The sequence below is a fragment of the Aquarana catesbeiana genome, linkage group LG10, assembly GCF_042186555.1.
Source record: "Aquarana catesbeiana isolate 2022-GZ linkage group LG10, ASM4218655v1, whole genome shotgun sequence".
In the NCBI taxonomy this organism is placed as follows: domain Eukaryota; kingdom Metazoa; phylum Chordata; class Amphibia; order Anura; family Ranidae; genus Aquarana; species Aquarana catesbeiana.
The window spans coordinates 133,502,662-133,791,019 of record NC_133333.1 but is presented as its reverse complement, the minus strand read 5'-3'; the positions used below and the strand labels follow the sequence as shown (position 1 = coordinate 133,791,019).

The window sequence follows — 288,358 nt, the reverse complement described above, 5'->3', positions numbered from 1 at the left end:
TTTGACATATGACAATTGACATCAACATATATCAGCTGACTCTAAAAGTTGCTATTACTGATAGCAGTAGCAGACTGTCTTTTTTTTAACTAGTTGCTGACCAGTAAGGATGAGCTGAACACCCCCTGGTTCGGTTCGCACCAGAACATGTGAACAGGCAAAAAATTTGGACGTGAACACCGTTAAAGTCTATGGGACACGAACATGAAAAATCAAAAGTGCTAATTTTAAAGGCTGATATGCAAGTTATTGTCATAAAAAGTGTTTGGGGACCTGGGTCCTGCCCCAGGGGACATGTATCAATGCAAAAAAAAAGTTTTAAAAACTGATGTTTTTTTCAGGAGCTGTGATTTTAATAATGCTTAAAGTGAAAAAATAAAAATGAAATATTCCTTTAAATATCATGCCTGGGGAGTGTCTATAGTATGCCTGTAAAGTGGCGCATTTTTCCCATGTTTAGAACAGTACCACAGCAAAATGACATTTCTAAAGGAAAAAAGTAATTCAAAACTGATCACGGCTTTAATGAATTGTCGGGTCTCAGCAATATAGATAAAACTCACTGAAAAAAATGACATGGGTTCCCCCAGTCCATTACCAGGCCCTTTGGGTCTGGTATGAATATTAAGGGGAACCCCAAACCAATTTTTTTCTTAAATTGTGTGGGGGGGGTTCCCCAAAACTCCGTACCAGGCCCTTTAAGTTAGGTAAGGAAATTAAGGATAACCCTGCGCAATTTTTTTTAAAAATGGCATAGGGGTCCCCCCAAAATCCATACCAGACGCTTCAGGTCTGGTATGGATTTTAAGGGGAACCCTGTGCCAAAATTTAAAAAAAATGGCGTAGAGGTCCCCCTAAAATCCATACCAGACCCTTATCCGAGCACGCAACTTGGCAGGCCACAGGAAAAGAGGGGGGATGAGAGAGTGCCCCCCATCCTGAACCGTACCAGGCCACATGCCCTCAACATGGGGAGGGTGCTTTGGAGTAGCCCCCCAAAGCACCTTGTCTCCATGTTGCAGGGGACAAGAGCCTCATCCCAACAACCCTTGCCTGGTGATTGTGGAGGTCTGCGGGTGGGGGGGCTTATCAGAATCTGGAACAAGGGGACCCCCAGATCCCAGCCTCCCCCCCATGTGAATTGGTAACAGGTACAAAAAAAGTGTGAAATGGTAGGGGTACAATGTACCCGTTACCAATTCACATGGTAATGTGAAGGGGTCCCCTTGTTAAAGGGGCTTCCAGATTCCGATAAGCCCCCCCGCCCGCTGACCCCCACAACCACCGAGCAAGGGTTCTGGGGATGAGGTCCTTGTCCCCATCAACATGGGGACAAGGTGCTTTGGGGGGCCACTCCAATGCACCCTCCCCATGTTGAGGGCATGTGGCCTGGTACGGTTTGGGGGGGCGCTCTCTCCTCTTCCCTCTTTTCCTGTGGCCTGCCAGGTTGCATGCTCAGATAAGGGTCTGGTATGGATTTTGGGGGGGACCCCATGCCATTTTTTTTATTGTGGTGCAGGGTTCCCCTTAAAATCCATACCAGACCCTTCAGGTCTGGTATGGATTTTGGGGGGGTCCCAACGTCATTTTTTTTATTCCATACCAGACCTGAAGGGCCTGGTATGGATTTTAAGGGGACCCCTACGCAGTTTTTTTTTTTTTACATTTTTGGTTCGGGGTTCCCCTTAATATTCATACCAGACCCAAAGGCCCTGGTAATGGACTGGGGGGAACCTATGCCATTTTTTTCAATGAGTTTTATCTATATTGCCAAGACCCGACAATTCATTACAGCCACAATCAGTTTTAAATAACTTTTTTTCCCTTTAGAAATGTCATTTTGCTGTGGTATTGTTCTAAACGAAGGAAAACTGTGCCACTTTACAGGCATACTATAGACTCCCCCCAGGCACGATGTTTAAAGTAATATTTCATTTTTAGTGTTTAACTTTAAGCATTCTTAAAATCACTGCTCCCAAAAAAACTGCCATTTTAAAACTTTTTTTTTGCATTGATCCATGTCCCCTGGGGCAGGACCCGAGTCCCCAAATACTTTTTATGGCAATAACTTGCATATAGGCTTTTAAAATTAGCACTTTTGATTTTTCACGTTCGTGTCCCATAGACTTTAACGGTGTTCCCATGTTCGAACAAACTTTTTGCATGTTTGCATGTTCTGCTACGAACCGAACCAGGGGGTGTTCGGCTCATCCCTACTGGTCGGCAACTAGTTAAAAAAAAAAAAAAAAATTTATATTCTTAATGCAACGGTTGCAGGTATGAATTACATACAGTTACCAGAATATCATTTTTTTTTTTTTTTTTTAGTAAACATCAATGCTATGAACTCTTGTATTTGTCAGTCCAGAATTTCCAATACCTATCAAAGGAGTTGCACGATAAAGAATTAACAGCCAATAAACGTTCAAATTAATAATTCCTATGGACTAGCTTTGTCACCTCTGAGATGTTGACAGATTGTTCATCTTTCCAGTTACGGAGTACTAGATTATGAGCGGCTAGCAACACACCAGAAAACTATGTTTTTAACTACAGTGGTCCATTTACTGTTTACATTTTGCTGAAAAAAATAAAACTGTGAATAATAGAATATTTTTGGTAAACTTTATAGTTATTTTTCATAATACAATTGTGTTACTTGATCTTTCAGCTATTAAAATGACATTTTTTTAAATTTAAATTGCATCTATTTTATTTAACTATTATCAAAATGTCCTGAAATTAATTTATTATTCGTAAATATGGGACAGCGATAGATTTTAAGTTTGTTGTAATATTATTTATGCTGTGGTTGCGGTTCACAGCATGGGGCCCGACGCATCCCTGTTCACTGATTCAGGTACGAATTAAGTCCAAAACACACATCCTTGTGAGTGCTGCCTTCTTTTCTGTTGGTGGAATGTGGTCCATACAGTGTCGACCTGTCAGGCATTCCGGGTTCACAACGCCAGCAGCACGACGTCCAGATCTATTTACAGTGGTTGGTGCTTGAGAAATATAAGTTCGGCAACTTTCCAAACAAAGTCCGCATGAACCACAGGCCTGTCACTCTTTTTTTTTAGAAGAATGAAAGCGTTCCACAGGCACTGTTTAAGAAGATGCCTGAAGATTTTTTTGAAATTTTTTTTTTCGTTGCTTTCTCATAGCAGGATAAAAAGTCATGGCCTGGTCAGCCCTGTCAACACCTCCCATGGTGTTGTAGTCCATTATGACTTGAGGTTTCATTACGTCTTTTCCACCTTTTGTATGTACCATGACAGTAGAGGTGTTGTGAATGGTACTCATTAGGCACACATCTTTTTTGTTGCGCCATCTCAGTGCCATCATTTTGCCTTTCTGCCAGGCAACTATTTCTCCTGCCTTGAGCTTTTTATTGCCAAAGGTTGGCGGCATGTCACGCCGGTTAGCTCTAACAGTCCTGTATGCATCCGTCTTCTGCTGTAGAAGGAACTCATAGAGTTCTGGAGAAGTGTAAAAATTATCTGTGGTTACACAGTACCCCTGATTCAGCAATGGCTTAATCAAAGTAAGAACAGAAGCGGTTGCCATTCCATAATTACTGAATCTTTCATTGAATTTGGTCCCTTTCCCGGTGTAAAGGACCGAATTCCATATGTAACCAGTGCTGGCTTCACAGAACATGAATGATTTTATGCCAGCTCGTGCTCTCTTAGATGTGATGTACTGTATTCAGCTAAGTCTTCCTTTGTAGGCCATTAGACTTTCGTCGATACTGACGTCTCTGTCTGGTACATAGGTCTCCTGGAAATTTTTCAGAATAATTTGATATAGATCCCAAATCTTTTTCAGTTTTGGAGCTGGATGAGAAGTCTCATCAAATTCTTCATTATTTTGAAAATGCAGATATTTCATTATGAGAGAAAATTTGTACTCCGACATGATGGTGCCAAAAAAAAGGAGTGGCTAGTATTTTGTTGGTTGTCCAGTACCACTTCTGCAGGGGTTTCCCCACCACTCACTGGAGAATAATTAGGCCCAGAAACTTCCAGATGTCCTCTTTGGTCACTGGTTCCCATTTTCTGCTCCTTGAAAACCTCTGAGGTATAGCAGCTTGTTGCTCCTGGTACCGATTTATCTCCGTAACAATTCTTTCTATAACCTCATCAGTCAAAAAGAGTTGGATGTATCCCAAGGGGCTGTCATCTTCAACCTCCACTTTGATACCAGGTGCTCTGGTAAATGGGAATCTTGGGGGCGCTGCATGCTCCATACTGCAGTCAATCGGGCACCAAGTCCTCACATCACTGGGCACAGTCGCAGGATCATCGCTGAAATCGCTTTCCGTGCCTGATGACGAACTTCCCCATGAATTGCTATCACTCACTTCTGCAAGCAAATCTGTCTTGCTGTCTCTGTGTTCTGGCAGGTCATATACCGATTTTGAGGTCGAAGCGCGCTTTTTTGATGCCATGGTCGCTCTGCAGTTTTCAGACAGAAAGTACAGTAAAACTGCAGGTAGGGGCACTGGACAAAGCACTGGGGGGCAAACTAAGGCCAATTTTATTTTATTTAGTAATGTAATCCAATAGGATTACAATGTATCAGTGTGTTTGTGTTTTATATTATTTGAATTTGCCGCTATGCTCGCAGGGAACGGAAGCCAGGGCACACAGTGCATCGGGCAGGAGATCCAGACGCCGAACACAGGGGGAGAACTTCGCAGGATCCTGGAGACAGGGTAAGTCACGTCTTGCAGGATCCAGTGATGCGATCCCGAGTCTGGCTCGGGATTATCGCTTTTGGTACTAAAATCTCACTCCGCGCCAAACTCTGGAATACCGCCAGGGGGGGTTAAAGGACAATCACTGATAGAGATAATAGTCTAAAACTGAAAAGAAATTGACCAGCAGGAGAAACAAGCACTGTGTACAAAGATATTCCTGTGCAAAAGGTTGAACGAATGGGTGTTCAGCCAAGTGAACCTCTAGTTGCAGTGTGAGGTGAACGTGGAACCCAGAATCCCTGTGGGAGGTTAAAGAACCCTTGTTTCAGATCCCCATGCACCTCCTAAGTCTAAGTCACCCTGTGTCTCTAATAGGGGCACAGGGTAACCAAGAAATCCAGTCTGATCTGTACTAATCGGACTCACTGTACAACCACACTGGTGGTTGTACAGTGCCAGTAAATTAAAACAAAACAATCCAAATTAATTTAAAGTGCACACTTTCAGCTTTAATTCAAGGGGTTGAATGTAAATATCAAGTACAAATTTTAGGAACTGCAACCATTTTTTATACACAGTCCCCCCCCCCCCCCCCCCCATTTTCAGGGTGTGAAATGTAATTGGACAAATTAATATAATCATAAATAAAATGTGCATTTTTAATATTTTGTTGAGAATCCTTACTGGCAATGACTGCCTGAAGTCTGGAACCCATGGACATTACCAAAGTTTGGGTTTCCCCCTTTCTGATGCTTTGTCAGGCTCTAACTGCAGCTGTCTTCAGTTGTTCTTTGTTTGTGGGTCTTTCTGCCTTTAGTTTTGTCTTCAGCAAGTGAAATGCATGCTCAGTTGGGTTGAGATCAGGTGATTGACTCGGCCATTTCAGAATATTCCACTTCTTTTCCTTCAAAAGCTCCTGGATTACTTTTGCAGTGTGTTTTGGATCATTGTACATCTGTACTGTGAAGCGCCGACTAATCAACTTTGCTGCATTTGGCTGAATCCGGGCTGACGGTATATCTCTGCACACTGCAAAATTCATCCGGCTGCTTCTGTCTTCTGTCACATCATCAATAAACACCAATGACTCAGTGCCACTGGAAGCCATTCATGCCCATGACATCACACTGCCTCCACCATGTTTTACAGATGATGCTGTGTGCTTTGGATCATGAGCTGTTCCAAGCCTTCTCCACGCTTTTTTCTTCCTGTCATTCTGGTACAGATCAATTTTAGTTTCATCTGTCCAAAGAATGCTTTTCCAGTACTGGTCTGGCTTTTTTAGATGTTTTTTGGCAAAGTCTAATCTGGCTTTTCTATTTTTCAGGTTTGTGGATGGTTTGCACCTTGTGGTGAACCCGCTGTATTTGCTCTTGTGAAGTATTCTCTTGATTGTAGACTTTGGCAATGATACACCCACCACCTGGAGAGTGTCCTTCCAGGCCTGTGCTGGCCATCGGGACTACCGGGAGATTCCCGGTGGGCCGATTGGCAGCGGGCCACTACACCAATGACTCTCTCTCTCTGACTGTCAGACAGTGACTGTGTCACTGTCTCTCTCCGTCCGAGCGTCGCCGGGCGGCTCCGCTCCTGCACTCGGCGGGCGGGCCGGCCGCCGGCGTCACAAAAGAACAGGCATTGACACTCCCCCAGGCACTCCCCCTAACAGCTAACAATATAGCCATTTGGGCGGCCTCTTTGTCCCGGCGCCGTGACGTCACTCACGGACGGAGGGCGGAGGCGGCCCGGGGACATAGGAGGAGGCGGAGCCAGGGCGTAGCAAAGCAAGCCTGGCTGCAAGTCTGCAACCTAGAGGAGCCGAAGCCGAGGAGGAGAATTCAGAATCGGATCAGAACCACCAGCAAGTACAGTGACAGAGAGACCAAGGCTATAGTGTCACTGTCATCATTCAAGTAAGCAGCAGTGCAGCACTATAGTAATAACTTTTCTAATAATAATAGTAATTAGTAAGTAACTGAATATGCAGCATGGGGGGGGGGGGGGGGTAAATCTGTACTGTATAAATGTACTGCCACTGGTCATGGTTAAATTATTCATCAGTTACCATGGCCAGTGGCATTAAATTAATAATTGACCAGTGGCATTAAATTAATATTAATGCCACAGGCATTAATATTAATTTAATGCCACTGGTCAATTATTAATTTAATGCCACTGGCCATGGTAACTGATGAATAATTTAACCATGACCAGTGGCAGTACATTTACAGTACAGATTTACCCCTCCCCCCTCCCCCTGCCATGCTGCATATTCAGTTACTTAAGTAACTGAATATGCAGCATGGCGGAGGGGAGGGGGGAGGGGTAAATCTGTATTGTAAATGTACTGCCATTGGTCATGGTTAAATTATAAAGTAACTGAATATGCAGCATGGCGGGGGGAGGGGGGGAGGGGTTAATCTGTACTGTAAATGTACTGCCACTGGTCATGGTTAAATTATTCATCCATCAGTTACCATGGCCAGTGGCATTAAATTAATAATTGACCAGTGGCATTAAATTAATATTAATGCTACAGTGGCATTAATATTAATTTAATGCTACTGGTCAATTATTAATTTAATGCCGCTGACTACGGTAACTGATGAATAATTTATTGCCACTGGTCAATTATTAATTTAATGCCACTGGTCAATTAGTAATTTAATGTCACTGGTCATGGTAATTGATGAATAATTTAATGTCACTGGTCACGGTAATTGATGAATAATTTAATGCCACTGGTCACGATAACTGATTAGTAATTTAATGTCACTGGTCATGGTAATTGATGGATAATTTAATGTCACTGGTCACGGTAATTGATGAATAATTTAATGCCACTGGTCACGATAACTGATTAGTAATTTAATGTCACTGGTCATGGTAATTGATGGATAATTTAATGTCACTGGTCACGGTAATTGATGAATAATTTAATGTCACGGTAATTGCTGAATAATTTAATGTCACTGGTCACGGTAATTGATGAATAATTTAATGCCACTGGTCACGATAACTGATTAGTAATTTAATGTCACTGGTCATGGTAATTGATGGATAATTTAATGTCACTGGTCACGGTAATTGATGAATAATTTAATGCCACTGGTCACAATAACTGATTAGTAATTTAATGTCACTGGTCATGGTAATTGATGAATAATTTAATGTCACGGTAATTGCTGAATAATTTAATGTCACTGGTCACGGTAATTGATGAATAATTTAATGCCACTGGTCACGATAACTGATTAGTAATTTAATGTCACTGGTCATGGTAATTGATGGATAATTTAATGTCACTGGTCACGGTAATTGATGAATAATTTAATGCCACTGGTCACGATAACTGATTAGTAATTTAATGTCACTGGTCATGGTAATTGATGGATAATTTAATGTCACTGGTCACAGTAATTGATGAATAATTTAATGCCACTGGTCACGATAACTGATTAGTAATTTAATGTCACTGGTCATGGTAATTGATGAATAATTTAATGTCACTGGTCACGGTAATTGATGAATAATTTAATGTCACTGGTCACGGTAATTGATGAATAATTTAATGCCACTGGTCACGGTAACTGCGGTAACTGATTAGTAATGTTATGTCACTGGTGATGGTAACTGATTAATAATTTAATATCACTAGTCATGGTAACTGATTAATAATTTAACGTCACTGGTCACAGTAACTGATTAATAATTTAATGTCACTGGTCACGGTAAATGATTAATTTAATGCCACTGGTCTGTTTATACATACAGTGGAATGTTTTTACTTATTTTTTTGCGCAATTGCGTATAGTTTATATACTGTTTTTGTGTGTGTTTGCAAAATTAAAGTGGGCTGGTCTGGATAAAGTCCAGGGCCAAATTTTTGTCCCAGTCCAGCCCTGTGTCCTTCAGTTGTCCGAATGTTGTCAATGGGTTTTTCTTTACCATAGAGAGGATCCTGCGATCATCCACCACTGCCTTTTTTTGTTGCAGAGCTCACCAGTGCATTCTTCTTTCATCAGAATGTACCAAACTGTTGATTTGGCCACTCCTAATGTTGCTGTTATCTCCCTGATGGATTTGTTTTGTTTTTGAAGCCTTACAATGGCCTGTTTCACTTGCATGGACAGCTTCTTTGAACGCATGATGTAGGTTCATAGCAATAGATTCCAAAAGCAAATACCACACTTAGAATCAGCTCCAGACCTTTTACCTACTTAATTGATGAAGAAATAGCAAAGGAGTAGCCCACACCTGGCCATGAAACAGCTTTTGATTCAATTGTCCAATTATTTTTGGCCCCTTGAAAAAGGGGAGATGGCTATTCTTAAGAGCTGTAATTCCTAAACTCTTCCTCTGATTTAGATGTACATACCCTCAAATTAAACCCGAGAGGGTGTACTTTCAGCCCATATCCATTATATAACTATAGCTTGAATATGTTTTGGTAAATACCTGAAAAAAGCTCAAATTGTGCCTGTGTCCAAATATATATGGACCTAACTGTAGTTTTTTTGAAAAGGGAAGCTACTTACTTTGTTAAGCAGATTCCTAAGTAGGAGATACTTGATTCTGCCCATGCATATGGGTACATAGATTGGAGGAGAAGCTGGTTAGTGTTGTCAATAGTTAGGTCTAGTATATAAGATTTTGAGTCATTGACCTTATAATATAAAATTTCCCCAAACTTGTGCAAGACATCTTGTACCAAAGCCAGGGAGACCACTGGTTTTGTAACCATGAGCATCACGAAATCTACAAAAAAATTTATTTTGTGGACTCTGGAGCTAAACTGAAAGCAAAAGATGCTATTGTGAGATCTATATCTGGGACAAGGTTAAACATCTGATGAGTATTGGGGGGCATAAATATTGTTGATAATGTAGCTGGTATTGTTGATGTCGCACACTAAGATAACATATCGGCCTTCAAGGAGGCCCTCTTGGCTGGGTGGTTTAGCCTCTTCACCTTGGGAGATATGATTTTAAGCCCCATCAATAATGAAGAAAAAATGCAGAACAAATTGAGGTATGGCACAATGAGAAAATGGGAAAGTGAGTCTAGCAATACCAGAGCAGAGCAACAATACCTTTTGGGGTAGAGAGACCGCCAGAAGAACAAACCATGTCGAGACCAGATAATAACGTGCCAAACAGTGGCAGACTCAACCAAATGTACTGGCTCAGACATGAAAAAACAGGGTAAAAATATGAGATTAAACAAAAACACAGAACAGCTTTATTTTAGGGTTGCGGAGTGCTTTGGTAATAGTGTTGACTCTGAACTGCTTTCTTAATTTGAGGGAGTTTTGCAACAGGTTAGAGAATAGTTGAAGATCTGCATAAGGAGCAGGAAGAGTCCCAAGTGACCTTGATTCAGCGAAGAGTTTCACATGGCAAAAATGGATTTGCATTATGACATCTCTGGGGACAAAATATTTGGCATCTAGTGCGGGCATGGTAGGCGGTGAATGTGGTTAATAAGTTCAAGTTGGCCTAGATCCAGCAGTAAAGCTGAAATCATAATTTGCGCATGTGCTTTCAATAAAGTGTACATGATCGCCTAACAAGTGAACTTTTGTAGAGAAGTGCTGAATTAGCGATGCAATGTCAGCATGAAGTGAACACTTATGCGATAATAGCATCTCCCTGAGTGTTGTGTCCATAATCGGCTGATTCTGTGTGAGGAAAGCAACTATGGGGTCGGGGCCTGCTGTTGATAGTAACAAAAATTCTGCATTGCATCTCACCTCTGTATCATCCTCGGAATGAGGGTCCATTCTCATTCTCGCCTTTGCTGGGCTGCCACAAGTAGGAGAGCGGCAGGAGAGGAGGTGAGGTAAGACGCTGCCAATGTCAGCTCTGCAGAGCCTTGGGCCGCACCAGGCAGATCTGTGTAAGCCGATAATGCTCCGGCGACATCTTGGGCAGCTGTCCCCATCGGCACTGAGAAGAAGGCCATGAGCTTAGGTTGGCAATCCTCCTTTTGCTTGTGCTACATGATGGCTGGGGTAGACTGCTATCTCTGTAGTGTCACTGGAATTAGTGGGCTATTTACTCTATTGGTGATTGTTCCTAAAACCACATGTTTGAATGGTTTAAATTACTATTTTTCTCTTAGGATTGAATGTTCGCAAATGTGGCATTCACCTGACGAAAAGCAACAAATAGAAACTGACATTGCACACATATTACAAACAGTATGAATACTGTTCATTACAGTTGCATGAATGATGAGGCATCTGCAAAGTATTTTTTTTTATAAATAGACCCCAAAATATCATCTAAGTGTCTCTGTCCTAAAGCTGACAACATTCCCTGCCTTCTGTAAATATAATGCCTTTTAGGTTGAACAGTCATTATTCTGGCAGTAGCATTGGATTCAGTTCTTTCATGCCTGTGAAAGATTAGTTTAATCACCCTTCTATGTAGTTGGCAGTCACTAGACTCAGAACAAAGACAGTGGTATAGACAACTCTATCATCCGTGGAAAACAGAACATTTAAACAATTGTAACTGGATAATATCATGTCTGAAATAGTTTAGGTAAGTGCTCTTTTGATTACAATTGATTGTATAAATGATTACATACATGTGTAGGTGTATATTCACTTTACTAGTAGCATTTTCCTGTTACAGTTGAAGAAAGCATTCATGTTTTCGTCAGTGTCCTTTTATTTCTTGTGAAGTCTTTTTATTGTCAGAAATAAATTAAGCTTGGTTTAATGACTTAAAGCTTTGAAGACTACAATCCATTTATAGCATTCAGTGTATATACAATATCTGCTATGAAGTTTGTTATAACACAGACCTTAATACAACCTTTAAGTACAATTCAACATCATTTTTCAGTTCAGAAGGAAAGTAGCCAAATATTCTGTAGCTTATTACAATGCTGTATGCCTAGACAAGGCTTTAACTAAAGCTTTATGACTATTTACAGGACCGCTATTGCAAAAATATAAAATTCTATTTGCAGTTAATACATGTAAAATACATTATTTTTGCTTGAGTACAGTGGATATCAGTTTCAAAATAAAACAAAATAAATCTTATGCCCCTTTCACATGAACGGACTTATCTGGTCCACCTGTCAGTTTTCTTTTTTTTTAGATCAAGCCCTCCATTATCCTTTCAGAAGTGGCGGATATAAATGGACATGTGTCTGTTTACACACGCCGACATCCAATCCGATCCTCTAAAAAAAGCAGAATGGATCAGGCGGAATTCGGGTGTAAATGGACAGGCGATCCATTTATATCCGACCACCCATAGAGGACAGCAGGCTGTGTCTGTGTCTGTTCTACATAAGCAGAGTAGACACAGACCAGCCATCTGCCTGCTCAGCAGAGATTCAGCAGACAAATTCCCTGCTGAGCAGGCATGTGGATAGGCTGTGGACTTGACCTTCTGTCAAGAGATCAAGTCTAAAGCTGTCCATAGATGAGTCAGTGGGTTGAGCAACAAAATAACTGACCCGATTCCCCACGCACACATGGTTGATGGGGAATCCTCCCACTGTATCATTGTATTCTGACAGTGGGGAGACTTCCCTGCTGTCAGAATACACTGATCAATTTTGCAAGCTATAGCCTGCAGAGCTGATCGGGAAGAAATTTTCCAGCAGGGCAGTTGTACAGAAGTTGGTCAGTAGATTGACTTCTGTACAATCATATTTCCCATACATGAATCAAAATTATTCAAAATTTCCTGCTGAATTGACCAATTTTCAATTCATCTATGGCCAAGGTAATGCCAATAGGGGCAAAAAATACATGAGATGAAACCTCCCAAAGTTGTAAGCAAATGTGAGCCTTCTGTACCTATCAAGTGTACATGTAAATAGTCCCAGCAAAATCCAGCACACTCTATCAGTTTAGTAGAACTCATAGTTACACTGTGGAAGTGACAAGCTTGCCTTGCATACACCCGGTCACACAAAAAATCTCTGAACTTTCGACCGTTAAGAACGCGGTGATGTACACTACGATGAGCCGAGAAAATTAAGTTCAATGCTTCCGAGCATGCGTCAAATTGTTTCCGAGCATGCGTGATTTTTTGCACGTCCAAATTGCATACAGACGAACGCATTTTCGAATAGGAACTTTTTCCAACCGAAAAATAGAGAATCTGCTCTCAATCTTTTGCTGGCTGGAAAATGTCCCATGGAGTATACACACGGTTGCATTTTCTGACAAAAAGTTTTCATCGTAGTTTTGCTGGTGGCATTTCTGATCGTGTGTACGGGGCATAACACTTTAATCCCTTGTTAGGACAGACAGAGGGTAATTTACTATAGCGCTGCGTGCAGTAATTAGCGGCCAAACAGAATTCACAATAGCGCTGGGGAAAAAATACTCCCAAAACCAAATTTAGTATAGCTCCCAGACAACAGATAGCGCCCAAACCTTTACTCTTGCTAGGACCTGGAGAGTTGTAAAGAGATGGGAAATGTATCTCTTATGCCGCGTACACACAATCGGAAATTCGGCCAGCAGAAGTACGATGGAGCATACACACGGTCGCATTTTCTGACCAAAAGCTCTCATCGGTCTTTTGCTGGCCGAATTTCCGATTGTGTGTACGCGGCATAAGAGATACATTTCCCATCTCTTTACAACTAGGTGCCAGCACAACTGAGCATGCTCAGACCTGCAAACTACTCTCATTTAAACTCCGATGCTTTTTTTACTAAGAGTTATAGTAAATACCAAAATGAGCGCTGGGTTTAAAAGCGTTTTTTGAGAGTGAAAACGAGTTATGTAGCACAATGCAAGTTTCAGCCATTGATTCTAATTGTACAATTGTAACTTCCCCAAATAAATACTTTTCATGTTGAGATGAAATGTATCTTTCTCTCAAAGAAATTGTCCTTGCAACAATGTTGCTTCTTCTTCATTTATTTTGTTTTTAGGGCCCCTTTCACACGATAAGCCCATTCGGATCCGCCTGTCCGTTTTTCAGGCAGATCTGAGCGGGCCCCCCATTGACTTCTATGGGCAGGCAGGTGTCAGCGGAGATGTGGCCGCTGGCACCCGCCTGCCATCCGATCTGCTCAGGACAGACGTATGCCGATACATTCTTGCTTAGAATCTCAATTCCGCTACCTGGCTAGAGCTTTCTATGTTCTTCCTCTGTTGTGCTGTAAAAATTTCTTTTTCACCAGTGATGAAATTTTTGATGGGTTTCACATAATGGAACCCCAATAAATCACATTACAAATCAAGCAAGTGTGGGTTTGCACCAAATTTAGAACTAGGGTGTTTTGGCCCAGATATGGATGTAAAAGTCTGGTGTGATCCTGCACACATACAGTATTGTAGTGTTGCATGCTTATGATGAATGACAAATGTCCTTTGTCACCAATTTGTGTGAAGCAGCCCTCACAAAGTTGTCATTTCCTGTTTTGGACCCTCCACATGCCCAACAATGTAAAAGTTTGATTTGGAAATTTTTGGGATCACTGATCATGGCCAGAGCCTTGGACATTTGTTATGTTGAGGTTTACCCTGCACAGATATCTATGCTGATGCATTCTTTTATTTGTAAAGAGAGTGTATTCTAATGAACAGGTGCGAGCACTTGAGGCCTACATGGAGAGACAGAATCAATTACACTGGCCCTTTACTGGGTGGGCGAGCAATCATAGCTAGGTTATTTAAAGGCCTGCATTTGTGGCGGGTGTTTGGCCTAAGAACAGGCCTGAATCCTTCTTTGTAGTGTGTATATTGGGTTACAGAAGATATGTGTTTGTGTTTTTTTTTTGGGGGGGTGTACATAATTCCTGACCCACACCCCAATAAGGCTGTTGTTTGCTTCTAAATCTCACATGTTAGACTTACAAGTGCTACAGTATCTCACAAAAGTGAGTACACCCCTCACATTTTTGTAAATATTTTATTATATTTTATTATATCTTTTCATGTGATAACACTGAAGAAATTACACTTTGCTACAATGTAAAGTAGTGAGTGTACAGCTTGTATAACAATGTAAATTTGCTGTCCCCTCAAAATAACTCAACACACAGCCATTAATGTCTAAACCGCTGGCAACAAAAGTGAGTACACCCCTAAGTGAAAATGTCCAAATTAGGCCCAATTAGCCATTTTCCCTCCTCAGTACTGAATGGGGAGCAGGTGTGTTAGATTTGGTGTTATCGCTCTCACTCTCTCATACTGGTCACTGGAAGTTCAACATGGCACCTCAGGGCATCCGAGGATCTGAGAAAAAAGAATTGTTGCTCTACATAAAGATGGCCGAGGCTATACAAAAATTGCCAAGACAATGAAACTGAGCTGCAGCATGGTGGCCAAGACCATACAGTGGTTTAACAGGACCACTCAGAGCAGGCCTCGCCATGGTCGACCAAAGAACTTGAGTGCACATGATCAGCATCATATCCAGAGGTTGTCTTTTGGAAATAGATGTATCAGTTCTGCCAGCATTGCTGCAGAGGTTGAAGAGGTGGGGGGGGGCCTGTCAGTGCTCAGACCATACGCCGCACACTGCAACAAATTGGTCTGCATGGCTGTCATCCCAGAAAGAAGCCTCTTCTAAAGATGATGCACAAGAAAGTCCACAGTTTGCTGAATACAAGCAGACTAAGGACATGGATTACTGGAACCATGTCCTGTGGTCTGTTGAGACCAAGATAAACTTATTTAGTTCAGAGGGTGTCAAATGTGTGTGGCGGCAACCAGGTGAGGAGTACAAAGACAAGTGTGTCTTTCCTACAGTCAAGCATGGTGGTGGGATTGTCATGGTCTGGGGCTGCATGAGTGCTGCTGGCACTGGGCAGCTACAGTTCCATGAGGGAACCATGAATGCCAACATGTACTGTGACATACTGAAGCAGAACATGATCCCCTCCCTTCGGAGACTGGGCCACAGGGCAGCATTCCAACATGATAACGCCCCCAAACACACCTCCAAGATGACCCCTGCCTTGCTAAAGAAGCTGAGGGTAAAGGTGATGGACTGGCCAAGCATGTCTCCAGACCTAAACCCTATTGAGCATCTGTGGGGCATCCTCAAAGGGAAGGTGGAGGAGCACAAGGTCTCTAACATCCACCAGCTCCGTGATGTTATCGTGGAGGAGTGGAAGAGGACTCCAGTGGCAACCTGTGACACTCTGGTGAACTCCATGCCCAAGAGGGTTAAATCAGTGCTGAAAATAATGGTGGTCACACAAAATATTGACACTTTAGGTCCAATTTGGACATTTTCACTTAGGGGTGTACTCACTTTTGTTGCCAACGGTTTAGACATTAATGGCTGTGTGTTGAGTTATTTTGAGGGGCAGCAGATTTTACACTGTTAAACAAGCTGTACACTCACTACTTTACATTATAGCAAAGTGTAATTTCTTCAGTGTTGTCACATGAAAAGATATAATAAAATATTTACAAAATTGTGAGGGGTGTACTCACTTTTGTGAGATACTGTATGTATTGGTTTAGATGAAAAAGGAAGGTTCCTGCTTATTCATTCCTGTTGTGTGTGTTAATGTAGTTTGTGTGCTGCCTTTTCCGCTTTTGTATGTATTTTATCTGTTTTTGCTTGGCGAGGACTTCTGATCACCAAAAAGGTTTGTCATGATTGTGATTAGCTTGATTTGTATCCCTGCTTTTCTAATGTGATTTGTTTAATGTGTCTCGTTTTTAGTGTCCTACCCTTGTAGATTGTAAACTCTTTTGAGCAGGCCCCAAGTACATTAATGTAACAAATATTTATACTAATGTTGAAATAAAAAGTTGATTGTTTTTTGCTTTATGTTTGACTTTTGCAGACTCACAATACATATTTTATAAGTGCAAACTATTCATACCCCTTCAAAACTGTATTAAATCTAGGTGCATAAAAACGTATTTGATTGTGCACACATGCTCGTCCTTGATTAGAAAGTGTAATGGGGAGAGGGGAAGAAACACCCCCCTACAAAAAAAAAAATTCCCTGCTCCAAAGCTGAATTTCAGAGCTCTACTACTTATTTTGTGGATTAGGTAAGGTAAATACCATATTTATTTGCGTAAAACACGCACTTTTCCCCCCTTAAAATAGGGGGAAAATCGTGTGTGCGTGTTATACGCCAATATGGTCCTGCTCCCTGCCGGCTCCTAGCATTGACGTTCCGGCATTGGACTGGCGTTTTGTCCATCATAGGATCCGGGCCAAGGGGCGGTCCTGGGCATGACACCGAGCCAAATGCTCAGGAGTTCCGGCTCTGTCTATTTCAGCAAGGCTGCAGATAGACACTGATCAGGCTGCAGTGAGGAGCAATGCTGCAGATGGGCACTAATCAGGCTGCAGTGCGGAGCAAGGCTGCAGATGGGCACTGATTAGATTGCAGATGGGCACTGATTAGACTGCAGTGAGGAGCAAGGCTGCAGATGGGCACAGATCAGGCTGCAGATGGGCACAGATCAGGCTGCACTGAAGCTGCAGATGGGCACAGATCAGGCTGCATTAAGGCTGCAGATGGGCATTATTTTGCTTCAAAGTGGTTTATTTAAAAAAAACTGAAACTGAAAAACTGAAACTCCCCTCTTAAATTGGGGTGCGTGTTATACGCCGGCGCGTGTTATACTCCGATAAATAAAGTATGTCAACTAAATGTGCATTCTTTCTAAACACCAAATTTTGAAAAAAATACCACAAAACAATAGTTTAAACAAAATTTTGTGTGGAGGTCTCCCCAATCGATACCAGGCCCTTTGGGTCTGGTATGGATTTTAAGGGGAACTTAACACCAATTTTTTTTTTTAAATTGGCGTGGGGTCCCCCCCAAAATCCATACCAGACCAATTGGGTCTGGCATAGATATTAAGGGGAACTCCACTCCAAAATTTAAAAAAAATTGGTGTGGGGTCCCAACCAAAATCCATACTAGACCCTTATATGAGCATGCAGCCTGAAGGTCAGGATAGGGCTGGACGAGCGAGCGCCCCCCTCCTGAACTGTACCAGTCCACATGCCCTCAACATGCGGGGGCTTTGGGGACAAGGGCCTCTTCCTGACAACCCTGGCCGGTGGTTGTCGGGGTCTGAGGGCAGGGGGCTTATCAGAATCTGGAAGCCCCCTTTAACAAGGGGGACCCCCAGATCCCCCCATGTGAATCGGGTACATCATACCCCTACCCATTCACCCCAAAAAGCAGTGAAATGTAAAAAAAAACAAAAGCTGGTTTTTGACAATTCCTTTATTGTAAAATAGCTCTGAGCTGTCTTCTCCCCGAGCCGTCCCTTCCGCCGCCATCTTTTCCTGCCGCTGTCTCTCCTGCCGCTGTCTCTCCTGCCACATTCTCTTCTGCCTCCATCTTCTCCTGCCACTCTCTCCTGCCACCATCTTCTCTTGCTGCCATCTTCTCCCACTGCTGTGTTCTTCCTCCCCACCGGTTACTTGCTAAAAAAAACAAAACACAAGGGGTGGGCTCTCCGGGTGACGTCATCGGATGGCCACGCCCCATGGCTAAATAAGAGATGCCAGACAGCGGGCGACAACACAATGGAGGAAGACAGCCACAACAGAAGAGCAGGTTTTTTTTTATTTAGCGGGTAACCGGTAGCGAGGAAGAACACAGCAGTGGGAGAAGACGATGGTGGGAGAGGCACCACTGGGAGAGACAGCAATGGGAGAGACAGCAGCAGGAGAAGATGGTTTCAAGGAGAAGACAGCTCAGAGCTATTTTAAAATAAAGGACTTGTTATTTTTTTTACATTTCACTGCTTTTTGGGGTGAATGGGTAGGGGTACAATGTACCCGATACCCATTCACATAGGGGGTGGGATCTGCGGGCCCCATTTTTAATAGGGGGCTTCCAGATTCCGATAAGCCCCCCCGCCAGCAGACCCTGACAACCACAGCCCAGGGTTGTCGGAAAGATACTCTTGTCCCCATTAACGTGGGGGCAAGGTGCTTTGGGGTGGGGGGGTGCAGAGCCCCCCACCCCAAGCATCCACCCCCATGTTGAGGGCATGAGGCCTGGTATGGCTCAGGAGGGGAGGGGGCGCTCACTCGTCCCCTACCTTTCCTGATCTCCAAGCTGCATGCTCGGATAAGGGTCTAGTATGGATCATGGGGGGGCCTCACGCTGTTTTTTTCACGTTTTTTTATCTGGCAATTTTTTTTTCTTCCCATTCAGCTGTCAGTGGGGAATCCCGCTGACAGCTGATGATTCATTGTTTGTTAAGGACACGGTGGCCGGCTTCCCAGCCCCTTGCTTAGCAACCAGCTATATACTGTGAAAATAAAATCCACAAATCTTAATCAGCAGCAGATGCTGACAATAGGTGAATGCCTAATAGCCAATGCCACATGAGCATGGTTGTTACCATAATATTGCAAATGCAAATATGCATTAATGCAAAACATTATTGTATAGAATTAAAAGAATCAAACAATAGTACATGTATTTCCTATGTGTGATTGTGGTCAGCTCAGTAGCGTAGTGTTGTGCCCTGCTACCTTCAAAGGTTCAACGTGCAGGGTTGTGTTTATTTGCTTGTGCACTGGAAAAATCAACACAGCTACAACTTAATATATAATATAATATATCTTTTTTTTTTTTTTTTTTTATCACGTTTTTTTCTACCACGTTTTTGCTCCAAACTGTTTCTATCGTGGGTACTTACACCCCAGTATTGGGGTTCTACTAGCAATTACTCTTTTTTCTATTCACTTTTGTCACCCAATCATCCCTATATTCTGCACCGTAGATATAATTTTTATGACACCATTATCACTGGATGGTTCTTGTCATATAATTTATTCTATTATTATCTTTTTCATTACTGGTCTCTTTTTTAGCTACACATCCATTGTCATACCCCTTTTTCATTTCACTTTATATTCCCTCTTCACAGACAGCTACACCCCTGTGTTACACTATCTCCTCTCTACCCATGGGGGCCCCTCCCTGGGGAGCAATTTCTCCTTTTGGCGATACACCTACGCCCGGGTTTGTCCACCTCAGCTCCCGGGACTGACGTCTACACCCGGTCGGCCTTCCGGCCCTTTCATGCCTTCACCCAGTCCCATTGACATCTCTGTAAGTAGTTGTGGTAAACTGGGGTTATTCCCCCTCTCCTTCTCCTCTTCAAAACAATGATTATTCTAGCTTACTCTACAAATTAACCATGTGTTTCAATATACACAGACATCTACCTCATACTTGCTCCTGAAGAGTGGCAGTCGCCACGAAACGCGTAGAGCCAATAGATGCCCTTTCGTTTATACTGCATTTTATCAACACTTACCATACTTACTAATTGGATCGTACCAACATATCCAGATATAGCTCTTTACCAGGGAGACACGCTTTTATGAAAATGGCTCTCTATGATGTGCATGATATGAATTCATTATGTTATTATTGTTGTTGTTATGATTATTGTTACATATATCTACCCTATGTACTTTGTTTTTATATAATATTAACAATATGAACTGAGTATATCATTAATTTATTATGTCATGATTATATATTTTTTTATGGTATCATTACCACTACTGTTATCATTTTTTATATCAATAAACCGCTGACTACTAATTGTTGCCTTGCAATGTTGTCATCAATGCCCATAGTTTTAATATACCTAGTATTGTCCATTTTCATATGCATCGTGACTCCTCCAGGGATGCATTCTTCATATAAAGTCCCACCCTCCTTTCTCCTTTATCAATTAACAGGGATGGAGGCGCTTGGCGGTGGTAGCCCTGCGTTCTCATATAAAGTCCCATCTGGTTGCTCTTTGTTTTTCATATATACAACAGGGATGGAAGGATGCACCCTACTCTTATACATTTACGCTGGTACTTTCCATTTTCATGGTCACTTAGGTCTTGTATATTCAAACACATTTCCTTTATCTATTATTGAGAGATATATAATACTATAGGTTTCAGGAGCTGAGCTCTGCTGTTTACCATGTTGTTATGGCCACTTGGGGTGCTAGGGGTACAGGGCTGGGCCATGTTTAGGGCTGGTGTATTCCGGCCGGGGCTCGTCTAGTTCCGGGAGCTGCGATGCGCTCCTGGGGCCCTCCCCCTTCTTCCCTCTTCGGGTCGCTCGGGTATTGGGTGGGCACCCGATTGCGCATCGGCGTCACGCTTCCCACGCCGCCTGCGCTGCGTCGCACATTTGTGACGTCAGCGCGGCGACGCTGTGTTTACATTCTATGCCCTCCATGAGGTGATTGGCGCCGGACGGGGATGGCGGTTGCCGTTCGCCAGGTTTGGCGCCTCCTCCTCTCATTCGGCCGCTAGCGTGACGTTGGTGGACCTTCCCCCCTCATTGGAGTGTATATATACTCCTCTCAGCAGATATCTGCTCCCTTCCAGGGTTGTTTCCCCCATGGTTATGATGTACTTTGGATTTAATCAATTTCACTGCAAACCAGGTATCTTTTTTGCTTCCCCCCACCCTGTTTACAACTTAATATATAATATAATATATATTTTTTTTTTTTTATCACGTTTTTTTCTACCACGTTTTTGCTCCAAACTGTTTCTATCGTGGGTACTTACACCCCAGTATTGGGGTTCTACTAGCAATTACTCTTTTTTCTATTCACTTTTGTCACCCAATCATCCCTATATTCTGCACCGTAGATATAATTTTTATGACACCATTATCACTGGATGGTTCTTGTCATATAATTTATTCTATTATTATCTTTTTCATTACTGGTCTCTTTTTTAGCTACACATCCATTGTCATACCCCTTTTTCATTTCACTTTATATTCCCTCTTCACAGACAGCTACACCCCTGTGTTACACTATCTCCTCTCTACCCATGGGGGCCCCTATCTGGGGAGCAATTTCTCCTTTTGGCGATACACCTACGCCCGGGTTTGTCCACCTCAGCTCCCGGGACTGACGACTACACCCGGTCGGCCTTCCGGCCCTTTCATGCCTTCACCCAGTCCCATTGACATCTCTGTAAGTAGTTGTGGTAAACTGGGGTTATTCCCCCTCTCCTTCTCCTCTTCAAAACAATGATTATTCTAGCTTACTCTACAAATTAACCATGTGTTTCAATATACACAGACATCTACCTCATACTTGCTCCTGAAGAGTGGCAGTCGCCTCGAAACGCGTAGAGCCAATAGATGCCCTTTCGTTTATACTGCATTTTATCAACACTTACCATACTTACTAATTGGATCGTACCAACATATCCAGATATAGCTCTTTACCAGGGAGACACGCTTTTATGAAAATGGCTCTCTATGATGTGCATGATATGAATTCATTATGTTATTATTGTTGTTGTTATGATTATTGTTACATATATCTACCCTATGTACTTTGTTTTTATATAATATTAACAATATGAACTGAGTATATCATTAATTTATTATGTCATGATTATATATTTTTTTATGGTATCATTACCACTACTGTTATCATTTTTTATATCAATAAACCGCTGACTACTAATTGTTGCCTTGCAATGTTGTCATCAATGCCCATAGTTTTAATATACCTAGTATTGTCCATTTTCATATGCATCGTGACTCCTCCAGGGATGCATTCTTCATATAAAGTCCCACCCTCCTTTCTCCTTAAACAATAGTACATGTATTTCCTATGTGTGATTGTGGTCAGCTCAGTAGCGTAGTGTTGTGCCCTGCTACCTTCAAAGGTTCAACGTGCAGGGTTGTGTTTATTTGCTTGTGCACTGGAAAAATCAACACAGCTACCTTAGGTGGGTAGTAAGAGCCCTTTCACACTGGGGCGGGCGTTGGCGTCGGCGGTAAAATGCCGATATTATTAGCGGCGTTTTACCGTCGGTATGCGGCCGCTAGCGGGGGGGTTTACCCCCCCGCTAGCGGCCGAGAAAGGGTTAAATACCACCGCAAAGCGCCTCTGCAGAGGCGCTTTGCCGGCGGTATAGCCGCGCCGTCCCATTGATTTCAATGGGCAGGAGCGGCAAAGGAGCGGTATACACACCGCTCCTTCACCGCTCCGAAGATGCCCCTGGCAGGACTTTTTTTACCGTCCTGCCAGCGCATCGCTCCAGTGTGAAAGCCCTCGGGGCTTTCACACTGGATACACAGCAGCGGCACTTTCAGGTCAGTTTGCAGGCGCTATTATTAGCGCAATAGCGCCTGCAAACCGCCCCAGTGTGAAAGGGCTCTAAGTTGGCTGGGATTTGAACTCATAACCTGAGTTCTTTGTAGACATCAGTGCATACCACCAAGTCATTGTGCTAAGTACACTGAGACCTGCATAATAGAATAGTGTAGTGTAGTGGTTACAATTGCCGACACCTGGCTATTAAAAATTCCAGACCAAAAATGGCATTCCATTGGCCGAAGGGCCAGTCCATACCAGGCCCTTCGGGTCTGGTCTGGATTTTAAGGGGAACCCTACACCAAAATTATAAAAAAAATGGCGTGGGGTCCCCCCAAAATCCAGACCAGACCCTTATCTGAGCTCGCAGCTCGGCATGTCAGGAAAGGTAGAGGACAAGCGAGCCCCCCCTGAACCATAGACCAAGACCGCATGCCCTCAACATGGGGTAGGGGTGCTTTGGAGCGGGGGGCTCTGCCCCCCACCCCAAAGCACCTTGTCCCCATGTTGATAAGGACAAGGGCCTCTTCCCGACAACCCTGGCCGGTGGTTGTCGGGGTCTGCGGGTGGGGGGCTTATCATAATCTGGAAACCCCCTTTAACAAGGGTGCCCCCAGATCCCCCCCCTATGTGAATGAGTATGGGGCACATTGTACCTCTACCCATTCACAAAAAAAAGTAGTGTAGTGTAGTTTTTGACAAGTCCTTTATTAAAAATGTCTTCTTCTTTGCCCGCTTCTTTCTCCGGTCTTCTCCTTCCCCTACTTTTTCCTCCGCATGACTTCTTCCTCCGCCGCCGCTGCTGCCACTGACCCGCTGAAGATAAAAAACGACCCATCTCCGACGCTACAGCCCGCGGATCTGTCCGCTTCCATGGTGCAAATTTTTCATATATAACTATGGGGTGTGGCCACCGGATGGCATAATCTTGAAACGTCACCTCCTTGTGACATTATGGACCCATCATGACCCAGCGGTGAAGTCACAAGGGGCGGGGTCTCTGAATGACATCATCCTCCCCATTGCAGCATCGGAGGAGGTTCTTTTTTTCAATTTTCAGTGGGTCGGCGGTGGGAGCAGCAGTGGAGGAAGAAGAAGACAAGAGGGTGAAGTGGGGGAAGAAGAATCCGGAGGAAGACTGGAGGAAGAAGGAGAAGATGCGGGGGAAGAATTTTTATTAAAGGACTTGTCAAAAACTGTATCTTGTGGTTTTTACTTTTTGACACTTTTTTGGTGAATGGGTAGGGGTACAATGTACCCCATACTCATTCACAGAGGGGGGGCCGGGATCTGGGGGCCCCCTTGTTAAAGAGGGCTTCCAGATTCTGATAAGCCCCCCACCTGCAGACCCCGGCAACCAGCAGCCAGGGTTGTCGGGAAGAGGCCCTTGTCCTCATCAACATGGGAACAAGGTGCTTTAGGGGGGACCTTTGTAAAGAAGGCATTTCCCCCTTCTGCCTAGTGACATGACAGGGATCTACTGCTCCCTGTCATCGGGAGCAGTGATCGCAGTCATGTCAGTGGTAGCCCATCCCCACCCCAGAGTTAGAACACCTCCCTAAGACACACTTAACCCCTTGCTCGCCCCCTAGTGTTTAACCCCTTCCCTGCCAGTGTCATTTACACAGTAATTTGTGCATTTTTATAGCACTAATCAATGTATAAATGAAAATGGTCCCAAAATGGTGCCAAAAGTGTCCGATGTGTCCGCCATAATGTCGCAGTCCAGATAAAAATCGCAGATCGCCAATCTTTATTATTACTAATAAAAAAAAATAATCATAAAAATACCAAAAATCTATCCCTATTTTGAAGACACTATAACTTTTGCACAAACGAATCAATATACGCTTATTACGTTTTTTTTTTTACCAAAAATATGTATAAGAATACATATCGGCCTAAACTGAGAAATACATTTTTATATATTTTTTTTGGTATATTTATTATAGCAAAAAGTAAAAAATATTACTTTTCTTTTCAAAATTGATGCTTTTTTTTGTTTATAGTGCAAAAAATAAAAACCACATAGGTGATCAAATACCACCAAAAAAAAGCTCTATTTGTGGGAAAAAAAGGACGTAAATTTTGTTTGGGTGCAACGTCGCACGACCACGCCATTGTCAGTTAAAGCGACACAGTACCATATCGCAAAAAGTTCTCTGGTCAGGAAGGGGGTAAATCCTTCAGGGGCTGAAGTGGTTAATACATTTTTTCCTTCAGAAATGTCATTATTGCTGCGGCATGTTCTATACATCGCACATATGCGCTACTTTACAGGCAGACTAAGGGGACCCCTCAGGTACGATATTTAAAGGAATATTTAATTTTTATTGTTTCACTTTAAGCATCATTAAAATCACTGCTCCTTTAAAAACGATCATTTTAAAAACTTTTTTTGCATTAATACATGTCCCACAGGGCAGTACCCAGGTCCCCATAGACTTGTTATGGCCAATAATTTGCATACAAGCCTTCAATAAGGACTTTTGATTTTGCAGGTTTGAGCCCCGTTGACTTCAACAATTCCCACATATGCCGATGTGACAGGCATGTTCGCAGGCAATAACGTGCTTTCTATTTGCATGTCTGCCCAGTTGAATTCTTAATTGACTTTAATTGGGCACTATTAAATGTAGAGCACCCATACTTGCCTGGAATCTTAGTAAATGACCCCCATAATGTTCAAATCTAGTTACAACTAATAATTAAGATCTGCCTGCACAGTACAGACAGGATTTATTATGGCAAACACAGCTGCCCAGCCCCTCATAAACAAAGAGAACTACAGTATGTAGTATTTTTCCTTGCTAGCGGGTTCAGAAAAAAAATCTAAGAAAAGTAAACTGAACTGTAATTTTTTTGTAAGTTATGCAATGTGAATGGGGGTGGGAATGCCAGTTCACACCTTTAAGTAATTGCAGACAGCTATGTGAAAACATGAGTTTCCAAACATGCTGCATAATCTTTGATCAGCACATGGGTCAAATGTGACGTAGTTACAACAGGCAATCCACTTTATACAAAAGCATGGATCAATGGCTTCTTTTTTAATTATTTTAAAAGTTATTATTGTAACTGAAGACTTCAGTCTGTGGCAGGAAGAGCACATTTATGGCATATGGCAAACGCTCTATGTGATAATTTTATCTGATCCATATTGTGGTAACAGGACACTGTTTAAAAAGTCATTTGGCCTAGTAGTAAGGTCCTTTCAGAACAGATGTTGATTTCACGGCCAAAAGAGCCTTAGCAACTCATGCTGAAATAAAATTTGTCTCGGTCAGCCAAAACAAGGCAGGAATCACCTTGGACACATGTTAGTAACGACTGGGCCTCTCTGTTCCCGTTTAGCCTACTGGTGACAGGATGCCGTATCTGTAAGCAGCAAAACGGACAAGACAAAACACAAAGTATACTCTGAATTAAATCATTAATCCCATGTTGAAATGACTGCAGCAGATGCTGTTGATAAAGCATTTTTTTTTTTGTGTAGGAATAAATATTTTCTCTTGCCTGCTGTTGAATGGCTGCCAAGTGGTCTTTATTTTCAAAGTCAGCGCATTTATTTTCTTAAATTTTTATTACACATTTGTTAAATTATAAGTACTACTGACTGAGCTTTAAATTGAAATGTTGTTTATAGATAATAATAAAATATAAAAAAATCCTTAATCGATAATCTTACATTATTTTTAAGCTGCACCATGTATTATCATAAAAAGGCCCATGCCTTTCTGCCACACTGTCTGATATGTTCCCCATTACTGGTTTGCTATGTCTTGTTCTGCATTATACCTCTTTGTGGAGGTAGCCACCTAGGTAGAAGCTTCCTCTGTCAGAGCTTCCCTCTTAATGGAGGGAATAGTGGGGAACATTTCAAGAGAAGCAGAGGAGGTGTAAAAAGCACAAAATCCACAAAATGGATAAAGGAGAAACAGGGAGATGTTTACACTATGGATTTGCAGTTAAAACTTTCTCTCCAGCAACAAGAATAGTGGGCTTCAGTAATGTGTTCATGCTGCTTCAGTGAGATTATTGCATTTTTTTTTTCTATTTTTAAACATTGTGCATTATTTTTTGCAGTTACTTTCACCATGAATGAACGATATAATGGTATTGGACGCGGAATCCAGGAGTCAATATGGCGGCAGCTGCAACAGAGAAGAAGCTTTTACAAATACAATGTTTATTCATGTAAGACGCATTATATATGCTTTAAAATGGCGGCACAACGATTCACAATAATTATTTACATTGAATTATATGAAATTTAGGAACGAAGTATCTGGGTTTACTACCGCTTTAATTTATTTATCACCTTTAACCATAAAATTTATTGAAAGTTCAGAAAAAGCATCATTTAACTATAGGCGAGGTTTCAAAAGCACCTTTGTTTTACCTACAGACAACTCATTAGCTTTAAACACATATGTAACATTTCCCATACCTCCATGTGAAGCATTTCACATTATATTTACTTTTTACTCTTCTCTGTACATATCCTTTTTTGGCAAAAGTATCCCTTTAGGTGAGATTGTTCACTGTAATTCCGCTAACACACGGTCGGATTTTCCAACTGAAAATGTTCGATGGGAGCTTGTTGACGGAAATTCCGACCGTGTGTAGGCTCCATCTGACATTTTACATCGGAATTTCCGTCACACAAAATTTGAGATCTGGATCTCAAATTTTCCAACAACAAAATCCGTTGTTGTAAATTCTGATCGTGTGTACACAATTCTGACGCACAAAGTTCCACTCATGCTCGGAATCAAGCAGAAGAGCCGTACTGGCTATTAAACTTCCTTTTTCTCGGCTCGTTGTATGTGTTGTATGTCACCGCATTCTTGACGTTCGGAATTTCTGACAAGATTTGTGTGACTGTGTGTATGCAAGACAAGTTTGGGCCAACATCTGTCAGAAAAAATCCATGGATTTTGTTGTCGGAATGTCCGATCATGTGTACGGGGCATTAGTGTGATCTTTAAGAGCAAACCCAATCATTCAATGAGGGATTACATAGACTAAGAATAATAATATCCACAATAGGTATCCCATATATTCTGAAAGTCTGAACCAGTCAACTTTGTTTCATTTATTGCTGATTGCAGGAAAAACACTACTTTTTGTTCTAGCTGCAATGGATATAAACTTGTGCAGAATAGAATTAAAAAATATAAATACCCAGCTGTCGCGCTCTGATTGGGCCTCCATGTGGATAAACTTACGTGAATGTACTAAATCTCTAACTGTAAGGGAAACAGCAGTGAACTTTTTTACCAGGTGGTAATATACACCTTCTCACTTAGATGCAATTTTTCCAGAGGTCTCTCCTAATTGTTTCAGAGGGTGCTCCCTCCCTGTGACTTTTCTACATATTTTTGGGGATTGTGATCAGCTTTTCCCTACATGGAAAGAAGTTTTTGCTACAATTAATAAACTGACAGGTAAAGACACCAAACTAATTTACCTTAATTGCTTACTTTTTTTAAAATATCCCAAATACACATCCTCCCCCTTACACAATTTATACATACCATATGTGTTACTATGCATTGGATAATAGCCCTCCATTGGAAGGATGCAGTTGTTCAGTTTCCACAAATATTGTCAAGAATAGAATAGATTAAAATTATGAAAAATATCCATCACTCAATAAATTACACCAAGAAAATCTTTGATCTCAAATGGGATCCGGGGTTTAGTTATAAATCATCAACAAATGCATCAAATACAAATACATTTTCCTTATTGATGTACCCAAATGTATATATTTTTTTCTCTTTAATTCTTAACATCAGTTATTGTGAAGTAACATTAATCTATAAGATAAATCAATACAATATACTGTATGTATACAAATATGCATAATCTTTTTGTATACTCTTTATATCAACAAACATCTATATATTTTATTATTGCCACATTAATTTCTTGTAAGACATCCTATTTTCAATAAAAAGTTCACTATATATATATATATATATATATATATATATATATATATATATATATATATATATATATATATATATAGTGTATATTTGCCATGTTTTTATATGCATTATTTCCTTCTGCTAATCCTAGTGAGGGGCAATTTATCTTTTATTAATACATTTATATTTTAAGTGACTCTAAAAAAATGTCCTCTGCAAAAAAAGTGTCCTCTGCAAAAACATTTCTTACATCTGATTTCTGTTCTATTGAAGATAGTTTACTTCCTGAGTAATGTTTAGAATCAGATACTTTCAGAAGTTTCAATTTCCTGGTCCCCCAGTGTACTCTGTGGTTCCTCCCAACAGCCCTATATCACTACAGGACACAGAGATGTAGAGGCTGGGAGATCAAACCACTGAGTACAGTGGAGGACCAGGAAATTGACAATCTCAGAAGTATTGGGTTCTGAACATTCTTCAGGGGTGCTTTCCTTTTAATACATCAGAGATTGTCAGTGCAGGTGGCGGAAAAGGTAAATATTGACTATATTCTTCGCATGGGACACTTTTTTGACTCTTGTCATGGTAAGCAAACCCTCACAATCTACAAATCATTCCAGGGAATATCTGCTTGCCTCTTGGGGGATCAGGAAGGAATTTTTCCCCTGCTGGAGCAAACTGGATCCTGCTTTGATGGGGTTTTTTGCCTTCCTCTGGATGAACTGTGGGTATAAGATTATATACTGTATATGGAATTCAATGATTTTTTTCCCTTTTTTTAGTTGAACTAGATGGACTTGTGTCTTTTTCAACCAGCCTAACTATGTAACTATTCCATGTCTGTAATGAGGTCCTATGAGCATTTTACAGAGAAAGGCAAAGCAGGGTGTTAGAACAACCACTACCTAATCAAAAAGATATGCGTGTGTGTATTTTTTTTCCCTAATATTTAGGTGTATCTAAAGCCAAAACTTTCCATTTTTTGTTTTGGATAGTCGTGAAAGTTTAGCCATTCTTTCAGGTTGTTGCTGCTTTTTCTGTGTAATGCTAATATATAATTTTCATACTAAATTATGTTCAAATGATTTTAAACTACACCACAAGAAATAGAATTCACAGGAAAACTGACTACAGAGGAACAAAATTAGCAGCTGCAATAAAGTGGCTCCCAAATTTGGAATGCACAGTGAACTGATAAGCTCTGTAAGTGTAAGCGGCTCCTGGCGTTTTTTTTTTTTTTTTTATTGGTCCAGAGAGATTGCTGTAATATATGAGACTGTAAAGAAAGATAAGTAGAAATGCTACTTTTTATTCTTTTTGTATGTGTGTGTGTGTTATTATTCCCTAATAATCTCTTAAAATGCTTAAATTGAGCATGTGTGGGACTATTATAGGCATATTTTTATATTGGTGAAAAAAGGCATGTCCTTATAAACCCTGTGATATATTTAGTAATAGTGGCATTACACTGTTTCCCCACTGGTAAAATTTAAACCTCGTACACACAGGCAGAATGTCGGGAGACATTTGCCGGTTAAAAAAAAAACGATCGACATTCTGTCTGTGTGTATGTCGGCTGACCGACCCCCGACCAGCTCTCTCAGCCAATGAGTGAGCTGCTGGTGGGGACTGCTATGTGAAGTGGGCTGCTGGTGGGGACTGTGATGTAAAGGGAGCTGCTGGTGGGGACTCTGATGTGAAGTGGGCTGCTTGTGGGGACTCTGATGTGAAGGGAGCTGCTGTTGGGGACTCTGATGTGAAGGGAGCTGCTGGTGGGGACTGCTATGTGAAGTGGGCTGCTGGTGGGGACTGTGATGTGAAGGGAGCTGCTGGTGGGGACTGTGATGTGAAGGGAGCTGCTGGTGGGGACTGCTATGTGAAGTGGGCTGCTGGTGGGGACTCTGATGTGAAGTGAGCTGCTGGTGGGGACTGCTATGCGAAGTGGGCTGCTGGTGGGGACTGCTATGTGAAGTGAGCTGCTGGTGGGGACTCTGATGTGAAGTGGGCTGCTGGTGGGGACTCTGATGTAAAGGGAGCTGCTGGTGGGGACTCTGATGTAAAGGGAGCTGCTGGTGGGGACTCTGATGTGAAGTGAGCTGCTGGTGGGGACTGCTATGTGAAGTGGGCTGCTGGTGGGGACTGTGATGTAAAGGAAGCTGCTGGTGGGGACTCTGATGTGAAGTGGGCTGCTGGTGGGGACTCTGATGTGAAGGGAGCTGCTGTTGGGGACTCTGATGTGAAGGGAGCTGCTGGTGGGGACTGCTATGTGAAGTGGGCTGCTGGTGGGGATTGTGATGTGAAGGGAGCTGCTGGTGGGAACTGTGATGTGAAGGGAGCTGCTGGTGGGGACTGCTATGTGAAGTGGGCTGCTGGTGGGGACTCTGATGTGAAGTGAGCTGCTGGTGGGGACTGCTATGCGAAGTGGGCTGCTGGTGGGGACTGCTATGTGATGTGAGCTGCTGGTGGGGACTCTGATGTGAAGTGGGCTGCTGGTGGGGACTCTGATGTAAAGGGAGCTGCTGGTGGGGACTTTGATGTGAAGTGGGCTGCTGATGAGGACTCTGATGTAAAGGGAGCTGCTGTTGGGGACTCTGATGTGAAGGGAGCTGCTGGTGGGGACTGCTATGTGAAGTGGGCTGCTGGTGGGGACTGTGATGTGAAGGGAGCTGCTGGTGGGGACTGTGATGTGAAGGGAGCTGCTGGTGGAGACTGTGATGTGAAGGGAGCTGCTGGTGGGGACTGCTATGTGAAGTGGGCTGCTGGTGGGGACTCTGATGTGAAGGGAGCTGCTGGTGGGGAGTGTGATGTGAAGTGGGCTGCTGGTGGGGACTCACTGTGAAGGGAGTTGCTGATTGAGACACTCTGATGTAAGGGGGACGCTGTTGGGGACACTCTGATGTAAGGGGGACGCTGTTGGGGACACTCTGATGTAAGGGGGACGCTGTTAGGGACACTCTGATGTAAGGGGGATGCTGTTGGGGACACTCTGATGTAAGGGGGGTACTGTTGGGGACACTCAAAATTAAAGTGGGCCAGTCATGAGGAAGTCCAGGGCCAAATTTTTGTCCCAGTCCAGCCCTGGCGCCCCCCTGTCAGAACACAACAGCTCATCGGAGGAGATCGCTGCACTAACCTCGCCTGGTTAGTACAGCGGCTCCCGACCGGAGCTGACAGTTTTTTTAACTGTAGTGTGTACCCGGGTTTACTCTCCCATTGTCATGTGGACAGAATGTGATGGAAAATCCAAGGTTTTTACTGGAATTGGAGGGGAGGAGGAATCCTCCAGTTAGGATGATTGTTGTATTCCCGACATTTGCCTAAGTGTTTTTCTTACTGTCTCAGGGACTGGAAGTGAGAGCAAATCAACCCAAAGTGACACAAACAGCAATAAGTAAAATGTTTCCATACTCTACCCAAAATGTAAAAAAATGTTGGATTTAGAAATATTTTACACTTCACTATATCATTACATTTTTCCATTGCAGTCTACAGAAAGCTGTGGCAATTTTCATGTTGTTTTTATCTGTTTTCAGTCTGTTTCTCTAAAAATCTGACAAAAATAATTTAGAGATTTGATTAAAAATACACAAAAAAGCATTGAAAATAACAATTAAATATCGGCCAAAATAGGTTAAATTTATATGTAAAATTTAATACAAATTTTAATTTGGAAAAATGGGTCAAATAAGGATTATGTATACAACAAACAACTTGAGTTCTTCAGTTTTCTTCTCAGAACCGTTATTATATATTTTTTTTTGGTAAAGACAAGTTCCTTTTTACTGAAGAAGGTGAAACTCCAGCAGATCCTTTGAACATCAGGGAATTCAGAATTAAAACCTGCACCCTGGAATTACCTGTGTAGACTCACGAGCATCTGTGTCCCTCAAATCCTTTAAGTAACACTGACTTGTGTTTAGAATTAATGAACTGAAGGTAAGAGACTCATGTCTGAAAAGGCTTAAATCTACAATATAATTTATTTGCAGTAGTCTACAGCGAAAGAACAAACCGTAGTAAAGGAATAAAAATGTGAAATATTGTACCTGTTTTCAAAGACTGGAAAATCACAGGATATTTGATGCATGGAAAATCTTCTATATTTTATTTCTTGGTAGATTTTTACATTGCTATACACAGGGGACAAATTGTAAAAGGCTCACTGCAAGTTTTTGAAGCACGAAACTCAAAGGAATACAGCTGCAAGGCCTAACAGACAAACAGCATTAAACCATCCCTGCACTTTTATGTCCAGCTGACAAGCTTCAAAGTATCCACAGTAACCCACGCAGCAAGGATTTAACAGACACTAAAAATAAGCTAAAAATTTCGAAATGGAAGAAAAATGTAAAAGTTTGAGCACTGGGGGAAATATCTGTATTCCCATATGGTTCATCAAAATGCCTCAACTCTTGGTGTCTGGAAGAAATGTCAGTGGTAATTATATTTGTGAAAAATAATGTGCCAGAATGTGTTAGCTCATTGAAATATGGGGTCAGCTGCTGTAATGCAAACAAAATATGGGGCCTAGTTATAAAGATCGGCAAAATTACTGGTTTTCCTTTCTCAGTCTTTTTATTACTCATTATTTTGCTACTAATTGAATTTCTTTGGTTTTTAATTGTCTAAAATGAAAAGTTGTAAATGTAGAAGGGAGAGGAAAAAATGGTGAAAAGATGACAAAATGAAAAGTCTAATGCCCCGTACACACGGTCGGACTTTGTTCGGACATTCCGACAACAAAATCCTAGGATTTTTTCCAACGGATGTTGGCTCAAACTTGTCTTGCATACACATGGTCACACAAAGTTGTCAGAAAATCCGATTGTTCTAAACGCGGTGACGTAAAACACATACGTCGGGACTATAAACGGGCAGTGGCCTATAGCTTTCATCTCTTTATTTATTCTGAGCATGCGTGGCACTTTTTCTGTCGGATCTGTGTACACACGAATTTCCGACAACGGATTTTGTTGTCTGAAAAATTTATATCCTGCTCTCAAACTTTGTGTGTCGGAAAAAATCCGATGGAAAATGTGTGATGGAGCTTACACACGGTCGGAATTTCCGACAACAAGGTCCTATCACACATTTTCCATCGGAAAATCCAACCGTGTGTACGGGGCATAAGAATTGGCAAATTTAAAATTGGCTAAAAAAATTAAAAAATGCTACATTCAGGAAAATAAACATTTTTCATTCTACAAATAAAGGTTTATGCTTGTCCTAGGGTGGCTTAAATCAATGGAATTTCTACAAAGCAAAAACAGAAAGTTTATAAACGATTATGTTATCTGCTGGAATATTTTCACTTCAGTTAAATGACAATCAAATTTGTCTTTTCTTTTTGAAATATATCTAATGCCGGGCTGTATTTTTGCTTGTTATGAAGCGAGTAGAGGATGTTGAAAACCCTGTCAGGTTTTCTCCCTTTGGTGATATTTTTCTTTACTTCTTGTCTCCAAGATACAAGATCTCTCCAAAGGAAAGAAAAATCCTCTCTTAGAGAACTGGCAGCAGAGCAAGTGCCCCAACTAGAATATATCCCCGCTATTCCTGCCCCAGCAACAGCTCGCATTTCTGGATTTTGGCTCACTATTGGTACCAGTGACAGTAGTCATCAGAACTTATAGTTGGGGGAAACTCCCCCTGTTGAGTTGATGTCTGTGTCACCACTGAGAAATCCAAAATTTTACAGTTGTCACCAGAAGGAGAGTGGCAAACAAGCGCAGTCAGGACAACATATTTTAGCAATGGTTAGGCAGTCTCACAGGTAAATTTTATAGTCATTTCCAGGGCTGATATTTAAAAACCTCTCTGGGTCAGATGGGATGCCCAGAATCATTTCAGGAAGCATTGGAGGTTCTGGCAAAGATGCTGTGAGCATCATTGAAAGTACTGGCAGAGATTCTGTGAGTACCATTGGAAGTAAGGGCAGGGAAACTGGAAGTACTGGCAAGAATTCTGGAAGCACTGGTGGACCTGGAGGTCCTGGGAATCCTGGATATGCAGAGATGGGAGGCAAAAGAGCATATTCTGGAAATGTGGAGATGGGCAGTGAGACACACTCTCAACAACTGCTCATGGAAACAGCCCTTTTTAGCGATAGGCCTATAGGAGTATGTGTGGGTGGGATGTAAAACCAAACTCTCTCACTAAAGGTAAGTCCTAAAATTCATCTGCAAATGCAGGCTTTTAGAGAATGCATAAGACAAAACATTGTGCAATTTTACCCTTTCCTGCCCTTAATCTGTATTACCATTTCTTTATTTATTTCTTCCATGTTTAGGAAACGTTAATACAGTTTATGCCCCCTCCTTTTAGAGCCAGCAGCATACACTGCCTTATTTTGACTGTATTCATCTGCAGTTCCGTCTACCTTCTAGGACATCTATCAGATACAGTTTCACATATAAAACTATTTTCATTATTAATAATTTAAGTTAAAAAAAGGGATACTTTTTTGGTGTTATGCTTTTGTGCATTAGTCAGCCTATAATAAAATCTGTTTTTTTTTTTTTTTTTTTTATGAAACAGTAAAAAAAAACTTTCCATGTTTCCTTAAAAATATGTATAAAATTAGACATGTGTGCAAATTTTGGGACTACAGAATGTTAACTTTATGTTATGGAGACGGGAAAGTTGTTGTGATTAAGTAGTTTGGCAGAGAAAGAGAAAACTGGACAGGCATAACAACACTCAGTCCACAACACTCATACTCACACCAGGACTTGGGTGCATGTCTGTCACATCAGCAGGTATTTTTTTGTACTTAAAGGGTCTGAAAACTTGGGTGGGTGTGCATGGATTGCAGAAATATAGTGCATTTTTTTTTTGCCCTGACATAAACTATAAGTTAACCAACATATGCTGACACTGCTAAATTTGACCCCAACATCTATCCATTAATGACCTCTGGTCACAAAAGGATTAGGAACCAGAACGGGAAATCTAGTAGACAGCAGGGACATTTATAAGAAAATCGAATTTTGTATACACTTTCAGTACAGAGAGTCAGATAAGCAAAGTATATGCAGTATTTCATCAAAATAGTTGCAATAAGTATATTTTCAAATTCTGTTTCTTTATACAGTAGGTCTTTTAAATCTGTTTCCCACTATCTGTGGTAAATTGTTGTTGACAGTTAGGAATATGTCAGCACACATTGAACTACCTGCAGACTTTGCAATCCATTAAGAGTTTGCATCTGTAGAATGTAAACTATGTGATAGTTTGTCTCTGTGAGTGAGCATGGATGTCCCCAAAATAAACCAAAAAATGTCATTATTGCACTTAAAGAGAAACTTAAATGATTGTGGGTCATTTTGTACATTTACACACTTTAAACCAATGTTTTGCATCTATTTTATAATTTATTTAAAATGTTTATTTCTCTAACAAAAATGAAAACAGAATTCACCTATAGCAATGGTTTTGAAGAACTTTCATAATTTTCCTAAGGGAAAGCACAGCAGTATCTTACTTCTTGTAGACACACAACAGCTAGGCTGTATTTGTATTGCGTTAAAGATGACTATGCCATGTACTTAAGCCATGTTGTGTCATCATACACTATGCTGAACAAAAATTTTTTTGTAAGATCCCATCTTGATTATGTCTATACAGAACAACTGTAATATGAAAATAACTCCTATACTGAACATTTCCATGCTGACCACATGAAAACAAGATGGGACAACAAACATCAGTTATGCAGAAAAAATATAATTGCGTCCTAAAGGCAGGTTTTTGAAGTTGGGTCACCTTTAAGGGTAACTCAATATGGCTTTTCCCCTTTTAAAACAACACAAAGAAGAGTACAGTAATATAAAAAAGGCTCAATGGGAGTGGCGCATGAAATCTAATGCCATCCATGGGGGTGGGTTTGGGTAGATTCAAAATGCACCAGAACAGTGAACTTAGCTTAACTGTAGCTGTGATAGTTGTAGATTGGAATTCAGAGTCTGTGGGAAGTCCATAGATTGCTGAGTTGGGCTTAATGCTAATTAACTGAGGGCTTTAAATATGGCTGGCTGAGAGAAGGGCACTGGTTCCAAAGTATAATGGAAGGTGGGCTATGGAAAGTGGGGAATGGAGGTGTTGCATAGCCGTATAAAGCAAATGAGCTACAACAATTAGATTTAGGTGAGCTATTTAAATGTAGTACTGTCATTAAAGAGGCAGATAAACCAGAAAAAACATATTGTCTGCTTATCGTGTGTAAGAGGAACGTTGAGAGGGATTTTTTTATCATGCGGCATTGTGATAAAGTAAGCATCAGCTCTGTTACTTGTTAAGTGGTCACTGGTAGTTATTCCCTCCCATGCCAAAAAAATTCTTACTGTGTCCAGGGAAAGAAAACTGACAGACGTTTGGCAACAAATCTAGAGATATATCTTTCTTTCTCCTGTATCTTCAGAAAAGCTTTGTATGCTGGCAGGTATTCCAAATCAAAGAAACTGTGCCATTTCAAACAGAGTACTTCTCAACACTCCCAGTAACTGGGAAGGTGTAACATTTATAACTGTTCTCCACCTCTCTCAGTTGTAAATGTTATACCCCAGTGCAAGATGTGGATCAATTACTCTACAACTTCTTGTAAAGCTTGAATCATTCTTTCAGAATGTGTACTGGATTGAGGCTATCCCCAACTACAGTGAAGTGGTTGAACATCCTACTGGAATGTAATTCACGTATTTCTATGATGATCTGTGTCTGAAACTGCGTGCATTCCTAATAAATACTAGAAAATTGCAAAATCACTTTGTAGTATGTTTTATCTGGCAGAATATAGACTTCTGCATACTTTGAAAAAGTTTGAAAATAGTTTACAATTAGAAAAATGCACACCCTCTGAAATTAACTTTATCCTTTATCCATGATTGCTTGGGGCACCACATCATATGTAAATAAACTCTATTGGTGTTCAGCTGTTTTTTTTTTAACCCATTCCCACCCACCATGACCCTTTACCTGAGTCTTAAAATAAGGGGGAGAGATGTACTTCCTGATCAAGTGGCCACAATGTTTGGCTGTTACAGTGGTCATGTGATCGGGAGCATGATCATGACTAGGAGATGGCTCAGTCTGTGGCTCCCAATGATATCTATAGAGACCAGGAGCTGTCAGTGATAGTTCGGTCACAGTGCTGTGAGAAGGCAGTGAGTGCCACATATGTATGGCATTTTGGAGTTAAGGCTAACACTCCTTGCCTCCAAAAATATGCATGACATGTTAGGCAAGATGTTAAAGACTTTGCAATTTTCTACCACCTGTTTATTGTCTTTTGGCATATCAGCTTATCATGTTATTCTTGTCTTTTCTCAGAGAGCTGAATGCTAAGAAAATCTGTAGATATCTCATTTAATATTTTACATTTAAAACCATTTGGTACTACAATTCAGTAGTATGCCACTGGCAATTGCAAGTGAATGACACAGAGACTACAAATGCCCAATCAGCAGGGACCATGAGATTTGCTGATTGGAGAAGTCTTGCTCTGACCTAGCACGTAGTGTATTGGAGCTCTAAAGAGAGACCACTGCTTCCACACAGAGAATAGGGATCCTTCTCTACAGCATGCAGGCAAGGAACAGGCTTTTCTACTCTACTGGCAGTTTTCTAAAATAAAATAAATACACTGTGACAATATCTTTTTTGATTTTCTGGAACATATTTAGCTTATTTATACTAAAATTTTAATTGGACTTGAAGGCTTTACAACCAAACAGAAATTAAAGTGAATGAGCATGAACAAAAAATGGAAGACAGTTGACAGGTTTAATGTATTGTTATAAACATAATAATTTCTTGAGACTGTGTGAACTAGAGGTTGGATGGGGAATTATAGCAACTGAGTCAATGCAAGCAAAACATTTTCACACTTGAAAGCACCGAGTCCCGTACCCTTCACGCCCAGCAAAAAAAAATACTCTTATAGTGGGCAGCCCCACACTGCAAGGGTTAAATGGTCACTATATTTAAGAATAAGAAGACATGCTAACTCTATTTCACGGTCCATCGGGATCCCTCCAGTGATTCGACTGGCCCCCCACAGCCTCCTCTCTAAGCCGCTAGCAGTCACATGATCGCCCTGTCCACATATAATGCAGGGTTAATAGCCCTACATTGCATGTGATGATGCCAAGGGATTGCCTACAGGCCAGAGCTTTGGGGAGAAGAGGGCGAATAGGGAAGCTCTAGAGCTGGCTGGAGTGGGGGATAGGATAAGTAATAATGCTTGTTTCTGTACCCACGAGCGCACATTTACCCCTGTAGTGCGAGGAGACCCCACAATATTACTCTACTTGCAATATACATTTTACATTACACTCAGCATCCTCTGAAGCAATGCAAGTGTAATGTGTAAACTTAACTGAAGAAAAGGCCTAATTACAGTAATAATACCTGCAGCCCCTGGCGCTGAAAACTGCCTACTGTGTTCCTAGAAAATATATGGCTTATTTAGGTCAATGTAGAGCAAGTCCCACACCTCCAAACAGCATTCTCTAATGGTGACTGAAAAAAGATTTCACCTTTAATATGGTATTCAAAGGTATTGGCATTTTAATAGGTTGCCAAGACAAATATAAAAAGTTTTCTTAAAGTGCAAATACATTTAAGCACCTGGAGCATTTTCAATGTAATTTGACTACCTTGCTACTATAGGACATGCCTGTTTGGAAAAGTTATGGTGTTCTTTAGTTTAGACTAGATGATGATATTTTTAAACTGTTCATGTTTCGGTCTTGCATTACAACACACTTATATATTGTATATTCCTTGTCAAAAGAAGTTTATTGAGTATACAATATTATAAAGATACATAAAGTAAGTTTACAAGGATCTATAAAGTAAGCTCACTGTTTTACAGTAGGGTTTATATAGGTAAATATCATGTAATTTCAAATATTAAACATTGGGTTCACATAAACCTAAATTAAAGATATATATCATTTCCTTAGTTACTTTTGTAGGTATTTAAATGATTGATACCTACTATACATATTGTTTACAAGTAGAGTGTATATAGGTCAAATAAATTCTGATAATGAGCTTTAATCGTAAGGTGGAGAAAAGGAAAGAGAAAGAAGAAAAAGGGTTGAAAGGTAGAGGTATGGTCCACAAAGTTGTCCCGCTCGTCAGTTTATTATTCTTTTTAGTTCTCTTTGAAGCCTTAGAATGGGTGTCTCTGTAAGTCATTTAATCTGTTACCATGGCAACAGGACAGAGTCATTGAAGTTTGACAGGAACTGTTGTTTTATCCAAGGGTGCCAAAGTTTTTCAAATTTTGGAATTTGATTTTGATCGATGGCTACCATCTTAGCATGGGACATTGTATTATTCATTCTGTGAATTTTTTCTGCTAGTACCAATGTAGGAGATTTCCATGCCTTGGCCACTGTTTGTTTTGCAGCCGTTATTAGTTGGATCATAAGTTTGAATTGAGAGAGTGTTAACCATTCCGGTTTTAGATTAAGTAAAGTTAAATATGGATCTGGTTGTATTATTTTTTAAAATATTTTAGATGCAATCACGAAGACTTCCTTCCAGAAGGTTTGGATTACTGGGCACGTCCACCATATGTGTAAATATGTGCCTATTTCTGGGCATCCTCGAAAACAAAGAGCTGAGGTATTAGGTGAATATTTTGCCACTCTAGCGGGTACAAGGTACCAGCGAGTTAGGACTTTATAATTTGTCTCCAGTGCTAAGATGTTGGGTGAAGATGACTTAGATGTGAGCCATATGTTAGACCAGTCCGTGTCTTCTAAAGTTCGTCCCAGGTCCTCCTCCCACCTCTGAACGTAAGAGGGTCTATTAAGATTTGCTACTCCATATAATTGATTATAAAGTGATGAAATTGTACCTTTAGCAAATGGATCTTTTGTACAGATTGATTCAAAAATGGATAATTGGGATAATGGTGTATCCCCCTTTAGGAATGGTGTATAGAAATTTTTGATTTGGCGATATCTAAATATCTCAGAGTTTGGTAGATCATATTTTTCTCTAAGCGATGGGAATGAAAGGAATGATTTAGATGCTATGAAGTCATTTAGTGTCTGAATGCCTGATGTTGTCCAAGCTTTAAAAGAATTTGGGTAGATCCATGCCGGATAAAAGGCCGGATTTCTGATAAAAGAAAGGAGAGGATTGTGTGGAGATTGTAACTGATATTTGGTTTTTAGTTTATCCCAGAGAGATAAGAAGTGTTTAGTTATGGGATTATGAATTTTAAAGCGGTCTTTAGGATCAAGCCATAATAAATTTGATATTAATAGAGGGTCATTTTCTGAAGCCTCTATAAATACCCATAATGGGATTTCCTGTTTTGCATGGTATTTGGACAGACTGGTCAAATGTGCTGCTCTGTAGTAGTTAGTAAAATTAGGGTATCCCAGGCCTCCTTTATTTTTGGGAAGATGTAGTGTGTGTATAGGTATACGTGGTTTAGAAGAGACCCATATAAACGAAGTTGCTCTTTTTTGTACTATTCTCAAAAAATAGGAAGGAATTGGAATAGGGAGGACTCTGAATAGATAAAGCAAAATGGGTAGAATAGTCATTTTGATTGCATTAATCTTCCCTATCCAGGATAAAGGAAGTTGCGACCATTGTTTTATTAGATTTGTGATCTGTCTTAATACAGGAGGATAATTGGTTGAGAATAAGTCAGAATGAGATGCTGTTAAATGAATTCCAAGATATGGGATTGATTTTTCTGCCCATGTGAATGGGAGTGCAGCCCTAGCCGGGATCAATTCCATGTTTGTGAGTGAAATATTAAGCACTAGGCATTTCTTAGGATTAATCATAAGGCCGGATAGGGCTGCAAATCCATCAAGAGCTGGTATTAAGTTAGGACCAGAGACCTGTGGTGATGATAGAAAAAGTAATATATCGTCTGCAAATATACATAATTTGTGTGTAATACCTCCTACTTCAATGCCAGTTATAGTTTGGTTTGTTCTGATGTATTGGGCCATGGGTTCGAGTATAAGGGCAAATAATAAGGGAGATAATGGGCAACCCTGTCGGGTACCTCTTTCGATATTAAAGGCATCAGATTTGTATCCAGCATATTTTATATAGGCTTTGGGTTTATTATATAATGCTTTGATCCATGTTAAAAAGTGGGGTCCAAAACCCCATTTTTGTAATGAATATTGCATATATTGCCAGGATACTGTGTCAAATGCCCTCTTAATATCGAGAGATAGAAAACATAAAGGGATTTTCTGTTTTTTTAGCAATATGTGCCAATAACACTGCCCTGCGTATATTATCGCCTGCCTGTCTATTTGGCATGAAGCCTACTTGATCTCTATGTATTAATTTTCCTATAATGCTATTGAGGCGTTTTGCTATTATTTTTGCTAATAATTTAATATCGAGGTTTAACAGAGAGATAGGCCGATAATTCACACAGGAAGTATCATCAGAAAGGGGTTTTGGGATCATACAAACAATTGCCATTAGTGTTTCTTGCCGAAAAGAATGTCCATCTAGAAGTTTGGTAAAAGTTTCAGTGAGAATGGGAGAGAGTATTTCTGAGAATGTTTTATAGTATAAAGCCGAGTAGCCGTCTGGGCCTGGTCTTTTGTTAAGTTTTAGGTCTTGTATGGCGTTAGCAACTTCATCTATAGTTATAGGCTCATCCAAACTGCTTTTTTGATTCTGAGATAACTCAGGTAAGGTTATTTTTGAGAAGAAGGATTCAGCCTCTGTAGGATTAAATTCATTGTTTGTCTTGTATAAAGTTGCGAGATGTGAGTGAAATTTATGGACTATTTTAACTGGATTACAAGTGTAAACATTTTTTGATAATTTCAAACGTATTGGTTTGAAAGATTTGTTAGTTGAATTTAATGCCCGAGTCAAATATGTACCTGGTTTGTTTGTATTCATGTAGAAATTGTGTTTGGAGCGTTTGAGGGATTTATCAACTGACTCAGTGAGAAATAGATCGTATTCCAATCTAGATTTTTCCAGATGAGATTTTGTACTCTGAGATGGATTATCTTGAAATGATATGTAGGCTGCATTAAAACTGAGTTCTAGTTTTTTTGCTAGATTTTTGCGTTCCCGTTTAAATAGTGCCATTTGTCTTTGTATTGTACCACGCAAGACAGGCTTATGAGCTTCCCACAGTGTTATTGGGGAGATGTCTGTTGTATTATTAATTGATATGTATTCCTTTAAAGCTTGTTCAATGGCCATCTGATGTAGTGGGTGTTTGAGCATTATGTCCGGTAAGTACCACGTTGGGTCATGCGCTTTTGGTATGGCTGAGGCTATAGTAGTGTATACTGCATTATGGTCAGACCACGGAATCGGAATTATATCTGATGCAATAATTTCTGGTATCATTCCTATTGTTAGAAAAATATGATCTATTCTGGTGAAGGTTTGATGAGGGTGCGAGAAATAAGTGAATTTCTTTTTCATTGGGTTACTTTCTCTCCACGAATCTACCAGATTGTATTTGGAAAGAAGTTGAGAAAAAGGTAATCTAGAGGTTATTTTGGATGGTGTAAAAGGTGATTTATCTAGAAATGGGAGGAGGACCTGGTTCGAATCCCCACACATTATCACTGTTCCTATTTTGTGTGTATTAATCACTTGTAATATATGTGAGAGGAACGGTGTAGGTTGTTTGTTAGGAGCGTAGTAGGAAATCACCGTGATTGCTGTATCCATTATATAACCCATGAGTATCAGGTATCTACCTTCTGGGTCTTTAATTTCTGATGATAAGGTGAATGGTGTGGATCGGTGAAATGCAATTAGAGTTCCCCTTTGCTTGGTACAGGCAGAGGCCGTGTAAATTTGTTGATAAAAAGAAGAAATATATTTTGCAGTAGAATCTTTGGTGAAGTGTGTTTCTTGGAGGCATACTATGTGAGCCTTCTTGTTATGAAAAGTACGGAAGGCTTTGGTCCTTTTTTGAGGGACATTTATTCCCTGAACATTCAGGGAAAGTATATTCAGTGGTGCCATGGTAACAGATCAAATAGTTTTGACTTACTTTTTGTTATGCAGAGCTGACTGCGCAGATCAACCTGTGTGGACTGAAGAGATGAATAGATAAAAAAGAAACCAGTGAATTCTGGAGTAAAGAGTAAACAAAAAACATATGAGATTAGATGATACATTGTATAAATTATTTTTTGCAAGTAATCACAATTCACCCGTGAAAGAGAGTAAATATCTCTCTCAGGGGAATAAGTGCCTTCGTCACACTCCCACATAATATGGTTGGGAGAATGAGGAGGGCTAATGGGGGTACACGGATCTTCCGCTTACAGGAGAGAAGTGCTATGTCAAAAGACATCAAAATGATGTTTCATTAATTGGAGTGCAGAATATAGTTTTTGTTGAAATTATTTATTCCAGGGTGGTTGTATATGGTTAGTCTTGCCCTAGGCTAAATAATTCAGTTAGAAAGGTACTGTTAATAACTTTGGTATTGATGAAGATAGTTTGAATTATTTTGGGATTTTAACCCTTTTAAAGTAAACAATTACATATTTTATTCATATGTAACTGTTTAGATATGTTAACTCATAAAATTGAGGTTGTATTGCTTCAGATTAGAATAAACAAAAACATAGTTCTAGGAACTAGTTAGGTAATAATATATTTGTTTTAAGAAAAGAAAGAAAAAGCTTCCATTACTTCTGGATTATTGAACATATTTGTCCTAAAAAGTAATAAATCTATTGTTATTACCTGATAATATATAACTGAACAAGAATTTCCTTATTTCACTTATATATTCTAAGGCTATATGAATCAGAAGTAATAAGAAATATAACTGGAATGTAACATGATCCCACACAGTGTGTGACTATCAGAATGCAGTCACATTCAGTTATAAATACAGGTTTTTTATAGAGAACCATCTCTTAGTATAATAAATGAAGAGATATCAGGAATTAGGATGTCAGTCCATTGAATCTTCTTGGTCCATGGATGATGTGGCATAACGGCCTCTTTTGTGAGAATGATGATTCCCATTTTGTTCTGAAATTTTCTGGGTGCTGCCTGAAGGTGAAGATGATGTCATTCTTCTGCGTGTGGGAGAGTTGCTGCTTGTGGGTTCTGTCAGATTTAATTTTAAAAGGGTTTGTTGTAGTTCATCTGCTGATCTGCTTCTGTAAATTGTACCTTGGTAGTTAAATCTGACTGAAAAGGGGAAGCCCCATTGATACATAATGTTGTGGCGTTGCAGTTCCATTAGTTGGGGTTTCATGGATCGTCTTTTAGTAATAGTAAGTTGGGATAGGTCAGCAAAAATTTGATAATTGTGTCCTTGAAAATTAAGTTCCTTTTTTTCTCTTGCAGCAATTAGTATTTGTTCTTTCGTTCTGTAATAATGAAATTTTGTGATTATATCACGTGGGGGTCCATCTTTCTTTTTGGCTGTGAGGGCTCTGTGTACCCTGTCCAGTTCTAAACGTTCAATAGGGATATCTGGCTTTAGTTCTTGTAATAGAGCAGTAATAGTAGATTGCAGGTCTGTCACAGTTTCAGGTATTCCCCTTATGCGCAAGTTTGAACGTTTGGCTCTATTTTCGTAATCTTCGAGCTTAGTTTGAAGTAATAAATTCTCTTCTTTTAATTGTTCCAATTCTGTTATATTTACTTGGGTTGTAATTTCAATTTCATCCATTTTTATTTCTAAGGCTGCGGTGCAGTTTCCCAGCTCTCTTATTTCTTTGGTTAGGCTTTTTGTTATTTGGTCTGAGGTTTGTTTTAAAGCCTTATGAAGCATCTTTTCAAATTGTAATAATATTACTGGGGATGCTGAGGAGGCTTGTGGAGAAGTTTGTGAGAGGATTTGTTCTGTATCTGACTCAAATGGAGAGTCTTGCTGTGACATTTTCTGTCTGTGAGAGCGCCCTGATGCTGTATATTGTGAGGTGACTGGAGCTGCTTTAGTTGCAGTGAGTGCCTGTGAGCTCTTTGTGAGGTGATTTTTATTTCTGCCACGGTTTCCTCCCAGTACCATATTTCCTGCCCAAACTTTCACAGTTTGTTCCCTGGGGCAAAAAAGTTCAAATGGATACCTTTTGAGCCTGCAGGCTCCGCTTTGTCCTTCTCTTCTCTCCTCAGCGGTATGGAGCTCTAACAATGCATGTCTGCTCTGCTAGGCTCCGCCCATCTCCCCCCTATATATTGTATATTCAACAGTCACCTATACTTATCGGCCTCTTTATTAGGTACACATTGGTAGTACCGGGTTGGATCCCCTTTTGCCTTCAGAACTGCCTTAATTCTTTGTGGCATAGATTTAACCACTTCAGCCCCGGACCATTATGCTGCATAAGGACCAGAGGACTTTTTCCAATTTGGCACTGCGTCGTTTTAACTGCTAATTGCGCGGTCATGCAATGCTGTACCCAAACGAAATTTGCGTCCTTTTCTTCCCACAAATAGAGCTTTCTTTTGATGGTATTTGATCACCTCTGCCGTTTTTATTTTTTGCGCTATAAACGGAAAAAGACCGAAAATTTTGAAAAAAATGATATTTTCTACTTTTTGTAGAAAAATCCAATAAACTCAATTTTAGTCATACATTTAGGCCAAAATGTATTCGGCCACATGTCTTTGGTAAAAAAAAATGTCAATAGGCGTATATTTATTGGTTTGCGCAAAAGTTATAGCGTCTACAAACTAGGGTACATTTTCTGGAACCCATTGAATATTTATTTTTTTTGTCCCAAGTGATTGAATAATGACAAAAAAAAAAAAATATTTACAAAAAGTTCTCACTAAATGATATATTACTCACACAGGCCATGGGCCTATGTGGAATTGCACCCCAAAATACATTCAGCTGCTTCTCCTGAGTACGGGGATACCACATGTTTAGGACTTTTTGGGAGCCTAGCCGCGTACGGGGCCCCGAAAACCAAGCACCGCCTTCAGGATTTCTAAGGGCATAAATTTTTGATTTCACTCCTCACTACCTATCACAGTTGTGAAGGCCATAAAATGCCAAGATGGCACAAACCCCCCCAAATGACCCCATTTTGGAAAGTAGACACCCCAAGCTATTTGCTGAGAGGCATGTTGAGCCCATGGAATATTTTATTTTTTGACACAAGTTGCGGAAAAGTGACACATTTTTTTTTTTTTTGCACAAAGTTGTCACTAAATGATATATTTCTCACACGGGCCATGGGCATATGTGGAATTACACCCCAAAATATATTCTGCTGCTTCTCCTGAGTACGGGGATACCACATGTGTGGGACTTTTTGGGAGCCTAGCTTCATACGGGGCCCCGAAATCCAATCACCGCCTTCAGGATTTCTAAGGGCGTAAATTTTAGATTTTTTTTTTTTTATTTTTTTTTTATTTTTGAAAGTAGACACCCCAAGCTATTTGCTGAGAGGCATGGTGAGTATTTTGCAGCTCTCATTTGTTTTTGAAAATGAAGAAAGACAAGAAAAATGTATTTTTTTTTCTTTTTTCAATTTTCAAAAGTTTGTGACAAAAAGTGAGGTCTGCAAAATACTCACTATACCTCTCAGCAAATAGCTTGGGGTGTCTATTTTCCAAAATGGGGTCATTTGGGGGGGGGGTTGTGCCATCTTGGCATTCCATGGCCTCCGAAACTGTGATAGGCAGTGAAGAGTGAAATCAAAAATTTACGCCCTTAGAAAGCCTGAAGGCGGTGCTTGGTTTTCGGGGGAACCGTACACGGCTAGGCTCCCAAAAAGTCTCACACATGTGGTATCCCCATACTCAGGAGAAGCAACAGAATTTATTTTGGGGTGTAATTTCACATATCCCCATGGCATGTTTGAGCAATATATCATTTAGTGACAACTTTGTGCATAAAAAAAAAAAATTTGTCTTTTTCCCGCAACTTGTTTCACAATATAAAATATTCCATGGACTCGACATGCCTCTCAGCAAATAGCTTGGGGTGTCTACTTTCCGAAATGGGGTCATTTGGGGGGGTTTTGAACTGTCCTGGCATTTTATGCACAACATTTAGAAGCTTATGTCACACATCACCCACTCTTCTAACCACTTGAAGACAAAGCCCTTTCTGACACTTTTTGTTTACATGAAAAAAATTTTTTTTGTAAGAAAATTACTTTGAACCCCCAAACATTATATATATTTTTTTAAAGCAAATGCCCTACAGATTAAAATGGTGGGTGTTTCATTTTTTTTCACACAGTAATTGCGCAGCGATTTTTCAAATGCATTTTTTGGGGAAAAAGCACACTTTTTTAAATTTTAATGCACTAAAACACACTATATTGCCCAAATGTTTGATGAAATAAAAAAGATGATCTTAGGCCGAGTACATGGATACCAAACATGACATGCTTTAAAATTGCGCACAAACGTGCAGTGGCGACAAACTAAATACATTTTTAAAAGCCTTTAAAAGCCTTTACAGGTTACCACTTTAGATTTACAGAGGATGTCTACTGCTAAAATTACTGCCCTCGATCTGACCTTCGCGGTGACACCTCACATGCATGGTGCAATTGCTGTTTACATTTGACACCAGACCGACGCTTGCGTTCGCCTTTGCGCGAGAGCAGGGGGGGACAGGGGTGATTTTTTTTTTTTTTCCTTTATTTTTTTTTATTTTTTTTATCTTATTTTTAAACTGTTCCTTTCATTTTTATGTTTTTTAATCATTTTTATTGTTATCTCAGGGAATGTCAATATCCCCTATGATAGTAATAGGTAATGAAAGGTACTCTTAAAAAAAATTGGGGTCTATTAGACCCTAGATCTCTCCTCTGCCCTCAAAGCATCTGACCACACCAAGATCGGTGTGATAAAATGCTTTCCTAATTTCCCAATGGCGCTGTTTACATCCGGCGAAATCAAAGTCATGAAATGCTCGTAGCTTCCGATTTCTTAGGCCATAGAGATGTTTGGAGCCATTCTGGTCTCTGATCAGCTCTATGGTCAGCTGGCTGAATCACCGGCTGCATTTTCAGGTTCCCTGTTGGGACAGGAGAGCCAGAGAAAAACATGGAAGACGGAGGGGGGGCATTCCCTCCCACTGCTTGTAAAAGCAGTCTAGAGGCTAATTAGCCGCTAGGATTGCTTTTACATGAAAGCCGACCGCTGGCTGAAAAGAATGATACCAAGATGATACCTAAACCTGCAGGCATCATTCTGGTATAACCACTCAAAGTCCAGCAACATACCAGTACGTTGCTGGTCCTTGTTGGGCATATATTGTAGACTTTTTTTTCATGCAGCCTGTGGCCTGAACGAAAAAAAGATATTGATTGGTGGGTATGCCCACCATTAGAATACCTCCCTTCATCCACCCACTTCTAATGATGGGCATACATGCACCATTTAAATATGCCGAAGCATGGGGGCATCCTCCCGCAAAAGGCAGGAGCAAATCGCTCCTCCACCCACTGCTGCACCAACGCTTCGGCGTATATGCTGAAGTATGTAACTGTGGTGGTGAAATCACCTCCGACAGCGCTGGAGTCACGGCTTTATATATCGTGGGAGCAAACGCTGTTGCTGTCAAGATAAATAAATCCGTGCTGCAACTGAATGGCGTACCTGCTAAGCAAATGATGGTTAACAATAAAATAAAGTAACATTACAGTATAACAGTAACACTTACCATACCTGCAAAGCAAATACAAAAAAAAACATAGTAAAAAATAAAACATTTAACGCAGCCCGTGCCTAAAATATATATATGCCAAAGCATGGGGACATCCTCCCACAAAAGGCAGGAGCAAATCGCTCCTCCACCAACTGCTGCCCCCACTCTTCGGCATATATGATGAAGTATTTAACTGTGGTGGTGAAATCACCTCCGACAGCGCTGGAGTCACGGCTTTATGTATCGTGGGAGCAAACGCTGTTGCTGTCAAGATAAATAAATCCGCTCTGCAGCTGAATGGCGTACCTGAAAACAAAAAAGTGGTTAACTATTGCATACCTATAAAGCAAACATGATAAAAACATAACAATAAAACATTGCAGTATAGAATACAATAAAAAGAGCAGAACAATAGAGAGAGAATAGAGAGCGAACAATAAAACAACAACTATTTTTGTTTTTTTTATTTTATATTTTTTTGTGTTTTTTTTTTTACTTTTTTTTGTTTTTTTTTTTACACTTTTTTTTGTAACTTTAACTTTTTTAACTGGTACCAGGTTTGGGTCTCTCAAAATGCGATGGCATCTTGGGAGACCCTGTGAAAGTGTGTCCTAGTCTGTGCAGTGCTGTACCCTACGCTAATACTCCACTAGTGTATGGTAGCGTTCAAAACATTCACCCATGCAAAGACCAGGATTGTCAGGACAGGAGGGACAATAATATCGGGTGTCACGCCTAAATCCGCGCTTGCTGCAGACACGACATCTTTTTGGGGGGGCTCGTTGGGTAGGGGTACTCGGGAGGGGTACTCGGGAGGACATATGCTTACTGCATTTGGTTGGGGAAGGTGAGGTGGAGCACTGTCTGGATACAGAAGGGCTCTGACGATCTCTTCCTGGAATTTAAGGAAGGATCCAGTCCGTCCTGAAGCTCTGTATAGCACATGAGCGTTCAGCAAAGCCAATTGAAATAAGTATACAGATACTTTTTTGTACCAGCGTCTGGCCTTACGGGCAACTAGGTACGGCGCCAACAACTGGTCGTTGAGGTTCACCCCTCCCATATTTTGGTTATATTCGTGGACACAGAGGGGTTTCTCCACAACACCAGTCGCCGTAGGAATTTGGACCGTCGTTTCTGCATGAAGGGAGGTAAGAACGAAAACATTCTTATTGTCCCTCCACTTCATAGCGAGCAAGTTATTACACTTCAAGCAGGTTCTCTCCCCCAGCCTAAGACGGGAATCTACAAGCCGCTGGGGAAAGCCCCGGCGATTAGGTCGCACGGTGCCACATGCTCCAATCTGCTGATCAAACAAGTGACTAAAAAGTGGCACGCTCGTGTAATAATTGTCCACGTACAAGTGTGTACCCCTTTCCGAATAAGGGTGACACCAAGTCCCACACTATCTTGCCAGCGCTTCCTATGTAGTCAGGGCAGTTTGTCGGCTCTACGTGACTATCTTTGCCCTCGTAAACCATAAATCTACATGTACAGCCTGTGGCCCTGTCACAGAGCTTATACATCTTGACCCCGTATCTGGCACGCTTGCTGGGAAGGTACTGTTTGAATGACAAGCGGCCAGAAAATGTAATCAGGGACTCATCAACGCAGACAACTTGATGGGGAGTAAACAAGTCTGCAAAACGTTGGTTGAAGTGGTTTACGAGGGGCCGAATTTTGTAGAGCCGATCGTATTCAGGGTCTCCACGAGGACGACAGAGTTCATTGTCGTTGAAGTGCATGAGCCGCAAAATCTGCTCGTATCGTGCCCTGGCCATAGAGGCAGAGAACACGGGCGCATGGTAAATTGGGTCAGTGGACCAATATGACCGCAACTTACTCTTTTTATTCAAGCTCATGTTGAGGGAAAGGCCCAGAAAGATCTTAAATTCGGAGACCGTAATTGGTCTCCAATCTCTGGCAAGGGAGGACTGGGGATTAGCGGCGATGTGTTGACCAGCGTATAAATTGCTTTGGTCCACAATAGATCTATAGAGATCTTCGGTGAAAAACAGTGAAAAAAAATCCAGTGGCGTAAAATTAACTGTTTCCACCTGAATTCCGGGTTGGCCAGTGAATGGGGGAAGTACGGGTGCTGCAGAAGTGGTGGGTTCCCAATTTGGATTGGCGAATGCAGCAGGAAGGGCACTATGGGCACGACGGGCCTGTCTTTGTCTTCTTGGTGGCAGCGGGACACTACTAGTGCTTGCCACCTCACCAGCTTGAACTGCACTTATGGGACTTGCCACATCACCAAATGATACTGCAGTGCTGGATACTAGGCCGCTGGTGCTTGCCAGTTCACCAGAAGGAATAGCGGCACTAGTACTTCTCTGCTCCATACGAGGGACCTGCGGTTCTTGCATTTCAAAGACAGAAGAAGAAGTTTGGGGTCTGGTACGCCTGACCTTAGCAGGGGCCACAACTCCGTCGTCAGAGCTATCTGTCATGGAGCCGCTGTCCTCTACAGGATCGTATTCTGAGCCTGAATCTGACAGATGAGTAACTTCCTCTTCACTATCTGTCATGCTCAGAAACGTGTAGGCCTCTTCACTAGTGTACCTTCGATTTGCCATTTTGGGCTCTAAATTTAGGGGTACACTAGTGAGACTCAAAGGCAAAAAAGCTCCTGACTGTTAGCGACTGTATCAAAACGCTACCAAAAAACTGTTAGCGATTGCAGGGATCAGGCCTGACTCTGCGAACACTGCAGTTGTGTGCTTTGTGTTTTGTAAGTGTCAGTGATCGATCGATACTGCACTTGGGTGGGCTGGGCTGGGCCGAGGGGCAAAACGCAGGTGCTAGCAGGTATCTGGGCTGATCCCGCTAACACTGCGTTTTTGGGAACCCTAAACTGCTGGGGAGTATAGATCTGATCGGATCAGATATCGATCCGTTCAGATCCTATAGCACTAAGCGAGGTGTATGCTGCGTGCGTGGGTTTTAGTGGCGCTAACCTGACGCTGCCTGGAGCGACGCAGACCTTATCTGATCCTATCCTATCTCCTGCATTGAAATCGGTGAATGCAATAATAACACTCAGCATTGGAGGTGTTAATTAACCCTCTTTCTCCTGCAATAGTAGTCATTGGCAGTGTTATTTATCCTCCTCTCCCCACATTGATGGTCATTGGTAGTGTTATTTAACCCCCCTCTCCCCACTTTGGTGATCGGTGGCAGTGTAATTAAACCTCCTCCCTCAAATTAGTAGCCAATGGCAGTATAAGTAATTTCCTTTCCCTCATCATTGGTGGTCAGTGTTGGTGTTGTTGACCCCCCTTCCTTACACACACACATTGACCGTCAGTGAAGAATGTGAGAAATGTTTTACTGACTTTCTGATTTCACCCATGTTGGCTCAGGTTATGCAGGGGCAGCTATCACAGAGTAGCTGACTCAGTCAAGGGATCTTACTGAGCCTCCAAGCCTGCAACTTTCTATCTGCATACAAGCACCGCCCCTCCACCAGCTCAGCATGCCATACACTTACAATACAAGCTGGGGTGGGAATAGGGTTTGGCAGAGGGCAGGACCAGCAGAAACAGCTACTGCCATCACTGGGAATGTGGGCAGGTAGGTGGCAGGGCAAGTGCTACCACTGATATTGCTTAGGTCCTAAATAACACATGCCTGCAGGCTGGGGCTTTTTATACTACCTGTTGCACCTGTGTGAATGGACTCTTTGAAGGGGGTTTGGACCTCCATATCCCCCCTCATTTATGGCCCTGTGTGAGAATATATTGACAGTAGTAAAAAGTACGACAAAATGTATTGTTGATTTTCCATGCATTGGTTTCAAAAGAATCACGTCTGTCAGGCTTCATGAAATGCGACCTGGGAAACTGATATTATTTCTGCTCCCCAAGACAGAAGCAGTTGTGGTAAGACTTAGAATGAAAAAAAAGGGGAAATAATTTTAGGTTATATAACACCATATGATACCAATAGTAAAGCACAATATTTGACATTTCAAATTATAATGAAAATGTGAACCTCCTTGGAATTAAAAACAAGAATGAACCTTCTCAATTAACCTAATGAAAAATGTTTAGACCTGCCAAGTCTCAAACACCTACAGGCCATATTGTATAACCAATGCTGATTCAGGGAAATAGTGCATTTGGCCTGTATTTAACATTCTAACAATGTGCTAGTTTACATTAACAAAAAAAAAAAAAATATTCAGAGAAGGACACGTCAATATTAAAATTTAGGCTATGCTGTAAATGCCATTATTAATGTTAGGCACTCATTGGTCTTTTCTAGGGCCGCAAAGTAAAATGGAGTGTAGCGCTGGTAGATTTTTTTAATTTACCGCTGATAGGTTAATCTTGTGGGTTACTTGTTAGAGGAAGTTAGATTTGCCTCTGTTCCAGCTTGGCTGAGTTGCATGTAGTTCCACACTGTGCCGGTGGGTGTAGTTGTCGCCATCGGCTGGTGTTGGAAAAGCAACGTGTTGAAGCGTATGAATGCTCCTCTGTCCCGGGGACAACTCGGTGGAGGTGGTCCTCCAAGTTGCATTCTGGGAGAGGGTATTTATGGGACAGATGCCATGTTTAGGGGTTTGTTTTCAGCCACCTGCTGGCCCTCCTGGCCGACAGGTATGCATTAAGAGTACCACCTCGTGGTCCTCTGTTCCGGAGGCCCACGTCGCTGCAGCATGTGGGTGGGCCCAGAAGCCTGTCTGGGGCCTACCACAGCAGCAGAGGAACGGTCTTCAACTGTCTATCCTGAGTGAAGAAGTTGGACAACTGAGGAGATCCCATGGAAGGATCATGCAGAGTGCTGGTTTGGAGAGGGGCCTGGTGACTCAGTTGGAGGACATATCCTGAAGTAATCTTACTGCATAATACTGCCAGGTTGGCTTAAAGGTTCAAGTACTGTGTCTGACGTTCATTGCAAACCAATACATCCTGTGGCAGAGGATCGTACGGGTTTTATACCAAACAAGTCTGTGGCAGAGACTTTTGTTCGTGCTACGTACTGGCTGCTAGACAAGTGAGAGAGGTCTATCCAGGCGGGCAAAGATTGAATCCCACAAGGGGAGCGCATGCAACTACAAGTGTTCAATTACTAAGAATGTTCCAAAGAATACTAAGGAAAGGTATTTGAGCTTCCCTGCAACTTTCCTTCTGCCTCTTTCCTGCTACTTCCTTTATTGTTTGTTCATTAAAGCATTGAAAAATCTACTCAGGCGTTAGTGTCTACATCGTCCAGAGGTAAACTCAACGGGACCCTAGACCCGGTTCCGGTGAAACAGAGGTATCAAAAGTGAAGGTAACAGCCCACTTTAAACCAGCAGCTCCACAGAGAGTTAGTGCTACATGTGGGTGCGTCCTCCGGGATTTGTTAGCCATCAGTTCTTGCAACCTGGAGAAGTGTTTCGCCGGGAGTTTACGGTGAGAGCTGGACTTTGTCATTTTCTCAGGAGAAGAAGAGGTTATTTCTGAGTGCGTAGGAGGCGGGCGCCAGTAAAAGCCCGGGAGCTACGTGATCAGAAGAACAAGTGGGAGGAGCCTGCCCTACTTGATACTGCGTGGGACGCGTGTATGTGTTTGACGCCAGAGAAGAAGAGAGGCCTTGTGATCGTGCTGAGAAGATCAGAGTGTGGCCATGTCTTTTCCAGCGACGCAGCCAATTATGGGACCAAGAATGTTCCCTGCGAGCACTGTGTCGAGTACTGTGCTGACCAGAACCCTGCTTACAGATACCGGTATTCATCTGAAGCCGCAGGGGAGGTTTGTTCTCTATACTGTCGGAGATATCGAAGGGCTGGGCATGATTTGCCACAAATGTGAAGGACTGGCCGTACATCTCCGTCCATTTGGTCGCTGCCCGCAATGTGGAGAATATTTGTTTGTGGTGGAGCAACCTACCATGTTGCCCTGTGCTTATCGTATGGACTGGGCTACAGGTGTCGCCACAGTAGAAGCTACTACTCCTGCTGAAAGAGAATGGCAGGCCGTGACTTTGCCTATTGTTGCCGAGAATGTTCCAGAGAGAGACACTGCTGTTACCGATTCATCAGCGGACATTGCTTTGAATTCCACGTCCACTATGCCTATCCCTGTTGTACCTGTCCAGAGGAAGGTGGGATATGTGAAGGCTTCCCGCGGCCATGGTTGAGGCCTACCCCAGAGACTACCCGAACTGGATCCAACAAAGTCCATGACAGAAACGGGTGAGCAATTAATGGGGAATGTATCTGGGACTGTAAACAAATATCTGCCAGCAGAAGAGCTGGGAGATTCGGAGATAGAATCCATGTCAGATCTCTCTGGTGATGATGACCTATTTGAGACTATGTCACAAGAACTGTTGTGGGCCCAAGGCGAGGATGTCGCCTCTGCTATGACTTTCCCTGAATGGACAGCCCTGAGTTCTGGGAAGACATCACCTTGTGTGGAGCCACACAGCACTGTAAATGAGACATTGTCAAAAGTTGCTAGTTCACTTCGGACACCGGCTGGGTCTATGGTGAGCAAGTCATTGGATTCATGTGTGCCTCCTAGTATGGGAAAAAATAGATCCTTACCAAAATTTGCACGCTTGCAGAGAATGTTGAACAAGCATGTAGCTACGGAATATGGTTTGGAGTTCCCTTATGTCCCTCAGGACATAATGCAAGTTATTGAAGCTAACCGGGAGCTTTGGTACAGTGAAGCTGTTTGGGACTATTTGTCTGTGCCTAAGCCTTTCCGGAAAACTGGATGTTCTGTTGCTATGGATAAACGCTTCAGTGGATTCTTTATGCACTGGAACTGTGGTCGGCACATTCATGCTGACAAAGTGGTCATTTGCAGAACCGGAAAAGATGACGTTGTATATTTCATCACTATAGTGGATAAACTGGGAAAAACACTGACATTGCCAGATCCCCAGTTTTATTGGTAATTATGGACAAAAGAACTTTGGGATAGTTAGTTAGTGTCAGTATATAGAGATCTTTGTGGTCAAGATCTGAATACTCATCTCAGTGTTTCAAATCCAAGGACTTCTTTTTGCTAGCCGGATTTCTTTCATTTAAGAAAAAAAATGTATATATAGGGATGGACTCCTAAAGATTATTCTGATGTAGCTAATGGGAAGAGATTTTGCTCCTCAAACTGTATAGGTTGCATGTGTGTTTAATATGTTTTCCTTTTCAGGAATCATTTGATCTCCTATCAAGCTGTTAGGATTTTCAGCTAGATAGATAGTGGGGTTATGTACAGTCATAGGATGGTTTTGTTTGCGGATGTGAACATATTGTTTTACAAATGTTAATCTTATAATGTCTTTCTACTGTCTTTCCTTCTTCTTTGCCTAAATCTAAGTTTTAAGCTCAAATACCTGCTCTCAGGCTAGGGAGATATTATTTTTTGTGACAGACGTTGAGGATAACGTCTATTGTAGTGGGGGGAGTATGTAGCACTGGTAGATTTTTTTAATCTACCGCTGATAGGTTAATCTTGTGGGTTACTTGTTAGAGGAAGTTAGATTTGCCTCTGTTCCAGCTTGGCTGAGTTGCATGTAGTTCAACACTGTGCCAGTGGGTGTCGTTGTCACTATCGGCTGGTGTTGGAAAAGCAACGCGTTGAAGCATATAAATGCTCCTCTGTCCCGGGCACAACTCAGTGGAGGTGGTCCTCCGAGTTGCATTCTGGGAGAGGGTATTTATGGGACAGACGCCATGTTTAGGGGTTCATTTTCAGCCACCTGCTGGCCCTCCTGGCCGACAGGTATGCGTTAAGAGTACCACCTCGTGGTCCTCTGTTCCGGAGGCCCGCGTCGCTGCGGCGTGTGGGTGGGCCCAGAAGCCTGTCTGGGGCCTACCACAGCAGCAGAGGATCAGTCCTGAGCTGTCTATCCTGAGTGAAGAAGCTGGACAACCGAGGAGATCCCAGGGGAGGACCCATCATGGAAGGATCATGCAGAGTGCTGGTCTGGAGAGGGGCCTGGTGACTCGGTTGGAGGACGTATCCTGAAGTAATCTTACTGCATAGTACTGCCGGGTTGGCTTAAAGGTTCAAGTACTGTGTCTGACGTTCATTGCAAACCAATACATCCTGTGGCAGAGGATTGTACGGGTTTTGTTCCAAACAAATCTGTGGCAGAGACTTTTGTTCGTGCTACGTACTGGCTGCTAGACAAGTGAGAGAGGTCTATCCAGGCGGGCAAAGATTGAATCCCACAAGGGGAGCGCATTCAACTACAAGTGTTCAATTACTAAGAATGTTCCAAAGAATACTAAGGAAAGGTATTTGAGCTTCCCTGCAACTTTCCTTCTACCTCTTTCCTGCTACTTCCTTTATTGTTTGTTCATTAAAGCATTGAAAAATCTACTCAAGCGTTAGTGTCTACATCGTCCAGAGGTAAACTCAACGGGACCCTAGACCCGGTGCCGGTGAAACAGAGGTATCAAGAGTGAAGGTAACAGCCCGCTTTAAACCAGCAGCTCCACCGAGAGTTAGTGCTACAGGAGCATGCATGCTACATTTTTTAATTTTATTTTTGTTTATATGTTCTTTATTTTTTTTACTGGTCTGGTTCCTAATAAATATTGGTTGCTCCGCCAAAATGCCTTGATATTATTTTATTTAAAACAGTAAAGTTATAATATAGTATAGTAGAGGGCTAAATGTTAATGGTCTTGGAGAGAACTTAGAGTTAAGCAAACAGGACAGATCAGAAACAAATATACAGTATGTAAACAAAAATAAAGAAATTATGGGAATGAGCATCTAAAGCCAGACTTTTTTAATGGCGTGAGGAATGGTTAGAGCAGTTTAAACAGATATCAGCCCAAGTTCTGGATGTAAGTGATCTGTAGTGATCCTCTCTGGCCATTTTCAGACACGATACATAAATATTAGATTGTGGGCAGGTCAACACCAGGGATTTTTTCTGCAGACCTACAATAACTGTGCTCAGTAGTCTGTTCCTGTTCTGTTTGAAGGCTGAACCACGCAAACAGTGATGAAAGTGCAAAGAACAAATTTGATTACTGCAGTCTAAAACTGAATCAGCAGATCTTGGGGCAGGTTGAACTTCCAGAGCAGACTCAGAAGGTACATCCTTTTCTGGCCTTTTTTGATAATTTGTATCGATGTTGGATGTCAGCTTCAGTCCTAGGAAATTATAGATCTCAGAATTGCCCCAGTGTGGACTTTATAGCCAGGTTGGGGGAGTGTGAAAGAGTATTTACTCTTTCACACTCCCTCAACCTGCCTATAAATTCCACACCGAGGCAATTTCCTTTCTAAAAGGATGGAACATATGGCAAGCCTGGCAACATTTTTTTTAAACTGGCGGCAACCTGGTGCCCTTTTTATGTGAAGATTACCTCTATATGGGTGTTCTGAGTGCAGGAGTTCTTCTATGACGTGTCAGACAAGGAGATGAATGATGTATATTGTACTCAATTTGAGACTGCATATCTTAACAATCTTAACAGCCTACGCCCCATCCCTTTTTATCCAAACTCCTTGAACGTCTGGTCTACAACCAACTGAGTGACCACTTTGCCAAGAATAACCTTCTTGATCCCCTTCAGTCTGGATTCCTCCCTTAACACTCCACGGAAATTTCTCTCCTTTAACTCACAAATGATCTACTAACAGCTAAATCCAATGGACTCTATTCTGAGCGCCTACTCTTAGACCTCTCTGCTGCCTTTGATACAGTGGACCACCCCCTCCTCCTCAAAAAACTCAATGCCTTTGGTCTGCATAACTGTACTCTTTGCTGGTTCTCATCCTACTTACCTTTAGTGTCACTTACAACTCTACTGCCTCCTCTCCCTTTCTCTGTTGGGGTCCCCCAAGGTTCTGTTCTTGCACCTCTCCTATTCTCCATCTACAACTCCTCTCGGGGTCAGGTAATAGCCTCCCATGGCTTCCAATACCATCTCTATGCTGATGACACCCAAATCTATCTCTCTACCCCTCAGCTCACTCCTTCTGTCTCCTCACGTATCACTAACTTACTAACAGACATATCAGCCTGGATGTCACACCAACTTCCTCAAACTCAATCTATCCAAAACTGAACTCATGATTTTTCCTCCCCCATGTGCCTCTGCCCCTGATCTCTCTAACAAAATCAATAGCACTACTATCAGCCCATCCCTGCATGCCAAGGTTCTAGGTGTAACCCTGGACTCTGACCTATCCTTTCAGCCCCACATCCAAACACTTTCCAAATCTTGCCGTCTCAACCTCCGCAACATCTCCAAAATATGCCCCTTCCTAACCAATGACACCACAAAACTACTAGTTCACTCCCTGGTCATCTCCTGCCTCGACTACTGCAATTCCCTCCTCACGCGATTACCTTTACATAGGCTATCCCCACTTCAGTCCATCATGAATGCTGCTGCCAGGCTCATGCACCTTACCAACCGTTCAGTGTCTGCTACCCCTCTCTGTTAATCCCTCCACTCCTATTTCCACTCACCCAACAAATTAAATTCAAAATTCTAATAACAACTTCAAAAGCCATCCACAACTCGGCCCCCGGCTACATCACTAACCTAGTCTCAAAACACCAACCTACTCATTCCCTTCGTTCCTCCCAAGACCTCCTGCTCTCTATTTCTCTCATCACCTCCTCCCATGCTCGCCTCCAGGACTTTTCCCAAGCCTCTCTCATCCTCTGAAACTCCATACCCCAATCTGTCCGATTATCTCCTACTCTGCTTACTTTTAGACACTCCCTGAAAACCCTCCTCTTCAGAGAAGCCTATCCGGCCCCCACCTAACAACTGTACTTTTACTTTCTCCATCAGATCATCACCCACAGCTATTACCTTTTGTATCACTTGACCCTCCCTCCTAGATTGTTAGCTCTAATGAGCAGGGTCCTCTGATTCCTCCCGTATTGAATTGTATTGTAACTGTACTGTCTGCCCTCCTGCTGTAAAGCGCTGCGCAAACTGTTGGCGCTATATAAATCCTGTATAATAATAATAATAATAATATCTTTATCTTTTAAAAATGGGACAGGGGTGATAGTTCTTGTAAATACCTTGCAGGGGGTCAACTGTGAAAATTGAATGATATTATATGACAAGCAGGCTTTTTATTCTAAAGGTACTAATCTATTTATTTTAATAATCTGTACACTTTGGCCTATGTTTTTTTAAACATGTGTGTTTGTTAGATTTTTGTTTTTTCTTCATGAATAAAATATATTTTTGTAAATTGAATATACATGTATAATTGGTTTATCACTTGGCAGGTGGTTCTTAATAATCATTGTTATACATATTTTTAAACTATTTGTTGGGGTTTTGAGTCAAAGCCAGGGTTTTTAACAAACAATTTCTTTCTGCTGGAATTTGTTATACCCGGTGACTCCTCCACACTCTTGTTTCCAATATATTTAATGGGACTTTGAGGTTTTTATATGTTTTATATATTTTCTTCCAGGTCTTTGGCTGCAGCCTCAAAAACACTGCAGTTGGTGCAGTCAAAGCAGGCCTGTGCCTTCAGCTTAATCGATCACTTAACAGTCATAACTTCATTTTTGCCTATAGAATATACTGTATCTAGGATAGGAATTTGTCTATAGAAACATGCAGTGATTAGAGACTTGGGTTGCATGGGGAAGCAGAGCGATTTACATTATTTATTACAGTGTAGCAGTGGTCCAGTGTGTTTTTGTTGCTAGCCGAATACGTAATGTGTTGTCTGTATTTTGGAAGTTTGTGGTTAAGATTTTGTTCCTGTTAAAATTCCCAAGTATATTGAGAAAGCAGTCTGCAAAGATCTATTCTATGCTTATTATCTGTTCAACCAAATGTTGTAATATCTCCCTGACATAGTCTTAAAGTGGAGGTCTAGCCGAATATTGTGTAGCTGCTGACTTTTAATAAGCACACTTACCTGTCCAGGGTGCCCGCGATGTTGGCCGCCCGAGGCCGATCCGTCCATCGGATTGGGTCCCGGCACCCCCATTCGAACTAAGGGAAACAGGCAGTGGAGCCTTGCGCCATCACTGCCCGTTTCCTACTGTGCATGCGCGAGTCGCGCAGTGCTTTGTGAATGGCCGGCTGTGTTCTGGGACACATACAGTTCCCACACACAGTGCGCCCCATTCCCCAGAAGACAACGCAAGGAGGAGAATGAAGATCACCGCGTAGTAGGAAGTGGCAGATTAGGACGATCTGCCTAGCAACAGCCATTTCTGGTAAGTAAAAAAAAAATTTTTTTCAATTTTTTTTCAGATTTTTTGGAGCATTTGTGTATTTTTTTTTTTAGGGTGGACCTCCACTTTAAGACGTGGAATGTAAACACCAACAATAAAAAAGAGGAAAATTCCCAAGGTGAATAAAAAGGCTTGCAGTTTATGAAGGTAGACTCTGCATAAGGAGTGCATATTTTCTTTAACACTGTGACATCTGTACACTAACCTTTGCTAATGTACAAATAGATTCCACCTCACTTTTTCTTTCCCTGATAGCTCCGTTACACAGCCCATTTGGTGGAGTTGAAAGCCTGTTAGATGTAGCACATTTTCTAGGATAGGATCACCAAGTCAGACTTTGGTAAAGCAGAGTACAGCAGTTCTTGAAAAGTAGGTATTTACATTGTTGTGAAGTAATACTTTTGTTGGCCATTTTAGTTGGCCATTAAGCTGAGGTCTGCCAGATTAAACGCAGGGAGCAGAATTCAAAATCTCCGTTGTCTGTGCTTCACTTCCACCACTGCCATCTCCTGTGTCTCCGTCAGAACACATAAACAGTAGAGCTGCAGCGTTAAGTTCTCTGCAAAATAACTGACTTCATTTGAAAACAGACAAAAAATTTTGTGGGGTGAATTGTTGTATGTCTGACAGCCCTTCTCTCGTGTATTTGATCAGAAAATAAGAGCTGGAAATTGGACAGACAAAAAAAAACACACACCGCTTGTGGCACCTTCAGAAAGTAACTATGAATTTCAACTTAATGACTTGAACACACACTGAAATGCACACATTAATATCTATGCTGCCACCACTCACAACCTACAGGCTTGGGAGGATCCTTGACCTTGCACCGACATCTTCAGTTAGTACACTCTGCACTCAAGCACGATAGCACTCAGGTTTTCTCAGACCATACATACTGCTCTCACCAGCAGCTATAGGTTATCTAAACCAGCCAATACCACTTATAAGCATAGTGAAACCACATGCTTATGCTGTGTACACACGACCAGACTTTTCGACTGAACTGGTCCGACGGAACAAATCTGTCAGACAATTCGATCTTGTGTGGGCTTCATCGGACCTTTTCTGTCAAAAAATCTGTTGGACTTATAGAACATGTTTCAAATCTTTCTGATGGACTTGAGTCCGATCGAAAAATCAGTTTGTCTGTATGCTAGTCCGATGGACAAAAAAGGACCCAAGGGCAGCTATTGGCTACTGGCTATGAACTTCCTTATTCTAGTCCGGTCGTACATCACGTTCCAAACGATCAGACTTTGGTGTGATCGTGTGTAGGCAAGTCCGTTTCGTTGGAACTCCACAGTGGACTTGTTATCGCGAGAGTTACCACCAGCGCGGGATCGTGCCTATTTGAAAAGGGATTTTTTAGCTGAGTTCGATAACAGCCCTTTTTTTGCTTCTCTTTTCACCTACAACCTTCGGGTCGAGTGGGTGTCCCCCTCCAGGCAGACGGGTTGGATCAGCCACTTATTGGAATGCTCCGTTCATCAGCCGAGTTGGACGCCACCATTCAGCTGTCCCCGCAGAGGGCTGTATCTGCACACGCACAAGACCTCGCTAACAGGGTGGTCCACCACTCCTGGTAAGGGTCCATCCCTAGTGTCCTCCGGATTCACTGTCTGCTGGGATACATCTTCACATTTTTTTCTTCTTCTTCCACCTACAGTATATTGGCTGTCTTTGGTGAATTGTGGATTTGTGACTCTGCCTTCACGGGACTGATGCACTTCTATTGAATTTTTTCTTGAATGGACTTCACTCATTATTATAATATGTTTTGATTTTCGATCATAATTTTTATTCACATGTTTTATTATATATTGAGCACTCTATCACTATTGATTTACTCAGTATTTTTTATTTTCATTTTAAGATATTTTATTTGATTTATTAATTATTCAATATTTATATTCACTTATAAGTAACATGAATTTCTGATTGCAAGCGCACTTAATTTATTTATTGCTGTCAGTCAAAGCCAGTGAGCCACCCTCTGTTTGTAAAGGGACAATGTCCTAGGATAGAGCCTGCTTGAGTACCCCCATAGCAAGAGGCTTGTTATTGGGGGCACTCGATAGAGGGGAGGAGCCAGAACAACCGGCTGGGGACCCAAAAGAAGAGGATCAGGGAAATGGTTTTCCACAGAGCAGGTAAGTATAACATGTTTTGTTATTTTAAAAAAATCCTTTAGAATCACTTTTAAAAGATAGCTTCTGTGATAAACTTGCCATTCACTTTCATTCACAATGTTTTCATGTTTTGAGAGTAATTGGTCACCTCCACAAGTCTGATGCTGGAGTATGTAGGGCATTGTACAGAGGTCAGTAGTTTATAGGGCAGTGTACAGAGGTTGGTAGTTTGTAGGGCAGACCACACCAAGTCTAAAAAATAGGCCCGGTCCTTAAGTGGTTAAATAAAAAAGATCTTCTACTTACCTGCTCCTCCTCTCCTGAGTGTGCCTTCATAGCAAGCCACTTGCTATAGGGGCATATGTGTGGGTGTGCTCCCGAGCTGGGCTGTGTTCATCTATAGACGCACAGTGTGGCTTGGCCAAGCCCCTGCTCCATCCTTTCAGGATTTGATTGACAGCAGCAAGAACTAATGGCTGCCACTGCTATCAGTGCAGCTTGTGAGAGCAGGGAGAGGGGAGAGAAGAACTGCAGCCGGGCACAGCTCTTGATTGATACAGGACTCAGGTAAGTGTTAGGGAGGGGGTGGGGAGAACAGGCAGTGGAGAGCTTTTTACCTTCATCCAGAGAGTGTATGAAGGTAAAAAAGAGTTTAGAACCACTTTGATATCTCTTCCATAAGTTTCCATAACCTTGGCATATTTGACTTGTCTAACATCTCATCTCTGAGCAAAAAGGTTTTTGCGGGAAGTTTTATAATTATGCACCGTATGATATGGGAGTTATGATTTATTACATTTTTCAGAATTTTGAAGATTGTAATACACACATTTGTCTCATAAGATGAGGAAATTAGGGTGACTCTCTCTAGTATTTACACATGTGGGTGAGTGCAGCATGGTGCAGTAGTAATAATTCAAACACAGTTGAGATGCTGTCATTATAACATGTATTGAAGAAAAGGAAGAATTTGTATTGTAGTCAAGGCAAACAGTTCACAACAAACTGGGAGGGAGAGGACTCAACCAGGAGCAATCATGAACACCAAAAGCATGTAGTGGAGCAGGTATCAGCTGAACTGACAGTGTCTGTCTAGAGGGGCAAAATGCGGCCTGGCTGTATCGTACCCAAACGGTAAGATGTCCAAAGCAATTTTGAGCCCTAAGATTTCCCTTCTGGTCTGGAACTTCTCCCTGCGAGAACTTTGATCATTTCTGTCATGTTTACATGTTTTACTCTTTTAGACTTATTTACTAAAAAACTGACAACAAACCATGTTATAAGATTTAAAAATATGTAAACTCGAATTAAACTTGAATTATATGTTCAAACAAAATAACAATTGATCCTGCCAAAAATCTGTTAAGCTGATAACTTCTTGAGCTCTCTATGTTTGCTGCCCTGTTATTGGTTGGAATTATGCCTAGCTTTCTGTGTGAACTACATAACAACTCTCCCCTATGTTATGGAGATGAAGGTGTTTTGCAGCGCTAAAACATTTTGCGGGCGATTTACTTAAATTGATGCACGCAGAATCTGGTGCAGCTGTGCATAATAACCAATCAGCTTCTAGGTTTTATTATCAAAACTTAATTGAGCAAGCTGAAGTTAGAAGTTGATTGGTTACTATGCATAGCTGCACCAGATTTGGTGTGCTCCAGTTTTAGTAAATCGGGTGCAGCCATCCCATTTAAGGACTGGCAAACGTCAAAATATTAAAATAAGATACTAAATTTGTTCTTGGTTTTGGATATGCTTTAAGATTGCAAGTATCAGGATATAGTAATCTTTTTATGAGCGCTTATGGATTTCAGAATCAAGTAGGTTGAGTGTGAGCAGGTTAATTTGCTAAGTGCTGGCAAAAAATCTGTCATTATTTAGCCATTGCATAGCAAGAACTACTTATCTATTCAGCTCAAAACGCAAAAACAGCAGGGGCAGCTAAAATACTTGCACTTGAGAAGTGTTAATATCATTAAAACCAATTTAACGTACATTTTTTAAATTAAATACCATCAGTAGCATCCTATTTAAAATGTGGTCAGGCAAGGTTGTTGTAAATGACTGCACAAATAAAATGCATTTTCTAAATTATCCCTTTAAAATTCTGGCCATAAGCTAGAGGAGATTTGGCTGGTGCACTGGATCTCTTGCAACATTGTCCATATTTGTTTACGAACATTTCAAAGAACAACAGAACCACTCGTATAATATCAACATATTCTGACATACAATTGTCTTTAAACAGATATATTTTCTATTTTTACATTAGTATAATTTCAAATATTATTGACTCATAGGAATTAACTATAATTTCAACCATTAGATGAGTATCAGAAAGTTTAAAGTCCAATTATTAATCAATAAGCAGTAGTGTCTTGAATAACATGCAGTCATCCTAAATCTGCACTTATTTTTGCACAATCTCTTGACCATTCTAAATAAGGGACTCTCCAATATGCAGATCTTGCCTTCTGACAAAAAAATAGAGGTCTACCATCACTTTGCACCTCCCCCAGCTCCTTAAAGGACACTTAGGGGTTGATTTACTGAAGCCAGACAGGCTGATCCCTTAACCCCCGATGAAGACACATGACCTTATAGCATAATGCATAGGGGAGGGGCTTGATGACATCACAACGCTCTTCGGGTGAGACAGTGTGGTAATTATACCAGCGAGTGGATTGTACATTGATGAGCCTGTGTGTTTATGTATATTGCATGTGAGACATAGTTTGGTACACTGGTAGCACCCTGAGCAAGTGAGTGTACACCTGGAAGTTTGTGTTTTTATGGTTAATAAATTAATCTCAAGGATAAAGCACTGTGTTTGGCGCTTTCTCTTTCTGTATGTACAGGTGAATGGAGACATCCACGAATGATGCAGCAGGTTAAGAAGTTTTTGCAAAACCATATGATCTGTAACGTTTTTAGTCCTCTGAGAGAAACACAAGCCTACATAGACCATATTTAAAAGTGTGGTCATATGAGGTGAGATCACATCTGGTGGAGAGAGCCCAAGTCATGGATTTGTTTTTGAGCTTGTGGGAATCATTAAAGAATCACTTAAAGAGACACTTTTTTTATTCAAGCAAATTTATGGACTTTATTTAATGACTCTAGTTTTTATATTTTTTTTTATACTTGTTATGATTGATTTTGTGGTCTTTTTTTTATATATGAGCACTATTTAGAATATTGTTTCTGGATATTGTAGGGAGATTGTACAATTTTGGTTTTATGTGTTTTTCTGATTATGGTGAAGTAAGGCACGGGTCCTCTTTTATAACTTGCAAGGGAATTTTCATTTTGCAATGAAATTTTCCATTAGGTAAGTGAATGTGGTGAAGCTCTGCTGACTTCTGTCTTCCAATCATATTCAATCAAGTAAAAATATTGTTTTTGTATTTTCTTGGCATGTGATTGGATATTCTTTGCTATGTGGATGTTTTACCACATTTACCAAACTAAGTGTAATACCCTTGAATGTGAACATCTTATTTGCCTTTAATAAAGCAACACCTGTTAGCCACCTATCAACTTGAAAAATCAATCAGTTGCAGAAAGTGGGACGAATAGGTTCAGTCCTCCGCTGTCCCCACATAAACTGAGATACTGCTCTGTCAGATTTTTTTGCCTGGATGTTTCAAAAGACTGCAGTAAAATCTATTCAACCATTTAGATATTATCTAAAGAGACACCCATTCAGGGCTGTGCATAAAGGGCACCCCAACCAACCTACTAACCTTGCAGGTGTTCCTGTGCCATTCCTTCCTCTACCGCAACTTAAAAAACCCTGAACTTTCAGGTATGAGGGTGCATGTGACCTCCTCTCATGTGAAAGTGTAAAGGTCTAGCAATTAAATGAAATATAACAGAGGAAGTACTGAAACAATAGGCAGTGACATTACTGCCCTCCTTGGTGTCCAGCACCAACCAACAGTGAGGATTCTGATTCTTCCTAGAGGAAGGAGCAACAGGGGTTGGTTGCCAAAGTGATGATCAGTGAGTTGGGGGAGCCCCCTTACATAGACCCTGTTACTTTGCCCTGAATTGGCAACGTGAGAGTGTCTTTTTAACTACATATAAAATAATATTCCTTCTTCTCTTCAGCACTCTATATTTCTTCCGTTGTTAATCAACACTCTTCACATGTTCTATGCAGCTTTGGCATATGGGTTGCTACATTCATTTCAAATGTGAAATAAAAGTATTTTTTGATTCTTGTAAGAAAAGACATTGAACATACATTAAAATTAAATGACTCAGAGACAAACGGCAAATTATTTATCACACCCACAAAAATTATATTCTGTATTTGAGACAGCAAAGAAGAAAAAGCAGCATATTTCTTTCTACAAATACCTATATAATAGATTGTAACAGGTTTTGCTTTTTCTTACTGTATGGGTCTTGCTGTGTTTTCCAGTTGACAAATGTGGTATTATAGAGGTAGCAATAACTGCAGCTAGCAGGCCATCATTAATGTTTCACTCTAAATGGGTTCTTGCTCCGAGACAACTGACACTAAACAATATCCCTGACACTAAGATCTATTTATCCTGTCTTGCATTTTCCTCGCCGATCTTGCTGCTGAAACCGTCTCAGTTTGTGTGCCCAGACATCACGCCAAGGCAGTGACAGGCTGTTCTTATCCAGTATCACACGAGCAGGATCTGGAGATTCCTCATCATTACCGATGATCAAATAGGACTTTCCTACTTGAACCCGGAGGCAGTCACATGCCAGATCTTGATCTGGAACCCATATTGGTTGATCACCACGTCTGATGGGAACCCTCCGCTGTCTATATACTGTAAGCACGTTAGCTGTAAATTGCCACCATTCTCCAGATTTCTCCATAGACAGTAGCTGGGCCCGGAGAACTGTAAAAAATAAAGTAGACATAGCATCATCTCATGTTTAAAATGTTATACTGGTAGAATGCTTACTAAACTGCTATACGTGGTGTAACACAGATCTCTACCAACACAGGGCACAAAAATTACTGTCTTTACTTTTCTCTGCACAATTTAAGCATCTCCTTTATTTATTCATTACAGGTACTTATATAGCGCCGTCAATTAACCCAGCACTTTGCATATTTTTTAACATTCATATCAGTCCCTGCCCTCAAGGAGCTTACAATCTAAGGTCCCTAACTCACATGCATTCATACAAATACTAGGACCTATTTGGACAGGAGCCAATTAACCTACCAGCATGTCTTTGGAGTGTGGGAGGAAACTTAAGTAATCAGAGGAAACCTATGCAGGCACAGGGAGAACATGCAAAGTCCAGGCAGGTAGGGCCATGGTTGGGATTCAAATCAACGACCCCAGTCCTGCTAGGCAGAAGTACTAACCACTTATTTTGTCAGCTAAAAAGGCTTTCATACTCACAAGTTTGTCCTGATGAGTGATTATCTGCAGGGTAGGTATGTTGATTACAACACCTTTCATGTATGACAATGTCAAGACTGATACAGAGACGCTGAACCCTATTGACCTGCGTATTACACTGGTAACGGGACCACGACTCTACTTTTACCAACTATCACAAAAATTGATAAAGAAATAATTGTAATACATTTTATCACAGCATCCACATTCACCAAATATTAGTGGAAAAGCTAAGTGTTGGAAAGACTGCTATAGCTTTACTTTTAACATATACAACTTTCTTACTTAAAGCTAAAAAGCATACTATTTATAAAATATTATTTAATATTTGATCACAGATCTTCAAATCTATTGGATTACTTGTGAAAATGTATGATCTTGTGACTGAGCATGTCCTCTCAGTGTATATATATATATATATATATATATATATATATATATATATATATATATATATATATTCATAGAAGGCAGTTGTTCTATAGAGAGCAATCATAGGTGGTTCATTTACAGTGAGTCAAACATGACACCTGTGAGTTAAATAGTAGGATGATTAAAGATTATTTTTAGTATTTTAGAAATAAAAGTCTGTATTATGTATTATGTATTATGTTGTTATTAGGCTGCTTGCAAACTAACAGATCAACATATGCATTTACAGCACCACTTACAAAGCAAAAACACTCCTCAGAAGTTTGAAAACTCCCAGTAAACAACGCACCATGTTAAACATAAAAATGAAAGTGATGAAAGTTACCATAAAAGTGCATACAACATAATAAACAATTTATAAAATCTTATTTAAGAGCCAGCAAAATTCTCTAACGATTAAGTTCATAAAAGTGTGCAAAAAAAGCCAATCCCCCATCATCAGGTATAAATTAAATTGTCTGCAAACCTTCCAGTGTATGATCACACGTTACCTGACAGAATGAACACTCACCAGACACTTGTGCTACAACAGGTGTAGCAAATATAGCATGGTCTTATAAGCTTAAATTCCACACCCTGCAAGCCTCAGGTCAGTGACTTTTTACAAATGTCTCCTATGCCCAGTAATGGATGCCATTACATGCTGTACCAAATAAAGCTTATAAAAGGAGCAAACCAAAACCGATCATAGTGCAGTATAGTTTATTATATACTAAAAGCCATCCAAGATTAAAACCCACTGTGGAACAATCACAAATATACAGCTGTACACTTACATCTCGGACCACTGCAGACAGAAGTATGCAGCAGTGTGACGTCAGCGCTTAGACTCCAGAGCGTTTTAGCTTATAAGACCATGCTGTATTTGCTACAGCTGTTACAGCCAAGTGTTTTGTGAATGTCCATTCTATCAAGTGTTGGTTTGTAATACAACTTCTATACTTGTACTCCCCCCAGAAGCTGCTTGGTATATTGAGTACTCTGTTCTTTTGCCTCGACTCTGTAAACAACCTTGGCCCCTCTGACACACCTGGTTGAAAGAAAGTTGCTGCAAACTCTTATAGGAACACCAGTATAAAAAAAATGCACCCAGCTGTAATTCAGTACCAGAAAATAATCACCAGACTGGTTAATATTAAATTATTTTCCACTTGCTGACCACCCTATAGCAGTTTTACTGCTACAGGGCAGACGTATATACGTGATCCAGCACTTCCGGGTATTGGGCGTGAGTGCACGCCAATGGAGGCTCACTTCCACTGTAATTCTACACAGCAGGAGCCGATCAGTAAATCCCGCGGACTTGATGTCTTCTGGCACCCACTGATCGTTCGGTTCGGTAGGCAAGGCAGATTGCCATTCTGTCAGTAAGGAAGGCATGGATCCTGTGTTCTTGCAAAGTAGGGACATGTATCCATGCAGGAACACAGTACAAGCACCTCCCACACACAGAGGTGGTCAAATACCACCAAAAGAAAGCTCTATTTGTGTAAAAAAAGGACAAAAATGTATTTGGGTACAGTGTCTCAGTTAAAGTAGCGCAGTTCCGTATCGCAAAAAATGGCCTGGTCATGAACGGGGGGTAAATCTTCCAGAGCTGAAGTGGTTATAATGGGTTGAGGTAAATGCCAGTATGTATATAATGAGCAAATAGAGAAATAGGTCAACCACAGCTCACTAAACAATTTAATCACTAGGTTATAGCAGTTTAAAATAGAGTTCCATATTGAATTAGTTTTATACCTGATAATCTATAAATCAGCAGTAAACAATGCCATAGATAACAGTAGCGACAATGGTAATTCACACGGTAATATCTTTTCTGAGACCAGAAGGCAATGCTGCTTAGAGTGCACACTGTATGAAATATTACCCTAATGCCCTGTACACACGAGCAGACTTTTCGACCGGACTGGTCCGATGGACCGAATCCGGCGGACAATCCGACCATGTGTGGGCTTCTTCAGACCTTCAGCGGACTGTTTCTGTCGAAAATCTGACGGACTTTAGATGTGGAACATGTTTCATATCTTTACGTCGGAACTCCGCCCAACCCAGTTCCCATCGAAAAATCCGCTCGTCTGTATGCTAGTCCGACGGACGAAAACCGACGCTAGGGCAACTATTGGCTACTGGCTAGGAACTTCCTTATTTTAGTCCGGTAGTACGTCATCACGTACGAATCCGTCGGACTTTGGTGTGATCGTGTGGAGGCAAGTCCGTTCATTCGAAATTCCATCAGAAGTCCATCAAATGTCCGTTGAAAGTCTGTCGGAAAGACCGTCGGACCTTTGTTGCCAAAAAGTCCGCCCGTGTGTACAGGGCATTTGGCCCCTTTCACACGGGGACAGATTCATTCAGCGGAGTCCGCCAGCTCAGTGGGAGATCGCTCCGTTGATCTACACTGAGCCAGCGGATGACAGGTCTATCTCTGCTCACTGAGCGGGGAGGGGCCTGTCAGAGCCCCACTGATTCCTATGGGGAGAGCGGCCGAAAACGGACAGCATGTCCATTTTCATAAGATCTCATCTGATCCACCAGACGGATGGCTGAACGTATTGTCATAGGTCTGTCTTGAGCAGATCTGATGGCAGGTGGGTGTCAGCGGACACCCGCCTACCCATAGGAGTCAATGGGTGGCCCGCTCAGATCCCCCTGAAAAACGGACAGGCAGATCCGAGCGGGCTTGTCATGTGAAAGGTGCCTAAGACTTAGGTCTTCATACAGAGGTTCCTATTACTCCGGATGACAAATAAAGTCCTTATAGAACAGCAATTTTAAAAGACAGTCCTTTGCTATAATTCTTCAGTAGGCCAACATGGGGTCCAGTCTTTCCGGTGGTACACAAAAGCACATTTCCAGCAAAGTCTGCATGCAGTGAATAAGACTGTTAGATTGTTAGTTAGATGGCTAGTCCATATGTACTCAGTCTCTGATAGCAATGATTTATATATAGATTAATAGCCGCAATGCCCTCTCACTATTCCCAGTGATACCACAACTTTAGTCCTGCCATTCATAGCTCATATCTGCATTTGCCTAGAGTGACTCCTGTCCTCAGCACACAGGTTTAACAGTGCTCTGGTTTCTGTCTCAGGCTGCAGGTTTGTAGCAAGTTAGTGTGCACTCAGGAACAGTGATGTTCCCATCAGGAAAAAGTTCTCTTTCTAAAATCCAGAAGAAAAATAGTTTCTTTGCCCTCCTGTTAAGAGTGTATATCTGGGAGTTGCAGTCCACACTCCATCTACCCCCATACAAAACCCTCTTCCCAGACTACACTTTCCAGAGTTCAATGCAGCTTGCATCAAATTTCCTCAGTCCATCATGCCCACCTGCGCTCTCTGCTGGATAGATGCTGAATGGCACTAAAAGCCAGCATAAGAGTCTTGTAAAGGCACACAAAGCAGCTGCGGCACAGTATCTTTATGATGTCCCTTTTCTAGCCAAGCACCTGGCTACATACATTTTTATACCTTTGCATCTGCTGTATAGGTTAAAATGCCTTTACTATACCCAGGGAAAATATGATGCATGCTATCCTCAAAATCAAGACTTGAAAATGAAAACATTAATTTGGATATAATTCATGCATTAGTTAAATATGAGGAAACTATTTTCTCACTAAGTACTCAATTTTAAAGATTATCCTGGCTTTATATTGCAGCTGACAAATAAAATACTGACCATAAAATGCATGAAAAAAAAATCAGAAGACTGAATGTTGTGGTAGTTATACCTTCAAGAAATTAAACTGTCTTCTTTGGAATCAAGGGAAAATGTGACTGTGGCTATCTATGACTTTAATCAAACTCGGATATTTTTCTCACTTAGATTAAATTAAAAACAGGGCAGCGTAGAAGTGGTAAAGCTTTTTAACTTTGATTACAGAAAAAAAATACTTGTGATAATGATCCCTTCCTGCAGTATTAAAATATATTTAAAGTAATTTTTACTTGTTTTAGGCAGACTATGGAAGTGTTAAAACCCATGACAATTTTGTATTGCTATCTGCATCCAAATTAGGAAGATTAGCCCTCTCTAAAGTATTGCTTTTACATAAACTTTAAGCAGTAATCATTTACCATATTTATTGTTAAATAAATGACCAGATTATAGCCAGAAATGCTCAGCTCTATTCGATCACATTAATGGAGTCATGCATGGCCACCAGTTTTTCACTGAACCATACAGATAATTGTTTTTTGGTGTAAAAAATAAAGAAGCCTGGCCATAGAAAGGCAGATCTAATTTGCCTGCCCTCAAAGATTTTTGATTACTATGTGCTAGGAGGTAAACTCTCAATTGTTGAAGTATTATATAGGATGATCATTTATCTAAGAGATTATCCAATATGAATTTTTACACATACTAAATATTGTTGCTACTGATGCTTGTATCGGCCATATAAAGGGCTACAATAAGGAAGGATATAGTATCCCTAGTTATTCAAATATACTAGCAAGAATAATAGCTTATATAATTGCAATAAAATAGGTTTTCCACTCTTCAAAAAGGTTGAAAATCCCTTTGGTGCCAATGCACTCAAAGCTTTTTCAAACAAGAAATCTGATGCAGCTCCTCTCTCGGTATCCCACTGGGATATCAGTACTTAAATAGTGGTGGATTCCTATGAGCTAAGGTCCGAGTTGTTTCCTGTTATTCTGCACTCCTACAGAGGAAGGTTTTTAGAAACCATTTAATAAAATATATGTCTAACTTATGCCAATGTAATTTTGCATTACAATTGTCTTACAATATCTTGAACAGTCTTCTAAGACATCAAGCTTGAGGGCTCTGTAGTATTACTCTAATGTATACATACACCTTGGGTGGCTGCACACACTTAACCTGTGACCTCATGCCTTTAATTTGAGCTGTTGCTCTGTTGCTCATCATTTGTTTGAAGACTGTTTAGTTTTATTGGTCCTGACATAAAGACGATCAATCACAGAGACTTCTTTTCTTTGCCTCTTATTCTCTTACCACTGACTAGGGCTTAAGGGCCCCTTATCCCTTTCTTTACAGGGTGCTTGCCCTGGAACTCACTGTGTTTTTAATGCACAGTAGGCCACCCCGAAAGATGTTTAACCCTTCATCAGAATGCGTGTGCATTATACAGTACACAAAAGATAAAGAGGTACTCAATACATTTTGCAGGTGAAGACTCATGTACATTTCTTTATGATGTATGTCTATAAATAAATGCTGCAGTCATCCTAAATCTAGTCTCCAGTCTAGCCTTCTGTTTTTACTCTTCTTTGCCCTCACTTCTTTAAAAGCAGCAAGAGGAAATCAGCTTAACTTGATAATTCCCTTTGTGCTGTTAAAAACATTCTTCTTACGCAGCGGGGCTTGGACCCGATAGTTCTATCTCATTTCTGGCTTTCAGTGCTCACTTTCCTTCCCAGCCGAACATTGCCATTTTCTCAGAAGCCATGGCTTTAACTAATCCCATGAAATGATGATCCTTCAGTCATCTTATCCCAGCTGTGCCCGTGGGATCAAGAAAAGGACCTGCTGGGAGGAAAGTGACCCAAAGCAAGCAGGGAGTAAAATAAAAGCCATGGAATTCAGTGCTTCAGCCCTACTAATTAATCTATTTGCATCTAAAAGGTCCTTCAAACTGGAGGTCTATCACATCTCATTTACTGACCATGGTTAAAAAAAAAAAAAACACAGCATGGCTATGCTGATAAAATGGAACCTTGCTTTTGCTTTTTACCAGTTCTGTTCTATTATTGCAATGAGAAATTCTAAATGGTGGGTGACAGTTAAAGCAAGGTTGAAATCTTTATAAAGAAAAACAAATACAGGAAAATGTTCAGGGAAAGCAGCTTCATTAATTTGATGTGTATTTATATGTAGAGAACAAACATCATAACTGTGCTGTGCTTTGTGACAGCATTTGAGTGCAGCAGGGAGCCAGAATTGTGCCTCCCAACTGTACATATCAGAACAGCTCTGCAGACCTTAGAGAACTCTAAAAGGAGAGGAAAAGTTAGAGCATTATTGTAACTTCTGTAGCACCAAGAAATTCAGGTTTAGTTCACCCTAAAACAGTCTGTGAATATTTATTTTATTTATTTATTTCAGGTACTTATATAGCGCTGTCAATTTACGCAGCGCTTTACATATACATTATACATTCACATCAGTCCCTACACCCTCAAGGAGCTTACAATCTAAGGTCCCTAACTCACATTCATACATACTAGGGTCAATTTAGACAGGATCCAATTAACCTACCAGCATGTCTTTGGAGTGTAGGAGGAAACCGGAGTACCCGGAGGAAACCCACGCAGACACAGGGAGAACATGCAAACTCCAGGCAGGTAGTGTCGTGGTCGGGATTCGAACCAGCGACCCTTCTTACTGCTAGGCGAGAGTGCTACCCACTACACCACTGTGCCGCGGTATGATGAGCCTTTTATTTTGCACACAAAGGTTCTTTATTGCTTGCAAGTTCGTTCTGGTCACAATGCAAGGTTCTCCAAAATGTATATTTATGTAACATATAATTTTGTATAATGTTCTCTATGTGAAATAAGGATCTCAACATGTTTGTTTCTTCTCCATCATCTTCTGCTAGCATGGACATTAGTAACCATGGACAACAGGGAAGCAAAATCTACATCCACACTAATTTAAGGGGTATATTTATAAAAAAATTTTGTCAATCATTTGTCACAAATCAGCATCGTCATTTGCCTAATACCGTATATACTCGAGTATAGGCCGACCCAAATATAAGCCGAGGCACCTAATTTTACCACAAAAAACTGGGAAAAATAATTGACTTAAAGTGGAGTTCCACCCAAAAGTGGAACTTCCACTCATCAGATTCCTCCCCCCCTCCGGTGACACAGTTGGCACCTTTCAGGGGGGAGAGGGGTACAGATACCTGTATATTACAGGTATCTGTACCCACTTCAGGCATAGATAGCCGCAGAATCTGCGGTTATTAACGCCACTTCCTGCTCCCTCCCCGCTGCCTGCTGGGAAACACACGGGTCCCAGAGGCAGCAGGGAGCATCCGTATTGCGCTGCGCAACTCGCGCATGCGCAGTAGGGAACCGGGAAGTGAAGCCGCACGGCTTCACTTCCTGATTCCCTTACCGAAGATGGAGGCGGCAGCACCCGAGGACGGAGAGACGCTTCGGCCTCGGGTGCGGACATCGCGGGCGCCCTGGACAGGTAAGTGTCCATGTTTTAAAAGTCAGCAGCTGCAGTATTTGTAGCTGCTGACTTTTAAAAAATTTTTTTTCGGCGGCGCTCCGCTTTAAGTATAAGCCTAGGGTGAGAAAGGCAGCAGCTACTGGGTAAACAATGCCCATCTGCAGCCTCAGTGTGCCCATTTGCAGCCTCACTGTGCCCACCTGTATCATCAGTGCCCATCTGCAGCCTCACTGTGCCCACCTGCAGATAACTGTGCCCATCTGCAGCCTCACTGTGCCCATTTGCAGCCTCACTGTGCCCATCTGCAGCCTCATTGTGCCCATCTGCAGCTGTACCTGTGATAACTAAAACAGCGGGTGTCTCCCGCTGTGTCATGCCCATCTGCAGCTGTACCTGTGATAACTAAAACAGCGGGTTTCTCCTGCTTTGTTATGCCCATCTGCAGCTGTACCTTTGATAACTAAAACAGTGGGTGTCTCCTGCTGTGTCATGCAGTCTGTTCGGCCGTCCATTGTAACAAAGCCCCGCCTCCTCCTCGTCCGTGATAGACGGAACACTGATACAGTTTCCCAGCATTGTATCAGTGTTCCATCTATCATGGACGAGGAGGAGGCAGGGCTTTGTTACCATGGATGGCCAAGCAGACTGCATGACACAGTGGGAGACACCCACTCTTTTAGTTATCAAAGGTACAGTTGCAGATGGGCATGACACAGCGGGAGACACCCGCTGTTTTAGTTATCACAGGTACAGCTGCAGATGGGCACCCTCACTCGAGTATAAGCCGAGGGGGGGTTTCAGCCTAAAAAAATGTGCTGAAAAACTTGGCTTATACTCGAGTATATGAGGTATGTTTATTTCCTAGGATTGTGAGGCCTATCTTGTGTCAATAATGAGTTATTTTCAGGAAAATACTGCATTACAGCCTCCAGATGGAGGTGACAAATGATATAAACATATTCACAAATTACAGTGAAGATTCCTGTCAGCTGTGTAAATGATTGATACATTTGCATAGCAATGTTTTTATAGACACCTAAGTGTTTTCTTATATAGTACTAGACCTGAGACAGTTATTGTGTGCTCCTTCATTCCTACACATAGCTCCCAACTGGCTGGTGGGAATGCCTACATAGGATAATTATTTAGGCCTCTGAGATCTTTGGGTTTCCACGACTGGAGCTGCATCTCATCAAAAACAATGAACAATCTCCAAGCATTATAGCAAGCTTGGAGCTCCTTTACAAAGGCCTAAAACAGATTCCCTGCTGTTCTGTGTAAGTGAGCATTCCCCAAATTTCCCTCTTGTTGAGAATAATAAATTATCACAATCATTTTACATACCGTAATCCTTTTTGCAATACTTGCGTAGATTCATGTGCACGCGGCTGTGAGATGGCTTACAATAAGACTGGCATTCAGAGACTAACAAAAAAAAATAGATATTATCAAATCTAAATCCTGCTACACAGCAAAACTCAAATACTGCTTTAATACTATACAGTAAGTTTGATATACCTGATCCTGCTTTCCATTCCACAGGATATGCTGCTGTTGTAGTCATCTCCTCTTGAATCCCTAATTTTAAGCAAAATAAATATGTTAATGTTAATATATTGCAGTAAAATTTATTGATAAAATGTACCAAATCCTGTGTAAATGATCAATTTTCCAGGTATAACCAGAGCCCAATTTACATAGCTGTACCCTTCAAGCACACAGTCAATGAACCCCCTAAGTTCATTCCACAGCCACTAGAAACCTATCCTTTACACAGAAAAATGTATTCATTTTGTCAAGAAACAAAGCCATACCAAACAACAAGACAAATGATAGGTCTATGTATAACATGGAATTTTATGTAGCCCAAAATGATGAAAAAAATACCGTTCAAATGCAAACTATCATTCATATTATCATGTGGATAGACTGGTGCAAGACAAACAGGATCAGCTTTTCAGGCTTCAGTACACTTCAACAAAACGGAGGCCGTCCTCACACAAACACCAATTCCCTGTTTCCTGAATGTGAATAAAAAGGGTAAAAGATGGCTTCAGCTCCTATTGTTTACCTGTAGAGAACATCTCAGATGCGTTTCATCTTTTTCGGGGGGCTTAATCATAGAGGCCTCTACGATTAAGCCCAGAAAAGGACAAACTGTATCTGAAGAGTTCTCTGCAGGTGGAGAACAGAAGCTAAAGCCATCTTTTACCCATTTCATTCATACTCATGCAACAGGGAGTCAAAAATACAGTCGGGGGGAGGGGGGGGGTGAATATCACTTCTCAAAATTGGTACATGCATAGGCAGCTAAACAATTTCATGATATGGATAATGGTGATATAAAGGATCATTTAGTAAATCAAACGGTATTTATTATGTTATTGTTATTTTTAACTTGATTATATAATTATACAGTATTTATAAATGCTGTCTAATGTCTGTTCAAATTTTAGGGCAACATATGATGAATCAAGAGTTTTGAAGACTGGCTTTCTATTTTGACTGGCCCCAAATTTATTTAAAAAAAATTTAAATAAATTTGTATTAAAGACAACTTTAAAAAATCCACTCACCTTATAATAAACAGAGTGCTTACTGTATTGCTTAAAATTACTTACGGACACAAGGCATATGGGGAGATCGGCTTTGTTGGTATCCTTGAGTGCAGCGATTGCATGTTAGGCCAGTCACTCCAGTCTTACATGGGCATTGACCAGTTGTTTGATTGCACATGCCATTGACAGCCCCTATTGGGTGACACTGGCAAGCTGCAGTAATAAAAAAAATAGTAACAATAGTAAAAACATTAATAGGAAAAACTTGATTTATCTGTAGTTTGTATCTGTCTGTAACTGTCTGTATTTTTTAGAAGGTATGTGCTTTGTAAGACATTGAGTCTTTAACTGGAAATGATTTGGGGATTTCTGTACATTTACATGATTAGCAAATATATAATAGAATAACTAGACCAAGACTGTATTGTTTTAGAAAGTGGCAAACATTCCCAACCATCTCAGATGTGCTGCCTGCTCAGTGCTCCCAAGCTCGTTATCAAAATCCTCTCTGCCAGGCAATCTCTTTTCAGTTCTACGAAGGGTTCATACTTCATATTTCAAAAGGGGTATGAATTCTTTATAGGATTGAAATGAGGGGAACAGCACACTTGCACAGGCCATGTGGAAGGAGTTTTTACAAGAAAGCACTGGATCAGGGAAAGGTGAGGCAAGGAAGGGTGAGAGGTCTCAAAAATAAATGTAACTGTACTGAAATCTGAAGAATCCTTTATTTCCAGTACTATTCAAATCTGTTCAAAACTTAACAAGCTGACTTGGATATCAAGAGTAGGACAGATGTGCAATCACAATCTGAATGCCAAAATATTGTTCTTCTGAAAAGTCTTCCGATAAACATGCATTCTTGGATTACTCCAGTTTGTTTGCTCAAAGCTATGCAGGCAGTGGTGTATCTAAGGTATAACAGCCATGGCAAGTGCCATGGGCACCATGGGAGGGGGGTGGCAAAAAAGCAACCCCATGCACGAGAAATAACCTCCATCTGTCCTCCTGCGGCCAGCTCTCGTGGCTGCCTCCCGCACTAATATAGCCCCTGGTGCCGCAGCCGGCTTGCTATGCTGGAGCGCGGCGCCAGCACGGCACTTGCTAATGGTTACTTGGCCTAGGGAGGGAAGCAACAGGCGCGCGCCCCTATGATGGCTGGTGACTGGGCAGACCAGGTCCACGTAGAGGGTAGGGTAACTGGTGGAGGTGGAGCCTAATGCTCCACCTACCCTCCTCTGTACGGCCGGCATTATCTTCTCCCCAGAGCGTGGTCTGTGACGTCATGTGATGTGGGGAGAAGAAGAGAGGAGTCACGAGAGACTAGAGAGAAAGAACCCCCAGGCAGCAAGGATTAGCACTGCAGCCTAGCAGGTACTGATCTTGATCATCAACATCATGTGCTTGTGTGCTTGGATTCCATCCCACTTCCATAGAGAAGCAAGCAGCCAATCAAATATAGTGCTGAATATGGATTAAATAAATATACATAGCCATTGATATCATAAATAAAGTGTAATAAAATGATTTGTGTAACAGCAGGTACTACTTCTAATTAAAAGTAGTACCTGTTGTTGCACAAATCACTTTATTACACTTTATTTATAATATCAATGGCTATGCATATTTATTTACTCCATGTTCAGCACTATATTTGATTGGCTGTTCCTGCTTGGGCCTGGCCAAAGTCATCATCATTTGCGATTGTGCGTGTGTGCCAAGCAGAAGCAGCCAATTAAATATAGTGCTCAATGTGGATTAAATAAATAGATATCATAAATAAATTGTAATAAAGTGATTTTTGCAACAAGATCATTAAACTGTCCACATTCAGTGAAAGTTCATCTACTGCAAACTTTGCAGTAGATGAACTTTCACTGAATGTGAACAGTTTAATGAGCAGGGGCGGACTGACCCATCGGGTACTCGGACATTGCCCGAGGGCCTGGGCCCATTAGGTTGGCCCCATAAGAGGCACTGCAAGACTGCAACAGATACAGTCTAGCACGGGCAGCAGCTGTAATAAGACCTCTCATGGCACGCTGCTCCCCACTGCCCCTCCTTCCCTCCTATCCACCCTAGGTGCTTATACTGTACATTACATCGGACGGACAAGAAGAGAGGAGGGGCTGGTGGGGAACAGCGTTCCGGGAGAGGTCTTATTATTACAGGCATCAGGTGAGGCTGTGTACTTTTTTTACAGGAGTCTAGAGACACCAGGGCTGCCACCATCAGGGGAGGGGGGAGGGTCAGCCAGTACAGATGAAGTGGGCCTGGGCCCCAACAGGACCGCAGGAGGCTCCATAATAGTCTCCTGGTCCCCCCAGTGTCCCCACCCCCACACGGTGTCCCCTCCTAGCATCCCCCTGTGTCCCCTGTCTGCACTGCATCCGTCTCTGTCCTCATCACACTGCATCCCTCTGTCTGTCCCCAGCGTCCCTCTCTGTTCTTACCGCATGCGTCCCTCTCTGTCCCCGCCGTCCCTCTCTGTCCTCGTCACACTGCGTCCCTCTCTGTCTGTCCCCAATGTCCCTCCCTGTCCCTGGCATTCCTCTCTGTCCTTGTCGCACTGCCTCCCTCTCTGTCTGTCCCAGCATCTCTCTCTGTCCCTCTCTGTCCTCGTCGCACTGCGTCCCTCTCTGTCCTAATCACAAAGGGGTGCAGTTTCAGTGCTTGCCATAGGCGCCATTTTCACTAGATATGCCTCTGTATGCAGGACATACAGGGAAAAGCAAATATATCATCCTCTTGCACCACCTTATCCAAATTGGCCAATGCCATCTTCTTTAGGACTGGTTTGTTAGGAACAACTTTGAACATTTGCTGGTTCTCAGAAAACTTAGGAGGCATTTTCTAATTAAACAATCATTATGTTCAAATTGGACAATCACCTCACAACTATGGGTACCTTTATAAAATGAATGCCTCGGGTATAATTAAATGATGGACACTAAAGTTGCTTGCTACACATTTTTTAGTGTGAGAAATAATAAAGAATCTTATGTTATTCAACCTTTGTAGGGCTTATTGTAGATATAAGAATGTGGTCATAAGACTGGTAAAATAGCCCCCTCTCACCCCCTGTAACTGATCACTGGCAGTAAAAAAAGAAAAACAAATCTAAACATCTATTTTATTTACCAAAAGCTGAGGTTATGTGATCCTTCAGTATTTTTTCTTCCTTTGTTTACATCAGACTGGGTCCTTCTTCCAGTGTTCACATCACTGATGTGGACAATTCCTACTGGCTTTCCAGTGGTTAAGTTCTCTCAGGATCCATAAGAGGAGTGACATTATAACAAGGGGTTGGTAGGGGCTAGTGATGATCTGCAGTGTTAGATCAGTGGCCCCCTGCATCTGGAAATGATACCAGCTAGGGGCCTGGAGAATGGAACTAGGGTAAGTATAACTTGCTCAGCCAGGTAAGAAAAATAAAAAAAACCCCTGCTGGATGACTTAAAGGGGGGTCAAAGACAGGAGGGATGGGGGGTGGTCATAGTTTGTGTGGAGTGGGGCTTAAAGGAGAAGTAGAGCCAAAGCTCTTTTGGATCTACTTCTACTGTGGGTCACAGGAGTGCACTTAGCTTTGCACTCTTGTTATCCAGACTCAGCTGACACGGGCAGCCCCCTGTTGGCTGAAATCACACAGCCAGTCCAGACTCTGGATAAATGCCGACTTCAGTGTCGGCATTTATCCAGATGTCTGAGCGGCAGCTGGCTTAACCTCTCATTGTGCCGCTAAGAGCCTGAGCTAGCTGCTCCCTCCCCATCCACAGTCCAATGCTCCAATGAGCCCTGGAGGGGCAGAGCAGAGAGCCAATTAATGAAACTGAGAACTGAGTGATCAGTGGTCTTTAGTTGCTCAGCGTCTCAGAGGCGACAGGTGACTGATGCTGCCCCCACCTAGGCGAGTATGATCATTTATTATTTTGAAATCCATAACTTCTCTTTTAAACAGTAACAATCCCACTTATCAAAAAAAAATTTTAAAAATTGCAAAATACACAAAGGACAGTGTCATATGATATAAACATAATTCTAGCAGATGTGGAAAATCTTCATACATCTTCAATTTGTATAATTGTTCGATTAAATACATATGAAATAATAGAATTGCAAAAATGATGTTCCTTTAACGGAAACGGTAAAATAATTCTAGCTCCACCAAACAGTTATTCAAATGCTCTCAGAAAACCTTTCCCCAAAAATCTTTCTTAGATTAAGTGTTTCTTCACACTGTTATCTGATGTCTTTGGGCATTTTATCATTGAACAATCTTGTCTAAAGACTTTGACTACAACAAATGTCTTAACATAAATCCAAACAGTGAAAGATGACATCTGTACTTACGCTTACAGGCTTTTCGACTGGCTATAGCTTTGTTCAAGTCACGTTTGTAACCCTGTTTACAGTAGTGACAATGGCGCCCGGCAGTGTTATGACGGCAGTTTAGGCATATGCCTCCACTCTTCCTACCAGACAGCTTGTAGAGTTCCATGTTAAAGCGACAGCGATGAGAATGTTGATTGCACTCGCAAGCTAAAATTGAAGATCCAAATTGATTTATAATCTATAGTATTTACTATTATTATCATACAGGATTTATATAGCGCCAACAGTATCACTAATAATATGTTGTTTGGACAAACATGAATATAAAATTAGATAATTGGATATAACAATGCAAAGAATAAAACAACTTTTAAGAAAATATATATATCCTGACAACATTAAAGCGTAACTCCACTTTTGTTGAGAAAAAACATTCCCCTCTGGGTGATGTCTGGATGTACACTGCAAGGATTATAACAAACTTTGTTGCAGATTCCTACCTTTTGTTAGTCTGAAGAAATCCATGTGTGTTTGTCTGTGCCTCTGTTCTGAGTAAGTCTAATGGGAGTGGTTTCATAATTAACTGTCAGGTGCGGAGCTACAGGTCACTAATGAGGAAATCTGCTGGGCCTGCATCCCTTTAGATGGGTTCATATTGAAAGTATCTTTCAAAAAATGACATTTTTGTTGCAAGGGATGCCTGAACTCTGACTTGTATCTTAGGCAGACTTCTGGGAAAATTGGTGAGTCAATCACACAATCAGGAAATGATGTTTCTGTGGAGTGGTCAGTACAATTGCAATATATTCAGAAAATTACATTGGTTGCAGATTGAAAAGGAAAGGTAATTTTTAATAACAAAATAGTGTCGCAGTCATATGTGCTATATTATTTTTTCTTTATTTGCTATTTTTTTTCACCACGAAAGTGGAGTTACCCTTTAACCACTCCAGCCCCGGAAGATTTTACCCCCTTCCTGACCAGAGCACTTTTTACAATTTGGCACTGCGTTGCTTTAACTGATGATTGTGCGGTCATGCAATGCTGTACCCAAACCAAAACTTTCGTCCTTTTTTTCCCACAAATAGAGCTTTCTTTTGATGGTATTTGATCACCTCTGCGGTTTTTATTTTTTGCGCTATAAACAAAAAAAGAGCGACAATTTTGAAAAAAAAAACAATATTTTTTCCTTTTTACTATAATAAATAAAAAAACAAATTTCTATATCAGTTTAGGCTAATATGTATTAAACATATTTTTGGTAAAAAAATTGCAATAAGCGTATATTGATTGGTTTGCGCAAAAGTTATAGCATCTACAATGGGAAATGATTTGGGAAAGATTTATGGCATTTTTATGGCATTTTTATTATCATTATTATTATTTATTTTACTAGTAATGGCAGTGATCTGCGATTTTTAATGGTATTGCGTCATTAAAGCGGGGTTCCACTCAAATTTTTAACTTAATCTTACCCCCTTCAGTTGATTGCATAGATGTTCAAATGCCGCACAAATTTTTTTTTTATTGCTGTAATTACCTTTATATTGTACTTTATTGTGGCACTTCCTGTCTCTCCTCCCATGGGAGTAGGCGTGTTTATTGCCTTTCCCCGGCGCCGCACTGTCTCCTGGGAGCTTAGTGTCAGGCTTCCCAAGATTCAGTGCGGGAACAATGATCATGCACGTGAACAAGCTGTGAATGAACAGCATTCACCACATCCAGGAAATTAATGCTTGTGGGCTTCACATGCCCACAAGCAAGATGGAAACAGCCAGCATCACATTTTTTAAGTTATTCTTCAGTACGAAAACAGACAGAGGCGGAAATATTACACCCAAACTGTGAGTATTATTTTGGGGTTAGCAAAGTGTCTCAATGACCTAAAAAAAAAAAAAAAAAGATTGGTCGCCGGACTCCCGCTTTAAGATGGACAGATCGGACACTTTTGACACATTTTTGGGACCATTGACAATTATACAGCAATCAGTGCTATACAAATGCACTGATTACTGTGTAAATGTCACTGGCAAGGAAGGGATTAACACTAGGGGGCGATCAAGGGGTTAAATGTGTGTTCCTTCAGTGTGTTTTAACTGTATGGGGATATGACTGAGTAAGAGAGAAGATATATCCTCCTCTGACAGCACAGGGATTTGTGTGTTTACACACATCACAACCACCGGCCATGCGCACCAGGTCCCCCTGCTGTGCAGCGGGCATGCAAGAGCACACTCTAGTGGCTGAAAAGGGGAAAGACGTACCCGTATGGGGTTTCGCCCAGGAGAGCTATTTTGCCGCAGTATATATGCGTGGGCTGGTTGGGAACTGGTTAAATAACCTATATAATCAAAATCACAATACATTCCCTCTAATTAACAAACTGAACTCCATCCAACAAATACCTTTTATAGAATCCAGCAAACTTTTAAACAGATTAGATGATACTACCAGTTACCCTGATCTTACAAGAAATTGATTAACAGTGAAAAATCCACTAACAGGAGTTCAGGACCTTTTATATATGTCAGTTGAAGGCTTATGGTGTCTGTCGGATGTTCTAAGAATATTCAACAAAGCAGCTAAACTGTACAATGCTGCGATTGTACATTTCGGGTCGAATGCTCCGCCCACAAGCTATAGTAGAATTCTAATGTTGTTTGACTAGTAATAATTATAATTAATAATTATTCTTACAAGTCAAACAACATTAGGATGCTTCTATAGCCTATGGGTGGAGCATTTGACTGTAAATGTCCGCTTGCGGCAATCGTATGTTTTTAGCTGCTTTGTCAAATCTTCATGTCTCTAAAGTCGAATCGTTTCTCTCTATGTCGAAAAATCTTGGACTAATAGAGTTAGGTTAGGCACATTCAACCACAGGTTCGATAGACACAGATCGCTATTGTCACCGTCATATCGAATCTTCCATCAATCTATATCGAACTGCTATTGCAACGATACGAAAATATAATGGATATGAAAATAAAGCATTTTTTTATTTCGGATCTTTAGGATTTTGGATTCTGCATGTTCATTATCGTTTGTTAATTCAGACGAAAATGCATTCGGATGAGAACTAATGCACATGTCTAATAACAGCACAGGGCCTGTGCTGTGTAATTTGGCCCACTGTATAACCTAAAATACCTGGCTGATCCTGCCTGGTTCTGCCTTCCCCCCTATAAACTGACCATGGTTTATCATGGCTGCTGAGCCCTGAAACTGTAGTCATTTTACATGCCTCCCTCACCTGCTTTCACCTCTCTGCTCTCCTCTGCCCTCCTTTCCCCTCCCTGCCTGTCAGCTAGTGACAGTGTCCATGCCTCTACTCCTGTGGGTAAAATAACTTTTCGATTTCCATACAATCCTCTGCGTTTCTTAATCCTGTGTGCCCCTGTGTATATGCTTTATTAAAAAAATGCCGTCTATACATTATGTTTGAGTGCCTGCTGACCTCAGCAGGTTATCGGCCCCTCCTGCTGCAGCTGTCAGATCGAGAGAGGAGAGAGGCAGCCAGTCACGTGAGCACTGAGCGGCGCTCTGAAATCAGGTATAGACGGCATTGTTTTTTTAAAAAAAACACACAGGGGCACACAGGATTAGGAAACAGAGAGAAATTTATAAAAGGATATAGTGGTTTGACAGCCACTTTACCTTTAGCAGTTATTATAAAAATACCTTGAAATATATTGGTTTATTATCAACTTAAACTTATACACAGGAACAAGTTGAAATTGACTTTGTGCAGCTGCAACCATACAACTAAATACAAAATTACAGTAAATGAACCTTCTGAAGAGAAGAGAAATAAAAAGAATGAAGCCCCTAAATCCTGCAGAGTGTGCCATTATATGGGCAGTGGCACTGTGCTTGCCCCATCTACCCTTATGAATGCTACAGTGGTGGTGCTACACAATGTGCTCTCTTCTTTCTGTAAGCCCAAATAAGTACCTCTCAACTTCATCAATTTACAGAGAAAGCATTACTACTGCAAACCTATCTGCAATGTTCTTCAAGTGTGTAGAAGCTTAGTAGTAAAGTAGAACTATATGCAAAATTTGTTTTTTTCATTTTGGATAAATGTAAGGGTGCAAGGGTGGGTTGTTACTCCTGTCAATTTTTTTTAACCATCTGTGTCCCACTGCGGAGATTTACCTTCACTTCTTGTCCCATAGCCAAACAGGAAGTAATTCCTGAAAATTAAAGAGGAAGTAAAATCTTATTTTTTTTTTTCCATAATGTTTATTAAGGTATTTATGCAAGTACAAGTCAAATGAGGAAAAAACAAAAAACAGTAGAGGTTTACCATTAGGAAAGCAACTAGTGGAGTTGTAGGCAAACATTAATGCTGAAACAGAACATATCAATACAAGTAGAGTGGTAAATATAAACTATGTGCAACTAGGCATGGAAAAGAAAAGGCAGTGGAGGTTGTCGGTACTGCGATTTTCACACATGTTGATGGTAAAGCATGTAAGGGAAGGTGAGTTATTCCAAGATGGCCTTACGAGCATGGATTGGGTTGAAGTTCCACAGTGGTTGTGATTGTTGTGGGAGATATGATCGTGTAAGGGTGGTAGGACTAAGGCAAAGGGCCAGGGCCCCGGGTTCAGTAAGCCAGTTGTTCCAGTTGGTTAGAAATTTTTCGATTTGAAAGTGTGCTTTAGCGAACATATATTTAAGATGGCAGTGTGTGTTTAGGATGGTATTAACGTCTGCTATTGTAGATGGGTGGGGACATTTCTATCGTCTGGCAACAGCTAAGCGTGCTGCTATAAAGATGTGGGTTACAATGGTTTGAAAGTGGGGAGGCCACAAGGTAGGTTCCATGCCTAGTAGAACCATCAGGGGAGTAGGGCTAAACAGAACATTAGTTATGGAGGTAGCCAGAAGGACGACATCTGCCCAGAAATTGGATAGGTTGGGGCATTGCCACCAAATATGGAGCAGAGTCTCAGTGTTTCCACAGCAGTCAGATGATGCAGTGGGATATATTTGTGACAGTTAAGCAGGAGTAAAGAACCAATAATGGAAGATTTTTTGCATCGATTCCCAATGGGTAATACAGTGGGAAGCTTTTAAAATGGAGGCCAGAGCTCAATGACATTGTGAGGGGGTGATAGTAAGGTGGGTTATTCTCTCTCAATATTGCATTGAAGAGTTTTTGATGTACGACATTGGTTTATCAGTAGTTTGTAGATGGATGAAATGCCTTTTCAAGATGGGTCGGGATGGTAGTAGAATTTCACTAAGTCCCAAAGTAGAGGCTGATTGGTCCATCGTGTATGGGAGAGAGCTGAGCGTATCTGAAGATACATGTAAAAGTTTCTATGGTTCAGTTGATATTGCTGACATAGGTGTTGAAAGGAGCTCAGATGATTAGTGGTGAACAAGTTTCCAATGGTGTTGATACCTGCTGTGGTCCAAGGAATGAGGGAGACCTGTGGGATCAAGAGCTCCAGGGAGGAAAGGAGCAAGTGCAAAAGAAGCTCCCGTGCTATGCCTTGAGTTTGTTGGAGTAGGGACTTCCAGGTTCTTACTGTTGCATTGATAGTGTCCAGGAACAAGCGAGAGGGTTGTAGCTGTAGAAGTAAGGCACCCAGGAATATCTTGGGATCAGTTGAGAGGGCTGCTCTCTCAATTTGCAGCCATATAGGCACTTGAGTAGGATTCCACCAGGCCTTGAATTGATCAAGAATTGTAGCTTTATAGTATGCTGCAACATCTGAGACACCCATTCCGGCAGATTTTGAAGGGGTGCACAGGATATGGCATTTGTGCCTGGATCGTTTGCCATTCCAGATGAAGGATACCAGGGTCGCTTGTAGCTTGGCCAGTTGTGTGAATAGAATAGGTTTCGGGTTTCGGGAGAGTTTGGAATGTGTATAAGATGTGGGGTAGCAGGTACTTCTTTGTCAGGGCTATGCGGCCCATCCAGGAAGCATGAGTTATTTGTAGGCTTTGGGAGATGCATTGCAATTTAGAGTGTAGAGCATTTAGGTTGAGTCGGGGGAGCTGAGAAGAAGGTGAGACCAGCTGAATACCTAAATATTGGAGAGTGGAGTTAGGTGCCCACGAGAAAGGAGAGATGGATGCAATGCTACGTTTGACAGTTGGATGCAAACAAATATCCAACATAGAGGATTTGCTATAATTGATTTTGTAGTACGAGATAGTGCTAAAGGAGGCAAGCACTCGTTGAAGGTGGGGGAGGGAGTTGACTGGATCAGTCAGAGAAATAATAACGCGCATAAAGGCCTATTTTATGGGTATTGTCCCCGACCTTTATGCCAGCGATGTGAGGGTCAGTTCATATAGTTTGTGCCAACGGTTTCATTACTATGGCAAAGATTAGTGGTGATAGTAAAGTCTTATTTTTTTATTGTACCTACAGGTAAGCCTTATTACTGTGAATATCTCCCTAAACTTGCACAGTTTAGGAGATATTTGAGGTGCAAGCAGCCGATGATGTCATTGGCGCATGTGCTCTGAAGGTCCAGCTTACCGTGCCGGACCTTCAGAGCCTGTGTCATAAACGGTGGCTCCCATGCGCACTGACAGGGAGAAACACCGGGGAACATGTCAGCTGTCTAAGTGGTGTGCGGGTGCCGCTGGCGGGCTTCGTTCTAAGATAAGTATTTCATAATGAGCTAGTATGCAATGCATACTAGCTCATTATGCCTTTGTCTTACAGGTTTTTTTTTTTTTGGGTGGGGGTTGTCTGGGTTTACAACCTTTTAAGGAATTTCCTTACAGAACCAAGTAACCAGAACTAGCACCCCCATTGTAAGATTTCCTTTATTTCTTTTCTGGGGACAACCCAAAATTTGGGATTTTCTATTACTTTCACCTTTAATGATAATGGTAAACAGGACAAATAGAGAGGGAGAATCTCCCTATTGGGGGCACAGACAGCAGTAAAAACCTGGTACGTGTTCTAATACATTTCCACTCTATCCAAAGCTAAAGAAAAACAGTTGAGGTAGGGAAGGAGTTAAATACTTTGAAGGAGCGCTTTAAATATTAACCTAGAATTCTTTTTTAACAGCCCCCCTACCCATTTCAAAGGATAAGACTAAAGTACTGCTTCCAAAAATGAATGTGAAGTGATGAGCAGCTAATTTGCAAATCTAGAGAATGACCAACACCCACACTAACTGTGCATCAGAAGTGTTCCTTGTAGTACATTATCCTAACTGATGGTCAACAAAAATAATTTGAAAATGAAGAGGGCTACTCAGTTGTAGTATTCTTAAAAAGTAGACGCATAGGAACAACATTTCTCGTGATTTACCTATGGCTGGGTTCACACTATGCAAATTGGACGTGGGTTTCCCCGCATCCAAATCACATGACAGGAGATTGAGACCGGCTCTCAATGGAGCCAGTTCACACATCACCAGAGCGGGAGCGGAGCGAATTGCACAGGAGTTCTGTGAGTCTTTGGTTTAGTTTCAGATCCGAATTAGGACAAAAATTCAGGCTTGATTCATCCCTGGAATGGAGAACAGGGACACACCGGACCCCTGCTGTCAGCCGCATCCATCTGCAGTGTGAACTTAGCCTAAAGCCCCATACACACTATCAGATTTTCTGCTGATTTTTGTCTTCAGATTTACCAAAACCATGTAGTGCAAGGGGCTGCCTGATTGCATACAAATTGAAACTCCTAAGGTTTGACCTCATATTATATGGTTTTGGTAAATCTGAAGGAAAAAAATCAGCAAAAAATCTGATAGTGTGTATGGAGCTTTACAGTTTTTCCTCAAAAAGGTAGGTCGTTTTATTTTTTCCTATTTTCTTTTAAATTATGTGTTCATATTGGATGCAAGTTTTGCCTACTGAAATTAAAAGTTCTGATGAGGAATGATGGATCTAGGCTCTTTAATTGACTTGTTTGATGAATAATGCATTGTAAAAATTCATTATAAACCAAACAATGAAAATTCATCGTACCTTCGGAGTTCTTTATTCTTTTATTCTCTGTGACAGGAACACTAAAAGATTAAGGAAATGTAGTTGAAATCAATTATTCTTACCAGTCCCAGTGAAGCTCCCCTGCTGTAGGATTTGTGCATTATACTATAGGTGAAAGAAGAGCATGCTTCATTGCAGTGGAAAATCAATAGCTAAGTCCTGGAATGTATCATATGTTTTCTTCCCTGACCTCCAGCTCTTGATGTACATTAAATTAGTAGCTATAAGTTAGGAAGCGAAATGTAAATCTTAATTCCTTTCAGAAGCCCAAAGAGTTAGTGCAGCCACAAGAGGTTAAAGCTAGAGTTTTTACATCTATTGAGTTTTTAACATGACAGGCATAATGGTATTCTGCAGAGTTCTCAGCTGTTAATTGTCTGCCTGGACTATTGCCATGTAGTTTAGTATTGTAAAATTATTTATAAGTGCTCAGCATGACCCTGAATCTCCTTTAATTTAATTTAGTTCTTTCATTTTTATGTACCAGTTCCAATGAATGTTGTGAGAATTATCAATCACGTACACTTCTGATAAATAAACTAACACGGCTCTCTTAGCCCATGATGGCTTTATGTCTGTAGAAGTCTAATATAAAGGAACATGAATTGTAAAATAGATCAAAAGGGATTATCCATAAAGGCAGATGAAGATGTCAGAATTGATTCAATAGTTGGCTGGTTTCTTTGAAAATGCAAAAAAAGCAAGTTCTGATTTATGAAAATTAAAAACATTTTTTTCAAAATAAGGAATTGTAATACAACTAAATAAATACAACCAATTAAACTTAATTAAGAGTAGGCAGGAGGTTTGGGTTCACTGCTACCATGGGTTCAAGAAAAAATCTCAGGATTTGCAAAGTTCAAAAATCACAAACTTTTGGATGAAAAGTTGCTGCCCTTTGGTCCTGAACTGGTTAGCAGCTATATCAGCAAGATGAGGGAGCTGCTGAGCAGGAAGAGTTTAGTATCCCTAGTCAGACAGCACTGCACAGTCGGAATTGTAGTCCAAAGGAGAGAAAGACTATCATAATTAAGAGCATTTGAACTGCATTTGCCAGGAGGAGGGGAAAGCTGCATTTTCTCAGGCTGTACAGCTTCCTTTTGCCGCGAGGGAGACCAGAGAGGGCACATGGCTGTCCAATGTGTATCATCACTGTTGCATGACAGCTGTCTGAGTGGGATCCGGAGTGCTGAGTTTGGGGGTGCCGTCAGCAAGAGTCACCTGGGTGCAGAGCAGAGAGTGGACTAATTGCTGTGTGTGACCAGATGGTGCCCCACAATATCACTGGGGCTGGTGAGCTGCTGCTCTGGAGAGCTAGAGACAGAGACTGAACCCATTAGGAACTGACCCTGTAGTACAATACAGTACAAGAATGAGACAGACCATATTAGACTGTAAGGGGTGCTTAAAATTAACCGCTTTTATTTATTTATGTAAAACCTTTATCCTGAAGGAAAAAAACTGTTTTCTGTAACTGATTATAAAGTATTAGTTGGAGTTCAGCTTTAATTTATTGCTGTATTTAAATCTGCTAGTACCTCTACCCCCCTCCAGACTGACAGTTCCACTGTCCAAATTTGCCCCCTGTGCTCATTCATCCACAGTGGTGTCTGTATAACACAGGAGGTGTGTTACTAGCCAGATCAACAGATCACCAAGGGAAAACACAAAAGAAATCTAATACAGCCACCCCATTTAATGATTGTTAGGCTGCAATATATTACATTATACAATTACAATATATTATATTTTTGGTTTTGGTCTTAAAACCACTGGACAATGTGCATCAGCACAACAGCCCATAGTTTCTATTGGGAGAGAATGTAATGGTGATTTATATGCAGGAGATAGTGGGAAACGGGGCAGAGCATTTTTTACCCTATTATACAAAGTGAAAAACAAGGACCTTTGGGGTTGATTTACTGAAACTGGAGAGTGCAAAATCTGGTGCAGCTGTGAATGATAGCCAATCAGCTTCTAACTTCAGCTTGTTCAATGAAGCGTTGGCAAAAAAAGACTGGAAGCTGATTAGTTTCTATGCAGAGCTGCACTAGATTTTGCACTCTCCAGTTTTAGTAAATCAACCCCTTTATGTCAGTATCACCAGCTGATATTTTCAAGAAAGCTAGCAATTAGAATGAACATAGGCTTTCCATGTAATATTATTATGCTAAAGCTATTCTTCTTTAACAAACTAGTTGAGTTATTCAAATTGCAGCGCTAAGGTACATTTTCCCCTGCCATTGTACACAGCTCTCTACACACAAAAATCTTTTAAAGGATACCAATATCTGACCACAACAACTGATTGATAGTTGGTTCTTTATTCTTTAACACATTAGATGAATTTTTCTTTTAATTATGATCTTTTCCCATATTTTAGATTATAGCTTTTAGCTTGGGGTGATTAGAGTACATTAGGCAGCAGTTACTGACAGTCTTTTCAAGAGCTGCCTTTTTTTGCCCCACCTCACTTCCTCCTTTCAAGAAAAATACATTGTGCACCTAAAACTCTGCAGAACCTCACCCCATGTGCACCGTAACCCCTTGTCATATCAACATATACTCAAAAAGTTGTTTTTTTTTAGTTAAACAAATGTAGCACTACTCCCTTATGCCTTGTACACACGACCAGTTTTACCGTCAAAATAAACTCCGAAGGTTTCTTCGATGGAACTCGACGGAATTCCATTCCAGCGGTCTTGCCTACACACGGTCAATCCAAAGTCCGACCAAAGTCCAGCCATCCAGAATGCGGTGACATACAGCACGTACGACGGGACTAGAAAAAGGATGTTCAATAGCCAGTAGCCAATAGCTTCCGTCTCTTACTTGCTTCAGATTCAAAAACCCAGATTCAAAAACTCACAGGCTTACACACGAGTCAGGATATACTTTGCCTACTCTCACACTAGTAGCACACTAGAGGGTACTACGCAGAGATAAAATTAATGTATTGGTTGTATCGGTAACACTTGCAATAAGTGTTTGGTAGTCCTCAGTGATCTAGGTCTGATCAGTTTTATTAAAAGTCAGCTTCTAATGCCGCGTACACACGACCGGACTTTACGGCATACTTTGCCCGGCTGACTTTTCGACGGAGTTTACGACGGACTTTCCGAATGAACGGACTTGCCTACACACGATCAATCAAAGTCCGATGGATTCATACGTCATGACGTACGACCGGACTAAAACAAGGAAGTTCATAGCCAGTAGCCAATAGCTGCCCTAGCGTCGTTTTTTGTCCGTCGGACTAGCATACAGACGAGTGGACTTTTCGACCGGACTCGAGTCCGTCGGATAGATTTGAAACATGTTTCAAATCTAAGTCAGTAAAACTTTTGATAAAACAAAGTCCGCTGGAGCCCACACATGATCGAATTGTCCGACGAAATCCAGTACACCGGACCAAGTATGCCGTAAAGTCCGATCGTGTGTACGCGGCATTAGTCACAAATTACCTCCCCCACCAGCTTTGCAACGGACCCTAAATGACATGACATGGGCAGCAGGGCAAGCTAGTACCTCAAGCACATATTGGGCCACCTTCAGCCAGTGGTGCATCTTTGAAAGCCAATACTCAACTTTTAGTTAGAGCCTTTTGTCCATGCCCATGATTGTTAGAGCAGGACAGCCTTATGAGAAAAAAAATACAAATAAAATAAAACAAATAAAAATTGTAAAAAAATGCAAATCTGTAAATAATGTTCAGTGAAAAAAAGCATTCAAAATTGTGATGACGGGTGGGAAAATTTTAATGTCGGACATCCCCAGAGAAACGGGGCTGTCTTTACAAACTAGTGTGGAAGTGCCAAGCTGGCATGCAGGCACTGAATGTATAAGGGGTTTGGGGACTTTTAATTTCTGCTCCAGCAAAAACCTGGCATGGGAATATGGATGATGCTGAAGGCGCTGGAAAGTGCTGATTTGAGTTTCAAGGCTTTACTCTGGGGAAGGGCAGGCAGTCCTTGGATAATGAGTACCAGGGAACCCCACAAAATTCCAGACAGGTTTTTACTTCCCTCCTGCCATTACTTTACCCAGTTTGTGTTGCTGTTACTGTTTGTGCTTGTTTGACCATAATACAATATTCTCCACATTTAACCTAAGCTCCCTAGAGTCTCTTCTTGCACCAGAATCCCATTGGAGGAGAAGGAAGAAGGAGTAGAGGAAGCAACAGGAGAAGGGAGAGCTGGAGGAAGAGGTGAAGGAGAAAGGGAAGGAGGAGTAGAAAGAGGAGGAAGAGGTCACATTAGCAAGGCTCTCCACCTATTACCTATTATGTGGCAACACCTCTACTTCTTTTATTATTATTATTATTATTATACAGGATTTATATAGCGCCGACAGTTTATGCAGCGCTTTACAACATTAGGGCAGACAGTACAAGTACAATACAATTCAATACAGGAGGAATCAGAGGGCCCTGCTCGTTAGAGCTTACAATCTAGGAGGGAGGGTCAAGTTATACAAAGGGTAATAGCTGTGGGGGATGAGCTAATGGAGAAAATAGTGCAGTTGTTAGACGGAGGCAGGATAGGCTTCTCTGAAGAGGAAAGTTTTCAGGGATCGCCTAAAAGTGGATAAAGTTGGAGACAGTCTGACAGATTGGGGTAGGGAATTCCAGAGGATGGGCGAGGCTCGGGAGAAGTCCTGGAGGCGGATATGGGAGGAGGTGATGAGGGAGCTAGAGAGCAGGAGGTCTTGGGAGGAACGGAGATGGCGATTAGGTTGGTATTTTGAGACAAGGTTAGTGATGTAGCTGGGGGCAGAGTTGTGGATGGCTTTGTAACTTATTGTTAGTATTTTGAATTTAATTTGTTGGGCGAGTGGTAGCCAATGGAGGGATTGGCAGAGAGGGGTAGCAGACACTGAGCGGTTTGTAAGGTGGATGAGTCTGGCAGCAGCATTCATGATGGACTGAAGGAGGGGATAGTCTGTTTAAAGGTAAGCCAATGAGGAGTGAGTTGCAGTAGTCAAGGCGAGAGATAACCAGGGAGTGAATCAGGAGCTTTGTGGTTTCATTAGTTAGAAAGGGACGTAGTTTAGAGATGTTGCGGAGGTTGAGGCGGCAAGCTTTGGAAAGTGAATGGATGTGGGGCTGAAAGGAGAGTTCAGAATCCAGGCTAACACCTAGTACCCTGACATGTGGGGACGGGTGGATGGTTTTGCCATTGCTCTTGACAGAGAAGTCGGGGGAAGAGGAACATGGGGGGAGGAAATATTATAAGCTCGGTTTTGGACAAGTTGAGTTTGAGGAAGTGGTGTGACATCCATACAGATATGTCGGTTAGTAAGTTAGTGATGCGTGAGGAGACTGATGGAGTGAGTTGAGGGGTGGAGAGATAGATTTGTGTGTCATCAGCATAGAAATGATATTGAAAGCCGTGAAAGGCTATCAGCTGACCCAGGGAAGAGGTGTAGATTGAAAATAAAAGAGGTCCAAGAACAGAACCTTGGGGGACCCCGACAGAGAAGGGAAGAGGAGTGGAGGAAGTAGAATTGTAAGTGACACTGAAGGTGCGTTGGGATAGGTAGGGTGAGAGCCACTGAAGAGCACAGTCACGGAGACCGAGGGAGTAAAGTTTTTTGAGGAGGAGGGGGTGGTCAACCATGTCAAAGGCAGCTGAAAGATCCAGAAGTAGGAGTACAGAATAGTGTTCGTTGGTTTTTTAGGCTTGATTCTCATTTTTATTTTCGACAGTCCTCATTTGATGGAGGGCAGGAAGCCTAGGACCATGGGATTCTACAATAAACTTTTGCTGCTCTTCTGCCTGGTCAAAGAAATGTCCTCCTACATTTCTTGCTGTATGCCCTTCCACCTGCATTGTGAAAGGGCAGGTATCCCATGGCCATAGTTTTTTCCCCCTGCAACTATTCCTCCAATGCACTGACTATAATAAAGTAAATACATTTTAAAATATTACTGGCTGCTGGGGTGCCTGGAAGAGAAAAGAATAAACTGGCAAAGCAAAGAAATTGCAGATATGCCTGGCCTCTCCTGTGTGCAGCCCAACCACCACATCAATACAAAAAATACAGAAAATAATAAAAATAAATATATATATATATATATATATATATATATATATATATATATATATATATATATATATATATATATATATATATATATATATAAACCCAGGCCAGGAAATGACCATGAGATTATAATGGGGAGGCTTTGCAGTGCAAGGAGTTGGACAAAGTGGGGCTTAAAGTGCCAGACATGGAGATCATTATAGTGGAGCTCTTTTCTGCAGCTCCAGGTGGCATTTCTGGAGCTGCAATGTACAGCACTGTATTTGTGGATATGGTCTCCCAAATAATATACAGTAATTTCTATTTGTATTTCAAGATAAAACCCATCTTGTCCCTTCCACTTATTCTGTGGCCTATGCAAGCTGCTTACATACTATCTCGCCATAGAACAGTATGTGTGGCTATTGTCTCACAGATAATATACTCTGATTTTTATTGCAAGATAAAAACCTTCATTTTATCTTCCTGTTTGCTACCTCTATTTGCTTGTGCACTGTCCTGATCTATCTAATTTCTACTAAACACATACCTGAAGTCTACAATTTCAATATTTTGAGAATAATTGGGGATAAGGGATGGGCGGAGGTTCAGGGAATGTGAAGGTTTTTTTTATGCATTCTTTATTCTCCGACTTGTAGATCAACAAGACAAGATATACAAGTGGGGGAAAATAACTTTACCGTGTATATCATAAAGTTGTGGCTACATTATATCAGGATGCCAGAAACTTTCTCGGTGAATACCTTTAAAAACATGGTTCACTGACAAAGAAAAGGCATATAAGCAGACTAGAGTCCCTCTCCCTCCCCCCCTTCCCCCTTTCCCCCCCCCCTTTTCCCTTGTTTTTTTTTTTTTTTTCCTTCCTTCTCTTCCTTTACTTTCTTGCCCGTCCCCAGCTTTCTTTCCCCCCCTTCCCTTTTCTTCTCCCTCTTTTCCCCTTCCCCCTCCCCCCTTCCCCCTCTCTCCCCCCCCTCCCTCCCCCCCTTCCTCCCCTTCCTTTTTCCCCCCCTTTTTTCCACCTCCCCCCTCCCCTTCCTTTCCCCCCCCTCCTCCCTCCCCTTTTTCCCCCCTCCCTGCCCCCCCGCCCCCCCTTCCCCCCCCTTCCCTCACTCCCTCCCCCCCCCTGTTTTCTATTCTTTCCTTTGTCCCATCCAGCGTCGCTGGCCTGTCCTTCCCCCTCTTCCCTCCCTCTGCTCACTGGGCTATTCTTTTGTGGTCTGTTGGCACTTTTACCCCATCAATTCCCTTATATATTTTGAAGTCGCATGGTGAACAACTGTCAGCAGGGCATTTGCTATTTTCTAGTTCAATTGTATTTCACTCACTCTTTCTTTAGTCACCTTTTTCTTTCCTTTTCTTTTCACTCTTTCCTCACACGCTTTTCCCTTCCCCCTCTTCCTTCTCCCCTCCTCTTTCCCCTCCCTCCCCTTCCCCTCCCCTCCTTTTCCCCCCTTTTTTTCCCTTCCCGTTCTTCATTCTTTAGCAATGCCCTCCTGTACATCCATGGACTTATAATTTAGCAAGCATACAGAACCTCATGGTTGGTAAACTTCCCAACTATAGGGTATGAACCAACTGACCCTTCGTTATTTTTCATTTTTGATTTCTAGCACTAACGTGAATTCCATCTGGGTGCGGTTTTGGATTGCCCGTCTCGCCCCTTCCCTTCCTTCCCTCTCCCACATGGGGGGCTGGTAAGCGTGATCTCTCGTAAGATTCATCTGGTCCATCACCCGTCCCCGGGGGAGTTGGTCCGACACGGGGGAGACAGGGGAGCGAAGGAGTAATTGTATCATCTCAAACATTTTGCAATGTCAAAAATGACATTGTAGTGTCACAATTCTTGCGATAGGTAACTATACAATTTATTCAGTTACATTACAGGGTATGCATGTATGGTTTCGGCACCGTGGAAATTCGATGTTATGTTTGATAAATGTTACCCCCTTTCTTTTAGTGTGGACAGCCATCCTCTGAAGAAGACCCGGGAAGGGTCGAAACGCGTCAGAATTATTACATACAATTATCATTGTCCCACATATACTGTATGGCTTACTGTTTTTATTTAGAGGCATTCATTGTTATTTAACCCCAAGGACTTACAATTGGGGAAATCTAGGCTGCCCCCGTATACATTGTGTCTTGCATTGGTTTTCACTATAGGCTGTTGTCTGTTGCATATGTACGCCACACTCAGTTCGTGTCCTGACTCTAACAGTCAGTATTTATTTCAATGAATTTTCTCTTTTAACGTTATTTATATTTTTTGTACTAATAAAATCTAATTTTTTCAACCATCTATACTGCATTTTATTGGCTGCTTAAAAGCCCCGATAGGGGGTTCTTTCTTGTCTTTTTGATTAACTTTACCGTGTATATCATAAAGTTGTGGCTACATTATATCAGGATGCCAGAAACTTTCTCGGTGAATACCTTTAAAAACATGGTTCACTGACAAAGAAAAGGCATATAAGCAGACTAGAGTCCATTGCATCTTAGGTGCAAGTTTTTATATCTGGACATTACTTGTCATGGAAAAAACAGACAAATTGTTCTGTTCATATGTCAATAATAGAGATATCACTCATCAGAAAAGGTGGGTAATACTATAAGCAGGTATTAGAGGCACTATTGAAATTGCTTGAAAATGGCAAGAAAAAGAAGGGGGAACCAGAATAGCTAATTGGGATACACAAGTATGAAGAGGGCTGGAGAGGGGACAAAGGAGATAGACTGGAAGGAATGGTGGTTCCAATCCCTACCATAAATTAATTGACAGAGGTGAAAATGAACTAGGAAGGGGGTGAGGTAATGGTAAGAGGTGGGATCTGTTGGGAAAAGGATGAGGTAGAATAGGTTGAGGGGAAGAGAACAGGCAGGCTGAAAGAAATATGGGCAAGTTGTTAAAGAATAGAATAGTCAGAATTATGCAAGATCATCAAGGTTTGGGTATCAGTAGTTTGTTTAAATTAATCTTGAAATGAGAAATTCCCTACACTAGAGTTGGTGCCTTTAAGAGAGCTAGTCAAGTCCTCCATGAGCCTGATATCCTCAACTCGACACAACCATTTTGTATCTTTTGTGGTGAAGGGGCCTTCCACTGAGCTGGTATTGAAGAGAAGGTTGCTTTCCCTAGGTGTCACACTACAAATTTCTTCTGTACAGAAAATAACACTGTATTGTGGTGAAGGTGGAAGAACACTTGTATTTTTGTGGCACCGCTGTCTGTATATTTATAAATGATGGTGTGTCCAAAAATTCTGCAATCTTGGGCAAGTCCAAAAAATATAAAGCATGTCATCAAGCCCAGAACCATATATCAAAAAAGTGTCTGCGAGGGAAGGAAAAATGGCATGCAACATTAAGAGTGATGATCTTATAACCTGATTCCTGATACCTATTGCTAATGGAGGCCTTGTAATAAAGAGTCAAGATTTTGGTGAGTGCCTCTGGGGAAAGAGTAATCTGGAAGTCTTTCTCCCATAGATCTAAAAGGTCCAGTGGGGTCCCAGAGGTCTCTGTAAGAAGTAGTTTATTGTTATAAGAAAGAGAATGTCTCACCTGTCCAGTAGACCTGCATTCACATTCAAACTTAGTTAGTGGGGTTCAGTGTTAAAGTGGTTGTAAACCTCAGTCATGAAATCTACAAAAGCACATATATATCTGTAGTGTTTACTTGTCTCTCTCCAAAACTCATATCTTGTCATTTCTCTCTGGTGCTTCGTTCCTCTGTTATCAGCATGTGTCACTTCCCTGCCCCTCCCCTGTACCCCTGATAGATAAAGAAGGATTCTAAAAGGAATAGATAGATAAATAAGGAATCTAAATTCAGCACTTTTAAAGGGATGCAAAAAAAGAAGACTGAATATAAACAAGTAAAAATTATGTAGGAGGGTTTGTTTAATCTCGGTGTATCATCTGAGGCTATTCCCTTTACTGGGTATATGTGAGGGTTTATAACCACTTTACATGTGGGTTATATGGAACCCCTTGTCAATCAGTCCTGGGCTGATTTGCTCACCCCTACTGTTGAATTATTCCTCACTCTTGGTGAATTCAGACAATTATCATCTATTGTGATTTTAAAGGCATTTTACATTTGCATGTACATGTTGCTGCAAATCAGACATTTTTAAACTATACATCTAGAAGTAGGTAGATAAATGTCATTGCTGATATAACAAAATATTAATTCTAGTAAGTGAACTTGTAATAAATTTGAATAAAGCTTTCCTACTTACCCACACATTCATGTGCATTACTTGGTGTTGCTCTTTGCCAGGGCCTGTCATAATAAAAAGGCTTGCAAGCATCACATTCTGGACCAATGGTGTTATGTTGACAGTCACACAGAAGTCCGTCCTTTGAAGCAGTACAACGGGAAGCATGACCATTGCATTTACACCTTCCACCAACCTGAAGTTCAGAAACTCCATAAAAAGCAGTCTTCCTACGGATGCCCAACTTCTTACCATGGTGTAGACGATTAAAGACTATGCGGATATCTGTAGCAGTCACCCAATCTTGTAGAACTGGACTGTATTCAAATCTACGGGCTGATGGGCGACCAGCCAATGGCATGAAGGCTACAAGTCCTTTAGTGAGAGGTTTAACTCCTGTTTGGAAATCTGTACAGGTGGCTTCATGCTGCATGGGTTTTGTAATGGCACTAGTAGTAGCTTGGTCATAAACACGACGGCAATGAGTAGAGTAAAACTGGAAAGGGATCCAAGTCTTTCCATGGTCCATGGATTTATAAATTGCCATAGAATCAGGACGGGGAGAGCAGAAACGCAAGCTGACATAAACAAGCTCAAATCTACGTCCCAGTGGTAAGGTTAATGTCACATTTTGTGGAAATGTTAAACCACTTTCTGACCTCCAGCATGTTTGAGCATCTGTGTCAGTCATATATAAAGGTGGGTAAGAAGTATCAGATTTTTTCTGGTCACAAAGCTGACATCGGCGTGATGTCACATTTGTAGAGTCTAGAAAATAACACAGTTTTTGTGGCGTTCGCCCACAAGTGCTGGAGGTGATCACCTCTTGTCCAAGAGCCACATTGATAAAATCAGGGATGCAGTACTTCGGCCTCTGTTTGGCATCATAGCAGGGGCTATCTGGAGTCCCACGGTGAGTTGAAGCTTTGTTGGAATTGCTCTCCTGTCCCTTGGGCACTGGGCACAGCAAGGAGATGATATAAAAAGGAAGAAAACCCCACAATATTCGAGGCATGACAGAACAATCAGGATGTTGGAAACATTACCTTAAAGAAAAAAAAAACATTATTAATTATGTAATAACAAAACTAAAGTAGAATTTACATGTTTATTAAATATACTGAACAGATTACAAGGCTGTACTTTATATATTGTTGACATATATTGTGCTAAGTACTACTAGAAACAGGTAGGAAATCTTTTAATTTATGTAATGCAGAGATTCATCAAATCTGTATAACCAAATGAATACAAAAGTGTGGGAAATAAAAAATGGAAGGTATTGCACATGAAGCCATGGGGTTGATTTTTCCAAACTGTAGAGTGCAAAATCTGGTGCAGCACTGCATAGAAACTAATCAGCTTCCATTTTTTTTTGTCAAATTTTTATTGAAAAAGCTGAAGCTGAAAGCTGATTGGCTACCTGCACAGCTTCACTAGGTATTACATGCTTCAGTTTTTGTAAAATAACCCCTATGCACTCCCCATGTGCTCAATTTGATAATGTAAACTGATATATTAAAATCAACATTGTACATGGTATGTATTGATAAGGATGAGCAAACTACTTGTTTTATTATTAGTTACCAACACTATCTTGATGTTCACCATTTACCTTCCATGTGTGCTTTTGCTGTGACATTAGTGGGCCATCCAACCATCCTCTCTGAACCATCTTTTGTAGCCAATTAACAAGGAAGAAGTTGCTACTTTTAGGGCAGGACTTTGTGAATTTCATCATCAGTTATAGTAGAGAGATTACTGCTTTACTGCTCTCAGTATCATGTGCAATTCAGCATTAGTTCCAGTGTAAGAAGTGGAAGCCGCTGTACCGCTCTAAATGCCATTTCTTCCTTAAAGGGTCCCTTAAAATGCAACATTCAGTTTTTATGGCTCCCCTTACAATTTCAAAATACTGTAGGAAAAGTTAAAAAAAAAAGTTTGTTAAGGAAAAAAAACCTTCTGGCTTCTACCCATAGTGCCTAGGCAAGGGTGACATCCCCATTCCTTTTTAAAGATCCTGGGCTTTGCTGAGTATTAGAAATTTAAAACATGCTTCTGCACTGGAGCATCTTCTCAGGAGATTTTAGGTAATCAGCAATGCCCAGGATCTCATCACAGGAATGATGATGTCATCCCCTGCAGTATGGATGATGAGGAAAAGATAAATATTTTACTTAACTTTTTACTCTTCCATAGTTTTTTTTGCATGATAGGTTGGTTTTATTTTCTGTCAATAAACAGTCATTGCATGGCATGTCTACTACTCTCTAAAGCAGGAATAGACAACCTGGGGACCTCCAACTGTTGTGAAACTACATTTCCCATGAGGCATTGCAAGGCTGGCAGTTACAATTACTCTCAGAGGCATGATGGCACTTGTAGTTCTGCAACAGCTAGAGGGCCCCAGACTGCCTAGCCCTGCTCTAAAGCCTCTAATTTTTTCCTCTTAGATTGATAAACAGGCATTCTCAATGCAAGTTGGCATGTTAAATGTCATAAATTTAATGTAATTTCTTTTTTTTGTTTACAATACCACTAATGTTAAACTGCTGTGCTTTATAAATGTGGTAGATTTTTTTTTTGTTTTTTGTTTTTTTGGAGGGGGGTGAGGGTGTCTTTTTTTAAGCAGAGAAATGGCAGTGGTATAGGGGTGTAATTACATTATAAACTGGGTCCTAAGCATACCTCACCTGCTCCATGGTATAAAAGAAGTCTATATTTATGCTATACTTTTCTATCTGTGACATTAGCAGGCGTGTTCAGTAAAGAAAGTTCCTATAGCCCAAAAGAGCCAGTTTTGTAAAGATAGCTTGCTTTTTTATAACAGGTTACCATGCTGCACTGTCTGCATTGCTTTACTACCATGTTTGGCTTAAATGTGACCTCAAACTATTGCATGCTTATTAAAATATATGTATGAATGGTGTGTAACTTTTTTGGCACATATCCTGTGCAATGACTTAAGGAAAGTAGTAAATTGCCAGGAGCATTGTGTATCCATCTTTTTCACTTCAGTACTAACTGAAAGCTTTGTTTGGCATTATTTTGTTTTATCTATGTTTCTTCACACCATTTTACTTTTCTTTTTCACATGCTTTCCAGCGTAAACAGTGTGTATATTCACATTCTGGTGTGAAATTTACTGGCCAAATATTAAAGGAATGTAAATGTGTGGATTCTTATGGAGCAGCCTTCCAAACTCATTAGACACAATAATGTTATCTGACATCCATGGCTTGATGAGATCCTGTCTAGTAACCAATCTCCAAGTCTCTATTGTTCAAAAAAACACAGACCTCTTGTCAACCTTAATGTAATGTGACAGCAGTTCAAAAGAGTACGTTAATTATTAATCACTGATAACTTAAAGATAAAGTGTTTTATCATTGAATGAGGTCATTATCAGTAAACAACATAATCTTCTATTCCCTATACTAGAGATTCTCAAGATTCCAGTATTTTCAGTTGTGATTTCAACGTTAACTGAAAGCAATTTAGTTTTTTTAGTTTTCATAATATGTTTAATGTGCATTTTACATATATGTAAGTTATTCTTTTACTGTCTGCCTGTCAAATTGTGTAATCAAAATTCTTAACTGGTTTAAGAAAATCAGTTACAAGGTTATGCTGATGAGTGTTTTCCTTTCTTTGATTTACACAAGTAGGAGACATGCTATTGACAGTCCAAGTACCAGTTTATCTCAAGGGAATAACAGTGATTGAACAATGGGGGTTATTTACGAAAGGCAAATCCACTTTGCACTACAAGTGCACTGAAAGTGCACTTACAAGTGGAGTCGCTGTAGATCTGAAATGTGCGGAAGCTCTGCTGATTTTATCATCCAATCATACGCAAGCTAAAATACTGTTTTTTATTTTCCTTCCATGTCCCCCCCAGATCTAAAGCGACTGTACTTGAAAGTGCACTTTCAGTGCACTTGTAGTGCAAAGTGAATTTTCCTTTCGTAAATAACCCCCAATGTTTTGGAGCTTACAAGAAAGGTGCCTGTGATTCATCAATGCCTGATGTAGACAAATTTGTTATAGTTGTATTTGCCCAATGGTAAGTTCAATCACTTATGTCTATTTGTGTATGGCCCACATCATTGTTATGGTGAGAAATATTCTTATTTTTCATAGCTCTCATTTATTCAAGCTGTTCAAAATATCTATCTATACATTTTTATCAGTTTCATACCACATTACAGATCAAGCAAAAAAATGCATGCGAAAAAGGGGGGGAATGTGTATCTCCATATACTGGGACTTTAAATGAGGTGCACGGAGAAAGGGGGTGGTGCTCCTCCATCCCTAATCTAAGTTAAAAAAATAGTAAAAGAGTATGGGACTTTAATTGAGGCAGGCTCAAACACAACGTAAGAGTAATGACCCGTACACACGGTCGGACTTTGTTCGGACATTCCAACAACAAAATCCTAGGATTTTTTCCGACGGATGTTGGCTCAAACTTGTCTTGCATACACACGGTCACACAAAGTTGTCGGAAAATCCGATCGCTCTAAACGCGGTGACGTAAAACACGTACGTCGGGACTATAAATGGGGCAGTGGCCAATAGCTTTCATCTCTTTATTTATTCTGAGCATGCGTGGCACTTTGTCCGTCGAATTTGTGTACACACGATCGGAATTTCCGACAATGGATTTTGTTGTCGGAAAATTTTATATCCTGCTCTCAAACTCTGTGTGTCTGAAAATCCGATGGAAAATGTGTGATGGAGCCCACACATGGTCGGAATTTCCGACAACAAGTTCCTATCACATATTTTCCATCGGAAAATCCGACCGTGTGTACGGGGCATTAGAATTTATTATACATGAATGTCAAATTGCGCAACGTTGTATATGACAAATAATTGCTCAATGCATGTGCAGACATCTTGGAGAATACATAGTCACCACCACATCTCCCCGGGAGCTGAGGTGCAAAGGTGCATCCACCCCTGATGAGTTGGTTTATCGATGAAATGCGTCAAGCTTTTGACACACTTCCATCAACATTTTTATGAATTTAACTGTATATTACTAGTTCTATTTCATCATACTTATGAAATATGCACAATTGTTCCCCTGTTATGGTAATCATGGTTTACATCCTGTTTATATGTATGCTATGTATTCTCCAAGATGTCTGCATATGCATTGACCAATTATTTGTCATATAAAACGTTACGCAATTTAACATTCATGTATAATAAATTCTTACTCTTACGTTGTGTTTGAGCCTGACTCATTTAAAGTCCCATACTCTTTTATTATTTTTTGAACTTAGATTAGGGATGGAGGCACACCACCCCCTTTTCCTGTGCGCCTCATTTAAAGTCCCAGTATATGGAGATATACATTCCCCCCTCCTTTTTCACATGTTGAAACCGGGATGGAGGCAGGGCTTCAACACAATGGGTAGCATGTAGCTACCTCTTTAACACTAATATACTTACCTTAGGGATAGATGGGATTCTATCTTATGACCCCTACCCTCTGGATGCTACTTACTGTTTATGTGCACTTGTGATGAGTGTTTTTTAATGTGACCCTTTTTACGTATTAATGTTCCACAGTTCTTTCATCCCTAGTGGATCTTGTTCATCGTGCTTGCTTTGCTCTGTTTGCCATTTATCTTTCTTTCCCCGGGAGCTGCGATTCGCATTAGACGCCGCCCCCTGCCACCCTTCTGTTTTGACGGGTGTCAAAATAGCCTTGTGCATATTGACGCCACGCATATGCTGCAATAATGACATCCTTTTTGGGCACCTCTTGGTTATCACTGCATTTTTCTGTCTAGCTGATGTGCTGGCGGGATTAGGTTTAGCGCCATTGGTGGGCAGACGTTTCCCGCCCGTCATCACGCTTGCGTGACATTGCTGTGTATCCACCCTATTTGACCGGTCCACCAGGGCATCCCCACTTCCAGTTGACCAGATGACCGGTTTGCACTGCCGGCTTCACTTCACACCAATACTCGGTACCTGTCACTAAAGGGTAATTCCATATGTCATGGTCTGTTTATACTCTACTACTCCGCTCTATCCACTTTATACTTATATTGATTTCCTATGTACATCACCTAACAGGTGTATCTCTCTTCACGATTCTCTAAACGTTACTTGTTCACTTTTTTCTGGTTTGTTTATACTTTTTCACAATTTTCATTGTTTCACTTCACATTCAATTTTTATTTCTCTTTTGCACACTATCCAGTAGGTGTATTTTTACCTACGCCCTATCTTGCACTTCAACTTCACTCTCTTTCACCTTCTCTCCTCTATGTATTCTAATCTCCTTTGCGTTTGATAGTGCTGCCTGGTTTATCGTATACAATACTTTTCATTTATCCTACAGATTTCACTTTCCATTACTGGCATAATAGTCATTATACTATACTTGTTCACTGGCTGGGGGCATTTCAATGTGGGGCTGTTGTTCCGGGCGGACCTTTGCACCTCAGCTCCCGGGTGGAGGCTTGATGTGGTGACTCCTGCATACCAGGATTATTCGAATTCAGCATTCCAATGGGATGTAAATTTGTGGACTTGACCATCTCTCTTTTTTATATAAACCTCTTTACATATAATATTTTCCATATCATGGGCTTTTGATTTAGAACACCTTTTATTACTTACAGACATTCAGCATCCGATTCTGATGAGTCGGTTTATCGAAGAAACGTGTTGACCTTTTGAGGATGTAACCCCTCACACTTCCATCAATATTTGTATGAATTTAACTATTACTAGTTCTATTTCATCATACTTATGAAATATGCAAAATTGTTCCCCTGTTATGGTAATCATGGTTTACATCCTGTTTATATGTATGCTATGTATTCTCCAAGATGTTTGTATATGCATTGAGCAATTATTTGTCATATACAACGTTACGCAATTTGATATTCATGTATAATAAATTCTTACCCTTACGTTGTGTTTGAGCCTGCCTCATTTAAAGTCCCTTACTCTTTTATTCTTTTTTTTTTTTTTTTTGACGCAAAAGAATGCAATTTTAAATTGTCTGGATGTATTTCTGCTCATTTTTTTATTGTGATAATTTAACAACTTTAAGTGCAAAAGGAGAATCAGTTTACTTCCGCCTTAAGGCTGGGTTCACACTAGAGAATGCAGCGGCTCACAGCAGCACAGAGTCCAGTGCGTCCCCATTCACCATTTTCGGTCTGATTTCAGCATGAATTTTTGGCTGACTTCGGACCTGAAAAAGACGCACAGGGCTCCAGTGCAATTCGCACCGGAGCCGCTGTGGAGATGTGTGAACGGCTCCATTGAGAGTCGGTCCCAATCTCCTGACGTGCAAATTGGATGCGGGAAACCTGCATCCAATTTGCAATAGTGTGAACTCAGCCTAAAGGGTAAGTACAATATAACATGTTCTAGCACCCCCTTCCTGGGCTGCACTCACAACACTGCATCATTCATTCACAGGGATCTGTCCCATCTGCCACTGCACACTTGTACTATAACAAGAATTGAAATTAAAGCGCCACACAACTTTATTCCATTAACCTCCCTGGTGGTATGATTATTTCAGATTTTTGATGCTCAAAGCGGTACAATTATTTTGCATGGAAATTTGGCGTTTTATATTGTAGGCCTGTAATTTTTAGGAATAACTCACTTAAATCTGTTCAAACAAGAGTCTAGTAGACATCCCGGGTATGATAAAGTTTGAAAAATGAAGTCATAAATTATAATATAATAAATAACTATAAATAATTCTAACAAATAATAATATAATAATAATAAAAATTGTTCAATAATGTAATCAAATCAAAAACACTGAAACTTGCTCAGTTGCAGAATTGTCGCTGTCATTACTTTTCAGTGTTTGATGACGGATTTCCCCACAAATCACTATCGCTCAATTCTGCAAGTGATTCTAATTTATTATCGCTGTTTTCTAGCTGTTCTAAAACCACTTTTGATGTAAAGGGACGGTTTTGGTTGCTATGGACAATCTCCAGTTTCCAGGCAGAAAGAACAGTATTTATTATATAAAACTGCATGCAGGGCACTGGACAGACCACTAGGGACAAAAAGGATGTGAAATAAATTGATACAGTAATGTAATCTGTAAGATTACAGTGTACTGTATATGTATTGTGTGTTTTACTTTTTGAATTTGGCGCCGTTCTCCGTCCCCGTGTGTCGCAACACTCGCAGGGAACGGAGCTCGGCTCCATGATAGATAGAGCGGAGGACGGCTCGCACACAGTGCGGGGAGACATCGAGGATCCTGGGGACAAGGTAAGTAAGCTGTACCTGGATCCTGCGATGCGATTCCGAGTCTGGCTCGTGGTTACCCCTTTTGGTGCTGAAAATCCACCCTGAGCCACACTCAGGAATACTGTCAGGGGGTTAAACATTAGAAGTACAATCCAAAAATAGCCAACTTTTTTGGATTGTACCCCTGACTTTTAATGGAATAAAGTTGTATCTGGACCTCTTAGCAGTGGAGTGGAGCTTCAATTACTCTTCTCGTTGCATTACATTACAAGTCATGGAGACTGTAGAGATCCTCTGGAGTGTAGAAGCTGCCTGCCCAGGAACCAGATCATTTACACCAACATCAATACCTTAAGATAACAATACCAGCAAGAAAACCCTTCGGGTCCAGCGCTATCTTTCCACCTTCCTCAACTGCGCACTTGTTGTCCTTTGATGCTTCCTTCAGCTTTCTACCTAAAAGCCTATACAAATGGATGTGCAGAAAGCTGGAAGACAGATCTGTGGGAGCCTGCAATGCTTTGTCGGCTCCTGCTGGAGATAATAATAAATGCACATTTCTGTCCTGAAAAAAATATGTGGATTTATTATTTTTTCCTTAATGGTGAACTTAGCCTTTAAAGCCTTATTGTACATTTAGTGTAAATTAGCTAGGGGAAAAAAGCTGGAGGCTGTGCATTCAGGAGCCTGACATTTTACCCCTCGATCCACCGATATTGGGTGTAATGCTTTGCAGACTGCTGTGGGAAAAATTATAAATGCATTTTTTTCCTGCAAAAAATATGTGCATTTTTTTCCCCCTGAAGGTGAACTTAGCCTTTAAGACACTTTACTTAGGCCCCTTTCACACTGGGGCGGTGGGGTCGTCGGCGGTACAACAGGCTGTACCGTCGTTCTTGCAGCTGTATTTGGCCGCTAGCGGTGCGGTTTTAACCCCCGCTGGCGCCCGAAAAAGGCTTAAAATCACTCGTACAGCGCGGCTATAGCCGCGGTATTGCCGCAGTATAGCCACGCTGTCCCATTGATTTCAATGGGCAGGAGCGGTGAAGGAGCGGTGAATACACCGCTCCTTCACCGCTCCAAAGAAGCGGTTTGCAGGACTTTTTTCACCGTCCTGCCAGCGCACCGCTTCAGTGTGAAAGCCCTCGGGCTTTCACACTGAACAAACAGCGGAGGCTGTTTAGGGGCGGTTTGCAGGCGGTATTTTTAGCGCAATACCGCCTGCAAACCGCCTCAGTGTGAAAGGGGCCTTACTCATGCTGAGCTCTACCTGGTGTTCAGTGAACAACAATCCTTATAACAACAGAAAAGTGAGTTAAATCATATGGAAACTGTATCTGTTCACAATGTATGTCTCTCTAATTTCTGCAGCTCCCCCGAGCAGTCCCACACACATGTGTATCATATGTGGACAGATTGCAGACAATTTTACAAATATACTGGATGTGCGTCTACAGACAATGTAGTTGATTTACTAAAAATGGAGAGTACAAAATCCGGTGCAGCTCTGCATAGAAACAAATTAGCTTCCATTTTTTTTGTGTGTGTTAAAGTTTGATTGAACAAGCTGAAGTTAGAAGCTAATTGGCTACCATGCAGAACTGCACCAGATTTTGCACTCTCCAATTTTAGTAAATCAACCCAAATGCCTATGTTTTTTTTAAGATATATAAGTATTGTTTTCTGAACACCTAAAGATTTTTAAAACCACAACTAGATACAAAGGAATTGTATCATCTTTATTTTGGCTAATGTTTAAAAGTAACAACATGCCAGTAAAAAGAAGTGTAAATGATACCATAAGGCTACCTAGGTATGAAGACAAATTGTTGTACAGGTGAAGAGATTCCCTAAAAGTTGTGCCACAGTCTTGAAATTAAGGTGATCGGATGGGATAAAACCTTGAGCAATTTATTTTTATTTATTTTACTTTGAGCAAAATAATCTTAAGTACTTCAGCCCCGGACCATTTGGCTGGCCAAAGACCAGAGCACTTTTAGCGATTCAGCACTGCGTCGCTTTAACTGACAATTGCAAGGTCGTGCGACGTGGCTCCCAAACAAAATTGACGTCCTTTTTTCTCCACAAAGAGAGCTTTCTTTTGGTGGTATTTGATCACCTCTGCGTTTTTTTTTTTTGCGCTATAAACAAAAAAAAAGAGCGACAATTTTGAAAAAAAAGCAATATTTTTTACTTTTTGCTATAATAATTATCCCCAAAAAATATATAAAAATTTTTTTTTTCCTCAGTTTAGGCCGATACCTATTCTTCTACATATTTTTGGTAAAAAAAAATCACAATAAGCATTTATTGATTGGTTTGTACAAAAGTTATAGCATCTACAAAATAGGGGATAGTTTTATGGCTTTTTTATCATTACTTTTTTTTACTAGTGGCGGCGATCTGCGATTTTTATTGGGACTGCGACATTATGGCGGACACTTCGGACAACCTTGACACATTTTTGGGACCATTGGCATTTTTACAGCGATCAGTACTATAAAATTGCATTGATTACTGTAAAAATGTCACTGGTGGTGAAGGGGTTAGCCACTAGGCGGCAGTGAAGGGGTTAAGCGTGTCCTAGTGTGTGTTCTAACTGAAGGGGGGAGGGGACTGTGCAAGGGAGATGACAGATCACTGTTCATACTCTGTATGAACAGACAATCTGTCTGTTCTCCACCCAGAGAACCGGAAACTGTGCCGCGAGCGCTCGCGGGAGCCCGGCGGTGATTGCAACCGTCGGGCACTTGCATCAGCTCCTTGGGCGAGCAGAGGGCGCACGCGCCCCCCTAGTGGCCGTTTATGATACTGATGTACCATGACGGCGATTCACGCAGCCGAGCCATGTTGCCACAGTATAACTGCAGCGGCTGGTCAACAAGTGGTTAAAGAGACCTTGTACACAGATTAATAAAAAAAAAAAAATAAGTCTAACGCATAGACTGTTCGGAATGCATTCTAACTATCAACCACAATCAACAGGAAAAAGAACCGCTGCTCCAGGTGTATAAAGATAAGGCTGATTGGGGTATCTTGCAGAGTGCTAGCCCCGGCCTGCCTCCATGGGAAACTTGGAAAGAAGAAAGAAATGGCTACACATCCAGAACTTCCGATTGATTTTTATTTTGTTTCACAAAGATATCACCAAAGACACCAAACTGTGGTCACGTAGACACGTTTCACACATACATCTTGTGCTTAATCATTACCAATGTCCAATGGTAATAATTAAGCACAAGATGTATGTGTGAAACGTGTCTATGTGACCACGGTTTGGTGTAATCGGAAGTTCTGGATGTGCAGCCATTTCTTTCTTCTTTCCAACCACAATCCACTGTTGGAGACCTATAAATCTGATGCAAACACTAATTTTCTGAAAGTTGCTATTTGCATAAGCCTAGGAATGGCCCCATCCACACTTTTCCAACTGGTTATTTAGGCCATCCAATAACTGAGCACAGAATTGTGGGAGTCAGATGGCAACGTTACATTTGCCCCATACCTGGGAGAAACCGTTTTTTGAAAATGCTATATGGAAAATTGGGGAAATTGAAGAGCACACTAATGGTGTATCATCATGATGCCTGCTGTACAGCCTATGAGGGTGATTTATTAAAGAATTTTTTTTTTCCCTTTACAAGGGAAGCTGCACTTTACAAGATTATTTTCTACAGAGTTTAGTAGATGAGGTGAAGCTCTGCTGACATCCACCACACAATCACATGCAAGCAAAAATGCAGCTTTTAAATTCTCTTGCACATGATTGGGTATTCATTGCAAAGGAACATTTTACCACAATCACTAAGACCCCTTTCACACTGGGGCGCTTTGCAGGCGCTACAGCGCTAAAAATAGGGCCTGCAAAGCACCCTGAAAGAGCTGCTCCTGTCTCTTCATTGTGAAAGTCCGAGGGCTTTCACACTGGAGCGGTGCACTGGTAGGATGGTAAAAAAAGTCCTGCTAGCAGCATCTTTGGAGCGGTAAAGGAGCGGTGTGTATACCACTCTTCCACCGCTCCCGCCCACCCACTTTGTGGGTGGTTTTAACCCTTTTTCGGCTGCTAGTGGGGGTTAAAAGCGCCCTGCTAGCGGCTGAATACCCCCGCAAATATGACGGTAAAACGCCGCTAAAAATAGCGGCGCTTTACCGCCGACGCAGTCAACACCCCAGTGTGAAAGGGGCCTTAGCTCTGGGAAAAATTCCTTTGCAAAGTGATCAACCTATGAGCCTTTAGTACCATGTTTTGTCTAAATACATAATCACTTTAGGCAAGAACATTTTTTGTGTCCACTACTTTATTTCCTATAATGTTTTATTACCATTATGTAATACATCCAGACATACATTTTTATGAAAATAAAAAAATAAAGTAAATAAAACACATGAATAGAAGAGCACACATTGCAGTTGATATGCTGCAATGTTATTACTCTAGTTAAATCTTACTTTCAGCTCTAGCCAGTAAGTAGCACTGTGGGCTCATTGTCCCAGCATAGGACATGTTCATCTGCCAAAGAGCGAGACGTGTATTCCCTCTGAATGTAAAGTGCTGAAAGAACATCTTGTAGCACCAGCTCCACGTTTAATCATGTAAGTTGGATTATCTTGCCACATCCTGAGAAAGTTTACCAACAAACAAAACAGGAGCATTTCACTGACAGCTCTTTCCTCCATCCCCAGCTTGGCAATTAATTTGTTCGGAATCTGGCGGTGGATTTTTTTTGTGTGATACACAGATAGGGGTTTAATGGGCATGTGATGACAGACATAAAGTTTGTCTTCACGGAGCAGGCACGGACAGAATTAGCCCAGTTGCACAAGCGTATGGGCTGCAATTGCTTTCTGTTTAATCTTATCTTGCCAGCTGCTTGACTGCAATAGATATTCTGTATGTTGTTTTCTTTCTTTTGTTCATTTTTCAGCTTTAGCAGCTTCCTCCACCAAGTAGAAAAATATCTTAGTGCTCCTAAATTTTGAGTATCTTCTGTCCCAAAACCCCATTTACACACACACACACATATATACACACACACACTTACATACACACACATACACACACCCATACACACACACACACACACACACACACACACACACACACACACACACATACAATACACACAAACACACACATACATACACACACACTGTCCCTTATCAGCATGCACAGTGAAAAATAAAAAGTAGGCTGATTTATTAAAGGCGTTCAGAGTTTTCACTCAAAAATTATGTGAATACTGAACAATGGTTTACAGCGGAAAGTATATGATTAGTGTATATCCCAGCCCAGATTTGTAGAAATGTTACATAGCCCATGAACATTGTATTATTCTTTCAGTACACTTATACTCAAGGGGTATATTGATTTGTATGGTCTCAAAGATTAGTCATCTGGAATAGAATGATGAAAGTTAAAGGAAGTAACATTTAGTTCAAATGTATTTATGGGAGATGAATTAAATTAATCTAATTAAAGATGTATTTAGAGGCACAATGATATGTTCTAAATATTTGATGACTATAGACAATTGAGTGCAGTTTAAGGTAAAGTAATTTGTAAACTGTAATGCCCTGTACACACGAGCGGAATTTCCGTCGGAAAAATCTTGGACGGTTTTTCTGACGAAATTCCGCTCAAGCTTGTCTTGCATACACACGGTCACAAAAACTTCTTTGAACTTTCAACCGTCAAGAACACGGTGACATACAACACTATGACGAGCCGAGAAAATTAAGTTGGAATTGCTTCTGAGCATGCGTCAAATTGTTTCCGAGCATGCACAGGAATTTTGCCCATCGGAATTGATACAGACGATCGAAATTTCCGATCGGAACTTTTTCCGACCGAAAAATAGAGAACCTGCTCTCAATCTTTTGCTGGTGGGATTTCCGCCAGCAAAAGTCCGATGGATCATACACATGGTCGGAATTTCCGACCAAAAGCTCAAATCGGACTTTTGCTGGCGGAATTTCCTATTGTGTGTACAGGGCATAGTTGTCATATTGTAATCAAATTGTGGTATTCATCTATACGATACTAGAGTCTATTTAAACCCATGCCCTTGCAATAAATGTGTGTGTTTTAAGAAAATGAATGTATTTTACATGGACAATTTGTAGTAGACTTGTAGATAACGGTCACCATATTGTTGTAATATGATTATCTCCTATGATTGTCTGCACCATCTAGTGGTCATAGTTCAATATTATTTCAGTTGAGGTATTTCAGAAAAATACCACATCCTGGCCACTAGATGGAACTGATGATAATATTACAAATAATACTATGATCCTTCATTATACCCAGGGCTTTTTTCCCAAAGAATAGGTACAGGTACTCCTAGCACTGTCCCTTAGTTCCACCCCTTACCCACATCTCAGTACCACCCTTTTTAGAGAATACAGAACCAAGTATAATTTTGTGGTGCTCAGTAATTTATATAGAATGTGTTAATACAAACCACAAAAAAGCAGTTACTTAGCTCCCCTGCAGCCAGCAACAATAGAACCCCCCACAACAATAAATTTTTGCCAGCAACAATAGATCTCCCAGCAGCCAGCATCAGGAGACCCCACCCTCAACAATAGATCCCGCCCATAAACAATTGACCCCCTAGCAACATATGAACCCCCCCAGGAACAATAGACCCACAACAATAGATCCCCCTAGTGACAATAGATCCCCTAGCAGCCAGCATAAAAAGATACCCCCAGCACACCCCATCACCTCTTGCCATTACATACATTCAATGCTGGAGGTGCCAGGACTGCATTCCCCCACGTTCCCACTGAAAAAAAGCCCTGAATATACCTGTTTGAATACTTAAGACATTTGTATGGCAAATTATTTATACATAGATTACATATTTTATATATGTAAAATTTCAGATTACTCCTAATGTTTCACAAGCTTCTTTTTTCGCCGCCTTTTTTCAGATCCTGGATAGATACATCTCCCCACATCTAGTACTTATTTTCAGGTACTTGGAGGAGACTTCAATTTGGTGGCCCACTCAGGATTAGACAGAAGCCGAGTTGTAAGTAATGCCAATGCCTTCCCAAAGACCCTCACTCGTTTGCTCAGTTCCCACCAATTGGTAGACACTTGGCGAGCCCATAATGTGGGAGCTCGTGATTACACCTTTTACTCACACCCCCATGATAGTTATTCTAGGCTGGACTATATCTTCAGCACCCCGGTCCTACTGCCTAACTCGAATGCAGCAAATATACATCCATGCCCGTGGTCTGACCACCACATAGTATTATTATCCATCTCACATATAGGCATCTCACCAGTAAATGCCTCCTGGCGTCTCAATGACTCGCCCCTTTCGAACCCTGACATTGTCGCGAAGATCACTGACAGCCTAGCAGAATATTTTTGCACGAGCAACACACAGGACACCCCACCTACCATATTATGGGCGGCCCATAAAGTGATTATTCGAGGACATCTGATAGCCCTAGCTGCATCCAGGAAAAAACAAAAATTAGCAGATATCACCAGACTCTCCTACGAACTGACCAAACTGTATCATATACACAGCCAGTCCCACTCCCCAGACACCCTCAGACAGATTAATAGCAAGAGAATAGAGTTAGACACGATTCTCTCTGAGCAAACGGAAAAGACACTAAGATGGTCAAAAGCTAAATTCTTATTCCATAGCAACTCGGCTTCAGCAATGTTTGCCAGAAAACTAAACGCCACCATCCAACCTCCACACTCGTATAAACTTAGAAATAATAGAGGAGAGATGGTGTCTCACCCCACAGAGGTGCTCAAAATATTCTCTAAGTTTTACCAGGATCTATTGGCAGTTCCATCCTCCCTGCCTGGCTCCTCGGCTGATTCATGGTTGGATTGTCTAACCCTTCCTTCATTGACTGGGGAACAAATAAAAGCTCTGAATGCCCCCTGCAGCACTGAGGAAATCTGAGTGTTAATTACCTCCCTGAAGCCCTCTAAGATCCCGGGTCCGGACGGGTTCACTGCCACATATTATAAGAAATTTTCAGGGCTGCTGATCCCTCATTTAGAAAAACTTTTTAACCACGTACTGAAAGGCCACACCTTCCCAGAGGATATGCTGCTGGCAAACATGTCCCTAATACCCAAGCCAAACAAAGATCATTCTCTCCCCCAAAATTACCGTCCTATTTCAGTCATAAATAATGACTTGAAGCTTTTTGGCCATCTCTTAGCTGATAGGCTCTCAGCTATAATCCCCAAGCTGATATCCCCAGATCAGACAAGTTTTGTCCCCACGAGGCAAATCACGGATAATATTAAATTAGCCTCAAATATAATTCAAGATGTAGAATTATACTCCAGAAAAGTCCTACTGCTGAGCCTAGATGTACATAAGGCATTTGATAGCCTGACCTGGCCATACTTAGAATCCGTCCTGTCCAAATTTGGGTTTTAGGGAGAGTTTGTACATGGGTTCAGAGCCCTATACCATCACCCTCGCACACGCATAAAACTCCCGGGCTCTCAGAATATTTCACACTTGGCCGGGGGAACAGGCAGGATGTCCCCTATTCCCTTTGCTCTTCGCTTTGGGGATTGAGCCTTTGGCCAGAGCGATCTGCTTGAACCCTAACATTAGGGGGTATGTAAAGGGGAATCAAGAGTTTAAGCCAAGTATGTACGCGGACGACGACGTCCCGACGACACCGCGATCCATATACCCGGAAGACACGGGTTACTTTGAAGCCGGCCGGCTTTTTCTTACGTGTTTTACTTCTATACTTCTGTAAGTGCAACCTTTAATTTTTATATTCAATAAAACGCTGGTTTTATGCTATGTGGAGCACTTCTGTTTTTTGCATGGTGACATTTCCTTGTTTGCGGAGGCTGGTGGGAGAGAGTCCCTGGATCTGGATGCTGAGTGCCTACCTTTAAGATCCCTGGCTGGGGTTGCAGCCATCCGCTCCCTGGGTCTCCTGTAATTAAGAGACCATTTTTGTCTGGTAAGAGACAGCAATTTTTCCAAGAGGTGGAGGTCTGTCTACGCACTCTAATTTTTACCACAGCAAGATTTTGTTACATTATTTCACAGAGCACTGGGAGACAAGTTATTTTCTTTGCATATCAATCTAGCACGGATGGACTTCCATTATTATTGTTTTTGTTGAGTCACGGACTTATTTTGGGTTTATTGTATTTTTATTTTTTTATTCATTTATATTTTATTCTTTTCTTCATTCATCACGGTTCAGTTTTTTAGTCACAGATTTGTCACATTATTATCCCTACAGTTATTTGAGATATTCACTTGTCACCGATTGGGTCATGCAATATTGATCCTTTATACGGACATAGTCAATGATTTCTGTGTCCTATTTAACCAACAGCATTTATTTTTAAAGCGTAGATGTACATAAGGCATTTGATAGCCTGACCTGGCCATACTTAGAATCCGTCCTGTCCAAATTTGGGTTTTAGGGAGAGTTTGTACATGGGTTCAGAGCCCTATACCATCACCCTCGCACACGCATAAAACTCCCGGGCTCTCAGAATATTTCACACTTGGCCGGGGGAACAGGCAGGATGTCCCCTATTCCCTTTGCTCTTTTCGCTTTGGGGATTGAGCCTTTGGCCAGAGCGATCTGCTTGAACCCTAACATTAGGGGGTATGTAAAGGGGAATCAAGAGTTTAAGCCAAGTATGTACGCGGACGACGTACTCCTTTTTCTATCTGACCCAGTGGTCTCTTTGCCAAACCCGATCCCCACCTTAAACACCTTCCATGCCCTTTTGGGCCTGGGGGTCAACCTGTCAAAACGTGCTGCACTTCCAATCAACATTCCGCAACATACACTGATAGGAATCCATTCAAGTTTTGGCTTTACGTTGTGCCGGGATACATAAATACCACATTTCATTTTTGGGTAGGATACAGGCCATCAAGATGTCCATACTTCCCATGCTCCTTTTCTATTTTAGATCCCTACCTTTATATGTTTCCCACCAAACCATAGAAAATATTCAAAAGGAGGTTAATGCCTTTGTCTGGCAAGATAAGAAACCCAGTTTGAATAAAAAACTACTCTACCGGCCAGCACAGAAGGGGAGCCTGGGACTACCACATTTGTGGCTTTATTATGCTTCAACCAGACTGGTGCAAATGGCACAGTGACACTCCCCTTCGAGTAATGTCCCATGGCTTCAGTTTGAGGGAACTTCAGTAGACCCTTATTACCTCCCGGGTCTCCTCTGGTTGGATAAAGTTAGGCCCAAAGACCTAACACCTTTAAATGGGCTAGTGGGCCAATTTTTACAGTTATGGTCATTATATAAAAAATCACATGCCCTAGTTCCACACTGCCCAGGTTTGGCCTCATTCTTGGGAGACCCCAGGTTCCCGGCAGCCTATAACACACCTAAAAACTTTTCCCTCTGGACTCAGAAAGGCTTAACCACCTTTGAGGCCCTGACCCAGGTACCCCCCTTTAGCTTAAATACTTAAGGCATTTCTATGCTACTCACTATCAAAAGGAGGGGCCTAGTGCATCTAACACGTTTGAACAACTATGTCGGTCCTCCTCCAGGGATAAAGGAACTATTTCTATAATATACCAATACCTCAATGAACACGACCTCCCCTTGAAGTCACAAGCAATGCTTGGCTGGGAGGTAGAAACAGGCCTAGAGATATCCCCCAAGGTTTGGGCTGATATGGTGGCGAATTTAAGAAGATGCACAAAATCCTTGGCGATAAGGGAAACTGTAGTAAAACTCCATACAAGATGGTATTATACCCCCGCTAGATTGAACAAATTCAATCCCCTGGTCCCGGGGGGCTGCTTCTGGGGTTGTCTGGATAGAGGCACACTCCTCCATATTTGTTGGAGCTGTAAGGCCCTCCAACCTTTATGGCTGAGAATAACCAATAAAGTAGCTCAAATCACAGGAACACGATATACTATAACATATATGATGGGCCTTCTCTTTGCAGACCTTCCTGGAGCCGCTCCTCAGCCTCAGAAGCTAGCCCATACGCTCTTCAGTGCAGCACATTGGGCGATAGCCTTGCACTGGAGGTCACAGACAGTTCCATGGGACCAGGTTCTAAGGCGTATGGAGGCGATCCGGATAATGGAAAGGATCCATCATATGCTGATGGATACTATGCCAGTTTTTGAAAGAAAGTGGACCTTCTGGTCATCCTTGGATCTTTGAGGTCCGAGGGAGGTTGATTTGCATAAGTATGGTACCTCAAAGTTAGTATATCAGAGCCCTCCTCCCCTCTCAGATCAATTAATTTACTTTCTCCCCCTCTTTGTTTTTCTTTTTCCCTTTTTCTTTGTTATCTCTTATGGTTTTACGCAAATAATGCCCTTGGCATATGCCTCTAAAACAATAATGGTAGTTTCAGGTACCAGATAGGGCAGCCATTTTAGTTTGTTACTGTTATTAATGCAACTTGTACTCTATTTTGTATGATATATGTTTATCACCAGATTATTCTATAATTGAGTACAAGCAGTATGTACATGTCCATAACTTGTAATTTGAATGTTTGACTCTTTTTGTTTCTTCTCAACAAAAATAAAAATCTTTGGTAAACAATAAAATTTCAGATTAAAGTGACACATTTTGATCTGGTAAGAAGAATAAACACTTGCTTTAGGAGGCTACCACTAAGCTATTGATTAACTATATCCATATTCATGCCAGGTCTTACATTTATCACCCTCTCCCACCACCCTATTGCAGAGTAATAATTTCATGGACAAAATCCAATCATCTACACAAGAAGCTTTACCTGTCCCATCATTTTATAAGAGCAGATAGGGTCTGCGTTACTATTAGATAAGTAATTTTTGCTTTTGGGTGGCAAAGAGATTGATTTGTCCTGTATAGGTTGTGGCCACATATTACTTTAGAAAAAAGAAAAAAGAAAGAAAATGTAATGATTGAAAGAATGACTAAATTAATGAATAAAAATAGTTATATGAAAATGGTAACATGCATATTTAGATGTTTTATGTTACTGAGATAATGGTATAGTTTGCATAAGTTCATAATATATTATGTGCCCACAATTGATAATACCCCAGAGATCTACTTAACTAAAATATGCATCTACTATTCAGAAAACGAATAGACATACTGTATATAACAGAAATATTTTCCCAGAGTATGTCCCAGACATGCCAGAAGACAGTATCAAGTTGGTAAGTTTAGTAAATGGTTTTATAATAAAGAATTTGAGCATGAAATTAACACTTTCTTTAAAAAAAACAAAAATAAAATTATTAATTAAACTACAGCCATGAAGTAATAAGGCTTCAATGAGTTTCGGCACTAGTTGGTAATAGCAAAAATATAAATAGCTATTTTTCTTTTTTACTTTTCAAAAAAATAGCCATAAAAAGGAAACAAAATAAATGGGAAAAATATTATTTATTTTGCAACCACTGATATATACTAGTAGCTAAATAATGCACCAATAATGCACCAAAAGACATTAAATAATCATTGTTTAAAATCATTGTTTAAAATCAAGACCAGAAGGCAACTGAGCTGACAGAGAGGCACTCTAAATGTGGAAACCCAGTCACTGAAATTTCATATATTTTTTAACATGTTAATCTAATTTCAAAAGTCATTTTCAATTCAATATATCTGCATCTTGTATTAAGATATTGCCTGTTAATCCTGCCATAAACGTTCTTGTTTAGACACTTCCTGTTATGAGGTGCCAATGCTTCATCCCCATCTCCAAGTTAGACCCCTTTCACACTTGGGTGCTTTGCAGGCGCTACAGCGCTAAAAATAGCGCTTGCAAAGCGCCCTGAAAGAGCCGCTCCTCACACTCCAGTGTGAAAGCCCTCGAGCGGTGCGCTGGCAGGACGGTAAAAAATTCCTGCTAGCATCATCTTTGGAGCAGTGAACGAGCGGTGTATACACCGTATACAATGGTTTTAACCCTTTTTCGGCCGCTAGCAGGGGGGTAAAACTGCCCCGCTAGCGACCGAATAGCGCCGCTAAAACGACGGTAAAGCAGCGCTAAAGATAGCGACATTTTACCGCCACCGCTCGCACTGCCCCAGTGTGAAAGGGTCCTTATGCTTTGCATTGTCATTCTGGGGTTGATTTACTAAAACTGGAGAGTGCAAAATGTGATGCAGCTGTGTATGGTAGCCAATCAACTTCTAAGTTCAGCTTGTTCAATTAAGCTTTGACAATAAAACCTGGAAGCTGATTGGATTCAATGCAGAGTTGCACTCTCCAGTTATAGTAAATCAACCCCGGTGTTTTTTCATTAAAGACTTTAAAAGAGAAGCATGGGTTTAACTTTTTTTTTTCATACATACCTCTGTTGATGCAGCATCGCTCCGATGCCGCATCTGTCCCCCGGTGCCTCTGCACTGAGAACCGGGCAATTGAACATCGTCGATAACTCAGTTCTGACCGTTCCCGAGCAGAGAGCTGCAGGCTGTCAGTCACAGCTCTCTTCTCTGCTCCCTCCTCACTCATTGGAGCGCTGGGCAGTGGAGGGGGCGGGGCGGGCTCTCTGAGAGGCTGAGCCAGGTGTCAGTCCAGGCACCTGGCGGATCCAGACTCCGTGGTCGGGATGATGCGGTGCCTGGACTGATATCCGTGACGTCAGCAGAGAGCAGACTTCAGACCGATCTCCGCTGAAAACGGATCACAAACAACAAAACAACAAACAAGCTTTGGCTGGACTTCTCCTTTAAATGGCTGTACAGATGACACACAAAATATAGGAAGTGGCTAAAAGATGTTAGAGGAAATCAGCATCACTGAAATGCAGAGAAAGATGAAAAAAGTGAAAACAGAATTTTGTAAAGCAAAAAAAAAAAAAAAAGAGAAAAAAAACAACATGACAATTGTTTTGTATTGCACAGTGTTTAGCAAACTTAATGGCAACAAATAAGGGTTTAGATCTTCTTAAAAGTCTAATTCCCTTTTATTATCAAATATGCATCATGTTATGTCCAAGTAGATGATTATTTATGCAAACACATTTCTTGATTGACTAGTAAGAATATTGTATGAGTTGATGATGACCTGAATTCAAGTGAAACAAATACCATTTAAAGAAATATGAGACATTTGTATCTTCATTATGTCAATAACAGCAGCTATATATTACCAAGAATGCAATGCTAAAAAAATAAATATGATCTCGAAACTACTGGCTTAAAAATGTTTAATAAAATAGATTAGACCTTCTGAAAGTCCAGCTGTAGGTTCTCCACATCCCTTAGGGACAACCTGTCTAATGCATGAAGAAAATACATAAATCAAATGTTGCTTCAGGTTATTTAAAATATTTGGGCTGGTGTGCTGCCACATGCTTTCTCTCTTCCTCCTTCTTCTCCATTCCCAAATCCTGTTCCAATGCCTAATTTGTTTCACATAATACAAGCTCTCCTTCTCTTCAAAGAGAACACCACCATGTGTGTCTTACTCTGTTGATCCTGACTGTCCGGTTCAGAGTGTGCTGTGAATCCTCTCTATGGTTCGGTGAACACAAGATATTTATTTGAGACTGCAAAAGACATTCATTTTTTTAAAATGCACACCTGCTTTTAGCTAAGTGACCGATATAGAATCTTTTCACTACAGAGGATTAAACAAAAACGAATGTTCCTACATAATTTTGCACTGATGTATCTACAGCATGTAAAATATTAATTTGACTATTATTTATAAGCCTTGAAAGATGGTTAAATATGCACTTTCCTTTTGGGCCTAATTAAAAGTGTTATTTTCTAATAGCTCAGAGTAAGTAACAGATGTAGTAATAACATATGTTATAACAAAAGTCTAGTGAGAACTTTCACTAAACCTTTATGGAAACTTTGAAAATGAAGGCAAAAATATAAACACCTCATTTGGCACCTAAAGCTTTCACTATCAGAGTTTAAAGCCTAGTACACACTAGTAGTTTTTTTTCGTTCAATGCAGAAGTGCTGAACGAAAAAAACCTGACAGCTCAGGTCAGAGTCGCTGTACTAACTATGCAATGTTAGTACAATGATCTCCCCTGCTGTGCTATTGTGTTCGGACAGGGAGACGGCCCCCCGCCAGAACACTCCATTGGCTGAGAGCGCTGACCGGGAACCGATTGGCAGACATTTTTCAATCATGCTCCATTGGCAGGAGCCGGGCGAACAGCCGGCTTCTGTCAATTCGGCTGCAGTACAGAAGGGCCGAATGTTGGCTGATTTCTATTGAACCAGCCAATGCCGCCTGACATTCAACCCATATGTACTAGGCTCATGGAAACACCATGAGGATGATAGATCTACTCTACTGATCAACCATGAGACCACACCATGTTATAAACAAGATTTGGAGAAACAAGGGTACTGAATAAGACCAAAACAACATGCTGATAGTAATGATATGTATATTTAGTCCGATCTAGAGGTGATAGTAAATATTCTTACTCTTCTACCTGCACCAACTGGACAACATTTTAAAATATTACAGGCTTGTTTGAGGTGATTTTTTTAGTCAGAACAAGTACCGAATAAAAGTTCTGCAATTTTTCTGACACTTGTGTCCACTATGCTTATTCTGGGTCTGTGAATTCAAGTATTAAAGCTAGGCACAGCTAGGCGACTCTTTTTTTAAGGAGGTCAACAATGGCAGTCTCCATAATTTGCTCATGACAAAGTTCTAGTTTACAATGATCTACTATTTCTTTCAAATGTAATTATTAAGAGATTATGACAAGAGATTATCATTTGCACTTCCCAAATCCACATTCTATTGACTGCTATGATCCACATTCATGATTTGTGGCCAGACTACACCTTTTCCCTAATCCTAAAAAATACCCTATAGCTTTACATGTGGTCAGTAAATAATAATAGAAATATAAAGAAGCTGGCCACTGGTTTCAAAAGGACAGGCAGCCAGGTATTTGAGGAATCGTCAATGCTAAATTGTTTTTTATTAATGCAAACTATTCACTTTCTCTGACCTTCAAATTGTAACTCATATTTTAAAGACCCTTCAAATTATAATTTAAATGTTTACTAGCGTTGGTTTTTATTTACGTTCCATAATTAATTTTTATTCACTTGCAATGTTCTTTTGAACTTGCTAGAAAATTTGACAACAAAAGCTAGAGTCCTTCAACTCTTATATTCAGAGGAAGGAGCCAAACAGAACTCTATAGATTGCCAGTTTTCCACTAAAGTGACAGATTTGAGTCTGTTGGGATTGCTGACATCAATCAAAGAAGGCAGCATATAGAAGCAGTCTCAGTGCTTTAGGATGTCTACACAAGGAAGGTAAATACCATGCATAAAATATGTTACAAGTACATCTTATGGGATGTTTTTGTTGTACTGAAATGTTTGGTGACAGGGTATCTTTACTGCTGTAAATTGTCTTGCCCATCATGTATACCAATCATACCTTGCATACACTATATTACCAAAAGTATTGGGATGCCTGCCTTAACACGCTCATGAACTTTAATGGCATCCCAGTCTTAGACCATAGGGTTCAATATTGAATAGGCCCACCCTTTGCAGCTATAACAGTTACACTCTTTTGGGAAGGCTGTCTACGAGGTTTATGTGTGTCTATGGGATTGTTTGACCATTCTTCCAAAAGTGCATTTGTGAGGTCAGGCACTGATGTGGACGAGAAGGCCTGGCTCGCAGTCTCCGCTCTAATTCATCCCAAAAGGTATTCTATCGGGTTGAGAGGTTAGGACTGTGCAGGCCAGTCACGTTCCTCCATCTCAAAGTTACTCATCCATTTCTTTAAGGACCTTGTTTGTGCACTGGTACACAGTCATGTTGGAACAGAAAGGGGTCATCCCCAAACTGTTCCCACAAAATTGGTAGAATTAAATTGTCCAAAATATCTTGGTATGCTGATGCCTTAAGAGTTCCCTTCACTGGAACTAAGGGGCCAATCCCAACCACTGAAAAACAACCCCACACCACAATCCCCCTCCACCAAATGATTTGGACGAGTGCACAAAGCAAGGTCCGTAAAGACATGGATGAGCAAGTTTGGGGTGGAGGAACTTGACTGGCCTGCACAGAGTCCTGACCTCAACTGACAGAACACCTTTGGGATGAATTAGAGCGGTGACTGTGAGCCAGGCTTTCTTGTCCACATCAGTGCCTGACCATACAAATGCACTTCTGGAAGAATGGTCAAACATTCCCATAGACACATTCCCAAACCTTGTGGAAAGCCTTCCCAGAAGAGTTGAAGCTGTTGTAGCTGCAAAGGGTGGGCCAACTCAATATAGAACCCTACGGACTAAGACTGGGATGTCATTAAAGTTCATGTGCGTGTAAAGGCAGGTGTCCCAATATTTTTGGTAATGTAGTGTATTTCGTATTGGTTTACTTTAAAATAAAACAAGTTTATTTATAGTAATCATATAAAAGAAAAAATTGGAAGGGATAAAAACTATCCTCTTAAAACCAACCCAACACATTTTGTAAGTCTGAGTATTTTGAAATCCATTTAACCAACCTTCCCGAATCTACTGGGACACAGTTGGATGCGGACATACAACAGATGTGCCAAGTTGCATAGAGATTACATTTTCTTCTTGAATTTATGACCAGGAAAATAAACACTAAAAGAAAATAATTACTATGGCTATACTTTATTGCCGCAATTGTGCAGGTGTCCTTAAAGGAAATTTAAAACTGTCCAAACCTGCAATACACATGTCTGTATATCTAGATAAAATTTACAGTGCTCTAGTGCCATATGTCACATTGCTTGGGCTTACTGTAGTTGTTTACTTCTGTTAGCAGTGTAGGTGGTAAGGATTAGCTGGTGCCAGTTATGATTGAAAAGAACAGGATGAGAAGATATGCCATAAATAAAAGCAAAAAAGAACATAAGAGAATGACTACAAGGACGTTGTATAACTGGTGTTATGATGGATGGTTAGGGAGAATAAGAACTGCTGTTTAAGATGTGTTGATAGAGGAATTAGATTTTAGGAGGGTGAAATGGTATGTTAAAAGGGGATGACCCCTAGAGGCCTAGTGACCTTTTCTTGCCAAGTGGATTAGGAATTTGTATAAATGATCTAACTAAAACCAAGTGAACAACACATAACATTTCTTCGTTTTCCATAAATATGTCATCCTAGTCATTTTAAAATAAAAGATAGATGTACTTAGAGCATTTATGTTTTTATAGCCTTTTTTCTTTAAACTAATAAGCAAATATTTTGTTTCTCTTAGCTAATAAATACATTTTATTAGAAAAACAATGCAAGAATTGAACAGATATGAACACACAATGATCGTCATGTGTAATCCAGTTTTAACAAACACTGCTTAATTATTAAAAAGTTTTTTTTTTTTTTTTTTAATTTGTTAGATTTTTTTTTCACTAGACTAATGAAAGGTTCCTAGAATGGTGCATGATTATATATTTCATTTTGGTTTGTTGTATTCATTAATTAATTCATTAATTAGGATGCATTAATGCATTAATGCATTAATGAAGGTCTGTAAATTTTCTTGGCTTCGTTATGAATCTGGATGGAATGTACTTGTTTTTTTTTTTTTGTTTTTTTTTGTTTTTTGTTTTTTTTTGTTTTGCATTTTTGTTGTAATCCTTTGGAAAATTTATAAACAGATATTGAACTAAAATAGTTGTATTTTTCAAAATTGTAATTTACACTTTTATGGACATATTAGAGTTAGGAAATGTATATGAACCTTTTATTTATTTTTATTCAATAGTTGATTAGAATGTAAAGCTTTATGCTTTTATAATTAACAGTATTGAATAATTTATTTTTTAATTTAGTTGTTTCTATTTCTAAGGAAAATAATACTCAACAAATATTAAATCTGCACAGTCTACAGCCAGCTTTTCAAAGGGGTAATAGCATTATCTTTAAAGGAAACTCATCATTATGCAAATGTCCTGAGCTTATCTTGTATTACAGTCTGCAGAGAAAGAAAGACACTGTAAAGGAAAACATTATTTCCCTTTTTAAATAGTTTATAATTAAAACACTTTGGTCTGCACTATTGGCATTCGCTAAGCAGGTTTAAAGTTTTCTTAACTTCCCTGTAACTGGGCAACTTGTTTTGCTAACACATTATCTTCAGCACTAAACACAGCTAATCTAAAAATCCCCTTGCATTATCTTTAATTAACTGGAAAAGATGAGGAAAACGCTGCCCCTGTTGAGAAAGTGAAAGTGACAGATGAAAGTCATAACAATATAAAGGCTTTCAAAAAAAAAAAAAAAGAAAAAGAAATGTACATAATGTTCTTAGACTAAGCTGATTTATTTACTTTTTAGTCATTTAGGTTGTTTTTTTCTTTCTTTCTTTTTTATAAATCAGATGTTTAAAAAAAATTCTAATAACATATATTTATTATTCATTACAATACATATGTACATTGTAATTGGCTTAAACTTTTGGTGTATGTATTTAAATATAAAATCAGATAAGGCACAAAGGTACTTTCTCTCACCAAAACAGGTTTGTTTATTTGAGTAACCATTTGGGCTGATTTACTAAAGGTGTTAACACTCTACACACAATAAATGATGCAAACATTTGCTTCAATTATCCATTCATGTGCAAAGCATATTCCTGTTTACTCTAAATTCCCAATCACATACGTTTGCTTTTCATTTGATTGGATTATTGAATTGCATATTTGCCCACTTTATTGTGTGAAGATTCTCAACTCCTTTAGTAAATCATATTATTCCATACTCTGAATATTATATTTAATATATAATTTTAACCAATGCCAGATTGGAAAACATTCCCTTCATTCTGGGCAGTAAAATGTTACTAAATAAATGTAACTAGCTATATTTGTTCATGTCATTTTGTAGAAACCCCTTGGAGATTAGGTGATAACCTTTATTAGGTAATTTAAGATATTAGGCTTACTGATGCGATGATGCTGTTTTCACTCACTGGTGCACTGTGGTGTCCATGTTAATGGCACTCCAATGCACCTTGCTAATATATGTGTGTTGTAGCACACTATGACACACAGTAATACACTACTGTGCATTTTCATGCATGCACATTATTGCACCACAATGGTGAAGACTGCCTTAACCACTTTTAGCCCCACCCTTGCAGATATACTGCAGCGGGGTGGCACGGGCAGGCTCATTCGTGCACATATATGTGACTGAGCCTCTTCTGGGTTAGACTCAGCGAATCACTGCTATTGGTATCCGGCAACCGCGTATCATGTGATCACTATGATTGGTCACACCAATAGGCATGCGCAGCCTATTGGATTCGGGTGTGCATCCAAAAACTCAAACACACACGTGTGTGGGTATGTATATATATATATATATTTTTACATTTTTAAATGTGTTAAAACAATTTTTAATATTTTAATACATTTTACATCTTATGGCAGAGCTGGTCAGAGGGAGAAAGTGGGGATGAGAGAGGGGGGAGATGGGATCAGTTGGCAGTGGTGATGGGGGAGGGGAATTGGATCAGTGGCAGTGCTGGGGGGATGGAATGAGTGGAAGTGCTGGAGGGCATGAGATCAGTGGCACTGCTGGAGGGGGGTGATCAGTGGCAGTGCTGGAGAGGGGGAGTGATCAGTGGCAGTGCTGGAGAGGGGGAGTGATCAGTGGCAGTGCTAGGGAGTTGATGTGATCAGTGGCAGTTGTGGTAGGGGGTAATGGGATCAGTGGCAGTACAAGGGTGGGATAAGTGGCAGTGGTGGGGGGTGGGGATCAGTGGCAGTGCTAGGTGATTGATGGGATCAGTGGCAGTGCTGGCGGGGATAGGATCAGTGTCAGTGTTGGAAAGTTGATGGGATCAGTGGTGTTGATGGTGGTTGTGGTGGGGGGTAATGGGATCAGTGGCAGTACTGGGGGGAATGGGATGAGTGGCAAGGTTGGGGGGGATCATTGGCAGTGCTGGGGGTTGATTGGATTAGTGGCAGTGGTGGAGTTGTGGTGGGGGGATTTGTGGCAGTACTGGGAAGGGGTGAGTGGCAGTGGAAGGGGGAATCAGTAGCAATGCTGGGGGAGATAGGATGAGTGACGGTGTTGAGGGGCATGAGATCAGTGGCAGCAGTGATGGAGGGTTGGGATCAGTGACAGTTCTTGGTGGGGGAGATAGGATGAGTGGCAGTGCTGGGGAGCATGGGATCAGTGGCAGCAGTGGTGGGAGATGGGAATAGTGGCAGTGCTGAGGGGGGGGAGATAGGATGAGTGGCAGTACTGGGGGCATGGCATCAGTGGAAGCAGTGTGGTGGGGGATGAAATCAGTGGCAGTGCTGGGTGGGGGGATGGATGGGATCGGTGGCAGCGCTGGGTGGGGGGATGGATGGGATCGGTGGCAATGCTGGGTGGGGGGATGGATGGGATCGTTGGCAGTGCTGGGTGGGGGGATGGATGGGATCGGTGGCAGTGCTGGGTGGGGGGATGGATGGGATCGGTGGCAGGGCTGGGTGGGGGGATGGATGGGATCTTTGGCAGTGCTGGATGGGGGGATGGATGGGATCTTTGGCAGTGCTGGATGGGGGGATGGATGCGATTGGTGGCAGTGCTGGGTGGAGGATGGATGGGATCGGTGGCAGTGCTGGGTGGGGGATGGATGGGATTGGTGGCTGTGCTGGGTGGGGGATGGATGGGATCGGTGGCAGTGCTGAATGGGGGGATGGATGGGATCAGTGGCAGTGCTGGGTGGGAGGATGGATGGGATCGTGGCAGTGCTGGGTGTGGGGATGGATGGGATCGGTGGCAGTGCTGGGTGGGGGGATGGATGGGATCGGTGGCAGTGCTGGGTGGGGGGATGGATGGGATCGGTGGTAGTGCTGGGTGGGGGGATGGATGGGATCGGTGGCAGTGCTGGGTGGGGAGATGGATGCGATCGGTGGCACTCAATTGTTCTCAGTGTGGACTCCATACTTGCCGTGTTTCCAGCTCCCTCCATGCTTCACGTGTCTCCTCACACAGTGGAGACCTTCTCCACTCTTCCTACTGGATCAGCTGGCTATTGCAGTCCCCCAGACGCCATGTCCCCATCTGCCTGCTGCTGTAAATTCAATGGGCGGAGCCGCGGAGAACCTGGGTGGGCGGTCCTGCAGCAGTTACTTAGAACGAAGGAGTCAGGGGAAGCTGGGAGGCGGAGCCAGCAGTTCTAGTACAGTAGCCGATGGAAACATAGAGCACCAGGCTGGATGAGAGGGGCAGCGGGGCGGCATATAGAACAACCGATGCTCTGCATTTTCCTCCATGCAGCCCCTGAATGTTCGCTTCTCCTCCTCTTCCTCCTTAAGGCATTCAAGGGCTGTAGGGCGGAAAATGCAGAGCATCGGTTGTTCTATATGCCACCTGCTGCCCCTCTCATCCAAGTGTAGACAAGTATGTCAGGGGATTAAGGTGTGCCCAGGCACACCTGGCACCCCCCCTGCACACGCTTATGGTCACACCGATCACACAATAACAATGTAACCAACCTGTCATGAATGGCTTTCCATTTATGAACAGCTTGCCTACTATTATGAACTGTGATTGGCGCAAAGCAATTACATGGTGCCTGGCTACCTGTACCATATGGTTAGCTTAGGCAATCACAGATCACAAAAATAAGCAAGCTGTTCATGAATGGCTAACCTATTCATGACAGCTAAAACTATTGTTTATGCAATGATCATCACTGTATAAGCAAAAACAGTGTACAAAAATTCCCTGATAGCCCCCTCAAAGTAGTACAGTGTTACTATGGTGACACTGAACAACTCTGATGGTGACACTGAACAACTCTGATGAAAGCATATAAAAAAAATTTGTAAAATAAGAAAAAAGTTCAAAAAAAGATTAAAAATGTAATACAAATGTTTTTTTTTTTTTACATACTGTCACTAGTCAGTATTCATGATCACTGTCACACCAGTCATATAATGCCATATTGCACTGGTGACAGTATATACAGAAAAATGTTGACAAAAAATTACAACTTCAAAAAACTCTCTATGCCTCTTACTAAACGCTTCAGGCTGTCTACTTTCCAAAAAGGGATCATTTGGGGGTTAATGTACTGTCCTGGCAGTTTGTAGACTCTATAACTTCTATCACACAAACCAATTAATATACATTTTTGGGGATTTTTTATTTATTTTTTTACCAAAGACATGTAGCAGAATACATTTTGGCCTAAATTTATAAGGAAATTTGATTTTATTGGATATGTTTTATAACAGAAAGTAGAAAATATAGTTTTTTCTTTTTCCAAATTGTCTGGTCTTTTTTGGTTTATATAATATAAAATTAAAAAAGACGCCGTGGTGATCAAATACCACCAAAAAGAAAGCTCTATTTGTGTGAAAACAATTATAAAAATCTGTTGCATGGCGGTGCAATTGCCAGTTAAAGTAGCACAGTGTTGAAAATCAAAAAATGCCCTGGTCATAAAGGGGGTAAAACCTTCCGGAGGTCAAATGGTTAAAGTCTCAAGCTTTTGGGACTTTCCTTAAGTCACTTATTGCATTATACAATTCTCTGAGAATTGCATAATGCTCGAGGAAGGACCTACTGATCTTGAAAGCTTAACTCTATTATATTATAAATTAGCCAAAAATAGGTATTACTTAAAATGATTGTAAAGGATATATTTTATTTTAATTTAAGATAAAAAAAAATGTTATACTTACCTGCTCCGTGCAATGGTATTACACAAAGCGTTCACTTGAGTCCTCTTCTGTAGTCCCCCACTGGTGCTTTATAGCAAACTGTGCACTAAGGGATACCAGTGGGGGTGCGTTCCCAAGCTGGGTCATGTCCATCCCTAGACACATACAGTGCAGTTCAGCCATGCCAACATTTCCTCCTCAGAGGATTTGCATGACAGTAGCAGAGGCCTATGGCTCCCACTGCTGCCTGTGTCTACCGTGAGACCAGGAAGAGAAGGGGTGGTGCTGCAGCTGGGAGAATTCTGAAATCGGTGAAAGGAGGCAGGTTAGTGTTAGGGAAGGGGGGAAACAGGTAGTGGGGCATTTTTAACCTCTACTCAGATGTGCCTACTCGGCTTTCGGGGGTTATACCGGTAAGATGCCCACAGCTGCAGGCATCATCCCGGTACCGTTTTGTAGAGCGGGTTATCGGCTTTCCAAGTATAACAACCGATGCGGCTAAAAGCCGCTCGACTGTTATACCGGAGGAGCGGGAGGGGACGTCTCCCGCCGCCTCCCGCCATTCTTACCGGTTCTCCCGTTCCATTGGGAGGCCCGATCACCAATCCGCTGCCTCCGGTGGTTACTGACAGTCTGGAACAAAGCCGTGAGCTTTGTTCCAAGATGCAAAATTCGGATGAATTTCGATTTGTTACGAAACAAATTGCACATGTCTAATCAATACTGCTTTTGTAAATGAACCCCAAATCCAATGCTGATTTCTTAGGTCTCTTACATGAATGTAATAATTTACTGATCTTTATATGCATTATTTTGCTTGCAGAATGATCCTCAGTAAAAAAAAACATAAGTTATGTTCCATAAAGATATTGCATATACGCACATACAAGCATGTAAACATGCGTATAAGTATAAACACTTAAAATTCATCTTCATCCTCTTTTAGCTGCCATTGTTTTGATTTACGCATATACACTCATATGTACTTGCATATACACACGTATGCTTGTAAATTACTGCACTCAAACATTTCAAACAAATAAAATGAATCCAAACTTGACCATATTATGTCTGTTTTCCTTGTGTGTTAACAGAAAATTATTACTGTGAGAAACTCTTTAGTTCCTGCCATATCTTTGATGTAATCTTATATCGTCATGTTACTGCATGTCATGTCATGTCACATATCAGTTCTTTTACAATAACATGAATACAAATATAACTTTAAACAGAGCTTTTGATATTTGTCACCAGTCCTGTAAATAAAAAACAGTAAAGGACAGAGGGTTGCAAAATATTTTACAAGGTAAGTACATAAATTGATACTTAAAGCTCACTTGAACACCAGACAATTAAAAAATGATCCCTTGCAGTGGGGCTGTGCCTATCCTTCAAGGGTTAATAACTCATTTTGGTCTTGGGGAAAAAAACAAAGATTTACTTACACTGCACCTCCCTAGACTGGTCCCTGCAGCTTTCTCTCCCCCACACTCCAGTGGTCTAGGACCCTCAACACCAAAGCAGGATCCATAGCCCTGCATTGGATGTGATGACACCAAGGGACAGTTCACCACCGAAGCATGGTGGAGTGCCATCTTCTGCAGAAGCAGAGGCTTATTTAAGTAGAATGGTTTCTCCTTTCCCCTAGACAACACAATCGAATAACATATGCAGTGTGGATGAAGCTCCACTGCAAGGGCTAACGTTTTAGTTGCCTGGATTTGGGTTTTAAGAATATTACCAAAATATGTGTGCTAAACATATTACAATCATTTCAAAAGAGATCTATTATTTACTTTAATTAGGCTATGTTGATCAAATTCAGCAAAGTATTTAATATTAAACTACTAGCTGCCAGAAACCTTACAGAGTGTTTCATTAGTGGGGCTACTTGTCCAGCTGTGGCATGAAATAATGTGGTTCTTGTTCTCTGTTTAACTGGTATAGTATAGCTCTGAGTTGATACTGTAGTAATGGTGTTTTCTTTTAAGGTTACCAAAATCCAAAACTTTTAGTTATTATTATTATTATTATTATTTGGATAGAGTAAGGAATGATTAAAACTTTTGTCTGATTTTTTTTTTGCCATCTGTACCCCATTGTGGACATCTCCCTTCACTCCCTGTCCTGTAGACACAATAGGAAGTAGGAGGAAATCTCTCCAAAGTGAGAGAAACTCCCTTGTACAGCTGTCACTAAAACAAGTGCTGTTATTGACAGCTTCACCCTCCATTCCTGTTCTGGTAACAACTCAAAAATATGACTTTCCCTCATGTTCATTCCTAGTGATAGTGGTCACCAGGTTGACCAGACATAGAAGCAAAGAATTATAGAAGAGTGATAGCAGAAAAAAAACATATTTTATTTTATCTTATCAAGATTTTTTTGTAAGTGAGGTCTCCAGAACGGGACAAAATGAGGTTTAACTAGAGATCTATATAGGGGAATTAGGACCTCCTTCCTCCTGCTGTTGATTCCTCTACTGATGCACCCCAAAATTCCATTTGCTTTCCCCTATGCAAGGCCACACTATTTGCTTATTTTGAAATCATCTGAAATAAGCACCCCCAAATATTATTCTTCTGTAGTTCTGGCCAACACTCTACCCTATATTGTACCGGGCATACGATTCCCTATGTGCATTATTTTTGTATTTAGAAATGTTGAACTGCAGTTTCCACTGCTTTTTCAGCAATGCTAAATCATGCTTCATCTTATAAACACTTCCAGAAATGTTAATTCTGGTCCACATCTCTGTATCATCAGCAAAAAACATACCTTGACCTTCAAACATTCAGTCATATCACTTACAAACAGATTGAATAGAACAAGACCTAGTACAGAGTCTTGTGGTGCACCACTAATGATAATCTGCATAACAATAAAACAAATAGCCAGTGTACTGACTTAGGTAGGAGAGACAGGCTTAAATGATAATGGCAGCCATGCATGAGACAGGGACACGCAGAAACAGATTTGCCCTGTACTTTTTTCAGCAAAGCAGTAAATAAACATTATCAAGGCGAGAGGCTTTGTACAGCAAGTCCATAGCATTAACAAAAAATTTAAAAAAACATCTACTTGTTCAGGCCATTAATCAGTTCCTGGCAAACAGCGTGCTCCATAAAGGGTTCTCCAAATAAACAAGCAGCACATGTATTTTTTTGATGTTCCGTCAGCTTTTTCACTCAAAAGCAGGGAGAGAGAGAGAGAGAGGAGAGAGAGAGAGAGAGAGAGAGAGAGAGAGAGAGAGAGAGAGAGGGAGAGGGAGAGGGAGAGGGAGAGGGAGAGGGAGAGAGAGAGAGAGAGAGACCACTTTGAGCCTCAGGCCTCCTTCACATAGGTGTATTTAAGCATATGCACATGCAAGAGCCGTGTTTGATGGCTTGAGGATGCGCAGGGAATCTATGCATACCTATGTAAGCAGTTCCATTGATGTCAATTGGAATGCAGGGGCTGCACAGACACAGCTGCTGCTAGCCATTTTTACAGCAGTGAGCCATTGCTACAGCAGTGCAGGTTTGGGTATGCAGACTCAAATGCATGCTGTCTGCTGTCAAATTGGGAGCAGTCGCTGCATCCCAATTGACATGAATGGGACTGCATACATAGGGAAGGATAGGCACATGCTTAAGTACACCTGTGTGAATGAGGCCTAAGTAAGTTCACAAAAAGCCTGAGCACAGCTGGCACAAATTAATGAGGTCTGGCTACCAGAAATAATGTGAACCTAAGGATGGAGGCTTTATCACACCAAAAGCCTCCAATGTCCAGCACTGAAAACAGAACTTAATACGATCTCAGAAAAGAAAAAAGTTTATTCTCTCAATAACCAACACACATGCTGAAGCCCCTCAACGTGTGAAGGTGAGAGAATTCTAGGTGACACATGAACACCATCTGCAACTCAGTAACTCGCATAGCCCCCCCCCCCCGTTCTAACCTATAGAAAGAAGCACATTTTGCCAGCCAACATACAGTGGATAAGTGACAGGCCATCAGCAACCTACTGCTGGGTTCCTGGAAACATTTTCTGTACATCTCCTGAAATGTCTTATTTCAGGTAGGTTTTAACTTTACTTTGTTGGGAGACATAGTCCCAATGTTGTGGAAAATTACATTTCACCTGGTAATTCTGAAAAAAATTCTTACTTTTTCTGTGTGTTTTCAGAATGGGAAAGACTCTCGCCCCAGAACATAGACCACAACTTATTGATATCTGAGAAAACGAAAAGTTAATTTTCTCTATATCAGACACAAACTCTGAGCCCCCCACCATGTGTAAATGAGAAACCTAGGTGTCACTGTATACACCATTCACAAGACTGACAATCAGTGCCTCACACACAAAAATCTAGTGGGTCAAAATCTGTACCCATCCTGTCCAGCTATGATATTGCCTGCACAGTTTGCCCTTCATCATGTCTCCTCTGCATCATTATCCTGACTCATTAACTACTTTTATCCCACATCACAACCTGAACCATGTTTAGGCACATTATCACTAGTATTACAAGAGAAGATGTAGCACTACTAAGTCTATTATGCTTCAATTACACTTTCCCATCCTATATCAGTTATAAAATCACCAGAGCAATTCTGTAACAAACACCACCATCAAAGAAGGCAGTCTGAATTTCAAGATCCAAACTAACATGAATAGCCCCCAAAAATTATTATTTAATTTTATTTAGTGATCCATAACATTGTTGACTTACCTAGCATTGTTTACTGTTGACAAAGCAGTTAAACTGCCACTTGTTGGGGCGTGGCCTGGCGCAGCATGGAGTAGGACGCACTCAAATGTAGCTCCGTCCATTAATCCTGGCTTTTAGCTAATTCTGTGACCCTACAACACCCTGAGTGATCCCGATCTACCCGAGGAGGTTTCCCTGTCTCCCAGCGCTATGTCTTAGACGAAAGCCCAAAAAGCAGCTGCAGCCAAATTCGAGCAATACTGCCGACAAGACAAAGGTGAATCCAGGGAAGATGGTGGCGCCACAAGTGAAAGTCAGGACCAAGCGGGAGGTGACACAGACAGACTCCTGGAGGCTATTATGTTCTGCAGGGCCTCACTGACTGCACAGATCAAGGTGGTCAAAATGGATATCTCACTTATCCAGCAAGACTACCAGAAGCTCCGGGACCGAGTCAAGACAGCAGAGACCCGGCTCAGTACAGTGGAGGATGCCATCCCACCGTTTCAAACGGGGTCTGACTGCATGCAGCTACAGATCAACCAGCTGCTAGCGAAGCAAGATGATATGGAGAACAGGCTTGGGAGGTGTAATCTCCGCTTCATTGGGCTCCCTGAAGGTATGGAAGGTAGGGACCCGACCACGTTCCTTGAGCAGCTACTTATTACCACCTATGGCCAGGAGGCCTTCTCTCCCACCCTGGCAGTTGAAAGGGCCCATCGCATGCCGGCCAGACCTCCCCATCAGGGTGCTCCCCCCCGCACATTCATAGCTAAGTTCCTTAATTACAAGGATCGAGATGCAGCTCTGGGACTGGCCAGGGAAAATGGCAATATACCTCATGGGAATATTAAGATGGCTATATTTCCTGACTTTTCGGCAGAGGTCCAGCGCCACTGCCAGAGCTTCATGGAAGCAAAATGAAGGCTGCGAATCCAACACTTAAAGTATTCTGTGCTATTCCCTGCACATCTATGGGTGGAGGCGGAAGACCATGCCCTCTTTTTTGATGATCCTGAGGAGGTAATCACTTGGCTGGAGCGCCGCAAAGCCCCTGATGGAACGCCAAAATAAATGACAAGTAAGCTGGTCTGGGCCTATACCTCTGTAATGGCATCATGCTCAGGTGTTTCCCCCTTCTTCCCTTTTTTTGTTGTTTCATTCCCCAAAGATGCTGCCACCGGCCGTGATCCAGCAGAACCACATCCCGGTTATGTTCTCCTATGCCCTACAATTACTTCAATTTAGGGGAACTTCCACTGAATGACCAGTTGTCATTCCACTGAATAACTTTTACAAAATGACTCCCGGGAGTGCTGCTTCCCTTATAGGGTCCAATTACTGTTCATTATTACCATTTGCCCTTTTATATCTGTTTTTGACATTGTGACTCCGGAGACAATGCTGTCCTACTAGACGCATGCAAAGTGCAGTGAAACTTCGCCCAACCTTCAACTAGGAAACATAGTCATACTGTTAGGTCTGGATACGGGACCCTGCTCTCTGTTGTTCGCAGGCTGTACATGGAATGTGTAACACCAGTAACTGATAATCTACTGTTATGAACAGTGTACCAATTTCAACTTTTGCTTCAGTTACCTAATCTATTTCTGTTGCTTCTTCAGCTCCATTCCATAGAATCCAGACCCTTTTTCCTAGTTGATATCTGCATTACGTTTTGGGTTGATGCCCACACCAGTTGGGGAGAGTGTAGGGTGGGGTGGGGGGAGAGGAAAGTTCTTAAACTATTGAGTAGCAATACGTTCCACAAGATATATTTACAACAGACACAGAGAGATGTACTTCTTTGATCTTACTTCTTATTTCTAGGCTTGATTTGGATACTGTCATGGGTGAATTTTGATAACTGCTTTAACCTTATAGAGCACCGGTGGTTCCTAGGAACTAATATACCCGTTTATTTTGAACCATGGCATCTATAAAATTTCTTACCTGGAATGTGAGAGGCCTGTGTGACAAGATTAAATGGTCGGCAGTTCTCTCCTTCCTTAAGAAACAGCATGCAGATGTGATGGTGCTGGTTGAGAAACATGTGGAAGGTCGCCTACAGATGGCACTCCATCACCCATGGATAGGGTGGGCTTTTCATTCTACCCACACATCCCATGCTTGAGGAGTCTCAGTTCTTATTGCCAAATCACTCCACTTTGAATTATGCAATATTTCTTCTGACCCACAGCGGCGCTGTATGCTAAGTTACATGGAGAGCCTTTCCTGTTGTTAGCCTTTTATGTCCCACCTCCTTTTACCATCACTGTTATCACAGAGGTTTTCATGTTCATGACTCGCTACCCTGCGGTGCGGGCAATCTGGATGGGAGATTTCAACATAACACTTAACCTTAATTTAAGCAGGCTCCAGACTTTGGGCACAAACACGGGGACCGCACACAACAACAGGTTCTCCAGACTCATATCTAATTTTATGAAATTTGTAAAAAGGCGGTGAGGGATTTACGAATCTTATTCTCTCAAGATCAAAATGAGAGGATGCTGTATTTCACCCATGAAATCCTCCTTGAATTATAATTAGCATGAGACAAGCTACAAACTGCTCGCACAGTGGTACCTGATAGTCCTCTAGACCTTTTTCCGGTGATCTCAAACAAAATGTTGACGTCATGGAGTAGCAGGTGTCACAATTCTTCATATCTTCTTCTGTGTCCAAAATGTAGGTTACTTTATTTCGGAATTTTTCCTTTTCAATAACAATAAAGTTGTTTTCAACAACAGTGATCAAGCATTTTGTTATGGAAACAAAGGCCTTCATTAAAGCCTCTTGGCATTAATTAGGTGGTCCAGTGGTTCACCAGGGTTGAAGATAATAAAAATAAAGAGGATCCCACAGCATAATTAACTGCTCATCAATCAAATCACCTAGCTGCCCACGCAGAACACGTTTCATATGCCGTGCAATACAATGTATACAAAAGATACTCTGCGCAAAGGTGAAAATATCAATCTGGAGATTAATGCATATGAAGTATACTGAAAATACCGCATAAGCGGCTTATCCAGCCACAGCAAGGCACAAAGGATATATATATATATAAAACAAGTGATTTTAAAGTGCAATGTGTAAATAATATACTAGATGTATACCATTAGAATGAGAGTAGCGATTACTGAACTACTACCTGTATATATAATGGATGAAAAAAATCATTTATATAGTCTGAAATTTACCGTGAAAAAAAAAAAAAAAAAAAAATATATATATATATATATATATATATATATATATATATATATATATAAATAAATATATCACAGTGGTAAGTGCAAAATACAACAAAGTGCCAAGTGCCACACAATGAGTGTGAACATCAAATCCAAGATGTGGTACGTGATTATTAAAGTCAAATATATGAAAGAAATGCACATAAAGTCCATAAAAACAGTTCATAAAAAATCCAACATGCGTGCATTAATCTTAGTGCTTAGTGCTCAGAATCCCATGCTCAAGTACCATCCAGTGACCCCCGGGGACAGCCGCTCACCTCAGAGCGTGCGACTCAGCTGTGAGACTGAGTCTAAACACGCTTATGAGCCATCCCATGGCTCAGTGATGGAATCCAGATACACAGTTTTCAGCAGCAACTCCACAGTTAGGAATAAAGGAAAAGAAAAACTGGATAGTGTGATATCGTTTATAAATATCTATTAGAATAAAAGCTCCCTACATTAGGGTAATCACATTTGCAAGGTGCGTGAGTGCATCAATCTGATAACAGTCTCCAAAGTTTGCCTCAAAGTTTGCCTGTGAGGAGGGATAAGCTGTGCCCCGCATCTCGGTGGAGTGAAAGGCTCTGTGCTCCGTCCTGGCCCTTCCCCTACGCGTGTTCGATACAGGGTCACGTGTCTTCACGAAATCACCCTGATGAAGACACATGACCCTGTGTCGAACACGTGTAGGGGAAGGGCCAGGATGGAGCACGGAGCCTTTCACTCCACTGAGATGTGATGCACAGCTTATTCCTCCTGACAGGCCAACTTTGAGGCAAACTTTGCAGACTGTTATCAGATTGGTGCACTCATGCACCTTGCAAATGTGATTAATGCACTAAGATTAATGCACGCACGTTGGATTTTTTATGAACTGTTTTTATGGACTTTAAGTGCATTTCTTTCATATATTGGACATATATATATATATATATATATATATATATATATATATATATATATATATATATATATATATATATATTTTTTTTTTTTTTTTCACGGTAAATTTCAGACTATATAAATGATTTTTTCATCCATTATATATACAAGTAGTAGTTCAGTAATCGCTACTCTCATTCTAATGGTATACATCTAGTATATTATTTACACATTGCACTTTAAAATCACCTGTTTTATATATATATATATATATATATATATATATATATATATATATATATCCTTTGTGCCTTGCTGTGGCTGGATAAGCTGCTTATGCGGTATTTTCAGTATACCTCATATGCAATAATAATCTCCAGATTTATATTTTCCCCTTAGTGCAGCTCTAACAGTAGCCACCCCACCCACTTTGATTTAAAGTGGTATTAAACCAAATCAAGTTCAGCTTACTAATCATTCGATGTGGTGGCTGCATTTGTTTTCTTTTTGTAGGATGTTTTGTCTCTGTTTTCACCTTGTGTTCTGGCCAGTAACACACCTCCTGTAATAATGTCCCCACTCTGGATGAAAGAGCACAGAGGCACATTTGGACAGCAACATTGTCAGTCTGGGGGAGGGAAGTGCTAGATGTACTAACATATTTAGGTACACAAACAAATTGAAGCCAAACTCCAGCTAACACTTTGTAAGCAGTTAGGCCCCTTTCACACCAAGCCGCCTATAGCGTCGGCGGTAAATTATTTATTTAATTTATAGCAGCGTTTTACCATCGGATTTGTGGCGCATTTCGGCCGCTAGCGGGCGCATTTACCCGAGAAAGGGTTAAAACCTCCCGCAATGCCCCGCAATAGCGGCGCTTTGCCGGCGGTATCCCAGTGCTGCCCCATTGATTTCAATGGGGAGCAGCGGTGGAGGAGCGGTAAACACACCGCACCGTCACCGCTCCAAAGAAGCTGCTGACAGGACTTTTCCTGACGTCCTGCCAGTGCAGCGGTCCGGTGGAGACAATGCTGCAGCTGTTTGAGGGCGGATTGCAGGCGTTATTTTTAACGCTATAGCGCCTGCAAAACGCCCTCGGTGTGAAAGGGGTCTTACAGTAAAAGTGTTTTCCCTATTTAGGTGAAGGTTTTGCAATGTATAAATGCAAGCCAATTTTTCTTTTTACTGGCTGTTGTTTAATTAGGGGGGCCAGACATTAGTTTGGAGCAAAGTGTGGAAGAGAAAAGGCAACACAAATATTTAGGTCTTGTCCCTCTATCATCTGAGTGCTTCAATAATAAGAGATGAATAAAAAGTTATATATATAAAATGAGCTTTTAGGGGGTAGCTTACACATAGCTCATTTCTTTGAAATCAGATTTTCTTAGTTATACTTTTCCTTTTAATGTGATGGAACATTACTTCATTATAAAAATGTTAAAAAAAAAAGGAAAATAAATCAGTCAAAGGAATGTATTGCAAAGCCCTCCACTAACATGTCAGCAATGCTTAGTCTTTGCCTTGGCTCTGCAGGATTTTTATTCTGTTTAGAAAAGGAAAATAAGCCGCACAGTTGGATTTTGTATTCTACTAGAGTTCTTATCCTTCGGGACTTCCATCCCACCCCCTCAAAACACTTCTGACTTCCCCTCTGTTTCACCATCTGTTCTATATCCCATTTTCATGTTTGCCTTCCTACTCAAATATTTTATTTTTTGCAGAGAATGTACATTTTGCTGTACCTTTTCAATAGGTCTGAACAGGATGAGAGCTGTCCAGCCCATGACTGTATTAAATCCACTTTTAAAGGTAATTTTTAACTTGCGTTTTGCTATATGTACATTAAGCAACCAGTTTGAAAATTGTGCATTATTTAATTCCTGACTTATTACACAGATGTAACTGATTTATGGAGATTAAGCATGCATTTATATCAGCTACTGCCCAGTGGAGTTTATAATTTATTTACTCCTATCACAGTCATGTGCATACATATACAGGTTACACTTACTGTGCCCAGATAAAAATGCCAGAACAGCAAGAACACCTCTGAAATAATTCTTTTTTGGAAAATAGACCCTCCGGGGTGGTCTAATGTTTGCCATTTTTTTTATATGCAAATGAAGAAACATGCTGGTATTGAAAAGGGTTAAAACTAAAATTTTGGTAGTGATGCACTAGATATATTATTGTCAATTCATACACAGAAAGGAGTTAAAGTGTTTGTAAAGCTGGGTTCACACTAGAACCCGCTGCGGATTGCACAGGAGCGCTGTGCTTCCCTGTTCCCCGTTTCAGGGACGAATCAGGGTCGAATCTATGCCTGAATTCGGCCCTGAAACTGAGCCAAAGATGCACAGTGTTTCTGTGCAGTGCACCCCGCAGCTGCAACGGAGATATGTGAACCGACTCCATAGGGAGCCAGTCACATTCTCCTGCTATGCAAACCGGATGCGGGGAAACCCGCATCTAATTTGCATAGGTGTGAACCCAGCCGAAAGCTTCATTTAAAAAAAAAAAAAATAACAAACATGCCTATACTTACCTGCACTTTGTAATGGTTTTGCACAGAGCAGCTCCAGTCCTCTTCTTCTAGGGTCCCCACCAGTGTTCCAGCCCCCTCCTCTTTATTGGGTTCCCCCATGCAAAGCCACTTTCCATTGGGGTACCTTTGCATGCTCATTCCCAAGTCCCGCTGCTGCATTCATTGACACAGACAGCTCCTGTGTCATCGGATTTGATTGACAGCAGTGGGAGCCAATCTGCTATCAATCTGTCCAATGAGGAGAGAGACAGAGTCAGGAGCTGCTGTGTTCGTGCACATTGCTTGATCAGGTAAGAAAAATGGTGGTCTGGGAAGTAGCTGCAGCAGAGAAGGTTTCTCACCTTAATGTATAGAATGCACTAAGGTGGAAAACTTTAAAGTGGTTGTAAAGGCAGAACATTTTTTGTATCTTAATGCATTCTATGCATTAAGATAAAAAGCCTTCTGTGTGCAGCAGCCCCCTTCGGCCCCCCTAATACTTACCTGAGCCCCCTCTCTGTCCAGCGATGTCCACGAGTGCTTTGTCCATACGGGAGTCTCCCTCCTGATTGGCTGGGACACAGCAGTGGTGCCATTGGTTCCTGCTGCTGTCAATCAAACTCAGTTAGCCAATCGGGATAGAGAGGAGGTGGGGCCGAACCGTGGCTCTGTGTCTGAATGGATACATGGAGCTGCAGCTCACTTTAAGGCTTTAGAACCATGTACAGGTCACATACAGTGGGAGGATGGAGATGAGGTGGGTAATGTGCAGATGATGTGCAGGAATAAGGGAGGTAGAGTGTTAGAATACAGTATAGTTCATATACAGAGACAACATTCAAATCAGATGTGTAGGTGAGGAGAGGTAACAAAGGGGTTAAAAAATTAGATTGAATGGATGGATCTGCAGCTGATCATTCTTTTTCTATATAACAAATCTTATCTCTCTCCTACCTCTGTTGTAAGATGAAACGGAGGGAGCAACTGTGTAAACAATATCTCAAAGAAAATATAAATAACACTGCGCTAACCCAATGTGAAAAGCAGCTACATAAAATATGACCAATATTGTAAACAGAAGTGCTAAAAATGATAACCAATGGTAAAAGGCACATCAGACATGGTGACCATTACCAATATATACATAGCTGAAACACATGAAGCATAATACCAAAAAATTGAATATTAGACGGGATATAGTAAAGTCCCAATGTATGGCTATGAATCTGATACAAGAGAGTCCCAAACGTAGGCTAAATACGAATGTTGGACTGATGTAGAAATCTTCTCTTGTATATCATGAGTTGTACGATCATGGGAAGTGAATAGATGGAATACGCTTACCAGCAGGAGTGGATTCGGATGCCGGTGACACCGAATCAAACAGGCTCTGAGATCCTTAATGGACGATGGTTGGACAATGGTTGGTCCTGGAAATCCCGGATCTCGAGGGGGATCTATCCTCTATGGTTTTATATCGTTTGTTGATTATTGGTTATATCCAATAAAATACGTCATTTGATCTGCACTATTGGTGTCCTATCTATCTTTTTGGGAACCATCCATGCTCTGGAGACTTGTTTGTGGCGGAGAATTCCCCCTCGGGCCTCTGAACGGACAGTCGTGCGTGGACCATAGAGGATAGATCCCCCTCGAGATCCGGGATTTCCAGGACCAACCATCGTCCAACCATCGTCCATTAAGGATCTCAGAGCCTGTTTGATTTGGTGTCACCGGCATCCGAATCCACTCCTGCTGGTAAGCGTATTCCATCTATTCACTTCCCATGATCGTACAACTCATGATATACAAAAGAAGATTTCTACATCAGTCCAACATTCGTATTTAGCCTATGTTTGGGACTCTCTTGTATCAGATTCATAGCCATACATTGGGACTTTACTATATCCCATCTAATATTCCATTTTTTGGTATTATGCTTCATGTGTTTCAGCTATGTATATATTGGTAATGGTCACCATGTCTGATGTGTCTTTTACCATTGGTTATCATTTTTAGCGCTGCATTTCACTTTTACTTATGTAAACAATAACATGTCATCACTAAGAAGACCAATCACAGTGATCACAAGGTACCGAGCCCCTTGGATTGGCTCAATACACTGTCTGTATGTACTGTACATAGCTGTCTATTGATGGCTTTGTACTTAGCAGCTATTGGGGGAACATCCCCAAAATGCTGTTTATGCAATGCTATTTTTAGACAACACTGGGTAATATTGGTCTGCCAATCTGACTTTTAAACCCATGTACCTTGGTGGTATGGTTTAGTACTCAGAAGAGGCTACATGGTCTAATACAAACTCAGTTGATAAAAGATTGATTTTATTTATTGCTCCTTTTCACCCTTCTAATGTAGTTTACTATAAAGTACCTGTGTTAGGTACAACCCATGCCTCAATTATAATGAAGGGGCAGGGCTCTGAAACATATGAAGTCACCCACTCCCAAGCAGTCAGCTCAATCCCCCAATAGAGCATATCATTCCTGGATGAGTTGTTGGATTCCACTCTCCCAAGGGTTCACTTGAACATCACATAACCTGTAAATTATCACTTGTTATTCTGGCCTTTGAAAGTGAACAGTTTTCTTGTATCATGACCTGACATGCGATTGGAGCCTTTAAAAACAAGGAGACCTTTGATTGTCGATATGCTCCTCATAGAAGATACAATATACACAAAATAAAATATAAAATTATTGTGACACCTGAACTGTAATGGCCTCCCAGTCCGTAGGGTTCACTATTGAGTTAGCCCACCTTTTGCAGCTATAACATCTTCAACTCTTCTGGGAAGGCTGTCCACAAGGTTTAGTGGTGTGTCTATTGGAATGTTTGACCTTGCTTTGTGCACTGGCCCAAATCATTTGGTGGAGGGGGATTATGGTGTGGGATTGTTTTTCAGGGGTTGTGCTTGGCCCCTTAGTTCCAGTGAAGGAAACTCTTAAGGTGTCAACATATCAAGACATTTTGGACAATATCATGCTCCTAAATTTGTGGGAGCCGTTTGGGTATGACCCCTTCCTGTTCCAACATGACTGCGCACTGGTGCACAAAGTAAGGTCCATAAAGGCATGGCTGAGCTAGTTTGGGGTGGAGGAACTTGACTGGCCTGCACAAAGTCCTGACCTCAACCCGATAGAACACCTTTGGGTGTTCTAATGAGAGCATATTCCAGTCTATGAAACATGACCAGCTAAAGAAGGACAAGTATTTTTCTGTGGATTAGATTAGATGAGGAGACCTGAAATGACATTGACTGACATAAGGTGATCTTTCTAATAGTGAGTTACAATTTCTCTCTCTCTCTCTCTCTCTCTCTCTCTCTCTCTCTCTCTCTCTCTCTTTCATCTAGACTCATCACTACTTTCTGCATACTTTAACAAATATCATACTGTAAAGCAAAGCGAAGCGATAATAAAGATTGGTAATTACATTTATTGTCTGTCTTGATCCATAATGCATGCACTGGATGTTATACTGAAAGTGAAATGCCTTTTCTTATTTTTCTGGTAGAAACTGATAAGAACTTTACCATATGGTGAGGACGATCTACTGAAACGAATCTACTGATCCTGAGGTGGTATACAGTGCTGAAATAAAGTTTGCTCCAAACTTTGTTAGATCTGTTGCAACAATGTTATTTGTTTGTTGACACATCTGTATTAATAAATTCCTGACATGTCACAATATACAGCAACAGTATGATTTTTTTAAAAGTTCTACCCTTTATTATTATAAAGCAGTCCTTAAGCCCCAATCAGTGATTTGATTTTGCCTAGGCTGAGATGATGTTATCAGTCTGCTGTAGGCAGGAGTAAGCATGTCCTCGGTCTCTTCTGCCCCAGATCAGACTGCAACAGTGTGTAAGTGAGATGCTGCAGCTGAGACGTTTATTTACACAAACATCTATCACAGCAGAATTTATATGATTATGTCATATCAGAGTGGGTATCTCAGTTCAAGAAGTGATGCAGACCTCAAAGGGTAACTCCACTTTTGTGGGGGAAAAAAATAGCAAATAAAGAAAAAAATAATATAGCGTATACAATTGCAACACAAGTCATATTGTAATTGAATGTGATTAAAAATTACCTTTCTTTTTCAATCTACAGCCACTGTAATTTTCTGAAAATGCAATATGGCTACCTGGAGTTGTTCTGTATACAGAGTGTGTACTAACCACTCCTCAGAAACATAATTTCCTGCTTTTTTTCTCAACAAAAGTGGAGTTACGCTTTAAAGTATTACTAAACTCACAGCAGTGAAATCAGTCTGTATATGCAGTAAAGCATTCTTGTTAAACTCACTATGAAACCTAAGCGGTTAATCCTCCACCTTATGTAAAAAGGATGTTTGATCTTGTCCTCTCTGATCCTCCCTTTCTTTTACTGTCCCCAATCCATCTGCTGATAAAAAAAGAGCCTTGGAGGCACTCTGCACATGCTTAGTTTGGTTTGTATTGTTAGAGTGTTTTTGTTTTTTTGTGCGTGTGCATGTGATTAGCACAGGGCCAATCAGCACTGTCCAGACAGAAAGTCAGGAGTCATGCAACCTCATAGGACAGTCAGAGAAGAATGAAAACCTCCTCCTACAAGCTTTAACCAGTGCTCATTGCTTTTCTCTTTCTTCTCTTCCTGGATGTGTTTGGGTTCTTGCCTTTCTCATGTACAGTGCAGGACTACTGGTCCTGTATTGTGCCTTAAGCGTGCGACTTCCAGCTGGAGCACCTTGGACCAGTTGCACAGTGTAGAGGAAGTCTGTGAGTGTAACAAATAAGGTAAGTATTACATCTTATTTCTCTCCCACTAGAGTTAACAGTTAACAAGCATTTAACCCATGCTGTGTCTGGGTGGGGCACTGTAAGGGTAGTTTTTTCTGCCTAGAGTGGGGTTTAAAACCCCTTACCTTCCCTTGCGCACCCTTCTCACCTATTCCCCAATTTGTTCCTTAAAATACAATTGAACTTTTTCACTTATCTAAGTTTGCTTTCACATATCCCACTGTGACATCTCTTGAGGAGACTGGAGATCCAGCTCTGTAGTCTGTATCTGCTGCTGATTTCTTTTCCTTTTTGAGTCTGCAAGGCCTTCAAATCCAAAGCCAGTGGGAAGTATCCATGTAAACCAGGCAGTTAAAAAGGCATGCAGTTTCCAAATCCCCAATTTGAGGGGGCTCATGCCAAAAAAAAATGTAAAAAATGATGTGAGGTCCCCCCAAAATCTATATCAGACCCTTATCCAAGCATGCAGCCTTCCAGGCCAGGAAAAGGATGTATGAGCATGAACCCCCACACTTCTGAACCATACCAGGACACATACCCTTAATATTGGAGGGTACTTTGCCAGGAATGACTGTCCCTGGCAAAGCACCTTGTCCCCATGTTAATGAGGACAAGGGCCTCTTCCTTGGAAACCCTGACCCGCTGGTTGTGGGGGTGTGGGGGGTGACTTATCGGAATCTGGAAGCCCCCTATAAAACAAGGAGCCCCAGATATCGCCCCCTCAATGTCAATGAGTATGTGTTACCCCTACTCATTCACCTAAAAAAATGTCAGTAGTAAATTAAAACACAAAGACAGTTTTTGACAAGCCCTTTATTAAAAAAAAAAGTCCCAAAATGTATATCCATCATCAATCATGATGAACAATGGTTGGCCAACCTGCGCAGGAATAAAAATGCTACCCGCTGACACCCAACATCTGTTGCTTGGCTCCTGTCTACTGACACTCTGCTTCCCCCACCACTACAATAAACTAAAGGGCATGATCACCCAGTGGCCTTAACAACCAGTGACTTCTCTCTGCTGCTAAGAGCTTCTGGCTCCTAACAACTAATGCAAAAATGGATGCAAAAGCAGATGCAAAAATAGACATTGTTAGTTTACATCTGTTTATCTCCATTTAAGTCTGTTTAAATGGAACAGGACAGAGATTTGTTCCATTTAAAAAAACAGACCAGAACAGATCATATGTTTGCATTCATTTTCACATAGAAATGCATTGCTATCCATTTTTTATTCCTCAACGGATGGATGAAAAATGGACAGACAGAACATCTGTGTGAAAGGGACCCAAAGGTGTTTCTTTTCTTCAATTTTTTTAATACTTGCTCTGTTCATTTTACAGAGGTTTTTTTAGTAATTTTTAAGTAATTTTACCTGGATAATTCTATTTGAGTATGACATACTTGCCATTAGGAAAATGTACCAGAATATGATAATTAGTGGCAGAATATATTAAAAGTTTAATCTCTTATGCATATTATGAGTTTTCTTTTGCTATCTAGTGTCATCTACTGTTCTGTGAATATAAAATGTTTCATACTACAGCTTTCCTCTAATCGAATTAGCCTGTGAAGTTGGGGTGACATGCTGCCAATTGCTTTTGTTATTTATGGAACCTAATTGTTTTGCTAATTGCTTTCTCTGTTGTGAATTGTCCTCTTCACATTACGTCCCTACTGTGCAAGCAACTTTTCTTTGATCCACTCTTTGCAAAAGTGGCCATCAAGTTCAAAGTCGTTTTAGTTCAAAGCTGGGGATTATTTATGCATTCAAACAGCTTTGAAATCCCTAAAGAGATAGCATATTATTATTTATTATTCCATAGTGAGAAAAACAACAACCAACCAGCAACCAAGGATTAACATATGGAATCATGAAAGGAGAATGAGTGAACAGCTGTATGTTAAATGAGGAATTGCTGTGCCAAAAAACAACTTAACATTTAATTTGGTCTACACAAACCCATTTTGCTCACTGATTGCAGGTTCCTTTAAAATATTCTTGGTGGCTTCACCCACTCTGTGTGGATTCCCCCCCAAGTCTTATCTCATGCTTGGAAGAGCATCACCCACATATGAACTTCTTCCTATGCTCCTGAGGAAGCTACATTGTGAAACGCTTCAAGTAAACACTGCTCCTCTTTCAACAAGAAAATCTATGTTTTTTTTTTTTAACCTCCCTGGCGGTATGATTATGTCGGATTTTAGGTGCTGAAAGCGGTACCATTATTTTGCATGGGAATTTGGCGTTTTATATTGTAGGCCTGTAATTCTTAGAAATAACTCACTTAAATCTGCCCAAACAAGAGTCTAGTAGACATCCTGGGTATGATAAAGTTTGAAACACGAAATCATAAATTATAATATAATAAATAACTATAAATAATTATAAGAAATAATAATATAATAATAATAAAAATTATTCAATAATGTAATCAAATCAAAAACACTGACATTTTCTCAGTTGCAGAATTGTCGCTGTCATTACTTTTAGTGTTTGATGACGAATTTCCCTACAAATCACTATCGCTCAATTCTGCAAGTGATTCTAATTTATTATCGCTGTTTTCTAGCTGGTCTAAAAGCACTTTTGACAAAAACTGATATTTTTTGGTTGCTATGGACAATCTCTAGTTTCCTGGCAGAAAGAATAGTATTTATAATATAAAACTGCATGCAGGACACTGGACAGACCACTAGGGACAAAGGGGATGTGTAATTATTTGATACAGTACTGTAATCTGTAAGATTACAATGAACTGTATGTATACTGTGCTTTTTACTTTTTGAATTCGGCGCCCAACTCCGTCCCTGTGCATCGCAACGCTCGCAGGGAACGGAGCTTGGCACTGTGTATCGATCGCAACACGACGCCTCGCAGATCACAGCGGGGAGACATCGCAGGATCCTGCGAAGCGGGGTTACCGCTTTTGGTACTGAAATCTCACCCCAAGCCAGACTCAGGAATTCCGCCAGGGAGGTTAAAGCATTTACTTAATTATATAAATAGTATGGAAATATCTCTAAAGGGGAGGGTCATAGTTTAAAGGATATTTACAACAATACCTTTGTATTGACATAGGGGGGTTTATTTACTAAAGGCAAATCCACTTTGCACTACAAGTGCGCATTCACTGTAGATCTGAGGGGGACATGCCAGGAAAATAAAAAAAACTGTATTTTTGCTTGTATATGATTGGATGATATAATCAGCAGAGCTTCCCCTCATTTCAGATCTTACCCCTCAGATCTACAGTGACTGCACTTCCAAGTGCACTTGTAGTGCAAAGTGGATATGCCTTTAGTAAAGTAACCCCATGGTGCGTGGGATTGTTCATGTTTATGATTTTTTTCTATTTCAAATTTTTTATTGGTTTTAATGCAATTTACATTGGAAATCAGCAAAACATTGTCCCAGGTGGCACACAAAGCAGAAGGGTGGGGGGCATTAATGAAATGCCATTGTCTTAATGTGAAGGTGCAATAACTTTCTGTTGCAGCACCTTAGAGATGAGTTTTCGAGGGACCAGTTGCACAGAGTAGAGGAAGTCTGCCAGAGTAAGGAGTATGGTAAATATAACATCTTATTTCTCTTTTTTCATTTCTAGGAGTGACTATAGTACAGTGAATATGTCTAGATCCATGGAGGTGAGTTTATAAGTAACCCAGGAGGACGAAATTTTAAGAAATTTGTCATCCATGTCTGAAAAATGCTAGATAGCTTCTCATTGATCATGAAACTGTGTACATGAATTTTGACCTCATAGGAGAAAAGGGATTGTAATTTTTATGCAGAAGCTACGATTTGTTTTAATACAAGGAAAATAAATGTGGCCATTTTGTAGCCGCGTTCTAATAGGCTATCTATGTGATCATGCAGGAGAGCTATTCATGGATCAAACTGTGTCCTCAGATGGAATAGGGTTTGTATGAGCTTAAAAAGTTTAGAACAGAATGTGGCAGCCATTGGCGAATTCATTAGATGCGCTTAACTTCCCCAACCTCGTTTCAGCCCCTGATGCTCTTATAGTTTGTTTTGCTGCTGGGAATATGAATGTGAACAGCCCCTAAATTACTTATTTGAAACAGTTTGATAAAATGATCTACCCTAGACGAGACCAGATAACAACAGGTCAATATCGTTTATGTCAACCCTTGGGAAGAAAAATTGTAGGAGCATTTACAAATGTTCAGCTAGACCTGTTGGTTTTAGTGGCAGGGAAGTTCAAGAGCCATTCATTAACATAAGATTAGGCCTGGGGGGAGGAAAGAGCCATAAACTGGACAGATACGGTAGTGATTAGTTTGGTGGAACAAGGGTCATCAGAGCAGACAGTTCACAATGTATAAAAATATTTGAGATAAGAGGTGACAGGAATAAAGGAGTTATAAGGGACCCAGTGTCAAATTTGTGCAAAGCAAAAAATCTCCCTGGGAGAAACTTGATGATGATGTCTCAAGACCTCCCAGTATATAAGGTCCAAGGAGCTAATTAATTGGTGTATAGTTGTGAAAAAATTAACTGACCCTCATTGATATGCCCTATTTTTTTCAGGGTAGGCTGAAACATAGGAATTCCCAGAAAGGTATAAAGAGAGGTGAGCAGAGATTAAGAAACTGTAAAAGGGAGTCCCAGACTGTCAAGACATGTCTCAGGATTGGGCTAAGATAAGGAGAGCAAAGAGGAGAAAGGGATCCAAGGGGGAGAATCAGGAGTAGGTGAAAGCCAAGGGTGGCTACCCAGGTTGCATCCCGGGATAAGGGCCTGGTTGAAATATTAAAGAGAATTTGTAATTTTCCTGCTGGAGTGCAGCATGTATGAGTCCGCAGACAACAGGTCATTGTGACTGATGTGGATTACCTCACTGGAGGACTTAATTAATACATCACTAGTTGCCTTTATTACATAGTTACATAGTTACATTGAAGGTGAGGTTGAAAAAAGAAAGAAGTTCACCCAGTTCAACCTGTGTGTGTGAATGCTGGATTTACTTCTGGAGACACTTTATTTAAAAAGCTGGTAGGTATGTATTGTGTTTTATTTTATATTTTATGAAAAGATTTTTAATTTAGTGCTGGTGTTTTTTTTTTTTGGTTTTAAAGGTTTTATGGAAATTGATAGAGGCTACTAACTAGAGATGGGCGAACAGTTCTGCCCGAGCATAAGTTCGGGCCGAACCTTCGCTGTTCGGACATTCGACGAACAGCCGAACAAACAGATCATTCCACCATTTGTTCAGCCCCCTCTTACAGAGCACTGTCAGAGTCATGATTGAACACTGTCATCATGACTTTATCCAATCATGGCTTATTCCCACCCCACAGTATAAAAGTATTCTTTCAATGGCAGTCATTTTCAGTGTGATTTTGGCATGGAGAGAGATAGAACATGGCTCTATTCAGTGCTATTAGTTAGTTAGTGTGCTATACTGTGCTATTTTGCTTCAATTGTCAGTGTAGAATATTAGTTTAGTGTCAGTCTAGGGATACTGTGAGTGTAGTGAGTAGGACCATCATTTAGCTTTGCATAGTGTGCATCTTGAGTAGGGACAGCTCAGATAGTTTCACAGTAGTGTAGCGAGACCGTGTCATTCACACATACATTAGTGTAGAGTAGGGACAGCTCATATAGTTTCAGTGTAGTGCAGTGAGACCAGTCAGTAATTTTTACATTAGTGTATAGCCAGAGTAAGGACAGTTCAAATAGCGTCAGTGTAGTGACGGTTGAACACTATTTGATTACATTACTGCCAGTTTAATGCCATTTACTTTTGTGTGCGTTACTGCCAGGTTAACGCTATACAGTGTTGTGCGTTGCTGCCAGTTTAACGCCATTTACTTCTGTGTGCGTTACTGCCAATTTAACGTCATTTACTTCTGTGTGTGTTACTGCCAGTTTAACGCCATATAGTTTTGCGTGCGTTACTGCCAGTTTAACGCCATATAGTTCTGTGTGGGTTACTGACAGTTTTAACGCCACATAGTTTTGCATGCGTTACTGCCAGTTTATCGCCATATAGTTTTGTGTGCGTTATTGCCAGTTTAATGCCATATAGTTCTGTGTGTGTTACTGCCAGTTTAACCTCATATAGTTCTGGGTGCGTTACTGCCAGTTTAACGCCATTTACTTCTGTGTGTGTTACTGCCAGTTTAACACCATATCGTTTTGTGTGCATTACTGCCAGTGTATCGCCATATAGTTTTGTTCGTTACTGCCAGTTTAACACCATTTACTTTTGTGTGCATTACTGCCAGTTTAACATCATATAGTTTTGCGTGCATTACTGCCAGTTTAACATAGAAATTTTATGGCCTTCCAAGACAATTTTAAATATGTCAGTGTAAATGTACCATTATCCAAATAGATTGAGAGGAATTTTTGGGAGTGTGGGCCCCACCCCAGACTCACCAAGAGCAAAAAGGCAAGTGGACTATTGTGGTACATATAAAGTGAGTATAGCCATAAAGTACAAATCATTGGTAAAAAACTCAGTATTTATTTATACAAAAGTAGCAAATGGACAGCAAAAAACATGTATATTAAAAGAATTTTGTGTTCTCAGATGACATGTGACATTTCAACATGTTTCGCGGATTTACTGCTTCATCAGGACAATACATCTGTAGGCATAAATAAGAATATACAATTCAATACCAAATAACAAATTTAAACATAATTGTGGACCGAGGAAAGTGGAATAAGGTAATAAAACTCCTTACCCGAGCCCCAGGGTGTGTGGCAGAAAGGCTCGCCGGCCAAGCCTCCCCCGGTGATTGGGAAGGGAAAATATGGCACCCGCTAGACTCTAAGTAAAATAGTTATAAAGATCGTATGAACCGGGTGATCGGCATAAAGGTAGGTAGTATTGAGGCGTACACCACAACAGTGTTGGGCAAGACATGCAGTAAGTGAAAAAATCACACCAGTGTAAAGGGGAAAGAAGATAGGAAGGAAGGGAAGTGAAAAGGTATGAGAACTGTGAAGCAGAAAGAGAGAGGGAAAATTGAGTGTGAGTGAAGAGATGGGAAGCTAGGGTGAAGCAAAAAACAACCAGGGAGGGCTGTGGAAAGTGAAGTGGAATGGAGAATGGAGGATGGGAAAGAGAGAGGAAAAGGTAGTGTGGAAACATAAGTGAGTGACCATGGCCAAAACAACTCACAAAACTAGTGGAGACAAATGTGGTGAATTGTGAACAAAAGATTACACACTGCTGAAAACTGCATGTGTAGAGAGGGACAAGTGAGCAGCTGAACCCCCAGCCAGTGGATAAGAAGATAAGAACCAGAGGTGGAAACAATTAATAATTACCTAGGTAGTAGAAAAATTAATATGCGGAGCCCAGAAATCTATGGTCAAAGAGACGTATATACATCACGGGTGTTCCATAAACCTGATTAAACTGCATCAAACATGCAGAGCAGCAAACACAAGAGCCTTGGGAGCAGAATCCGAGATCTAAGAGATGTATATATAGACATTAAAAAGAAAGAAGCTAAATGAATAACCACTGCAGTATTAGGGGTAACAATATGTATGCAGCCACAAGGAGATAGCCCAGGGCAAATCTGCGATTATACGACCTGTAAAAGGACTCACCAGTGATGCAGTCTCTAGAGGCACGTCTGGGTCTCCTACTAGCCTGTGTGCCTGGCGGCAATGTGCCGCCATAAATAGTCCCTTCAACCCGTGGCGTGGATCGGCGCCGCTAACGGCGTCCGACACCGTCATGGGGTCAAGGGTCCCGCAGGTTACGTGCGCGGTCACCGCGCGCGCACCTGCGCACTAGCCTCTGGGCCGCCGGACAGGGGACGTCGCACACAAGGTTCGCGCGCATCCCCCAGTCACTATATGGCACCCAAGCAGTGCGTGAATGCGCCCGCACGGGGGGACGGGACCGAAGTCCCAATGGAGGCGGATGCAAATGTCATCTGAGAACACAAAATTTTTCTAATATACATGTTTTTTGCTGTCCATTTGCTACTTTTGTATAAATAAATACTGTGTTTTTTACCAATAATTTGTACTTACTATACTATATGGCTATACTCACTTTATATGTACAGCAATAGTCCACTTGCCTTTTTGCTCTTGGTGAGTCTGGGGTGGGGCCCACACTCCCAAATAATTCCTCTCACTGCCAGTTTAACGCCATATAGTTCTGTGCGTCACTGTGCATTTGGCGCATTATATTGCAGTATATTATAGTGTATCCGTGGAGTGTGTCTGTGTAGTGTACTCAAATTAAAGTGCACCAAACACCACTTTACATAGGTTAAAGTGCATATACATACAGATTTCAGCTTCTTCTTTATATTTTCTTATCAGCACCACCCCCTCCCAATAATGTCTGGGAGGACAACAAGGAGAGGCAGACATTCCCTTGGCACTGTAAGGGGGCCAGCAACAAAGTTGGACACGGTGGTCATAAGTCCTCAGACAGGGCATAATTTCCTCTGTTTAGTGAGTTTGCCCATGCTATTTAGCCACAGCATGCAAAGGAGGTGGTGGACTGACATACTAAACCTTCCTCATCCTCCTCATCCTATGTCACGCAAGTAGAGACAAGTCTGCAGTCCCCTGCAGTTGTCAGAGTGAATAAACCTGCCTCCTTGTCCACAAAGAGTAACTTTTCTGCACCTGTTTTGACAGGTGCATATCATTGCAATTTTTTACATCAAGGCCAATTCTTGCTTTCAACAAGATTACCTCTACAGGGTTACAGTGGGAAGGTGCCACTGACACCCAAAGACCAATTTTTACGCACCCGTTACTTTTATCCAAAGTCAAAGTGACACCAGAATGTATCCAAAAAATTTCTAATCTTGTTCCCAGTGCACTATATTGTGGCCTCATCATACACACTGGCTCCCCAGCTGTTGCTGAGCAATAAAGGCAGCTTGCGGGGAAAATGTCATTTTTTTGGCTTTATAAATGAAATTATTGCTGCAGCAGATTCTAGACATGGTACAGATCTGCCACTTCACAGGTAGACTAAGGGGACCCCCCAGGCACTACATTGGAAGGAATTTTTCATTGTTATGCTTTCACTTTAAAAATCAAAAAATCACTGCTCATTTAAAAATGAAATTTTTCACAAACATTTTTTTTTTATACATGTCCCCCAGGGTAGTACCCTGACCCCAATAACCAATGTATGCACAATTACTTGCATATAAGCCTTCAAAATGAGCACTTTTGATTTTTGACGTTCCGGTCCCATTGACTTTAATGGGGTTCGTTATTCGGGGTCCGAACTTTCGCGATGTTCGAAAGTTCTGGTGCGAACCGAACAGGGGTCTGTTCTGCCCATCCCTAGTACTAATGTACACAAGGGCGCTGTTAGAAATCACAGGTCCCTGTAATCCTACCCGACAGGGTCCCCCACCTACAGGACCAGGGCCTGAGCCTGGCCACCCCTCCCTCTAGCCAGCAGGCAGCCAGAAGAGAAGGCGACAGCATGCACTGTGCCCCAGTCTCTTTTATATCAATGCGCCGGAGCAGGCCAGGACTTTAAGTTAATTGTCAGGAAATGTAGCACAGCAGATTTGTGTGTCTGCACCCAAAAATCATTTAATTGTACCCTTTCTGCCCAGCCCTCTATTGAACAAATGGGGCCTAGAGAAATGTTCTTTTTAATTGCTAAAGAGCACATATTACTCTGCCAGTGCCCAGAAGTGGGGAGCCCCCTCTCTGCCTCTGGACCCCCAGCTGAATCAATGGGGCTGGGCTCGAGACAGAACAGAAGGGCTGGCGCTACCCCCTTTTCCGTGGCCCTGGCTGTATCCACAGATGCTGCAATTGCTATATCTACAGACACTGTTGTCTATACCAGTGATCTGTAGATATAGACACTGTGATATCTCTAACTATAGACACTGTGATCTATAACTACATTTGGTATACAGTATATCCACTGATACTGTGACGGCTAAATACAGTGTCTATAGATGTGATCTGCATCTATAGACACTGTAATCTACAACAGTGATATAGAGCTATAGACACACTGGGGTTGATTTACTAAAAATGGAAAGTACAAAATCTGGTGCAGCTGTGCATGGTAGCCACTCAGCTTCTAACTTCATCTTCAGTTCAGTTAAACTTTGACAAAAGTAAAAACTGGAAGCAGCAAAATCTGGTTTCTGCACCAGATTTTGCACTCTCCAGTTTTAGTTAATGAATCCCACTGTGATTTATAAAGGTTTCCAGGTGCCACTACAGAAAGTAAGTTAATCTTTCCCTTCCCATAGTACTAGCTCATCATTTCTTCCTATACACCCCCCAGTCACCTGGCTGCCTTTCATAGAAACTTCCACCTTCTCTGTCAGCTCCCTCCATGCCCGCTTACACATGGTAAAGTCATGTCACCTTTCATGATCCTGACAGCTCAAAGAAAGGTCTAGATCCCTATAGGAGTACCTGGCGATTTAATAAGTCTTTCAGGTGAGGTGGAGTAATCTGCCATGCCACATTTCCCAACAATTAGCTGAAAGGGACTTCAATTTAAATATCAGGAAATGTGTCATGGTCGATTACTCTACCCTGAAAGTCAGTAGATAGACCCATTTATTCCAAAGCCGCATGCTGAACTAGAGTCCAGTTTTTTTTGTTTTTAATTGCTGCAGAGCACAGATGACTCCACCGGTGCCCAAAAGTTGGAAGCTCCCTCTATTCCTCCGGCCCCCCCATTACAGAAGGGCCGCTCTTGCTACCCCCTTGTTGGCAGCTTTGCCTGTGCCCAATCCTCTGGGAGGGGACACCCATCTGGTCGCCCTTTAAAGGGGCTTACAAATCCCCCCATAAGTTTGCCATTTTACTATAACCTCCACCTCCTTTATGAGGCAAACTGAGGTGGGGAAGAGGCCCTCATCCCTCAACATTGGAAAAAGGTGCTTTGCAAGGGGGTAGTCTTTGCTTGCAAGGTACCCATCCAAATTTAAAAGCCAAAATACATGATATAGTACAGGTAGGGGTGTTGCAAGCTTGCTGCCTTCCCTCGCCTGGCCTCACAGCCTGCATACCCGAGTAAGGGTATGGTTAAGGACTACTCCATGGTATTAAAAAAAAATGAATTACTGCATAACCCCCGCAGCTCTTAGAGGCTTCTTGTATAATTTTTTATGGCAATACATTGCCAGATTATAAAACAGCTCCATACTGGTTTATAATTTAACAATGTAAATACAACAATGCTGAGTTTAAAAAAATCATGTGTGTAATTATATGCACGTAGTTTCTGCTATGTACATCTAATTATGTGCACGGTGTGATTTTTAGCAGAGTTCTGTGCATTCGGATATCAAAGATTTTCAGATCTAAATTTTCAGAACCAAATCTGTGATGGTTAGGACAAATTGAGCATTTTCGTGAACATGAAAAGCAACCCTGCTTCTGTTCTTTGGGGTACAGGAAGGGCATGGATACATTGTTACATGACCTTTCTCTGGTAATTTTGATGTTAAAGTACTGGCTTCTAAAAAGTGTGTATTTAATAAAAGTATATTTCTTTGAGCTAATATTTTTTTTTATATATTTTGTTTGTACTATATTTGACTGTAGAGTAGCTTTTTGTGTTTATAAACCTTGTTGTAATGGTGTTTCTGAAATATCTCTGTAAAATTCTTTATATCGACTTTATATTATTGTAAGCACTCAAACTTAGCTACAAAACTGCATCCAGTGTGGAGATTAATTAAATTAATTACATCAAATGAGAAACATATTGGACGTTAGTTAATTTGGATTATGCATCATCAGGTCCATAAATCTTCCAAATTAGTTCAGAGTTTACTAACATCTACTTTTTAGCACTGCATTAAATTATTATTTTTTCACAATTAGCCATTAGCATGCTGGGGGATGTCAGTTCAGCAGCTGCACAATGTCGTTTTCCTTTGATTTTGCTCTTACACTAATTAAGAGTTTCTGCTGTCAGAGCCTGGACCACATGCAAAGGATTATAAAAAAAACGGTAGCGTACAAAAGACATATCTTTTGAGATCCAAATGCTTTGTGTGCTTTTCATGAATGGTATGTGTATTCAATTCTGGGTAAACGTGTTAACTCCACTGATTTAAAAATTAATACCTGAGTGGTGTAAAAGCATGTTGATCTGTTGAAGATTATAGTAAAGTAATAAAGTAGGATAAAACATACACTTACACCCCTTATGCTAATGGAATTAATTGGCTAAGTTTGCCTTGGCCTTTACAGCCTTATGCTCCTTTCAAAAAAAAGGAGAGTGTATTAATTTCACTGTCTAGAAAGCTAAGACATGAGCTGATGTCCTTATGTAGCTCTGAGTATGGGTAGAATGTTAATTGCATCTCTTAATGAAACAAAGGCTTTTTTGAATCCTAATTAGTTGATGGTAAACTACTTACAAGTAAACTTTTCTTTGTGTCTTATAAGTTATCAAAAGAGTCATACGATAAAATAAAAATGTAGTTAGCTAGCAGTAATGAGCAAACCTATTAAAATCTGCTCTACCATTAATTCCTCTGATTGCGCACATTACTTCATTCACTGCATTACAATATGCTTAATCTGCACTTTTTTTAAACTTTTTTTGCAGTTATATCTTTTTTTGTTTCAATTTCATGGAAATGCTCTCTGATGAATATTTACACACATTTTACCACTATTGTGTTAAACATGGTTTTATAAATGTGCAAATATAAAACACATTGGCAAAGTGCATATTTACTTACACAGACCTGCTGAAATGATACATTTAAAAAAGACTAGTGGTAAAAGCAATTGTAACTAGTAACTTGACTTGAGCAAAATTGAGTCTTCATTTTACTGAAATTTTGGAAAAATACATTTTAGTCAATGAGGAATGTAAAATTAGGGAAAATGTAATCCCTAACAATAAACTTCTCTTATTGTATTTCCCCCTTTTGTTCTGGTAAATGCAGGTGTCTTTTTTTTTTTTTAATTTATGCCTTTTTTTGACAAGGCATAGGAGATTGACTAATTAAGGCACTGTAGCTTGCTACATGTCCTACACTGCCAGGGTAATAGTTTTGTCACTGGTCACTGCATCCTGAAAGCTGAATCAAATTTGTATGTATCAGAACTCTTTACCGTGAATTTAGAACTTTTAGGAAAATCTGTTTTTGTTAGGAAACAACAGCCAATAAAAAAATACATTGAAGCTGTTCATTTTTCTTTCTTTTACCAACGGTTTATTAAAACCTGTGATTGTAAGTACTGTTTTTTTCCTCAAAATAACAAACATGTTATGCTTACCTGCTCTTTGCAATGGTTTTGCACAGAGTGGCCCCAAACCTCCCCCACTGGCACTTTTGGTTCCTCCTCTCTTCCAAATTGCCTCCAAAGCAAGCTGCTTACTGTGCGGGGTCAATCCTGAGCGGGGCTGTGTACGTCTTTAGACACACATAGTGCAGCTTGGCGCCGGCCCACACTCCCTGTTCACATGATTTGCCTGGCAACAGAAGCCACTGGGGTTGATTTACTAAAGGCAAATGGACTGTGCACTTTGTAGGTGCTTCAGAGCTTAGTAAATGAGCAGAAGCCCTGCCGACTTCCATCATTCAATCATGTGCAAGCAAAAATGCTGTTTTTTTTTAAATTTTCCTTGCATATGATCGGGTATTCTTTGCAAAGTGAAGCTTTATATCATTTACTAAGCTCTGGAGGAACTATACTTGCAGAGGGCAACATGGAAGTCTATTTGCCTTTAGAAAATCAACCCCAATAACTCCCACTGATCTTAGACAAGCAGGCACAGTACTGGACTGATACAGGACCCAGGTAGGTTTTTAGGGGGGGGGGGGGGGGCTGGTGCTCTGGTATTGGAAGGTTTTTAATCTTAATGCAGAGAATGCATTAAGGTAAAAAAAAAAAACATTTTGCCTTTACAAACACTCCATGCACACTGAACTTTAAAAACACTGCTTCTACAGGAGCTTTGCGTTTTGCCTGTAGAAGCAGCTCAATGTTATACTATGTTATCCTGTGTGTTTCTGGAATATGTTTTTGAGAGTTTTCCTGTAGAAAAAAAGCACTAAACGCTCCTAAACGGTCAGAAACCCTTGTATAAAAACCTCTATATGAGCGTTTTTTTCCTGCCAAGGCAACTGGTGTTTTTTTTTTAGACCCAGTGTGCATGGACTCTAAAGATAAGATTGAGTTACAGGTTGGATACATGGTTACAATGTAGAATGTTGTACCATACAAAGCACAAGCAGGAAAATAGGTCTAAATCTCTTAACGCCATCCCTAACACGTTCAGTTTCCTAACGCTAACCCAAATAATACTTCCGTTTTTTTGTAAACTGCATTGGTAGCAAAGTCTGTCTGCTCAAGTTTCTAAGCACCTTTAAACCATGGAATATGTCACTGCAAGAAGCGTTAGTACTTATATTACTATGTTCACTATAATAAAATACATTCAAAATTTAAACTGGAATATGTGAAAGAATAGAAAGAAAAGACTTAAAGTGTTACTAAACCCAGGACCCTGCATTCGCTATATCTGGTCTCCCACAGTACACAAAATATGGAAATGCAATTATTTTTGTAAGTATTAACTGCTAAATACCTTTTCTCATCAGCAGTATATAGCTGATGAGAGCTAACCACCAGGCCAGGACACAGTCACTGAGCAGGGGCATACCTACAGTAGATATACGGAGTTATCCTTCAGAAAGCATTTGCATGCATTTTTCAGTTAGGTTAGCAGTAGACATCTACCAAGCTATATAGCGGCAGTAAAGTCCACCTTTTGAAGTTATACTTACAGGCAAGCCTATAATAAGACTTGTAGGCACAGTAAATGCACAGTTTAGGAGATACTTACTTTAGTTGCAGCTGGTGACGTCACCAGTACATGTGCACTGTGCTCTTAATGGATGGCGGTGATATCATCACAGCTTGGCCATTCAAACGGATAGAGTTTGCAAGCCCGGAAGGAACACCAGGTGAAGATGGAAGCCCTGTCAGTGGTGACAGTGTGCTGCTGGAGGGCTTCGTTTTAAGGTGAGTCTTTCATAATGTGTGAGTAGGTGATCCATACTCACACATATATTACAAGGACCAGATTTTTTTTTGGCACGACTTTACCACCACTTTAATATTACTTTCATTTTCTTACAGTAAGTATCTAATCATTTAAAACCACAAAGGTTGTGTTTTATAATAAATAAACAGCTGACTAAACAGCCCATACAGGCTCCAGTGTATACCTATCACTTACTTTAGATTTAATTGTTTTTTCTGATTATTATTCTTGGATGATATTTCAGCATTAAGCTGCCAAGAAATTCTAAGCTGCACTTTGGTACTTCGGCAATTAAATATAATTATGTCATTGACAAAAGAATGTTTAAGCATTTTCCCTCAATATGTAGTATTTATATATCCCATGGAAATGAATACGCACGGAACGTCTTGTGATTCACAATATATTGAATTAGTAAAACATTTTGAAACCTAATCCTTTAGACTCTATTGGTCAAAAGAATTTTTCAGTACAACATGAAAAATCAATTTGAGCTATTTCCTAAGGCTCGGCGCATTGATCCAGCAACCTTTGTCAAATGGAGAAAGATGAGATTTTTTTTTAATGGTCTGTGGTTTTCTGCTGGAGATTTTAGGGTACAAATCCAGAGATGGAATTTAAACAATGTATCAGTCTTTTTTAAAGCTAAAGCTTTTTATTTTAGTTCAGTGTATAAAATGACACACATTTGGTTGCTTACTTTATTTTTTTTTCAATACTTAACCACTTCAATACAGGGCAATTTTTCCCCCTTCCTGCCCAGGCCAATTTTCGGCTTTCAGCACTGTCCCACTTTGAATGACAATTGCGCGGTCATTCGACGCTGTAATTATATATGAAAATTTTCCACTACAAATAAAAAAAGACTGAAGATTTTGAAAAAAATAAAAGTTTTTCTTTGTTTCTTTTATAAAATTTTGTAAATAACTAAGTTTTCTCCTTCACCGATGGGCACTGCTGAGACAGCATTGATGAGGCGGCACAGATGAGGTGGCACTGATGGGCTCTGATAAGGAGGCACTAATATGCATCACTGATGGGCACTGATGAGGAGGCACTAATATGCATCACTGATGGGCACTGATAGGTGGCACTGATATGCAGCATTGATGGGCACTGATAGGTGGCACTGATATGCAGCATTGATGGGCACTGATAGGTGGCACTGATATGCAGCATTGATGGGCACTGATAGGTGGCACTGATATGCAGCATTGATGGGCACTGATAGGTGGCACTGATATGCAGCATTGATGGGCACTGATAGGTGGCACTGATATGCAGCGAACAGAAGAAAATGGCTGCACACCAAAGAATGAATCCAACGTGTTTCATTCCACAACATGACAATTCACAGCCACAAGGACAAGGTTACAGGACCCAGGAGGTTACCACATGTTTTTGAATTAAACATGTCAGATTAATTCTTTTGTGTGCAGCCGTTTTCTTCTGTTCATTGATCTTCAATGGCGAGTCATGGTATTGCACCCAACACTATTCGGACTGCGGTGATTGTTCACCTGGAGTGGAGTTTCCTTCTTTGAACTGATATGCAGCACTGATGGGCATTGATAGGTGGCACTGATGGGCACTAATAGGCAGTACTGATTGGCACCGATAGGTGTCAATGATGGGCACTGATGGGCGACAATGATGGGCATTGATGGGCGGAAATGATGGGCACTGATGGGTGACACTGATGAGCAATGATGAGCACTGATGGGGGCGCTCACGAGTGGCTTATCCCGCTGGATGTCATGTGACGCAAAGTCAGGATAATATAACCACATTCCGGCCGTCATTCTGCATACAGTGGGAGGGAAGTGGTTAAAGCGATACCATGGCTATAATCAAAAATGACATATATGATACAGTCTGTCAGTAGGATTAACCCAGCAGTCTTTAGTCCCCCTGTAACATGGTGTTATTGCCTGGTGATCCAGCCAATATATCTGTTGTTTTCAGTTTCCTTTAACAGACCAGGCTGTCCTGCAAAGTGGCAGTTTGAGGGTTGAGACAAACCATTTAACACTGACAGGGGTGCTTGCAATCTTCAGCTTTTATTCATTTATGTAAACTTTTATCTCAAAAGTTAAAAAAAATGCTGTAACCACTTAATAAGTATTAGCTAGGGTCGGTCTTTTTACGTTCTTAATCACTAATGTAAGTTTATCTAAATTGGTAAAAAAAGACCCGAAGGTCAAACGCTGCACTAGAAATAAATATAATAATCTAAAAGTGAATCAAGTAAAAAAAGCTGCCAGCACCAAAAGTCTGGAATACAAAACTCAATATCATAAAAAAAAAAAAGAAAAAGAAAAACAGCATCCAATCCCCAGACAACGTCCTATCATGATGAAACGCGTAGAATGGAGCCTGTGACACTGACGTCATCACGTTTTCCTCTTCGGAGGTGATGGTTACAGTAGGCAGCGAGCAGAGGAAGCCTGAGGTGATGCTGCCATTTCGATCTAATGTGATATACTGTGCATAGAAAGTTATATCTTGTAAGTGCAATTTCTTTTAGCCCATTTAATTTTTACTCAAATACTAAACTATGGGAGCCTTTCTTGTTAATGTCTTTTGAGTGACATGAATCCAGCAGCTTTAGAAATCCATACAGGTTTTTGGGAGACCGAATTCCCTGGGCTTGGTGAGACCACCTTGATGGTCTTTTGAGTCGGTAAGGAGATTACAAACTCACTTTGGGTGTCAAACCTTCTGGAGCAGGGATCCTACTTCACGATTTTTCACCGATATCTTGTTTGCAGATCTTTATGAAAATCTACCTGTTAACCTTTTCATCACAAGATTATCCATTTGGAATGGTGCATCAATTTCTCAATTATCACTTTTGGGACTTTGCTTTAGTTTTCTTTTCTTAGACTTTTTTTTCACCAAATGTTTTTGGAAATTTTTTTATTTTTTTTATCAATATTTCAAGGTTTTTGGTTATTGCTTACACATGTATTTCTGAAGGCATTTTATAATTTATTTATATGTTTATTCATTTTTTGAGCACTTTATTATTCTTTATCTACCTCAGAGCACGATAGCGGTGATTATATTGTTTATTAATTTGTTTGCAGTTATTCCAATTCTTCGGGTTGGAACTCGGCTTTAGTTTTTCATTTGCAGACTGTTTTCACCATTTTAGAATTTTGTTTTTTGTTTTTTTCCCTTTTTTCACATATAATTGGGAATTTAAATTGCATTAGCGCTGCACCCACATTTTATTTTTAAGTTTATCTAAATTGACTAGTTCATTCAGCACCACCCTTTCCACTGTTTGACAATGCTGCTGTCCAAGGGTGGCTACATTGCTTCTCCATAGATGCAGTGGAGGAGTGAATGTGGCCCTCTTAAGACAGGAGGTGTGTTACTGGCTGATCACAGGTAAAAATAAAGGTCTTTGTTTTCTGAAATTCAATTCCTCCCTTCTATGATGTTCCCATCATGCCAGGGGGGGATTTACACAAGGAGTATGAAGCTAATATAGCCCATTTCAACATTCAATTCAAATGCCAAATTATGTGCGAAGGAATTGATAAAAAAAGGAATTTTCCTATCGCATGATTGAAGTACACGCAGTGGGGGTTATTTACTAAAGGCAAATCCACTTTGCACTACAAGTGCAAACTTCAAGTGCAAAGTGCACTTGAAATTGCACTGAAAGTGTACTTGGAAGTGCAGTTGCTGTAGATCCAAGGGGGACATACAAGGAAAATAAAAAACAACATTTTAGTTTGCACATGATTGGGTAATAAAATCAGCAGAGCTTCCCCTCATTTCAGATCTACCCCTCATATTTACAGCGACTGCACTTCCAAGTGCACTTTCAGTGCAATTTCAAGTACACTTTGCACTTGTAGTTTGCACTTGTAGTGCAAAGTGGATTTGCCTTTCGTAAATAACCCCCAGTGTTACATGAAAAGGGAGCATTTTGCTCCTTTGGTAAATAAACTCAGAGAGACATGGATGGAAGTTAAAAAAGAAAACACTTCTTTTGAACCTATACTCATTTCAGGGACGTGTGGTGAGTGGCTGGTGAGGCACTGGCTAGTATCAGAGCCAGATACACACAGGTTACATACGCCGCAATCGTTAGAGCAAGAGCAATAATTCTAGCACTAGACCTCCTCTGTAACTCTGAACATGTAACCTGTAAAAATGTTTACAGCGTCCCCTATGGATATTTTTATGTACTGAAGTTTGGCGCCATTCCACAAGTGTGCGAAATTTAACTTTTAGGTATCTATTTACTAGGCGTAACATCATCTTTCACATTATACAAAAAAATCGGGCTAACTTTACTGTTTTTTTTTATTATTATTAATGAAACAGTTACTTTCCAAAAAAAACGCGTTTGAAAAATTGCTGCGCAAATACTGTGTGATATAAAAACAACCACCATTTTATTCTCTAGGGTGTCTGCTAATATATATATTAGCAAAAATATATATAAATATTAGCAAATTATTAGCAAAAATTATGATTTTTACATGTAGCAGAGAAGTGTCAGAATTGGCCTGGGTGGCAAGGTGTGGGTAATTACCATAAGTACGCAATATACAAATAATTATTATATATTGTTCTTACGTTAATTTACTATATTTTCAAAAACTGTACTCAAGCAGGTGGCTTAACAGACAAATTACTGAAGTTTGAAGTTATAACTTCCGACCAGTAGTTTCACAGTAAATAAATAAATAATAAATTATTATGTTATAACATATAGCACAAAAATATATGATTTAGCTTGTACCTTTTCAACTGCAGCAGATTCCCATTCTCCCTCTTAACTGTGTGAGAAAAACATGGTATTATGGGTAAATCTTATACCGATAAACCCATGTTATTTCCTTCTAGTTAAGAGGGCTGGGCTGGAAGGGAGCATGTGTCATTTAGACACATGCCCCCTTCTATGACACTGCAGTGAGAGGCGTGCCTTCACTGCAGCATTTTTAAAGGACAGCTGGGGCCAATGGTACTTTACCATTGGTCCAAGACTCCAAGCTGTCCATTGAGCTCAGTGCCTCTGATAAGAAATGAGGAGAGGCACTGTGAGCTCATCCTCTCAGTCTGCTACAAACAGAGTGTACCAGCCTGTATTTAAATTGACCGCTCTGTATGTTGCTTCTGAAAGGCTGAGCAAGGAGCCCCGGATCTCCAGGATCATAGGTCATAGGAGCCCAAAATTTTGATCAGTGGTGGGGTAGAACTTCAGCTGTGACCCCAGGTCACTGAGCTATGACCCTCAAAGCTCAATCTTTTTTTAAAATTTTTTTTATTTATTTATTTTTTTATGTTCATGGCAGATAAGGCTCTGCCTTACCTGCCTCCCCTGGCTGCATGTCCCTGACTTATTCTTAACAATTGTTAATTTGGCCAGGAACTGAAAAACTTTAAGTCTCACACACACATAGCTGGGTTACAGAAATGTACCTAGGCAAGTGACAAAAAAACTCAGTAAGGTTTGATTCACATTTGTTTTTTTGTGCTGTTAAGTCAATCAACCAAAATAGAACTTTAGAAATCTAAAATAATGCCATGGTAATGATTCTCAAGCACCTTGGAGGCACCCCAGACAGACTTATTCTGAATTTGGTTACCAGTCCCTGCAAAAATATTTCTAGATATACTGCATATTGCACATTATTTACCCTTACATTTTAGGTTGATTTAATTTAACTCTGTATATTGCCAAGAAAAATCTTACTGCATTTTGTTACCAGACATATATAACATATAAAAAAAAGCAAATTAAAAAAATCTAACATATGTAGCTTCGACAGAAGTCACATTGTATTTAAATGTTAATAAAAATGACCTTTCCTTTTCAATCTGCAGCACTGTAATTTCTGTAAAATTCAATGCAATATGACTACCTGTAGGCATTTTATACACAGTTGGAGTATGGAATACCTCCAGAAATGTAATTTCCTTCTTGTGTGTTTGGCACACAAGTCTTCACTAAGTTAAAGTGGAGATCCCACCAAAAGTAGGAACTATCGCTTTTATGCTCCCCCCCTCCAGTGCCACATTTGGCACCTTTCAGAGGGGAGGGGGAGCGGGGGAACGGGAGACCCCTTCCCCACTTCCAGAGACGGGTAGCTGCTGACTTTTAATTTTTTCACCCAGGCTGGACCTCCTCTTTAAAAGCCAGATTTTAGGCATCCTCTGCAACTAAAAGTTCATTTTTAGTAAGATACTCCTAATACATTCAAAAGACGCTTTCCTCAATTGAGCCCTGCAAGTGCAGCAGTTGATCAGTAATGAAAAAGTCACTCCCATTGAGAATCAGTATCCAAAAATGAAAGGTTAATTAGAAATGATAATAAATAAGGTTAAAAAGAAGTTTAAAAACACACTGGGGGTTATTTACGAAAGGCAAATCCACTTTGCACTATAAAGGCAAACTACAAGTGCAAAGTGCACTTGAAATTGCCCTGAAAGTGCACTTGGAAATGCAGTCGCTGTAGATCTGAGGGGAAGATCTGAAATGAGGGGAAGCGCTGCTGATTTTATTATCCAATCATATGCAAGCTAAAATGCTGGTTTTTATTTTCCTTGCATGTCCCCCTTGGATCTACAGCGACTGCACTTCCAAGTGCACTTTCAGTGCAATTTCAAGTGCAAAGTGGATTTAGCTTTCGTAAATAACCCCCTTTTATGTGCATACTTGTGAAAACTACTTTCTTTTTTAAACATTTATTACTGGACATGACATACACTTCCAAATCCTATGACCAAGGCTGCTAAAAAATATTACACACAAGTATTTATAACATATTTTTTTAAAGATAAGTTAAACAGCAATGCCATTTTTTGATGGGACCTTCCAAAAATAGAAAAATGAATTGCAGATTGTGGCTGTTTCAAGGAATATTTCCTTGACAGGCACAGAAAATCTTGCTCCCCAAGTGATGAGGCTGTCTGTGTTTATTTTAAATAAGCCTCATGCATGTAGAAAGTTATCAGTTGTAGGAATTCCAGCTTGCTCTTTTCCCTTTACATTTCATGCATTTATGTGAACAGATTTTTTTTTATTTGTGCAACAGATGTTGCTGTCTGTAAGGATATGAATGAATTAAATTATATATGAGTTATGAACGTGGCATAAACTATTTTGCTGTCTATTAAGATGTGTTAGCACTGAAAAAATGCAGTAATTATGTTGCTTCTGTGCTTACAGCATATTACATGGTTCATTTAGGTAGTTTGCATTACACTTCTCTAACTATAAGTTGAGTAATTTTTCAGCAATCTGTAAAACAAGACACTGAAGGGTCTGTAAAATTATATTACAAGATAAACTTTGTTTCACTAGTCCAGCCAATTTGTACCTCCTTTCAATCTCAATCAGGTAGAAAGAACTAAGTGCAAATTGAAATTCCCTTTAGTGTTATTGGATGTTTAATTGAAAACTGCAAACCTTTTTTTAAACACACTTTTCACTGTCATGTTATCATATACAAATAAAGTGCACTTGTAAATCGTTTATTTTAGCAACAAACAGTGTATTCTTTACAAATGATGTTTGCCTAAAAGGATAACAGACACGGTGAACTGCTCTAAAAGACACGGTGAACTGCTCTAAAAGCAAGTCCCGCACCATAACAGACATTTCCACCAGCACCTACAGCCCTGTAATGTTTGTTTTACAGAAATTTCTAAGAAATCTTTTATGTCTTTCAGCATTCCTGTTTCTGCCATCAGACTTTTGGTGTGAAATGGAGCATCTTCTAGCTAATGAAAAAAAGTGACAATTTAATAGATATCACTTTTTTTTAAACAACTAGTAAAAAGATAGTTTTTAACTAAACCAGTATGAATTAGAAAAAATGCTTAATAAAAAAAATATTGGATTAAAAAAAAACAGTATGAATTGAAACCAAAGTATCAGTGTAACTCAGGCTACGTTTTAAACGCATCCAATTTGCATAACATGTGAATGTAATCGGCTCTCAATGGAGCCGAAGCACACATGTGCGGGGCGGCCGCGGTGCATTTTTGAAAAGGGTCCTGTGTGTTTTTGGGTCCGGTTCAGATGCAAATTCAGGCAAAAATTTGCACCTAAATCGTACCTGAATCAGTGAACAAAAAAATTACCGGACTGCAAACTGCAGACATTTGTGAACCCAGCCTTAAAGTAGAACTATGGGCAAAACTTTTTTTTTTTTTTCATAATGGATAGAAAGGGAAGGTTATAACTCCTATCAGATTTATTTTTCGCCATCTGTGTCCCATTGCAGAGTTTTACCTTCACTTCCTGTCCCATAGCCAAACAGGAAGTGAGGGGAAATCCCTGAAAATTAAGGGAATTCCTTTGGGACCCCCAGGTTACCAGAACTAGTGTCCCCATCGGAAGATTTCTCTTCTACCCTATTACTTTTCTGGGGACAACCCAAAATTTGGGATTTTCAGACAGCAATAAAAACTGACAGGTGTTCTAATTCCATTTTTTTGTTTTGGGTAAAATAGGAAAGCGGTAACATTTCTGTAAGGTTTTTATTTTTATCCGTGACCCACAGACAGAGATCTTCCCTCAGCTCCTGTCCCCATGATACCCATACAAGAAATTAGGGAAGTAAGGTGCTGGGACAGGAAAGCACAGACAGCAGCAATACAAGCTTCAAGAAAATTGGAAAGAATTAATCTTTCCCATATGGAACGATGACTTTTAGGGATGAGATGCTGTCACTGAGGTGAGCACAGATACAATGTATTTTGTCTAAAATATCATATTTATTGTACAAATATACATAAAAACATTGTCATAAAATAAAGTATCTTAATGTCTGAACAACATGAGTCATATTGTTAGTAATGATACTTGTTCCCAGCAAAAGCTTAGAGGATTCTTGAGCATAGAGTCATCTATGTCATTCCTATTTTGAAAACTAAAAAAATGTTTTGCCTTTAGTTACACTTGAAAGAAATGCACAAGAACAGAGTGAAATCACTATAAAAATATTCTGTTAAGATCACTTGTGGGTTTGCAAGCTACATAGACCCTCGATCAAAACCGGCCATTGTAGATGTGAAAACATCCAGTTACTGATGCAAGGTAATTTTGCTGTCCCATATTTAAACAGCCCCTTTCACGTACCCATTCAAGGTAAAGTGATAATTCTTTCTATAATTCTTTATAGCCCCCCAACACTCATCCACACCCCTCACCACCTCACTGCTACATAACTAAGCTATAATGTTTAATAGTGTTAGAGTTCACCCAGGTGAATGACCTTACTACTCAACCATGTTACTGTTTAGACCTGGCAATTGGTTGCTCAGGCCAGAACACTTGCACATCGGGAAAGTTAAAGATTCGATTTCAGGCCAGCAGTCCCCAGCTAGCAGCCAGTGCAAGGGCTCCAACAAAGCCTGGATGGGTGAGCATGTCTAGATGGGTGGGCAGGCCTTCAGGAGGCTGCCCAAATGGGCACATTTGGTATGATTGGTATGATTATGCCAGATTTTGGATGTTCAAAGCGGTACAATGTTTTGCATGGAAATTTGGCGTTTTATATTGTAGGCCTGTAATTCTTTGGAATAACTCACTTAAATCTGTCCAAATAAGAGTCTAGTAGACATCCCGGGTATGATAAAGTTTAAAACATGAAATCATAAATTATAATATAATAAATAACTATAAATAATTATACCAAATAATAATATAATAATAATAAAATCACAAAAACACAGAAATTTGCTCAGTTGCAGAATTGTCGCTGTCAATACTTTCAGTGTTTGATGATGGATTTCCCCACAAATCACTATCGCTCAATTCTGCAAGTGATTCTAATTTATTATCGCTGTTTTCTAGCTGGTCTAAAACCGTATTTGATGTAAAGGGATGCTTTTTGGATGCTATGGACAGCAATCAAAACCACTAGGGACAAAAGGGATGTGAAATAATTTGATACAGTTGTGTAATCTGTAAGATTACAGTGTACTGTATATATAGTGTGTGTTTTTAACTTTTTGAATTTGACGCTGGGCTCAGCCCCCGTGTGTCGCAATGCTCACAGGGAACGGAGCTCGGCACTGTGATGAATCCAGCAGAGGACACGGCTCGGACACACAGCGGGGAGACATCGCAGGATCCTGGGGACAAGGTAAGTAACTTTGCCTGGATCCTGCGATGCGATCCTGAGTGTGGCTCTTTGTTACCACTTTTGGTACTGAAAATTCACCCTGAGCCACACTTGGGAATACCACTAAGGAGGTCAAACAGATTTTTTTTTAATAAATAAGGGAGCTGGTATTGGACAATAAAGCTAGAAAACCCAACAGTTCTACAATACTGTGGTCAGTATTTTATTTTTATTATTATATTTTCTTTTATTAAAGCTGATCTCAGTCTTTTTCTTGGACTTTACTTATATTGCAGTGCAGAGATATTTAGGTTGAGTTACTAAAGGCAAATTGGCTGTTCATTTTTCATGGTAATTTTCAATTTTCCAGGGAATTTTCCCTTAGCTTAGTGAATGAGGTGAAACTCTGTTAACTTCCCTCACCCAAACACCCACAGGAAAAAAATAGTGCTCTTTTTCTTGCATGTGATTGGGTATTCTTTGCAAAGTAAATTTTTACTACATTCACTAAGCTGAGAGAAAATTCCCTTGCAAACTATGCCTTATATGCCTTTAGGAAAACAACCCCTGTGAGTTCAAAGGATCCCACCGGAGAGGGATAGGAATTCAGTTTTCTTGGAAAAGTGGGGTCTTATGCAATACGTCTCCCCACATGACCTGTACCACATCATTTAATTCACCTTTAAAATAAATGCTGGTGGAACGGATTTTACATTTTTTACAAGAATATCTTAGTGACAATATTAAATATAATGTATCTGTTATTTCAACTTTCTGTATGCTTTGCAGGCTGAATCCCCCACATACATCTTTTACATGTCAAGAATTCTAGTACTATGATCTCTGCCTTTGAATCCCCGGCACATCTTTCAAGAGGACGCTTATAAAGGGGGTTCATTCTCCAATGCGGATTTTACTAAATCACAAATGATGCAAAAGGAGCAAGATACAGCATGGATGAGACTATGCAATATCTTGCTTTTACTGCTATTTAAATACAGTGTTTTCCTTCTTTAATTATGTCTAACCCCTTTTATCAACCAAACTACAATTTCCAATGTGAGGTAGCCTAAGGCTAATATATACAGTAGTGGTATGGGACTGTCTTTGTTCGCTTCTCTCTTACAGCACAGCATGTGCGTAATTTGGCATTCACACTATCTTTTACAAGGGTCAGCTATAAAATACACAGGGGTAGTCAGTGCAGTAAATATAAAGGATGGAAAAAAAAGGTTAATGATGATTTACAGTTTTTGCAGTTCAGTTGATACACAATAATAGCAGCTGTGTGTGGCATTGCAAAATGATAAAGTAAAGTAATAAAAAAAAAAAGAATTCTCCTGATAGCCAGTCACAATTATTAGGTAATATTTAAATTCGCAGGGCTTAATTTCCAATCCTGTCTCATTTCTCTAATAACTAATGAAGCATACATGTGTCTCTGATCATCTCTGGACATTTTGGAAAAAAATATATTTTGTTTACATTTAATTCTACAATTCATGTGTGGTCTTCTATTGTTTACCAGGCTAGGTGGTATTGGAGATCAAAGCAAAAGATCCATTCATTAAGAGTGGTTGTAAAGATGGAAAAAACTTGTGAACTGCAGTCTGAACCTTGGGGAACACTGACAGACAGTGGTGTGGGACAGGATGGCTCATTTTTGAAAAGTATTGCAGATTGTCAACTTTAAGACCAGGCTTTTTCTGGCACTTTTTGTTTACAAGTTGAAATCAGTATTTTTTGCTAGAAAATCAGTTATAACTCATAAACATTAGACATTTTTTTTAGAAGAGACCCTAGGGAATAAAATGGAGATCATTGTAATTTTTTACGGCAATCTGTATTTGTGCAGAGGTTTTGCAAATGCAATTTTTTTGGAAAAGATACACTTTAGTGAATTAAAAAAACAAAAACACAAAATATACCCCATTTTTTATAAAATATGAAAGATGATGTTACACAGTCTGAATAAATAGATACCTAACATGTCATGCTTTAAAATTGCACACGCTCGCGTAATAGTGATGAACTACAGTACTTAAAAATCTCCATAGGTGATGCTTTAAATGCCTTTACAGGTTACCTGTTTAGAGTTACAGAGGAGCTCTAGTGCTAGAATTATTGCTCTTGCTCTAACGTTCGCATTAATACCTCCCATGTGTGGTGCGAATACCGTTTAAATATGCATGTACGACTTACGTATGCATTTGCTTCTGCGTGCAAGCGTGGAGGAATAGGGGCTCTTAAAAAAAAAATTCTTATTTATTTCACTGTTGGATCGTTTCTCAGGTGAGCCGGTGAAAACTGTAAGCCCGAGAAACATCAACGAGCAGTGGGAGGACCTCTCAGAATGCTTTCATGAATAAAGCCAGCCTCTGGCTGTAAAAAACAATACCGGGGTAATGACTGATATCGTCAGCCATAATCCTGGTAAACCACTTCAAAGCTGCAACGTATATATACGTATTGCGGTCTTGAAGCAGTTATGTTGCTATACAGTATATAAATTATTAATAATAACAGTAATAATAATTGGAATAGTGGTAGTATCTGTGAAGCTTTTTTTAGACTATACAATTGTACATTTATAACAGAATATACAATTTAGTGTTTTGTGAAAAGTGTTACATCTTTAACAACTACCGACATTGTTTATAAAAATGTCACTTGCTGTAGTTCTCACTTTTCACTAATTTTAATGAAACAATTAAAGATTTTTCATGTATTGTGTCTGAGTACTCTAAATTGTGTACAGTTATTGCAAGAGATACAGTACAGACAGCAGTAAAACAACTGGATCCCTTTGTCATGGATGTTATAGGCATGCATGGATAATAACATTTTATACATACACAATTTACAGTGAAATCGATCCAAGCAGATGGTAAATGCAATTTATGTTAGGATTTGGTTGGTTAAATGCAGCTTTACCATATGAGACACCTGTAGTACAATGAAGTTCTCAAGAATTTATGAAAAATCTGTTTACTTTATACATAATAAAGATGATCTATAGGTATTCACATAAAGTTATGATTACAGAAAAAAATATAAATTTTGTCTTGTGTAACATATTAAACACAATAAAGGGGTCGCAGTTAAAGTATCAGTTTCCCGACAATAATTTGTAGAAAATCATGCAGGTTTAAATAAAAAATTAAATATGCTCACACTGAAAAGTGAAGACATTTTGTAATCATGGACCAGGTTATAACCCCCCATCTACCCAAGAGGGTGACTAAGGGAAATGTCTGATGTATTTTAGTCTGCCTTGTGTGGTGTCATCTGATACAACTCTGAAGAGAATCCGTGGAGATGCTCAGCAGTGTTATGTTATTACTAGGATACAGTAGAGTGGATCTATTACCAGTATCTAATCAGAACATGTATTCCACTAGATGAAAAAAAATATAATTTGTGATTTGCAGTTGGCTACACACTACAATATACAAAACAAATATACAAAGGCCTTTAACATTTTCAGTGGAATTAGCTTCCTTTGACTCTTCTATTACCAATAAAGGAACTTCATGTTAGCCCCATACAAGTATTTGGTGACATCTCTGGCACTGGGGTGAATGTAAGGCCAAGTCATATTTCCAAGAGTTGCTGAGACCCAAATATTCAAAAAAGGTTTCTATTCCTATACACAAGCACAATCTTGTGTTTTGGACTTTTGACTTTTTGTCAGGAGTCTATGGTAGTGAGCTCTTGTAGATCGCCAACTCAGGGTTCCCCAAGGTGCGGAGTTGAAGCCCCAGCCTGCTTCTTCGCCAGATGCTCTGATAGTGGGGATGGACCTGCAGCAAGGGTAGAGTAAGTGAAGAGTACAAGCAGCAGGCAAAAGGGAATCCAGAAGACAAGCCGAGATCAGGGCAGGCAGCAAACAAGCACAGACAATAAACCAAGCCAGGGTCAGTACACATGTAGTCAGACACAGTATGGACAAGAGGTATGCAAATGGGAGCTCAGAGAACAATAAAGTTGCTCAGGCAATGTGGGTTACACTGAGAATGTCTTAAATAGACAAGCAAACTAAGAGGCAGGCCAGGAAGTGATGGAAGGGAAGGAAATAAAGGTCCACAGAATAACAGACGATGCCCATAGGTGAGCACAGCCAAGCCACACATGTGAAAGTAATCAGGTAGAGAAACACTGCAGCAAGGAGGTAAGAGTACACAAGCAGGAAACTGCAGGCTAACTTGTGACACAAGGTTTTTTCTAATTTTGTTTTTTAATCAAATTTTATTTTTTTAATTTTTATGACAAATAGGCACCAACAAAAGCAACCAACAAAACAAACAAACATTCAATTCAAGATCAAATCACTGTTCCGAGCAGTATCAACATCGATTTCATACATCACCGTCTAGATTTTCCCAAGTTATTCACAGATATTAAAAAAGATATTCAAAAATATTCATAGATATACAAAAATATTCAGAACTACTCCAGAGCAGATGGTATATAGGTCTTTGAAATGCCCCACCCCCCACTAATATCATATCCACTATTTATTAAGGATTTAATTTGAAATGAGAATGTGATGCAACAATTAATTTTCTCCAGATCCTTTCAAATTTGTGCGTTAAACATAAGTGTATTTTTCAAACATTAGATATTTATTAATTTCCCAAATCCAGTCCCCAAGGGTAGGAGGGTTGGATGAAACCCAACAAGAGGTTATCAACTTGCGTGCTATAAAAAAGAGATCTTATAATAGCCACTATCTGATCATTATCCATGCTATTGGGATTTACATAACCCAAAAGACATGAAACAGGGTTTGGAGTCAGCCTGGTGTTATTTACAGAACTTAGTATATCCAGCACTTCCTGCCAGTACCCAAATATCATTGGACGTTTCCAGAACTTGCACATAAAGGAACCAGGAGATTGAGAGCATCTTGCGCCTTCAGAGTTTTCTCTCCTGCCTATCCTGTACAACAGTTCTGGGGTACAATAAGCTCTATCCAAAATAAAAAGTTTAGTCACTCTATGGGTAGGAGATATTGAGGCTGCATATTCTGTAATATTTGATCCCATATAACCCCTAGAATCACATCTGTTTCTGCATCCCATCTTTACTTACATGGAACACTAACATTAGAAAGCATTTCAGATAATAATTGTGTATAAATCTTAGTAATAAGGCCCTTAGTAGTATTTGCTCTTGATATACTGTCCAAGATAGGAACAGAAGAGAAGGTGACCATTGATGCCAAATCTTGAGTCTTCAGAGCATGTCTTAGTTGTAAATATAAAAAAAAAATACATTTTCGATCTAAATTAGATTCAGAACAGAGTTTTTGATACATTTTCAATACTCCATCAGAGTACAGTTGTATCAAGGTAGCAATCCCTGCAAGTTCCCATCTGGAAAATCCTGACAGTTGTAAGATTTCCAAAAATGCTCTGTTTGACCATAATGCCATAAAAAACAAGTTAACACAGACCCATCCATCCTTACACCAAAGAAAAGGGCCCCAGTCCAGCAACTGTGTGACTTCCATTACTATATTTTTAATATTCTTTCGACAAAAGTGAGAAATGTGCCAGAAACCATTTTGAAAAGAAGAAAATGTAGGTCTTATGAACTATATAAGAGTCTGGGACTCCATTCAGTTAACAAATGTAAATGCTGAAAAAAATCCATAAGGTGGCCACATGCAGCCCAAAATCCACAGTCTGAGTGTATGGGATATATGCATTTCCAGATTTCATCTATAGGTGGGATCCGATAACTGTGACTCAAAGAAATCTATTAAATGATTGCTTAAAGTTTATGTCAAGCTAAAATAAAATTCTTAGTTTTGGATAGAGCAGGGAATAATAAGTACCCCTGTCAATTTTTTTATTCTATTCAGGGCTCCTTTACACTTTCCCCTACTTTCGAAAAAGACTATGTTTTTGGTAATGTTTTAGCAGACAGAAAGTGAGTAATCACCAGCCCATCTGAATACCCGAGTACCTTTCTGTAGCCCATCAGAGTACCCGAGTACCTGTCACCAGGCCATCAGAGTACCAGAGTACCTGTCACAGGCCATCAGAGTACTCGAGTAGTCGAGTACCTGTCACCAGGCCATCAGATTACCCGAGTACCTGTCACCAGCCTATCAGAGTACCCGAGTACCTGTCACCAGCCCATCAGAGTAACCAAGTACCTGTCTCCAGCCCAACAGAGTACCCGAGTACCTATCTGCAGCCCATATACATTTGGGTGTCTGCATGTGTAATTTATGCTCCTAGAATGCCTGAAGGTACTACTTCAATGTTGGGCCTCTGTATGTGGCCAGGCTGTGTAAAAGTCGCACACATGTGATATCGCCATACTCAGGAGGAGTAGCAGAATGTGTTTTGGGGTGTAATTTTTGCTATATACATGCTATGTGTTAGAAATATCTTATAAATTGACAACTTTGTGTAAAAAAAAAATTTTCATTTTCTTTCCACATTTTCCAAAGACGTGTAAAAAAAAATTAAACATTCAAAAGACTCATAATGCCTCATAGAATAGATGTTGGGGTGTTTGTTTTCCAAAATGGGGTCATTTTGTGGGTAATTCCATTGTCCTGGTGCTCCAGGGCCTTCAAAAGTGTAATAGGTCGTTAGGAAATTAGAGGTGTAATTTATGCTCCAAAAACGCCTGACGGTGCTCCCTGCATGTTGGGCCTCTATATGTGGCCAGGCTGTGTAAAAGTACCACACATATGGTATTGCCATACTCAGGAGGAGTAGCAGAATGTATTTTGGAGTGTAATTGGAAGTATGCATATGCTGTGTGTGAGAAATAACTTGTTATCATGACAATTTTGTGAAAAAAAAAAATTCTTAATTTTCCCAAGAATTGTGGGAAAAAAATTACAACTTCAAAAAACTCACCATGCCTCTTATTAAATACTTTTGACTGTCTACTTTTCAAAAAGGGGTCATTTGGGGGTATTTGTACTTTCTTGACATTTCAGGGTCTCAAGAAATGAGTCAGTGCATCAGGTGTTATCAGATGTGATAATTTTAAATGATTTGCACCATAGCTTGAAGACTCTATAACTTTCACAGAGACTAAATAATGTTCACTAATTTGGGTCTTTTTACCAAATTTTACCAAAATTTTGGCCCAAATTTATGAACAAAAATGATTTATTTGCTAAATTTTATCATCGAAACTAAAAAAAAGTGTTTATTTTTCAAAATTTTCGCTCTTTTTTCACTTATGTCGCAAAAAATAAAAAACCCAGTGGTGATTAAATACCACCAAAAGAAAGCTCTATTTGTATGAAAAAAAAATAAAAATTTTGTTTGGGTACAGTGTTGCATGACTGAGTAATTGGCATTCAAAGTGTGAGAGCGCTGAGAGCTAAAAATTGGTCTGGGCAGGAAGGGTATATAAATGTCCTGTATTGAAGTGGTTAAAGAACTTAAGCAGTATGAAAGTTTATCTAATATAAAAATCAATCTGACAAAATCAGAGATTCTGAATATTACTGTTTCAAAAAAAGAAGAAGTACGGTTACAACAGCTTGCCGTTTGCATGGCAGATGAAAGAACATAAGTATTCAGGTATAAAATTAACACCAGCCTTGGATTTCCAATATAAGGCAAATTATTATATCCCATTGTTTACCTTTATTAAGAAAGACCTGAATCCCCTAAGGACCAGGTCTATGGAGTGGAAGAAAAAAATGTAGTAAATATTTATATTCTACCAAAGATATTATATAAGTTCAAATACATCCAATACATTTACCACAGGCATTTTTTACCTGTACTGTGATCTCTCATGTTGAAGTCTATATAGACAAGGGGGTAATTGATCCAGGATCTCCTATGCAGTACTTACTAAAGCAAAAGGAGAAGGGGGTCTGGCAGTACCAGATTTTAAAAGGTGTTATCAGGCAAGTTATCCTGCATAATATCCCTTATAATTAACTGGACCCAAAATGTACATTCTAGAAGTTGGGTTAAGATAGAAAAAGGCTTGAGAAGTTGGTAATGTATGGAATTAGGGTTTGTATAATGCAGGAGTTACATCAAAAATGAGGGTACACACTCTTAGATTTGTGGAGATATGGGTAGATGAACCAATTTATATCTTCTGTACCTCAACCATTACAGTCAGCGAGGAATTTGGTGCCTTTAGAGATACTGATTGATTCCTAGTTTGCTCCAACTCATTGAATCTCTCGAATTTATAGTATATTCAACTCAAGCGGAACCTAAAGAGCCACCATACCTAAATAAATGGGAGTAAGGATTAGGGGTGACACTGCAGGAGAGATAGAAAACTAAAATATTGAAGCTGTCACATACCCCATCAGAAGATTTCAGAGGAGTAACTTTTAGGACACCGATGCAAAAAACCATGAAGGGCCCCCCCGACCCCTCCCCCTTACATCTGAGTCCATGGCTTCAAGTTCTGGGAGGGCATCCATGGACATTCAGTGCAGCTTATCAGTGCATCCTCAGCAGGACTCTAAGCTGACAGCATCTCTCTCATACAGCCCAGAGACTGCACTGACAGTTCCCCCTCCCTCCTCCCTTACAGGGATGGGAGAGGAGAGAGCCAAACTGCTCCTTCTCCTCCTGCCCCTGTCCTCCTGTGTGTGCATGATAAAATTCAGGTGCTGGGCTTCATACTTCCTGTGGTGCACACAGGAGGAGAGGGGGGAGAAAGAGAAGATCAGCTCTATCCTCTCCCATCTGTGCAAGGGAGGAGGGAGGGGGAACTCCCTACCAGCTGCCTATCTCTAGCAGATCGGCTCTCTCCTCTCCTATCTGTGCAAGGGAGGGGGAATTGTCAGTGCAGGTTTTGGGCTCTATGAGAGAGACCTACAGCAAGCAGGCTCTCAGCTCAGAGACCTACAGCAAGCAACCCCTCTGGGGCCCCCTGACAGTGGCGGAACACCAGGGTCTGTTCGCTAATGCGACCTTTGCGACCCTGGTAGTTCCACCACTGGTAGATCTTAAAATGGCTGAACCAAACTTTAAATTGTTGGCAAGATGCTACGTAATGCCAATAAGGGGGCAGAGGCTTCAGCCAGAAATACCACCTTTGTGTTGGGGGGCTGTATCTCTGATGGAACATTTGCATATATATACCGTATGGTAGAAATTTCCCAAAATACAGATATTTTGTGGAGACATAATTTAAAAACTTCTATAAAATATCAGGAACAAGATGGCCCATCAAACCATGGACTTTCTTGTTCCATAGCATGGATATTTCGGTGTCACAGTATGGGAGATCATTAATTCCACATTTACTTAATGTGACAAAATGACTTATTTTGAAACACTGGTGTTCACAGCATATTTCTACTATGAAAAAATGGTTCACAAAAGTAGACTATTTATTTTTTTATAGAGGAATTATTGCACTTGCACAAAGATTCTGTTCATGTATTTTTTGAAATGTGGGGAGCATGGTTGAATTTTAAGAGGTCTGAGGCCTATGTAGATTTGATAAGTTAATGTTAAGAGCGTATTAATGGTATATGAAGGGGGTAGGTTTCATGTGTGTGTGTTTTTTTTTTCTGCCTACCTTAACTAAAGATTGGATTGGTTTAGGATGTATTAGGGGGATTCAGCTGACATGGAAGGCAGAAGGGGAGCAAGTGAGGAGTACTGGGTTAAGAACTGTGTAAACCAAATTCCATTGAGGACTAGAATGGGATAGCTCAAAGTAAGTAGTTTGTGAATAATTTAGTGGGGACAATATTAAGATCCCTTGGGAAGTGTCTCGGTGGCGTTAAGGAAGAAGTGAGAGAATCTTTGGGACATCATCCTATTTGTGGGAAGGACCTATTTTTTTTTGTCTTCAGTTGTGGTGGAGGGGGAGGAGAAGGGATGTCATAAAATATTTTGTGTATGGTATATTGTGGAAAATGTTAAAGAATAAATAAATAAATACAAATAAAATAACACTTTTTAGTAGAATAGGAGAAAGCTGAAACCCCTATCTGATTGTTATTTCTGTCTTAGTCCCCATCACCGATTTTCCCTTGCTCTCTGTCTGGTGAAGCCATTGTCATTAGGTCATAAAGTGAGGAAAATCTCTCTAACGAAGTCCCAGATAGCGGGCAAAACCACACAGGGTTTTTTTTAATCATTTCCTACTAAAATTAAAAAAACACATTTTTGGCTTGACCTTATTCTATAATGGATTGCTAGGTTTGCTCATTGTGAAATGAAGTTTTTACTTTATTGCTCGCTTTAATCTTTCTACCCAGTAGTCATTATTGAAACAATACAGCAATATATTGTAAAGGATATATCGGATATGAGTCCTGTGTTAGCATAAAATCATTTGTGTTTTAGCACATTGTTGTCTAAAAAACAAATGCCAAAATGTGTAATCTATACCAGATAGTTGTGAAAAGCAACGAGTACCCATTAATGTACTTTACAAGTTTTTTTTAGCCTCAATCACATGCCGAGTAAAAGATGACAAAAGATAGTATTGAATGTCTGCCAGCTACCTGCTGCGATCCACATTTCATCAGAAACACTATACTTACTATTTAGAGTGCCACTGGGCTCACACAGGACTATCCTATACTGCTTATAAAGACTGATTTCAAGGAACATGCAGTGTTTGTTTCTATCCCAGAGTTTTAGAAAAATAAAGACCACACGGACAGTACAAGAACCTGTATTTGTATTTGTCAGAGGAAATCATAAAACTATATTTAAAGCTTAGTACTCTGGGCTTCAATGTGTGTGGCTTAGCAAAGCATAGAATGGCTTTGGAATGCTGTAAGTTCAACATATGGGTTATATTTGTAAAGCTGGTGATTTCAATGCTCTAACCAACTGAACAGACTAACCTTTGAACACTCACACTCTTTTAATCTGTACCATTCTTCATTTCTTTTTTCTGTTGGCTCTCTGGATTTCACTTGGCATTATCACTCGTCTGTGCTGCTGATTGCTTTGATTAGTGCATGTCTCCTTTTATAACTTACATTAATTACATTACTTACAATGTACATACAATGTAATTACATACAATGCAAAAATGAAAATCACTTGATTATTAAAACTCCCAAATAGGTAAACATTAGTATTATGCTTTCTATTTAAATGCTTTACAATTACCTGTTGATCCTGCCAGTCTCCAGATCAGCAATTGCCTTCCCGTGTTCCATTGACATTGCTCTCTAGCCGCCATTGAATTACATCTAGCCTCAGTGTTGTTGACACCAAGGAGAAACTAGGATAGTGATAGGCTAGAGAACCCTTAATAACACCAAGGAGAGCAATTATGTGGTTGGGAGGGGGAGAAAGGGGGGAGAGGGGGTGAGAGAGAGAGAGAGAAGAAAGGGGGGATTTTGGGAGGCGAGACAGGGAGGTATAAGAGAGATGGGGGAGAAGGGGTGAGGGAGAGGGGAAGAAAAAGAGGAGAAGATGGGAAGAAGAGAGAGGGTCTTAGAGAGAAGGAGATTGGGAGATGGAGAAAGAGAGGGGGGAGAGAAAGGGGGGAAGGGTGGAGGAGACAGAAAGAGAAGTGGGTGAAAGAGAGAGAGTACTGAAAGAGGGAGAGAGAGAGGGGAGAGCTACAGAGAGAGGGGGTGAGAGAAAGTGGTGGAGGAATAAAGATTGGAGGTGAGAGAGAGAGGAAAAGGGATAAAGGGACCGACCAGGCCACGTATAAAGTGGTCTCGCGCAGTGATATAAAAATCACTCTAAAACACTATGTGCATGATTCCATTTTAAGTCTGCATTTAGGACGTTACCCACTGGTTGGGTCTGGAGATCCCTTATACATCCCATTTGTTTACCATCCCTCATTTAGGACTTCCGCAGCATTATTATTTTTCTATTCAAGATTTGTTTACTATATATATGGACACTAGTGTTATTTCTATTTTTAATTTTGATTTTAAACAGACATTTTGATGGACATTTGTTGCACATTATTTTAGCTCACCTTTGGGGAGCTATCTGCTATTCTACGCACCCTTTACTGCACTTTATCTAGTTCTTTATTTATTGCACATAGTGTTTTAGAGTGATTTTTATATCACTGCGCGAGACCACTTTATACATTCCTACTTGTGTGCTGTGTGAACACTAACAGGTTTTGCTGCCGGTTTTATACTTTTTATTATCACTTTCTGAGTATAGGCACATTCTATTTGTTACTCCTTGTAGCACGAGGGACACTGTCCCACACCGACCAGGCCATGCCCCTGATGCATTTTGCCCCACCCCCTGGAGCTTAGTCATGGGTAACAATATGGTCGAGTCCAGGCTGAGGTTGCCACTCCACTCACCTCCCTAGGATCTTTCAGATGTGCGGCAACAGGGGTCACCCCTTTTCTCTTGGTTTCATAACAGTTAGGCTTAATGTACATGGGATGTTTTACAACCTCTCCTGAATGATTTAATTTGACAGATAGTAACCGACGTTAAAAAACATCAGTTTCACAGCGTTTATATGCCATGTTTAGCCGCGTTTATCCGTTTGCATTTAGAAGCGTGTTTTTTAAAAATGTACACGCGTATACAAGCTGTTACGGGCATTTGGCGTTTCAAATGCCTCTGAACATCCGCCCTGAACGCATTATTTTGCTTTCCAAAAAATGCTTCTAAACTCAACTGCCTAGAAACTACTATAAATGACCCTGTGTACATGTGCTGATAAGATAATATAGAGGAGAGTTCAGGGGCAGCTGAAAAAAAAAGCCCAACTGCTCCTAAACGTCCGTTTACCAGCAGCAGTGTACATGAAGCCTTAGGCAGCATGCATGCAGCTGACATCTGAGCTGACATAGTTGCAGGTTGTTATTTTAAAATTTGCATTTGATGCCCAGTTCCCACACAACCCCTGCAGAGCCTGGCAGAAGGCAGCCATTTAAGTCTGTTGCCCCCCCCCCACAGGCTTAGCATGCAAATGTGCACAATCTCATATCTCACTGTACATCAGGGGGTTGGAGTGCATGTGGACACACTCAGCTGCTGGCTGCTGTCTCTGCCTACAACCTGTCAGAACTGCAGCAAGGAGCTAAAGAGGCTTTCAGGGCACTCCCCTTGGCTTTGTGCTGCAGGTCTGATAGGCAGTGAAATAGAAAAAATGCCAGGTGGTCATGTGGGACATTAGTACCCAGGGCACACAGCACTAGATTTGGGGCAAAAATAAATGTTTAATGCACATTATCAGAGGTTTGCACAAAATTAGTACAATCATAAGAAAATGGAGCATCCCTCAATAACTGAAAATGTTTCTTGAAGATAGTCATTGTGTGCCTGTCTGCATGCAAATTTGTTGCTATAACATGGCCACTAACATTGGACAAGCAAAAAAAACTGAGATAATTGATGTGCATTGATCTGGGGTAAACCAGTGAGTAAACTGAAACATAAAACAGCGTAAATAAAAAACAAACAAACAGAAAAAGTGGATAGAATGAAGAGAAGATGAGAGAGAAGGCTAAAAGAGGGAAGTAAGGGGGGAGAGGAATACAACGAAAAGGGGGAGTCTGGGTACGGTCGCGGGCTCTGGTGTCAAAAAAGAACTAAACTTTGTCAGATCCTGAAAAACTCAATCCAGGTATACCAGAGTTCTATGAATGTTGGGGTTCCGTACCTGTAGGCTTGTAGTGAGCTCCTCATTATATGATTAATTTTATCCACCCATTTCCCAATGCTGGGGATAACATATAAGTTCCAGTGACCTCTGTACATTTTGCATAAGTCATGACAAGGCAAGGTGGATGCTTTTTCCAATGAACAAACAAGAATTTTCATTCAGAAGTCTCCAACAGTATCAGGTCTGGTCCGCCTCTCCGCTTAGCTAATTTTACTCTGCATTAGGTCACTTTTTTCATCCTGGCTCACCATCCTTATAAGAAGGAACAGTAACAGAGGGTTTGTGGCTACATTACTGCACATAAATCATAAAAAAGAAGGTTCTAAAGAAGTGAATTTTTGTTTTCAAAATTGTATAACAAACTCAACAAAGCCCTGGGAAAAGTGCCATTGGGAGCTTTTGAGGATTAGCTTTCCATCTACTTTAAAGTGATACTAAAGCCCCATTTTTTTTCGTTAAAAATAACAAACATGTCATACTTATCTGCTCTGTGTAGTGGTTTTGCACAGAGCAGCCCAGATCCTCCTCTTCTCGGGTCCCTTTTCGGCACTCCTGGCCCCTCCCTCCTGTTGAGTGCCCCTATAGCAAGCTGCTTGCCACCTAGGCCATTTCTTCAGAATCCTGTGCCATAAACAGTGGCTCTACCATGCATGAGACGTCATCACATCTTTGACCGGTCACACAGGCGGAGTCCGCGAACCCGGCAGTAAGATGGGTGAAGATGGAAGCAGCCTCTAGTGATGACATTGCTTCACTGGGATGCTTTGTTTTCAGGTAAGTTTCACATAATATTGCTAGTATGAGATGCATACTAGCACATTATGCCTTTACCTTGCAGGTCAGAAAAAAAAAGGTTTAATCTTCTTTTTTTTATTTCTTATTTTGGTGTCATTGTTTCAATTGTAATCTGTTTGTGCACTTAGAGATTGACTAATGTTACCAGTACTGTAAACGCTGTTTTATGTAAAGTTTAACTATAAGCAACATGTTGCTTTAGTTGTTTTTGTAGTGTGTGGGAAGCCCTTTCTGGTTTTTAAGTTCTCTCTGTTTGATCTGGCTAGTTCCGTCACTAGAAAAAAAGTGAAGGGAAATTCTGGGTTAGTAACTTGTCACCAGAACAGGAATAAAGGCATTCTCCAGCTGGGACACATGTCCCAAGGATAAGCATTTAAGAGTTCATTTCCCTTGGTTTCCACCTTTGCCCTGCCCCCAGGACAGTAAGTGATGAGAAATCTCCCCATTGAAACATAGATGTACAAAAATGACAAGGATTGAACCCCTTCCCTACTCTATCCAAAACTAAAACAATGTTTTGGTTTTAGATTTCTCTCCATTTGTATCCTTTATATAGAACACTATAGGTTTTCTAAAGAGAAAGCACAGTAGAGGCTGTTTTCTTTAAAGTATCACTAAACCCACATCATAAAAAAAAACTTTGAATACATGGTGTATTACATGCTGTTTATACTAACTCTATGAGATTTGTTTTCTGTATTCTGCAACAAAAACATGGTTGATCCTGCTGCCCCATATCTCCACTTTCTGTTCATGTCCCCAGTTGCAGCTGTGGTGGAAATTCTGCACATGCTCAGTTTTCAGTGAGTTTCTATGCTGAGCATTTCCTCCCTAACACATCTGAGCAGCCCATTGGACTATAGAGTCACACATGTGGGTGTATACACACCAAACACTCCCTCCCTCCTCCATGCCCACTAACCAGCTAAACACAATTGGGACAAGATTAATAAAGGCTTCACCTCCTTCTTATTCTAAGACACAGGCTGGAGGGGCTTGACACAGCCTGTGACTGGCAGATATATCTGCCCACACCATGTTATTTCTGCAAAATAATAAAGATGTAATTTCAAATATATACTGTATTTGTATGACAATTTAAAACAGTTTATTGATATAATTTATTTATTTTTACTCTGTATTCCAAAGACTGTTTTTCTTATTTTGAACATGTGACCATCAGCAGAGGACTAGAAGCTCCTCCTGCTTCTGTTTCCCTGCAGACAGGCTGGGAAAGATCTGGGTCATGTGACCGCTGTATATTGATTAGAAAAAAAAGAGGAGTGCGCATGCGCGGGACCTCCGGAGAGACACACTAGTCCGGAGCTCCGCACCCCTCCGGTCCCTCTGAATCCCCCACATCAGCTACTGATAGCGGAACCCCTTGGTGAGAATCCCCCCGATCATAGGACAAAACAGAGTGCCCTCCTGCATGTCGAGGGGCCAGCTATAAAAGGAGGTAAACCGACAATTGCAGTTCGGCCTAGCAGCCCCTAAGCCCTCCAAGATGGCGGCCGCGGCCTCCTCATACACATGCCTAGGAGCCCAGGACTCCATAGCAGACCCCCGCCTTCTCCTAATATAGATGCTCTTCCTGGACACTTCAAACAGGACCTGACAGTCTTGACAGCCTCCACAGAATCCCTCATAGGCAGATCCATGATGGGATTATCTCTCTCTCCCTCACTGAATACCATTAACAGCCTGGCTGACTCCCTGCAGGCCTCTCCCCTGATCCAAAACCATTCTAATGAAATGGCACATCTCCTCAGCAGTTTTTCTGACATGCTAGCTGCAGGGCTTGCACACACTGCTCTGCAGATCACTACATCCATCAAAGCTGATCTACAGAACCTCGGTGCCTGCATGGATGCTATCGAACAAGCGGTGGATGACTCTTCAGCACGCACTAATCAAAATACCACATGCATCCAAACACTGCAAGAACAATTGGATCTTGCTCTCTCTAAGATCGATGATTTAGAGAACAGTCCGCTTTCCTTTTGGCTTTTCTGCTGCTATGTTTTTTACCCCCTGGTTATCACCCTTTTGGGGTTAGTTCTTTGTTTTAAATCCCTACAGGTTCCCTCATATGGGCCGCTGACATACACCATCAATCTGGCGGATATTGACCTAGGGTCCAGGACCCAACAGGCTGGTATTATCACTGTCTATGCTGCTTCCCTCCTCCCCTTCCTAAGCAAAATACACAAAAAAAATCTGACACCTAGTTCTCTCTCTTCCCTTACCTCCAGTGCCAAAAAACACCTTGATTGGGTGAGTGGCAGGTTTTACCTTCTTGCTGACAAATTTGGCCCCCAACTAGCAGCAAAACTCTCCCCCAAACAAAAAATTCGAGCTCTCCCCAAAATAAAATCACTTTCGGGCTCGCTAACCCAAAACCCAAAGCAGATTTTAGAGACCTTCCATGCGTTTTATTCTAACCTCTATGTGGATACCAACCCCGGCTCCCCTCCTAATATAAACTCCTTCCTAGACAATATCCCTCTCCCTAAATTAACCGACTCTCACCGATCTATTATGGACTCTCCTTTCACTGAAGGAGAGGTTAAGGAGGTCATCAAAGGACTTAAAAAAGGCTCAGCCCTGTGCCCAGACGGCTTTTCAAATCAGTATTACAACCTTCTCAGATGTCCTCTCGCCTTATCTGGTCCGGCTCTTTAATTCCCTTCGAAGGGGACAGGCTCTAGACACAACAGCAAACCTCGCCTACATTTCTGTCATCCCTAAACCAGGCAAAGACCCCAGCCAAGTCAACAACTATAGGCCAATTTCACTAATCAACAACGATCTTAAGATCATGACTAAAATTTTATCCAACAGACTGGGGTCTTTCATAGGGTCTTATGTACACAAAGACCAAGTTGGCTTTATACCGGGGAGGCAGGGACCGGATCAGATAAGGAGAGCAGTGAATAACATTTCTCTACTTAGGTCGGGATGGGATGAGGGCCCTTCTCAGGAGGGATTCCTCCTTTCATTAGACCTCCAGAAGGCCTTCGATACGGTCACTTGGCCATATTTACAACACTTGAAAAGTGGGGTTTTGGTCCACACTACCTCTCCTCATTAAAGGCCCTCTATTCACTTCCCAAAGCTCAGGTTAGGCTTCAAGGTTCCCTTTTTGACACATTCCCTATCTCTAAAGGAACACGACAAGGCTGTCCCCTTTCCCCCCTCCTCTTCGCCATAGCAATAGAGACTCTAGCCATTGCTATAAGAGAACACCCAGACATCCATGGAGTTAAATGCGGACCTTCAACACACAAATATGCACTCTTCGCGGACGACATCTTCCTCTTTGTAACCTCCCCCCTCATTTCGACCCCTAATATATTGCAGCTGCTAAATAATTTTGACCAAGCCTCAGGACTTAGGGTTAACATGTCCAAATCCACCTCCCTTAATATCTCAATCCTGTCTTCCCTGCTAGATAGACTTAAAGATCACTTCCCATTCACTTGGAGTTCCTCCTCTATTCCTTATCTAGGTGTCCACCTCACAGGATCCATAGACCAGCTATACAAAAATAACTACCCACCCATGTTCAGGAAACTCAAGTCCGACCTTGACCAATGGTCACTCTACAATCTGTCCTGGCTAGGCAGGATTAATGCCGTTAAAATTACCCTCTTCCCCAAAATCCTTTATCTTTTCCGCTCCCTCCTCATCTCAGTCCCCAAACTACATATAACGAACCTCCAATCGGCAATTATTTGCTTCATTTGGGACAAGTTAAATCACCATCTCCCCAAACAGATGCTTTTTAGACCCAGAAAGAAAGGAGGCCTAGGACTCCCTAACCTCTGGTGGTACTACTAGGCGGCCCAATTAACCCACTTCTCCACCATTTACTCCAGAGGCCCTAAACCAGACTGGGTCGGAATAGAAAAACAAGCTGTCTCTAACTACACTTTAGATTTCCTTCTGTGGCGGCCCCCTAAATCTAGGCCCCCTATCCTCTCTCCCACACTGTCCCACTCATTCAACTTGTGTGACTCCCTACATACATTGAACTCTATAACATCTCGGTAACACCCCCTCGCCCATATTTTTCACAACTCTCAATTCCCCCCTGGAATGGATATTAAGACCTTTCAATGGTGGCTGGATAAAGGCCTTTATCGTATTGGACACTTTTTTAACTCCAATGGCCCCCTAAAACTTGGCTTCTGCACCTCTAAACTAGATATGCCCCCATCCGAAAAATTCAGCTTTCACCAAATATCACACTTCTTGCTCTCTCTTACACCCAAGGACAATACTCCCATCGCGGTCACCCCTTATGAGCAGTGGTGCTCCACAGGCATGGATGTGCGGGGAGGTATCTCCCTGATATACTCAGCACTCGCTGACCCTTCCGAGAAAGCGCCTTACATGCTTAGCTGGGAGAGAGACCTTGAGATCGAGTGGGATTCGGACACTTGGAACTATCAGGTTGCAAAAGCCTTCCAAGGAATCCTTAATGTATCCCTAGTCGAAGCAAACCTTAAGGTCATCACCCGCTGGTACCTAGTCCCGACTCGACTATTTAAATTTTTCCCTCAGTCATCGCCCCTGTGTTTCAGAGGATGCGATCTCCTGGGCTCCCACCTCCATATCCTTTGGCAGTTCCCCAGGATCAGAAGATTCCCAATATCATGAAATATAAGCAAAGGCTGATACATTTTATGCTCCTGGGTGCTAAAATAACAATAGCGTGGGCCTGGAAGTCCCCCTCAGTATCTTTTAATTTAGCCAAACAAAAAATTACTTGTTATGTGCAAATGAAAACTGTGCACATTAATCACTAAAATAATGTCCGTGAATATTTCTAATCAAAGTATAAATAAACGTCCATAAAAACATGTGAAAAAAGCCGCTACAGATGTCTGGCTTCCACCGCTGTAAAACCCGTCACCAGAAAGATAAAAGGCTTACCGGACAGCCTTTAAAAAAAGGCATGAATCAATCTCCACCTCGAATGCTGTCCCTTCTATGGATGGATTCTGCTGTGAAGTGCTGGATGGTTGATCTCAGATCCGTCAGCCATGGAGGAGAGCCGATCACAGCGGTGATGGATATCCAGAAAGGAAAAAAAAGATGCTCCGATAGTGTAGTAAAACTATTGGTTCCTGCTGAACCTCCATGCAGACTCTGGTCATTCTCGAGAGTCTGCATGGAGGTTCAGCAAGAACCAATAGTTTTACTACACTATCGGAGCATCTTTTTTTTCCTTTCTGGATATCCATCACCGCTGTGATCGGCTCTCCTCCATGGCTGACGGATCTGAGATCAACCATCCAGCACTTCACAGCAGGATCCATCCATAGAAGGGACAGCATCCGAGGTGGAGATTGATTCATGCCTTTTTTTAAAGGCTGTCCGGTAAGCCTTTTATCTTTCTGGTGACGGGTTTTACAGCGGTGGAAGCCAGACATCTGTAGCGGCTTTTTTCACATGTTTTTATGGACGTTTATTTATACTTTGATTAGAAATATTCACGGACATTATTTTAGTGATTAATGTGCACAGTTTTCATTTGCACATAACAAAATAATTTTAACTGTTTATTTATATCCAGCGCTGCGCCTTTTATATATATACGTTTAGTGGTGCCCCCTATCAGGGTTATAGCGTACAGCTGCAGGATACCTCTTCACAGGTTTATTATATATTTGTACACCTTAGCACAATAATATATCTTTTCACAGGTTCATATAATTTTTATTCACATCAATTTACACCTAGCGTAAATTTTTTTCTTTTAGAATAAAAAATTACTTGGATTATGATCCAGGAGAAAACCTTCAGCACTATACTGGATAAATTAGAATCCTTTAAATGTATTTGGGAACCCTGGGCCCAGCACATCGGAACCTCTATGTAAATCTCTGCTTTACTACCCCTTTAGTAACCACCTTGATTTACATATCCCCCTCAGTACCTAACCATTAATGTAGCTGCACCTGGACCGCCTCTTTCGTCTTTCTGTCTGCTTCTCCCTTTCATTCTACTCTTGACTTTCCTCTCCCTTCTTGTCCTTTTCCTTCTTCATACACCCCATTGGACCTATCTAATGGGAAACTCAATATAGGATAGTAACATTCCTTCAACGTTTACTTCTATATACGTCCCATTATTCACTGGATGTTTTATATGCTAACGTTCCTCATGTAGGGCACCTTGCCTTTTTGTAATTTGCTATTAGCATTTCTACAACATACTTTCAATCAGTTCTAAGTAACATATGTCTCCACCCAGTAGGAGTGCAGGTTGGCCTCTGGCGGCCTACACGGGGTTGGCCCATTGTCCCATGACACAGATTGATCCCAGTTGGGGTGTCAGGGGGATGGGCGGACCTTGTTTGGGCTCCCCGTGGTCTGCAGAGTACTCTATATACGTTTACTTCCAATGTACTTTCTCTAAACTTTATCCTTCATTATACTGATTGATCTGGTTTGTTCACTTTGTGCAAGATCCTGTACTTTGTCTTCTTTATCTTTGTAACCCTCTCTTACCCCTGCATGGGTAATTCTTTGTCATAATGTTACTCTCCTTGTTACCAATAAAACTCTTTTGAAATCGAAAAAAAAAAAAAGAAAAAAGATACTTAGATGTTTTTTTATTAAAATATTTACAGTGCCATCATCCACATATAGAAAGAGAAGGGACGATGTAAATGATACCGTGTGTGTTTAGTATCACTTTAAGTCTCTCTCTTCCCTCTCCCTCCTCATCAAAGCAGGCAGGAAGGAATATGTTACATAATATTATACAGTATTTCATATTTGCCTAACTAAACCAGTGTTAATTTCATCAACAAAAACGTTTTCATCATCATTTTTGTCAGTGGCATTTTTACAGTGACAAAAACAAAACGAAAAGTACACCACATTTTCGTTTACTCATGGAAACTATGACAAAAATCAATTCCGTTTTCATTAACGAACGAAAACAAAATGAAAATGTGAGGCAGGGATTTTTACCCTCTGAACTTCTGGTTTCCCTGGAGCTCCGCCTGCTTCCTCTGGATGGAGACAACCGCCTCTCACTATGCTGCCACTGCCAAATGAAGAAGCAACTATCCAGGTCAGTACCATCTCCCATTAAGTCTCCCTTCCATCTCACACCTCCCTCCCCTTTTCTCTCCTCTCCCCCTGCCCACAGTTGTTGGGCTTCAGTCCTGTCATCTACTTCCGCTGCTTGAACGGATTGCATTTGTTCCCCAGCAGTTACTATCACAGATCATTGCTCCCTCCCCTCTCCACCAGTGGTCACTGCTCTTTACCCCTCCCACTGGCGGTCTCAACGGACCTCAGCCACATACCACAGATTCATCTCCCCCACCAGTCACATACCACAGATTCATCTCCCCTACCAGCCCTCCCTCCTTCTCCTGCACGAGCGCATATCCACACAGCCAGCCGGCTTGTGGACTACTCGTTCTCCCTGCCAGCTATCACAACGGCTACAGTCTCCAATCCCAGCTCATCATCCCCTACAGGTCCTTCAGATTCACATGTGCCATCCACTGTCTATTCCATTTCACTTCATTTTAGCCTCTTCTACCCATTTATCTCCCTGGCACCCTCCCATAACTCCCCCATATACTCTACTCCCAACATTTGCAACTCTCATTCTATGCCTCAAAAAGTAACAGATAGGAGATCCATTCCAGTTCATTTTGTCACCTCCCCCGGCCATATCCTCTCTCCCCCCCAAACCCCCCCTCCCCCCTCGAGCCCTCCCCCCCTCCCATCTTTCCCTCTTGCCATCCCAAGCCACCCTTTTTCCCACCAGTCCAGCTCCACACACTCTAGTCCCCCCATTTCTCCCCTCCCACCTATCCCCCTCCACCCTCCCCACCTCCCTGTCCATCCTTCTCTTCTCCTTCTCCCCCCTCACCTTTCCCATACCATTCCCTCCCCCTCCCTCTCCCAGACTCCCATGATGCAAACCTTCCCCCCCTTTTTTTCCTTTTCTCCTCAAACACGAACACCAGGCGGACTCTTTCACTACAGATTTCAGTGTCACAGACAGACCAATTTGGGATATAGCCCCATTCACTATTAGCATACACATTCACTATTAACATACACATTCACTATTAACATACACTAGCAGGTCAGTGACTGAATTATTATAATTACTTTTAAAGGGAGTTTACTTTTTAAAGTATTTTATTGAATGAATTTTAGACCACATTACTTTTTAAGAAGCTTCTCTTATCTATTTCAGTGTTTTGCTTCTCCTTCCCTTCGGCTGTTTTTACTAGGTTTTAAACACTATGTCAAATAGATATATACGTATGTGTTTTAAATAGAGGTTCACCCCGCTATACGATGTTCTGATATATAAGTCATGTAAATGATTTTTACCTTTCAACATTTTCACATCTGTACATCATGCTATATACATACAGTGGGGAGAACAAGTATTTGATGCATTGCCGATTTTGCAGGTTTTTCTACTTACAAAGCATGTAGAGGTCTGTAATTTTTATCATAGGTACTCTTCAACTGTGAGAGACAGAATCTAAAATAAAAAACCAGAAAATCACATTGTATGATTTTTAAGTAATTAATTTGCATTTTATTGCATGGCATAAGTATTTGATCACCTACCAACCAGTAAGAATTCAGGCTCTCACAGACCTGTTATTTTTTCTTTAAGAAGCCCTCCTGTTCTCCACTCATTACCTGTATTAACTGCACCTGTTTGAACTCGTTACCTGTATAAAAGACACCTGTCCACACACTCAATCAGACTTCAACCACTCCACAATGGCTAAGACCACAGAGCCATGTAAGGACATCAGGGATAAAATTGTAGACCTGCACAAGGCTGGCATGGGCTACAGGACAATAGGCAAGCAGCTTGGTGAGAAGGCAACAACTGTTGGCGCAATTATTAGAAAAGTTCAAGATGACGGTCAAGCTCCCTTGATCTGGGGCTCCATGCAAGAACTCACTTTGGGGGGCATCAATTATCATGAAGAAGGTGAGGGATCAGCCCAGAACTACAAAGCAGGACTACAAAGCTTGGTCAATGACCTGAAGAGAGCTGGGACCACAGTTTCAAAGAAAACCATTAGTAACACACTACGCCGTCATGAATTAAAATCCTGCAGCACATGCAAGGTCTCCCTGCTCAAGCCAGAGCATGTCCAGGCCTGTCTGAAGTATGCCAATGACCATCTGGATGATCCAGAGGAAGAATGGGAGAAGGTCATGTGGTCTGATGAGACAAAAATAGAGCTTTTTGGTCTAAACTCCACTCGCTGTGTTTGGAGGAAGAAGAAGGATGAGTACAACCCCAAGAATACCACCACAACCATGAAGCGTGGAGGTGGAAACACCATTCTTTGGGGCTGCTTTTCTGCAAAGGGGACAGGACAACTGCACCGTATTGAGGGGAGGATGGATGGGGCCATGTATAGCAAGATCTTGGCCAAGAACCTCCTTCCCTTAGTAAGAGCATTGAAGATGGGTCATGGCTGGGTTTTCCAGCATGACAACGTCCCGAAACACACAGCCAGGGCAACTAAGGAGAGGCTCCGTAAGAAGCATCTCAAGGTCCTGGAGTGGCCTAGCCAGTCTCCAGACCTGAACCCAATAGAAAATCTTTGGAGGGAGCTGAAGGTCCGTATTGCCCAGTGACAGCCCCGAAACCTGAAGGATCTGGAGAAGGTCTGTATGGAGAAGTGGGCCAAAATCCCTGCTGCAGTGTGTACAAACCTAGTCAAGAACTACAGGAAACGTATGATCTCTGTAATTGCAAACAAAGATTTCTGTACCAAATAATAAGTTCTGCTTTTCTGATTTATCAAATACTTATGTCATGCAATAAAATGCAAATTAATTACTTAAAAATCATACAATGTGATTTTTTGGATTTTTGTTTTAGATTCCGTCTCTCGCAGTTGAAGAGTACCTATGATAAAAATTACAGACCTCTACATGCTTTGTAACTAGGAAAACCTGCAAAAATTGGCAGTGTATCAAATAGTTGTTCTCCCCACTGTATATGTTTCTGTACGATTTTATTTTAGATTTTCCACTCCAAGAGTATATAATGAGTTTGGAAATTGTAGAGAAATACATAAATAATTACAACTACAATGTAACTAAACCCATTAGATTTTAGTCGACTAAATCTCCAGTACATTTTAGTTGGCTAAAATATGACTAAAGCCATGTACACACGACCGGACTTTTCGACCGGACTGGTCCGACGGAACAAATCCGTCGGACAATCCAACCGTATGTGGGCTTCATCGGACCTTCAGCTGACTTTTTCTGTCGAAAATCAGACGGACTTTAGATTTAGATTTAGAACATGTTTCAAATCTTTCAGACGGACTCGAGACGAATGGAAAAATCCGTTCGTCTGTATGCTAGTCCGACGGACTAAAAAGGACGCAAGGGCAGCTATCGGCTCCTGGCTATGAACTTTCTTATTCTAGTCCCTTTGTATGTCATCACGTTCAAACCAACGGACTTTTGACCGGACTTTAGTCCGTTCGTGTGTGGGCAAGTCCGGCCATTCGAAAGTCCGTCATAACCCCATTGAAAGTCCGTCGGAAAGACCGTTAGACCTTTGATGCTGAAAACTCGTGTACGCAGCATAAAACTAAACAAAGACCAAAATAGGACTAAAACTAAAATGGTATTTTGATCAAAAGACTAATGCCGCATACACGATCAGATTTTCCGACAACAAATGTTCGATAGGAGCTTGTTGTCGGAAATTCCGACCATGTGTAGGCTCCATCGAACATTTTCCGTCGTAATTTCCGACAAACAAAATTTGGGATCTGGATCTTAAATTTTCTGACAACAAAATCCGTTGTCGTAAATTCTGATCATGTGTACACAATTCCGATGCACAAAGTTCCATGCATGCTCAGAATCAAGCAGAAGAGCCACACTGGCTATTGGACTTTTTCTCGGCTCGTCATAACTGTTGTATGTCATCGTGTTCATGACGTTTGGAATTTCCGACAAGATTTGTGTGACCGTTTGTATGCAAGACAAGTTTGAGCCAACATCCGTCAGAAAAAAACATGGATTTTATTGTCGGAATGTGCAATCGTGTGTACGCAGCAAAAAACTAAAACTGAATCGAAATTTGCTGCCAAAAACTAAACACATTTTTTTTTTTTAGAATTACCATTATAAACAATAAGTGTATGCATATGTGCCATTTTAAGCAAAAAAAAAAAATTGTGCGGACAGGTATCAGGTAAACTTGCCTTCATATACAGTTGTGCTCATAAGTTTACATACCCTGGCAGAATTTATGATTTCTTTGCCATTTTTCAGAGACTATGAATGATAACACAAAAACATTTCTTTCACTCATGGTTAGTGTTTGGCTGAAGCCATTTATTATCAATCAACTGTAATTACTAAACCATAATGAAAACAGAAACTACTCAAATGACGCTGATCAAAAGTTTACATACCCTGGTGATTTTGGCCTGATAACATGCACACAAGTTGACACAAAGGGGTTTGAATGGCTATTAAAGGTAACCATCCTCACCTGTGATAAGTTTGCTTGTAATGAGTGTGTGTGTATAAAAGGTCAATGAGTTTCTGGACTCCTGACAGACCCTTGCATCTTTCATCCAGTGCTGCACTGACATTTCTGTATTCTGAGTTATGCGGAAAGCAAAAGAATTGTCAAAGGATCTGCAGGAAAAGGTAGTTGAACTGTATAAAATAGGAAAGGGATATAAAAAGACAGCCCTCAAAAATCCCACTCACCTGCTCGCATTTTGCGAGTGGAATTTGAGGGCTGGTGAGGAAGGGCTGCCTGGGAGCGGGGGGGGGCAATCACCGCCGGCAGGCGGGTTATATGGGAGCTGTTCTCCCAGCGATCAGAGGGGAAGAGAGAGAGCCACTGCCCCGGATGATCAGAGCATGGGGTACATAACAGCTTTCAATTCAATAGCTATGTATTCCCCACCGCGCGCTGTCACATACAGCCCCTCCTTTATGTCCGGCACTTTGATAGACAGATCACCTGTCCAATCCTGGGATGGGTGATCTGTCTATCAAAGTTCCCCAAAAAAGGGGGAGGGACTGTATGTGACGGTGCGCAGTTGGGAATACACAGCTATTGAAATGAAAGCTGTTATGTTCCCTGCGCTCTGATCATCCGGGCAGTGGCTCTCCCCACTCTTCCCCTGCACAGGTAGGCTGCATTGGTGGACACGGCTGCATTGGTGGATACAGGCTGCATTGGTGGCACAGACTGCATTGATGGGCACAACCTGCATTGGTGAATACAGGCTGTATTGGTGGCACAGGCTGCATTGGTGGATAAAGGCTGCATTGGTGGCACAGGCTGAATTGGTGGCAAAGGCTGCATTGGTGGATACAGGCTGTATTGGTGGCGCAGGCTGCATTGATTGGGAACAGGCTGCATTGGTGGATACAGGCTGCATTAGTGGCACAAGTTGCATTGGTGGATATAAGCTTCATTGGTGGCACAGGCTGCATTGGTGGACACATGCTGCATTGGTAACACAGGCCGCATTGGTGGCACAGGCAGCATTGGTGACACAGGCTGCATTGGTGGATACAGGCTGCATTGGTGGCACAGGCTGCATTGGTGGATATAGGCTGCATTGGTGGCACAGGCTGCATTGGTGGACACAGGCTGCATTGGTGGATACAGGCTGCATTGGTGGCGCAGGCTGCATTGATGGGCACAGGCTGCATTGGTGGATACACGCTGCATTGGTGGCACAGGCGGCATTGGTGGACACATGCTGCATTGGTGACACAGGCTGCATTGGTAGCAGAGGCTGCATTGGTGGCACAGGCTGCATTGGTTGCAAAGGCTGCATTGGTGGACACAGGCTGCATTGGTTGCAAAGGCTGCATTGGTGGACACAGGCTGCATTGGTGGATACAGGCCTCATTGGTGGCACAGGCTGCATTGGTGGATACAGGCTGCATTGGTGGATACAGGCTGCATTGGTGACACAGGCTGCATTAGTGTCACAGACTGCATTGGTGACACAGGCTGCATTGGTAGATACAGGCTGCATTGGTGGCACCAGCTGCATTGGTGGCACAGGTTGCATTGGTGGATACAGGCTGCATTGGTGGCACAGGCTGCATTGGTGGCACAGGCTGTATTGGTGGATACAGGTGGAACAGGCTGCAGGGGTGGCACAGGCTGTATTGGCGAACACAGGCTGCATTGGTGGATACAGGTGGCACAGGCTGCATGGGTGGCACAGGTTGCATGGGTGGCACAGGCTGCATTGGTGGATACAGGTGGCACAGGCTGGATGGGTGGCACAGGCTGCATTGGTGGGCACAGGCTACATTGGTGGACACAGGCTCCATTGGTGGCACAGGCTGCATTGGTGGCACAGGCTGCATTGGCAGGCACAGGATGCATTGGCGGACACAGGCTGCATTGGTGGCACAGGCTACATTGGTGGACATAGGCTGCATTGTTAGGCACAGGCTGCATTGTTATGCATGGGCAGGCTGCATTGGTGGACACGGGCAGGCTGCTTTGGTGGACATGGGCAGGCTGCATTGTTGGCCACAGATAAAGTTGTTGTTAATATTTATTTTTATAACTTAATTCTGCATAAAACATTTAAGTGTCATTTCATGAGATAATTTATGAAGGTGTGTTTAGGGGTGGAAATAGGGGCGGGGCAGGGTAGGGGTTGGGCGGGGCAACTGGTGGTGAGTAACCCTTGAGGCTTGGCTAGTAGCTCGGGACTTAAAATTTTGAGCCCTGTAAAAAGATAACCAAGGAATTGAGAATGCCAATCAGCAGTGTTCAAACTCTAATCAAGAAGTGGAAAATGAGGGGTTCTGTTGAAACCAAACCACAGTCAGGTAGACTAACTAAAATTTCTGCCACAACAGGAAAATTGTTCGGTAAGCAAAGAAAAGCACAAATAACTTCAGGTGAAATACGGGACTCTCTGAAAACATGTGGTATGGCTGTATCAAGATGCACAATAAGGAGGCACTTGAAGAAAGATGGGCTGCATGGTTGAGTTGCCAGAAGAAAGCCATTACTACGCAAATGCCACAAAGTATCCTGTTTACAATACGCCAAACAGCACAGAGACAAGCCGCAAACCTTCTGGCGCAAAGTCATTTGGAGTGATGAGACCAAAATTGAGCTTTTTGGCCACAACCATAAATTCTATATTTGGAGAGGAGTCAACAAGGCCTATGATGAAAGGTACGGAGGTAGATCGCTGATGTTTTGGGGATGTGTGAGCTACAAAGACACAGGAAATTTGGTCAAAATTGTTGGCAAGATGAATGCAGTATGTTATCAAAAAATACTGGAGGAACATTTGCATTCATCAGCCAGGAAGCTATGGGACATACTTGGACATTCCAATATGACAATGATCCAAAACACAAGGCTAAGTCGACCTGTCATTGGTTACAGCAGAATAAAGTGAAGGTTCTGGAGTGGCCATCTCATCTCAGTCTCCTGACCTCAATATCATTGAGCCATTCTGCCAGGATATGTAAACGTATGAGCACAACTGTACCTGCAGCAGTTTTCAGTAAACCTTCCCTCTTCCCTCTACCTACCCCCCCTCCCCCTCCTCACTGCTGCACCTGGATGCCACGGCCATTTTTAGCAGGCCAAAATTTCACACTTCCTGGTATCGTTGAAGATTAACAGCTCCTTCTCACCCACTATACAACCATATTGGCCTATCGCTTTGATGGAAGAAAGTTTCCAATGTTAGATGGACAGCACGTAATAAGCCCGATTAACGCAGCCTGATTGTTATCCCCATGAACTTGATATAATTACAGATTTCTAACACATATAATAGAACTGTTCAACAATTTGTTTATTGGCTTTATGATTGTTGATTTAAGGTGGGGCTTAAAGTGGTTGTAAAGCCTTAAGATTTTTCACCTTAATGCATTCTATGCATTAAAGCGGGAGTCCGGCGAAAATTTTTTTTTAGATGTCAGCAGCTGCAAATACTGCAGCTGCTGACTTTTAAAATAAGGATACTCACCTGTCCCGGGGTCCAGCGATGTCGGCACCCGAGACCGAACCATCCCTAGATCCTCGGGTGCTGCCGCCGCCATTCTCAGTGAGAGAATCAGGAAGTGAAGTGTTGCGGCTTCACTTCCCGGTTCCCTAATACGCGAGTCGCGCTGCGCGTTCTCAATGGTCCCCGCTATCTCCTGGGACCTGTGTCTTTCCCAGGAGACAGCAGGGGAGTGCAGGAGGGGGCATGACTCCCGCAGGAGTCTATTCCCGGAAGTGGTTGCAGATACCTGTATTATACAGGTATCTGCACCCCCCTCCCCCCTGAAAGGTGCCAATTGTGACACCGGAGGGGGAGGAATCCGATGAGTGGAAGTTCCACTTTTGGGTAGAACCCCGCTTTAAGGTGACAAAGCTTGTGTGCTGCAGCTACCAACATTAGTATCACTTTAACTCTTGCAACATTACATTATATAAATAATCAAACTTTTTTCTTTTAAAAACAGATAAGAACATATATACTTTTTGTACTTTAATTCCTTTTGTAGGAAGTTTTTCAACCTACTTCTGCCTTTCTGGCTTAAGCCAAAATTATGTCACTGCTGCAGCCTTTAGACTCCTGAGATATCATCATCATACATCCCACTAGTCTCCAAGGCCTTTTCTATTAACAGCAAAATTACAGCAGCAGCAAGAGGTCAGGCTTTTTGTTGCATCCTCTTACCCACCTGTAAATCAGTAAGCGGGTAAGTGGGTTCAAACTATATATTACATTTATAAGATATTTGCACTGATGTTTGAGAATGACAGGTGGAATAATTAATTATCTATCTATCTATCTATCTATCTATCTATCTATCTATCTATCTATCTATCTATCTATCTATCTATCTATCTATCTATCTATCTATCTATCTATCTATCATCATCATGTTATATCTGGCTATATATCTCTATTCAGAGAAATAAATATGCATTTTACCAAGTCATACAAATTTTTAGGTATGTGTTCTATATTTTTATAGAAATTTGACCCGAACAGTATGGTTGTAGCCCTCCAGCAATGTAAGATGTAGAATCTAAACCCGCAGGTTATAGAAAACAGATTATGGCCTTTGAACACACCATACAGTGTTGTGTGAACATCCAGTTACCAGTTTTCTTATAGCTTCTGTGCATACAATCTTCCTTTACCTTCTAAATGTTTGCTCATGGGAACATTTAAGTGAGAATGGTCTAGTGCTGATGACTTAAAAAACATACACTGCGACATTATTATTATGCAGAGGATTCATCACTGTTAGTGGAATTTATGGATGTCTGTGATGAACAGCAGAGAAGGCAAAGTAAAGTCAGCAAGTTCTGATGTAGACTAGTGGTCAATTTTTATTCATGATTAGGATCAGACTGGAAAAACAAAGGAGCCTTGGCAGTCAAAGTCCAGTAAAATATATCTACTGTGTGTGTCCATAGATTTACAAAAACTAAAGAAGGCTTGACTATGTTTACATACCAACATTAACTTTCTAATTTAAAATAGAGGTCTAGAAAACAATTAAAAGTTCATGTTAACCACTTGCCTACTGGGGCACTTTCACCCCCTTCTTGCCCAGACCAATTTTCATGTTTCAGTGCTATCGCACTATGAATGACAATTGCGCAGTCATGCAACACTGTACCCAAACAGATTTTTTATCATTTTTCCACACAAATAGAGCTTTCTTTTGGTGGTATTTAACCACTGGGTTTTTTATTGTTCGCTAAATAAGCAAAAAAGATAGAAAATTTTTAAAAACAACCCCAACTTTTTCATAGTTTGTTATAAAATCTTGCAAACAGGTAATTTCTCTCCTTCACTGATGTGCGCTAATGAGGCTGTACTAATAGGGCACTGATAGACTGCACTGATGGGCATTGATGAGGCGACACTGATGGGCAATGATGGACACTGATAGGCTGCACTAATGGGCACTGATGAGGCAGCACTGATGAGGGGGCACTGGTGGGTACTGATGAGGAGGCACTGATGAGGCTGCACTGATAGGTGGCATTGATGGGTGGCACTGATGGGCACTGATAGGTCACACTGTTGGGTACTGATAGGCAGCACTGATAGGTGGCACTGATGGGCACTGGTAGGCTGCACTGATAGGTGACACTGATGAGGAGACACTGATGGGCACTGGTTGGCAGCACTGATGGGCACTGATTGGCAGCACTGGTAGGCACTGATTGGCAGAACTGGTGGGCACTGTTGGGATTGCATTGATAATCAGGACACTGATAATCAGTGCCCTGATTAGCAGAGTACATGACCCTTCTACACAAGCTGGTTACTGGTGCTCTTCTCCTCTCCTCAAGCTGTCAGTGTGAGGAAAGGAGTTCTGATAACCATCTTCTGCTTACATTGTGATCAGCTGTGATTGGACAGACACTGCAATCACAGAGCATGCCGCAGTAGGCATGTGTCAGGCGTGATCACAGAAAAACATCATATGACACCCTCCCAGAACTGACCGGCTGTACTGTAGCCATCATTCGGCTATAGCACGGTTGGCAATTGATTGAGGGAGCTTGGAACTACAGTAAATGCTGTCAGGATAGAGAATGGAAGCAGATAGGGAAAATTCAATTCCTCCCATCTGTTTTGTAATAACTGAACCTTGGAGGGTCAGCTGGATGTATACATTTTGTATTTTGCTGCTTGCCTGGAATTATAGTATATCTTAAGTATCTGAACCCAAGAACAAAACTATTATATATTACAGCTTACTTAGGTATGGTGGCTGGATAGATTTTCTTTTTTCAGTCTAAGTACATTTTCTGCATGTACAGAAACATTCCTGTTGCTGATGCTATAAACCCAATGTCCTTGTAACTTTCTGTGCACTGAACTGAAATCTCAAGCAATATTATCAGCCTTCCTAGTTCTCTTCTTTTGTGCAATAAAGAATACTATCCATTTAATAGAGACAAGGAGGGGTTTGTAGTCCAAATAAAGAGAGTAGCTCATGCTGGCAACACTATTCCATAGATAATTTACTGTGAGTGGGTTTTAAGCTGTAGGATAATCATGTAAATATAAAGGAAAACAGCCGTCAATTAATGCAGCCACCACATCTAAGGACTGATGAAAAACAATATATTACGTTTTAGTTTTGGGGTTTAGATATGTGTTAAAACACTGATAACTTGGGGTAATCTTTTTTCTGTATATGTTTTTATGCTATATTAATCTACATGCATTACAAAGAATTCTGTGAAGACCATGGATTACTGTACAGCAGATGCCGTTTGCTTTGCAGCTACTGTTTAATTGTCTAATGGCAACCTTGTACTTAGTGTCACGAATTAGGGAAGCGGCTCTCACTAAGGGGCAGAGTGGCTGCCCAGGACTTTGTGTAGCAGCTGGGTGGATAGTGATGATATGCAGGGTGTATACGGAGTACTGAGATCCCTGAAGAGGGCCAAGTCACAGAATCTAAGACACCCCCTGGTCTTCACCAGAGCAGGTGAGACTCTAATGGAGCACTAGAGTAGTAGGTACACAAAGTAGCAAACAGGAATGTATGAGAACACACAGAGACACAGGGAAGAAACGCAGGTTTGAAATGCAAGTGCAGATAAAAAGGAACTGACTGAAACTCACAGAGCTGCAGACTGATGCAGACAAGCAGGAAAACAAAATTGACGTCCTTTTTTTTCCCACAAATAGAGCTTTCTTTTGCTGTTATTTGATTGCCTCTGCGCTTTTTTTTGCGCTGTAAACAAAAGAAGAGCGACAATTTTGAAAAAAACACAAGGGAGTTATTTACGAAAGGCAAATCCACTTTGCACTACAACTGCAAAGTGCAGTTGAAAGCGCAAAAGTTATAGTGTCTACAAAATAGGGGATAGATTTATGGCATTTTTATAATTTTTTTTGTTTACTAGTAATGGCGGCGATCTGCGATTTTTATCAGGACTGCAACATTATGGCAGACACATCGGACATGTTTGACACATTTTTGAAACCATTGACAATTATACAGCGATCAGTGCCATAAAAATGCACTGATTACTGTGTAAATGTCACTGGCAGGGAAGGGGTTAACACTAGGGGCCGATCAAGGGGTCTAGAAGGAGAGAGAGATTGGTGTTCATACATAGTATGAACACACGATCTGTCTCATCTCCCTTGAAAGAACAGGCTTCTGGCACACGCTACAGGCGCGCTTAGTGGGCAAAAGGCGAAGCGACGTAAGGTAACATCGTTTCACCTAGCCGTGCCATTCTGCCGCAGTAAAACTGCAGTGGCTGGTCAGCAAGCAGTTAATGTGCTCGCTTTAATAAATCATCCATAGCCATGCAAACCTAAATATCATTTATATGGAAAACTGGCTTTGAATACACATAGAAACATGACTGCACAAGCTGTGGTTCATAAAGCATGAGCTGCAAAAATAGTATGGCAAAGACATTATTGCATTCTCCTTCAAGGTAAAAAAAACAGAACTTTCTGCAAAGGCCACTCATTGTTCATGTGCTTTTAAGCCTTGAGTTTTAATGGACCCTTTTTGTTTGCTCGCTGCAAATAAGCATGTTCTAAAATAAAGTAAAAAAAAAATAGAAAAAAAATGTCTGTCAAATGGAGTTATAATACAAACTTGTTTCAACATGGATTTTAAAAATGTTGCAGCAGTATGGCCCAGTTAGTTGACATCAATAGCACACCAACATATATATCATTTTATTAAAGCTCTTCCTGGTAGAGGACAGTCATTTTTTTTTCAGGATGTTGGATGATCATTGTCTAGTTCAGATAGTTATGGACAGCATCAGACATACCCAAATGAAGCATCAGTGTGGACAACGTAAATGGAAATGTTAGAAATCTCATATGATATCCTTTTGTTTCCTCTGAGAGTTTTGCTCTCTCTACATTGTTTGTCCTTCCCCCATTTTCTAAATACGAACGATTGTCTTATTCATGCACATTGGTTTTAAAAAGAAAATAGTGGCCAAAACATTGTCAGATTCAGTCATTGCCTACATATCTGACCAATATTTAACATCTATTGACAATTTTATACATACATAAGGATTCATTAGAAATGCACATGCATAAGTTATTAGGTCTGAGGTTGGAATGTAATAGTTTTCAATAATATCATACTCCGTAATTACCAAAGATAATTCAGATTACTCTAAATGTTAAAATGCTGTTACAACGTTGTAAATTGTGTTTGGGGATTTAGCTGATGTGTAGCAATATGTTCAAACAATTGGTTACCAAGATAAGTGTGTGTACGCTTTCAGCTTGAAATTGAATCCGGAGGATAAAATAGCTTTAAAGTGTTAAAAGTAATAAAAGGCCATACTATCTTGATATCCTGTGTATAAATAATTTTACACAACAGCCCAAAATAGGCTGTTAGCACAATGTGACAAAATCACACAAATCCTGATATGGGTTTTGATTGGTGCTGCTCTCAAGATGCTTAATAAGCTCTCAAATCAATATAATAACACAAAATATATAAAAAAGTATACATCTACATATATAAATATGTGAATATTAAAACAAGCAGAGATATATTGATAAGCTCCATAAGACAAAAGTGAAAATGATGTGCTATAATATCTGAATGGTGTAAAATCAAGAAAGTCTTGTATAAAAAAAAAAAAAAAAAAAAGGTCCAAGGTGTTTAAGACTCAGTGATGAATGACTGCTACTGTCCCCTTAAGTGTAATGCCCTGTACAATCGGTCAGAAAAAGTGCGATTGAATTGTGTTGTCGGAAATTCCAATTGTGTGTGGGCTCCATCGGTCTTTTTCTGTCGGAATTTCTGACACACAAAGTTTGAGAGCAGGATATAAAATTTTCCGACAACAAAATCTGATCGGTTAAATTCCAGTCGTGTGTACACAAATCCAACGAGTGCCACGCATGCTCAGAATAAATTAAGAGACGAAAGCTATTGGCTACTGCCCTGTTTATAGTCCCGACGTACGTGTTTTACGTCACCACGTTCAGAACGATCGGATTTTCCGACAATTTTGTGTGAATGTGTGTATGCAAGACAAGTTTGGCCCAAAATCCAGATTTTGTGATCGGAATGTCCGATCAATGTCCGATCGTGTGTACAGGGCATTACAGCTAACTTCCCCTTAAAACAGAGATCCACCCAAAAATGGAACTTCCATTTTAAGTACTCATGACCCCGACATGCCACATTTGGCATGTCATTTTTTTTGGGGGGGGAGCGGGTACCTAGTTTCCACAGGTACCCAGCTCCCACTTCCTCTTCTGGCGCCTCGGCGCCGGAAGGAAGTTCACCTCTCCCCCATCCCTCTCTGCAATCTTCTGAGGTATATGACAGGTCCCAAAAGATTGCCAGGCCACTCATAACGCGCAGCCAGAGCCGGGCACCCACACTTGCAATGCCGGCGCCGCAGAGAGGAAGGGGAGAGAAGCAAGGCTTCTGGCGACCGCATCGCTGGACCGTGGGACAGGGCTAACAATTATTGAGCAAGGTGATGTCATCCAGGGAGAAATAATGAGAAGATGATGCTCAAAAAAGAAAAGAGAAAAACATAGTACTGACTGCTTAAAACTAGTTTAGTAAAACCTAATAAAGTGCACTCACATTTTTGGACGTACCTGGGGGCCGTGACCTGGTTCCAGCGTGCTGTAAGGCCATCCCCACTACCTGGTGAAAAAGCAGGCTGGGGCTTAAACTCTGCGTCCTGGGGAAACTCAAGCTGGCGAACTACAAGGGCTCACTATCACAGACTCATGACAGAATCCTTGTGACAGACAGACTATCTCTGTTCTATTCAGGACTGGTGCAAGGATTTTTGACACCCTAGACGAAGCCTCATTTTGCTGCCCCCCATTGGCTCCACCCCTGACTCCACCCCCTTTGCCCTGCCCATGTATACCCCACCTTTTTAATGAAGTGCCCATCAAATGCAGTCTACCAGTGTCCATCATTGAATGTTTGCTTGCTTCCATTCATTCGGGATTCGGGACCCAGGTATAAGTACACAATCCCATCAGGACTATAGGTCCCTTTGCTGATAATATCTGTTTGTACATTGAATGTATGTACTATTATTATTCTTTTCTTATATAAAGCTTATATTATTTCCATTTCTTGTGTGCATCTATATACTTATGGTTAATATTATATGCTGGTTGCAATAGTTCTTCTTTTTCTCAATTACTTTGATTATATTAATGGTTAATTTCCCAGGAAAGGAATCCCTTCAGTTCCATGGAGGCTCTGTCCTGGGTGGAAGCAATGACAACTTTATTATCAAACCCACTCTTCCACTTAGTCAAGGTTCTGGTTCTCTCATTTATCTACAGGTTTAGCGCAATATCCTTTTTGGGAAGGGCCATTTATCTTAACCCCCAAAAAGAGGGCTACACTAAGTAAAAATTTTCAGTGCCTATGGGCAAACATTTTATGTACAAGTATGCAAAGCTTGAAACTAACCTTGAAAACAAAATATATTTGGCAATTTTAGTGTGCCTTGTTGATTGGTAAGATAAGATGGTGATGGATTGATAAAGATAAGATGGATTCATGCTGTACCCATTCTTTAGCTCGTCACTACAACTTCACTGCACATTAAAGACAGGAGATCTTTTCTCTTAAAACATACATTTATTCTTTATCTGTGTGCTTAAAGTGTGCCTACTTTCTGGCATATAGTAGCCCTAGCTGTGTTACCACTGGGCTAAATGTATACCCTGACTTCTAAACTATGTGCTACCCCAAATTCTCCCATTGGCATTTGGTGAACAGATTAACATCTGCCCTTATGGCATTGTGACCAAGAAGGTCAGTGTCTGCCCATCATTTGGAAGTGCTGCAGGTGGTGGTGCAGAATGAGGCACTAACAGCAACTTGGACACTGCAGCATGGCTCTCTTTGTGCTAAAAAATAATTTACTATAGCAGTACAAGTTTAGGAGATATTCACAGTACCTACAGGTAAGCCTTATTACAGGCTTTCCTGTAGGTAAAAGATGAAAAAGTTGATTTACTACCACTTTCAGTTTGTTTATTAATGATAAAGAGATTGGAATCAATAGTTGATACCAAATTATCTAGGGGAAAGACTTCACAGTCGCATCACGGTATGACCTTACCAAAATAGGGGGTTTGGCAGCTACATGGCAGATGAGGTTCAATATTGACAAAATGTAAAGTTATGCTCTTGGGTGCCAAAAAAACACATGCAAAATACACATGAGGAGGATCTCCTCTGGGAGAATCAGTGATAGAGAAGGATCTGGGGGTGTTTGTAGATCACAGACTTAGCAATAGCATGCAATGACAATCTGCAGCTAACAAAGCTAGCACAGTACTGCCATGCATTAAAAAGGGCATGCATTCCCAAGATAAATAAATACTTCTACCCCTTTACAAAACACTGGTTTGGCCTCATCTTGAATATGTAGTTGAGTTTTGGTTAACCAATCTCCAGGAAAGATGTTGAATTGGAAAGTTAAGTAAAGGGCAACAACATGAATAAGAGGGATGGAGGAACTCAGAGACAGAGTACATAAGTTACAGTTATTCACACTGGAGAAGAGGTGCAAGAGGTGTTACAATCAAAGGAGACTCCATTAATTGTGATAAACTGTTTACTCTAAGGTCCCTGAAGAGAACATGCAGCCATGAACTGAGGTTAGAGGAAAGGAGGTTACAGATTAGATTGCCAAAAGGATTCTGTTAGAGCAGTAAAAATGTGGAACTCTGTCCCCCAGGAACTGGTACTATCTGAGAGATTCAACAACTTCAAAAATTTACCAGGCTATGAGAATTGTTAGAGACTAAAACTCACACCCACATAGATTGAACTGACTAGACCGTCTTTTTTTAAACTTTTGAATTATGTAACTATGCAATGACAAAAAGTATTAGGTGAAAACAAGTTTCTTCATTATTTCTCTGCATTATTTCTTCTGCTCCTTACTTATTCCTGTCAATGAAATTCTAGGACTATAATTTAAAGATGAATTCCAGGAATTCAGTTCCTTTATAACAAGTGAAGGTACACTATTGCCCCGTACACACGGTTGGATTTTCCGACGGAAAATGTGTGATAGGACCTTGTTGTCGGAAATTCCGACCGTGTGTGGGCTCCATCACACATTTTCCATCGGAATTTCCGACACACAAAGTTTGTGAGCTTGCTATAAAATTTTCCGACAGCAAAATCCGTTGTCGGAAATTCCGATCGTGTGTACACAAATCCGATGCACAAAGTGCCACGCATGCTCAGATTAAATTAAGAGAATTAAGAAAGCTATTGGCTACTGCCCCATTTACAGTCCCCACGTACGTGTTTTACGTCACCGCGTTCAGAACAATCGGATTTTCCGATAACTTTGTGTGACCGTGTGTATGCAAGACAAGTTTGAGCCAACATCCGTTGGAAAAAATCCATGGATTTTGTTGTCGGAATGTCCGATCAATGTCCGACTTTGTGTACAGGGCATATGAGTTAAGTCCAAGGAGATGCATGACATCTGGCCTTATCTCTATTATATACATCTGACAGTTTAAAAAAAAATATATAAGTGCCCCTGTTCCCCATGCTAGCATGCAAAGGCAAAGGCGCGCATCAATTCCGTGCACACGCAAACAGCGTGTATACGCTGCATACATGTGATGTATCAGTGTGAACCTCAGATCTTGAGCAGTAATTCTACCACCAGACCTCCTCTGTAAATCTAAAGTGGTAACCTGTAAAGGCTTTTAAATCATCACCTATGGATAGTAAAATTTACGTTGCTTTTTGCCGTTTCACGGCATGTGCAATTTTAAAACGTGACATGTTTGGTATCTATTTACTTGGCGTAACATCATCTTTTATATTTTACAAAAAAATGGGTTATGTATTGTGTTTTTTTGCATTAAAATTTAAAAATATATATTTTTTCCCTAAAATTGGGTTTGAAAACCCGCTGCGCAATACAGTGTGACCTAAAAAATGTGCAATACAGTGTGACTTAAAAAATGTAAGAACCCACCAATTTATTTTTGAGAGCCTCTGCTATAATACTTGGGGGTTCTAAGTCATTTTCTAGCAAAAAAAAACGATTTGTTACACGTAAGCAAAAATGCCAGAAAAGGCTTTGTCTTCCAAATCTCATTTAAAATCTCAAAATCACCAAAGTGTATAAGGGCAGGTTCAAGTCTATAATTTTTTAATTCTTATCTAGATTATTAAATGTACTATATGTGATAAATTTCAAGAGTTATCTCTAAATTAGCCTTTCAATAAATGACTATAAAGAATTAATTTAGATAAAAATATAATTTTTTCCCAATCGTCTTTGGTGTAAGTTACAGCAACATCAACAGTTATCTGTTTTGTACTAAGTAATGAGAACTAGCAGACTTGACCAGTTAAAAACAATTAGAACTTTGAAATGACTTATGATTGCACTTTGGGGCTTGTAAGGTTAACGTACATATTGTAAAAATCAGTGTAAAGTCTTCAGCCGAAGTTACATCTGTTTAAATAATAAGACTAAAGCATTTCAACTGTTCAAAAACCATTCACAGTAAAACGGAAGACTACTAAAGGGAAGATTCATAGCAGGGATGAATTACAAATTACAATGAGTATAATCCTAAATCATCTGTAGGTATGTAGATTATTTATTTATTTTCTATTTTGAACTAAACGGTATTGTACTTTTTAGTACTGAATGTTAATTGTATATTTAAAATGGAAACATAAGATGACCACTATGCAGTTTCAGAAATACTTTTCCTGTTTCTGCAATAAAAAATAGCTCATGTTGAAATTATCCCCCAGCTGCTAACTAAAAGATACATGTTTGCAAATGTATTTAATCACCTGTGTCTGTCCATTTTTTTCCTCAGCATGACAAAGTTGCAGTGGTTTGAACAGGGAAGACACTTCTGAAAAGTAAACGAATGAGTAAAAAGAAAATGTAAGTGGGACTTTCAGTCTAGGTTCACATTGGATCGATTTGTCATGCGATTTGAGAGATCAAATTGCATGACAAGTCGCAGCCTAATGGAGGCAATGACACTGTTCCAATCGGTGCTACAAAAATTTTGCGGCACCGCACCGATTTGTAAAAGTAGTTCCTGCACTACTTTTGCCAATTTCAGGTGCGACTTCAATAGGCATCTGTGCATGAAGCCACGCAGATGTCTATCAAGTAGCACCTGAAATTGCGCTGACTTTGAATACGTGCTACTTCAAGTGAAGTGAGTGCGATTTCAAAGTAGCATCGATGTGAACCAGGGCTCAAGGTGCTTGAAGTGTTAACCCCCAAAAAAAACATACATGCATATTATTTGGGATGTGGTGCATTATGAGGATCTGATATACCTATAGATTTGAATTCTGCTAAGTAAATAGATCTCTTTCTCTTGCTGACAATCAGTAGGGATGAGCAAACCTTTCCATTTTTGGTTTGGTCTGGGTTTGCCAAACCGAGTGGGTAGTCTCTTAAGTCTGTGGGATGCAAAATTAGCTTTTTTCCTGGACTTTTCAAAGCTAAAAGGCTAAAGGATATTTTTTTAAAAAGGGAATGGGGGGCTGGGCACTGCTATTGTGAAAATGTACCAAATCAAAACTTTTTTTAATAAAATACCATTTAGCAAGGCAACTTTGAAAATACCTCAATTCCTTAATCACATGCTTGAGGGATGCCTAAAAGTGCTGTTACAGAACAGTATCATATGCTGTAGTACTTTAACCGCTTCACGCCGACCGTATGCAAATATGCAGCCCCGCTGGACTTTTTTTCTTCCATGAGGCCACATTTTCACGCATCTCCCTTTGTGCTGGGAGCGCGCCGCATAGCGTGCTCCCAACACCGAGACCGGGATCTCACCGAGAGCCCTAGACCCCGTTCTAACGATCGGGACCCGGAACATCTGATTCTGGTCACCTGATCGCTGTGATAGCCTCTGATTTGCTATCACAGCGATCAGTCACTATGAAGCCCACCCCCATGTTATCGGTCTCTGTGAATGGACGAGGGAGATACATTATATCATTCTCTGTCCTTGCAGAGGTGGAAAAAAAAGTGTGTGAAAAAAAAAAATAATAATAATAAAAAGAAGTAACTTAATTTTTTTTCTAAAAAAATACCTAGATTAATGTTTGATCTAGGTCAGTGCCAGGGTTAGTGTTTGGGCCAAAAAATGAGAGATATCCATTACCATTTACCACCTAATGAAATCCCAATTTGTCATGAAAAAAACAAGGTATAATCTACCTGGATGCACAAAGTAGTTGTCATACTAACACATGTCAAAAATTACAAAATTGGGCTTAGGCATTAAGATTTGTTTTACCCTTGTGTGTGGTTCCCCTTTAAAATTCAAATCAGGCCCTTATCCAGGCATGCATCCTGGGAGATGAATGAAGGTACACCCCTCCTCCTTAACCAGACTGGGCTACATGCCTTTTAACATTTGGGAAGGGGCAAGGGGTGGTGAGGGAGTCCAATACTATCCCTAAACATTCACGGCATGCCTTTTGCTCTGTTTTATAGACATGTGCATTCGTTTTCGTCTAAATGCATTTTCGTCCGAATTTCAGGTATTTTCGTTATTGTTTTAACAAACGATAATGAAAGTGCAGAATCCGAAAAACGAAAGATCTGACATAAACAAATTCTTTATTTTCGTTTTCGTTGCTACAACAGTTCAATATAGATAGGAGATTCGACATGATGATGACAATAACAATCTGTGTCCATCAAACCTGTGGTCGAATGTGCCTAACCTTAACTCTATTAGTCCAAGATTATTCTACATAGAAAGAAAAGATTTGACATAAAGAGAAAAGATTCGACGTAGGGGAGAAAAGATTTGACGTAGGGGAGAAAAGATTCGATGTAGGGGAGAAAAGATAAATAAAAATAATGATGATGATGAATGTTATTGGCTGATTGTAACCAAAGAGGAGGAGCAGTAAAATAGCTAGAACTAAGTACACACGTACTTTGGCTTATGAAGTCTGTTGAAAGTTCTAAGAAGATTCGACGGAGCAGGTAAACTATACGCTGTCGTACAGTTTAGCTGCTCCGTCGAATCTTCTTTGAACATTCGACAGACACCATAAGCCTTCAATGACAGATTCGACCTCAATTTGGATTTTCGGACGAATGCAATTTTTAACGAAAAACGAAATAAATAAAAACGAATTTCGGGAGTAACTAAATAAATTTATTTTTCGGACGAAAACGAAATTCCGAAATGAAATATTTCAGTGTGCACATGTCTACTGTTTTACAATGCCATTACCAAACACCCCTCAGCACCACCAACCTCATGCTTTCATACCAGGAGAATAAATAATAAATAAATAATAGGGGTACTGGGCTGTATATAGTTCTGACTCTCTTGGACTGTGTACCATGCATACAACTGACCACTACACTCTGTACATTACATACATCAGACCACTTCACTGTGAACAATACATACACCTGTCCCCTGCACTATTTATCTTACATACGTCAAAAACTTCCACCCTGCACCCTATATATTTCTGACCTCTGAATTCAGTGCATAGGTTTATATTTTGAGCCCCCTCTGCTGCCTTTTTTTTCTCCTTTTGAAGTCATATAACTGTTAAAGTTCACTGTACTCAGAACATCCTGAAAATCTCCTTTATGCAGAATTTTTTTTAGCATATTGAAGCGTTTTTTACTGATCATTTTAGTCTGAATGCCCACAATGAGCTTGTAAAGTGCTTGAAAATGCTTGTCACAAGGACTAACAGGTATTTTCACAGCTCAAATATGCTTCAAAACAATTGACACTGTTTTTTTTTAAATGCTTCTAAAGTATTACAAAATATGTTAAACATCCTTAAAAAGCTCCTACATTCTCATGTGTTAATGCTAGTCTATGATGGGCATTTTCAAGCTCTGCTGATGTGAAGGACACCTTGTGAGTAATCGGCCCTGTTTTGTCATTTCAGTCAACCCTATTCCAAAGTTCTCCTTTAATTGACTTTCGAAGACTGTTGAGCTCATATGCTAGCCTTGAAATAAGAAAATATTTTAATTTGAAATGAAATATTCTGAGCTTTCTTGAACATGAAAGACAATTATGTAGTGAAGATATACAGCTGGAGCATATTTGTGCCATTTCATTGACAAACATACACTATAAGTGTGAAAGCTCCATACATCATGTTGACATTCTGCATGTAAGAGATGCCATTTGTTAGATTCATTCTCCTGGCTGTCGTGTTGTGGTACCTCACCACTTTGGGCAAAACCCTGGCATGGTTTGCAATATGTATATTATTACTACTTAATTTACATTAATGCACATTCTGTATTTATAAGGTATATATACAGTGTGTGTATGTGTGTATTTGTGTTATACTGTACATGTTGGCTGTATTCCTGTTTAAGGATTTGTGGCTCTGTACAGACAATCTTTTGATGTACACATATTTTTCACTCTGCACAGTTAGGCAGCTGACACATGTAGTTCCTGATTAAGCAATTAACCTTTCCTGGCTGAGCAAATCAGCTTCCTATGTCACCCCTGGCCTCCTCAGTGGCGTGCCAATCAGAATGACTGTCCAAAATTACAAACTCATTGGCAAGTAAAGCAATAAGCATATATGTATGTAAAACAGCTGTCAGTCATTTTGATACCTTTAATTTCAAGCAAATATGTGCTTTGATTTTCAATATATCCAAATAAATTTCATCTCTTGCCCTTGAAATTTGTTAACTGCTTTAACCAGTAGTAACCCTGCAACTGATCATGTGTCTTTGGAGAAAAACCTGGCCCCTACGAGCTTATTAATATTTACGATTTGATGGGGGTGGGTGGTACCACCTCCAAACGGCTCTCCCTTAAGTTACAAAGGCAGTTGATGGGGGTGTACACGTGTCGCTGTCGCTGTACACTTGTTGCTGTCACAACACTTTACTTAGTGGCCACAACAAGAAATAAACCCCAACCACGTTCAGTTGCACCCACTGCAAGGGATTAGGGTAGCTCTACAACTGGCCCACAACCCCTTGCAACACACATGGTTGTGGTGCGGTGGCACAGTATTTACAGGGGTTAGGCTGTGAGAAGGCGACATCACCACCTCACCGCCTGCCAAATATCTATGAAAATCGATCAGATCATTGATTCATTTTTCAGAGGTGCGGCACTGACAGTCACATGTGTGAACATTGCTTACAACAGGAGAATGTGAATGAAATGCAGATGTGTGTTTCTACCAAACATCAGCAGTTAAGATTATGTAATGAGCCTTCCTAAAACACTAGCAAGCCTATATCTGACATTGCTTAATGTTTCAGCGTAAACATTTTATATTTTTTATTCACCTATGCCATATTGGTATAATTTTTCTAATTTATTTCCAAAGGGAAAAAGTATCTAAAGCACTGATGTTGGACATTATAATCAGTTTTGATGTTGTGTATGGTACTTGATCTAATTTCTTATAAAGTAAGCTTTTGAGGTTCTCCCAATTCTCTCCACTGGGCCTCTGTATCCCTGACTTCCAAGAACAATTCACAATGTTCTTATATTAAACAAGCCGTGGATTTTTCACAGATAAGCGCACCTGACAAAAGATATAAAATCGCATTATCTTCAATGTTATTCTAAACAAGATAAGTTCTGGAAAAGATTCAATAATCTTAATTGCTAAGAAGTGTTTGTTTTAACGGGTTCTGCAAGATCATTAATTACAGTTTAATTCTGATAGGAAGCAACATTTTATATATTCACAGTATATATATATACAGTATCTCACAAAAGTGAGTACACCCCTCACATGTTTGTAAATATTTTGTTATATCTTTTCATGTGACAACACTGAAGAAATGACACTTTGCTACAATGTAAAGTAGTGAGTGTACAGCTTGTATAACAGTGTAAATTTGCTGTCCCCTCAAAATAACTCAACACACAGCCATTAATGTCTAAAATGCTGGCAACAAAAGTGAGTACACCCCTAAGTGAAATTGTCCAAATTGGGCCCAATTAGACATTTTCCCTTCCGGGGTCATGTGACTTGTTAGTGTTACAAGGTCTCAGGTGTGAATGGGGAGAAGGAGTGTTAAATTTGGTGTTATCACTCTCACGCTCTCATACTGGTCACTGGAAGTTCAACATGGCATCTAATGGCAAAGAGCTCTCTGAGGATCTGAAAAAAATAATTGTTGCTCTACATAAAGATGGCCTAGACCATAAGAAGATTGCCAGGACCCTGAAACTGAGCTGCAACATGGTGGCCAAGACAATACAGTCGTTTAACAGGACAGGATCCACTCAGAACAGGCCTCGCCATGGTCAACCAAAGCAGTTGAGTGCACGTGCTCAGCGTCATATCCAGAGTTTGACTTTGGGAAATAGACATATGAGCGCTGTCAGCATTGCTGCAGAGGTTAAAGGGTTGGGGGGTCAGCCTGTCAGTGCTCAGACTATATGCCGCACACTGCATCAAATTGGTCTGCATACCTGTCATCCCAGAAGGAAGCCTCTTCTAAAGATGATGCATGAGAAAGCCAGCAAAAGTTTGCTGAAGACAAGCAGACTAAGGACATGCATTACTGGAACCATGTCCTGTGGTCTGATGAGACCAAGATAAACTTATTTGGTCAAGCGTGTGTGGTGGCAACCAAGTGAGGAGTACAAAGACAAGTGTGTCTTGCCTATAGTCAAGCATGGTGGTGGGAGTGTCATTGTCTGGGGCTGCATGAGTGCTGCCGGCAATGGGGAGCTACAGTTCATTGAGCGAACTATGAATGCCAACATGTACTGTGACATACTGAAGTATAACATGATCCCCTCCCTTCAGAGACTGGGTCGCAGGGCGGTATTTCAACATGATAACGACCCCAAACACACCTCCAAGATGACAACTGCCTTGTTAAAGAAGCTGAGGGTAAAAGTTATGGACTGGCCAAGCATGCCTCCAGACCTAATCCCTATTTAGCATCTGTGGGGCATCCTGAAACAGAAGGAGGTGGAAGAGCGCAAGATCTCTAATATCCACCAGCTCCATGATGTCATCATGAAGAGTAGAAGAGGACTCCAGTGGCAACCTGTGAAGCTCTGGTGAACTCCATGCCCAAGTGGTTTAAGGCAGTGCTGGAAAATAATGGTGGCCACACAAAATATTGACACTTTGGGCCCAGTTTGGACATTTTCACTTAGGGGTGTACTCACTTTTGTTGCCAGCGGTATAGACATTAATGGCTGTGTGTTGAGTTATTTTGAGGGGACAGAAAATTTACACTGCTATTTAAGCTGTACACTCACTACTTTACATTGTAGCAAAGTGTCATTTCTGCAGAGTTGTCACATGAAAATAAATAAAAAAATATTTACAAAAACATGAGGGGTGTACTCACTTTTGTGAGATACTGTATATATATATATATATATATATATATATACACACAAACGCCCCCCCCCCCCCAGGAGTTATCACCATCACTTCATGTACAAAGAAAAGTGACCGGACCGTAGCCTCTTAGCTCACTCTTGCAGCACCGCTGCTCAGGCCTTAAACTCAGACCTTTTACTGGTACTTAGGACCATTACACAGCACTGGAGTGCTTGTGTGCACCATTGTACCTCTTGCAGCTCCCTAGTGCACTGCATCGGGTGCACTGTAACTGTGGCCAGGGCAGAGAACCTCCTATCTTCCTGATTGAGCCTGATCTATGACCAGGCTCTAGATTATAAAGCATGTGCACACCCGCACACATAGCTTGCTGATTCCCAGTAAAACCTGGTCACTGGGTTAGAGACTTCTTCCCTCCCAAAGCTCTTTAATGCCTTTGGACTCCAGACCCATAATGTTTTTCATCCTTAGTAGATGGGTGGTCTTAAAAATAGACTATACTTTAAAATGACTAAATGCTAACTGATCCCTATTTCCATACTAACTATGACCCTTGTATTTACCTTAGGTGTTCCAGAGCCATGGCCTATCCTGGTCCAGGAGATGCATTGGTCCTCCTCTCATCCAGTGTGTTCTTGCAATACTGAGCACGCGCTGATTTTCTTTATAGAAATTAAAAAAAGAGTCCACCCAAAAGCCGGGCCTTTAAAGAAGTGAGACAACATGACCCCACTATCTTAGAAGAGGACCAGATCGCCAACAGGTCAGGCATTAGCTATGAATCCTAATGCTCATGCTAATGCTGGACAGTCTAATCTAGAAGCCAGCAACTGATTTTAAGGAAGCTGGGGAGATGTTGGAAAATACATAATTTTACAAAGTTAATGTCATGACAAAAACAAGCAATATTAGGCAGCACACATGATAAAAACCCTATAGTAAAAACATGGAAAATAATTAAATGTGTAAATCAGAAACAATAAAACATAAAGCAGTATTCTGTCTCTCAATGTGCAATCTTGAATAATCAATAAATCCCCTGATGTCTATCGCTCACTACTCCAGGTAAAAGCCCACCATCTACTAGGGGGGCAGTGTTTTCAATATGAAGACAAGAACAAGAACACGTGGGCCTGTCTTCAAAAGCAGGAAGAAAGCTCAAAACTAATCTTAGAAAGTATTTATTACTGAAGTGCTGCGTACACACGATCGGAATTTCCAACAACAAATGTTCGATGTGAGCTTGTTGTTGGAAATTCCGACTGTGTGTAGGCTCCATCAGACATTTTCTGTCGGAATGTCCGACAACAAAAATTTTAGAGCTGGACCTCAAATTTTCTGACAACAAAATCTGCAACTGGCTATTGAACTTACTTTTTTTAGTCCCGTCGTACGTGTTGTACGTCAGTAATTTCCTAAAACATTTGTGTGACCGTGTGTATGCAAGACAAGCTTCAGCCAACATCCGTCAAAAATAAATCCACGGTTTAGTTGTTGGAAATTCTGATCGTCTGTATGCGGCAAAAGAGTAGTTAATACTTGGAATATACTTGGAGCAGATGTAGTGAATCACTCAACAGTAAATTCCATGTACACACAATCAGACATTTCGACAACAAAATCCATGGATTTTTTCCGATGGATGTTGGGTTAAACTTGTCTTGCATACACACGGTCACACAAATCTTATCGGAAATTCCTAACGTCAAGAACGGGGTGATGTACAACATGTTCGACTAGTCGAGAAAAATTAAGTTCAATAGCCAGTGCAGCTCTTCTGCTTGATTCCAAGCATGCGTGGAACATTGTGCATCGGAATTGTGTACACATGATCGGAATTTACGACAACGGATTTTGTTCCAGATCCAGATCCAGATCTCAAATTTTGTGTGATGGCAATTTCGATGGAAAATGTCCAATGGAGCCTACACATGGTCGGAATTTCCGACAACAAGCTCCCATTGAATATTTTCCGTTGGAAAATCCGACCGTGTGTACGGGGCACAAGTGTGTGGTGGTTTATATGCTTTAGTAAGTGGATTCAAACATGCTTGGTCTATACTCAGGCAAAAAAAGTAAAAAAAAAAACCTCAGCATCAATATAACATATTTTCAAGGTAAGTTAAAAAGCACTTCCATAATCTTCACTGAATCAAATTTGCTTCTCTCTATGATTTTGAACTCTGTAAAGATGGATATCTCACTGAAAAAATCAGCATGGTTTTGTACCAGCAGATAAGTGTGTCATTCTCTGAATTTTGCATCACCTGCCCTCACATGAGACCATTATCATACTCTGCAAGACCTGCTTATGCTTATTAATATTTATGATTTGATGGGGTGGGGGAGTGGTACCACCTCGAAACTGCTCCCCTTTATGCTTACAAAGGCAGTTGATGGGGGTGTACACTTGTCACTGTCACAACACTTTACTTAGTGGCCACGGCAAAAATTAAACCCCTACCATCTTCAGCTGCGCCCACTGCACGGGAATAGGACAGCTCTACAACTACCCCACAACCCTTTGCAACACACATGGTTGTGGTGTGGTAGCACAGCATTTACAGGGGTTAGGCTGTGGGGAGGTGACATATCACCACCTTGTTTCCTGCCAAATATCTCTGAAAAATGATCCGATCATTGATCACTTTTCAGAGGGGCAGCACTGACAGCCACATGTGTGAACATAGCTTACAACAGGAGAATGTGGATGAAATGCAGATGTGCGTTTCTACCAAACCTCAGCAGGTAAGATTATGTAATGAGCCTTCCTAAAACACTAGTAAGCCTATACCTGACATGGCTTAATATTCCAGCGTAAAAATTTTATATTTTTTATTCACTTATGCCATATTGGTATCATTTTTAGAATTTATTTCCTAAGGAATAAAGTATCTAAAGCAGTGCTGTTGAACATTATAATCAGTTTTGATGTTGTGTACTTGATCTAATTTCTGATGCCTTAAGAGTTCCCTTTACTGGAGCTAAGGGGCCAAGCCCAGTCTCTAAAAAAACAACCCCACACTATAACCCCCCCACCAAATGATTTGGGCCAGTGCACAAGGCAAGGTCCATAAAGACATGGATGAGCAAGTTTGGGGTGGAGGAACTTGACTGGCCTGCACCTCAACCCAATAGAACACCTTTGGGATCAATTAGAGCAGAGACAGTGAGTCAGACCTTCTCATCCAACATCAGTGCCTGACCTCACAAATGTGCTTCTGGAAGAATGGTCAAACATTCCCATAGACACACTCTGGGATGCCATTTAAGTTCATGTACGTGTAAAGGCAAGCGTCCCAATACTTTTGACAATAAAGTGTATATTGATGTTAAATAAAAACACTTTGGTCTTTGTCCATTTACACCAAATTTATCCAATTTTGTCATTGTTCTAATCATTACACTCCCAAAAATCCAACCCCTTAACTTTTATTCTCTGACATATACCCAAGGTTTTACAATAAACACATACATATCAGTGATATGATAACAGTCTTATGCCCCGTACACACGGTCGGACTTTGTTCGGACCTTCCGACAACAAAATCCTAGGATTTTTTCCGACGGATGTTGGCTCAAACTTGTCTTGCATACACACGGTCACACAAAGTTGTCGGAAAATCCGATCGTTCTGAACGCGGTGACGTAAAACACGTACGTCGGGACTATAAACGGGGCAGTGGCCAATAGCTTTCATCTCTTTATTTATTCTGAGCATGCGTGGTACTTTGTCCGTCGGATTTGTGTACACACGATCGGAATTTCCGACAACGGATTTTGTTGTCGGAAAATTTTATATCCTGCTCTCAAACTTTGTGTGTCGGAAAATCCGATGGAAAATGTCCGATGGAGCCCACACATGGTCGGAATTTCCGACAACAAGGTCCTGTCACACATTTTCCGTCGGAAAATCCGACCGTGTGTACGGGGCATTAGGCTGCCACTATGGGGTTTATAGGTTTACTCAGCCATATGATACACCAGAGATCAGGACATAATCTACATACACTATATATTAAAACTTCCCTATTAGGGGCTGTCCCCGGAATTATTAAACCTAAAATGAAATATATATTTTACCTCTCTGGGAATACAGCCATATATTGGAATTAGCCCTAATGTTCCTGACGTTACTTGGACCTGAAATAAGCTTTGCTGAGTAGTGAGGTGTACATTCTATAGTGTTCTATAGAAAGCCAGCAAGGACAATGGATCCATGTATCTATTTGTTTGATTCCCACATAGTAGAGCTCTTCTATTGCATTGACACTATGTAAAGTGCCTGCTCCCCATTGTACATAATTGTCACTGTTTCAGAGGCACCCCCACCTGAGAGGGGTCAATTACGTCTCCCTCATCAAGCGATACAGGGGACCTGTTACCTCTCCTATATACAGTATGTATTTTCCTTAATTGAATGTATACACGCTCTAGCAGCTGTGGTGTGACATCATCACTGAGGCATGTGCATCGGAGCCTGCACCCTGTGCTTCCATTGCATGGAATTGCCCCCAGTATGAGCTGCATATGCACACCAACACACTGTGCCGTATTTTCCCACAGGTGACCATGACTGAAGCGGTTTTCTGAGTTAAAAGTGTCCCCCAAAAGGGGCCTACATAGATCAATGGCCCCATGTCTAAAATTGCACATGCAAGTTTATAAATGTTTAAATTCTAGTCCTTATATTGAATGAATCCTTATAGGGACTTCATCTGTAAGTACAAAAAGTTTTGAAGCTTACAATTTACTTCAAGGCAGGTGGGTGTGTGGCTTTGAATGTATATATCCAACAGTCATCCTATTCTAATATACCAAAACCTGTGCTTAGTGCTAGACAAATAAATTAAATTAAATCCTTCAAACCATGAGCAACACTCCCAGACATTTGAATACTCAATACCAAAAATAACACATATATATTAAAAAAGTGTTGCATTGTTTACAATAAGTCCAAAAAGTAATCATGCAAGAAAGTCCACTGTAAAGAAAATACACTCTTGCCAACTTTTTACCACATCCGGTGCTTGCACCACCACCTGTGTCTCCTTACCGAAAAGTAAGACTTAATTTTCCTTGTCAAAAGAAGTTTATTGAGTATACAATGTTATAAAGATACATAAAGTAAGTTTACAAGGATCTATAAAGTAAGCTCATTGTTTTACAGTAGGGTTTCTATAGGTAAATATAATGAAATTTCAAATATTAAACATTGGGTTTACGTCAACCTAAATTAAAGATATATATCATTTCCTTAGTTACTTTTGTAGGTATTTAAATGATTTATACCTACTATACATATTGTTTACAAGTAGAGTGTATATAGGTCAAATAAATTCTGATAATGAGCTTTAATCGTAAGGTGGAGAAAAGGAAAGAAAAAGAAGAAAAAGGGTTGAAAGGTAGAGGTATGGTCCACAAGGTTGTCCCGCCCGTCAGTTTATTATTCTTTTTAGTTCTCTTTGAAGCCTTAGAATGGGTGTCTCTGTAAGTCATTTAATCTGTTACCATGGCAACAGGACAGAGTCATTGAAGTTTGACAGGAACTGTTGTTTTATCCAAGGATGCCAAAGTTTTTCAAATTTTGGAATTTGATTTTGATCGACGGCTACCATCTTAGCATGGGACATTGTATTATTCATTCTGTGAATTGTTTCTGCTAGTACCAATGTAGGAGATTTCCATGCCTTGGCCACTGTTTGTTTTGCAGCCGTTATTAGTTGGATCATAAGTTTGAATTGAGAGAGTGTTAACCATTCCGGTTTTAGATTAAGTAAAGTTAAATATGGATCTGGTTGTATTATTTTTTTAAATATTTTAGATGCAATCACGAAGACTTCCTTCCAGAAGGTTTGGATTACTGGGCATGTCCACCATATGTGTAAATATGTGCCTATTTCTGGGCATCCTCGAAAACAAAGAGCTGAGGTATTAGGTGAATATTTTGCCACTCTAGTGGGTACAAGGTACCAGCGAGTTAGGACTTTATAATTTGTCTCCAGTGCTAAGATGTTGGGTGAAGATAACTTAGATGTGAGCCATATGTTAGACCAGTCCGTGTCTTCTAAAGTTCGTCCCAGGTCCTCCTCCCACCTCTGAATGTAAGAGGGTCTATTAAGATTTGCTACTCCATATAATTGATTATAAAGTGATGAAATTGTACCTTTAGCAAATGGATCTTTTGTACAGATTGATTCAAAAATGGATAATTGGGATAATGGTGTATCCCCCTTTAGGAATGGTGTATAGAAATTTTTGATTTGGAGATATCTAAATATCTCAGAGTTTGGTAGATCATATTTTTCTCTAAGCGATGGGAATGAAAGGAATGATTTAGATGCTATGAAGTCATTTAGTGTCTGAATGCCTGATGTTGTCCAAGCTTTAAAAGAATTTGGGTAGATCCATGCCGGATAAAAGGCCGGATTTCTGATAAAAGAAAGGAGGGGATTGTGTGGAGATTGTAACTGATATTTGGTTTTTAGTTTATCCCAGAGAGATAAGAAGAGTTTAGTTATGGGATTATGAATTTTAAAGCGGTCTTTAGGATCAAGCCATAATAAATTTGATATTAATAGAGGGTCATTTTCTGAAGCCTCTATAAATACCCATAATGGGATTTCCTGTTTTGCATGGTATTTGGACAGACTGGCCAAATGTGCTGCTCTGTAGTAGTTAGTAAAATTAGGGTATCCCAGGCCTCCTTTATTTTTGGGAAGATGTAGTGTGTGTATAGGTATACGTGGTTTAGAAGAGCCCCATATAAACGAAGTTGCTCTTTTTTGTACTATTCTCAAAAAATAGGAAGGAATTGGAATAGGGAGGACTCTGAATAGATAAAGCAATTTGGGTAGAATAGTCATTTTGATTGCATTAATCTTCCCTATCCAGGATAAAGGAAGTTGCGACCATTGTTTTATTAGATTTGAGATCTGTCTTAATGCAGGAGGATAATTGGTTGAGAATAAGTCAGAATGAGATGCTGTTAAATGAATTCCAAGATATGGGATTGATTTTTCTGCCCATGTGAATGGGAGTGCAGCCCTAGCCGGGATCAATTCCATGTTTGTGAGTGAAATATTAAGCATTAGGCATTTCTTAGGATTAATCATAAGGCCGGATAGGGCTGCAAATCCATCAAGAGCTGGTATTAAGTTAGGACCAGAGACCTGTGGTGATGATAGAAAAAGTAATATATCGTCTGCAAATATACATAATTTGTGTGTAATACCTCCTACTTCAATGCCAGTTATAGTTTGGTTTGTTCTGATGTATTGGGCCATGGGTTCGAGTATAAGGGCAAATAATAAGGGAGATAATGGGCAACCCTGTCGGGTACCTCTTTCGATATTAAAGGCTTCAGATTTGTATCCAGCATATTTTATATAGGCTTTGGGTTTATTATATAATGCTTTGATCCATGTTAAAAAGTGGGGTCCAAAACCCCATTTTTGTAATGAATATTGCATATATTGCCAGGATACTGTGTCAAATGCCCTCTTAATATCGAGAGATAGAAAACATAAAGGGATTTTCCGTTTTTTAGCAATATGTGCCAATAACACTGCCCTGCGTATATTATCGCCTGCCTGTCTATTTGGCATGAAGCCTACTTGATCTCTATGTATTAATTTTCCTATAATGCTATTAAGGCGTTTTGCTATTATTTTTGCTAATAATTTAATATTGAGGTTTAACAGAGAGATAGGCCGATAATTCACACAGGAAGTATCATCAGAAAGGGGTTTTGGGATCATACAAACAATTGCCATTAGTGTTTCTTGCCGAAAAGAATGTCCATCTAGAAGTTTGTTAAATGTTTCAGTGAGAATGGGAGAGAGTATTTCTGAGAATGTTTTATAGTATAAAGCCGAGTAGCCGTCTGGGCCTGGTCTTTTGTTAAGTTTTAGGTCTTTTATGGCGTTAGCAACTTCATCTATAGTTATAGGCTCATCCAAACTGCTTTTTTGATTCTGAGATAACTCAGGTAAGGTTATTTTTGAGAAGAAGGATTCAGCCTCTGTAGGATTAAATTCATTGTTTGTCTTATATAAAGTTGCGAGATGTGAGTGAAATTTATGGACTATTTTAACTGGATTACAAGTGTAAACATTTTTTGATAATTTCAAACGTATTGGTTTGAAAGATTTGTTAGTTGAATTTAATGCCCAAGCCAAATATGTACCTGGTTTGTTTGTATTCATGTAGAAATTGTGTTTGGAGCGTTTGAGGGATTTATCAACTGACTCAGTGAGAAATAGATCGTATTCCAATCTAGATTTTTCCAGATGAGATTTTGTACTCTGAGATGGATTATCTTGAAATGGTATGTAGGCTGCATTAAAATTGAGTTCTAGTTTTTTTGCTAGATTTTTGCGTTCCCGTTTAAATAGTGCCATTTGTCTTTGTATTGTACCACGCAAGACAGGCTTATGAGCTTCCCACAGTGTTATTGGGGAGATGTCTGTTGTATTATTAATTGATATGTATTCCTTTAAAGCTTGTTCAATGGCCATCTGATGTAGTGGGTGTTTGAGCATTATGTCCGGTAAGTACCACGTTGGGTCATGCGCTTTTGGTATGGCTGAGGCTATAGTAGTGTATACTGCATTATGGTCAGACCACGGAATCGGAATTATATCTGATGCAATAATTTCTGGTATTATTCCTATTGTTAGAAAAATATGATCTATTCTGGTGAAGGTTTGATGAGGGTGCGAGAAATAAGTGAATTTCTTTTTCATTGGGTTACTTTCTCTCCACGAATCTACCAGATTGTATTTGGAAAGAAGTTGAGAAAAAGGTAATCTAGAGGTTATTTTGGATGGTGTAAAAGGTGATTTATCTAGAAATGGGAGGAGGACCTGGTTCGAATCCCCACACATTATCACTGTTCCTATTTTGTGTGTATTAATCACTTGTAATATATGTGAGAGGAATGGTGTAGGTTGTTTGTTAGGAGCGTAGTAGGAAATCACCGTGATTGCTGTATCCATTATATAACCCATGAGTATCAGGTATCTACCTTCTGGGTCTTTAATTTCTGATGATAAGGTGAATGGTGTGGATCGGTGAAATGCAATTAGAGTTCCCCTTTGCTTGGTACAGGCAGAAGCCGTGTAAATTTGTTGATAAAAAGGAGAAATATATTTTGGAGTAGAATCTTTGGTGAAGTGTGTTTCTTGGAGGCATACTATGTGAGCCTTCTTGTTATGGAAAGTACGGAAGGCTTTGGTCCTTTTTTGAGGGACATTTATTCCCTGAACATTCAGGGAAAGTATATTCAGTGGTGCCATGGCAATAGATCAAATAGTTTTGACTTACTTTTTGTTATGCAGAGCTGACTGCGCAGATCAACCTGTGTGGACTGAAGAGATGAATAGATAGAAAAGAAACCAGTGAATTCTGGAGTAAAGAGTAAACAAAAAACATATGAGATTAGATGATACATTGTATAAATTATTTTTTGCAAGTAATCACAATTTACCCGTGAAAGAGAATAAATATCTCTCTCAGGGGAATAAGTGCCTTCGTCACACTCCCACATAATATGGTTGGGAGAATGAGGAGGGCTAATGGGGGTACACGGATTTTCCGCTTACAGGAGAGAAGTGCTATGTCAAAAGACATCAAAATGATGTTTCATTAATTGGAGTGCAGAATATAGTTTTTGTTGAAATTATTTATTCCAGGGTGGTTGTATATGGTTAGTCTTGCCCTAGGCTAAATAATTCAGTTAGAAAGGTACTGTTAATAACTTTGGTATTGATGAAGATAGTTTGAATTATTTTGGGATTTTAACCCTTTTAGAGTAAACAATTACATATTTTATTCATATGCAACTGTTTAGATATGTTAACTCATAAAATTGAGGTTGTATTGCTTCAGATTAGAATAAACAAAAACATAATTCTAGGAACTATTTAGGTAATAATATATTTGTTTTAAGAAAAGAAAGAAAAAGCTTCCATTACTTCTGGATTATTGAACATATTTGTCCTAAAAAGTAATAAATCTATTGTTATTACCTGATAATATATAACTGAACAAGAATTTCCTTATTTCACTTATATATTCTAAGGCTATATGAATCAGAAGTAATAAGAAATATAACTGGAATGTAACATGATCCCACACAGTGTGTGACTATCAGAATGCAGTTACATTCAGTTATAAATATAGGTTTTTTATAGAGAACCATCTCTTAGTATAATAAATGAAGAGATATCAGGAATTAGGATGTCAGTCCATTGAATCTTCTTGGTCCATGGATGATGTGGCATAACGGCCTCTTTTGTGAGAATGATGATTCCCATTTTGTTCTGAAATTTTCTGAGTGCTGCCTGAAGGTGAAGATGATGCCATTCTTCTGCGTGTGGGAGTGTTGCTGCTTGTGGGTTCTGTCAGATTTAATTTTAAAAGGGTTTGTTGTAGTTCATCTGCTGATCTGCTTCTGTAAATTGTACCTTGGTAGTTAAATCTGACTGAAAAGGGGAAGCCCCATTGATACATAATGTTGTGGCGTTGCAGTTCCATTAGTTGGGGTTTCATGGATCGTCTTTTAGTAATAGTAAGTTGGGATAGGTCAGCAAAAATTTGATAATTGTGTCCTTGAAAGTTAAGTTCCTTTTTTTCTCTTGCAGCAATTAGTATTTGTTCTTTCGTTCTGTAATAATGAAATTTTATGGTTATATCACGTGGGGGTCCATCTTTCTTTTTGGCTGTGAGGGCTCTGTGTACTCTGTCCAGTTCTAAACGTTCAATAGGGATATCTGGCTTTAGTTCTTGTAATAGAGCAGTAATAGTAGATTGCAGGTCTGTCACAGTTTCAGGTATTCCCCTTATGCGTAAGTTTGAACGTCTGGCTCTATTTTCGTAATCTTCTAGCTTAGTTTGAAGTATTAAATTCTCTTTTTTTAATTGTTCCAATTCTGTTATATTTTCTTGGGTTGTAATTTCAATTTCATCCGTTTTTATTTCTAAGGCTGCGGTGCGGTTTCCCAGCTCTCTTATTTCTTTGGTTAGGCTTTTTGTTATTTGGTCTGAGGTTTGTTTTAAAGCCTTATGAAGCATCTTTTCAAATTGTAATAATATTACTGGGGATACTGAGGAGGCTTGTGGAGAAGTTTGTGAGAGGATTTGTTCTGTATCTGACTCAAATGGAGAGTCTTGCTGTGACATTTTCTGTCTGTGAGAGCGCCCTGATGCTGTATCTTGTGAGGTGACTGGAGCTGCTTCAGCTGCAGTGAGTGCCTGTGAGCTCTTTGTGAGGTGATTTTTATTTCTGCCACGGTTTCCTCCCAGTACCATATTTCCTGCCCAAACTTTCACAGTTTGTTCCCTGGGGCAAAAAGGTTCAAATGGATACCTTTTGAGCCTGCAGGCTCCGCTTTGTCCTTCTCTTCTCTCCTCAGCGGTGTGGAGCTCTAACAATGCATGTCTGCTCCGCTAGGCTCCGCCTCAGTCAGTGTAAGACTTAATTTTCAACAGAGTTCCTACAAAGTTCCTACAAAGTTTTCAACTAATCCCAGGCTGAATGACTGACTCATTCCCTTAATGGTAACAGCCACAAGCAGTACATAACCTCTGCATGCTGGCCTCGGGCAGGATGGATAGCTCTCTCCTCAGTATGCAGCAAAAAGGCACAATATAAGATCCCCAGTCCAAAGAGAGGAAAACCAAATAGTGTAGCATTATTTGAAAATAAATCCTTCCAACCATGATCAACCTAACAGCAATACTCTCAGACATTTGAATACTCAATGCCAAAAATAACACATATATATAAAAAACGTGTTGCACTGTTTACAATAGCCATAAAAGTGTCAGTGTAAACCAAAAAGAAAAAAGTCCCTGAAGTAATCATGCAAGAAACTCCACAGTAATGAAAATACACTCTTGCCAACTTTTCACCACATCCAGTGCTTGCACCACCTGTGCCTCCTTATCGGAAAGTGAGACTTACTTTCCAAAAGAGTTCCTACAATGTTTCTACAGAGTTTTCAACTAATCCCAGGCTGGATGACTGACTCATTCCCTTAAGATGGTAACAGCCACAAGCAGTACCTAACCTCCATATGCTGGCCTCGGGTAGGATGGATAGCTCTCTCCTCAGCAATATTTATCACAAGGCACAATATAAGATCCTCAGTGCACAGAGAGGGACAAAGAAAACCAAATAGTGTAGCTTATTGCTTAAATCTTTATTAAACATGCATATATACTCGCTAAATGTGGAAAAAGAAAAAGGACAACTCATTCAATACCGATGCTCGTCCGAGATGGCGTGATGATGTCCTTGGTTGGCTCTGTCCTAATGTGTTTCATCCCCTAAGACACTTTCCAAGAGAAGATTTGGTTTAATAGTTAGGTCGGCCATAGACAGTTCGAATCTCGGCCAGCTCAGCAGGGACCAGCTGAGATTCAGACCATGTATGGGCAGGCTGATTGTACCCAAGTCAGTCCATCAATCGACTTAGGTACAACCAGAGTGTCAGATTTTTAGGATGCGATTATTGTCAGCAGCAATTTCAGAAAATCTTATCACTTATGGCCTGCCTTAATCAGAGAGACTGCTACCAGTAAACGTTTGCACACAAACCCTTACACTAGTAGTTAGTACTTTTGCCATATCCCCCAAGTATTTTTACTGTCTAACAGGATTAAAAGAACAATTCATGTAGTATAAAAAGTGAATTTCTTTTCATTCTAAACCCCAAGCCTAGGAACAAAAAAGAGACAAAGTCATGCATTTCATACTATAGCATAATAGGTAATGTATTTAAAACTTTTTAAACATAAGAATGTAAAAGTTCCAAGATGCTTCTACACATGTTGAAATTTGTATTACTACTTTATTTACATTTGAATTCAAAGGATGTGAGATAGCTGAACCACAGCAAATCATCATCTAAGGAATGCCTTTTTCATGAAATAAAAATCAAAAACAGTTTTCATGGGTCATCAGCTAGGAAGCTGACATCTTCTGTACTTCCAGACTGTTGTCATGTGGAAATATTTGAACAGCAAATATATTTATTTCCTTAACATGCTTATGCACAGCCCCTAGTAACTGTGAGATGCATATGTGGGTTTTGGAATTTTTGAAGAGCCAAGCGGGCGTATCGGTAACAAATAGCGAATAGCAAAGATAATAAACCCCTTTTAGAGCCAAGAAGATCAAAAGCATGTTATCTCCAAGGGAAAGTACTTTTGCACCATCTGAATAGAAAGTTAAGACTTTATTTATATATCTATATCTATATCTATATATATATATATATAGATATAGATATATAAAAACGCTATCATTTTTTTAAGATGAATTTTGTCTTTAGTCTTCTCTAGGTCAAATACATTATTTGCTATCTAACTTTCTAAATTAAATGACACTGCTTTGCCATCCTACACTGAAAAGGTTTTGTAGTATGAATATATGTTTACTACTTTTATTATTACCAATAATCATTCATTATTATTTCTTATACTGCTATTTCTTTCACTATTATACCTATATTTATATTTACATTAATAAAGCCTAAAGTGCATAAAAGAGGTAGCGACATTGAACAGTTTTCAACATATTAACATACCAGACAATTTGAAAAGGTAAATATCACAAAAAATAAATTCAAATTTCTTCTGCATCTTTTATGTGAGATTATATTTTTGCATTGATATGGATTTTGGCTTTTTTTTTGCTTAAAGTACCTGCTTGCATAAATTCTTTATTCTATAGAGGTTAAGCAGGTAACATTGAATGATTATTATTAATTTGTTATCTTCAACTTTAAATATTCTAAACATAATAATATAATAATAATATACAAAAGTATGAAAAATGTGTTTATACCTCCAAGATGTAATGAACATTTAATATGCTCCACAGATTGTTTGGTGAGTTTCCTGCACTAGGGAGCCATCTAATTATTGAGTACTGAGGACTTGAGAATTTTAATTCAGTTTGTAAAACTAACCTTTATTGACATTTCATTCCTGTTTTCACATTACACGGTTTGCCTAAAAGATAGATAAGGAAGCAGTACTGGTATGCATTCCTAATTAACCAGGTACTCAGGTTACCATTTAGTACAAATTTGCAAAAATCAGATTCACTCTGTAACAATTAACACTGAAAACAGTAAACGATACTAATCGCGGGGTAGCAAGTATAATTGCAGCAAAATGACCTATGAAGATATTGAGATAACATGCTTTCCGAGCTGCTAAGGAAAGGAAAGCAACAAGCCTAATTCACATTAAGTGCTTGAAATGTGTTTTATGTTTCCCTTTTATTTACTGACTGTTCAATTAATTAATCAATTGGTGGATTTCTATATTTTTTTATTATTTCATTAAATAAATTGAGCATACATAAATACTTTTATCAAAACCTGGTGTAAAACAACTTATACACTCAAATATACTGAAAGTAAAAAAGCCTGATAGTTGTGGCTTAAATATTCAGGGCAATAGCAAATATTTACAATTAACTACAAAGTTTGCAGGTCATTAGGCAAAGTTAGTGATTTTCGGATAAGTAGACTATGCAAGGGTAATAAATTAATACGACGTTACTGTACCATAAAAGAGAAATTTTATTCTATCCCTTTTGTTCTAAAGGTAGTTTTGTACATCCTAATAGATTTCTTATTCTATATAGCAATATTGTATTTTGTCTGCCCTTTACAGTAGTGTATAAAATATTTATGCATTGTTAACAAGAAAACACAAGGTAAAAGAAACCAATAGTCACCCACTTATACATCTTAAATAAATTCACCTTATCATACAAAGATTAAATCTAAATCGATCATTTGTACATATGCCTGTAAATACCCAAAAAGTTCTACAAAAAACACATTGTACAGCAGTTATAAATATAAATGGTAATTTAATACATTTGAATATTTTACAAGGTACAATCATGTCATAGCCTTTCCTCAGGCACTCTCTTTATTTGGGATAATTTACTAACGGATAAATGTTTTAAACCAGCTGTACAAACGTACATGGTCTTCAATCTCTTAATCATGTTAAAGATAAATTTCCTTTTTAACAATATTATTAGACTCTCAAACCAAACAGTGAAACAGTGATTTGTTGCTCTTGTAAATTTTTATTTTTTAGAAAATTAGCCCTATAATGTCTATCGTGTAACTTTTTATACAAAAAAATCTCATAGTCTGAACAATTTCATTCTGTATCCCTGCCCTATTTTCAAAATTTTAAAATAAAGGAAGCTTAACTTTTACATGATGTCTGATTTTTTTTTTTTTTTAACTTATTTGAATCATCATTATATGGAGAATCAAAAATTGAAATATTGAAGATATTATTTCACTTTACCTATTTTCCAAGAACAACACATACTGACAACCAAAGTAACCATATATCATTACATTGCTATTTTCATAATTTAAAAGAAACAATTTTGAGAAATTTGAAGGTAATTTACATTTTTTATAAGTGGACAGCTATCTGCTAAGGGCTTAAAATGATTTTGTTAAAGTGCATCTATTCTTTGCCAATGCAGGGTAACATAACGCGTTCACTGGATAGTTTCACTGTTTTTCCCTACCGGGACCCCATAAAATACCTGGTGATCCAAATATGGGGGAGGGTGTTTTAAGTAACCAATCACGAAGACCAAAAACTGTCACATGGTGGAAGCATTAGTACCTTAGCCTTGTCTAAACTCTAACCTTAAACCAACCCAAAACATATAAAGTGTTTTTAAAGAGAAATGGAACATGCAACCGGGGAAAAAGGAAGATAGGTATCAGAAGCCAAGGGGATGATCTATTCAGTAAGCATGTACTTGTCTTCTTAATGTCTAAAGGTTGACTATGCCTGAAAATAATTTATTGTAGAATAGCAACAGATTTAGAGGGGTCAAATGACAATTTAATTTTTGTGTGGGGTACAAATGATCACCACTAAGAAATGTCTGAGCATGTTTGGTAAATTAGAAAAAATGTCAACAATTAACTTTTATATTTGCTAATTCTGCAGAGATAAGCCACTACGAGAGCAAACTGTCCCAAAGGCAGTAATATAGAACTTACTTGATGTGTAATAAATTGTAGATCTACCTTTTAAAATTTTGCTAAAAGACTTTTACCAAATATTTAAAGTACGTCTTAACCTCCCTGGCGGTATGATTATTTCGGACTTTAGGTGCTGAAAGCGGTACAATTATTTTGCATGGAAATTTGGCGTTTTATATTGTAGGCCTGTAATTCTTAACAATAACACACTTAAATCTGTCCAAACAAGAGTCTAGTAGATATCCCGGGTATGATGAAGTTTGAAACACAAAAACATAAATTATAATATAATAAATAAATATAAATAATAAAAAAATAATAATAATATAATAATAATAAAATATATTTCCCCATGATTCACTATCGCTCAATTCTGCAAGTGTTCTAATTTACTATCGCTGTTTTCAAGCTGGTTTAAAGCCACTTTTGACATAAAGGGACACTTTTTGGTTGCTATGGACAATCTCCAGTTTCCAGGCAGAAAGAACAGTATATGTAACATAAAACTGCATGCAGGGCATTGGACAAAGCATTGGGGACAAAAGGGATGTGAAATAATTTCATACAGTACTGTAATCTGTAAGATTACAGTACTGTATGTGTTATGGTTTGTACATTTTTTTGAATTTGCCGCCAGGCTCCGCCCCCGTGCGTCGTGACGCTCACAGGGAATGGAGCCTGGCACGGAGAGGCTTCGGAGGAGACAGAGCCCGCAGATACAGCGGGGGACATCGCAGGATCCTGGGTACAAGGTAAGTAACGCCGCACCAGGATCCTGCAATGTAATTCTGAGTGTGGCTCGGGGTTACCGCTAATGGGACTGAAATTTAACCCCGAGCCACACTCGGGATTACCGTCAGGGAGGCTACACCAAAACATTTTTTTTAGTTTTTGATAGAGCAGTTAAAGGTTGGAACTTCAGTCATGTCTTATTGCAGATGTACTTACTTGCTGTAGCCTTGAGCTGGGGAGATTCAACCTCTCTATTTGTCCTGAGAACACTGGGGGTAAGGAGGAAATCTTTCATTGGGAACATGTTTTAACTACTGTCTAAGGTAGAATTTAGTGGCCTCCTTTTAGTATTAATTTTATAACCTGTTATTGCTGTAGCAATAGAAATGTTTAAGGCTGAACTCTAGAAAAAAAATCAAAGCTATGTTTGCAGTGGGGCTACCCCCACAATTCAAGAGTTATTATTTATTTATTTATTTCAGGTACTTATATAGCGCCGTCAATTTACGCAGCGCTTTACATATACATTGTACATTCACATCAGTCCCTACACCCTCAAGGAGCTTACAATCTAAGGTCCCTAACTCACATTCATACATACAAGGGACAATTTGAAACAGGATCCAATTAACCTACCAGCATGTCTTTGGAGTGTGGGGGGAAACCGGAGTACCCGGAGGAAACCCACGCAGACACAGGGAGAACATGCAAACTCCAGGCAGGTAGTGCCGTGGTTGGGATTCGAACCAGCGACCCTTCTTACTGCTAGGCGAGAGTGCATTATTATTATCATTACTATTATACAGGATTTATATAGCGCCAACAGTTTGCACAGCGCTTAACAAAATAAAGGCAGACATTACAATTACATTACAATTTGGTACAAGAGGAATCAGAGGGCCCTGCTCATTAGAGCTTACAATCTAAAAAGGGAGGGTCAATTGATACAAAAGGTAAAAGGCTGTGGAGGATGAACTGATGGAGGAAGTAAAACAGTGTATTAGTTAGAAGCAGGATAGGCTTCTTTAAAGAGAAGGGTTTTCAGGGATCGTCTAAAGATGGATAGACTAGGGGAAAGTTAGACAGATTAGGGTAAGGAGTTCCAAAGGATGGGAGAAGCTCTGGAGAAATCTTGGAGGCGAGCATGGGAGGAGGTGACAAGGGAGCTAGAGAGCAGGAGATCTTGGGAGGACTGAAGAGAGCGACTTGGTTGGTATTTTGTGACTAGGTTGGTGATGTAGCTGGGAGCAGAGTTATGGATGGCTTTGTAAATTATTGTTAGTACTTTAAATTTTATTTGTTGGGTGAGTGGAAGACAGTGGAGGGATTGGCAGAGAGGGGTGGAGGATATTGAATGGTTGGTATGGTGGATGAGTCTTCCAGCAGCATTCATTATGGACTGAAGGGGGGATAGCCTATGTAAAGGTAATGCAATGAGGAGGGAGTTGCAGTAGTCAAGGCGAGAGATAACCAGGGAGTGAATTAGAAGCTTGGTGGTATCATTAGTTAAAAAGGGGTGTATAATGGAAATGTTGCGGAGGCTAAGGCGGCATGATTTGGACAGGGATTGGATGTGGGCCTGAAAGGACAGTTCAGAGTCTAAGGTTACCCCTAGCACCCTGGCATGTGGGGATGGACTGATAGATGTGCTATTAATCTTGAAAGAGTAGTCAGGAGAAGGGGCATGTGGGGGGGGAAATATTAAGAGCTCGGTTTTAGATTCAGTTTGAGGAAATGGTTTGACATCCAGGCTGATATGTCTGTTAGTAAATCAGTGATGCGTAAGGAGACTGATGGGGTGAGCTGAGGGGCAGAGAGATAGATTTGGGTGTCATCAGCATATAAATGGTAGTGGAAGCCATGGGAGGCTATCAGCTGACCCAGGGAGGACGTGTAGATCAAGAATAGTAGAGGTCCAAGGACAGAACCTTGGGGGACCCCAACGGTAAGAGGAGTTGGAGAGGAGGAAGTGGAGTTGTAAGTGACACTAAAGGTGCGATGAGATAGGTAAGATTCGAACCAACGGAGAGGGCAACCATGGAGACCAAGCAAATTTAGTTTTTTGAGGAGGAGGGGATGGTCAACTCCATCAAAGGCAGCGGAAAGGTCCAAGAGTAAGAGTACGAAATAATGACCGTTGGTTTTGGCTGTTAGTAAGTAGTTTGTGAGTTTTAGGATGGCAGTTTCTGTGGAATGCTGTGGGCGAAATCCAGACTGAAGGGGATCAAGAAGGTTATTCTCAATGAGGTGGTCGTTCAGTCGGTTGTAGACTAAACCTTCAAGGAGTTTGGAGGCAAAAGGGAGTAAAGAGATGGGTCTTAGGTTGTTAAGATTGGTGGGGTCTAGTGAGGCTTTTTTTGGTATGGGAGTGACTAGCGCATGTTTTAGAGGGTTGAAGATGCCAGTAGAGAGTGAGGAATGAAGATATGAGTTAAAGAGTGTAGGATAGAGCCAGATGGTGACCGTAGTATTTGAGAAGGAACAGGGTCCAGGGGGCAGGATGTTAGGTGGGTGTTAAAAAAGTTTAGTGACTTTTGGAGGGAAGATTTATATTGGCTGAAATCTTGCTGTGACTTATGCCGCATACACACAATCGGAATTTCCGACAATAAATGTTCGATTTGAGCTTGTTGTCAGAAATTTCAACTGTGTGTAGGCTCCATCAGACATTTTTTATCGGAATTTCCGATCAACAAAGTTCGAGAGCTGGTTCTCAAATTTTCCTACAACAAAATCCGTTGGTGTAAATTCCAATCATGTGTACACAATTCTGATGCAAAAAATTCCACGCATGCTCGGAATCAAGCAGAAGAGCCAAACTTGCTATTGAACTTCCTTTTTCTAGTCCCGTCGTACATGTTGTATGTCACCGCGTTCTTGACCTTCAGAATTTCCAACAACATTTGTGCGACCATGTGTATGCAAGACAAGTTTCAGCCAACATCCTTCGGAAATAAGTCCACTGTTTGGTTGTCGGAAATTCCGATCGTCTGTATGGGGCATTAGTCTTACGCCACAAACGCTCAAGAGCACAGCTATGTTTTTTTAAGGGCTTCTGGTATTGTCTGTCTGCCAGGATTGTAGCGGTCGGGGCCTGATTCTGTGAGTAGTGAGGGGGCGAAGGTATCCAGGGTGGATGACAGTGAACTGTTGTAGACAGAAGTGGCCAAGTTGGGGCAGGACAAGGATGGGATTTTGTCGTAGAGACAATCTGTAGCAGAAAAAAGAAGAGAAGGGTTAAAATGGCAAAGGTTTCTATGAGTAACAGGCAAGGAGGAGGAAGATAGGGAGAGAGTGAAACTAATAAGGTGGTGATCAGAGAGGGGAAAAGGTATATAGGAGAGGTTGTGCAGAGTGCATAGGTAGGAGAATATGAGGTCAAGGCAGTTGCCAACAGAGTGAGTAGAAGCGTGTGTCCATTGTTTTATCTCAAAAGAGGATGTTCGGCTCAGCAGCTTAGAAGTAGCGAGAGTGTTAAGATTAACAGGGATGTTGAAGTCACCAAGAATGATTGTTGGAGTTTCAGACGAGAGAAAGTAGGGTAGCCAGGCAGAGAAGTCCTCAAGTAAGCTTGATTCCAGGGGCCGATAGATCACGGCAATTCTCAGGGAAACTGGAGAAAATAGACAAATACAGTGAGCTTCAAATGAGGAGAGGGACAGAGAGGGGAGTGGATGAAGAACCTGAAAAGTGCTTTCAGGGGATAGGAGGATTCCAACACCACCTCCTTTCTGTCCACTTGGCCTGGGAGAGTGAGTCCACAGGAGGCCACCATAGGAGAGAGCAGCAGGAGAAGGAAATTCAGATTCTTGAATCCAGGTCTCAGTAATTGCAAGTAGGTTCAGGGAGTTTGTGATAAATAGGTCATGGACGGTGGTGAGTTTGTTACAAACAGAGCAGGCAATCCAAAGGGCACAGGAGAAGGGGAGGCTCGTTCTAGGCAGAAGAGGAATAGAAATGAGATTGTGTGGATTGCAGCTGCTATCAGAGGATGGGGGGTGCTGGGTATGTTGGCCAAAGGTAAATGATGGCGGTCCAGGATTTGGGGAAAAATCTCCAGAAGTTAGGAGAAGCAGAAGGGTGAGAGAGGTGATATGGGAGTGTGACTTATGTGATGGGGAAATGTTCCAGTGTCCTGCAGGTTTTCTTGGTATATGGGTTCAGAATTAGCAGGAGGTGATACGTGCAGTAATAAGGTGAAGACAGGAGTGAGGGCGATATATATATAAGCTGTGGAGTGGAGAAGAGGGATGAAGAAGAGAGAGTTTAAGGAGAGAAGATGCAACTGTGAGGAGTTAAATGCTAATTTTTGCCTAAAGTACCTTTAAATGCAGTTTTGCTTACCTTATTATTCCCCTCGGCTTCTTCTTCACCATGCAAATGGTCACCCAAAGCTTCTTCTCTTCAGGACTCTCTTCTGTTGAATTCTGTTGTCATCACATACAATGCAGGACCTGTAGTTCTGCACTTTAAGTGAGAATGTTGAGGGCCCACCCACCACCTGGAACATCAAAAGGAAGTGGAGTACGCAGGCTGCTAGGTGAGCAAGGGGTAAGATAGATAAAACTGCTTTTTAACAGTACCATAGACAACAATGAGCATTTAGCTCTTCCAGCACAAGGGTAGTTTTATATTTTCCCCAAAGTTCATCTAATAACATGTTTATATAATCCAGTAGATACAAAACAAAATTGTCAGGTTACAAAACAATTGCATGTGATAGATACATACTAAAAATACAAGTGATTATACTGAACACTATGCGGTTGATTTACTAAAGACAAATAGACTGCGCTCTTTGCAAGTGCAGTTACACGCATTTTCCCCAGAGCTTAGTGAATGTGTTAAAGCTTCACTTTGTAAAGAATACCCAATCAGGCACAAGGAGAATTAAAAAAAAAAATGTTTTTTCTTGAATATGATTGGGCGATGGAAGCCAGCAGAGCTTCACTACATTCACTAAGTTCTGGGTAAAATTGGTGCAACTGCACTTGTAAAGTGCACAGTCTATTTGCCTTTAGTAAATCAACCCCATTGTGTAATTGTGTACAGCTTATTACAATAATTACAGTGATTATCATTGCCAAAATTATTACAGGTACATATTCGTTCTGCTTTATATACTCGCTTTGAACTTCATCTAGTAAAGTTTAAAGTGAGGCAAAATGCAGTAAAGTGAAAGTGTGTTCATTTCAACCATCTCCACCAGGGATTAAAAAAAACAGCTTCTCCGCATCTTTAAATGTTTGAAATGATTACATTACTAAATCAGGCCCACCATATCTGCTTACTAAATGAGAGATTTCTAGGGAAAAATCTCCATACCCTGGGACTTTTTCATGGATACCAGTATCAGTTAGCAACTACTGTTTCTACTACCATAGCATGTATGATGTATTTTGTTTTGATTCCAGATTACATTCATGTAAAGTGCTGAATAGCCTGGAAGTATAAATCTCTGGTTTTTCTTTGGTTGCCTCTAACAGCAAGTTGGACATTGATACAACAGGGACAACAACAAGAATGCATAACAAGAATGCAACTGTGATTTTTCAGCATAGACACTTACAAAAAATACATACTGTATGCTTTGGAAAATAACTGTCCTGTGTTAAGAATATGCTGCTTTTATAGAAGTGTCCTGGATGTTTACAAGAGCTACAGGTACTAGCCTAGTTGATTTAATTAGTAATATTCTAAAAGATTTAAACTAATTATTTTTTCTACAACTCTGTAAAAAGAGGCATAACATGAACTGTAAGTTTTACTTACCAGTAGAAAAAAAACACTTTTTTAATATTTAATAGTATTATTATTATTATTTATTTTGATACAGATGGTTCATTATTATTCTCATACTGATTTGTCAAATCACATTTAAAGAATTATACAGATGCAGCTAATTTCTGAGAGCAGGAAGTAAATCGTTTTCGGGAAAGTTTAAAAAAATGACAAGTCAACTGGAATATGTCTGTGCAACATCAGCTCTTATTTACTGGGAGTATGAATAATTGTAATATCTGTAAAATGAAAGTCTCCTGACCTAGTGTGTTATCATGCACACATTGAGGATATTAATATGCTTTACATGCGTGTTATTTTTTTTTCAACTCCCCTGGAGCCAATTGTGATGGAACATTTGTATGTGTTATAACTAAGTTATATTAATGATAAATCATCTGTACTTTCCAGTAATGATTTTGACGAAGCATAAATTAAGGAAATATAATTTTTCAAATGACAGAATGGTAGAATAATAACAGATTTACAACTCATAAATATTACATTTTTAACATTGCAACTGTAAAGTTTTTTTTTTTTTAATTTGTTGCGCATTTTTACCATTTAGTGGCAAAAAGCAGACCACAGTGTTAGCACTGTCATACACTATTTTTTTATGATATAACTTTAAATAGGTCTATGGCAACAATACTTATATAGTTTGTATCCAAAAGCCTTAAATATTTTTCACCCAACATTCATACCAATTTTAAAGTAATGTAATTTTCTCTGTGTTCCCCATATGTACTGCACCATCTTTGCTCAATCTGAAGAGAAAAGCAGCAAACAAAGAAAGAAAAAAAATAAACATTTGAGCCATGAACTGCTCCTATTAGAATGATATTGGTCTCTAAAGGCCTAGCACTGAAATATTTCATACACAGCGAGTCTATCACATGATTAGACCATAATTAATCAGATTTTGCAACAATCTCTGAATCTTTGGTCAGCCATATAAAACAATGCCGTATATTATCAGTGAAAAGGGGTGATACTTTTCATCCAGAATATTTGCTAGAGATGCACACAAATAAAAGTAATAATTTTGTCTATTTCATTTTGGACAGAAATCCTTTACTTACTAATTTGTCAGACCTCAAACTACCATAAGAACAGTTTTTAGTTTGCTTCTACTGGTTTTTACTTTTCATGTTTGTTATTCCTTCTCCTTACTATTAAAAGGTGGGATGAGATTTAGGTAACCTCACTGATTTTTGGGTCTTTCTTTTTTCCACTAACAAAGTAGACAGCAGTCATTTGTGAGAAAAAAATTAGATTATTTACCATAAATCTATTGCTTTCTAAAAAAAAAAAAATATGTTGTAGCACTTACAATTTTCTATTAGCCAACCTGCAAAGCCCCACAATTACCTGTTGAGCTTGCCAGTGAAGTCCACCTAATGCAGCTGATGTTGTGGCAATGCTGCTGCACTGACGTGATCTCATAACAGAGTTGCCGCTCTTATGTAGAATATGTCTGCTTGCACTGCAGTAAGATGAAAAATGTTTTGTGAGGGTGTTGCTATAGGCGTTGTCACTGCTGCTTCACAAGCCTGGCCACAAATAATCCTGCCCATTGCTTTCTAGATTGACAGAATTGCCACTGTTACTGAAGCCTTCCCACTGTTAGCTGCAGTGTCTAAGAGAGGGAATGTTTGAGACATAAATGAAGTAGGATTTGGCTCAGTTAGGGAACATAAAGCAGGATTTTTGTTTACTTGCTTATACATCATAAAGTAATTTGAAGTGTTACTTGTTTAGACTGCCATACAGGAGCCTTCAGTTGTAAATTTGCTGGCCCCAGGGTGTTCAGACTGATACTAATTATCTAAAATCCCAAATACACTGTTACATTGTTGCATAATATGGAAAACATTCTGTATAATTTATGTCTATAGTGGAATAAAAGGATGGTTCATACCTTGGTTTATTTTTGGCATTTGATTCTCTGATGAGGTTGTTGACATAAGCACCATGTACATATTACTATCTGAGGCATTCACCCATGAAGCGCTGAACAATGGATTGGTATAACATATAAAACTAAAGCACAATGTCTCAATGCAACACTGAAATATTGAATTTGAAATTTATCAGGACCTTAAAAGCATGGATTTCACATGTTCCCTCCACGTTTGCATGGCCCTCATTAGAACAATTGCACAACTGATTTGAGGCATTTTGGCATTTTTAATGTGTAGTTACAGTTTATATCTTTTTGGATAGAGTGCGGAAGAGTTAGAACCTTGGTCAATTTTATTTTTGCTGCCTGTGTCTCCGCAGAGGAGATTCACCACTTTGTTTGACCTGCTGACCATTGTCACTGAGTGGGATAGTGAAGGGAAATTCAAAAAAAATTCTAGTTGTTATCAAGGCAAGAGGTAGAGGAAAATCCTTCTGTGGGTAAACCTGTTCATGTGACAGCTCTTTAAGATGGAAATTTTCTTCCCCTTGAGAGATTTCCTTTCATTTCCTGTTGTGTCTGTAGGACAGAAAGCGAAGGGAAACCTCTGCACAGGCAGCAAAAAGGAAACTGATCAAGCAGGGAAGTTAAAAGTCCCTATCTAAAACTAAGAAACAAGTTTTGGCATTATGTATACTAAAAATATTCGCACTAGAATCAGCATGATAGTTTAAAAGATAGTGGGTACCGATGTAAAAGTCCAATGTAATGGTTGGGTTAAGGTTGCCGAGGGTGGGGCAGACTAAGCGCTATGTTGTAAGGAAAGATCAATGGTTAGGGCATAGGGTTAGGTGTGATAATTTAATTTACAGATGTTTTTGAGTGGTGTCAAAACTGTTGGATCAAAAACCAGTAGCAATTTAAATTTCTTGAAAACTAAAATACCGGGCTTTTTATTTGACATTTTCCTAAACTTTCTTTTGTAACATATGTATAAGATTGTAACCTCTAATATAATAAATTAAAAAAATATATATATGATATATATTGTCCTAAGCGACAGATAGAAAAACCCACATGTATTATCCCATATAGTTTTTTTTTTTTTTTTTTTTTTACATTTTATGTTTCAATGGTACCAGAAGAATAATAGAGACTTCAAGAGAACTGACCCTTTTATTGGCAGCAGACACCTTGCAGAGCAGTACGGGCAGCCTGGGATTACAGAATTGATGTTGATCACTATGTAAAAGTCCAGTGCCCTTATGTCACTGTCATCCTCTTTCCATTTGAAAAGACTCAGGGCTTGAGTTACAAAAATAGGATGTTAAAGATTTGGAATGTTTGCCAAGTTTAAAGAGAATTGAAACCTTTGAATTCAAAGGGTCTGTCCCGCTTACACTACTGTACATTTTCTCAGGCAGAAAACAAATGTGAGGACATGCAAGAGACATTTATACCAGGAAAACAAGACCATTTCTGAGGTCGCTTTTTGTGTTACCAAGTTACGGAACATTGTTCTGAATGATCGACTGTGAAATCACGGTGTTACTGGGTGTGCTTCACACAACCACAACGTAAAACCAGAGCTCATCTTTAGGACCATTCTTCCTAATAATGTATTCTGTTTTGCATCACTGGCTGTTTATGCTGCTTTGCCTCACTTAGTCTGAATTGTATTTCCGCTACCGTGGTGAAAATTAAAATAACTGCATGTGAACCAGGCAAATGACTGGTTACCATGAAATGAGAGATTAATACTTATGATGTGTCAAGGAAAACTTTTGAGATGAGCTGTAGTAGGTCATTGTGTGGGGTGATTTTACTATCACTTATGGATTCTATACATGGCATATAAAAAGGAGGTACATTTAAGGAAAGAGCAGATAATGCTAATTCTTTTATTCTATACAGTTCCGGTACAACATTTGTAACATCATAATATCATGGGTATATTTATTCATTCGTTTCATTGTCTATACTGTACCCAGGTAGCTTAAAGTTGGAATTTACAATACATGCAGAATTAAGATATTACAATTCAGGTGCACCGCTACTGTTTTTATATCATTCAGTTTACACTTTAAAATTGGATTGTTTCATTTACTTGTCAACTTTTTATTTCTAATTAATAATAAACTTCTTATTATATTCTAACTGTTGATATTTTATCTGTTTAGCTGTATTTTTTAATTATTTTGCACTGTTGAAACTTTAAACATTTTAATTGATCATTTATGAATTTATTGTACTTACAATATAAGGCTTTTATTGCATGCACTGTATGGTCATAATAAAGAGTATACTTTGCAATCATTTTCATCTTAGAACATAAATATACTGAATAATATATTCACAGTTGTAGTCCACATCCCTGTGCCTGGAATTCCAAGCACAAACATCGTTCCAGCACCTCTCATTTATAACAACTCTATTTGATTAGGCAGCAATACAAGCTTTCCAAACACTAATCTAGTGACTGTTTAGCATGGTTCTCCCTTTGAAGCTTGGATATTGCCTGCCCATTGCAGTTAATATGTAAACTAATCAAATCAAGTTTCCAAAACCTTTAGCCTTAAAAGGATGAACAAAAAGCTTTGCGTTAGTTCACAAATTAGCCCATGTTTGAATAAAAAAAACAGAACATTAAAACAATGGGATTTATATAATTTTAGTGAACATGCAAATACAGAATATAAATGTATAGGGATGTTAGGTGTTTTTTTAAACGGAGTCTCTATTTTAAGATAGATAGATAGATATTTCCTGAATAATTAAACACCATTCAAGATTTAAGCCAATAGTGTACATTTCCTTATGTTAAAAAATAAATTAAATATGCCCATTATATTCAAAGGAGTATATATATCTATATAGATATATCTATGTATATAGATATATCTATATTTATATGCACAGATATAGATGTAAAGTTGTTAATACCCATGAAGTTTTCCTTTTTTTAATTTATGAATTTATATTGCACCCTGAAAGCCATTCAGTTAAAAAAAAATAAAAACACCCTAGCTTAGTTTGTTGGTCAACATTGTGATTTAGATAACTACTTTAAAGTGTAAAGTAATTACAACCTCCTCTACTTCCAGAGTGATAAATATCTCACTTATAATAGATTTACAAACAGGCAGGTTATTAGCATAGATTTATACAGTGATGTATGTTGTGGAAAACATTAACCAAATCTCATTGAAACAGCCACTTAATAAAATGCCTTAATTATTCCTCTCTGCCTTTCAAAGGTGTGTTTTGAGGGCACAAAGTTTTGTCCACAGGCACCTCACCAGATTTATTAAAGTGGAAAGAAAGCGCTTCACATGCAATTAACTCTGACTTCTTTACTGTGGAGTGAAAACAGGACAGAGACTGCTTAGTCAGGACTTAGACAAGAAGGAGTTAAAAGCAACAGGCAGGAAAAAGATCCAACAAATAAACACAGCTAAAAAGTATATTCCTGGCAGCAAACATCATGGCAAAGTTCGTGTTGTCACTTACCATTTTGCTGACATCTGCTTTCATTGAAGTGTAGAGTTTTTAGTGGTTTGAATTTTCTCTTATTTGGTTTAAATCACCCATAGCTGTGCTATGAGTTTAGGACAGAACATTTCCCTCCCTCTTGCATCTCTGGAAGCATGTCTGACACAGCTTAGGCTCAGGATGGATGGGTGTAGTGGATAGACTTGAAGTGTGTATTCCTTTTCTAGGCACAAATGTTTGAAGAGCTCAACCTATTGAGGAGGGTTTGTTTTATTTGATACTGGGGTTGGATGGTAGTACCATTCAGAGGCACAGAAGTAATTGCATCACAGGAGGGACTGGGTGGAGTTCTAGCTGTGTGTGTCTGTGTAAGGGGGGTTATACTGAAAGAGGAAGACAGATGGGGAACACTAGTATAGGTGATGGTTTTGTAAATATACTGTTGGGAGAATGAGCTCATGTCAGCTCCATAATTCCCAGTTGACTGAGCCATATGCTTTTCAGTCCAGACATTGTTAATCTTATTTGCATGTCTTTAACTGTAATAGCCAATAGGGTCAGAGAGATAGTATTGCTTGATGACATGAAAAATATGCTTGAAAAATATTGTGAGCAAAGATAAGGTAAGGTGAAGAATTGCCAATAAGATACTGGCAGTCTGGAAGTTTGAAAGTAAAAGCTAACAATTGCTTGGCACGTGTGACACCATTGGTGTTTTTAAATGAGCCCACTTAAATTGGACCCTAATGCCGCGTAAACACGATCGGAAATGCCGCCAGCAAAACTCCGATGAGAGCTTTTTGTAAATGTGACCGTGTGTATGCTCCATCGGTCTTTTGCTGGCAGAATTCCAGCCAGCAAAAGATTGAGAGCATGTTCTCTATTTTTCGGTCAGGAAAAGTTCCTATTTGAAAATGCGATCGTCTGTATGCAATTCCGACACGCAAAAAAAATCACGCATGCTCAGAATCAAGTACGAGATGGAAGCGCTCGGTATGGTAAAAACTACCGTTCGTAATGGAGATGGCACATTCATCATGCTGAAATGTTTTAAATAGTTTAATGCAGCGCATTCTCTTCTTCTTTATAATGCTAGAATAACAAAGTTGTTTTGCTGCTCATATTCACACAGAGTTCTCACAAACTGATTTCTTTATTATTTCTCGTGATCTCCTGAATAATCTTTTTTGTTTTTAAAGCCAGATTTCCATAATAATGTTTATAATTTTTTTTTATAGTCATTTTATTTTTTTAATCAAGATCCCTTTGTTTTTTTTTTTTATTTTAAATTATTTTATAGTGATCTCCAAAATTTGTTTTTTATTTTGTATGTCACGTTTCCACAACAACATTATTATCTGGTATTTGTAAACCTCAAGGAGGTTGCATGGTGTCCCTTGTTAATTAGACATTGTATTTTTGAAATGTACCTGCCTACTCACAAAAAAAATTTGAAGAAAAACACATAGGCAAGTATTTTCATATAAAAAAAATCTCCATTTATTCTGGCTCTTAATAACAAAATAAAGAGGAAGGCAACTCTGGAGAAACTGCTGGAATTTGTGAAGCCTTTTTACCCCAGGGCACACATCAACTTTTTGTAAATTAAAATTGAGAAGTCCATATAATAGGGAGCACAAACTGGTCCAGGACTCTTAGAGATCACGAACAGCAGCAGATGACAGATATGTCCCCAGGCTGTGGTACTACAACAGCCTGCGTCTTCTGTCAGACCAGACTGATACCAGGTCCTCACTTTCTTGTCTTCCTTGCAGCCTTCCCTCCACGCTGCCCTGCAGCCTTCCCTGCAGGCTGTGGCTCTGGAGGTGGACTTGTGGCAAAAGGAGGAGGAGGAGGAGGATGGGCGAGCCCACATAAGTGGACATCATCGGTCATTTGCCCCCTCAACCCCTTGTGAATGGCCTCAAAAAAAATTATTTCACAGTTGAGGTGTTGGCTCTCCTCCATTTTGTGCAAATGTGAGGCTATATAATAGCCATAGGCCTTTCCAGCATCAAGGGGGGCTTTCAGGGCCTCATTAGCCTCCTTAATGAGGACAAGTGCTACCTCCTCCACATTCCTCCCCTTCCTGGGCCTTTTGGGTGGAAGGTGGAGGGGAGGGACCTGAGATTGGGTGAGGCTGGGCCCGGCCACCTCCAGCTGGGTTTCTCAATTTTTTCCAGGATGGAAGGCCCAGTTGGTCCTCGGAAGCCTCAGCTGGGGTTGAGGGAAGGCTGGATGGAAGGGGGCCGGAAAAGTCAAAAGTGATTCCCTGGCTTTCATCTGGTCTTCTAGAAAGTGCATCTTTTTGTAGTACCACAGACTGGGTACATACACATCCTCTGCTGCTGCTCCTGACCTAAAGGACTTATGGACCTTCTGAAGCTCCTTCCTATACATGCTTCTCAAGCTACCAATTTTCCTCTCCTCAAAGTCGATGTCTGCGTTGGGGACCTGCATCTTCACAAACGCCAGCAGTTTCTCCAGCGATGCCTTCCTAGCTGGTTTATTTCTATATAAGGGTTTATTCACCTCCCACAAATTGCGCATATCAGTATATTTATCAATGAACTGGCCAATAAATTCTGGGTCTTTAAATTATTTCATTTTTGCTGCAAGACCAAACAAAAGACAAAAACACTAATGTGAGGCTAAACTCTCCTAATCTTATCACAATATAGGCCTCAATCTAGAATCAGTATAGGCCACTCATGTCCCAATTTAAAATGCTACCTTCGTAATTATGTTCGACGGTTCCATCCCTCCTTCTTTGCACACAGAACGTAGGTACGACACATGCGTGTTAGCTTTATATACACTGCGCATGCGTGAAACTCCGCACGCGTCGCCCGCCCCTGACGTTCTTTCTAGAATATTCCCTGCCCCTTTTCATGGCGGAAACACAGCAGGTGCGTGATAATAGCAGTAACGAGGAGGAGAGCCCAGAGCAATAAACATCCCAATCCAGGAGGAGGAGATTTAAGGCCTCAAATAAGGCCTTTGTAGAGATGGTGGAGATGGTCGACATATTGAAGAGGGTGGACTATGATGGGAAGTAGGGATGAGCCGAACATCCCCCTGTTCGGTTCGCACCAGAACATGCAAACAGGAAAAAAGTTTGTTCGAACACGCGAACACCGTTAAAGTCTATGGGACACGAACATGAATAATCAAAAGTGCTAATTTTAAAGGCTTATATGCAAGTTATTGTCATAAAAAGTGTTTGGGACCCAGGTCCTGCCCCAGGGGACATGTATCAATGCAAAAAAAGTTTTAAAAACAGACGTTTTTTCGGGAGCAGTGATTTTAATAATGCTTAAAGTCAAACAATAAAAGTGTAATATCCCTTTAAATTTTGTACCTGGGGGATGTCTATAGTATGCCTGTAAAGGGGCGCATGTTTCCTGTGTTTAGAACAGTCTGACAGCAAAATGACTTTTCAAAGGAAAAAAAGTTATTTAAAACTACTCGCGGCTATTGCATTGCCGGTCTGACAATACACATAGAAGTTCATTGATAAAAACAGCATGGGAATTCCCCACAGGGGAACCCCGAACCAAAATTTAAAAAAAAAATGACGTGGGGGTCCCCCTAATTTCCATACCAGGCCCTTCAGGTCTGGTATGGATATTAAGGGGAACCCCGGACAAAATAAAAAAAAAAAAAACGGCGTGGGGTCCCCCCAAAGATCCATACCAGACCCTTATCTGAGCACGCAACCTGGCAGGCCGCAGGAAAAGAGGGGGGACAAGAGAGCGGCCTCCCTCCTGAACCGTACCAGGCCACATGCCCTCAACATTGGGAGGGTGCTTTGGGGTAGCCCCCCAAAACACCTTGTCCCCATGTTGATGAGGACAAGGGCCTCATCCCCACAACCCTGGCCGGTGGTTGTAGGGGTCTACGGGCGGGGGGCTTATCGGAATCTGGAAGCCCCCTTTAACAAGGGGACCCCCAGATCCCGGCCCCCCCCGTGTGGAATGGTAAGGGGGTACCTACCATTTCACTAAAAAACTGTCAAAAATGTTAAAAATGACAAGAGACAGTTTTTGACAATTCCTTTATTTAAATGCTTCTTCTTTCTTCTATCTTCCTTCATCTTCTTCTTCTTCTGGTTCTTCTGGTTCTTCCTCCGGTGTTCTCGCCCAGCATCTCCTCCGCGGCGTCTTCTTCCCTTCTTCTCCTCGGGCCACTCCGCATACATGATGGCATGGAGGGAGGCTCCCGCTCTTCTCTTCATCTTCTTCTCTTCTTAATCTTCTTTTCTTCTTCTCCTCTTCATCTTCTTCTCTTCTTCATCTTCTTCTCCGGGCCGCTCCGCATCCATGCTGGCATGGTGGGAGGCTCCCACTGTGTGACGCGTCTCCTCTTCTGACGGTTCTTAAATAACGGGGGGCGGGGGCCACCCGGTGACCCCGCCCCCCTTTGACGCACGGTGACTTGATGGGACTTCCCTGTGACGTCACGGGGAATGCCACAGGGAAGTCCCGTCATGTCCCGTGTGTCAGAGGGGGGCGGGGTCACCAGGTGGCCCTGCCCCCCGTTATTTAAGAACCGTCAGAAGAGGAGACGCGTCACACAGCGGGAGCCTCCCTCCATGCCATCATGGATGCGGAGCGGCCCGAGAGAAGAAGGGAAGAAGACGGCACGGAGGAGATGCTGGACGAGAACACCGGAGGAAAAACCAGAAGAACCAGAAGAAGGAGAAGATGAAGGAAGATAGAAGAAAGAAGAAAGAAGAAGCATTTAAATAAAGGAATTGTCAAAAACAGTCTCTTGTCATTTTTAACATTTTTGACAGTTTTTTAGTGAAATGGTAGGGGTACTTTTGTACCCCCTTACCATTTCACACAGGGGGAGGGCCAGGATCTGGGGGTCCCCTTGTTAAAGGGGGCTTCCAGATTCCGATAAGCCCCCCGCCCGCAGACCCCCACAACCACCGGCCAGGATTGTGGGGATGAGGTCCTTGTCCTCATCAACATGGGGACATGGTGTTTTGGGGGGCTACCCCAAAGCACCCTCCCAATGTTGAAGGCATGTGGCCTGATATGGTTCAGGGGGGGCGCTCTCTCCTCCCCCCTCTTTTCCTGCGGCCTGCCAGGTTGCGTGCTCGGATAAGGGTCTGGTATGAATCTTTGGGGGACCCCACGCCATTTTTTTTTAATTTTGGCGCGGGGTTCCCCTTAATATCCATACCAGACCTGAAGGGTCTGGTATGGAATTTAGGGGGACCCCCACATCATTTTTTTAAAAATTTTGGCCAGGGTTCCCCTTAATATCCATACCAGACCTGAAGGGCCTGGTATGGAATTTAGGGGGAACCCCCACGTCATTTTTTTTTTAAATTTTAGCCAGGGTTCCCCTTAATATCCATACCATGCTGCTCCATGTGCTTTTTTTTCACTATTGGACAGTTTAAAATGGCGACTTTCATGTTCATGGGCACAGTAATCGGTCGTAAGAAAAATTGTTAGTTTGCCAACTAAATACAATGTTTTTGCCAGATACAGGGTTAACTACATTTGGTCATGATAATTTGTATTAAAAGAAGTTTTGGACATTGTTGTCTAGATGTGTTTGAAACTAGAAGGAATTGCAAACTTGATTCAGTGTAATGTAAGGAGAGGACACTCAGCAGCTGTTTACACATCTGGACTTAGGAGCACTAGTGTGGGACACAAGACAGGGGCGGATCCAGAGTCTAGTCTCAGAAGGGGCACTGCCAGAAAATATATTTTTTGGGGTACATCTATCGGGGAAATGGCTGGTGTTGGCGCTTCAATCATCACGGCACCAAGGTTGTTATGGTGTCAGGATGATTAAAGCGCATTATTACTATTATTACATTGTTATAAAAAATTAAATGGTTTAACTCACCATAATGCAGAATCAGTGGGAGCCCCGAGTGTGTCACTTGCCACATTACCTGTCAACAGATGCAGGTTGTCACTTGCCACATCACCTGCCACCAAATGCGGATTGTCACTTGCCATGTCACTTGCCACATCGCCTGTCACCAGATGCAGATTGTAACTTGCCACGTCACCTGTCACCAGATGCAGATTGTCACTTGCCATGTCGCCTGCCACACATTGCAGATTGTCACTTGCCATGTTGCCTGTCACCAGATGCAGATTGTCACTTGCCATGTCGCCTGTCACCAGATGCAGATTGTCACTTGCCACGTCGCCTGTCACCAGATGCAGATTGTCACTTGCCACATCGCCTGCCAGCAAATGCGGATTGTCACTTGCCACATCGCCTGTCACCAGATGCAGATTGTCACTTGCCACATCACCTGTCACCAGATGCAGATTGTCACTTGCCACGTCACCTGCCACATGTTGCGGATTGTCACTTGCCATGTCGCCTGTCACCACATGCAGATTGTCACTTGCCACGTCATCTGTCACCAGATGCAGATAGTCACTTGCCACATTGCCTGCCACATGTTGCGGATTGTCACTTGCCACGTCGCCTGTCACCAGATGCAGATTGTCACTTGCCACGTCACCTGTCACCAGATGCAGATTGTCACTTGCCATGTCACCTGTCACCAGATGCAGATTGTCACTTGCCACATCGCCTGACACCAAATGTGGATTGTCACTTGCCATGTCGCCTGTCACCAGATTGTCACTTGCCACGTCGCCTGCCACCAGATGCAGATTGTCACTTGCCACGTCGCCTGCCACCAAATGCAAATTGTCACTTGCCAAGTCACTTGCCATGTCGCCTGTCACCAGATGCAGATTGTCACTTGCCACATCACCTGCCACACATTGTGGATTGACAGTCACTTGCTGTGTCACTTTCCTGCTAAGGTGGTCTCTTGTGTCCTAGAGTCAGGCAGCAGATTACCAATCAGGCAGCAGAGAGATGATGTAATCTCTCTGCTGCCACGGCTGCCTGCATGGTGAGGGGGGAACTGCAGGGATGCAGGGCTCCCCCACCCGCCGGCTCCCTGATTGGCCAGCAGCCCGCAAACACATCCAGCCACACAGCTGCTCATCCACTCTTTCACCTTCCCGATAACCAACTGAGCCGCTGGGCCCGCCAGCTGTCTCTCTCCTGCGGAGCCGCCCGCCGGCTCTCTCACCTACGGAGCGCTCGGTGGCTCTCTCATCTGCGGAGCCGTCCGCTGGCTCTCTCACCTACGGAGCCGCCCGGTGGCTCTCTCATCTGCGGAGCCGCCCGCCGGCTCTCTCATCTATGGAGCCGCCCACCGGCTCTCTCACTCGTGGTGCCACCTGCCAGTTCTCTCACCCATGGATCTACCCGCCGGCTCTCTCACTCAACCGCATTCTCGGAGGGGGCAATTGCCCCGTTGCCCCCCTGGATCTGCCCCTGACACAAGAACAAACTTTTTAGAGTGTCCCACACAGGTGCTACAGTGGATACTTGGGGTGTCTCAATGTGTGTAACTTGTCCAAACAGGGAAGTATTCCAGCTTGGTTAAGAGAATAAATCATGTCTTCAGCTTTGAACTCTGCCCAAACAGACAATTGTACCCCACTTCCAAGCAATGTTTCATATTACTATTTCTGGCCTCAAATATCTTTGTGCTAAGTATACCTTTTGTTTCATTCTCATAGGGGACAAAAGACTCAGGACGTCTGAGGACTCCAGGAACTCCCCCCCCACCTCCTGAAATAGGGGACCAGGAAACACCACAAGCTGAGGATGTGGAGGAAGGAGAGGTGAGTGTCTGACACCACAGATTCAGGTAATAGATGTATGCCAACATATTTATAATACATGGTGTGTATTTTTTCTTTTAGGTGATGTGCATGTTGAAGTACAAGCTCCTCATTTCACCACTGACCGTGCCCAAAGGCTTATCCAGGACATCATGTATTGTAGTCAGGATTTAGACTTTATAAAGCAAAAAACACATGAGATTGAAGTCAAACTGAAGAACATGATTGATGTACTAGGAAAAATATAAATACCCCAAAAAAGCCACTTTTTTTGTTTTTAACAATTTTTTATGCATTTTAAAAGCCATATTTTGAAGATGCACACAGTGTGTCAACATGTGCTATCTGCCATCAGGGGATATCAATGTACGCGTTTTGTAACTGCAACCCCTTCCTCGCAACTCAAGTAGGTGTGAAGAAGTGGTTGCACCCCCAAAACACGTCCATTGATCCCCCATGATGGGAGATAGCTGTCAGATAAGGGTACTCACCGAGGCCGAGATGCTGAGAGCGGTAACCTCTTGCGACTAAGCACACTCCACTCCTGGAGATGGTACAGGGGGTGAAGGGCACAAAGGGGCACGAGTCACCAGCAGGCTGGGCAGGTCTTGTGTGAAGGTCACCGGCAGGGAGACAGCTGTGCAGGACTGGAAGATGCTGAAGCTCAAGAAGGAGGATGAACAGCTGATCCAACAACAGGCCGGGGGTCAAACACCGTTGACTAGTAAGAGTCTCTAGATAGGCAAAAACAGTCTAGTGCAAAGGACTGTTAGCAGGTCTGTCAGCAGGCTGATGACTTAGTACTGAAGATTAATAGCAAAGTCCGTAAAACAGGCCGAGGGTCAAACACAGGTAACTGGAAGCAAAGGCTGTGAGCAAGCCAGGGGTCGAGCACTGAAGACAGTAGCAAAGTCCAGGAGCAGGCTGAGGGTCAATCACTGGAGACAGGAAGCAATATCCATAGACAGGCCGAGGGTCAAACACAGTAAGCAAGTGGAGAAGTCCGGGAGGCAAGCCGAGGGTCAGATGCAGGTAGAGATCAGAGCAGGTCAAGGTCAATCCGGGTCACAACAGGTAATCAAGAATCAGGATACAAGCAGGAAACACACGGGGAGCTGAAAGACAAACCAGCAATCTGATCATGGCACAGAGTGGCTTTTATAGGCCATCAGGAGGCTCATGTTGTGCGTGCTATTGCGTACGTGCGTTCGCCGTTCCGCTGAATCACACACGCGCATTAGCCGTTTCACTGAAGTGCACACAAACATTAGCCGTTTAGCCGAATTGCGCACGCGCATTAGCCGTTTCGCTGTATTGTGCCCAGGGATGCGCCGGAGTGGTGCTCTACTGTGCGAAGGAAGGCAGCGATATTGGCGAGACTGGTACTTGCCTCTTTCCTGACAATAGCACATGTTGACATTAGGTATGGGATCAGGAGGAAAATCCCTGGTTTGACTCCCAATTTGTGTGCATCTTCAAAATTCGGCTTTTACAGGGGTGACATCACCCCATCTGATTAAGGCAATATCAACACATTTTGGACACTATAATGTCTGATATTGCCTTCAGGTTTTCAATGTTGAACCTTGTAAGTTCATGAGTTGTGTATGTTATGTTTTGAAACATGCCTGTTTAGGTACCCTAAAAAAAAAAAATTCAAGGTAAAACTTTAAGAAACCCATATTTTTCGATTTAAAAAAAAGTTTTAAAAACGCACATGTGCATGTGCATGGAGTAAAAGATTTTATACTCAACAATGTGTGGATTCTTCTTTCAATGATCAATGCCAGTTTTTTTGTACATTTTTTGTTTACAGTGACAATGGGTGTTATTTAATAATGGAAGAATCACTTGGCACTACAAGTGCACTAGGAGAACCTAAGAGACAGCAAAAAAAAAAAACACAATCAGTAAATGAAAATCAAGATTTTATCTGATAAAATAGAAAATTTATTCCAAATTGGCTGCCAAAGCAATGGCCCCCCTACCCGTAAAATATTCAACATATTTTTCCCGCACTTCATGGGCGCTTTGGGGGGGGCAAGCCAGGACGGCCCACTTCCAGGGCTAGTAAATAGGAAAGGGTTTCCGCGCTCATGGACTAAGGTTTGCAGCCTCCCCTTACACACACCCCCTGGGGGGTGAGATTTAATGGTAAAAAGAAATTATGGATAGGGGTAAGTGGCGCTACCTATGTTGGGGTACCTAATTGGATTTAATAATCCGTGCTTGTGTATACAGAGCGAGAAAAGACCACTCAGCAAAAAAACATTAATTTGTGAGTGTGAGTATGTTCCTATTAGAAATTGGTGAACCGTGCTCATGTATACAAGCCAGTAAAAATGCTCATATATATATCAGAAGTGTAGCTGACCATCCAGAACAGTGTAGTATATAATAGATAAACTAGAATCAAATAATAATTAAGAATACTCACACTCACAAATTAATGTTTTTTTGCTGAGTGGTCTTTTCTCACTCTGTATACACAAGCACGGATTATTAAATCCAATTAGGTACCCCAACATAGGTAGCGCCACTTACCCCTATCCATAATTTCTTTTTACCACTTCCAGGGCTGTCAGTGTTTCATCAAGTCCAGCCTCAGGCCCAACTGAGGCAACATATCTTGGATTATTTTGTTTTAAAAAATTGTGCAGTATGCAGCAAGAGAACACAATGTGGTTTAGTTTGTACTCCGCCATATTTGTGGCAGTTAAAAATAGGCGGAACCGGCTGGCCATTATCCCAAACGCATTCTCCATGACTCTTCTGGCTCTGGCCAGCCCGTAATTAAAAACCCTCTTCTCTGGGGTGAGGGTCCTCTGGGGGAATGGCCTCATCACGTGATTACCCAGATCGAATGCCTCACCGGTGATGAACACAAATGGCAGTCCCTCAATGTTATCTTCCGCAGGTGGCAATCCCAAGCTACCACTCTGGAGACATCAATAGAACTCGGTCCAGGCAAAGACTCCACCATCCGACATCTGGCCATTCCTCCTCACATCCACATACAGAAACTCATATGCCGCCGACACCACTACCATCAACACAATACTATGAAACCACTTATAGTTATGATAGTATGACCCCGAATGGGGTGGTGGTACGATGTGGACGTGTTTCTCATCAATTGCCCCTCCAGAGTTGGGAAAGTCCCAACGGTCGGCAAAGTGGGATGCCATAGTCTGCCATTCCTGTGGCGTTGAAGGAAACTGTGGAGTCAAACAAAAACATAAAAATGAGTAATTTTGCACATAAACATTGCAAGCAGATTAGACACAAACATTCTTGGCCAACACCAGTATAACATTTTTTGAAGGAGTATTTAAAGGCAAAAATATAAGGTCCACTTAGCAGATTCACCCCCCACTCTGATGGCCCTTTGTAACAATTTGAGGGGGGGGTTTGGACAGGTAACCCTGTCCACTTCATTGAGAGCTGAATGCATAAATAATGTGTGTTACTTTGGCCAGCACCTCCTTACTTACACTATTGGCAGCCCACTGGACAGGTAAGAAGTGTCACATTACAAAAATATGAATACACACTGTACAAATTGAAGCACATTTTTACATTCTGCAATTAGCAAGCAAGATAATAGGAGAACCAAACTTTAAACAGTACCATTTGAAAGTATTCAGGCCCTTGCACTACATGCTTTGGTGAATTCATCCATAAATATGAACACAAAAGAGGTAGGTATAGTGTGTATGGGTTTGGCAAAGTCAGCACATAGAGGATTGGTATGGGTTGATTTAGCGACCGATCGTGTGTACGCGGCATTAGTCCGAAAATTAACTCCAGCTAGGCCTGTAATTCTTAGGAATAACGCACTTAAATCTGTCCAAACAAGAGTCTAGTAGACATCCCGGGGATGATAAAGTTTGAAACACAAAATCACAAATTATAATATAATTAATAACTATAAATGATTATAAATAATAATAATAATATATTTTATTCAATAATGTAATCAAAAACACTGACATTTTCTCAGTTGCAGAATTGTCGCTGTCGTCACTTTCAGTGTTTGATGACGAATTTCCCCACAAATCACTATCGCTCAATTCTGCAAGTGATTCTAATTCACTGTCGATGTTTTCTAGCTTGTCTAAAACTGCTTTTGATGTAGAGGGATGCTTTTTGGATGCTATGGACATTCTTAAGTTTCCAAGCAGAAAGAACAGTATATATGATATAAATTGCATGCAGGGCACTGGACAAAGCACTAGGGACAAAAGGGATGTGAAATGATTTGATACAGTAATGTAATCTTGCAGATTACAGTGTATTATATGTGTTCTGTATTTTTAACTTTTTGAATTTGCCACCAGGCTCCGCCGCCGTGCATCACGGCGCTCGCAGGGAATGAAGCCCAGAACAGTAATACATCTGGCAGAGAATCCGGCGGTGAACACAGCGGGGGGGGACATCGCAGGATCCTGGGGACAAGGTAAGTAACCTGTACATGGATCCTGCTATGCAATCCCGAGTTTGACTCGGGGTTACTGCTTTTGGCACTGAAAATTAACCCCGAGCCACACTCGGGATTACTGCTAGGGAGGTTAATAATTATGCTACCAAAATTAGTGTGTGCTGTAAATTGCCTCCAGCATTGGACCTGTTTCTTCTTGCCGGAGGCTGCCATTTTGCTGAAGCCCAGAGCCCCAGCAGTAAATCATAAAGGGGAACTAAAACCATCAATTTACAAAAAACTGTTTGGTTTGATACTGTCAAACTATCAAATGGCTGATATCCTAACTAGGAGGGTTTAATTCTGCTTTAAAGCTGTCAGCAGATTGGCCTCTACAAACTCAGCAGTGCCTAAAAATGCCTAAGAATAGAGAGCAATTGAGCTTATGCAGAACAGGGTGAGTCAGTGCATTATTGGATTTTAAACAGTGCTATTTTTTAATGTTTTACAAAGCTATACCTGCAATAGGGACCAGCCTGAAGTGATCTAGCAGGACTTAATTTTCTGACTAAAGTTCCACTTTAAAGAGGAATTAAGTCATCCTATGCTTTATAGCAAAGAAAGCTGCTTCTGTTTGATCTGCAACTACCATGGTGCTGAACACGTGATCAGTTATGACACCAGTCATTTGATGTTTTGACAGTTTGGTTGAGGAAACAAGTAAATGTGACAGTTAGAAACATTTCAGGACTATAATTTTTTTGGAACCGTTAAATCAATGGGTTTATATGTACTTTATGATTTACTTCTGTTCAGGGGCTCTGGGCTTCAGCAAAATGGCAGCCTCCATCAAGAAGAAACAGGAGCAATCCTGGAGGCAATTTACAGCACGCACTAATTTTGGTAGCATAATTATTAATGTGGAATGTATGTTCCTTGCTAAAGAACATTATTTTTTATCAAGTGGTTATGGGTAAAGTTCCGTTTTAAAATAAATTCCCTCTGTAAATTTTTTGCTCTGATAAGAAAAATTTCCCAGTGGTTGGTGACAGGACTGCTAAAAATTGCACCTGTTCCAGGTCACTGGCTGGATGAATGAAGGGTAGCTCCCTCACTGCTGGAAATTCTGGAGGATGTCACTCACAAGCAAGTGAACGATATCTCACTCATCCAGCCAGCGAGGAAGATCAGTGCAAAGAGGGTATTTCTCTACCCTGCAAAGCAACTCTGTCGCTGGTGAGGATCGAAAGTTTGTGTATAACAGGAGGTTGAGCTCTTGCAGAATATTTTTCTTAGTCAAACTATAGACAAAAATAAGGCTACGTCTGTCACAACGCCCAGACTTCCAAATAATAAAATAATAAGAAGGGGATTTTTAAACAAAGAAACTTAGAGCCTCAGACCACATAATTTTTCGAATACAAAAAATCTTTATAATATCAAAAATTTCAAAGAACTGGACTAATAGGTATCATGTTCCCAGATCTACCGTAAAAACAATTTAAATTAAAAATATATAAAAAAACATATCTGTGTCCACTGAAATTGACCAACTAAATATTCTACATTATCCAAAGTTTAAAATGAATAATAAATACCACGGCTTTCAAACATTCAAACATGGCTCCTTCTCCATTAAAAAAAATGGGAACGTGTTAGCAGGTATAAAACCCAGCATTTATAGTTTATTTCAAATAGAATACATAGTAAACATCCCATAATGGTCCAAATCATGGCCTTCATTCTATCTACAATAGCTGTCATAGTTGAGAAATATAAAAGCCAGGTAGTTAGATCTGCTGAATCATGTCAGTGCTATAGTCATTCAGGAGCAAACAGATGGCAATCCAGAGATATGTATCTTCCACCTCATTGTATTCCATGCCATATATTATGTGGTCTGATTCCCTAAGCTTTTTTATTTAAAAATTCCTTTCTTCCTAGGATCACAAGTTTGACATGGACTTTGCTCAGACTTTGCTATCTGGCAAATGTTTCAAGGGCACTATTGACTCAGGAATGGGCTTAGAAATTGGCAAAGCCCAAATTCAGACATATTGGGGTTGATTTACTAAAGGCAAATAGACTGTGCACTTTGTAAAGTGCAGTTGCTGCAGAGCTTAGAAAATGAGGTAAAGCTTCACTTTGCTAAGAATACCCAATCACGTGCAAAGAGAATAAAATTGGATGATGGAAGTCAGCAGAGCTTCTTCTCATTTACTAATCTCTGGAGTAACTGCACTTTGCAAAGTGCACAGTCTATTTACCTTTAGTAAATCTACCCCATTATTTTTAGTTTTACATATAGTGGGGTGGGACTGGAATATCTGTCATGTTTTGATTTCTATATGTGACTCAGTTGGGGAAATTTGACCTCACTGTTTGTCTTAGTGATACCCCTGTATTCCCTGGACAAGAAATGGGGAATAGGGTCACCTGAACAAGATGGCTCAGACAGCTATAAAAACCTTACAGAGGTTCCAGTCTTTCCCCACTGTACTAAAAATGTGTTGTTGATGTCTGTATCACCACTGGAGACATTTCCTAATGCTTTGTTTTCCCAAAACAACATTTTTTCTGAAGTTTGGCTTTAAGGGAGGTTGTGCAAGTAAGAAAGCTGACAGCCTTTGGCTTCCCTGTAACAAAGAATGAGACTTTAGTTTATGACACATTCAGTATTCTACTATTTATTGTCCTTGATTTACATAGGACTCATTTGAGTTTTCAAGTTTGTTACTCATCAAAGTTTATGTAAAGCCAATTTTTTATTAGTAAATAGAGTAGAGGGTGGTTAAGTTCCACTTTTTCGAAAAGTGCAGGGTATCTAATAGTCGTTCTAATAAAGCATTTGTTACAGGCATTTGTACTGGCACTCCTTGACTCAGAACAGCAGGAGATAGGGGTAAGTTTTTTGTTAAAGGCCCAGTTTGGCATGAGGGATTTGATCAAAGCTAGATGTGTTTGTTGTTGGTGTTAGAGGTTTATAGTATTAGGTAAAGGTAAAGGTTGAGGCCTCATGCACACTAGATGTTTTTTTTTTTTTTGCTGCTCCTAGGGGTGTTTGGCATTTTTTTTTCCTGTCTCTATACACCCCTGCATGTTAGCCTATGTGTCCATGCACACAGAGGCATTTAAAGGCATTTCGAGAGAGGGACATTTAGAGGCAGAAAAAAATGCACAGCCAGTGCTTCCAAGAACATGTGTAAATGCACCTAAGCGCTAGCCACGTTTAGCACTTAAGTGTTAATTAATTTTAATGCCCAAAGGCTTGATGTGTCTGAATGCGCCTAATCAAGTTACACAAGTTTACAAGCATCAATAATTTTTCCTGCCAAAACTCTGCTGCCAGGAGTAAAGGAATTTAAGATCTAAGAGAGTTAGCAAAACGTTCTGTGTTCATGAGGCCTGAGGGTTAAGTTTAGTGTTAAGGTTTAGAGTGTTGGATTTTAGGTTGTGGTACGAGAAGAGGCTACGTGTTAAAGGTTTAACAGTTGGATCAAATGTTTGGGTTAGGAGGATGGTTAAACATTAGCATTAGGTTAAAGTGTGTGTTAAGCAAAAACATTTTTTGTGGTTTTGATAGTGTGGGGAAAGGTTAGCAACCCTTTGAAGTTTTTATTGCTGTTTGTGTCTATACTGGGGAAATTCACCCTTTATGTTTGTCCTGGTGACCATTGACACCAAGACAAAAAGTGATAGGAAATTTGAAACTTTAAAGTTGTCACTGGTGCAGCTGGTTAGACAAAATCTTCTAATAGGGATAACTTTTTCTGTGTCAATTGTCTAAGAGGGAGTTTCTCTAATTTTAAAGTAATTTCCTCTGACTTACCATTGCTTCATCAGGACAGGACATGAAGGTCAACGGGACACAGGAATAAAAAAGAAAGTTTACTACTTAAGTGTAGGGGAGGTTAAGTGTTAAAGTGGTTGCAAACCACTACTTGTTGTACATAATATAACTGGGTACTAATGTTTATAGGTAAAGTTGATCCATGGAATATCGAATTGCCTCTTGGGGTTCAGGAATGACATTTTTCCCCTGCTGGATCCAATCGGATCATGCTTTGCTGTTTTTTGTTTTTGACTTGCCCTGGATCAGCTGTCAGTATAGGATTGTGTATAAAGGATTGTAATTTTTTTTTCCCCCCATTTTTATTGGTTGAACTAGAAGAACGTGTGTCTTTTTTTCAACCTGACTAACTATGTAACGCTTCCATATACCCAGTGAAGTGACTGGCCACAGGTGATACACAGTGCTTAAACACATTTTCTTGCATAAGTTGTACCTTTCTGTCTGCAGTCTTAACTTCTCTATAGCCCTTCAAGGTGCTGAAAAAAGGGGGCGGGGAGCTGAAGTCCCACTCTGCAGAGCTCAGTGAGGAGAGCTCTGACAGCTGATTGGAGGGAAGGAACACACCCCCTTTACACAACACACAGGAACAGAGCTGAGACTGTGAATCAGCTGGAGGTCCCTCCCCTGTCACCATTTTTTCTCTTGGTGTCAGGAAGTCTTGTCAGAAGTGATTCATGCTGATAGCAAAAGAATGAAGCAGCAGACAAAAGTGACACTTGGAGCACTTATTTGAGACAAGTACACACTATATAGGGATATACTTTGTTCATATTTCATGTCTGAGGTTTACAACCACTTTAAAGTCTTGTTTTAGGCAGAGGAGGTTAGGGATTCTCTGGTATTAGGGAGAGGTTGGGAACTTTAGGCTCTGCAGTGAATGTTATTTGTGTGGACCCCCAGCATCGAGAACTATTATACCATGTTTAAACTTTTTTTTATAGAGCCCTTGCACACTGGGGCGGGGGCGGCGTCGGCGGTAAAACGCCGCTATTAATAGCGGCGTTTTACCGTCGGTATGCGGCCGCTAGCGGGGCGGTTTTACCCCCGCTAGCGGCCGAGAAAGGGTTAAAAACCACCGCAAAGCGCCTCTGCAGAGGCGCATTGCCGGCGGTATAGCCGCGCCGTCCCATTGATTTCAATGGGCAGGAGCGGTAAAGGAGCGGTATACACAACGCTCCTTCACCGCTCCGAAGATGCTGCTAGCAGGACTTTTATTACCGTCCTGCCAGCGCATCGCTCCAGTGTGCAAGCCCTCGGGGCTTTCACACAGGAATACATGCAGCGGCACTTTCGGGGCGGTTTGCAGGCGCTATTATTAGCGCAATAGCGCCTGCAAACCGCCCCAGTGTGCAAGGGCTCTTAGATATGCATATGAAAGAGGTCAACTTGGTGTACATAATTTTATCAATCTGTTTTACTGTATTTAAGATCTTGCTTAATGCAGGTTTTGTAATAATACTTGAGCATGAAGGCAGCCCTTTCAATCCCCTTTGAAAGTGATGCCATTGCTTTTTAAAACAATAGACTTTCTGCAGTAATGATTGGTAGTGGTGCTGGACAAACCCAGCGACAGAAGAGACACTTCAGTGGATCAGGAGGGGAGCAGCCAATCCCACAGAAGTTTGAGCTGCCCTAGGGCCTATTGTCTATTGATCTGTTTGTAATTCCAGCTCTAGCATACTTGCAATTGCTTGAAAAAATATTTTTTAATAACATTTTCTCCCATTTAATACTTAGGTAACCATAGTTATTTCTTTTTAGCTCCTCCCTCCTCTTCTTCTTCGCTTCTTTTTTTTGTATTAACATAAACTTTTTTCAGTTTTCATCCATTTGGTTTGTTTTTGTTTTTGTAAACACAATTAAAAAGGTTATTTAATTTGTACATGACTTCCTTGTGCTTTGTACTGGGAAGAGGCGAATTGAGCATCATTTAAAGGCCACAACCTACCTGAGTATTGTTGCTGACCATGTCCATTCCTTTATGACTACAGAGTATCCATCTTCTGATGGTGACTTCCAGCAGGATAAGGCACCATGTCACAAAGCTCAAATCATCTCAAACTGGTTTCTTAAACATGACAATGAGCTCACTGTACTCCAATGGCCTCCACGGTCACCAGATCTCAATCCAATAGAGCACCTTTGGGATGTGGTGGAACGGGAGATTTACATCATGGATGTGCAGCTGACAAATCTGCACCAACTGTGTGATGCTATCATGTCAATATGGACCAAAATCTCTGAGGAATGTTTCCAACACTTTGTTGAATCTATGCCATGAAGTATTAAGGCAGTTCTGAAGGCAAAAAGGGGGTCCAACCCAGTACTAGCAAGGTATACCTAATAAAGTGGCTGATGAGTGTATATTGTATCTGACATATTCTGTGTAGGGGTGAGCTTCAAGTTCAAGTCGAACCCATGTATTTCGAACATTATGGGCCGTTCATGCCAAATTCGAGTGGCGCTCGCGGCCCATAATTCACTGCGGAATCGCAATGCATTGCTGGCTGATGATTGGCCAAGCATGCACTATGACCCACATGCTTGGCCAATCACAGTGCCGCCTGTACAGAGAGCCATAATTGGCCAAAGTCAGGGTGGCTTTGGCCAATTATGGCTCAGGGGGTTTATTAGTACACGCCCCACACTATATAAGGCTGCCTGCGTGGCGGCCTTGTGTAGTATGTTGCGGCGGCGGAGAGAGATAGACAAAGAGACAGTGTCATTTGATTTAAGTTAGAGTAGGCAGGCGAGTCAGTTAGCTGCACTTACAGTGTATTGTGTATATATATATATATATGCATCCCAGGTGTTGTATATATATATATATATATTTATATATATATTTATATATATATATATATATATATATATATATATATATACTGTATTCAGTTTAGCTAGATTCGTTCCTGTTATTCTCTTCCTACTGACAGGCAGGCGTTTTTACAGTATTTACAGTTAGTGTAGTGTGTCCTTTGCACAGTGTGCACCTAAAGCTACCTGAAGAAAATTGCTGGTGTTCTTCTGATCCTATTAGTACCACAGGCAGGCAGCTGCAGTATTTACAGTTAGTGTACTGTGTCCTCTGCACAGTGTGCACCTAAAGCTACCTGAAGACAATTGCTGTTGTTCTGATCCTATTAATACCACAGGCAGGCAGCTGCAGTATTTACAGTTAGTGTACTGTGTCCTCTGCACAGTGTGCACCAAAAGGTACCTGAAGAAAATTGCTGGTGTTCTTCTGATCCTATTAGTACCACAGGCAGGCAGCTGCTGTATTTACAGTTAGTGTCCTCTGCACAGTGTGCACCTAAAGCTACCTGAAGAAAATTGCTGGTTTTCTTCTGATCCTATTAGTACCACAGGCAGGCAGCTGCAGTATTTACAGTTAGTGTGCTGTGTCCTCTGCACAGTGTGGTCCTAAAGATACCTGGAGAAAATTGGTGGTATACTTCTGATCCTATTAGTACCACAGGCAGGCAGCTGCAGTATTTACAGTTAGTGTACTGTGTCCTCTGCACAGTGTGCACCAAAAGGTACCTGAAGAAAATTGCTGGTGTTCTTCTGATCCTATTAGTACCACAGGCAGGCAGCTGCTGTATTTACAGTTAGTGTCCTCTGCACAGTGTGCACCTAAAGCTACCTGAAGAAAATTGCTGGTTTTCTTCTGATCCTATTAGTACCACAGGCAGGCAGCTGCAGTATTTACAGTTAGTGTGCTATGTCCTCTGCACAGTGTGCTCCTAAAGATACCTGGAGAAAATTGGTGGTATACTTCTGATCCTATTAGTACCACAGGCAGGCAGCTGCAGTATTTACAGTTAGTGTACTGTGTCCTCTGCACAGTGTGCACCTAAAGCTACCTGAAGAAAATTGCTGGTTTTCTTCTGATCCTATTAGTACCAGAGGCAGCCAGCTGCAGTATTTACAGTTAGTGTACTGTGTCCTCTGCACAGTGTGCACCTAAAGCTACCTGAAGACAATCGCTGGTGTTCTGTTCCTATTAATACCACGGGCAGGCAGCTGCAGTATTTACAGTTAGTGTACTGTGTCCTCTGCACAGTGTGCACCTAAAGCTACCTGAAGACAATTGCTGGTGTTCTGATCCTATTATTACCACAGGCAGGCAGCTGCAGTATTTACAGTTAGTGTACTGTGTCCTTTGCACAGTGTGCACCTAAAGCTACCTGAAGACAATTGCTGGTGTTCTGATCCTATTAATACCACAGGCAGGCAGCTTCAGTATTTACAGTTAGTGCACTGTGTCCTCTGCACAGCGTGCACATAAAGCTACCTGAAGACAATTGCTGGTGTTCTTCTGATCCTATTAGTACCACAGGCAGGCAGCTGCAGTATTTACAGTTAGTGTACTGTGTCCTCTGCACAGTGTGCACCTAAAGCTACCTGAAGAAAAATGCTGGTGTTCTCATACTAATAATACTACAGGCAGGCAGTTGATTCTGCTAGCTGAAGTATCAGTATATATATATACATCCCAGCTTTGTGCAGCTACATCTCACTGCAGGCCAATAGTATGTCTGGAAGGCCAAAAAGAAGAGGCAGACAGTCACAAGCCAATAAAAGAGGGCAAGCAGGCTCTGTGTCTAGAGGCAACAGTGCTGGTCATGGAGACGGCACATCCTCATCAGCACGTGGCCGTGGGACACGCTTGTCCTTTTTTGTTCGGCAGCTGGCTGTGTTGAGCTGCAACTTGCCGAAGACTTGGTCGAGTGGATGACCAAACCATCCTCATCCTCCTCATCCTCTCTTATCCAGGCTCAGGGTACTTTGTCTGGCAAAGCAGCTGCCAATGTGGCCTCTTCCCTTGGCTCAGTGGCATTAGTCACTCCTTCCCTAGCCCCACCATGTCCTCCTGAGGAGTCCCCCGAACTGTTTGACCACAGTGTTGGGTACATGCTCCAGGAGGATGCCCAGCGTTTTGAAGGCTCCGATGATGGTACCCAGCTAGAGGAAGGCAGTAACGTGAGCCCAGAGAGAGGGGGTGCCCAAGAAGGACAGCAATCTGGCAGTCATGTTCCCCCAGCTGCAGCATACTGCCAGGTTTGCTCCAGTGATGAGGAGGGAGGGGATTATAAGGTCACTGACTCCACGTGGGTGCCTGAGAGGAGAGAGGAGGAGGAGGCACATCTCCAGCGAGGCAGGATGCCCTCCAGAGGTCAGCTTAAGGGCAGCACACCGACTGCATCAAACTGCAGAGCTCCGCATGTACAGGGCACTGCTGTCTCTGCGCATTATTCCAAAAGTTCTTTGGTGTGTGCCTTTTTTGAGACAAGTGCATCAGATCCCACCACTGCTATTTGCAACATATGTCTCAAGCGTATCTCATGTGGCCAAAACATCACCCGCTTGGGCACCACATGCTTGACCAGACATATGTCGACCTGCCATGCAGTTCTTTGGCAAGCGTACCTAAAAGACCCACACCAAAGAACAAAGCGGACCTCTCAATGCTCCTCATCAGCTGGGATCTCCAACCCCACTATACCTTCAGTCCTCTCTGAAACCTGCACTGAGAGGAATGAAGGTGTAGAATTAGGTGTGTCACAGCCAATTACTTGCGGGCAATCTGCTATCGGTACACCAACGTCAGATTGTACCAGGCAAATTTCCCTGACTCAGCTGCTGCACCATCGAAAGAAGTTCGCTCCCAGCCATCCACATGCCCAGCGGTTGAATGCTAGCTTGGCTAAATTGCTAGCACTTCAACTGCTGCCTTTTCAGTTGGTAGACTCTGCCCCCTTCCATGAGTTTGTGGAATGTGCTGTTCCTCAGTGGCAGGTTCCCAAATGCCACTTTTTCTCATGGAAGGCGATTCTGGCTCTCTACCGGCATGTGGAAGGCAATGTCTTGGCCTCGCTGGACAGGGATGGTCAGCGGTAAGGTGCATATTATCGCTGACTCATGGTCCAGCAGGCATGGACAGGGATGTTACCTATCTTTCACCACGCACTGGGTGACTCTTCTCGCAGCTGGGAAGGATGCAGGACAAGGTGCAGTAGTGTTGGAGGTTGTTCTGCCACCACGCCTCCAAAATTCTACTAGTGGTGATTCTAACACACCTCTCTCCTTCACCCCCTCCTCTTCTTCTTCCTCCATGGCCTCTTCCTGTGCTGATTTGTCCTCAGAACCAGCGGTGCTCCATAAGCGTTCAAGGGGCTACGCAAGCACACAGGCAAAAAAATGCCACGCGGTGCTTGAGCTGGTGTGCTTGGGGGACAGGAGCCACACTGGGGCAGAGATTCTGTCAGCTCTGCAGGGGCAGGTTCAGAGGTGGTTGACGCCATGCCAGCTTAAGCCAGGTATGGTGGTTTGCGACAATGGCACCAACCTCCTCTCTGCCCTCCAACAGGGACAACTGACCCATGTGCCCTGTTTGGCTCACGTCCTTAATTTGGTGGTGCAGCAGTTCTTAGGCAGGTACCTTATTGGATGTCCTGAGGCAGGCCAGGAAAATCTGTGTGCATTTCCGTAGGTCATATAATGCCAGTGCTCGGCTGGCTGACCTCTAAAAGGAATTTAACCTGCCCAAGAACCTCCTAATCTGTGACATGCCCACCAGGTGGAACTCAACATTGGCCATGCTGCAGCAGCTGCACATGCAGCAGAGGGCCATCAATGAGTACCTATGCAACTATGCCAACAGGACAGGGTCAGGGGAGCTTGTTCTTTTTCCCCACACCAGTGGGCTATGATCAGGGATGCATGCACCGTCCTGTCACCATTTGAGGAGGCCACGAGGATGGTGAGCAGTGACAGTGCATGTATCAGTGACACTGTCCCTCTTGTCCATCTGTTGGAGCACACGCTGCATGGAATAATGGACAGGGTACTTGAGGTAGAACAGAGGGAGGAAGACTTCCTTACCTCTCAAGGCCCCCTTTATCCAGACAGTGTTCCTGCGTGCCTGCCAATCACACAGGAAGAGGAGGAGGAGGAGGATTGTGTCAGCATGGAGGTGGAGTCTGGCACTCAGCATCAGCAGCAGTCTTCAAGGGATCATTTACAGTCCAAAGAAACCCATGGACTTGTATGTGGCTGGGAGGAGGTGGCTGTGGATCATGTCATCCTTAGTGACCCAGAGGACTCTGGACCGAATGCCCCAGCAAACCTACGCTGCATGGCCTCCCTGATCCCGCAAAGCCTGCGGAAGGATCCTCGTATTCTTGGTATCAAGGGGAGGGATCTTTACTGGCTGGCAACCCTCCTTGATCCACGTTACAAGAGTAAGGTTGCGGACCTTATCTTGCTGTCGCAGAGAGAGCAGAGGATGAAACATCTTCGGGAGGCTTTGAAGAAAGGTTTGAGCAACGCGTTTCCAGAGCCTGGGAGGTTACAATTTCCTGGTCTTCCAGGACAACGTGGCTTCGGTCAGTCACAGAAGGAGTGGTGGAGAAGGTGGCTGCCTGACTGATGCTTTCAGACAATTTTTTAGTCCGCAGCCCCAAGGTATGATCGGTTCCAGCAACCGTCGTCAGCGTCTGATTCACATGGTGCAGGAATAACTAGGGGCAAGATCAGACTTGGACACCATTCCCACCGAAAATTCTCGAGGTTACTGGGTCTTGAGTAGGGATGAGCTTCGTGTTCGAGTCGAACCCATGTTCGACCCGAACATCGTCTGTTCGACCGCTCGCCGAATTACGAACGATATGGGCCGTTCGAGCCAAATTCGCCTGGCGCGTCACGGCCCATAATTCACTACGGCATCGCAGTGCATTGCTGGCTGATGATTGGCCAAGCATGCACTATGACCCGCATGCTTGGCCAATCACAGCGCCGTCTGTACAGAGAGCTGTAATTGGCCAAAGCCAAGGTGGCTTTGGCCAATTATGGCTCAGGGGGTTTAGTACACGCTCCACACTATATAAGGCCGCCTGCACGTCAGCCCTGTGTAGTGTGTTCCGGCGTTGAGAGACAGAGACAGTGTCATTTGATTTAAGTTAGATAGATTAGGCAGGACAGTCAGTCAGTTAGCTGCACTTACAGTGTATTGTGTATATATATGCATCCCAGGTGTTGTATATATATATATATATATATATATATATATATATATATATATATATACACTGTATTCAGTTCAGGGGCGGATCCAGGGGGGGAGCAACGGGGCAATTGCCACCCCCGAGAAATTTGTTGCCGGCCGGGTGGGCGAGATAGCAGACGGGTGAGATAGCGGGCATCTCCGCGGGCGGGTGAGATAGCTGGCGGACCGGGCGGCGCGGTTTGTGGGCGGGCCAGGCTGCCAGGTGGCTCAGTGTGTTGGCAGGTGAGAGTGAGAGAGCAGGCTCGGTGTGGCAGCTGGCCAATCAGTTAGCCAGGGGCGGGGGAGCAGAGAGATGAGATCATCTCTCACCGCCAGCCCTGCATCCCTGCAGTAACTTCCGCCCTCACTGTGCAGGCAGCAGAGAGATTACATTATCTCTCTGCTGCCTGACTCTGGGAGTCTGGGAAACAGCAAGAGACAACCAAAAGACCACCTTAGCAGGCAAGTGACAATCCACAAGGTGTGGCAGGTGACGTGGCAAGTGACAATCCACAAGGTGTGGCAGGCGACGTGGCAAGTGACAATCCGCAAGGTGTGGCAGGTGACGTGGCAAGTGACAATCCACAAGGTGTGGCAGGCGACGTGGCAAGTGACAATCCGCAATGTGTGGCAGGTGACGTGGCAAGTGACACACTCAGGGCTCCCACTGATTCTGCATTATGGTGAGTTGAACTATTTCATTTTATCTTACAATGTAATTATAGAAATAATGCGCTTTAATCATCCTGACACCGTAACAACTATGGTGCTGGAATGATTGCAGTGCCAACACCAGCCGTTTCCCCGATAAATTGCCCCCCCCAAAAAAAACGGATTTTCTGGCAGTGCCCCTCCCGAGACTAGACTCCGGATCCGCCCCTGATTCAGTTTAGCTAGATCCGTTCCTGTTATTATCTTCCTATTGACAGGCAGGCAGGCGTTGTTACAGTATTTGAAGAATATTGCTGGTGTTCTTCTGATCCTATTAGCTACAATATTTACAGTTAGTGTAGTGCAACCTCTGCACAGTGTTCAGCTAAAGCTACCTGTAGAAGATTGGTGGTGTTTTTCTGATCCTATTACTACCGCAGGCAGCTATATTTTTTAGTGTAGTGCGACCTCTGCCCAGTGTTCAGCTAAAGCTACAAGTTAGTGTAGTGCGACCTCTGCAATGTGTTCAGCTAAAGCTACAAGTTAGTGTAGTGCGACCTCTGCACAGTGTTCAGCTAAAGCTACAAGTTAGTGTAATGCGACCTCTGCACAGCGTTCAGCTAAAGCTACAAGTTAGTGTAGTGCGACCTCTGCACAGTGTTCAGCTAAAGCTACAAGTTAGGGTAGTGCGATCTCTGCACAGTGTTCAGATAAAGCTACCAGTAGAAGGTTGGTGTTGTTTTCCTGATCCTATCACTACCGCAGGCAGCTACATTATTTACACATTATTGTAGTGCGACCTCTGCACAGTGTTCAGCTAAAGCTACCTGTAGAAGGTTGGTGGTGTTTTCCTGATCCTATCACTACCGCAGGCAGCTACATTATTTACACATTAGTGTAGTGCGACCTCTGCACAGTGTTCAGCTAAAGCTACCTGTAGAAGGTTGGTGGTTTTTTTCCTTATCCTATCACTACCGCAGGCAGCTACATTATTTACACATTAGTGTAGTGCGACTCTGCACAGTGTTCAGCTAAAGCTACAAGTTAGTGTAGTGTGACCTCTGCACAGTGTTCAGCTAAAGCTACAAGTTAGTGTAGTGCGACCTCTGCACAGTGTTCAGCTAAAGCTACAAGTTACTGTAGTGCGACCTCTGCACAGTGTTCAGCTAAAGCTACCTGTAGAAGGTTGGTGTTGTTTTCCTGATGCTATTACTACCACAGGCAGCTACATTATTTACACGTTAGTATAGTGCGATCTCTGCACAGTGTTCAGCTAAAGCTACAGTACCTGTACAAGGTTGGTGTTGTTTTCCTGATCCTATCACTACCACAGGCAGCTACATTATTTACACATTAGTGTAGTGCGACCTCTGCAAAGTGTTCAGCTAAAGATACCTGTAGAAGATTGGTGGTGTTTTCCTGATTCTATCACTACCGCAGGCAGCTACATTATTTACACGTTAGTGTAGTGCGACTCTGCACAGTGTTCAGCTAAAGCTACAAGTTAGTGTAGTGCGACCTCTGCACAGTGTTCAGCTAAAGCTACCTGTAGAAGGTTGGTGTTGTTTTCCTGATCCTATCACTACCACAGGCAGCTACATTATTTACATATTAGTGTAGTGCGACCTCTGCAAAGTGTTCAGCTAAAGCTACCTGTAGAAGGTTGGTGGTGTTTTCCTGATCCTATCACTACCGCAGGCAGCTACATTATTTACACTTTAGTGTAGTGCGACTCTGCACAGTGTTCATCTAAAGCTACAAGTTAGTGTAGTGCGACCTCTGCACAGTGTTCAGCTAAAGCTACTTGTAGAAGGTTGGTGTTGTTTTCCTGATTCTATCACTACCGCAGGCAGCTACATTATTTACAAGTTAGTGTAGTGCGACCTCTGCACAGTGTTCAGCTAAAGCTACAAATTAGTGTAGTGCGACCTCTGCAGAGTGTTCAGCTAAAGCTACCTGTAGAAGATTGGTGGTGTTCCCATACTAATAATACTACAGGCAGGCAGTTGATTTTGCTAGCTGCAGTATCAGTACATATATATATATATATATATATATATATATATATATATATATATATATATATATATATATATATATCCCAGCTTAGTGCAGCTACATCTCACTGCAGGACATTAGTGAGAGGCAGACAGTCACAAGCAAAGGAGGGCAAGCAGGCTCTGTGTCTAGAGGCAACAATGCTGGTCATGGACACGGTGCATCCTCATTAGCACGTGGCCGTGGGACACGCTTGGCCTTTTTTTCAGCAGCTGGCCGTGTTAAGCCGCAACATGCGGAAGACTTGGTCGAGTGGATGACCAAGCCGTCCTCATCCTCCTCATCCTCTCTCACCCATGCTCAGGGTACTTTGTCTGGCAAAGCAGCTGCCAACACAGCCTCTTCCCTCAGCTCAATGGCATCAGTGACTCCTTCCCTAGCCCCACCATGTCCTCCTGAGGAGTCCCTCAAACTGTTTGACCACAGTGTTGGGTACATGCTCCAGGAAGATGCCCAGCGTTTAGAAGGCTCTGATGATGATACTGAGTTAGATGAAGCCAGTAACGTGAGCACGGAAAGAGGGGGTGCCCAAGAAGGACAGCAATCTGGCAGTCATGTTCCCCCTGCAGCAGCATACTGCCAGGTTTGCTCCAGTGATGAGGAGGGAGGGGATGATGAGGTCACTGACTTAACTTGGGTGCCTAATAGGAGAAAGTAGGAGGAGGAGGCACATCACGAATGAGGCAGGATGCCCTCCAGGGGCCAGCCTAAGGGCAGCACACTGACTGCATCACATCTCAGAGCTCCTCATGTGCAGGGCACTGCTGTCTCTGCACGTTATTCCAAAAGTTCTTTGGTGTGGGCCTTTTTTGAGACAAGTGCATCAGATGGCACCGCTGCTATTTGCAACATATGTCTCAAGCGTATCTCGCGTGGCCAAAACATCTCACGCTTGGGCACCACATGCTTGACCAGACATATGTTGACCTGCCATGCAGTTCGTTGGCAAGCGTACCTAAAAGACCCACACCAAAAAACAAAGCGGACCTCTCCTTACTCCTCATCAGTTGGGATCTCCAACCCCACTATACCTTCAGTCCTCTCTGAGACCTGCACTAAGAGGAATGAAGGTGTAGAATTAGGTGTGTTACAGCCAAGTACTTGCGGGCAATCTGCTAATGGTACACCGACGTCAGATTGTACCAGGCAAATTTCCCTGCCCCAGCTGCTGCACCACAAAAAGAAGTTTGCTTCCAGCCATCCACATGTCCAGCGGTTGAATGCTAGCTTGGCAAAATTGCTAGCACTTCAACTGCTACCTTTTCAGTTGGTAGACTCTGCCCCCTTCCGTGAGTTTGTGGAATGTGCGGTTCCTCAGTGGCAGGTTCCCAAATGCCACTTTTTCACACGGAAGGCAATTCCGGCTCTCTACCGGCATGTGGAAGGCAATGTCTTGGCCTCGCTGGACAGGGCGGTCAGCGGTAAGGTGCATTTTACCACTGACTCATGGTCCATCAGGCATGGACAGGGATGTTACCTAAGTTTCACGGCGCATTGGATGACTCTTCTGGCAGCTGGGAAGGATGCAGGACAAGGTGCAGTAGTGTTGGAGGTTGTTCGCCACCACGCCTCCAAAATGCCACTACTAGTGATTCTAACACACCTCTCTCCTCAACCCCCTCCTATTCTTCTTCCTCCATGGCCTCTTCCTGTGCTTTGTCCTTGGAACCAGCGGTGCTCCGTAGGCGTTCAAGGGGCTACACAAGTACGCAGGCCAAAAGATGCCATGCGGTGCTTGAGCTGGTGTGCTTGGGGGACAGGAACCACACTGGGGCAGAGGTTCTCTCAGCTCTGCAGGGGCAGGTTCAGAGGTGGTTGACGCCACGCCAACTTAAGGCAGGAATGGTGGTTTGCGACAATGGCACCAACCTCCTCTCCACCCTCCGACAGGGACAAATGACCCATGTGCCCTGTTTGGCTCACGTCCTTAACTTGGTGGTGCAGCGGTTCTTGGCCAGGTACCCGGGCTTACAGGATGTCCTGAGGCAGGCCAGGAAAGTCTGTGTGCATTTCCGCCGATCATATAATGCCAGTGCTCGGCTGGCAGACCTCCAAAAGGAATTTAACCTGCCCAAGAACTGCCTAATCTGTGACATGCCAACGTTGGCCATGCTGCAGCGGCTGCACATGCAGCAGAGGGCCATCAATGAGTACCTGTGCGACTATGGCACCAGGACAAGGTCAGGGGAGCTTGTTTTATTTTCCCCACGCCAGTGGGCCATGATCAGGGATGCATGCACTGTCCTGTCACCATTTGAGGAGGCCACGAGGATGGTGAGCATTGACAGTGCATGCATCAGTGACACTGTCCCCCTTGTCCACCTGTTGGAGCACATGCTGGGTGGAATAATGGACAGGGCACTTGAGGCAGAACAGAGGCAGGAAGAGGAGGACTTCCTTAGCTCTCAAGGCCCCCTTTATCCAGACAGTGTTCCTGTGTGCCCGCTGATCACACAGGAAGAGGACGAGGATGATGAGGAGGAGGATTGTGTCAGTATGGAGGTGGAGCCTGGCACTCAGCATCAGCAGCAGTCTTTAAGGGGTCATTTACAGTCCCAAAAAAACACATGGACTTGTACGTGGCTGGGAGGAGGTGGCTGCGGATCATGTCGTCCTTAGTGACTCAGAGGACTCCGGACCGAATGCCTCAGCAAACCTACGCTGCATGGCCTCCCTGATCCTGCAAAGCCTGCGGAAGGATCCCCGTATTTGTGGTATCAAGGAGAAGAAACAATACTGGCTGGCAACCCTCCTTGATCCACGTTACAAGGGTAAGGTTGCGGACCTTATCTTGCCGAGGGAGCTGAGGATGAAACATCTTCGGGAGGCCTTGCAGAAAGGTCTGTGCAATGCGGTCCCAGAGACTGGGAGGTTACAAACTCTTGTTTCTGGACAATGTGTTGCTGAGGCTTCGGTCAATCAAAAAAGGAGTACCTAGGGGCAAGATCTGACTTGGACACCTTTCCCACCGAAAATCCTCTGGATTACTGGGTCTTGAGGATGGATCACTGGCCAGAGCTTGCACAGTATGGAATTGAGCTACTGGCCTGTACTGCATCCAGCGTTCTTTCGGAATGCACATTCAGTGCTGCTGGAGGCTTTGTAACCGATCACAGGGTGCGTCTGCCCACCGACTCGGTCGACTGACCTTCATAAAAATGAATCAGTCTTGGATCACCAGCTACCAAGCACCTGATGCTGATGTTTGTTTTTTTTAATGTGAGATCCCTTCAAGACTGCCTATGCTGATGCTGAGTTACTATCCTGTTATGCTGAGTCACAATCCTCTTCCTTCTCAATTTTCGTGTTGATAGTTTTTAAAAACATTTTTGGTTTTGGGCACCGCCACCAGTGGCCAAGGCCAAATTTTTTGATGCAATACTTTGCAGCAGGGCTCATTCCTGCGGTTCAACTATAGCATCTGTGAGGGGTTGCAGTGTTTTGGCAGCAGTGGCTAAGGCCCAATTTTCTGCCCCTGTTTAACAGGGGCGTGTAATTACAATTTTTGATGCAATACTTTGCAGCAGGGCTCATTCCTGCGCTCCAACTAGAGTATCTGTGAGGGGTTGCAGTGTTGTGACACCAGTGCCTAAGGACCAGTTTTTCTGCCCCTGTTCAACAGGTGCATGGAATTACAATTCTTGATATAATATTTCACAGCAGGGCCCGTTCCAGTGCCCACCAAGAGTAACTGTGAGGACTTAGTATTGTGGCACCAGCACCACCACCACCACCGAAGGCCCAATTTTTCTACCACTGTTCAACAACGGCATCTAATTACAATTCTTGATCTACTGTGAGGGCTTACAGTGTTGTGGCAATACCAACACCTAAGGCCCCAATTTTTGCAGAGTATATAGGGCAGGCCCCTACTTTCAAACATCCAACTTACAAACGACTCCTACTGGCAAACGGAAGGAGACAACAGGAAGTGAGATGAAATCTACCCCTAGGAAGGGAAATTCTCTCCTGTAAGAGTTAATATGGGAAAAACGTGTCTCCTCTTCACTGATGCTTTATCACCAATCCTTGTTTCACTAAAAACCCCAAATTTTCAAAAAACATTTGTCATTGGGACAGAAAGTGAGAGGAAATCTTCTGAAGAGGTGCACAGACAGCAAAACAAATGTTACAGGGGTGATAACCCTTCCCTATGTTTTCCAAAAAGCTTAAAAATAGATTTGGCTGGAGCTACACTTTAAAAATGTACCAGTTCAAAATTACAAACAGATTCTACTTAACAACAAACCTACAGTCCCTGTCTTGTTTGCACCGCCTGTATACTGCTGTTCAGAGTATATAGGGCCTAGGGACCCCACACCTTTCCTTTTTTTAATTTGGGTGCGGGGTTCCCCTTAATATCCATACAAGACCCAAAGGGCCTGGTAATGGAAGGGAGGGGGTGTACCCATGCCGTTTTTCTCACTGATTTTCATCCATATTGCTGGGACCCGACATTATATTAAAGCCACAAGCAGTTTTAAATGACTTTTATTCCTTTAAAAATGTCATTTTGTGCAGGAACTGTTCTAAGCACAGGAAACATGCGCCACTTTACAGGCATACTATAGACACCCCCCAGGTACGATATTTAAAGGAATATTTCACTTTTTTTTTTCACTTTAAGCATCATTAAAATCACTGCTGCCGAAAAAACGGCCGTTTTTGAAACTTTTTTTTGCATTGATACATGTCCCCTGGGGCAGGATCCGGGTCCCCAAACCCTTTTTAGGACAATAACTTGCATATTAGCCTTTAAAATTAGCACTTTTGATTTTGAACTTTTGAGTCCCATAGACTTTAATGGGGTTCTAAAGTTTGCGTAAACTTTCGGTCCGTTCGCAGGTTCTGGTGCAAACCGAACTGGGGGGTGTTCGGCTCATCCCTAATTCTGTGTTGCAGTAAAATAATCTTTCTAGAACATACTTGTACGTGACTATTCTCCATCTACTTCTCTTGTTTAGCTTTGTATGAGCTGCACTGTCAATCAGCATAATTTAGAGAAGTACAGTATGTGACTATAGACAAAGAATTTTCATATTGACAGAATCTGGCACGTTACCTTCTTTACCATTGCAAGCAATGGAGAAAACAATGTAGAATTTTTTTTGTTAGGTAATTGGTATTTTTCCATAAGGAATTGCTTCGATAGTATACCTCTATGGTCACATAAGTCGGCTATACGAATCAAGCCCTTATTGGTCCACCATAATAATCTTTGAGGGTTAAGACCCGGGGTGAATTCTGGGTTGCCCGTTAATGGTGCTAGGGGAGCATGAGGTGAGCGGAAGGTAAAAGGTTTTTGTAATCTATCCCATAAACTTAATGAGAATGATAATGTGGGGCATAAAATGATCGGTCTGTCTTTCATATGGAGCCACATCAAGTGACTTATCGGTTTTGTGGGGTATGAAGATGATTCCAGCTTCATCCAAGATGGTTGAGGCAGTCCAGAGTGAGTGCGAATTAATTGGGCCAATTGAGCTGCTTCAAAATACCTGACCAAATTTGGTACTCCCAACCCTCCTTTAATTTTGGGGGCGTATAGGGTTCGTTGATTCACCCTGGGTCTTGTGTTTCCCCAAATGAACTGCATAATCTTTTTCTGAAAAACTTTAAGATCGTGTCTGTTAATTGCTATTGGAAGGGTTCTGAACAAGTACAACAGTCTTGGTAAGATATTCATCTTAATGGAATACAGTCTGCCAAACCACGATGGAGGATTTTTAGCCCATGACAATAAGTCTGCTGATAGTTTCTTATAGAGAGGGGGGTAATTGGCCTGATACAGAGTCTGTAAATTGTTGGTTAGAAAGATTCCCAAATATGGGAGTTTATTTTGTTGCCATCTGAATTGAAATGATTTTTGGAGAAGTTGTACAGTCTGTGGTTCTAGGGTCAGATTTAGGGCTTCAGATTTGGAGTGGTTTATCGTGAGACCCGAGAATGCGGTGAAGCGCCTCAAGACTCGGTATAAATTAGGAAGGGACGTGATCGGGGAGGAAAGGAACATAAGGATATCATCGGCGAACAGAGAGCATTTCTGCTCCCCGTCTCCGCAGCATATGCCTTTTATGTCTTGATGATTCCTAAGCTTTATCGCTAGGGGTTCTAATGCTAAAATAAATAGAATAGGAGAGAGAGGGCACCCTTGTCTCGTTCCCCTGTGTATGTTAATTGTGTGGGATTTGTAGCCTTTGATCTGGATTTTGGTCGTGGGTGTTTTGTATAATACTTGTAGTATATTCAGGAAGTGGGGCCCAAATCCATATCTTCTCAATGCGTAGTAAATGTACTCCCACGTTACCGAGTCGAAAGCCTTACAAAGGTCTAACGACAAAATCATACCCCTCCGCGGCCCCAAATTGTCCCAGTTTGAATTAAGTGCTGCAATGATGTCTATCGCTCGTCGGGTCTGATCCGGGGCCTGTCTGTTTGGAACAAATCCCACTTGGTCAGGGTGGATATATTTGGCCAGAAAAGAGTTCATTCTGGTTGCCAAGACTTTGGTCATTAGTTTAAGATCCACATTAATAAGTGATATCGGGCGATAATTTGCAGGATCCCCGTGATCCTTTCCTGGTTTAGGGATTACTTGAATGAGGGCCTCATTTTCATGTAAAGATAAGGAGTTGCCTTTCCGTATTGCATTAAAAAAGGAACACAAATGGGGAGTCAGTATGGCTGCAAACTTTCTGTAATAGTGGCCCGTAAAGCCATCTGGGCCAGGTGCCTTTGAGGGGTTCAAGCTCTTAATGGCAGCCAGAATTTCTCCTTCCGTGAACTCTGCCTCCATTAACTCAGTGTGTTCCTGTTCTAATGTTGGCAACGGGATGTCTTTGAAAAATTCCTCTGCTCGGTCCTTGGGAAATGGGGTGGGCTTATTATATAGATCGGTAAAGAATTTTGAAAATTCTAGAAGTATTTCTTGGGGGTTTTGGGTGATTTTCCCATCTCGAGTACGTAGTCTAGGCATAGCTGAGTTAAATGGTCGCGGTGTAAGTTTTCTAGCTAAAAGTGTGGTAGGTTTGTCTCCCTTGGTGTAATAGTGATGTCTAGACCAGCGTAGAAATTTCTCAGCTTTGGTTGTTAAACTAAGATTTAGTGCCGTTCTAGCTGTGTCTATTTTATGTCGCAGGTCAAGATGTGGGCTAGATTTTTGTTCCTGTACTATTTTATTTAATTCATCTTCTTGTTGTTGGATTTTTTGTGCATCATCCCTTTTTTTCCTGGAGGCCGCTTGAATCAGTGTGCCACGAATGGTGGCTTTATGTGCCGCCCAATTAATACTTGGGGACGTGTCATTAGCTCGATTAGTAGTAAAGAATTGTTGTATGGCCTTCTCGATTTCAGTGTATATGATAGGGTCATTAAGTAGCGATGCGTTAAGTCGCCATATGGAGGGTTTTGGTTTTTGCCATAGGTCAGTCAATGTCATCAGTACTGATGAGTGATCTGACCATGAGCTGGGTACTATTTTGACTGATTCAATTGAGGGTAAAAGTGAGGATTGTGTTAACAAATGGTCTATGCGCGAATACGTTTTATGGACCTGAGAATAATGAGTATAGTCTCTGGTGGTGGGGTGGGAGTCCCGCCACGTATCTATTAGATCATAGGAGTGTAGGATTCGGGCCAGTTTGACACCCTGTTTGGGAATATGTTTCAGGATAGGTTTATGTATATTGGTCCTGTCTGCGGCTTGATCTAAGGAGACATTACTATCCCCTCCCATTATCACTTGGCCTTGTACATGTGGCATCAATGTTCGCAACATAGTGTCGAAAAAAGTCACCTGACCCGTGTTGGGGGCGTAATATGAAATGAGAGTGACAGCACTATCGTTTACTTTCCCTGCTACCATGATATACCTCCCCTCTTTATCTCTAATGACTGTTGACGGGGTAAATGGTACCCTTTTTGCAATGCATATCACTACTCCTCTTTTTTTATCCACTCCATTAGATAAGTAAATCAAGGGGAACCTAGCATTTAGATATTTGGGAGCTGAAGTGCGGGAAAAGTGCGTTTCCTGGAGGAGCAGAAAATCTACATCTAGTTTATGGTAATCAAGGAAGGCTTTAGCGCGTTTTGTAGGGGAATTCAGACCTTGCACATTATGTGTTAAAACTTTAGTGTATGAAAAAGACCCCTGTGACTTTATCATCGTGTTTTGGCAGACCGTACTTGCCTGTTGTAGATGGTCATCCTGATTTTAAAGAAGGAAGAGTTTCGGCAGGCCTCTCCAGTTGTCTGGCCCAGGGGTGCACTCAAGTATAAGGGGAAAACAGAGGAAAAGAGAAAAAAGGAATTAGTGTTAGGATAAGATGGACTAGACCAATGTCCACCTTTCACCTCAGAGATAAAGTACATGAAAAACTGAACCAACATCGTAAGCATATTCTTAATGGTCCTTGAGACTATAGTCTCTACTAAGTATGGCGAGGTTGTTTCCATCTAAGCGATGAAGACAAGCTCGTCTGGGAGTGGCATGCGGTTTCGCCTCGACACTTTCCGTATAAGGCATTGTAGTGGTATAGAGGGGAGTCAGATGGAACCGTAAGGTTTAAACTATAGCATTTCCTCTATTCTAACCAAGCTAAGCAATATTAATCCAAAAAAAAAAAAAAATTTTTTTAGCTTTAGATTGGAGGGTTCAGGGTGTGTTATATCTAGGGAAACATTCTGGAAAAGAGCAAATAAACATGAGTGAAACAGCTCTAAGCTAATCTCGCATTACCGAAAAGGGGGGTTTTACCCCTTCAGGGTGTAGGCAGTCTCTTTAGTGTCCTGAAGACAAATAAGGCAAATAAAGAAAGCTGATGTTAGCCAACAGGGCGAAATCTAAACTATTAAACTGTGAACAGGGGGGACCTGTACGGGTGTACTGTGGTACTCTACGTTGGGGTGTAGTGGATACTTCCCCTAATAAGGTAGGAATTAGAAGGGTAGACAAGCGGGTTTCCTCTTCAACTTCATCCGTCCGGTCCGGTTGCTAGGTGTCGCCTTCTAGAGGAACGTCGCTGGCGTTGCTGTTCCCAAAGGGGCGAGATTGGATGATCCATTTCCTGTTGTTGTGCTTTGGGGGCCAATGAGTCCCTGGATATCAGACCAAGTTCCAAAAGGATATCTTCTCCGTCCGGAAAATTTGCAAAGGAGTATGTTTTTCCCTTGAAGGAAAAGGATAGTCGGAACGGAAATGACCACCGATATTTGATTTGGTGATTAGTGAGCTGTGCCAATAATGGTTTCAGGGCCCGTCTTTTTTGGATAGTCATCTGTGATATGTCCGCAAAGATTTGTATTTGGTGTCCCAAAAGGTTTATTTCGCCCTTTGCCTGGGCTGCAGACATTATTTGTTCCTTGATTCTATAGAAGTGCGGATTGACTATGACATCTCTCGGTGGGCCGTCTTGTCTTGGTGCCGTCAGAGCCCGGTGTACCCTGTCAATTTCCATGTGTTGTGGGGAAATATCTGGAATCAGATCTTGCATGAGAGTATGTACTGCATCTTCTAGATCAGTAACTGCTTCTGGCAGACCGCGGATTCGAAAATTATATCGTCTGGATCTATTTTCCTGATCTTCAATTTTGGCGTTGGCTTGGTCTAATTGATCTTGCAGGGAGGTTATCATACTTGAGTTTTGATTTACCTTCCGCACTGTGCCATCCATTTTGGATTCAATGGTATCCAGTCTGTCCCCTATATCATTAAAGTCATGTTTCATTTCTGCTGTAATCAGTTGGCAGGCTTTTGTAAGCTCCTGCTGTAGTAATGCTGAAAAGCGAGCAAGGAGGACAGAGTCCCCAGAATATGCTACTGGAGGTGGAGGTTGTTGTTCACTGCCCATGCTGTTTTGGCTTAGTGCTAGCTCTGCTATCTCAGCCATGTTCCTCTCCATGGAAGAAGCAGGGGAATCTGCGCCTTCTAGTGCCCCCTCCTGATAAGTTTGGGAGGGGGAAAGAGAGAACCTTGGGGATCCCTCTTTCTGTAGTCCTGTAATGTCCTCCTGTGATTGGGAGGAGAAGGGGTCTCGCTCTCTGTCTGTGCCTGCTGTCCCAGTGTTGTGGGGAGAGAATCTCTGTGCAGGGAGGCTTTGGTGTCTCTGGGTCCCGCTCACCTGCTTTGCTGTATCAGCCTCTGTCCTCTGTCCCGACGCCATCTTGGATGGGGGAGTCTCTACTGCAGCGTTCCCCGAACGGAACGAGTAGTTGGCAGTCGGGGGTTTCTTTTTGGCTGTCCCCCCTCCTCTCCGGTTCATAGTGTGGATCGCTCTATGGATGGCGAAATATGCGGCTCCCTTCTGGCTTTTTGTGGCTTGGAAAGGCCGGCGGCGTGCGGAGCAGGTCAGAAAGTGTCCGCTCCTGTGCCCGCGCGCATGCGCACTCTAGAATTTTTTTTAAAATTTAGTTATTTTTTGCTGATTTCTCTTTTTAAAACAATATCCACCTTTTTCGCATATAGTTAAGCCATATAATCCGTATATGTAGATAACACAATAGAACCACCATGGCTTTAAAGACAGGTGTGCTGGGAACAAATATGTTTTAAAAATTGTAAAGCACAAGCAAAGAAAATGTGAGAATTAGACCTTTTCTTTCAAGTAAGGTCTATTCTTCCCAAGTCATAGCTGTTTTCACAGATGACAACTTTTGTATAACGAGCAAGTTTTTGGTCAGGTTCCAAATAACATTTGAAAAGGCACAATCACAGAGGGAGCACCTGGTTACGTACCCAGGTGCAAAAATGATTGTATTTATTTTTCAGAACAGGATGTTTCTAAAATAGTTGGCTAATACAAATACTACAAGGAGACAGGAGGTTTGAGGGACGCCCACACAAATACAAATTTAGGACAATCTTTACTGTTTTTGCATTTAGGTTACATGCACTCCTGGCTATGGATGGTGACCCCCCCCAATTTCACAGCAATTCTTTTATGTACTCATTAATCCTCAAGGGTCTCTGCAGGGTCATTTGGCTGGTACTTACAGAACAAATCAGATTTTAGGTCTTTAGAGGAGAAGTATGGCCAAAGCTCTTTTGGCCAAACCTCACCAGTGAATCACATGGGTGCACTTAGTTTTGCACTCCTGTGACCCAGTATGCTAGCAGGGGACCATATTGTCTAAATAAAATGAATTGTTATGGCTTATTCACATTCATGCATTTTTCTTTGAGGCATTTTCCATTTAAAAACAAAGTAGCCTAGTGCTCATTTGTCCTATGGTCCTGCGCCTGTGCCAGCATCTTCTTCAGTGTCGGTCTTCAGGCCTCTTCATTGGCTGGCCAGGGTGTCATCACTCCTGTACATGTACAGTCATCCCGTCACTCAGAGATTGGCCCACTGCTGTAAGCTGATCTGCACACGAGAGACATTGCATGTCTGAAAGTCTGCCTGATCACTGTTTCTTACAGTGGAATTTCAGTTTAACTTTGAATCAATGGAAACGTGTATCAACACATGCGTCAACATTCTTTGACATTGGGTACTGTAGTTAGCTCTCTAGGTAGATGCGTTTATACAATGAGTTTACTCCATGCCAGAAGTACATTTCAGGGCTTTTCCTGACAACTTTTTTTAAAGGAAAGCAAAAAAAGAAACAAAAAATAAATTTCTTCCCACACAGGGGGCCTCACCATCCATACGACAAAACAACATTCAAGTCTCCTGACTCTCTTCATCAGCCCTGTGGCTTAGGCCTCATGCTTCGGTCCTCCAGACCATCTAGAACCTGTCCCCAGTGCTAGCACATAAATTCTGTACCTCTGCCAGCTATGTGTCTTTCCTCTACAACTCCCAGCTGTTCCGTTTCACGTAGACTTTCTCTCCCTCTGATTTGGGGCACCTCTGACCCCTGGGTG

At 41.2% G+C, this 288,358-nt stretch overlaps 1 protein-coding gene across 5 annotated transcripts; it reads right to left on the bottom strand.

Moving 5' to 3' along the window:
• Positions 1 to 67,956: 67,956 nt before the first annotated feature.
• On the bottom strand, positions 67,957 to 250,125 carry LOC141110906 (netrin-1-like). 5 transcript variants are annotated; one of them, XM_073602688.1, is made up of 8 exons: positions 249,782 to 250,125; positions 245,740 to 245,854; positions 101,840 to 102,864; positions 83,592 to 83,780; positions 79,305 to 79,454; positions 78,202 to 78,261; positions 78,028 to 78,108; positions 67,957 to 68,559 (listed from the first exon to the last, which is right to left on the bottom strand). In XM_073602688.1, exons 3-8 carry the CDS (start codon positions 102,831 to 102,833, stop codon positions 68,231 to 68,233), a joined length of 1,803 nt encoding a protein of 600 aa, XP_073458789.1. In that variant the 5' UTR covers positions 102,834 to 102,864; positions 245,740 to 245,854; positions 249,782 to 250,125; the 3' UTR covers positions 67,957 to 68,230. The 5 variants fall into 5 exon arrangements, with proteins under 5 accessions (XP_073458789.1, XP_073458786.1, XP_073458787.1 ...); XM_073602685.1 differs by lacking the exon at positions 245,740 to 245,854 and adding an exon at positions 197,868 to 197,927; XM_073602686.1 differs by lacking the exon at positions 245,740 to 245,854 and adding an exon at positions 103,434 to 103,733.
• Between the last annotated feature and the right edge of the window lie 38,233 nt (positions 250,126 to 288,358).

Bases quoted from the DNA above. Each gene is read 5' to 3' on its own strand.
- LOC141110906 (XM_073602688.1), bottom strand. From the start codon at position 102,833: ATGCCTCGAATATTGTGGGGTTTTCTTCCTTTTTATATCATCTCCTTG. The intron at 78,262-79,304 runs GTAAGTAATTTT...GCTTAAAATTAG, and splicing joins TCCCCATATGCCTTGTGTCC to GGATTCAAGAGGAGATGACT. The intron at 78,109-78,201 runs GTATATCAAACT...TTTTTTTGTTAG, and splicing joins GGAATGGAAAGCAGGATCAG to TCTCTGAATGCCAGTCTTAT.